The sequence below is a fragment of the Notolepis coatsorum genome (genome assembly GCF_963971535.1).
Source record: "Notolepis coatsorum genome assembly, chromosome: 19".
NCBI lineage: Eukaryota > Metazoa > Chordata > Actinopteri > Aulopiformes > Paralepididae > Notolepis > Notolepis coatsorum.
Window position 1 is genome coordinate 12,861,442 of NC_140183.1, and position 288,358 is coordinate 13,149,799.

The window sequence follows — 288,358 nt, forward strand, 5'->3', positions numbered from 1 at the left end:
TAGTAGGGTCCCTCCGGTTGTAGGCCAGCAGGGGAGAGGATTTGTCGGTAACGAAAGTCTGGGTCAACGAGGAATAAGGAGACTCCAGGTACAGGAGACAGTGCAATAATCTCTTGATCCGCAGACGAACAACAGCTATTCTCCGGTATGCAGTGCAGCATGGAGGAAAGCTAGCCAGCCTCAGGCGTCCTAGAGGCGGGCTCGACGATGCTCCTCACAGGGTAAATCCCACACAGTTGTGGGTGTAGACAATTCTCCGCTCCATCAGATACAGGACCAAAGCAAATATAATCCAGCCGAAAAGGGCTCTGTAGTCGTCGGGTAGGTTATCCAGTGTACATATCCACACGGTTCTCGTCTAGGGCTCCTCGGATGACGGTACCAGGTTAAGCCGCCCAGCCTGGATAAGCACACTAGCTAGGTACGAGGAAGCGTTGGTAATGCTGGTCACTGTAGAACGGTAGCCGCACGATACACTATACATAAATAGACTATTACTTAATAATAGAATAGGTCGAACTCGACGGTACAGCGTTAAACTCTGACACTTCAGCTATCAATTCGCACGCGGTCTCAAGGCTCTATTTTGGGGCAAAACGGGCCCACTTCACAGCACGTTGTATCGTGGTGTGAGGCTTCAACTTATTGGGTAACACTACTTCTGTATTCACCTGCGCCGTATTTATACGTTAGGTGAACAAACTAGTACCAGCCTTATTTCTGTCTCGTATTCTTGCGCAGAGCCAGTCATGTCCAGGCATGTCTTGGCGGTGACTTTGAACTAGACATTGGGGGTATGGCCGTGGCGCCTAGTGGATCGCTGTCCAATAGGAGAACGAAATATTATGGTCTGTACTAGGTAAAGGGATATTCCGTGTATATGTACAAAGAATATACAAGGGATATCAGACGATATACAAATACTATACAATATATCTCAAGTAATAAATATATATATTCGGTTTAATCTGATCCTTCGTAACAGCTACGATATTGTGTGTGTGTATAGAGCTGCTGCAGCCCGGTGGTGACAATTACGATACGCAAGGGTCGGACGACCGAGGTGTCAATGGGTAGTAGGTGTGGTGGCCGTTTAACATTCCAGACTGCAGGCAGTAACCAATCACGCTGCATCATCAAACTAACCGATGTCAGTCTGGTCTTCAAAATCCTCCATGGTCTAGCCCCACACCCACATCAAAACATGTTTAATAACTACACATGTGAACATTGCCCTGCAGAACACCATATGCTTGCCTGTACCTAATATGTAGAATTATTGTTTGTTTGTACATTGTCTGTACATATGTCTGATGTAAATATTTAGCATTTATATATAAATACTATATGTGGGCAGCCCCAGTCGCAGCATTATTATATAGGCAGCCTAGGCTACGATATTGTGTGTGTGTAGGGCTGTGGTGACAATTACGCAAGGGTCGGCTGACCGAGGAGTCAATGGGTAGGTGTTGTGACCGTTTAACATTCTAGACTGCAGGCAGTAACCAATCACGCCGCACCCGTTTGTGTAAACATCTGCATTCGAATTTTCACCCGGCAGTTTCTTTGTAGATAACACCAGCGACGGTCGCAGAAACGCAAAATGGATATACCTAATTTTTGATGATGAAAAGCTTCGAAAACATGAGGACCGACAGTCAAAAGTGGGATGACATCTGGAGCGAAATCCAAATATTCTGCCAGTCAGTTGACGTTTGTATGGAGAGCAGGGATGAGAGACGACCACGCAAGCGCCCTGTCAAACAGCCAGCTGCTCTCGCAGACAGCGTCGTCACCAGCACTCTAGGCCAGAGAGAGTACGAGGCAAGCACAGCAACCACCATGAAACAGAAATGGGCCAGTCAGCTGTTCTATCCTGTTTTGGACACACTTCTGCGAGTGTCGAGACAGATTTTCCCCGCAGTCACTGGCCATTTCTAAAAGTGTTGATGCTGTGTTCAAATTTTTGCCAGTATGCAAAAATACTCAACATCAACCCCAAACTCACACTGACTGAGATGACAATGGTGTCAACACAAATCCAAAACGGATCTACTGAAAACATCAGAAGGGAACTTGTGTCTGGACATTATCCAAAATATGAAAAGCTTTTCCGTTTGGCTCTGTCATTGCCCGTAGGCACAGCAACATGTGAACGGTCTTTATAAAAAACAATTCATTGTTTTATATTTCTAATCAAGTACTCAAAAGCCGGAAGAGATAATACTTCCGGGGGGCGTGCGATGGGATAGTCGTGTGTGAGAGAGGCTCCACTAAACTCCTACAAAAGTGTACAATTTAAGAAGGCAATTCAATGGTAGAAGTAAAAAGAAAATTGACAATATAAGTTGTAGAGGCGCAACTGAGCTATGCCGAGACCGAGGAAAGCCAGAAAGGCTAAAAAAAAAAGCTTACAACTGAGGACGATAGCAGAGAGGCTAACGATAGCAGCAACCTGTCGGATTCGGATGAAGACCAAGCTGAAACTACAGCGTTGAACGAAGCACCACCGCCGACCACGACGGATATAATGGCCGCTATTAATCGACTGAATCAAATTGTCGATTCAAGGTTTGAAAAGTTGGATGCATCACTTGCTGGTCTGAAACAGACATTGGATAATATTGAGGAAAGGGTAGCCTCAAACGAGGATGGCCTGAATGAGCATGAAAGCCGAATCAAGATTCTGGAAGACAAATGTGCCGTGTGGGCGGAGGAGGCCAAGGCGCTCGGTGAGCGAGTGGACGACCTCGTCTCGTGCTACAGACGACAAAACATTCGGATCATAGGTGTAAAAGAGGGCAATCCTACTTTGCAAAACTTTGCAACAACATTGCTGGGAGATGAGAACTTCAACAACAAGCCTGTTAAAATCGACCGAGCATATCGGGTCAATGTGAAGACGGCAACAGATGGCACTCCAATTATAGCACGGATCCACCATGATTCAGTGAAGGAGCGCATTCTGAGGCTTGCAACGCAAAAGTTCCCCTTACAACATGAGGGAACGCGTATCTACATTTTCCCGGACCTGGGACCGGCAGTGTTGAAGCTACGGAAGCGATTCGACAATATCAGGACCAGATGCAAGACTGCGGAGGTGAGATGCGGATTCCGACACCCAGCGACGTTCATGGTATCGGTTGGCACAGACAAGCGCACGTTCAACGACCCGAAGGACGCAGAGAAGTTCCTAGACGACAGCAAAGTGCAGCGTTAATCCAACCCGACGGTACAGACAACAGCTTCAATATGTGATCACTCACGAGTTACAGCGGCTCATTGCGCGCATCCTACCTACTTCTCATTTGTTTTTGTTGGACAGGTGGAGACGATTGCATACACAGACTATCATGGTATGTTTACTAGCTCTTAAGGTATTTAGACTTAGAGGTGTTTGTTCGCAGAGGGGACTGGAGGGAGGTAAAGAGGGCCCCGGAGGACAGCGTAGTGTGTTTTTCATGTTAGTTTGCGGCAGTGCATATTATTGTTTTTTTTTCTAACGGCGGAATGTATACAACACTTTGGCCGATTTTTGTTTTGTTACATGATCATGGATAATATGTCATGTCAGTAAATAACAATGGGGATAGTACAAGGATTGTAAGCTGGAATGTGAGAGGTCTAAATCACCCAGTTAAAAGAGGTAAGGTAATGGCTCATTTAAAAAGCCTGAAAGCTGATGTTATATATCTTCAAGAGACCCATATTAAGAATATAGCCAGGAACAAGTTACGCATGGGATGGGGATCACAAATATTTCAATCAAACTTCGGGGCCAGGGCCAGAGGGGTCGCTATTATTATCAAGAGGGGTGTGTCATTTGATCATGTGTGCACAATCGCGGATCCGAATGGTAGATTTGTAATTGTATCAGGGACACTTAATTGTGTTCCTGTAACATTGATAAACGTGTATGGTCAATTTCTTTTAGACAGATCTGAATAGAATTCCTTACGTCGGTAATACAAATATTATATTGGGTTTTGACTTCAATTGTATAATTGACCCTGTGTTGGATAAAAAGTCATCAAAGGTATCCATGAACAGCAAAGCCAGTGAGGTGTTGAAAAGTGCCATGCACAATCTAAATCTGGTTGACATATGGAGGCTACGCAATCCTACCAACAGAGACTATTCTTTTTTCTCTCCAGTGCATAAATCCTATTCTAGGATTGATTTCATGTTGATAGACTCTAATCTGTTCACACAATACCATACTATCCTGATAAGTGATCATGCTCCCATGTCACTGGATGTTAGATTCACTAGACATAGAAATGAACGCACCTGGAGATTTGACAACACAATCTTAAAAGAGAAGAGTTTCTTAAAATATATGTCAGCTAGGCTACCTGACATTATAGCCACAAATGATACAGGGGATGTGGATGACTCAACACTGTGGGAAGCTATCAAGGCAGTGCTTGGAGGTAGCATCATATCATACGTGGCAGGTAGGAGAAAACAAATGTCAAAAAGACTAGTGGATTTGGATGATTCTGTGTCTCAACTAGAACACCTGTACAGGGTCTCTGCGGATCCCGACATCCTGAATTCTATAGTCTCTCAAAGACATGAGTACAATACTATTTTATCTGCATAGGTCAATAAGCAATTGAATATGATGAAACAGATACAATTTGAAATAGGTGACAAACCTCAGAAACTGCTGGCACGTCAATTAAGACAGGCGCAAGCTTCCCGTGCAATACTAAAAATAAAATCAGACACAGGCACTGTTCTTACAGACCCTAAAGAGATAAATGCACGTGTCGTATATTCTATACATTTCTAAGGTTAATCACAGTGCATTGGTTGCTAACTGGAGAGGGAAGAAAGCAGAATGGTAATGTGGTTCCTCTCATCTGACTCCAAAAATAGCCAGCAAGAGAATAAACTGTGCAGCCAGACAACAGAGCTCTAATTCAAACTCATATATTTATTGCCGAGAGGCTCAAAGGTGAAATGCAGCAGTTACATACATGGATTATTCATCATTTTACATGAAACATGCTTGTACAAAAGATTGAGGTTTACACATTTAAACCCAGTCTGCACACAAAACAGTAGTCATGTTTATCAAATTAAGAGAGAATAGACTGAGCCTTTACACATGAGTAAAACCTGATCTTAAGATAGGCATCTTTACGTGTTACTCTAACCAACAATGGGTCCCTGATTTTACTCACATGAAACGGCAAACAGCATTCTCTGGGGGCGGTGGGTGGCGCAGACCTGGTTGCAGACCTACTATGGATCAAGGGTTTGCACAGTGGAAGGTGAAGGGTATAGGGTGCTTGAAGGACTTGTACCAAGGGGGCCAGTTTTTATCATTTGAGCAACTGAGGGTCAAACATGATTTACCGTCAACACATTTTTTCCGCTATCTACAGATACGGAACTTCGTAAGGACTCATGTAGATACATGGTCAGACATTCCTCAGCATCAAGCACTGGAAACTATAATTAATGTTAGACCAGGTAGTAAAGGGGCGGTGTCAAAAATATACCAGACACTTTTCAATCAGGTAATAGTTAGCACAGAAAGATATAGGACTGAGTGGGAGTCAGAACTGGGGATACCCCTCAATGAGGAATTCTGGGAAACGTGTCTTACAAATATTCACCGGTGCTCTGTAAATGTTAGAATTAACTTGATTCAATTTAAAGTGATACACAGGTTGCACTACTCAAAGGTGAAAGTGAATAAGATGTATCCTAGCGTATCAGCACTGTGTAACAAATGTAAAAATCAAGATGGTACCCTTACACATCAACTCTGGTCTTGTCCCAACTTACACACGTTCTGGTCTGATATATTTGACTTTTATTCAAAAGCTTTTAATAAACAGTGGGAACCCTGCCCCTTAGTGGCCATTTTGGGCTCTAGCGGACGATGCTACTAGGTACTCTGGCAATGAAAAATGGCCGATATATCTAGGTGCTGTGTTGGCTAAAAAGCTCATCTTGAGACTCTGGAAGTCTGATGCAGCACCCTCATTTGAAATGTGGATGAGAGAGCTGGGTGAGACCCTCTACTTAGAGAGGCTTAGATTTAAAAATACAGGACGGAGAAAGGTGTTTGATAAGACATGGGGACCGGTGTTGGATTACTTAAAGGGTCTGAGGGAGGATGAAGATGATATATAAGTTCAAAGTGTTACTCTTATTACAGTAATGTCTGAACTTAATGTCTGAAGTTAATGTCAAGCCCTGGTCTGAAGGTATATTCTCTGTTTTGTCTTGGCTTTTGGCCTTTTTCTAATGCTCTGATTTTTTGGTCTCTTTCTTATTTCCCAGCAAGAATCTAGCTTATTTAACTATCCTGTTTATTTGTATGTATAAATCCGTCAAATGAAAGAATGTTTATTTTTAATCTTTTTTGTTATATGCCGCTGTACAATTGTTTTTGAACAAGAAGAAAAATAAGATTGCTTGTGTGCATCATTATGGAATGTAACTAAAGTAATGTGCAATAAAAATACTTATAAAAAAAAAAGTACTCAAAAGCCACATTTTTCTCACTTTGGATTTCAGGCTGTGTTGGCTCTGCCCATAAGCACTTTGAGTGACAGTCATCCACACAGTCTGCGACTGGCACAGAGAGAGATAGAGAGAGACTGAGGAGGATACTAATTAATTTTGCCGCGGGGGGGCATAATCCCACGGGACAATGCATTGGTAACTTGTTTCAAATGACAATATATACCTCTGTGATTATTATTGTACGGATCGGAATACGGGCGTGCGCGTGGGAGCATGCGCAAAGATATTACAGTGATATGCTAGTGCTCCCGACTCGAGAGAGAGAGAGAGAGAGAGATAGAGAGGGAGAGAGAGAGACAGACAGAGAGACGACAGCGCAACGCGCGCGTGTGTGCGGTATGTGTGCTCTGTCGCGAGTGTGTAAACTAAGCAGGGGCAGACAGCTGAGGAGAGATCGCTCAGAGAAATGCAGCGTATGAGCCTCTCTCTCTCTCTCTCTCGCTCACTCTCTGCCTCTCGTTTGAGGAAGTGTCGGGTTTCACTATGCGCTACAACCACAGAGCCAATCAGATCACAATCAGCTCCACCAGCTCCCAGTTACGTCACCGAGCGAGTCAAATCAGAATGACCTAATTAACTGGAGGAGGAAATTGTCTCAACTGAATGAGAGCAATCCGCCAATATGGTATTTAGAAACACAGACCCATTGATACTAACCCCTATTACTATATAACAATGCTAAACACTGAAAATATAATGCATGTCCCCTTTAATTAATTTGTGTGTCACCGCTTCCCCCCCATTCTCGCCCCATTACAGCAACACAGACCAAAGACGAGGGAAAAGAAGAGAGAGAGAGACAAGCGGACGGACGGAGAGAACTACCGCTTCATACTTCAGCCCGCTACTGATTTAATTTGCGGCGCACAGTAACTGGATCACATGCCGCGTCAACAGAACCTTTAGAAGTGAACGCATTAAGGCCTGAATGCTCCCCAGCACCGGAATACACAGGCATCACGTATAGGTGCATCTAAATTCATTAGAATGTCGAGGAAAAGTGAATTCATCAGTAATTCAATAAGAAAATATATAATATATATATATATTATATAGATTCATTACACACAGAGTGAATATTTCAAGCCTTTATTTCTTTAGGTTTGGATGATTATGGCTTACAGCTAATGAAAACCCCAAATTCTGTATCTGATCAAAATTGAATATTACGTAAGACCAATACAAAAATATATATATTATTACAGAAATGTCTGCCTACTGAAAGGTATATGCACTCTACTAAATATAAATATATATTATTACAGAAATGTCTGCCTACTGAAAGGTATATGCACTCTACTAAATATAAACATGTATTATTACAGAAATGGCTGTCTACTGAAAGGTATATATATTATTACAGAAATGTCTGCGTACTGAAAGGTATATATTATTACAGAAATGTCTGCCTACTGAAAGGTATGTTGTGCCGAATTCGGACTCCCTGCCAGAATCCGACCCCCCTCGGGTGAACGCGCATTTACTCTATCAGCCTACCTACCCAGCATGTAATATGTTCTTTGTTAGAACTCAACTCGTTATTATTGGCGCATAGATTGCAGAAATACGGGAACGTTTTGATTATATTTAAAAGGCTTTGACATTGTAAAATGAAATAAGTGGAGTTTCGAAGCTGTAAGCTTACAGTAATGTCTGATTGATTGATTGAAAACTTTATTAACAGATTGCAGAATGGGTACAGTACAGTGGCGTCGTTAGCCCTGGGCTTCCGGGGCTTCAGCCCCGGATGTTTTTCTTTAGCTTTTTTTTTTTTTGATGTCAGCATCCCCATTGTCTGTGCTGAATGTTTGGTATTTTTTGTTGGTTTTTAGTACTTTTAAAACATTTTAGTAAGTAGTTTTCATTTGATCCTATAATTTTTTCATTCACCGATTTGTGGACTTTTTTTTTTAGTGTCCTGAAAGGCGCATTATAAATCAAATGCATTATTATTATTATTATTATTATTATTATTATTATTATTATTATTATTATTATTATTATTATTATTATTATTATTATTATTATTATTATTATTATTATTATTATTATTATTATTATTATTATTATTATTATTATTATTATTATTATTATTATTATTATTATTATTATTATCATCCAGGAGGGAAAAGACACTTTGGATAGTAGGGACTGCATCTCTGCCTCAGCCTGTCCTGACCAGGAAACACTTTGCAACTGTGATCTCCTCTGGCAATAGTTGGATATTGTAATGTGTGGCGAGGGGTTGCAGCAATTCCACTGAGAGAAACTGGTCTGAGGCTGGATAACATGCCTGTATGCCTCTCATAAGTTGTTATCCAACTCATGAGAACCTGCTCTCAAGCTCTTGCAGCATTCTGTCGACGACTGGATAGAACAGTCTCAGCTGATCTCCTGAGCTGAGGTCTGAGCTTGTGCCACAAGATGACTCAACTACATACTCGTCCATCCTTTTCTGCTTCCTCCTTTGGCTGGTAGTATGTTCCTCAATCCAAAGGCCATTACATATGGCCTTTGTCCTGTCATACATGTCCACTGCCATCTCTGAGGTGCGATAACCTTTGAGTGTGTCCTGCACTGTGCTTTTAAATAGTACAGATATTGAAGATGTGCACTTTAACGCAGCAGCACCTGGAGCCATCCATACCCATGTCCAGTGTCCTATAATAAGCTTTAATCGAACCTCGGATAGTCCGGTTGGTTTGGGGTGGTGTGAAAGCTCATTCACACACACGTTTCATATGACTTAATTCTGTTTGAACCAGTTACACACACTGCTGTGCTTAACCTAAAACACATTTAGCAATTCTACTTCTCAGTGATTAGAGTACTGTAAGTGAAGTACGCAGAGAATGTGCAAATATACAATAAATTCACCAAACACTACACAAGACCAATGCTGTAGACTGATGAAAATATAATTTATTTATCTACATATACCCAAATCAATGATGCAGACTGATGAAAAAAATTAAATGTTCTCTCCATGTACCCAAATCAATGATGCAGACTGATGAAAATATAAATGTTCTCAACATATAACCAAATCAGTCAACATTTCAACATGGAGAATCACAACAATACATGTCCCAGTTTTCATGCTACTATGTGCATAACACTGTAAGCTCAGCAAATATCAGACAAACATAAAATACTGTATCCAGTACAGGTTAAAATTACAGTAAAACTAATTTTTTTTTGAAAAAATGTAAACAGAAAATACTAGACATTATCTCTTTGCCTAGCTGGGTCTGGCAAGATAATTTTTTGTTGTGATTCTCCATGTTGACTGATTTGGGAAAATGGAAGAAAATGTATATTTTCATCAGTCTGCATCATTGGTTGTCTTGTGTAGTGTTTGGTGAATGTATTGTATATTTTCACGTTCTCTGTGTACAGTACTTCACTCTCCTTCCATTTTGGTTGAAGACAGGTGAACTCACCTGCTGCATTTTTATAGTGCTTAAACCTGATTGGTGTATCTACAATTAAGCAATGGTGTGTTTGTGCATCTGATGGCTGTGTTTAACCAATTGGCTCATGTGTGGTAATTTGACATTCTGTGTCTAATGTAATGCAAGTGTGTTTAGTGTTTTGCAAATCACTGTGTGTATTGTTTTGCAAAAAGTGAGGCTGACATTGTAGGGGTGCAAATCTGGGCCTATATTTTGCTCCTTGAGTGTAAGGTTTTGATAATTGTGTAATACTTTTGATTTGAGTGTTTATGCAATTGAAGAAAACTGTAAAGACTAGAGATGAACTGTTTATTTATTTTGTACATAGGCTGTGCATATGTTTGTTTGTTTGTTTATTTGCTTATGTGTATGATTCTGTGTTTTTATTTTGTTATTGGTGTATATGTGTATGTATGTACAGTATATGTATATATATTATATATATATATATGTGTATATTTGTACTCCTGTTGGGGCTTCTTGGACCAGATCAATGTTTTATCTGGCTAAATAAATAAATAAGAAACTGATGATTTGGTCCTGTTAACTTTGAATTTTCTATGAGGACTGCCCAGATCCCTCTCGTGGACCTGGACCTCACTTTGAGAACCTCTAATGATTCTAGTTATTCAGTATTCATCTCTAATTACTCTAAAATTGCGTATTTCTCTGTTTAAAAAAAAAAAAAAAAAGGGGGGGGGGGGGGGGGGGAACCCCCCTCCACCCCCCCCCCCCCCCCCCCCCGGGCTGAAGCCCCCAATATTTTCTAACCTTAAAAACGCCCCTGGTACAGTACAGTACAGCTCAATATTCAATTGTTAAGGGGATGCAGACCAGAGAAAGACTTTCGTCTTGTTTACATCAGGGTCCCCCATTTTCATTTAGTCTGCCTACAGAAAGGTATATATATTATTACAGAAATGTCTGCCTACTGAAAGGTATATATTATTACAGAAATGTCTGCCTACTGAAAGGTATATATATTTTTACAGAAATGTCTGCCTACTGAAAGGTATATATATTATTACAGAAATGTCTGCCTACTGAAAGGTATATATATTAATACAGAAATGTCTGCCTACTGAAAGGTATATCACTCTACTTGGTCGGGGTCCTTCTGCAGGAATCACTGTGGCACGGAGGCAACGGATATATTTCCTCAATATTCTAATTTATTGAGATCATATGCACCTGTACAAGGTGTACTTTTGCTTTTGATTCTTAAAGACCCAAACATTGAAATTCATGGGCTTAGTTCAATTCAAAACTGCACAAATTATGTTTAAGGTAATAAATAACATGTTGCCAAGCTACATTAAAAAAATTTACATGGGTAGAGAAGGTGGTTATAATTTATGAGGGGCATTGAATCTAAAACAGCCTAGTGCCCGTACGACTCTGAAAAGCATGTGCATCTCAGTTTGTGGGCTGTCCCTTTGGAATGGACTAGATGCCAGTATAAAGCTGAGCAATAATACAAACCAATTCAAAGGCCGCTATAAATAAGTATTTTTGGACATGTACAAGAGAGAGGACTAAGTAATAAGGTGACTGAAGTACCTATATAAAAAATGTTGGCAACATGTTTTTTACTAATTGCCTTAGCCACGGGTGTCAAACAAATTTTAGTTCAGGGGCCGCATACTGCCGACTTTGATAATAATCCATATATAACAACAATATTTCTTGTTTACGTTTAAGTGCAAATAAGTACAAGTACATTTAGAAAATAATGAGATTCAGATTCAGATTCCTTTATTGTCACATCATTCAGTTCCTTACAGCAAAATAAGGGTAAAATTAATTTGTTGTGGTTCCTCAACCATAGCAGCATCCAATAATATAAATACAATAAAATTAGCATATAATAAAAATACAATAAGATAAAATATGACTAAAATAGAAGATTACTATATACAGTTTAAAAAGTGTGCAATGCAGATAACAGGATGTAGATACTATATCAAATTTAAATAACAAAATGGCTATGTACAGTTCCAAATAGAAAAAAAGAATGTTGTGTGATGTGCAATGAGCAATGTGCAATAATCGGGTGGGTAAAATGCAATGTGCAATACAGTTTATCAGCAGAAACAGTCTTTCTCTGGAATCTCAAGTGTAGTCCGGGCTGTCAACTGGCTCTGTGAATGAGTCTGATGGCTTGGGGGAAAAAGCTGTTCTTCAGCCGGTTGGTTCTGGCTGTGTGGCTGCAGAAGTGCTTTCCAGACCACATCAGTTGGAACAGTCCATGGCTGGGATGATTAAAGTCCTTGATAATTTTCCGGGCTTTTTTGATGCACCGGCTCTCATAGATATCCTGGATGGAGGGAAGTTCACATCCACAGATCCTTTTGGGCTGTCCTCACGACTCTGCTGTCCTCACGACTCTGCTGTCCTCACCTCTCTGCTGTCCTCACCTCTCTGCTGTCCTCACCTCTCTGCTGTCCTCACCTCTCTGCTGTCCTCACCTCTCTGCTGTCCTCACCTCTCTGCTGTCCTCACGACTCTGCTGTCCTCCTGCTGTCCTCACGACTCTGCTGTCCTCCTGCTGTCCTCACCACGCTGCTGTCCTCACCACTTTGCTGTCCTCACGATTTGCTGTCCTCACAACTTGCTGTCCTCACGACTCTGCTGTCCTCACCACTATGAATAGTCCGCCCGGACCTATATCATCGACGCACAGCCAAAGACTCAACGTTTCAAATGATGTGCAATACCGGCCGCATACCACCAGGCGGCGGCATTGGACTTTTGCGATCTCAGACTCATTCCCTATGATAACAGCAGGCTCCCTGGATGGAAGTAAACCGTGAGATTATTCCTTTTTTTCAAGGAATTTAAACGTTGCAAACTAATCTTGCTGGCCGTTTTCTATATCTCTCCTCCCTCTGTCTCTCTCCTCTGCCCGAGGAGCGGGGCTGTTAGTTACACACTAAAACGCTCACACATGCATACGGGTACTTGAGAGGTAATGTCCGTGCTGAAGTAGAGCAGAGCTCATCATAGCGGAGAAAACGAAACGTACGAAAAAAGCATGCATAGCGCAACCTGTGTAACATTAAGTTACACAGTACTGGGCACCCAAGTGGCGAACCATGTAACGTGCTGCGTCGCGAAGCGGCCGACCCGGGTTCGATTCCCGAACCCGGCTTCCTTTGCCGAATATCTTCCCCCCGCTCTGTCTCCCGTTCTTCCTCTCTCTCTACCGGACAGCCCGGTAGTACAAAGAAATAAAAAAAATACCAAAAACATAATTAAAAAAATAAGTTACACAGTACTGTAATCGTTAGATAGCGCGAGTCGCGACCCGTGTAACGTTAAGTAACTTGTGTTCCGCGGGGAAAGACCGTTCATCACTGCATACAACTTGGTTTAATCCAAATATCCATTCAGAAACTTTGTATTATGAAATAATTCTGGGATGTCTGTCCGACTATTTCCCTATGCCTTGTTTGGTGCGAGTTCAGCTGATACTGTTGACACGCCCACTACGCAAAGCGTGCGCTCACACACACACACACCCCCCCCCGGTCATGCATCCACTCAACTCATGGAAAATACAGCATCATGCTATTGTTCTAAAAGTATCTCTACTAATAAAATGGAGAATTGAACCGTTTTTAACAGCCGAGTATTGGGTGGGACATTCTGATTTAAGAACTTTCTAAATAAAATAGAAAGTCCCAAAATAGTAAATTTATCTGACTTCTTGTATTAATTGATCAAAAAGTAGCCATGTGCAGTAATATAGTTATATAAAAGAATAATAAAGCAATGTCGATAAGAGTATCGATAAAGTACCAAACCGTTAAGCAGTATCGATAAGAGTAGTAGTATCGATAAAATCCTAACGATACCCATCCCTAATGAACACTGTTAATACACTGTTATCAATGAAAGAAGAAATTTGCAGCTGTGGTAATACTTCAGTTGGTTCATTATAAAAGATACAAACCTGAAAACAAAAGCACTTAAATGTTAAATAAAAGGACCACAATAATGAGGCAGAAGGAACATATTTTTTTGCACTATAATGGTAAAATTCTTATTTAAAAAAGATTGTGCCCCTAAATGTTTTATTTAGGGGCACCTGTGCCCCTGGTCTACAGGATAAGAGTGGAGGAGGAGCTGGGATTGAGTGGGGTGCGGGGGGGGGGCACTGCGGTGGTATGGCCTGCTGTCCCACCAGGGCTGCTACCAAAAGTGAAGGTGGACCTTAAAGTATCTGAGAGAATGAGGGAGATGGGTATTGGAGACCCAGAGGATTTGGTGAGGGAGAAGATGCAGAGAACTGGGCAGGCCACTTACAGATTTACACAGAACAGTAAAAGGGTGGGGTTCGCAGTCTACATTCCCGCCCTGTGTGTCACCCAGAGCAGATGGCTGTCAAATGGGGTGTCAGTTTTCACATGGGAAGTAGTGGCCTTATTATGGGCAGTAAATTGGGTGGAAGAAGTGAGGCCGCAGCAGGTGGTTATCTGCTCAGACTCTGCGGCTGCACTGATGGCTCTGCAGGGTGGGAGGTCACAGGTTAGGCTAGATCTCATCTGCAAACTGCACTTTATAGAGTAGATCGGGCAGGAATCGAAGTGGGGTTCATATGGGTTCCAGCCCATGTGGGGGTGGAGGGCAAGAAGGCTGCTGATTTGGCAGCCAAAGAGGCCCTGAGGAGGGAGGAGGTGGATGTGGGCTTAGCCTTGGGGGTCTCAGAATACCACAGTAAAATAAATGAGGAGATAACCAGGAGGTGGCAGAAGGAATGGGAGGGAGAAAAAGGAGGAAGGTTTTATTGCAGTTTACAGAATAATGTTAGGGGAGGGAACGTCACTCTGGGGAACAACAGAAGGGAACAGGTGATAATGACAAGGTTAAGGTTTGGACACTGTGGACTAGCAGGGGGACTGGCTCGCATCGGGAAGCATGAAAATGGACTGTGTGAATGTGGGGCAGAAGAAACGGTGCAACATGTGATTATGGAATGTGCCAAATACACAACAAAGAGTGTGCTGTTCACTGCAGTATTGGATGCAGGGCTGCCTTGCATCTCACTGAGGAATATACTAAAAACCTGAGGTGCAGTGGTGAAAGCTGTCATGGAGTTTCTTGTGGACACAGGCCTGCATCATAAGGTGTAAGGCCACAGTATTGTGCAGTACCTAACACAGTGTGAGGCAGCAATACGCCGACTGGGGTGTCTAGACTCAGACTGCCGCAGAGCCAAAAGAAGAAGTTAACGTTGTTGTAACGTTAATGCTAACCACGGGACTCAGCGAAACGGTGCACGAAGGGTTGACGCAAATGCTTTGTCATAGAGGTGCTTTCTTGCTTGCACAAATATACTGTTGTTAGCCACCGACCGTCAATGTAAATTATCTTTCCCTTCGAATGTTTTTTTTATGATCTTTCTCTTAAACAGTACTGTATATTTGTATGTCTTGCATGTCATAAATGTCTTGATGAAACAGTTGTCGTATATTTCTAAATGAAAACATGAACATAGCAACTGAAATGTACAGGGTAATGATTAGATAGAGAAGTTGATTTGATAGAAAGGGTGACTTGAGAACCATGTGAGTTATTTCTGTGGCCCTAGGCTAAAAGAGGGTAGAGCATTCGACTCTCCCATACTCAAGAATAACCCATTTGCCCCCACCTGACGGAACCTATTTGATAATAACAGACAGAAGGAAGGATATAATTATCTTAGAAACAGGCAGAAACAGGACTGGGGGGAAGGGAATACATTCTGTAGGATGATGAAAACCTAGCATTTGAAGGCTCATCGATTGTGGAGGTCAGAGGTCTTGTAGATAATAGCTGACCAGCCGTGTGACCCAGGAAAAGGACTGGAGGGTATTTCCATGCAACAGCAGCTGCGGCTGACTAGGGTACAGAGGTCAGAAAAGGTGACACCAACGGTGGGAATCTTCCTTTCACATCACAGAGAACTGCCACCAGTTGAAACAGTGCAAATCAATGATATACTAATAGGTTTAGCAATTTCATAAGTTACATGTAGGCATAACTCTTAGAGAACTATTAGAATAACAGAAGTCACCATAAGGAATAAAAACTCTTAATGCTAAAAAGATAAACAACTATACAATATTGGTCATATGATTTAATCAGGAAATAAAGTGTTCTATTGAAGGACGGATATGGTTTGTTGTCTGGGCACTGTCTGAGAGTAGTCTGTTTCTTCAATCTAGACTATGTAAACATTTTGTCACAAGAAAACATGAGAATGTGGCACGCATTAAACTAATCCCCTCATCAAGTAATGATTAAACGGCCCGACAGATTCTATGGTGAACGGTTGTGTCAGCAGAATAAGTGTAACATGTTGACGCAAGACCCAAGAGGATGACGTGTCACGACAGACAAATTCCGGCTACAAGGAATGTGGCCAAATAGGGAAACCAGATAGTGGAAGTGACGTGACTAGGCAGGCAGGGAAGGTCTCTCTCTCTCTCTCTCTCTCTCTCTCTCTCTCTCTCTCTCTCTCTCTCTCTCTCTCTCTCTCTCTCTCTCTCTCATAAAAAGGGCTGATGGCGACGGACAGAGAGACACACACACCAGAAGGGACCTGGAGAGAGACAGACACACACCCGGGGACAGACCCGGAGAGGATCCCTGGAGAGCCGAGCCTTGACACAGCGAGAGGGAGACACCGATGACAGACGAATCGCATCGCAGCAGGGGATCCAGACTCCACCGAGGGTAGATGAAAACCAAGCGCTCCCAAACCGCCGAGGATCCGAAAGCAAGGTTGCCCTGACGACCAGCAAACCACTAAGAGAGGACTCGTGTTGCCATGGACAACCTGAGACAGAGAACCGCACCGGAGAAGAAAGCTCTGATCGGCCCTAGCTGATCCGAGCATGGACCAAACAGCCACATGAAAGAGACAATTAGATATACCAAAGAGACGATGTACTTGTTTTGATTCCTAAGCTGTGGTTTATTAATAAACACCGCAGCCTGTTGATTTGACCACTTCGTCAGCTTCTCTCCTTACTTGAACCGAACATCACAAATACCAAATAAATGCAGTAGAAGGGTAATATAGAAAACTATACGATCACTGAACTTAGATATAGGTAAATGAAGATAGAAGATACTTCACAGTACTGTATATCTGTATGTCATGTATGTGTAGCATCCTGAATATTCTGCTAAGTATTCAGAAGTGCTGACTAACTTGTTACTTCCCCTGTGTGTGTATAAAGTGTGATAAACAGTGTTCCTTTTGATATCTCGCCCGGACTACTAATGATGCGAGGTGCTCCTCTTTCTCCGGCTTCGATATGGATCACTAACATGACATTGAAGCATCTTTCTCCCTTTCTGGAGTGGTCCTATAGTGGGATCAGTTGCGGTTGCCAGCAGGGGGCAGTGGTGGCAGGTGGAGCGGAGGAGAGAGAAGCAACGAGCAAGAGATGATTACCTGGAAGAGCCCCGTTGGAGAGCGACGGGTGATAGAGAGTACTTGCTAGATAACGTGTTATCCTAGAAGTACAAGCGATAGTGAAGTGTGTGAGTAAGCGATATGGAAAGAAGAACCAACGTCCATAGATAACGTGTTATAGTAGCAAAGTGTGCGGTGTATTAGCATGCTGCTAACGGCTATAGTGACTCAAGTATACTACCAGGCGAGCGTCGCTGAAGACCGGTGGTGCATACAGCCACGTTGCGTTAGTAGTACAGACGATAGCAGGAGGGTTCACTAAGACCCAGTTTAGCTGTGTTTAAGGTAGCCAAACAGTTTAGAGCGCGCCAGCCCAGTCAACAGCCCGCAGTGGATGTCTCATCGACGCCGCAGAGGACACCTCTCCCCACCAGCAGAGGTCACCACAACACAGCACGCTCCTCCAGTTTCACCACTGCCCATGCTGTCTACCCCAGCCCGCTGGCTGTGCTCGTGGGATCGCCCGACGCCATCTTGTGACCCGGACGAGAGGTGATGAGAGTGGGTCCGCCATCTTGGCTAAGTACAACGGTACCTCGTGTGCCCACAACAGTATCCATTCGAGTGAACGCTAACGACCAGTGTCTAGGGGTACCCCAAACATTATAAGCCGGCTTTAGAGTAGGTTTTATTTGGTAACGTGGGCCCACATGTAAATGATTTCTTTTGTATTTGTGCATCACTGTGACATTCTTGAATTCCCATTGAAATTTACCATGTGCCTGGGTCTTCCCCTAATCCAAGCAGGGTTTACTATTAATGTATTGAGCACGAGGTGCCTATGTTGGGAATAGTGTTCCCCTATAATACAAGTGAGAGCACCCGGTGCCGTATATGAATACATGCCCTATGAACCACATAAAGTACAACTTGTAACTGATAATTGACCAGGCTTATATAAAGTAGAAGTAAATGGGAGCATGGTGTGAGTGTCTATTTCTGATCATATGCTAACCTTGTTGACCGGGTAAATATTTGTGACTGTGGTATATTTATTTAACCCTTCCACCCCATTCGCAGCATATTCATTAAGGGTCTATACAGGTGGTCAAGGAAGGGTACTGCTTAAAGGGAAGCCCAATATAACTATTGAACTGACAGTCACTGGGTGTGGGAGGGCTAACGGAGGTACTGGGGGAAGTGAGAGTGTGTGGGGAGCTACTGCTGACTGCCTTGGAAGGCGAGGAAGACCAGAGTACCACCCCCCAGGTTAGTAAACCCTGGGCCCCATCCGCTCCTGCTGCCCGCCCTCCAGAACGACGTTCCGGGCCCAAAGACGGAGGTGCAGATAGATCAAACTCTACTGTATCCTGCTACCAGGTGGCTGTGTATAACTACTCCCATAAGCAGGGATAATCCACCCTTCTACATATGTAATAAATGTTTTGATTAATTGAAAATGGGGGACCCTGATGTAAACAAGACAAAAGTATTTTTCTGGTCTGCATCCCCTTAACAATTGTTTGTATTGAGCCGTACTGTATTGTGCCCATTCTGCAATCTGTTAATAAAGTGTTCAATCAATCAATCAAACCGCTGTTAGCCATATTCCAGGAAAGGTAAACATGAGTGTCTGCTCAAATGACGCAACCAGGTTAGTCGCAAATGCAAGTGAAACGCTTGCAACGTCAAGCCCTGCATCATATGACGACTGAATTAATTTGACCTTTGTTCTCGACCAAAGGCTGCCTTTCTGTTCCCAAAGACGTTTCAAAAGAACTGGAGAAACGTGCCATAGCTCCTTCCTCACCTCAACACGAGCTGTTGTAACTACTGTTTGGGGTTGGGGAGGGGTGCACTTTACAACATAGGCATTTTTTTTTGCAACAAGCATGCATCACAATAATCGTTTTATGTTGATTATCTTGATTTCATGATAGTGGGAAGCCAAAATCATGAATTCAATTTGATTATTCGAGCAGCCCTATCGTCAGGTGGTGAGGATAGGACCCAACACCTCAGCCCCTCTGACACTTAACACAGGAGCCCCTGAGAACTGTGTCCTGACATCCTCCTCTACTCCCTGTACACCCACAATTGTGTAGCCACTGTTGTGGAATATTTGAAATGAACAGTGAAACTGTAGAAATCCAGATAGAAGTTTATTTTCTGTGGCCACAGAAAGTATCCTCAGCTTACAATCAGAGACAAGTGTAACACAAGTGTCTGACCAGAAAGTGAGAAAGAGCTCTGGTCAGACTTAGAATTAAATACACCAGCTTGGAATGACAAATGAAAGAAAATATGACAAAATGGAAAACAAAGATGTGTTTAGGGGTTGTCTTATCTTCTTGATATTATTTTTATTCAGTGTTTTAACAGATACAAACAAAGCAGACAGGACAGACAAAATCAAGACATCACAGCGACAAAATTTAAAATATATACCCTCCCCCCTCCCAAAATAAAAATAAAATAAAAGATAAAAAAAACAGAGATTGAGAATATATATCTATAATAGACATTCAGTCCACATAGTCCATTTATAGTCTTTGTACAAAATACCATCAGGTCATCAAGAGTCCCTTTAGTTGATGCCTATAGAGGAATGAGCCGAGGGAAGAAACATCACACAACAATCACATAGCAAAAACAAAACACATAAAAATAAAAATAGTACTCTATAAGTTCACATTGTTTTAGATATCTACAGTATATGTAGTCGTTTCTTAGTTTTAAGATAGATAATCAAGAAAAGGTTGCCAAATGTCTTTAAATTTGCTGGGTTGCCCTGCATTCTCATAGCGTATTCTCTCCATGTGTAGCATATTAATGAGTTCTGTCAGCCAGGTTTGGAAAAGTTGTACCGTTTCTTTGTTCCACAGCATTAAAATGCATTTATTTGCAATTACCATGCCATGTTGTATAGTCTGTATCTCAGAGTAATTGAGTGTTGCCATCAGGGGTGTAGCTCCAGATTCTGGGCCCCATGAAAGAATGTATTTGTAGGCCCCCACTCAATGCGAGCGCGCGTAAGCAATTTTTTTATTGATGAAAACGCATAATATGGTTTTTACCTATACATTCGGATCAGCAGTTCAGCACCTGCACTGTTGGTGGGTGAGCCTAGTAAAGGATGTCGCATTGCGTTCATCTTCAATGAATGGACCAATGCAATAGTCTACCAAAGCCCCCCCTCTCTCTATATATATCTCACACACACACACACACACACACACACACACACACACACACACACACTTCAGAAACAAACATAGTATCAATGAGAGCATCAATAATACACCTGAGTGATGTCTAGTAAAAAAAAAAAAAAAAAAAAAAAAAAAATTGGGCCCCCCCCCCAGTGCTGGGCCCTTGGAATCATCCTAAGCTACCCCCCCCCAGCTACGCCCCTGGTTGCCATATTATGTGACCAACCAAAGATAGCCACTATTGGGTCTGGGGGAAAGTCATGGGTGTAGATGTTTGAGTAGCATTGGAACACCTCACTCCAGAATCTATAGAGCTTCGGGCAAAACCAGAAGAGGTGACCCAGTGAGCCCTCAGCAGATTTACATCTGGTACAGAGTGGTGAGACTGAGGGGTATATTGAGTGCAATCTTGTACAAGAATAATGAAGTCTATGCATCACCTTAAATTGAATTAACTGATGTCTGGAATTAATAGAACAAGAGTGGATACTGCGGAGGCCCTCATCCCAGGTGTCTATTGGAATGTCCACCTGGATATCTCTCTCCCAGGACCTCCTCAAGCATTGTGTAGATGGAATATAGTGTTCTGTAAATGAGTCTACAAACTTGGATATCAGGCCTTTGGTATTGGGCTCTGTAGTCATAAGGGAGTATATCACAGCAATTGGTGTATAAGTTTCAACATTTGGAATATTTAAAAGAACATAGTTCCTAATTTGTAGATATCGAAAGAAATTAGTGGGGGGGAGCTCATTTAGGCTGGAGTTGGGAAAATGAGGCAAAATGACCATCTATGTGAAGGTTTTCTATAGAGACTATTCCTTTTTCCTTCCATTTGAAAACAATGTGGTCTGATTGTGAAGGGGGGAAAGCATGGTTATGACAGATGGGCGTACAGACCGATGTCTCTGGTAATTTAAATACTTTTCTGATCTGGTACCATATTTTCAACGAGTTCTTTATCATAAAGTTGTCTCTTATAGCGGCCCCAAGGGATCTTTTTGTTGCAGAGAGAAGTGCTTGGAGAGAGATACTACTAGCATTCTGTTCTATGGCCAGCCATGCAGGGGTGGTCTCACCAGGGTATGAGTCCTGCCAGTAGACCAGCCATGCAGGGGTGGTCTCACCAGGGTATGAGTCCTGCCAGTAGACCAGCCATGCAGGGGTGGTAGTGGTGGTCTCACCAGGGTATGAGTCCTGCCAGTAGACCAGCCATGCAGGGGTGGTAGTGGTGGTCTCACCAGGGTATGAGTCCTGCCAGTAGACCAGAGCTCTTGCATTGGCTGCCCAGTAGTAGTGTTGAAACATGGGTAAGGCAAGGCCTCCCATATTTGTAGGCTTGCACAGGTGATTTTTGGAAATACGGTGTGTTTCGTATCCCCAAATGGAAGGCATAATAAGAGTGTCATGGGTGACTTAAAAATAATTGGCAGGTTCTGGAACAGATATAGAAATCTGGGTAGAGTGACCATTTTTATTGCATTAATATGGCCTATCATAGACAATGGGAGAATTCTCCATTTCTCTACATTACATTTCAATTTCTCTAACATTGGTTCATAGTTTAATTTATACAAGAGTTTGTGATTCCTAGGAATAACAACTCCAAGATAGTAAATTGTATCTGTAATTCTAAAGGGCAGGTTCTGGAGGAATCCTGAATTCAGGCCATCAGTAAGTGGCATAAATTCACTCTTTTGCCAGTTTATAGTGTATCCAGAGAGTCTGCCAAATCTTTCAACGAGGTCTAATAAAGGCGGTAGAGATTCTTCTGGGTGTGACAGGTAAACAATCACATCGTCTGCGTATAAAGAAATGTGGTGGTCAATTCCACCTAGTTTCACAGGTGTTATGGAGGGGTGATTTCTGATGTTAATGGCGAGGGGTTCGATTGCAATGGCAAAGAGTAAAGGAGATAATGGGCAGCCTTGGCGTGTACTACGGTGAAGGGCAAAGGGTGGTGATCTTTTCAGTTGGTCAGGACTGATGCAGTGGGGTGAGAGTATAGCATTGCAACCCACGAAGCAAAGTCCCTGCCCAAACCAAACTCTTCTATCACGGACTGAATATAGTTCCACTCAACTTGGTCGAAAGCTTTTTGTGCGTCAAGGGCCAGGATAGCTGTGTTTATATCTTTTTTATATTTGCCATATGTGATGTTCAGTAGTCTCCGAACATTGAAAAAAGAAAACCTCCCGGGAATGAAGCCGGTTTGATCAGGATGAATTATGGCCATTATACATTTATTGAGCCTGTTAGCTAGAATTCTGGTGAACACCTTTAAGTCGTCGAGGGCAATAGAGCGGTACGAGGATGGGTCAGTTTCCTCTTTACCTTTTTCAAAATTAAAGATATAGTTTAGTTCAGTTGAGTTCAGAGTTTTTATTTGCCACATGGAATAATACAATCATAGTTTCTTCATTAAAAAATCATAAATAGCCATTCCATGGACAAAAGGAGCAGGAAGAAGAATAAATCTTATAATTACCTGCCCCTTATTCCTAAACTAACATGTATTTTCTTAATGGTCGGCGTATAACCTTATTTACACAAATAATCATTTATACCATTATAAAAGAAACACAATCCACAGTTAAACAAGAAAAATTTAAATAATAATAATGATAAAGAATAAAAAAGAAAAGAAAGAGAAGAGAAAAAAAAATATCTCACTATTCAGATCACATTTGATTTTCATACTGACTAAATATTTTTTTTTTTATACATTTCTTTGAATTGATAAACACTGTTACATCCCTTAAGCTCGCTATGGAGAGAATTCCATAACTTTACACCAATAACTGAAGGACACATCTGTTTAAGTGTGGTACGTGCAAACTGATGTTTAAAATTGTATTTTCTCCTACTAAACTCACTTTCTAAATGAAAAAGATTTTGTAGTTTTTCTGGCAGTGTATTATTTCTTGCCCTAAACATAATTAACATTGTTTGAAACTTAACCATGTCTTCAAGTTTAATTATTCTAGATTTAATAAATAATACCATACAGCATATTTGATTTAGCCATCTGCAGCTTTAAAAGCAACATACACAAGATTAGATTAAATGCATTCATCCCCAGAATCCTGGTTGAGAACCACTGGAATAATACATGAAAGCCAATTCCAAATCATGTTTTGAAGCTCCAGATACTAGCAAAGAAGGTCTGGTTCCAGTGATAGCCACCTCATAATCATTCTGTGCCAAATAAAGTGCATGGGGTTCCTATTGAGTATACTGCTTAGTAAAAGTACATGGGGTTCCTATTGTGTATACTGTTCTTCTTTTCAAGTCTACTCTCCACTTAAACGGAACAACTAAATGGTTGCTCTCCAGTATAATATAATAATAATAGATTTCATTTGTAATGCGCTTTACAGTTGCGGGGCAACTCTCAGAGCGCTACAGTTAAGGGACTTAAAAGCTAGCGAGAATAAAGGAAAGAAAGAATATAAAAATAGGCAAGACTAAAACATAAAATAGCAGAGAAACATAGAATAATAAAACTGATAGAATAAATTGGTAAAAGAACATAAAATGTGTGGAGCAAATTTTTTTTGATAAAAGGTCAACAGAAGGCTCTACTAAAAAGGTGGGTTTTGAGGCCTTTCTTAAAAACATCCACAGTCTGTGGTGCTCTCAGGTAGTCAGGGAGAGCATTCCACAGACTGGGAGCGGAGGAGCAAAAAGCCCGATCTCCCATAGTGCATAGATTTGTCCTTGGGCGCTGGAGGAGGTTTGCCTGGCCAGAGCGGAGATGTCGAGAGGAGGAGTGAGGGGTGATGAGTTCTTTGAGGTATAGGGGGGCGTTTCCGTAGATGCATTTGTGGGTGAGCAGGGAGACTTTGAATTCAATCCTGAGTGAGACAGGGAGCCAGTGAAGGGACTTGAGGATGGGGGTGATGTGGTGGTATTTCCGCACTCTCATCAGGATCCTAGCAGCGCTGTTTTGGATACATTGTAGCCTTTGGATGTTCTTGCTAGGAATCCCGATGAGGAGTGCGTTGCAGTAATCCAGCCTGGAGGAAACAAAGGCGTGGATGAGCTTTTCTGCATCTGACAGCGTGAGTGAGGGGCGTAGTTTGGCGATGTTTCTAAGGTGGTAGAAAGAATTTTTGTATAGTTGATTTATGTGTGCCTCAAAGGTCAGGTGAGGGTCCATTTTTACCCCTAGGTTGGTTATTGTTGGTGACAGGGTGATGTTTTGGCCGGAAAAGGTGATGGTGGTGATGGTGGATGAACGAACCTGGTGTGGGGTGCCAATGATAATGGCTTCAGTTTTTGAACTGTTTAGCTGTAAAAAGTTGTGCTTCATCCATGCCTTGGTCTCCTCCAGGCATGTGGTCAGCGTGGAAGATGGCAGAACTGTGGATGGGGTGGGGTTTATTTTTAGGTATAGTTGGGTGTCATCAGCGTAGCAGTGGAATGATATTCCATGCCGGCTGATGACAGAGCCAAGGGGGAGCATGTAGAGGGTGAATAGGGTGGGGCCGAGGACTGATCCTTGTGGGACACCACAGGTGACATGATGGGTGTCAGACCCTGCCTCTCCCAAGGAGACATACTCCGTTCTTCCGGTGAGGTAGGATCTGAACCACTCAAGGACAGAGTCTGAAAGTCTGATGGTGGACTGGAGCCGGTGAAGGAGGATGTCATGATCGACGGTGTCGAAGGCTGCTGTGAGGTCAAGGAGGATGAGGAGGGAAGGAGAGCCAGCATCAGCCGTCATCAGTAGGTCGTTGGTGACCCTGACCAGGGCAGTTTCTGTGCTGTGGCCAGAGCGGAAACCTGACTGGAACTTCTCAAGAAGTTGGTTCGAGTCTAGGTGGTCCTGAAGCTGAGCGGCAACTACCTTCTCCAGCACCTTAGATAGGAATGGGAGGTTGGATATAGGTCTGTAGTTAGCCAAGATTTCCGGGTCTAGGGAGGGTTTTTTAATTAGTGGCTTTATGACTGCAGTTTTAAGGGCAGAGGGGACATGGCCAGCCTGGAGAGAGAGGTTTATGACCTTGGTGATGAGAGGGCTCATAGTGACAATATTGGATTTCACCAGGGCTGAGGGAAAGGGGTCCAGGATACAAGTGGAAGGTTTCATTTTCCTGACGATTTCCTCAACCTCTCGCTGTGTGATGATTGAAAAGCAGCAGAGAGGTTGAGTAGTCGCCGGCTGTGGTTCAACTGTTTGGACTGGAGGGGCAGAGGGGCTAGAGAGGAGGGAGCGGATGGTGTCAACTTTGGTCCTGAAGAAGGTGGCAAAGTTGAGTTATCATGTGGCTATTCAGATTTCCTTTATGGCTGAATCCTTTCCCACAAACTGAACAACTAAATGGTTTCTCTCCAGTATGAGTTCTCATGTGGCTATTTAGATATACTTTCAGACTGAATCCTTTCCCACAAACTGAACAACTAAATGGTGTCTCTCCAGTATGAGTTCTCATGTGGCTATTCAGACTTCCTTTCTGGCTGAATCCTTTCCCACAAACTGAACAACTAAATGATTTCTCTCCAGTATGAGTTCTCATGTGTCTCTTCAGATCGCTTTTCTTACTGGAATCCTTTCCACAAACTGAACAACTAAATGGTTTCTCTCCAGTATGAGTTATCATGTGGCTATTCAGATGTCCTTTCTGGCTGAATCCTTTCCCACAAACTGAACAACTAAATGGTTTCTCTCCAGTATGAGTTTTCATGTGCCTCTTCAGATCTCCTTTCTGACTGAAGCCTTTACCACAAACTGAACAACTAAATGGTTTCTCTCCAGTATGAGTTCTCATGTGGCTATTCAGATTTTGTTTCAGGCTGAATCCTTTCCCACAAACTGAACAACTAAATGGTGTCTCTCCAGTATGAGTTCTCATGTGGCTATTCAGACTTCCTCTCTGGCTGAATCCTTTCCCACAAACTGAACAACTAAATGATTTCTCTCCAGTATGAGTTATCATGTGGCTATTCAGACTTCCTTTCTGGCTGAATCCTTTCCCACAAACTGAACAACTAAATGGTTTCTCTCCAGTATGAGTTCTCATGTGGCTATTCAGATTTTGTTTCAGGCTGAATCCTTTCCCACAAACTGAACAACTAAATGGTGTCTCTCCAGTATGAGTTCTCGTGTGGCTATTTAGACTTACTCTCTGGCCGAATCCTTTCCCACAAACTGAACAACTAAATGGTTTCTCTCCAGTATGAGTTATCATGTGTCTCTTCAGATCTCCTTTCTGACTGAAAACCTTTCCACAAACTGAACAACTAAATGGTTTCTCTCCAGTATGAGTTCTCATGTGTGTCTTCAGATCTCCCTTCTTGCTGAACCCAGGCCTGCTGTTGGAAAAACTTTCAATTTTCTTTGTCTTCTTTGGTTTCAAAGTCATCAAACTTGGTCCTCCACTCTCATTCCAGTCATCGCCGTCATCAGTCTCAGAACTGTCATCATCACTGTCTTCAGTCTCATCATCACTGTCTTCAGTCTCAGTTGCAGAACTGCCATCATCACTGTATTCAGTCTCAGTTCCAGAACTGACATCATCATACAGCCCTTGATGTAGTTCATCTTTCATTTTTAGGAGCTCTGAGTCCTGGGTTTGGCTGAGCTGTGAGGACTGAGGTTTCTCTTCATCATGTTCACTCTTCAAAGGGACAGAAGTGGATGTCGACTTTATGATACCAGCCTCCTCCAGACCTTGAAGCTTCTCTCCCTCCTGACTGGCCAATAGTTCCTCCTGTTCCTCTTTAATCTGTAGCGGCTGTGGGTCCTGGGTTTGGTTAAACCACGAGGACTGAGGTTTCTCTTCATCATGTTCACTCTTCACAGGGACAGGACTATAGGTCAACTTTATCATATCAGCCTCCTCTAGATCTTGAAATGGTTCCTCCTGTTCCTCTTTCATCTGTAGGGACTCTGGGTCCTGGGTTTGGTTCAACCATGAGGACTGAGGTTTCTCTTCATCATGTTCACTCTTCACAGGGACAGGTTTGAATGTGAACTTTATGACATCAGCCTCCTCCAGACCTTGAAGCTGCTCTCCCTCCTGACTGCTCCAGAGTTCCTCCTGTTCCTCTTTCATCTGTAGGGGCTGTGGGCCCTCCTGGCCCAGACTGGGGCTCCTCTCCTGCTGCTGAGGGGGAACCTCCTCTTCACAGATAAACTGCAGTGAGGCAAGGGAGTCTGGAAAGAAGGGCATACAATTATTTAAAAGTAATTTGTTGAAAGTAACAATGGGACATTTCACACTACACTCGTACCAGGAAAGTAACATGTTGAACCAATATATGGGGATAGACAGATCCTATAGCCAATATCGCTACCAGGTCAATATTAGCTACATTTGATGGATCAGTATCAACTACAGGTGGTCTGATCTAGGGCCCAACCGATTAAGCGGTCAGCCGATATTGGCCTATCAGACATATTGGCGTATATGTTGGCCAATAATATTTTTTTTTTATTGCAAAACAAAAATTATTAAAAGTCAGTACTCAACACACAATGCATAATGAAACTAACAATCAAGGTGGCTAAAATGACATGCAAGTACAGAAACAGGAAACAAAAAAAAGTCTATAATAATATTTTACCATATACAGTGTATATCCAACGAAATGACCAATTATACAAATGCCTTATACAGGATATACCCCTAATACCTATTTTCTAAAACCCTACACACATATGCTCCAGCTCGAACCCCCCCCTCCCGGACCCCTCCTTGGATAGTACCTCCATTATCCCTCACTCCTAACCAGACACTACCATTATAAGCTAGCTTTTATTCTCTCCACCACTTCTAACCACATTGACATTTTGGATTCGTTGAGACCCAGAATTCTTGCTGTAGATATTTCTTGATAAATCACATCGAGATATGTAAGAAACCAAACCTTCCGGCACATTCTTTCCGGTTGAAACCAGCGTGATGCAATCAGTTTTTTAGCTACTGTGATACCCGATAAAACCAATCTCTTTAGCTGTGGATTTACTGCAAACTCAAAAACATCATTCAATAGTAATACAGAGGGGTGTACTGGTATATTCCAAGATACGAGTTTTGATAATTGATGGGTCACATCTTTCCAGAATGCCTTAACTGGTGGGCAGTCCCAATACATGTGCATAAATGTCCCTTCGTCGCCATTTGTACATTGGGAGCATTTTGAGTCTTGTTTAAGGCCCATTCTGTTCAGTCTTATAGGAGTCAAGTATGTCCTGTGAATGTAGTTAAGATTGATTTGTTGATGGTCCGGGTTCCTTGATGTAAGACGGACATTTGCCCATGCTTCTTGCCAATCAAAGTCACTTTCCAGGTCTGGTATATCCCTCCTCCAGACAGAGTCTAGTTGGAGGGTTTCATACGAGGACGTTAGTAATTGATAATAAAAACCTGATACAAAACCTCTCGATGTTTCTCTTTCATAGAAGAATTTGTGGTATCTGTGGTGTTCAACTGGTATGTCTAATGGAACACCGTGAGACCTCAAACATAGGCGTAACTGTATGTAAAAAAGCCATGTGGACTCGGTGAGGTTAAACTTTGTGCATATTTCTCCATAACTACAAATACCCTGGTTATTAAAAATATCCCCTAATGAGTGTATGCCTTGCTCTTCCCATATAGGGAATCTTATAGGATGTTTTTCAATTAAGAGTGCATTGTTATTGAATAAGGGAGTGTGATTATGCCATTTTTGTGGGTTAGGATATTTATTTTGTGTTTCACGCCATATCCGGATTGCATGGGTAATTATGGGGCCAAATTTCCGCTCACAGTGCTTGATAGGTAGTTTAGTGTGTGCTATGTCCTTCAGTCTATGTGGGGCTACTATGTTTTCTTCCAATTTTCTCCAGGATACCAATGCCTGGGGATCAAACCATATTGTCAATGGTCTTAATGTGTATGCCTTAAAATATTGGAAAAAATCTGGAACTGCCATGCCACCGTCTGCTTTATTTCTCTGTGCGGTGGATCTTTTTATGCGAGGTGGTTTGTTATTCCAAATAAATTTGTATGTGGAGGAGTGTAATCTTTTCCAGTAACCCTCTGGAGGGGGTAACGGTAGCATTGAACTGATGAAGTTGATTCTTGGTAGTACATCCATCTTAACTATTGATACCCTTGCCTGTACTGAGTTTTTAAGTTTTGCCCACCTGTCCAGGTCGTCTTTGATTTTGTTCTGTATTTTTGTGTAATTGTGCTTCACCGTTTGTCTTATGGTGGGAAATATTTCCACACCCAAGCATCTAAAATGTTTTACCATGGTATCTCCCCTGGGAGGGTTGTATCTTTTTTTGCTTGGGTGTTAAGTGGAAGGAAAGCCGACTTCGGCCAATTTATTTTAAATCCCGATAAATCACCAAAGTTCTCTATCAACTTGAGTAGCCAATAATATCTGATATGACAAAGTTTTTACAGAACTGAATGCAGAAAAGGATGCTTATTGCTTAGAAATGGTGGCATCACTTAGTTTGACCAGCAGAGCGCACTCTGACTCCATTGTTTACAATACTCTCAGTCAGCAGACTAAGCACTGTCCACAGCACATGTGGCAGAGTAGCATCACAGCTGAGCAGAGCAGACTGTGGTGTGGAGTCAAGCAGTCAAGTCAAGAGTTTTAATTGTCACGGCATACAAGTATACAATGAAATGCGGGTGGTCTTGCCCGCAACGATGTGCAATACAGTGGTACAACATATAATAGAATCCAATAAAAAAAAAACATTGTGCAATAAACAGGTAACAGGTAACATGGTGTGACATCTCGGTATCTGTACATAGTTATTTACAGAGCATATATATAGGACATGCTAGGTAGCTTTGGTAGTGCAATACACTGTTCCTGTTATTCTAATTTAAAGTGGCCTTTCCTTTTGGCCATAAGTGTGCGTGTGTGCGGCATGTGTGTGCCCGCTCATGTTAAAGTGTTAAGTGGCTGCTAGTGTGTGAGCGTGCACAGCGTGCGTGTCGTGTGTGTGTTCATGTGTGTTTGTGTGTGGATAGTTCAGTGTTCTGTGGCACTCAATGTTCATTGTTCAGGGCTCTGATGGCCTGGGGGAAGAAGCTGAGCCTAAGCCGCTCTGTCCTAGTAGCTGGGGTTCGCAGGCGTCTGCCTGACCTCAGCAGCTGGAACAGGCTGTTATTGGGGTGGTGAGGGTCTTTCATTATCCTGCAGGCTCTGGATTTGCACCTCTTGTTGTATAGAACCTGCAGGGGAGGTAGTGCAATACCCGTGGTACGCTCGGCTGAGCGCACCACTCTCTGTAGGGCTGCACTGTAAGTTGCTAACTAGTTTGTGAAATACATGGCTAGAAAATTAATATACAATGACCCATCATTTTCCCTTTTCAATATAACTCCAATATAACCCTGACAAACGCCATGTCACTCATGCTTATCACATCTGTTTGCTATGTTAGTGAGGTAGTTAACGTCAGCCAGATAATAGTTTGTCAGTAACCTAGCAGATTGAAAGGTGAGCATCAGAGCATCTTCTTCCCATTCATTCTGCAGCTCAGCAGACAATGATGTGGTGGTGGATTGAGTCTAGTGTTCACTTCACGCCATGTTGTTACCTAGTTGGTGAGATGCAATGCTGGAAAGTCAATAAACAATGCTATTTGTTTGCTTGCTAAGCGAACGCTATTTCAGTTATGTTGAGGCTGCGTCCTGCATGTCCACCAACGAGCTGTATGTAACGTTAGCTAAACAGCACCAAGCTTACAGTAAACACTAGAGCTTGGCTAGGCTACCGGTGTTTACAGCTCCGTCAATTAGCACCGTGTCGTATTTTTTGCAGACTGGAGTATTAATTAGCTAAGTTAAGATAGCTAGCTAATGTTAACTAGTGCAAACGTTCACCGTCTGTATAGCGCCATGGTCTCTAGCTCCTTTTTTTCCCTCAGTTGAAAAAAGTTGAACTTTTTGGGCTAAAGCGCAGACAAGACTGCAGAGACAGGGAACGTTACTGCTAGCTATCTTATATCAGAGTAAGACACACGCACAGCTCACAAAAGACCTAGAAGTCTGTCTGATCCGACTCATCCTCCCCTCCTCTCCCCCTACAGCTGTTGGAGATGGTGGAGCCTAGTGAGTGGATCCACGTCACCCTCCTGGACCAGGTTAACAGCCCCATCAGAACCACAGTGCTGGGGCAGAGGCTGCTACTTTGAGTTACTTTTAAAACATTATTTGCACATTATCTTTACATTTAAACTTGCACTTTAAATTGTATCATTTAATTAATTAATTTTGTTCATTATGATTGATTATTGTATTTTTAAAATACATTTGATTAAGCAAGTAGCATAATATCCAAATTCAAATGTTTCATGAGTAATTTTTTTAAATTTGCTATGGGATCATGTTATGTTAAGGCCGGGACTGGACAACAGAGTGACATTCACAGGTGTGCAGACTTGAGCATGTGAGGTAAAACATGCACTGGAAAAGGAGCCATGCCCACAGGAAGCAGAGATGGATAGTGTGACAGAAATAAGCGTTAGATTAGTCAACTAATCGAAAGAATTATCAACATATTAGTCAACTACCGAAATAATAGTTAGTTGCAGCCCTAGTTGGTTACTGATGCTCGTCACCGCCTCGCGTATATACGAGTCTCTCTCTCTCTCTCAGCGAGTATGGGCGGAGCCCAGCCAAAAACAGCTTGGACTTTGCAAGGGCAGAAAGTGGTGCACCAAAGTACTTGATTAAAAAATACATAACAATGAATTTTATTGAAAAAAAAACTTACAGATGTGTTCCATAGACTCGCATGAATTGTGTAAAATTGCCCAAATAGTGAAGAAAATTGCTAAATATGAGCCCTTTAATATACCCAAATGGGAAACGAGGGGAATTCATACTCTGGAAGACATATATGATAAGAACGGTCTTTGAGCGTTTCAGGACCTAAAAGAGTTTTATGACATACCCGACGAATCATTCTTCATTTACCTTCAACTAAGGTCGGCGCTCAGGGCCCACGGATTCCCAAATTGGATTTAAAGCTACATACTGTCATAATAAAGTAATATAATAGACTACAGTTGACTACTGTTTTCATTGACAGCAACCTGGTAGCTGGCTATGGATTTTGACGATACCTTGTTCCATTCGTGAGAAAAGGGGGGGGGGGTATATTGACAGCATTTCAGAAAGACCAAGGTGAAGGTGAACACTCTTGATGAGATTGCAGCAGTTGTAAGGGACAGCTCAGTGGGTGGAGTCAACATACCACAGCTTTTTTGCAATGCACATTTTGCAATGTTTTCTATGCTAAATAGTGTTCAGATAAATGTAGTGGAGTAAAAGGTACAATATTTCCTTTGAAATGTAGTGGAGTAAAAGTATAAAGTGTTCCTTTACCTTTCACTACCACACTACAGAAGGTTACCCCTTTCACTACCACACTACAGAAGGTTAATCTTTCACTACCACACTACAGAAGGTTAACCTTTCACTACCACACTACAGAAGGTTAACCTTTCACTACCACACTACAGAAGGTTAACCTTTCACTACCACACTACAGAAGCTTAACCTTTCACTACCACACTACAGAAGGTTAACCTTTCACTACCACACTACAGAAGTTTGCAGGCTCACAAGGCAGAGTCATTGTCATAACAAAGGGCCTCAGAATGGAAAGCTGCCAGGTGTTAATTGCCCTAGAGAGAGGGGGGCCATGGATTACAATGAATTCTGGGTAGTGTTGTAGTTGTTTTACACTAAGTGAATATCCTTCTTCTATGTTGAAGGCCCTTTATCTCTGAATATGTTTTGTGATATCACCATGATTCATAGGAAGTAGCTTGAAAAGTATCCCACCTAAATGTTCAAGTGATGGCTTATTTTGAAGGTATGAATCTGTACTTTGATAATATGTAAAAGGAACAAAAATTTAAGACCCCTCAGTATGACTGTGTACGAGAAGATCAATGTGCAATATTTGTTCGGACAGGGGTGCAATACCAACGGGTTACAACTCCACTGGAGTGTATGGCAGTGGGGGTAGCATGGTAGGATGAATGTTGTTGACTTATGAACTGGGCTAGTTTAGTGTGGGGCCTCCCCACGCCGCAGCTGAGAGCACTCAAAGCACTAGAGAGCGAGCAGCAGTGAGTAGAGCTATGGAGACAATAGTATGGCTATGGTGATCGCGACTTGTGGAGACCAGGGATTAAAGCAAAAAAAATGCTCCTGACTGAACTTTTTTTCAGGCCAAGTCATATTCTTATTTTAACCTCGACTGTATTTTTTTTAATAGCGTTAGCGTTTTAAGGGAGCCTACTTGTAGAGCCTACTGTCCTGACTGTGACTAGTATAGACCCTACTGTTGTGGTTGTTGTGCCAGGCAGGGAGGCTGTGTGCTGGAGAGCGTGAATGCAAGTCTTGTGGCTAGCTTCTGATTGATGGCGAGCTAGCACCCTTTTCCCATTACTTTGAACCATGAACTAAACGGCTTGTTATCATACAAACAAGGGACTAAACACGTTTTGCAATTATGCCACAACAACAATGGACAGTCTCCTCCCCACCGTTTGTATATATTTTTTACCACCCACCCACCCCCTCCTAATGTACAGTCTCCTCCTCATCATATGTATATATTTACTGTTAGGATCTCTGGGTAACAGTACTGTATATTTGCATATCGTATATGTGACAAATGTAACAGTACTATATACCTGTAAGTCATGTATGTCCCTATGTCATGATGTCATGTATGTTGTGTATGTCATAAATGTCACTATGAATTGAAAATGGGAGACCCTGATGATGTAAACAAGACAAACGTCTTTCTCTGGTCTGCATCCCCTTAACACTTTCAGTGCCGGCCTCAGTTTCCAAATTTACCCCGTTGAATGCCACCACCCACTTCAATGATAGCGTTAAAAACGCATAATCTATGTTTTAAATTATGGCTATGTGTCTAATCTGCCCGTCGCTTATCAATGACTTGTTTGCAGTCAACATTGTCGAAACAGGTTTTTTTTCTTTGGTTCATATCCTTTTTATAGCATTTCGAAAAGCTATCGTTTTCTCGAACAGTTCAGGAACATAGAAAGATTCCGTCATAAACGGCATTTATTGGAATATTCTCGAATACACTAGACACGTTGTCATTTGTCGGCCTATTTATGAATCGTTTTAAAATAAACGCTAGATTATCGATAGTATATGTGTACTTATGCACGCTATAGAAGCAAGCTGAGAAATCGATTCTCTTATTTCCTCAACAGCACACACACACACATATACACATACAGGACACGCTGAGATATGTCAAAACAGCTCCGATTACCCCAAGACTGGTAACATAGATTCCTTACCTTAGATCAGATGTTCTCCAAAAAGATTATTCCAATTCCTGATCGCCATTCCAAATATCGATCACGTTTATTGATTGATTATTGGCTGCTGTAAATATATATTCCAGGCTGCTTTCCATCACACGATCACTTCCCTCTTCATCAGACGGCTCGCCAGCATAGTGGAGCCAGTAGGCTCCCCCCCACACATCCACCACACATCCACCAGTGTAATCGAATGGCCTGCAGTTACACAGGGATACACGATTGGGGGCGGTATTTTCCCATCGGAGCTCCGAGAGGGGCTGCTGTACCAACGGGAGACTCGGTTGATGAAATATAAAAAAAACGACAATTAGCGTCGTCGGCACTCAACGGGGGGCATGAAATAACAACATAACACGTCGCTGGCACTCAAAGTGTCAACACTTCCAACGCCAAAAACGCTGTCCAGCATTATTGGCCGTCATGCGTTGTCTGCCAGGATCGCTGTACAGCGTTTTTTAGATCAATATTACATTTTTTCGACATGGCATTCATAATTCATATACCCACCCCCGGTCCTGCAGCTGGACCCCAGATGTGACTGCAACGATGGCTCAATACCGCCGCCTGGTGGATGGTCGGGCGAGTTACACTCGCAAAACAGGAAATGGCATCAGTGCATCGAGGAAAATCATCCGGCAGTCACATCTCGTTACGGGACTCGCGACAGACACTATGTACATATGGATCGATTTCTAAACTTAATAATCAATATGATTTCGGCGTTTATTGCGCCATACAAAGCGGAAATGGACCTAGGCGATCGGCGTCGTATAATTGGGATCTTTCACCGCCAATCTCATTGGCCCACGGTAAGAGGAATATAACGTTATTTTCAACCCGATTGTGCATTTCCTTGTTTGCAAACCATCTGATCAATATATCCACCCAGGGTTAGAAATTAACATTTTTTTTCAAGGGCTTTTTTTGCCCCCCTTAATTGCTTTTCGGGGGCTTTTTTTGTATTTCGGGGGCACAACATTTTTATAATGAAAATTAACATAAAGATTATAAAACATTTTTGACACTTTTTTTTACAGTCTTCGTCCCTATGTTTGATAACGTAATGTTAATGTCTCCATATATAGGGCTCTACGCTAACCTTTTTCCCAAGGAGCACATGTGCTCCTAAATAAAATGTTAATAAATAAAATCTAAATACAAATTTAGGAGCACACAGAAATTTAGGAGCACAGTGACAATTGTTCAAGTAACACACACACACACGCACACGATGTGTGACATCATGGCTTGGTTTCATGTTTTGAGGTACCTTCAATTATCTGTAAATAATCTCTAAATAGATTAAATATTATTGTCCCTGAGTGAGGGCAAGTTGTGTTGTTGTTTTGATATAATAACCGGTTGCCTCTGGATCAATGAATGTCTAATATCGAATAATATTATTAGATATTTTATTTTTAACATCCCTAATTCCAACAGTCAAGAGGCTTGTTTCAAATTGATGAAAAACCCCACACACGCAACGTTTGTGAGTATAGGCTCTGGCCAGATCGATCAATGAAATACGTTGCGCGCTCAGCGCTGTGGAATGAAGGAAATGCGCATCGGGATCGGATTTGGATGTTATTCTTTTGGAGTTGTGTTACAAATGGAATGGTCTTTCCCCACCGAACACAAGTTACTTAACGTTACACAGGTCGCGCTATGCAGATGCTTAGCTTGCTAACGTTAAGATAGCAGTGTAATGCTTGATGAGAGCAGAGCGCTCTCTGTGTTCGCAGCACCTCTCAAGTGCCTGTAACACGCAGCGGGCCCCGCCTCCCTCCTCCTTGGAACAAACATTCCACCCAAAAACTGAATTTCAGTCCAGTTTCAATCTGAACTATTAACAGCGGAGCTGTTTTGTAATCTTCACAATCACTCGTCTGTCTCGCACACTGCAAGTAAATGATTTTTCCGGTTTGCACACACACATATTATTAGGGGCAATACAAGGGAAATGCTCGCACTGTAGAGCATATATATAATTATATATATAATTAGTAAACTGTCGGGGGCTTTTTTTGCCCCCCTTAACTGATTTTCGAGGGCATTTGGTCAATTTTCGAGGGCATTTTGCCCCAAGCCCCCGTTAATTTCGAACCCTGTATCCACCCAACCTACATAAAGCGGTTACTGATGATCAAGGAATTATAAAAGACCCCCCCCCCCCTTTCCTCCACGCATGATGAAGCATAATGTATACCGATCATATACATTTTAATTTTTTAATATAGCGTGTATGGGAAAGAAACGGCAATCGATAATCTATATATGCGTTTGGGCCTATAACTAGCGTTTTTGGAATTACAGCAGAAAAGATTAAAAACATACATTTATATTCTAGAAGGTATTAACACAACAATGTATGAATGAAAAAGTATAACGTTCCCACATCCTGAACGATAGATAATCGATGTTGAATGGGCAATAGTAATGTCAATATAGCAATACAATTAAAAAAGTTATAGCCCTGCAAAGAAGGTAACATCTCCATAGGCTTACAGCGCTGGCAGAGAGGGGTATGATATGGGCATAACCCCCAGCGGGCAATGTGTTAACAATTGTGTGTATTGCTACTGGATTTACCAGATCCAGAGTGAATGAATGATGCAATCTGTTAATAAAATGTTCAATCAATCAATCAATATATAACAGATTGCAGAATGGGTACAATACAGTACGGCTCAATACACACAATTGTTAAGGGGATGCAGACCAGAGAAAGACGTTTGTCTTGTTTACATCAGGGTCCCCCATTTTCAATTCATAGTGACATTTATGACATACACAACATACATGACATCATGACATTTATGGCATAGGGACATACTACAGGTATATAGTAATGTTACATTTGTGACATATACGATATGCAAATATACAGTAATGTTACCCATAGATCCTGACAGAGTATATACATACGGTGGGGAGGAGACTGTACATTAGGAGGGGGTGGGCGGGTGGGAGAGAAATATACATACGGTGGGGAGAGAATATATACATACGGTGGGGAGGAGACTGTACATTAGGAGGGGGTGGGTGGGTGGGAGAGAAATATACCGCTGCTGTCGGGACAAAACCTCATAACTCCAAAAACCCAACTTTTCAGCAGATGAAAAAAAACGAACACAGATTTGAGGGTGAATAGAGTTAGGAGGTTTAGACAGATGATCGGTTTAATGCTTTCCCATTGTTTAAACTTTGTAAAACCCACACACACATATGGAGGATGATATATAAAAAAAAATATATAAAAAAATAGAGTTATGAGGTTTTGTCCCGCCAGCAGCGATACATACGGTGGGGAGAGAATATATACATACGGTGGGGAGGAGACTGTACATTAGGAGGGGATGGGTGGGTGGGAGAGAAATATATACATACTGTGGGGAGGAGACTGTACATTAGGAGGGGGTGGGTGGGTGGGAGAAAAAAGATATACGGTGGGGAGAGAATATACGGTGGGGAGGAGACTGTCTACACAGATACACCTGTGTGATGTTGCTACGGAATTAAGCTAATAAAGGATACTCACAACCACAGCAGGGGACTCACGTATTTGTACTGTGAAGTAACACGACTAGGGCTGACCTTCGAATTATTTTTTGGAATTCGAAGCTTCAGGGCCGAGATTCTATTTTAATTCAAAGTTTCGAAATACAAAAAAAAAATTAAAATTATTTATTTTTATTTTGTTGTTGTTGTGGGACTTGTACAGCACTTTGTTCATCTTTGTCAGTGCTGTAAAGTTTAAACCTTTTTAAATCGTAGACAAACGAAACACTTTGCTTTCATGAAATATTGTAAGCAGTCATTTGAGGCTTTATAAAAGCAGCACAATGAACACAAATCTGTCAGTGCCGAGTCCGACCTCATCTTAACACATTCGGGACGGGCCACGGATAAATCCGGGTTTCGAATCCACCGGTTGAGGACCAACCACGGACATGGCTTTTATTCCATTTTAATAACCTACTCAATGTCACCGAGCGGCACTGCAGAAGTACCCTACTCTTTGAATTCGAAAAAGTGCATTACCGGCCAGATCCTCTTAGGGGCGCTATCTCGATAATGCAGTGTTCCCTGTGGCAGAAGTTGTCTAGTTTTTTCTGGATTTCCAATGTAGTTTTCTACTAACCTGAAGCGATGCCTATAGCCTGTTACACGGATTACGTTTTGGGACGCGGATTTCACTATGCAGTAAATGAATATATCATCAGCCAATGGACATATCGATCTACCAGATGGCGATCGATAACTGGGAAATGCTCTGGGGGATCCAACCGGCCCACAGTAAGATCTTTTTCACGTAAATTACACGCCGATCAGGGCTTGTTTTGATAGCCATCCACCTGGTCAACGAATGTGGCTACTGAGGCTAACACGGTTATTGGTAATCATCAATAATCAGAAACGACGTCCCCCGCCCCCCCGACTTCATGCATTCATGGTGGACCATCAATACCGATAATATGCCGTTTGAGTTTTAACTGTAGCTTCTGGATATCCGAAATGCCATTGGATTTAACGTTAGTAGCTTAGCGGCCTGTATCTCGTCTTCCAGGAAATATCCTAGCCGAAATCCCTTATAACGCTTATATTCAAGACGCTATCAAATGAGAACGTATTGATGACATTTTTTTCTTTAAGCCATTTTGAAGGGACGGTTTATGGTCTCAATTGACAATGAGAATGGACAGATAGCAATACTATAAAGTATAGATTTAGCTCTACAAACAGCCCCACGGACTGTGCAAGTCTGTTTAGAAATGCTGGCCGTTTAGCGTGGGATTAGACGCATCCAAGTGGCCGGGAAAGTGTTAAATAACAAACAGCATTGCTTGTTGTAGTTAATAGAGAGAGGCAAACAAAAAACACAATTTTTTTTTTAATAATCGAATTTTATTTTCATATTCGAATCCCATGCCCATCGAACGAAGCTTCGGACTTTCGAAGTATTTAAGACAGCCCTAAACACGACAATGACAAATGTGTTGTTTCTGTTTTTCTTTTTGACATAGTTGCGGAACACGGAACAAGTTAACTCACCACTACAGCCCCCCACCAGTAGCCTACCAGTCTCTTGAAACACCGCTATCTTCAAACTTCCATTCCTCTCGAAACTTTCTTTTGTTGGGTGGTGCTGCTCATCCTTTTCGTCTGAGAAAACCGCGGTGGTTTTTCTTTTTAGTGGCCGGCTTACTCCTTCCATTTAACAGACGCTATTAAGCTAACGTTAGCTAATCGGTATAGCAGCGTTACAGTGCAAGCGGGTGGTGGATGTGACGTCGGTAAACAAGGAGAGTTGAGGCGCGAGGCTGCAAAAAAGGCAACCATCGTAAAACCAAAACACACCGCAGTGTTAATTATTTTACATTACTATTTTGTTACCCTGCCATGTGGCGGACAGACCTCTCAGACCTCGCAAATGTCACTCGCCCAATAGCCTCCAGCTGCAACCGCGGAGCGAGCAGCGTAATCCGGTCTCTCAAGTCGCTGAGTCCTGCCATTATTGCTCCGCAGCTCGCCAAATGACTGCTTGGCGCGGCCGTGATAAATTTTTTTTCCTTTTTCATGATATTTGACACCTCTGATTGGCTCAATTTTGTTTCAATCTGTATGCATCTACAAATCATATTATACCAGGTAGCCAATTCCGTCAGACTGCGAATCAAATTGACGGAACTCCCAATCAAATTGATAGAAATCCGTCTGGAGACTGAACGCTTTAATGCCTGGGAGACTATTATGAAGAGGACAAAACTATCACACTTAACGTGCATTTTCACCAGACTACACCGGACTCAGCACCTCTGGTAAATCATAAAAATACTATAGTCAAACCGCAGAGGAGGCAACATAATCTGTTGCAGAGTTGCTAACGTTCGGCAATGGCGATCACCTAGAGCGAACTATTGGAGATCATTATGAAGGACAAACGGTGACGATCCATCCATCGTAATTTATGGTGGACCTGCTGACAAAGGTAACATCTATTTTACCGAACCCCATCATAAAACATGGCTTTGTAATTATCCCAGCATCGGAAAACGCCCCCGCCCCCCTTGGTGGCCCCGTGACCAGAAACATTCCATATATGGTCGTGTTTACCTTTGACCTGGAAATAATATATAAATAGACTGGCTTATTTTGAAACAGGACGATTTTTAGAATGGGATAGCGCACAAACGAAGGCATGTAAAAATAATTTTTTCCCCCTGTTAGAGTATAAATAGTGCCTGTCAAATGAGCCATACTATTGTCTCCATAGCTATATAGAATATACGATGGGAATATATCGTGAAAATGGTCAAAAAAGCTGGCTCCAGGGAGTAAAGACAGTGTGGGGAGAAGCGTCCCAGTTCTAGAAGAAGGGGGAGTGATTGCTACAAGTGATATGCAAAAAGCCAGCCCAGTATGTGTGTGAAAAAGTTTCAGGAAGTACATAGCGGGGTGAATATTGGGGAGTAGGGTATTAGGATGAGGAACGAGGTAGTAAGAGAGCAAATGTACAAGCTTGAGGTGAGCCAGGATAATGCTGATCCCAGTAATGTGTACTTTTCATTGGATGAGCTACGCAGAGCAATACAAAGATGGGGTAAAACAGCGCCAGGGAAAGATGGAAATTGGATGGCAAGATACAAGATACTTTTAATGCCACACAACTACGGTTGGTGGTAATCGTTTGGGGTACAGCATGTTAGTTAAGCACTGGGACATCAACATGGAACATCAAATGCCCCCTCCCAATCCCCACAATAAATACATAAATACATACAGGACAGTCACATATAACAAGTGTCAGTCAATGTCAGTTCAATTCAATTCATGTTCGCTTCAGTTCGGATGCTTGCCCGTCTGTGCAAGGGGGGGTGGGCCAGGGTGTTTAGTGTTCGGACCAGCGTTTCCGTTAGCCGGTAATTACCGGTATTTGACCGGCAAAATCTGTTGAAGTCCGACATATTTAATCTCTCCGGTCTTAATGTCCGGTGAAAATAATTCCCTGAGTCTAAGCACAATTAGATTATTTGAATTGTATTAAAATAGGCTAAAATTAAATAGCCTATGCGATGAACGAAACAATCATTACATTTGTTTCATCGTTGCTTCACCAAGCAGGTATAATAATGTTGTCAGCGAGAGCTTAGTGCTGGGTTTTGCGAGTGCATGTGTAGCTGCAGAGCCGGAGCAGCAGCGGCCATTACAGCGGCCATTGCAGTACTCCAATTCAGCCATTGGCAATTCAATGCTGGGTGGGGGGCGCTGCTGTGCGGTCCCCAGATAGAGCCAGAAAAGAGCCAATAACAGCTGAATATGCTGCTCTGCATCGACATACTCTCGCAAATAAGTCGTTGGGAGGTGGGAGAGAGAGAGTCGTCACGCAAACCCACGATAATGTTGCAGTCTCTCTGCCAAATTTCTCAGTTCTTCGCTTGATATAATTAATACAAATGTCCAATATAACGGAATTCGTTAGCTCATAAAAATGTGATTATAACAGACTGCTGTTTATTATTGTCGGGCGACTGCCCACAGACAACTATTTGATTTAAAGTCGGCAGCAGCATGGAGTCTCGGGACTTATTTTATTTGGAATATAATGGCTTTATACGCAAAAGTAGCCTAGTTTTAAGTAAAAATATTATAAATCTACATGCCTTGATGATGTCATTCTTTTGTTTTGTTGTCATTCTTTTGCCTATCAATTGTTTTTAAGCTCAATAAACTCTGACCGGAATTTCTCTCATTTGACCGGTAGATTGAAATCTACCGGACACTGAGGCCGGCAACAATTATTTCTAACGGAAACCCTGGTTCGGACTGCTGTGGGGGAAAATGTTGGAAGAGATACTAGCGCTCATAAATTCAGTGTGGGAGGAAGGCGTTATCCCGGTGGCATGGATACATGCTGTTGTCATCCCTATCCTAAAACCAGGAAAGGCAGCCACAAAATCAGGTTCCTATAGGCCAATTGCACTCACAGCTGGAGAAGCAGGGAAGGTTCACACCAATTCAGAGTGGATTTAGGGTAGGGAGGGGTACAATGGACTCTGTGCTGGCACTTGAGTTGTAGCCGTTTTCCTCAACATAGAAAAAGCATATGACATGCTGTGGAAAGAGGGGTTGGGGTTAAGCTGTTTAATGCTGGAGTACGAGGGTGGATGCTGAAATGGATCAGAGAGTTCCTGCAAAACAGGACCATACAGGTCAGAGTCGGGGGAGCATATTCACAGATAGTGGGGATAGACAATGGTACTCCTCAAGGGAGTGTTATTAGCCCAGTGCTATTCAACATTATGATTAATGATATGTTCCAAGAGGTGGGGGCAGGGTTTGGGCTATCGTTGTTTGCAGATGATGGGCAGGGCTCTACGCTAACTAGGGATGCCCCGATCGATCGGCCAGCGATCGGTATCGGCCGATATTCAGTATAAATATGAGATCGGTGAATTCCGATAATGCTTTATTTTCGCCGATCGTGAAAACCGATCGAAAAACATGATCCAATTCTTAGCGGAATTCTCACTCGCTGACTTCTCTCTGCACACATAGCTGCAGCGCACTGCCCCTCCCCCTCCTGCCCCTCACAGACCTGTGTCAACAGCGTCTCTACAATTCGTAGCCGCATTTCTGCAGACCCCTCTCTGATTGGTTGAGGCCATTTCTGCAGACCCCTCTCTGATTGGCCGAGCGCGCGCATGCGCATGAGCCGCGACAAGCTCCTCTAGCCAGGAGTCGAAACTCTGTTAAGCTCCAGAGAGAGGCTGAAAACCCACAGTTGTTGCCCGACGGATGGGAGCCGAATCCCGGATCAGAGTTTTCTGATGAATAGCCCCAAAACATGGAGGTCACGAACGCAATTCATACGCATGGAAGTATTGATTACGCCATAACGAATCATTAAAAAAACATACCGTTAACTGGAATATGTTGTGTGTGCCTTTACACATATGTTGGATAGGATTATGTAATTGGTTTGTCATTAAAAACCAATAATAATCGCTCGCCGGCTTCGCTGACCAGAGCTCTCTCAGATTCAACGTTTTAATTGCAGCCTGGAACATACATGTTTCGGAACCAATGTGTAACTAGACAGTTACAATACAACATTTATATTAATTAACCCAGTTAATGCCTTAAGAGAAAGAGTCTGGTGGTCAATTGCTACGGAAATGTTGTGTCTTACTAATAATAACTAATTCCTTGGTCAATAGAAGTCTCTGTGATACTTTCTGAATATGATTTGGGAACATCAAATGGGCAGGCCGCGAAATAACAACGTTACAATGTACAGTTTCTGACAGCTGGCTGTGTTGTGAAATGTGCATAACGTTATGAATAAACCCCGAAGTCACGCGAAATAACGTTATACGCGAATCTGGTAGTACATTTCCAATCAGAGAGGGGCTTCGCTCAACCAATCAGAGAGGGGTCTGCAGAAATGGAGCTCAACCAATCAGAGAGGGGTCTGCAGAAATGCGGCTACGAATTGTAGAGACGCGTGTCAACAGAGGCTCCTATTGCCTCCGGCAATAGTCTGCTCTAGTCTAGTGCATGGGACCTCTGTGAGCTAACGTTACTGTTTAAACAAAATGACCCAGTCAACTATTCACTTTTAGTTTAATACATGAGGCATTGTCTAACGGTATCTAGCTGGCTAGCTACTGATAGCTCCTGATATCAACAAATGCTCCAGCAATAGTCTAGTAGTGCATGATACCTCCGTTAGCTAGGTAGCTCACGTTAGCTCACTGTTTACACGAAATGACCCAGTAAACTAAATAGTTCACTGAGGCGTTGTCTTAATGTTATCTAGCCGGCTAGCAGTAGCTACAGATAGCTCCTGATATCAATGTCTTATAACATTGATTCGATGCGTATTCGAGCCCCTGGCTTGCATCGCAGTCACGAAAGGGGCTAGCTGAGGGCAATGCTGAATGTGATTTGACCAAAGCAGAGTATACACACAGACAGTGGAGCTGTTTGCAGATAGCGAGCATTTTGACATTTGATGTCTCGCAGATAATAGAACTACAAGTATAATTATATAATATATATATTTTATTAAAAAATATATATATTATATATTTGTTTTAAATCTTTTTATTTTTCATGAGGTTTCACATTGAATCGACAGATCTACAGAATGTTCAGTGTCACTCTCATGAACAATTTTTAACAATTTTCCTTGTGCTCCCCACTCAATCCATTCTCCCATCTCTCACTCACACTCACACACACGTACACACGCGCATACAGGCATACACACACACACACATACATACACTTGCCCACATACACACAAATAAACAATTAGACAACAAAAAAAAGAAAATAATAATAATAAAAATAAAGTAAAATAAAATAAAGGGACAGTAGGTAAATCATAAGTAAATAAGGAATAAGGAATAAGGAATAAAAGTGCAAATGTCGGTATTGTAAACAGTGACATTTTATAGCACCCAGTTGCTCACACCCGCTTATCGATGGCTACTCCAACAGAGAAGGGTCCGGGCCGCTGCGTGTTCAGCTCCCTTTCCCAGACCCGACCCCGTGGGGGCAGGGTTTGACAGCCATGCGCAGGCAACCAGGCACTTATACGCAGACAAAGAGCCTCAACAGATCAGCTAATCTAATCTGCTAAAACTCCACGTCTGTTATTTAGATATGACACATTTATAGGACTACATTATGAGTTTCCAGTTGAGTATAGAGTGGATTCCAAAGTTCTTGAAATAAGTGACCCTGGTTGTGCTTTTCAAGCGTTATCTTTTCTAAGGGAAGAAACTGAGATATTTGTTCTATGAACATATTGAATGTTGGTGCGATTTCATTTTTCCATAGAAGAAGTATACTAGGGATGCCCCGATCACGTTTTTTGCCACCGGTCTTGAGCCATATCGGCCGATACCGATACCGATCGTTTTTTATTATATAAAATATATATATTATATAATTAGACTTGTAGTTGTATTATCTGCGAGACAACGCCACCACGCAACAAGTCAAAATGCTCGCTATCTCCACTGTCTGTGTGTATACTCTGCTTTGATCAAATCACATTCGGCTCTGCAGATTTACCCTAGGCTCTGCAGATATACCCTACTCCCTCAGCTATCCCCGTTAGTGACTGTGACGCAAGCCGGGCTTCGAATATGCATCGAATGAGTGTTATAAGACATTGATATCAGGAGCTGTCTGTAGCTACTGCTAGCCGGAAATATAACGTTAAGACAACGCCTCAGTGAACTATTTAGTTGAATGGGACTAGGCCTGCCGCGATAAGCAATAAATCGATTAATTGCCGCGATAATTAAAATTAATGCAATGATTTTGACGGGCGCGATTAATTGCTATTTGCGCGTTTGTTTTAATGAGGCGGAACCAGTACCCCTCGTCAGTCACTCCGTGTGGGGGGCCGCTGGCCTTACTACAGAGCACAGCACGGGAGCTCCGTGGGGCACTAGCAACGCCACATATAGCTTAACTACATTTCTCAATAGTGTTGCTCCTTTTAACCAAATAGCGTTCTTTGTAGTGTAACGTTAGCTATTTTTAGACCCAAGTAGTTACTCGCTACTGCCCGGAGAAACTGGACTGCTAAATAAAGATTAAAGATCTAGTGTTGATGCTCATTCAATGCCAACATTAACATTAGCTAAATAGCTAACAAACGAAATACAACGTATAGCATAGCTACAACACAGAATAACGTTAATACAATTACATGCATCATTGTTTACAATGAACGGGTGGGACTAGTCAAAGGACTGGACACGGGGACAAGTTAAACATGAATTAATTTATTATAACAGGTAATCGAGTTGCGCTCCCGTGCCTACGCACCACAGGGCTATTCTATTCTATACGGCTTTGACGCTTCCTCCTCATCGTTGATTGCCTGTAGTAGCTGCATCTAACGTTAGTAGCTAACGTTAAAACTAACCTAAAGTTAGTTGCTCACCAACAATCTCAACATTTGTTTTATCATTAGCTCAAAAACACAACCGGACGAGACAAGTTGGCCGCTCATAGATGCTGCTAGGATAATAACAACAATACTTCCGCTCCGGTCGGTGGGCTTCAAAATAAAAGTCTAAAACACCGGAAAAGACGGAGCGGTGGGCTTCAAAATAAAAGTTTTGGGAAATAAATTTCTCAAAAAAAAATTCTCTAACCGGTCGCAATAATATCGCTTATCGCGATATTTTCGGGGGCAATTAATCGCCCAGCAATGTTATCGTGGCAGGCCTAAATGGGACATTTCGTTTTGAACAGTGAGCTAAGCTAACGTGAGCTAACAGAGGTATCATACACTAGTACTAGATAACTAGACTATTGCTGGAGCATTTGTTGATATCAGGAGCTATCAGTAGCTAGCCGGCTAGATACCGTTCAGTTAGACAATGCCTCATCATGTATTAAACTAAAAGTGAATAGTTGACTGGGTCATTTTGTAACGGTAGCTAATGTTAGCTCATGGAGGTCCCGTCCCACTAGACTAGACTAGACCCGTGTTTACATGCGTGCGGGAGGGCTGGAGGAGGAGCAGACGCGCAGCACTGTGTGCAGCTCCCGGTGTCTGAGACAGAACTCAGCGAGTGAGATCCGTTTTGACGATCGGCGAAAATAAAGCATTATCACCGATCACCGATCGCATATTTATACTGATTATCGGCCGATAACGATCGGTGGCCGATCAATCGGGGCATCCCTAAAGTATACATTTCTTTGCAAAATATGTTATGTATACCAACAGTCTGCATTTCTTTTGGTCTAAGTGGCAGTTTGTTATATTATTTAATAGATAGACACATGGTGATAACTCAAATTCCAACTCCATGACAGATTTAGTAAATAAGTGGATCTTGTTCCAGAAATGCTTCAATTTGCTACATTGCCAGAACATATGCAGAAATGTTCCTTCTTTAATTTTACATCTTGGGCAATTTGGTGAGTTTTCTTTCGAGATTTTGTGCATTTTTACAGGAGTAAGGTAGAATTTATGAATAAATTTGAAATTACTTTCTTTGATCTTATTGCTTGTAAAGGGAAAGAAAGTTATCTTGCCAATTGTTTTCTTCAAATTTCGTTGCCAGGTCCGTCTCCCAGCATCTTAATAGAGCTGGGAAGACTGTTTGGCATTCATTAGTTAGAATTTCATATAGTTCACTGATTTTACCTTTAATTGTGGATGAGGTAGTTAGTTTTTCTTCCAATTCTGTCATTTCAAAGCTTAACTTGTTTTATTTAGTAAGTGAACTTAAAGTGCTTTGAATTTGCATATATTTTAAGAAATCAGAGTTAGGAATGTTGTATTCTTCTCTTAGCTCCTGAAATGCTTTTAATTTCCAGTTTTTATGAAAAAAGTCTTTAAGTTGAGTTACCCCCAAGTGTCTCCACTTGTTTATATCAGTTGAATGAAAATATTTTTTTAGGTCAGGGTTTTGATGAATAGGTGAATAAACAGATGCATTTAGTTATGCCAAACTTTTTCGAGCAATCTTTCCATGCAGATAGGGTATTCACAACCGTGAAATATTGCTTTATATTTTCTATTTTGTCAAAATTCTTTATAAAAAAAAGAGTTTAGAGGTAAAGGATCAACCTGTCCCGCTTCTATCTGTATCCAGTGTGAGTCTGGTCCTCCCAATGACCATGATACTATAGTTCGAAGTTGGGCTGACCAGTAGTAGTGTTGGAGATTGGGAAGACCTAGACCACCCATGGACTCAGGTTTCATAAGAGTCAGTAATTTAATCCTTGGTTTTTTATTGGACCAAATACATTTTGAGATACGTTTATTCAATGTGTTAAAATATGTTATAGATAGGTAGCAGGGTACATTTTGAAAGAGAAAGTTCAATCTCGGAAGGATATTCATCCTGATGACGTTTATCCTTCCTAGAAGGGATAGGGGTAGTTTGTCCCATCTACCTAGATCTGTGTTAATTTCAATTGTAGGAGTGTAATTTTTTTCAAATAAATCATTTTATTGCGGTGTAAAGTGTACTCCCAAGTATTTGAAGCATCGAAATGGGTAGGATTTCTGCATTTCTTTTGTTGGTTTCATATGTAGGAGACATGCATTAGATTGATTATAATTTATCTTGTATCCTGAGTACTTTCCAAATTGTTCGATTGTGTTATACAGATGTAATAAGGAGTTTTCTGGTTGCTCAATGTATAGAACAATGTCGTCAGCATATAAAGATATTTTGTGTTCAACCTTATCGATATACACTCCCTTTTATGTTAATGTTGTCTCGTACAGATGCAGCCAAAATTTCTATTATTATTGCGAATAATGAGCTTGACATTGGGCACCCCTGTCTTGTTCCTCTCATTAAGAGAAACGGATCAGATGTATTGCCATTAGTAATAACTGCTGCTTTTGGAGTTTGATAAATTGCTTTAATCCACTGGATAAAATTTGACCCTATATTACGTTTTTGCAACACGTTAAAAAGAAAATTCCACTTGACTCTGTCAAAAGCCTTCTCTGCATCCAGAGATAGGAGTAGAGAGGGCCTCTGTTTTAGATTCAAATGATTGGTAATATTTAATAACCTTCTGATGTTATCGGTAGCATATCTTCCCTTAACAAATCCAGCCTGATCTGGGTTTACCAATTTCGGCGTGATGGTTTCAAGTCTTTTCGCTAATGCTTTGGTGATAGTCTTATAATCATGATCTAAAAGACTTATAAGTCTGTATGATGAACAGTCTAGTGGATCCTTACCACTTTTATGCAGTACTGTGATGTTTGCCAAGCTCATTGTTTGAGGAAGTGCCTTGTTGCGTCCAAAGTTGTTAATCATTCCTGTAACTGAGGGGTACAATTCCCTGACTGTATTGATAAGTATGGTATCATTAAACCACTACCGCTTTATGTACTTTAATTACTGGCCATACAGTACACGATATCTAAGTATGATGAACACTTTCCCACATATGAAATCAGGTCCACACAAAGGTAATAGTCAAATATTTAATATATAGCAAAAGGTACATATAATAGTTACTTATTACATTTATGATTTGAATTGAATGCTCTTGTAAGGCAAATGAGTACTCGTATGCAAATCAACACTGAATGTCCAATCTCTGGTTACACAGGAAGCAAGTATACAACCTGGCTCTTAGGGGATTATATCTATGGTCACTTAATGATTATAGCTGGATAATATACTGCAGGGGTCCCGCCGGTTGTAAGCCAGTAGGGGGGGTAGGAGAGCCGTCGGCTGTATCCCGTCTGGCAGGGTTCGAAATTAACGGGGGCTTGGGGCAAAATGCCCTCGAAAATTGACCAAATGCCCTCGATAATCAGTTAAGGGGGGCAAAAAAAGCCCCCGACAGTTTACTAATTATATATATGCTCTACAGTGCGAGCATTTCTTCGTATTTGCCCCTAATAATATGTGTGTGTGCGAACCGGAAAAATCAATTACTTGCAGTGTGCGAGACAGACGAGTGATTGTGAAGATTACAAAACAGCTCCGCTGTTAATAGTTCAGATTGAAACTGGACTGAAATTCAGTTTTTGGGTGGAATGTTTGTTCCAAGGAGGAGGGAGGCGGGGCCCGCTGCGTGTTACAGGGAGATGCTTCCAGGCACTTGAGAGGTGCTGCGAACACAGACAGAGCGCTCTGCTCTCATCAAGCATTACACTGCTATCTTAACGTTAGCAAGCTAAGCATCTGCATAGCGCGACCTGTGTAGCGTTAAGTAACTTGTGTTCGGCGGGGAAAGACCGTTCCATTTGTAACACAACTCCAATTTGTAACATCCAAATCCGATCCCGATGCGCATTTCCTTCATTCCACAGCGCTGAGCGCGCAACGTATTTTATTGAACGATCTGGCCAGAGCCTATACTCACAAACGTTGCGTGTGTGGGGTTTTTCATCAATTTGAAACAAGCCTCTTGACTGTTGGAATTAGGGATGTTAAAAATCTAATAATATTATTCAATATTAGACATTCATTGATCCAGAGGCAACCGGTTATTCGTCTGCTATTTGTAGATATATCAAGACAACAACACAACTTGCCCTCAGGGACAATAATATTTAATCTATTTAGATAAGAGTATGTGTGTATTATTTACAGATAATTGAAGGTACCTCAAAACATGAAACCAAGCCATGATGTCACACATCGTGTGTGTGTGTGTTACTTGAACAATTGTCACTGTGCTCCTAAATTTCTGTGTGCTCCTAAATTTGTATTTAGATTTTATTTATTAACATTTTATTTAGGAGCACATGTGCTCCTTGGGAAAAAGGTTAGCGTAGAGCCCTATATATGGAGACATTAACATTACGTTATCAAACATAGGGACGAAGACTGTAAAAAAAAGTGTCAACAATGTTTTATAATCTTTATGTTAATTTTCATTATAAAAATTTTGTGCCCCCGAAATACAAAAAAAAGCCCCCGAAAATCAATTAAGGGGGGCAAAAAAAGCCCTTGAAAAAAAATGTTAATTTCTAACCCTGCCGTCTGGTCAACGATTTCTAGGGAGAATTCAGGTACAGAACACAGTGCCCGTAGAACCTTGATCCGCAGATGAATACACTTGGGCTCTCTTGTAGACGATAGCTGTAGCTGTAGGTCCACAACGGAGAAGAAGCGAGGTGACCTCAGTCTGGTCTGAGCGCCGTCTCACCTTGGCTCCTCTCGGGGTAAATCCAACACTCACCGGTGTTGGCGATTATCCGCTCCACAAATCAAAGCACCAAAGCAAATAGATATTCCATGCCGTATAGGGCTCAGCAGTCGTCGGGGTAGGTAATCCAATGTGCAGGTCCACTCGTCCTCGCCCAGAACTCCTCGGATGAAAGCACCACGCGTGGTCTGCCCAACCTGGTTAAGACTCTAGATAACGCGAGGAAACGATGGGGGTGCTGCTCACTTTAGAACTCTAACCGAACGATGCACCATACATAGACTATTATTACTTAATAGAAATACGGTGCCAAACTCTGGCAATTCAGCTATTAATTCGCACGAGGTCTCACTGCTATTCTAAGGCCAAACAGGCCGTACTACACCGCACACGGTATCGTGGGGTGAGGCTTCACGTCTTGTTACTTAGTTGGGTAGAAGGGTAAAGGACTAAGAGGAATTCTACATTTCTTGCGCCATATTTATATGCACAGTGGACAAGTAGTGCCGCTCTGCTTTCGGTAGCCGTATTCCTGCGCGGAGCTGAGGCTAGTAAGGGCATGTCTCGTCGGTACCTTTGAACTTGAACGCCAGGGGCTTGTCCCTGGCGCCTGGTCCTTTTGTCCAATAAGAGAATGAACTATTATGGGCTGTAGTAGAATAAAGGGATATTCAGTGTATATGTACAAGGAATATACAAGGGATATCAAACGATATACAAATACTATTAAATATATATCCATAAATAAATATATATATTCGGTTTAATCTGATCCTTCACAACAATTCCCATAAAAATGGGTTTCAAGTCATTCCAGTACTCCTTATATAGCTGTGCCGGGAAGCCATCTGGTCCTGGACTTTTGTCTATAGGCATTGAATTAATTGTTGCTAGTATTTCTTGTTCGGTAAAGGGTGCATTAAGACTCTCTTGATCTGATTCTGAGAGCTTTGGCATTTTGATACCTTCTAAGAATCTATCCAGTTCCTCCTGTGTGTAATTACTTTGAGATTTGTATAGTATATTGTAATACTCCTGGAATGCCTGATTGATTTCTTTTGGATGATGTGTGATGTTGCCCTTGAACCGAATTGCTTTTATAGTCCTTTCGGCTTGTTCTTTTTTTAGTTGATGGGCTAATAGTTTACTGGGTTTGTTGCATGATTATATTTGTAGTCTTGATATTTAATTTGGCTCTGGCAGTTACTAAATGTTTCCAGTTGTCTTCTGTTGCTGCAACTTTATGGAGGGCTTCGCATCTTAAATATTATATATTTAATTTTTTATTTATTTATATAAAAGCAAAAACGATCGGTATCGGCCGATATGGCTCATAGATGATCAGTGATCGGTATCTGTGGCAAAACACGTGATTGGGGCATCCCTAACGCTAACCTTTTTCCCAAGGAGCACATGTGCTCCTAAATGAAGAAATTTAGGAGCACACAAAAATATTTAGGACAGAGTAATTTTTTTTTAATAAATGTATATTTGTACTGTGCGTGCATGTGCAAACGGGACACACATCTGTGCAATAGCACATACCACCAAAGTCACTGGCCCACTGTGTGTGTGTGTGTGTGTATCTGCGTGTGCAAACGGGAATGGGACAGACATTTGAACTGTGAAATTGAAGTGATTAATGCCTACTGTGGCAAAGTTGTAGGCCAACAACTAGGCCTAATAAAAAAGGCAGTGACATTGAACTACTGCTACAAAAGTAACAGTCACTTAACTTTAGCCTTTGCCCCTTTTATGCATACAATGCCTATGTTTTGGCAAGTGTTGCTCTTCTAGAAAAATAATCCTTTCAGGGTTGCCTATTGAAATACTGTACACCTCCAGTACAGAAACATTGTTTATGAGTTTGCGTGTCAGGTAGACCATCGATTCTGCCAATTACGTCACACCGCTTTCACCCACCTTTGCTGTTGATAACGCTAGCCAAGTTAGCACACACATATACACACACGCAGTGGGCCAGTGACTTTGGTGTAGGGGTGTAACAATGCATCGATCCTAAGGGGAAAATTCAACTGCATCGATTTGAAAATGTTAGAATCGATTATAATCGCAATTTTAATGTGTACACAGTGTTGCTATTCTCGTCCGTTACAGCCAACACAACGACATACGCTACTGCATCAACGTTATGATTAACAAAGCAAGGCATTCGTTTTGTTGCATTAACGTTATATTACTATTGCTATCGATAAATCTAGGTGTTCTAAAATCTATTGCTATTGGTAAGACTAGAATAAGTTAACTTAATGTTACTGTCTCGGGAACGTCTCGCTTAGGGCAATGGCGGACTGTCCGGAAGTAAAAAAGCAAATGAGAGCTTCCGATTGGTCATTTCCTTTATTTCCCTTGAAACCAGTTATGTCACTCTACTGTGATTGGACCGTTGGCTTGAGTGCAATGTGGGACTTGTAGTTTTTGAACGATTAGCAGCGGAGAGAAAAAAGTATGACTGCGGTTGTAATCTTCACTCGCACACTGTGCGAGTAATTGATTTTTCCGGTTCGCACACACAGGGGCAAATGCGAGTAATATGGTCGCACTGTAGAGCCCTGATGGGGCAATTTGGAAAAGAGGGGGGAATATTATGTTTTAACAGGAAAGATACAAGAGGCACTGGATAAAGTGGTAGACTGGGCTGAGAAGTGGGGGTTCAAAATATCTGTGGAAAAGTCCAGATTTGTTATTTTCACTAATAAAAGAAAGACTGGAAATCTGAGGCTCTCTGTATGGCAAGCCATTAGAGAGGGTCAAGGAATCTAAGTTTCTAGTAGTTATTTTTGAAGATAGAGTAACATGGAGAAAGCATATAGAAAAAGCGGTGACTAAATGTGAGAAGGTTATAAATGTTATGCGATGCCTTGCTGGGAGCACAGAGACACACAGCTAATAATATATAGAGCCATGATCCGCTCAGCCTTAGACTATGGGTGCTTACCGTGCTTGGCATATGGAACTCCAGGAATGGAAAAACTGGATAGGGTACAGGCAAAGGCTTGTGGAGATGAGAGACACCACTAGCGTTAAGGAGAAGGAAGCTAGTGTTACACTATATAGCCAAGCTAAATGGTCATGAACAAGTTCACCCAGGCAGGCAGTTGTTGGAGGAGTGCTGGGAATGGGGAGGAGGGGGTGGGAAAAGCGAGAGTTGTGTCTACAGTAGTGGTGCCCAACCAGTCGACCGTGATCGATCGGTATATCGCGGCCTGGTTTCAAGTAGACTGCGAGATTATTTTGGAAAATCATTGTTACGGGGTCTAGTTAGATCGAGGCGATCGGCAATCGCTTGCTTTAGTTGTTTTCATGAATACCCCGGATGTAGAGGAATGTGAAGCACTTTGATTACAGATGCTGAACTTGATACTTGTGTCTGTCGTTAATCATGCCATAGAAACATCCACACAAACATGGTGTCAGAAGTAGTTGAACTTACATCCATGTATGTACATATTACAGGGTTTGTACACCTTTTCCAAGACAAAATGCAAGCACTTTTCAGGCATTTTCAAGGTGCATTTTCAAGGTTTTCCAGCATCTTATGCGGCTGTGGTAAATTAAATATTTACTCAAAATGATTATTTCATTTCTTCCATCACATTAAATCAGATGTTATTGTGCTATAAACAACCAAAATTATGTAGACTTGACATCATATATAACACATTATATTAACTTGTCAACCTACCTCGGGCAGCAACAGAATCCAGCAGCAGTCGTGATTCTGCTTGCAGCGAGAACACTCGGGTCAGCAGCTGGTTCAGGCGGTTCTTCAGCTGCTGCTCCCGGCGGTAACTCAGCTGCTGCTGCTGGTTCAGGCGGTTCTTCAGCTGCTGCTCCCGGCGGTAACTCAGCTGCTGCTGCTGGTTCAGGCGGTTCTTCAGCTGCTGCTCCCGGCGGTTCCTCAGCTGTTGCTGCTGGGCCAGGCGGTTCCTCAGCTGCTGCTCGTGGCGGTTCTTCAGCTGCTGCTCCCGGCGGTAACTCAGCTGCTGCTGCTGGTTCAGGCGGTTCTTCAGCTGCTGCTCCCGGCGGTAACTCAGCTGCTGCTCCCGGCGGTAACTCCGCTGCTGCTCCGGGGACAGACCCTGAACCACGGCCTCCCACTCTGGTAGGACCTGCTGCTGCTGACGCTGGACCATCGCCTCTGCTAGGAGGGAGGGAGAGAGAGGGAGAGGGGGAGGGAGAGGAGAGGGGGAGGGAGGGGGAGAGAGGGGGAGGGAGGGAGGGGGAATACATGGAAGGGAATTAGCTAACGTTAGGCTAGGCTACATGCTGCCTATTTCAAAACACTGCAGTGAAAAGTCCGGTAAACACGAGTTTGTAATTCCAATAGTGTATTCTGCCTGTTACTTGACTATTTCGATTATTGAAGTGGTATTTTTATAACGAACATTTACGGAGACAGGTGTGGAGCACTTGTAGTCTCGAACTTATGGCGCTTTTCCACTGCATGGTACCTACTCTACTCGCTTTAGGTACCTGGTACTTCGTTCCTTTTCCACTGCAGGTACTAAAATAAAGTACTGTTTGTCTCCGTGTGGGGAGGCGGGGCTGCTGGTGTACAGCTAAGAGCTCCATAGCTCTGTGAGAGCTCCGGCAGCATAGCTATGTCTGTGAGCTAGTAGGCGCAGCGCAAGCCAGTGTAAAACACAGTTTTCAATCAATCAATAACAACATTAACGAGACTCTCGTTGTGTCTATTCTGCTAACGCTAACGTTACCTCACATTGTGTCTATTCTACAAGCGTTAACGTTAGCTAGGCTGTCTATGCTAACGTTAACGTTAGCATTAGGCTAACAAGCTGTAACGTTACCAGTCGCGTCTATTTGCTAACGTTAGCATTAGGTAATAACCGGTTTAAAATGGATGGTGATTACCTCACGTTGTGTCTATTCTACTAGCATTAACGTTACTCATACAAACAATCAATAGCGAGTTATATTGATCCCGCTATGTACGATAGCCATGCTAAAACGCTAGCACAACATTAGCACATTAGAACATTCCTTCCACCGTTGTGGAGCTTAAGCCTTAACAAGTCAGCGATCTTTTTGCGAGACTAAACTCTCCGCTCGGTGGCAAATTGTGTTGATGTCGGTTTTGTTTAATCAATAAATGAGGCAGAATACACAGTGACTGTATCGTTTGTTTATTGAACTTGTGCCTGCTGCAACCATAATGAAATCCTATGCGAGACATTAAAGATGGCGGCTTTCTGTTTTCGTTCAGACCTGTTCAGACTCTCCAACGAGTGACGCGTCTCTCTTCTGACCAATCAGTGGTCTGCAGTGTTTCACGTGACTTTTATAGTACCAGTTCTACCCGCTTGGCTCGCGCTTGGAACCAGACTCGAGCAGGGACTAAAAAAGTACCTGGTACCAGCCTGGTACCAGGTACTTTGGTAATGGAAAACCGAAAATACCGAGTAGAGTAGAGTAGGTACCATGCAGTGGAAAAGCGCCTTTAGTAGTACCTGGCGAGCCAGGCCGAGACACGTTAATAACATCCATGGCTCATTGGCTCACCTTTCATGTGGCTCGAACGTGCAGACTCCCCCATGGTAAAAATCTGCAAGTCCTTTCTGCATATTTTGCACACGGCTACTCAGGGATGTTCTCCTCTTTTTAACCATGAATTATATTTTATATCTCCAAGCCAGAGCTCATTAAAACGGCAGCCTCCCGGCATGTTGGCCACACACACACACACGCGCGCGCGCTGTTCTCAGATGGCACAGGAAAAAAACACTACGGGTCGCGCCCAGCCACATTCAATTTTGCGTGAAAGGCGAACGCAATTAGGCTCGCTCGAGTCGCTCCGACTTATTTTATTTCTTTATCTAAAAACCAAACTATTCAGTCAGATAGCGATTTATTATGAAAGTATAAAGTGCAATTACAATTTCAATAACTTTCCAGCACTTTATACACAATTCAAGCACATTTAAAACCTTGAAAACAGCACATTGAAATACAAGCATTTTCAAGGATTTCCAGCACCCGTACGAACCCTGATATTAGCTGACTATGTCACAGTCGGACTCCGGTTCTGAAGACAAAATTACGGAGACAAGTAACGTTGGGCTATTGTCAGCTAGCATGGCGGCTAATATTCCACCCCCCTCCCCGATGAGCTTCACAGGCGACTGGAGTGTCAGCTGGGACATATTCCGTGCCGAATACGAGGACTATGCACTCGCTATGGGTATAACCAAAAAGGACATGAACATTCAGGCTAGGGGTGCACCGATGTATCGGTCGGGTATCGGTATCGGCCGATAAGTGCCTTGTTGACTGCAATCGGCCTATCGGCCGATAAGCTCGAATGTGTCCTGCACAACGCCGCCCCCAGTCCCCCACACACACACACAAGCTACTGCATCAAAGTTACTACTAAATATTCAACATTGTCTTTTGAGACTCCGCTTCAGACTCTTATCATTTGGCACTAAAAGCTAAACATTGTCACCAATATGGCTGTCCGCAACATGTCATTAATTGTGTACTGTATGTTGGATTATGTAATTGGTTTGTCATGACAAACAAATAAAACCGCGATTTACCCGGTGGCTACAACAACACACAGCGACTACATGTAGTGACCGTAAGGCGACTTGATGGATTGAAATGGAAAACTTGAGACTCAGAAGACAGACTCATTGGAGTCTTCTCTAAAGACACAGGAGGGGGGAAACAGCTGAATTCAATTCGCACGGGGTGACGGATGAGCCGAGAGAAAAGAACCAACAGTTAGTAATCTCCTCAGGTAGTACTTCACCTCCCCTCTCCACATACGGCCTATAGATCAGAGCCAGGATTCTGTGTGGCTTCAACACAAACAGCAACATGTATCACTGTGTGTTGTTCTAGCCACCGGGTAAATCGCGATTTTTTTATTTGTTTGTCATGACAAACCAATTACATAATCCAACATATGTGTAAAGAAACAACATATTCCAGTTAACAGTATATTTTTGTAATGATTCGTTATGGCGTAGTCAATACTTCCATGCGTATAAATTGAGGAAGTTGAGAACACACAGGGACCTCTGCCGCTCTGCCGCAACACACAGAGGAGCTTGGCGCGGCGTAGCGGCAGGCGTGGATAAGGGGCCGTGCTAGCGCGTGGTCGTCGTGGCCAATCAGAGGAACCCGGAAACAGAACTGCGTTGTATTTGGCATAGACGCGTCCCGGCGTGCACAATGATTGTGTGGGCAGATGGATAGCGATTTACAATGTCCGGGATATGTTTGGCTAAGTCAGTGATTTTTTTTTAAATTATTATTATTCTTTTTATATATAAAAAATTAAATCATAATGTTTACAGATTAAAGTCAAAATTTCCATACTTGTTTCCATGCAGTCCAAACAGCTCTGCTCCTGGTCCAGCCGTGGCGGTTTCATGCAGTCCACCAAACAGACAGACAGTTCTCTCAAACCAAGCTGTGAGAGGCTAGGGGTGGTCATATTCAGAGTCAGACCAATCTTGGGGGAAAGTAAGGAAAGAACATATCAGTACATTGTACATTCATCCTAACAAACAAAGGTCTAACTTTTCAGTTGAAATTCATCAGGAACACAGAAAGCCAAGCAAGAACCATCAGTCCTTAACCAGCTATACAGGTAGGGATGGGTACCGAATTCGGTACTTTTGAGGTACCGAACCGAAACACGTCGGTACTACCGAGTATCGAATCAAGTGAGAAACCGAAAAAAAAATAAAAAAAAAAAAAATATTTTTTATTAATTTTTTTTAATTTTTTTTTTTTACTTTTTTTTTTTCATGTCAACGTTCACACGCACAATATATGCTTACCTAGGATTTGACTTGATTCAACAACAAAGCAGTCGGAGCAATGACAAGCCGAAAACTGTCGAAATTGTAGTTATTTGAAGTTTGGATTTTTTTTTACGACTGAGGTAGGTAAATTAAATTTCGACAGTTTTCGGCTTGTCATTGCTCCGACTGCTTTGTTGTTGAATCAAGTAAAATCCTAGGTAAGCATATATTGTGCGTGTGAACGTTGACATGAAAAGAAAAAAGTAAAAAAAAAAAAAAAAAAAAAAAGTAAAAAAAAAAAAAAAAATATATATATATATATATTTTTTAAAGTACCGAAAAAAGGTACCGTTGGGTACCGGTATCGATTCACAGGTACCGGTACCGGTATCGGTTCAAATGTGAAAGGTACCCATCCCTATATACAGGTAGCTCTCTTTTCCTAGGCTAACAAATTGGAAAGGAAGGAAAATCCTGACAGGAAGATTTGCATAAGAACTGAAAAACACATGGGTGTATATATAGACCGATGCACTGGTATAGTTCTGATCTATGAATATAAGCCTATGATATTGCATTTCATTTGATGGCCAAAACATCTGATTGGTTATTGATGCAGGCAGCTGTTGTTTTTGGCCAATCAGATGCTTTTGTCTTCCAAGTGGTGTTTCCAGGGTCGCATTGGAAAAACTAAGACCAATTCCTTGTCAGAAAGTACACTAAATTAAATGAAAATACAACTAAATGCAATATCGTGGACATCTACAGAAGATTGAAAAATAATTGTTTGGTAAACTGTAGGGCTGTCTTAAATACTTCGAAGCTTTGTTCGATGGCACAAGCTTCGGGGGGGAAAAAATGTTGCCTCCAAAATCTTGCGCCTCCATTCCAATGAAACGAAAGTAAGCGGCGCCTCGACTCCACCTCTCTACAACAAGCATGTGGAGATTATCTGTGTTGAAAACAACAAGGACATGTGCAGCAGACATGTCGACGAAGAAGCGAAGCAATGCCGTTTGTTATTTAAGACTATGTCGGACAGATGTGTTCATTGTGCTGCTTTTTTAAAGTGTCCCGACCCATATAAAAATATGTCTTAATAAAACGTGCTTAATTAAGTCGAATTCTGCCTGTCTCTATCAACTACATATAAACATTTATATAATTGTTTGCTTGATAGACGAAGGTTGCAACATAATTATGTAATGTCATGTCGTTGGCTGTGAGAGCAGCCCCACTGCACCCAGGCAGGGCAGCCGAGTGAAACCTTGTTGGCTGCGTCACAGTCACGAAAGGGGCTACTTAATAAATTAATCCAATCCACTTTATTTATAGAGCACATTTAAAAACAACAAAGTTTACCAAAGTGCTGTACAAGTCCCACAACATAAGATAAAAATTTAAAAAATGAATGCCCGCCATGCGTTGAACGCCAGGAATGGCGTAAGCCGTTTTTGAGGTCAATATTTAATTTTTTCGACATGGCATTCATAATTCATCCAGCCTCCCTCCGGAAGCCAGCTGAATCCTATTCTGATATTGCAACGCCTCAATACCGCCGCCTGGTGGATGGTCGGGCGAGTTACATTTCACGTCATACCGGAAGTGTCGGTCGGTGTGTCGAGGAAATCCCTCCGGCAGTCATATCTTGTTATGGGATTCCAGAAAAACACTAGAGTGCATTTGGATCGCTTCCATAACGTAATAATCTATATGATTTCGGCGTTTATTGCGCCATACAAACCGGAAATGGATCTAGGAGATTGGCGTCAAATAATTGGGATCTTTTTCCTCCAGTCTCATCGGCGAACGGTAAGAGGACACTAATAGGGATGCCCCGATCGATCGGCCACCGATCGTTATCGGCCGATAATTAGTATAAATATGCGATCGGGGAATTCCGATAATTAGTAATATTCGCCGATCGCGGAAACTGATCAAGTGGATATCTCACTCGCTTGTCTCAGACGCACAGGACCTGCAAACTGCTCCTCCTCCCTAGCCCCGCCCGTACCCGTGTAGAGTTTGTAAACACAGCTGAGTCTAGATAGTGCATTCGACCTGAGCTAACGTTAGCTACCTAGCTATCGTTACTGTTTAAACAAAATTACCCAGTCAACTATTCACTTTTAGTAGGCATTGTCTAACGGTATTTAGCCGGCTAGCTACTGATAGCTCCGGATATCAACAAATGCCCCAGGAAGTCCAGTAGCCCATGTTGATATCTCCGTTAGCTTGCGTTAGCTGACGTTAGTTCACGGTTCAAAACGAAATGTCCGATTGAACTAAATAGTTGTCTTAACGTCATCTAGCCGGCTAGCAGTAGCTACAGATAGCTCAGGATATCAATGTCTTATAACATTGATTGAATGCCTATTCGAGCTGAGGGCTTGCTGAATGTGAAATGACCAAAGCATAACGTTACCAATAGGGTCCCGCTGCAGCGCCGGAGAATCCTTTTTGGAGCTAGGGCTACTAGAGTACACACAGACAGTGGAGCTGTTTGCAGATAGCAAGCATTTTGACTTGTTGCGTGGTGGCGATGTCTCGCAGATAATACAAGTACAAGTCTAATTATATAATATATATATTTTATAAAAAAAAAAAAAAAAATTATATAAAATAATTTTTAATTTCTTTTTAATCAAAAACGATCGATATCGGATCGGTATCGGCCGATATGGCTCACGACGATCGGTGATCGGTATCGGTGGCAAAAAACGTGATCGGGGCATCCCTAGACACTAACGTTATTTTCAGCCCGATTGTGCATTTCTTTGTTTGCAATCAGTCTGATCAATATACCAACCCATACTAAATAAAGCTGTTACTGACGATCAAGGAATTATAAACAACGCCCCCCCCCCCTTTCCTTCATGCATGATGAAGGATAATGTATACCGATCATATACATTTGAATTTTTTAATATAGCGGGTGGGTCAATGACGTGACGCCTATTTTTTCTGTCCCACTGAATTTCTTACCTTAAAAAAACATTAAAATTCATAAAAAGATTACATGTATCTCTAATACCTTCCCCATATACAGACCCACTCTAACTCCTCCAAACATTCGAGTTATTGGTAATTTTTCTGCTATCTGAAGTGTCAAATGTCCATGTGGGGCGACCGTCCAGCATTGACTTCTATTTGGACAACCGGATTAAAATCACTTTAAATCTATTTAAATATTTCCCTTGCCCTATTTGGCATAATTTCAAACATGTTTTGCATTCATTGACAAAATTATGAAGCATTTGCACATATACTTCCATCATAATATACAAACGAATGTTGTCCGCATATGTTAATTTTATGAAATATCATCTGAAAGAAAACACAATTGTGGGACTTTTATTTTGAAACCACCTCAAGGACAGGATGTTGCATCAGCCAGTCACATGTGAGGGACCCAGAGAAACAACTAGCAGGTTAGTAAGTCTCTTTCATATTGGCAAATAAATCTCTTTTTTAACTGCTGTAATGTAATTGCCACTTTTGGATGTCTTGTGGGACGACCGCCCCAAAACTGTGAATAATACGTTTTATCTGAAAATCTATATTTTGATGATGAATTTGATAGTGACATGTGGTAAGAGCTAGCTAGTTTGGTTTCTGTAGCTAATGGTTAGCCTGTAATATTTGACTGACCTTAAAAACATCATCTGGGCGACCGAGTATCATGTGGGGCGACCACTGCTGAGTGTTTTAGATGATAGATATATGTCCTGTATTTGTAGTTTCTGTATATTTATATTTTATTCATGTTTTATATACATAAAGTTCTTTGTTTTAGCATAACTCTTTGTATACTTTAACATATATTTTTCAACATTTGTCATTTTTCATTCCTATTTAGGAATTAATGTTTCTTTTTGAGTATTGTACCATCTTATGAGAAAATTTTTTAAACTGTATAGCATGACATTCCATTTAGGTAATTGTACATGTATTAGGGGTGGGACGATACATCGATCCAGATCGATACATCGATGTAATTATCAACAATCGAATCGGATCGATGCGATGTAATAAGATCGATTCATATCGATACTCTTATTTTGAAAATCCTGTGGCGAGTCTCATATCCGCCCAAGAACAACAGCAGTAGCTCCGTGTGTGTAGATGTTACAGCATAGCATTCTCCCTTTCTGTGTGTGTGTGTGTGCGCGCGTCTTTGGAAAGACCAGATGAGGTCAGAGGAGTTTGATGTTTAAATGTTATTTAAACATAAACAATATAATACATAATAAATGTAGGCCTATACATGATCATGCAACATCAACAAATTGTTGTAGGAACGGTTTGGGAGAGGGAGGTTGTGAGTTTTGAGTTCCAAAAAATGTAGCTTAAAGTTTAAAGCTCAATATATAAAAACGTGGCACTTTACAGTGAACAGGAGGTCTATTTGTATTAAAAACAATAGATTGATTTTCCTTTAAATGTCTGGAAGAGCTCAAAAATACAAATGTCAAATGATATTTTCATTACCTTTTTTTTGTTGATCTAAATGTTACTGATTGTGTTAAATGGGCATATGATATCATCTCATATCGATCGCAGGCACCTGAATCTAATCGTATCGTATTGTATCGTGAGAGACTTTGTGATATCGGCAAATATCGTATCGTTGTCCAAAGAATCGATATCGTATCGTATCATGATGAAACTGGTGATTCCCACCCCTAACATGTATTAGTCATGTTTAACTAGTTTAACCTATTTTCTAGATGGCACAAACAAGCAAACAGACACTCACTACAGACAGCGGGTCAATGTAGACTATCTTGCCAGGAAAAGAGAGGTAAAAAAAACTATAGGTAACACGCAGTATATCTTTCTCTGGTGTATTTCAAACTGTCATGTTAGTAGGATTAGGAATGACCTTTTCTGTAATATCTTGAACTTAAGTTTGTATGTAATTTAGCCCACCAGAATTAGTATCACATTATACACTATTGTTTCAGCGAGAAGAAAACAACAGGGCAAGATTCCATGTGAAGTCAGATGAGCTATCGGAGAGGGAGAAGGCTGCATCCAGAGGTTACAGGGAGAAGGAAAAAGATGGAAAAGGCGATGCTGGACCTGACACCACCATCCATGGAGAACACTCCACCAGTTCTGGCTGGTGTCGAAGTAGAGAAGAGCAGCAGGGCAAGCTGTGGTGGATCCCCTACCTCTAAATGAGGATTTGAATCACTAACATTTACTTTGATTCTACAGTAGGTTTAACATCCCTTGAAACCATAGGTTATATATCCAGCTCATGATCAACAGTGACATATTTCAACAATAAATGTTCAGTGGATTGCACTGTGCAACATCTCCATTATAATCTGATCAAAGTTTGTTTCGTGTTTGATATATCTTTGGGGAATGTTGACTGTAGGAGCCAAAGCTATATTGTATTGTATGAATGTTTATATGTTTATAACCTTACATTGAAACGGCATTAGGAATATTGATTGGATTTAGATGAAGTCATTGAACCGGCTTATTTGTCATAATAGCACATTCTAGAACATTTGTGATGTCACAGTATGATGTCATGACCAAACGTTCTAGAACATTTGTGATGTCACAGTATGTCATGATCCACCGTTCTGGAACATTTGTGATGTCACAGTATGATGTCATGACCGAACGTTCTAGAACATTTCTGATGTCACAGTATGATGTCATGATCGAACGTTCTGGAACATTCATGATGTCACCGTATGATGTCATAACCGAACGTTAATAATTTAACTAAATGTAAAAAATATCAGCGTTTTGTTTTTTGGTGTGCTGCTTATTCTAGGTGTTCAGGTTGCCTGATTTGTTAAAACATGCACATGTACCTCAATTTGAAATGCCTGCAGTTTACCATGCGATAATATAAAGGGAACTAGGGATTGCACCAATCCGATACTCAGTCTCGGTATTGGTCCGATACTGGCCAAATTCACAGGATTGGATATCGGCCGATCCGATACAGGCCGTAAAGCATGCCATCACGTGAACAGTAGTAGCGTGACAACAACGTTAGCATTAGCTAAACGTAAGTCAACTTGTTAGCAGCGTGCCGCGATCATGTCAGCTGTGTGGAGTTATTTTAAGCTCAAAGAAGAAAAAGGCAAAACAGCCTGTGGTGTTATGCTAATTAGAGTTGTTCCGATACCAATACCAGTATCGGAAATGCCTCCGATACTGCCTAAAATGATGGTATCGGTATCGGCGAGTACACGTAAAATCTATGCTCCGATACCATATGACGTAATTTATCAACAACACGTGCGGTATCCTACTGAGAGTGAGCATTATAAAACAAACGTGTTTTTAATCGACCGTGAATTAAAGTGTCAATGCTGTTTGTCATTTTAACAGAACTTTCTTAAATGCCATCGTCCCGAGAGAGCAGTGTTGACGGGGAGCTCTGATGTGTTCGCTTGCTGGTATTATTAGCATTAGCTAAAGAGCTAACCGAAAAGCTAGTTTTAGCTTTAACGTTACCTTGGCTAAAGTTGGGGCTATTCATAATCCAGCAATAATGGCTGCAGACCTGCAAGCAAAGTACAGCAAGTTGGCACAGGAGTATTCCAAGGTAAATCACTTTTTCACCAGTAACGTTATATTGTCTTGTTTCCATCTAACGTTAGCTCATGCTAACCTAGCTCACGCTAACGTGGTCACTGATTGACCTCTCGCACACAATTAATGACATGTTGCGGACAGCCATATCGGTGACAATGTTTAGCTTTTAGTGCCAAATTATAAGAGTCTGAGGCGGAGTCTCAAAATATAATGTTGAATATTTATTGTGCAAAAATCAGAACACACGTTACTACTAGCCAGAGCCTCTACTACTAACTGAAGTTACCGGAGCCTTTTATTTTTTTTTGTCTCATTGAGATAGTTGTCAATTAATGATACTAATACTAATCTGAATAAATACCATTACTTTATAGTTATTACTAAAAAAAACTGTATATAAAACAGTAGCTGTAATTTTTTTTTTATATAATTTATATAATATATATATATTTTTTTATGTATGCACTGGTATCGGATCAGTATCGGTATCGGCGGATACCCAAAGCTTAGGTATCGGAATCGGATCGGGAAGGAAAAAATGGTATCGGAACATCTCTAATGCTAATGTGTGTGCATTAATGCGACACAGAGTACAGGCCACCGTACTGGGGTCACAGACAGGTACGCAGGGCAGAGTAGACTAAGAGCGGATAATAACGGACCTGTATGGTGGAGCTAACAGAATGAAGACACGCACAAACAAATACAGAGGGTATACTTGTGGAATAACACGACACAGCCAAGTGTAATATCTGCGACGCAAGTATTTCTAGGGGTGGCAGCAACACTGGAAACTTCAACACCACACAACACTTGCAGATTAATCATGGAAAGGGAGTATGCAGAGTTCAGTGCAACGAATGCCAAGAGGAAAAGTTTTGTCGCAGCAGCTAACATAGCTGGAAACCATTCAGAAGCGAGAGAAACTCTCTGCAGACAGTAACAAAGCAAAGCTGAAGAAAACCGAGAAAATAACCACATTTATTGTGCTGGACGACCAGCCCCTTTCTGTTGTTGAAAATGTAGGTTTCCGACGCTTAGCCTCACTTCATGTTGCCAAACCGTCATTATCTCTGACACGGCTATCTCAAATAGGTACAATGTTGTGTTTCTTTTTCAAATGTAGCCAAGAGTAAAGACCCTAACCCTATCAAAACAGCAGTCAAAGTGTATATTTTCAGCACTATGTTTGTTTACCAATGATTGGAAACTCTCCACGCATTGTACCGGTAAACAGACGTTTTAGACGCGAGGACAGGAAGCCGTCATGAAATCGATGTAGTCTTATTAACGTATTAACTAAATAATTTGAACAAAATAAAAATGTAAAATATTAGTAATGTTAAGGAAATATATAAATTTTGAGATAAATTACGATCGCCCCAAATGACTTTTATTAAGGCCATGTCCTATTAATTCAACTTTAAAAACACTAGAATCTCTTAATTTTTTTTTTTTTCATAAATGCATGTATACACTACATTCCAAATGTTTGAAAAATGGCCAAATATATCCTTATTTTTTGTATTTTAAAATTGGCCTATTGAAAAGTCTTATCCATCAATGACCCGGGTATAGGAAAGAAACGCCAATCGTATTAACACAACAATGTATGAATGAAAAAATATAACGTTCCCACATCCTGAACGATAGATAATCGATGTTGAATGGGCCATAGTAATGTCAATTTAGCAATACAATTTAAAAAGTTATAGCCCTGCAAAGAAGGTAAACATCTCCATAGGCTTTCAACGGTGGCAGACTGGGTACAATGATGGGCACAACCCCCGGTGCCCAAACCCTGCATGGACTAACGCGTCGCATATTATGACAGATAGGTTAGGGTGGGAATCGCCAGAGACCTCACGATACGATACTATCGCGATACTTGCGTCACGATAGTTGGCGTCCCTGTAACGATAAAGTATCGCCACGCAAAGTATCGCGATACTACTACGTATCGATTTCCCCCCCACCCTACGTATACAGTTGACTTTTAGTCATATTTTATATTGCCTATATTTATTGTAACTTATATTATGACCAATATGGTATACAGACTCTCATCTGCACCTCTATGTATACGGTTTAATTTATTAAAATTGTATATTCAGATTACATTTGTTTATTGCCTATATTTATTGCTCTCCTATTACCCTGACCATCCTGATCCAACCTCTCCAGCAGTGGCCCCAGGTGTCCCATCGGGATGCTTGGAGAACCCTTGTTGACGGCCTATGCCCCAAAATAAGTAAGTAATTACCTAGGCCCTTACATGACTGGGGTTTGCAAGCCTGGGGCACAAAAGCCCCAGGCTTGCAAACCGCAGTCACGTAAGGGGCTAGTAATTACCCTGACCATACCTGTACCCCCCACTCCACTGCTATGACGACTGAATCTCCCCAAGGGGATCAATAAAGGAATATCCTGTCCAGTCCAGAGGATAGAATGTTTCCCCTCTGCCTGCGTGGGCGAGACCAGTTTGCTGCTATCTCCTCCATCCCATCCTCATCCTAGAAGCATAGCATAGCCTCTCAAGTAAAGCCGAAACAGTGGCTGAAATGCTCAACAGTTGAGATGTTCGGTGATTATTAGTAACAAGCTGAATAAACGCACATTTCTCCCTATACATAGAGTCGCACCAGTTTCTGACCTAACGTCCCAATCTCACAACGTGTTAGTAGCGTAGTATTAGCATTAGCATAGCATAGCAGCTTAGCTGTGTTAGCTGGTCCAGCTCCGGCGACCTCTGGTCAAGGCCCAGTATAGATGGAAAAGTGGCAGAAACGCTATACAGATAAGATGTGCGGTCAGTAGATGAATAAAAGCAGATTTTACTGTAACAAAACGGAGAGGTCTACATGAAAATAACGCACCTTTGTTAACCAGAACGACGAGAGAATGGCGGCATTGGCGGGTGGAGGAAGAGCTAGTAGTAGCAAGCAACTACTTCCGTCACCGGAAGAGTGCTCTTCTTCTCTTCTTCTTCTGATTGAGGTTTAACGGCAGCCGACCACTTGTTAGGGTATGTGCCGCCATCTACTGGTATCCTTTACCTCCTACAAAATCCAATTCCCCTCACCTTCATGGAGTGCAACTAATGCTGCTACTTCCCGATTGAGCCCCCCTCTGCGAGACACTCCTTGCCCCCTGCTGCCTGACTCTGTACTCCTTGGTCACCCGCTGCCCCCTTATTCAATTCCCTAACCACCTCCTCCAATGTCAGACCTTCCATACCCAAATGTTGAACCGCTATCCTAACAATAATTTTCGTTCTATCTCTTCTACCCTCAATCTTTGCCGCAGTATTAACTACCCCTGCCACGAAGCCCACAATACTCAATTTCTCCTCCCACACCCTCTCTCTATCCTCCTGCCCTACCCTTTCTGCCAACTGCCCTTCCACAAACCCCTGCACCCTAACTTGACTTCCTTGTCCTACCCTCCTAGCTGCCTCTGCATACGATAACTTACCCTCCCTTCTAACACTCTGAACCACTACCTCCCTCTTCATCACCTCACACCCCCTAAATGCTACACTATGCTCCCCTCCACAACTACAACACCTCAGCTTCACTCCCTCCCCACACTTCCCATAGTCATGCTCCCCGCCACACCTAGCACACCTCTGTCCCTTCCTACATGAAACTGCTATATGACCAAACCCCTGGCACCTGTAACATCTCAGAGGACTCTGAACAAATTCCCTAACCCTATACACCCCATTCCCTACATACACCTTACTTGGAACAACCTCACCTTCAAACTTAATCACAACCGTCTCCGTCACTACCCTATCTGCCCCCCTGTTCATCCTTTCTGCACCCTTAACTTTCCCATTACGCACATCTCTCCCTAACTCTTCCACCAGCTGCTCTACGCTAACCTCCACCGATACCCCAGCTATCACCCCCTTACATCCACCCTCCCTCTTCTCCCCCACTCTCACTACCTTACTTACATCCACCCCTCCAATGCTCCTCATCTTCCTAGCCCTCTCCACCTGATCCACACTAACACACCCTACAGCCAGATTCCCATCCTCCAAGACTCTTGCATACTTTACCTCCCCTAATTGCTTATCTATGAGTTTGGGCAACTCGAAAAACCCTAACTTCCTCACTCCCCTCTCCCCCTCAAACCTAACCACTATATGAATCAATTCTGCAACAACATTTCCTCCACCCTCGCCTTCTGACCCACTCGAGCTACCTCCCCTACCCTTCTTCCTCTTTATCCCCTTCCCACTGTCCCTACTCCTCTTCTCCACCTTACTCCACCCTTCTCCCCCGCTCTCACCCCCCTCCATACTTTCACCATCTGACTCCCTTCCCCTGTCACTACCATCCCCGTCCCTACCGACACCTCCCCCGCTCTCACTACCCGCCCCAGCTCCCAACGGCGAAAGCAGTCCACCATGGATCAGCAAGGCGGCCACATCCATCTCCTCGTAACCGATATAGCCGTCTAACTCGACCCGGCACTTTTTACCGTCGATCCAGGAAACAACCCCCGGGAACCCCTCGCCGTCCTCCGACAACACAGCAAGACAACGGGATCCCACCCTCCACTCCGGAGCCGCCTCCACTTCTCCGCATAACTTTCTGTCATCAACTTCCAAACTCCGCGCCAGCGTCCTCTCATCTATGCTCTCGTCCATCCGCCGACACACTTCCTCCCAATTCTCAGACCCTCCCCCGCCCTGCTTCGACTCCGCTTTCTCTCTCCCTCTCCCTCTCCCTCTCCGAGCGACCGGGTCCAACCCTCCTCCGTGCCTTCCTCCTCTCACCGACGCCATCCTCTCCAGCCCTGGGACCCACTCGAGTAACTCCCTTGTTTGGGTACTTCCGCAATAGGGGAGATAAGCCCGGATAACTCTCACGTCGGAAGAGTGCTCTCTTCTGCGTTATTTTTTTTCCTAGCCGCATTTCTGGCAGACGCTCTCTGATTGGCCACTTTGCGACACGCTTTGATCTCGCCGACAGGATATCACGTGGTTCACGTAGCTACCTTTAGTTCAACTTTGTTTTTGCACTGAGCACTGTCGACTTGATTTCAGCGGAACAGAACAGCAGAACTACTACTGTTACAGCAATTTTTGGTACTTATTAACACAATGTGCATTGATCACTGTTACGTTATATCAATTACATGTCTGCTACTTTAATATTTACATTATATTACTTTATATCACTAGGCGATGCCGGCAATTTCGAACGTTACTATAGCTACTGATCAAGTCAAGTCAAGTCAAGAGTTTTATTTGTCACGGCATACAAGTGTAGCAGGGTGGATTATCCCTGCTTCGTGGGAACGGGTGTGCACAGTCACTGGGTAGCGAGACACAGTAGATCTCTGTCTAACTACACCTCCGTCTTTGGGTCTGGAGCATCAACTGGGGGCTGGCAGTGGGAGTGGATGGGGCCCGGGATTTACCAACCTGGTCTGGTACTCTGGTCTTCCTCTCCCTTCCAGGGCGGTCAGCAGTACTCCCCAACACGCTCTCATTTCCCCCAATTACTCCCTTAACCCTCCCACACCTAGTGACTGAATTGTAAATAAATAACTTGGTTCCCCCCGCAAGCAGTACCCTCCCTCAGTGACACTAGAAACCTTACAGTAAGAAAGGGAAGGTTGAATAGGAAGGGGTTAATTGCAGTAACGTTACCCACACCAAAATGGTTAATACTGGGCACAGGAAGGGACACGCACACAGAACCCCATTCAATGTTTTATGTTAATTGGTACGGTTCAGTTACAAAGATTTAATAGGGATAGTCAACTAGAATGAAGTCCTACTATTACTCAGGTTGTACCTCGACACCTTATAGCCACCTATATTATACACCCACCTCTGGGTTGGTACCAGGGATAATATACTTCAAATGTGTTTGACTCATCACCCACTTCTGGGTCAGTTCCATGTACAATACCTCTCTAAGGCTTTACTTATGAAATCACAGGTCTAGAACCTCCCCACAGGGAAAGGGTTAATTGGATGGGAAATTATTATTAAAGAACCACACGTTATCACACTCAAAGGAAATAAAAAATGTGGGCCCACTGTACCAAAACAAAAGTCCTATACTAATGCCGGCATATAATGTGTATGGGGTACCCCTATAAACTGGATTTAGCAACGTTAGCTTCACCCATAGGCCGCATCACACTGTGTACTGTGTACTTCTTAGGGACCTGCACTGGCTCCCCATTGCTGCACGTATCCGCTTCAAGGCCCTCGACCTAGCATACCGTGCGGCAAAGGGAACCGCTCCCGCCTACCTCCGGTCAATGGTCTCTAACTACACACCCTCAAGACCCCTACGCTCTGCGTCTTCTGGCCGCCTCAGATCTACTCCTATCCAAGCTCCCGGAGGGTCATCAAAGAGAAGCCGCCTATTCTCAGTCCTTGCCCCACAATGGTGGAATGAACTACCCATCCCAGTTAGGACAGCCGAATCCCGTCCAATCTTTCGCCGTCGACTAAAGACTCACTTCTTCAACCATTATCTGAAATGATAAAAAAAAAAAAAAAAAAAAAAAAAAAACTAACCCCGACTAACCTTAATGTCATGCACTTGTCCTAATAAACTAACCTACACTGTAACACGCAACACTTTGATGAACATTGTTACTCAGCTGATAGAGTTATACCCTTCTTGCTGTCTTGTCGCACAGAACCTGTAAGTCGCTTTGGATAAAAGCGTCAGCTAAATGACTAAATGTAAATGTAAATGTAATAGATCCGGAGCATCGAAGCTCTATTGTACTCAACCAAAATGGCGGCCTCGCCGTGCCACCACCGTCCAGGTAGCAAGATGGCGGTGCAGAGCAGACGGTGACGCCGGCGAAGACTAGTTGTTGACGGCCGGCGCTGGGTTGACGCGCAGCAATACTCTGGCCCTACCCTAAACTGAAGCTACTCTCTGGGTCCCAAACAGCCCACCTGCTACACGGTTATACTGTTGCGCAACGTGGCTGGCTACACCACCGGTCTCTTCAGCGCCTCGCGCTCGGTGTATACTGGAGTCAATATAGCCGTTAGCAGCATGCTAAATATACCGCACACACTGCTACTATAACACGCTATCTATGGACGTTAGTCCTTGGGTTCAGTTTCTCTTACTCACGCACTATCACAGGTACTTCTAGGATAACCCATCATATACTCAAGTTCAATACGTTCGCCCGTGTGGTCCACAACGGGGGCTCTGTCGAGACATGACCGATCACATCCAAGTCCAAACTCGAAGAGGCTCGTTCTCCCCCTTCCGTCTCCATTGGCTTGCTTCCTTCCCCGTCTCTCTCGTACGCTCTCTGCCTTCCACCGCGCCCCCTGCTGGTACCGCCAACTAGCCCCACAGGGAAGCACTGGATGAAAGAATATGACCCAGTGTTACTGTTCATAATCCATATTCCAGCCGGTAGAAGAAGGAGAAGCCTGCGTCATTGTTCGAGGGAATATTAATGAAAACTAGTTAGTATGTCTTGGTGCACCAGGGGAGATAAAAGGCAAGTCAGCACTTCTGAATAATAGCCATATTTTCAGGGTGCTACACAAGTATACAATGAAATGCGGGTGGTCTTGCCCACAACGATGTGCAATACAGTAGTAACAACATATAATAGAATCCAATAAAACAAATAAAACAACATTGTGCAATAAACAAGTAACATAGTAGGGCATATCGGTATTTGAACATAAGTTATTTACAGAGCATGGGGGACATGCTAGGTCCTTTGGTAGTGCAATACACTGTTACTGTTACTATACTATTTTTAAAGTGACCTTTCCTTAGTGGCCATAAGTGTGGGCGTGTGCAGCATGAGTGTGTGCTTGCTCATGTTAAAGTGGCTGCTAGTGTGTGAGCGTGTACAGTGTGTGTGTCGTGTGTGTGCTCATGTGTGCTTGTGTGTGGAGAGTTCAGTGTTCAGGCTCTGATGGCCTGGGGGAAGAAGCTGAGCCGAAGTCTCTCTGTCCTAGTAGCTGGGGTTCGCAGGCGTCTGCCTGACCTCAGCAGCTGGAACAGGCTGTTGTTGGGGTGGTGTGGGTCTTTCATTATTCTGCAGGCTCTGGATTTGACTGATGACTATTCTTTTACATTAGCCATATCACGGCAGTTGTTAAACACTCAAGCATAATTGTATTAATCAGCCCACATTACAGTTATATGTTGACAACACTTTATATTCAATATATATAATAGCATTTCAGGGGAGTGGCAGAGAGAGTCCGTTTTTCTGTGGACTGTCCCATAACCTAGGATAAGTTACAAAAAATATTATTTGCATAAGCTAACGTTACATACTGTAACATTTACAGTATGTATGCATTCATATTTTTCTTGTGCTTCTATGGTCATAAATACACATCTTAATGCTATCTATAAGACATTCATACATGCACAAAGTGAATATGGAAATGCAGTGAATATCATACCTCAAGCTGTTTACTCTGCATTTCTTAGCATTTACATTTCATACTGTAACCATTGATACTACTCAATTAAGCCAAGAAATAAGTTTGGTCAACAGTACAAAATATACAAAGCAACCAATTGCATTCCACAAATTTTTTATTATTATAGGCCTATAATATGTCCATGTAGAGGTCCAGTCTTCCACTCCTGTTGTTTGTAGTGCTAGGGCCTTTCTGTCACGACTGCTGCTCACCTCAGACTGGACACATGCACGTCATTATAGTGGTAATTTATCCTAGAAAACAAAACAGGGAGATAGAGTTATGGAGTTGCTCATGCACTCTACAACAACACACATCTTGTATCTCTTCTCATCTCTAACATTTCCATTCCACAGCATGCAAGCATCCTGCTTCAAGAGGTGTGATTGTGTATGTGACAATAAAACTCGATTTGATTTCAATATTTTAGAGGGTTTAGAGTTCAGCCACCTGCTGTGGGAAACTTGGTATTTTAGTATACATATTTTGCTTGCTTAATCATAACATCTAACTTTTATAGATCGACATCTTACCATGGTTGGCTTGCAGCATTTGGACACAGACAGGAGAAGAAAAAGGTTGACTAGTTCATATAGTTTAACTAGTATACAGCTCAGACAACAACTTAAAGATCAGGCCAGCTTGACTTAGATATGACATGTCCAAGTAAATCACATCATGTTCTTTTTCTCGTTGTCTTCATATCAATCTTGTGACAGATACGACAAAACCCATAATCTCACCTTTGTTTACCTTTCTTGTCATTATCTGTTATTAATTTGTCATCTTAATTTGTCAAATTTTAAACTGTGCATAATCTTTCTATGGCCATAGAAACAGATAATAAACTATTCTATTTTTGATACAATTTGACTCATCTGAATTTCTACAGTTTCACTGTTTGACTAATTTAAAATATTCCACAACAGGTTCAATGTGTCCGGGTTCTTTGCAACAAGTGCTGGCCTGAAATTCATGGTGGAGCAGGAACAACGACCTCCATCTTACCAGACAACAGCATGGCTCCTGGAATGAATGAATGAATGAATGAAAACTTTATTTAACAGGTTGCAGAATGGGTACAATACAGTACGGCTCAATACACACAATTGTTAAGGGGATGCAGACCAGAGAAAGACGTTTGTCTTGTTTACATTTTTATTTTTAAAATTGCGCTCACCACCTACAAGGCTTTAAAGGGTGAAGCCGCAAGCTACATTGCTGAGCTTATAACCCCTTACTGCCCTAATAGGGCTCTCCGCTCCTCCGACCAAGGAGAGCTCGTCGTCCCCCGGACCAAACTGAAAACCAAGGGTGACCGGGCTTTTTCAGTCGTAGCACCCAAGCTATGGAATCAGCTACCTTATGAAATCAGGTCTGCTGTTAGTGTGGAGTCTTTTAAACAAGGTCTAAAAACCTTTTTATACAGTGAGGCTTTTAATTGATCATGTATGTGGTATAACATGTGTGTATGTGTGATTGTATTTTTATTTGTTTATTTTTGAAGTATTCTACAATCTTGTATGTGATGGAACATGTGTGGTTATTCTATTCTGATTAACCTTTTACTGCCTGTAAAGCACTTTGTGATTTTAATCTGGAAAAGCACTATATAAATAAAATGTACCTTACCTTACATCAGGGTCCCCCATTTTCAATTCATATTGACATTTATGACATACACAACATACATGACATTTATGGCATAGGGATATACAGGTATTTAGTACTGATACATTTGTGACATAAACGGTATTCAAATATACAGTACTGTTACCCATAGAGTATATACATATGATGGGGAGGGGACTGTACATTGGAGGGGGTGGGTGGGAGAGAAATATACATACGGTGGGGAGGAGACTGTACATTTATAATAATATAATAACTAATAATATACAACCTACATATCTACTAATAATATACAAACTACTGTGGTAGTTTTTAATGAACAATAGATCATAACTGGTTCAAATCAAACTAATGTGTTTTAGTACAAGCATGTCACTAATCCTTGTGTCCTGGGGGACAAGCTTAGATTGCACCACAAGTAAGTCAACACGACTCCTCTCAAACAGGTGGTGTAAATGGCCACTCAAAATAGCCGGCTGGGAATGATCAAGAACTATTTGAACAAGCTAAATCTCCTTCCCCTTCGGGAGTGAGTGAACAATAGAGGCCACCTGGTTCCTAGGGTGGGACAGGAAGGATTGCAGATAAGTTCTAGCGAAAACAATGAGGTGATGAGGTTAAAAGGGTCAAAGCGCCCAGGAAGTGTTATCAGCTGTTTTATGGCCTGGGGGACAGGAAGGAGTTCAGATAAGCCTTAGTTAAACACATGTGAAGACCATTTGGTCTCCTAGTAAGAAATAAGTAAGGAACACATGTGACCACCTGGCTTGCTAACAAATAAGTACATCTTCAAATGTCTAGTAACACATTTAGATTAGTTTGATATGAATTACAATTAGGCCTGTTTACATTGTGGTAATAATTCTGAATTCATACTAAACTGTATAAAAGCATATTATTAATGAACGCTAAAGTATAAACTGTATAGAAGATATTGATGTAAGCTAAAAGAATGATTAGACCTATTAGCAATTCACTGAAAGTCAGCAGACTTTGTATTAATGATAACAGAATGTGTACAAGTATAAAATATGTGATGAATTACAATTCAAATATATAGGTTATGAAATGAATAACTCAAGTATTATGTTGTTGGACGGTTTGGGTCTCTGACTAGAGAACAAAGGAAAGTTTAGTTGGCTGTAAGCCAACCCCCTATTTGCATTCAAACGTAGAGAGGCTGTGATTGGAGAAACACAGCTGCTGATGTCATCACACAGAGACGCTGGGCCTTGGGATATAATGGGATGTTGTGATGGTGGGAGGAGAGACTCTGAAACCCAACTCACCGACGAGGAGACCACACCCAGCTCTACACACAGGAGCAAATGGCGGCGGAAGCAGAGGAAGAATCAACAGAACAAAGAACATCACTTTTGGAGGGAGAAACATAGCTTTACTTTGTTCACTAGCCAGAGAACAAAGCCATCAACAATTTATCAACTATCATTCTTTAATCTGATTTCTTAGATAGGGCGAGCGGCATAGTGCTCCGGTACCTTGAATCTTTTATAGCATTCTTTATTGTAATTTGTATACACTCTTAACTTTGATTAAACAGCTGTTGTTATATACCCTCTTCTCCTTTCCATTCCTCCTGCTGCACCGCTGATCGTCATAACAAAGACCCTCAAGTCTTTGTTTAAAGTATTTTCCAGGGCTTTAAAGGTTTTGAATCACAACGCAGAGCAGATTAGAGCAGATTAGAGCAGGTTCTGATACATATCAGAACCATATAGCTTGGGAAAATACTACACTACATTACTACTAATAATAATCAACCTCACAACTCCAAATGACTGGGACACGTCTCTCATTAGAGTCAAGACCACGAGAGGAGAGCCAGACAGGTCTGTATCCACTGTGTTATTGTCTATATATTATATTATGTAACATTACTGTACCTTATATGAAGACCAGTCTATCTAGTGTCATGTGTTATTGTCTATATAGTATAACCTTACTGTTGGCGGTAGTGAAGCCATACTTGGTAGCTAGTTTAAATGTCTTTGGTAATCAAGAATACGCATGACTGCTCACTTCAGTTCACTCACTGGCAAGAAAGATTTATTGTCGCTCTTTCAATATATACAACGTGAGACGTATGACGTGAACGTGAATATGCAGATGAGTGTCGATGAGATCAAACACTCAACACCCCCACTTGATCTCAGACTGTATAACACCGTAAAGAACAAGGTATACTTCAACATTAAACATCAACACAATATCGTAATGAACAAAGGGTACTTTGACATGCATTTCTATTGATCACACACCCAACATGAATCGCATGAATCTCTCCATTTTGAACTTGGTCATTGGTTTAGTCATAACGTCAGCCACCATGTCTTCTGTAGGACTCAAATATGACTTTTTTACCATCATTTATTACAGAACAAACAAAATGATATCTGATATCGATATGTTTGGACCTTTGACGGCACACTGGATCTTTTGATAAAGCAATTGCACCTTGATTATCTCCAAATATTTTCACTGGTGCATATTGACCATTGTTTTCCATCCCATTCATTAATTGTATCGGGTCCTACTAATCACCCCAAAGTACCAGAAAATACCAGAAAATACCAGAAAATACCAGAAACTACCCCAAAGTATACCCCAAAATACCAGAAACTACCCCAAAATACCCCAAAATACCAGAAAATACCAGAAACTACCCCAAAATACCCCAAAGTATACCCCAAAATACCAGAAACTACCCCAAAATACCCCAAAGTATACCCCAAAATACCAGAAACTACCCCAAACTACCCCAAAATACCAGAAAATACCAGAAAATACCAGAAACTACCCCAAAATACCCCAAAGTATACCCCAAAATACCAGAAACTACCCCAAAATACCCCAAAGTATACCCCAAAATACCAGAAACTACCCCAAATACCCCAAAATACCAGAAAATACCAGAAAATACCAGAAACTACCCCAAAATACCCCAAAGTATACCCCAAAATACCAGAAACTACCCCAAAATACCCCAAAATACCAGAAAATACCAGAAAATACCAGAAACTACCCCAAAGTATACCCCAAAATACCAGAAACTACCCCAAAATACCCCAAAATACCAGAAACTACCCCAAAGTATACCCCAAAATACCAGAAACTACCCCAAAATACCCCAAAATACCAGAAAATACCAGAAACTACCCCAAAGTATACCCCAAAATACCAGAAACTACCCCAAAATACCCCAAAATACCAGAAAATACCAGTAAATACCAGAAACTACCCCAAAATACCCCAAAGTATACCCCAAAGTACCAGAAACTACCCCAAAATACCCCAAAATGCCAGAAAATACCAGAAACTACCCCAAAGTATACCCCAAAATACCAGAAAATACCAGAAACTACCCCAAAGTATACCCCAAAATACCAGAAACGGCCCCAAAATACCCCAAAATACCAGAAAATACCCCAAAATACCCCAAAGTATACCCCAAAATACCAGAAACTACCCCAAAATACCCCAAAGTATACCCCAAAATACCAGAAACTACCCCAAACTACCCCAAAATACCAGAAAATACCAGAAAATACCAGAAACTACCCCAAAATACCCCAAAGTATACCCCAAAATACCAGAAACTACCCCAAAATACCCCAAAGTATACCCCAAAATACCAGAAACTACCCCAAAATACCCCAAAATACCAGAAAATACCAGAAAATACCAGAAACTACCCCAAAATACCAGAAACTACCCCAAAATACCCCAAAGTATACCCCAAAATACCAGAAACTACCCCAAAATACCCCAAAATACCAGAAAATACCAGAAACTACCCCAAAGTATACCCCAAAATACCAGAAACTACCCCAAAATACCAGAAAATACCAGAAAATACCAGAAACTACCCCAAAGTATACCCCAAAATACCAGAAACTACCCCAAAATACCAGAAAATACCAGAAAATACCAGAAACTACCCCAAAGTATACCCCAAAATACCAGAAACGGCCCCAAAATACCCCAAAATACCAGAAAATACCCCAAAATACCCCAAAGTATACCCCAAAATACCAGAAACTACCCCAAAATACCCCAAAATACCAGAAAATACCAGAAACTACCCCAAAGTATACCCCAAAATACCAGAAACTACCCCAAAATACCAGAAAATACCAGAAAATACCAGAAACTACCCCAAAGTATACCCCAAAATACCAGAAACTACCCCAAAATACCAGAAAATACCAGAAAATACCAGAAACTACCCCAAAATACCCCAAAGTATACCCCAAAATACCAGAAACTACCCCAAAATACCCCAAAATACCAGAAAATACCCCAAAATACAGTATTGTATATTTGCATATCTTGTATGTCACAAATGTAACAGTACTGTATATCTGTATGTCATGTATGTCATAAATGTCATGATTAGATTAGATTAGATGATTAGATTATATTTTTATATATGTATCTGTATGTTGTGTATGTCATAAATGTCATTAATGAATTGAAAATGGGGGATCCTGATGTAAACAAGACGAAAGTCTTTCTCTGGTCTGCATCCCCTTAACAATTGTGTGTATTGAGTTGTACTGTACTGTACCCATTCTGCAATCTGTTAATTAAAGTTTTCAATCAATCAATCAATCAATCAATTCAATCAATAAAAAAACCTGTCCAGTAGAGGGCAGCAAAAGAAAATTCTGCTATTTTCTAGAGCTAGCTACTTCTTCTCTTGCTCCTCCTTTTCCCTTTTCCTCTAACTTCATCTACCACCATCACAGTCATCCTTTCTGGAAAAAAAAAACCATGGCATACACACGGGGACAAAAGAAGAAAAGATGTCAGATATGCAAAGATTTGTGTGAAAAACCATTTATTGAATGTCATGAATGCAAGTCAATCTTTCATGCCCCCTGTGTGTCCATGACTGAAAGACAGATCCACACCTGGAACAAGATGGACTTTTTCTGCCAGCAATGCACAAGAAGCCCATTTAGTTTAGACAAAAGTCTTAAAAGAATTCAAGGTGCAACAGGAGTGGAAGACATTCAAAGGAAATGTAAAAATGAAAAGGCTTTGTTTAAGCATTATGGGATTAACTTTCCTGCATTCAGTAATGACACCATCATGGCCCCTACAGATACTGTCTCACTCGACATCTTGACCAAATATCAGCCTCCTCTAACATTGGAGTACAGACCCCTGAAGACGGGTGCTGATGGGAACTGTTTGTATAGGGCTACCTCTGCAGCTTGTTTTGGGACAGAAGAGTACCACAAGCTCTTAAGAGTTCTAGTGACCATTGAAATGGCGGAGCATCCATGCTGGTATGATCAACAACATAAGAATTATTGCTCTCCATACCGGGATAATGACTATGTCATTATCTGTGATTACCAACACTATCTAGAAACAACACCCTTGCTGGGCACCTACTCGGATATGAACCATATCATTGCCCTCACAGCAGTGCTGGGAATTCCAATACAGAGCTATTTCCCACCTGGTGAGTATATAATTAAGCAATACTATATGTATGTATGTATGTATGTATGTATGTATGTATGTATGTGTGTGTGTGTGTGTGTGTGTGTGTGTGTGTGTGTGTGTGTGTGTGTGTGTGTGTGTGTGTGTGTGTGTGTGTGTGTGTGTGTGTGTGTGTGTGTATGTATGTATGGAACTGCTGCCTCCGCGACCCGACCACGGATAAGCGGAAGACGATGGATGGATGGATATATATGTAGTGGCCGCCTGTCATTCCTCGATGTGCTGACAGGCGTCACGATGCACCCGTATTTAGTTCTCTACTCAGTAACAAAGTTTGTGATGTAAATATGGAAGAAAGTCCAAGTTGCGGCTGGTACAGTTTGCAAGGTTTTATTGTCCAAAAAGGAATGATAGTAAATTAATGGGTAAATCAGAACAGTTGTCAATTGCTCTATTTGTCAGTTCCAAACGGTGAAACAGGTAGGAAAAATTATTCTTCATAACAGGTGCATAACAGGTGCACCTGTCACAGTAATTAGCTAGGTTACTTATAGAGGTGGGGCTATAATGGAGGTGGTTTGCCCCCTAGTGTTTAAACATAAATACAACCTCTAGTGACCTCTAGTCTAAACAATGTAAGTTCTAATATTCTAACAATATAAATCCACCAAGTCGGTTTCTGCTTCTACAATATATATATATATATATATATATATATATATATATATATATATATATATATATATATATATATATATATATATATATATATATATATATATATATATATATATATATATATATATATATGTGTGTGTGTGTGTCATGTACCTGGAAATGAACAGACAATACACACAATATACCAGAATGTTACTGTAAAAGATGATCAAAATCATTGTTTTGCATATAATTAATAATAAGAAATTAATAATAACACATTTTCTTTCTTTTATGTTTTTATAGTTTCCAGATGTTTTTCACAGCCTCCATTGACACAGTTGGTCAAAGGAAGAGGGATCCGAGCAAATCGCACGAATGTTACCATCATGTGGACATCAGTGTCTTGGAAGCCATACAACGAAATTTTTGATGTCAATCATTTTGTGCCTCTAGTTCCATTTTCAGCTCCTCCAAAAGAGAATGTGATCATCATCAGCCAAGAGGAGGACAAGTGTGAATCACTATTCAGTGAAGAAGACTTTCCCAGGCTTCGAACCAGAAAACGTGCAAACACTGAAGACAACCACGACACAACTAAGACAACAATTAAAGTCAATGACAAAAGGAAGTGTGACCCTGACCTCCAAGACAACATGGTTAACGTAAACAATTTCAGACAAGATGATGACAACCGCTATGATTCACTATTCTCTGAAGACTTTCCCAGGCTTCCAACCAGAAAACGTGCAAACACTGAAGACAACCATGACACAACTAAGACAACAATTAAAGTCAATGACAAAAGGAAGTGTGACCCTGACCTCCAAGACAACATGGTTAACGTAAACTATTTCAGACAAGATGATGACAACAGCTATGATTCACTATTCTCTGAAGACCTTTCCAGGCTTCCAAAGACAAATTATGCAGACACTGAAGACAACCATGACACAACCAAGACAACAATTAAAGTCAATGACAAAAGGAAGTGTGACCCTGACCTCCAAGACAACATGGTTAACGTAAACAATTTCAGACAAGATGAAGACAACCGCTATGATTCACTATTCTCTGAAGACTTTCCCAGGCTTCCAACCAGAAAACGTGCAAACACTGAAGACAACCATGACACAACTAAGACAACAATTAAAGTCAATGACAAAAGGAAGTGTGACCCTGACCTCCAAGACAACATGGTTAACGTAAACTATTTCAGACAAGATGATGACAACAGCTATGATTCACTATTCTCTGAAGACCTTTCCAGGCTTCCAAAGACAAATTATGCAGACACTGAAGACAACCATGACACAACCAAGACAACAATTAAAGTCAATGATAAAATTAAGTGTGACCCTGACCTCCAAGACAACATGGTTAACATAAACAATTTCAGCCAAGAGGAGGACAACTGTGAATCACTATTCAGTGAAGAAGACTTTTCAAGGCTTCCAACCAGAAAACATGCAAACACTGAAGACAACCATGACACAACTAAGACAACAATTAAAGTCAATGACAAAAGGAAGTGTGACCCTGACCTCCAAGACAACATGGTCAACATAAACTTATTCAGGCAAAATGATGGTTCAATTAAGTCTGAACTAGTTCATCAGTTTCAGTCTGCTGTTATGGTTGACACCATAAACAGCTTTGACCCAACAGAGTCTGAATCAACTTGTCTTCAAGGCCGTTTTATGGAAATAAACAGAATCTTCGCCTTGATCTCAGGTGTACCAGAAGATAATGTGTTGAGGCATGTCCCTAAAGGAATGAAACAAAACGAATGTTTCTTTATAAACAATTCCCTCAATAGAATGAGAAGAGAGAACAATCAACACAGCATTTTTGTTGATGACTGTGGAGTCTGGAAGAGCACCTCAGGTAACACCTCAAAAACACACTATGTGCTAAAAAATGGTCAACTGACACATGTACATTTTAGACAGGGGGTATATGGCAAGATAAGAAACAAGGTTTGGCAGAAATTAGACCCACAACCAGAGGCAACATATATTGTAATAATGGGCCGTTATTACACTAAACTTAAGAGGGATACTAATTTCATGAGGAGGATAACATGGATTGAGAGGCCTCCAGGATATTTTCCAGTGAACAGGGCCGACATTGCAGTGTGGGAATATCTAGGCACATTCCCCATAACACTCAGTTATCATGCAAATGCTAAGAAAAATCCATCTCAGTTTATCAGAACACAAACAGAGGTGACTGAAAGAGTGGCTCAGGCGGTACAAACCCAGACACCTCGTGATGTATACGCACAGTTAGTTATGGAAGATGAGGAAAATGCACCTCGAGATTTAAAACAAGTCAGGAATATAAAACATCAAGTATCAAAAGACCAGAGGCCTTCTGGTAATCGAACCAATACTGCTGATGAGCTTCAGACAGTTCTGAATATGTTGCAGGAAAATCATTATGTTCAGCAAATAATTTCTAGGAAGGGAAAACCACCTTGTGTCATCCTTTACTTTGATGAACAATTAGAAGATGTTAGAAGATTTTGTTGTGGGCAGGATGCTACATCTGTTTTAGGAGTGGATCGCACATTTAATTTGGGGGCTTGCTTCTTAACAGTGACTGTGTTCAAAAACCCAAAACTTTTTAAGAAAGAGACTGGAGAGCCACCATTATTCATTGGGCCACTGTATTTGCACTGGGACGGCAGCTTTGAGACTTACCATGATTTCTTTGCCCATTTGAAATCAAAGTTGTCGGTGGCATATTTAGCAACAGAAATAAATATCAGTGAGGACATAGTTATTGGATCCGATCAGGAACGGGCTATTTTAAAGGCCATAGAGTCTTTGTTTCCTGAAGCAAGTCATATTTTGTGTTCAAAACATATTCGGGATAATGTGAAACATTATCTAACACATAAAGTGGGAATGGACGCAAAAAAGAGAGCAGTACTTGAGAATAAGCTGTTCCATAATGCTAATTCTCTTACCTACTGTAAAAACGAGTATGACTTTTGTGAAAAGGTACTTGAACTTGAAACATATATAGAATCAAATTGCCCAGAGTTCACTACATATTTCTCTAAGTTAATACCTACATTGAAAAAGAAAATAATGGAGACAAAGAACAGAAAGAAATGGATTCCTGATAATTGGACAAATAATAATTGTGAAGCAATGAATCATGTAATTAAGCTGGCTACTAATTGGAAACCACAAAAGTTACCAGATCTGATATTAAAACTCCAACAAATTTCTCAACTTCAAAATATAGATGTGCGCAGATGCCTTCATGGCCAAGGTAATTATACTTTAAAGCCAGAATTTAAAAGATATGAGGTCCCCAATGTCATATGGGACACTATAACTAAAGATGAGCAGAATGAGCTATATTTAAAGTTCTTGAAAGTTAAGATGGTACCTAAGGCTAAAACAATAGAATCAAATGATGGTCAGTTGAGCATTCCAGTGGTACCCCAGCTAGCCAAAAAGCCTGGCCAAAAAAGAACGGCAAAAAATGAGCGAACAACTTCAAAAAGAAGAAAAGTGAAGACATAAGTATGTTCACTTCATGCATGCTCATAAGAGATTTGATTTCGTTTTTTATATTTTTTTATATATGTTTTTTTTTAGATGACACAGAATGTTTTATTTATTTTGTATTTAACCAGGAAGTCCCATTGAGATACAAGATCTCTTTTGCAAGGGAGACCTGGCCAAGATGACAGCAATAACATTTGCAATATATCAGACAGCAATGTTTTTGTGTTTACATGTATTGTATATTGTATATATGCACTTTTATTATGTTCTTGTGTGATGTATACAATATACAATACATGTAAACACAAAAACACAAAACAGAATAGTCTACATAATAGTAAAGGTGTATGACAGTAAAATACAGGGTAATACAGTAATTTAGCAGTTTTGCAGTTGGGACCCGACTACAGAAAGCAGCGAAATTCTTTTTGTACTGTAGGAAGTTATGTAATACAGATTTAAATTTGTTGAGAGAGACCAGGGTATCTAAGTGGATATGGTCTTGTAGCCCATTCCATGACCAAGGTGTGAAGCTTGAAAAAGCTGTTCTTCCTAGTTCAGTGTGTATTCTAGTTTTTTAAGTAGCCATCTTGTGGACCTGAATGTAATGTAATGACACAGTTAGAATGTCCTGTTATGTTGTCATGTATAGCCTATAGTTGTCTCTTTTCTTCTGTCCTTACTGGAATTTGGTTCAAAAATGTTATACTGTTCTGTTATTATTGTTGTTGATGTTGTTTTGTTATTGTTGAACATTTAAAATAAAATTGATAAAAAAAAATGTATACTGTTTGTTCAGTGTTCAATACAGATGTTATTACATTTGGAGATTATAATATATTAAAATAAACATTTGTTTTGAAAATATGTGGTACTTTGGGAATGGGAAATGGACTCCACATATATAGCACTTTCCTACCTGCACAAATAGCTTTATAATTGCCTCTCCTTCACCAATTCACACATGCACTCACAGAGCAATGGCAGCCAGATGGTGCTAGCCTGCTTATTGGAGTCATTTGGGGTTCAGTGTCTTGAAGGACACTTCGGCATGTGAACAGAAGGAGCTGGGATTCAAACCACTGACCAAACCATTGACCATATGATCATTAGTTGACCTGCTCTACCTCTGAGCCAGTATTTTCTGGTACATTGAGGTATACTTTGGGGAACTTTGAGGTTCTTTGGGGTATTTCGTGATACTTTGGTATTTTAGGGTATACTTTGTGGTATACTTTGGGGTATTTTAGGGTATTTTGGGGTATTTTCTGGTACTTTGGGGTATACTTTGGGGTGTTTTGGGGTAGTTTCTGGTATTTTCTGGTATTTTGGGGTAGTTTCTGGTGTTTTGGGGTATACTTTGGGGTAGTTTCTGGTATTTTGGGGTAGTTTCTGGTATTTTGGGGTATACTTTGGGGTAGTTTCTGGTATTTTATGGTATTTTGGGGTATACTTTGGGGTAGTTTCTGGTATTTTCTGGTATTTTGGGGTAGTTTCGGGTATTTTGGGGTATACGTTGGGGTATTTTGGGGTAGTTTCTGGTATTTTCTGGTATTTTCTGGTATTTTGGGGTAGTTTCTGGTATTTTGGGGTATACTTTGGGGTAGTTTCTGGTATTTTCTGGTATTTTGGGGTAGTTTCTGGTATTTTGGGGTATACTTTGGGGTATTTTGGGGTAGTTTCTGGTATTTTCTGGTATTTTGGGGTAGTTTCTGGTATTTTGGGGTATACTTTGGGGTATTTTGGGGTAGTTTCTGGTATTTTCTGGTATTTTGGGGTAGTTTCTGGTATTTTGGGGTATACTTTGGGGTAGTTTCTGGTATTTTCTGGTATTTTGGGGTATTTTGGGGTATTTTGGGGTAGTTTCTGGTATTTTGGGGTATACTTTGGGGTAGTTTCTGGTATTTTCTGGTATTTTGGGGTATTTTGGGGTAGTTTCTGGTATTTTGGGGTATACTTTGGGGTATTTTGGGGTAGTTTCTGGTATTTTCTGGTATTTTGGGGTAGTTTCTGGTGTTTTGGGGTATACTTTGGGGTAGTTTCTGGTATTTTGGGGTAGTTTCTGGTATTTTGGGGTATACTTTGGGGTAGTTTCTGGTATTTTATGGTATTTTGGGGTATACTTTGGGGTAGTTTCTGGTATTTTCTGGTATTTTGGGGTAGTTTCGGGTATTTTGGGGTATACGTTGGGGTATTTTGGGGTAGTTTCTGGTATTTTCTGGTATTTTCTGGTATTTTGGGGTAGTTTCTGGTATTTTGGGGTATACTTTGGGGTAGTTTCTGGTATTTTCTGGTATTTTGGGGTAGTTTCTGGTATTTTGGGGTATACTTTGGGGTATTTTGGGGTAGTTTCTGGTATTTTCTGGTATTTTGGGGTAGTTTCTGGTATTTTGGGGTATACTTTGGGGTATTTTGGGGTAGTTTCTGGTATTTTCTGGTATTTTGGGGTAGTTTCTGGTATTTTGGGGTATACTTTGGGGTAGTTTCTGGTATTTTCTGGTATTTTGGGGTATTTTGGGGTATTTTGGGGTAGTTTCTGGTATTTTGGGGTATACTTTGGGGTAGTTTCTGGTATTTTCTGGTATTTTGGGGTATTTTGGGGTAGTTTCTGGTATTTTGGGGTATACTTTGGGGTATTTTGGGGTAGTTTCTGGTATTTTCTGGTATTTTGGGGTAGTTTCTGGTATTTTGGGGTATACTTTGGGGTATTTTGGGGTAGTTTCTGGTATTTTCTGGTATTTTCTGGTATTTTGGGGTAGTTTCTGGTATTTTGGGGTATACTTTGGGGTAGTTTCTGGTATTTTCTGGTATTTTGGGGTAGTTTCTGGTATTTTGGGGTATACTTTGGGGTATTTTGGGGTAGTTTCTGGTATTTTCTTGTATTTTCTGGTATTTTGGGGTAGTTTCTGGTATTTTGGGGTATACTTTGGGGTATTTTGGGGTAGTTTCTGGTATTTTCTGGTATTTTCTGGTATTTTGGGGTAGTTTCTGGTATTTTGGGGTATACTTTGGGGTAGTTTCTGGTATTTTCTGGTATTTTGGGGTAGTTTCTGGTATTTTCTGGTATTTTGGGGTAGTTTCTGGTATTTTGGGGTATACTTTGGGGTAGTTTCTGGTATTTTCTGGTATTTTGGGGTAGTTTCTGGTATTTTGGGGTATACTTTGGGGTATTTTGGGGTAGTTTCTGGTATTTTCTGGTATTTTGGGGTAGTTTCTGGTATTTTGGGGTATACTTTGGGGTATTTTGGGGTAGTTTCTGGTATTTTCTGGTATTTTCTGGTACTTTGGGGTGATTAGTAGGACCCATTGTATCAGGTATAAACTCTCTTGCGTGGTCGCGGCCAGCGCCATGTACTCTGCCTCGCAGGTTGACAAGGCTACTGTAGCTTGTTTATTTGATCTCCAAGAAATCAGTGGGCCATCATCTGTTAGACTGAAGCAATAACCTGTCGTGCTTCGCATCATCAAACTAACCGATGCCAGTCTGGTCTTCAAAATCCTCCATGGTCTAGCCCCACACCCACTTCAAAACATGGTTAAGAAATAACTACACATGTGAACATTGCCCTGCAGAACTCTAACACCATATGCTTGCCTGTACCTAATATGTAGAATTATTGTTTGTTTGTACATTGTCTGTACATTATGTCTGAAATATTTAGCATTTATAAATAATATTATGTGGGCAGCCCCAGTCGCAGCATTATTATATAGGCAGCCTAGGCTACGATATTGTGTGTGTGTAGGGCTGTGGTGACAATTACGCAAGGGTCGGCTGACCGAGGAGTCAATGGGTAGGTGTTGTGACCGTTTAACATTCTAGACTGCAGGCAGTAACCAATCACGCTGCACCCGTTTGTGTAAACATCTGCATTCAAATTTTCACCCGCCAGTTTCTTTGTAGATAACACCAGCGACGGTCGCAGAAACGCAAAATGGATATACGTAATTTTTTATGATGAAAAGCTTCGAAAACATGAGGACCGACAGTCAAAAGTGGGATGACATCTGGAGCGAAATCCAAATATTCTGCAGTTGATGTTTGTATGGAGAGCGGGGATGAGAGACGACCACGCAAGCGCCCTGTCAAACAGCCAGCTGCTCTCGCAGACAGAGTCGTCACCAGCACTCTAGGCCAGAGAGAGTACGAGGCAAGCACAGCAACCACCATGAAACAGAAATGGGCCAGTCAGCTGTTCTATCCTGTTTTGGACACACTTCTGGGCGAGTGTCGAGACAGATTTTCCCCGCAGTCACTGGCCATTTCTAAAAGTGTTGATGCTGTGTTCAAATGTGATTACGGGGGTGCAGAGAGCCTGATCAGCCAGTATGCAAAAATACTCAACATCAACCCCAAACTCACACTGACTGAGATGACAATGGTGTCAACACAAATCCAAAACGGATCTACTGAAAACATCAGAAGGGAACTTGTGTCTGGACATTATCCAAAATATGAAAAGCTTTTCCGTGGGTCATTGCCCGTAGGCACAGCAACATGTGAACGGTCTTTATAAAAAACAATTCATTGTTTTATATTTCTAATCAAGTACTCAAAAGCCGGAAGAGATAATACTTCCGGGGGGCGTGAGATGGGATAGTCGTGTGTGAGAGAGGCTCCACTAAACTCCTACAAAAGTGTACAATTTAAGAAGGCAATTCAATGGTAGAAGTAAAAAGAAAATTGACAATATAAGTTGTAGAGGCGCAACTGAGCTATGCCAAGACCGAGGAAAGCCAGAAAGGCTAAAAAAAAAAGCTTACAACTGAGGACGATAGCAGAGAGGCTAACGATAGCAGCAACCTGTCGGATTCGGATGAAGACCAAGCTGAAACTACAGCGCCGAACGAAGCACCACCGCCGACCACGACGGACATAATGGCCGCTATTAATCGACTGAATCAAAATGTCGATTCAAGGTTTGAAAAGTTGGATGCATCACTTGCTGGTCTGAAACAGACATCGGATAATATTGAGGAAAGGGTAGCCTCAAACGAGGATGGCCTGAATGAGCATGAAAGCCGAATCAAGATTCTGGAAGACAAATGTGCTGTGTGGGCGGAGGAGGCCAAGGCGCTCGGTGAGCGAGTGGACGACCTCTTCTCGTGCTACAGACGACAAAACATTCGGATCATAGGTGTAAAAGAGGGCAATCCTACAGACTTTATTGCAAAACTTTGCAACAACATTGCTGGGAGATGAGAACTTCAACAACAAGCCTGTTAAAATCGACCGAGCATATCGGGTCAATGTGAAGACGGCAACAGATGGCACTCCAATTATAGCACGGATCCACCATGATTCAGTGAAGGAGCGCATTCTGAGGCTTGCAACGCAAAAGTTCCCCTTACAACATGAGGGAACGCGTATCTACATTTTCCCGGACCTGGGACCGGCGGTGCTGAAGCTACGGAAGCGATTCGACAATATCAGGACCAGATGTAAGACTGCGGAGGTGAGATGCGGATTCCGACACCCAGCGACGTTCATGGTATCGGTTGGCACAGACAAGCGCACGTTCAACGACCCGAAGGACGCAGAGAAGTTCCTAGACGACAGCAAAGTGCTGCGTTAATCCAACCCAACGGTACAGACGACAGCTTCAATATGTGATCACTCACGAGTTACAGCGGCTCATTGCGCCCATCCTACCTACTTCTCATTTGTTTTTGTTGGACAGGTGGAGACGATTGCATACACAGACTATCATGGTATGTTTACTAGCTCTTAAGGTATTTAGACTTAGAGGTGTTTGTTCGCAGAGGGGACTGGGAGGTAAAGAGGGCCCCGGAGGACAGCGTAGTGTGTTTTTCATGTTAGTTTGCGGCAGTGCATATTATTGTTTTTTTTCTAACGGCAGAATGTATACAACACTTTGGGCGATTTTTGTTTTGTTACATGATCATGGATAATATGTCATGTCAGTAAATAACAATGGGGATAGTACAAGGATTGTAAGCTGGAATGTGAGAGGTCTAAATCACCCAGTTAAAAGAGGTAAGGTAATGGCTCATTTAAAAAGCCTGAAAGCTGATGTTATATATCTTCAAGAGACCCATATTAAGAATATAGCCAGGAACGTTACGCATGGGATGGGGATCACAAATATTTCAATCAAACTTCGGGGCCAGGGCCAGAGGGGTCGCTATTATTATCAAGAGGGGTGTGTCATTTGATCATGTGTGCACAATCGCGGATCCGAATGGTAGATTTGTAATTGTATCAGGGACACTTAATTGTGTTCCTGTAACATTGATAAACGTGTATGGTCAATTTTTTTTTGGCAGTTCTGAATAGAATTCCTTACGTCGGTAATACAAATATTATATTGGGTGGCGACTTCAATTGTATAATTGACCCTGTGTTGGATAAAAAGTCATCAAAGGTATCCGTGAACAGCAAAGCCAGTGAGGTGTTAAAAAGTGCCATGCACAATATAAATCTGGTTGACATATGGAGGCTACGCAATCCTACCAACAGAGACTATTCTTTTTTCTCTCCAGTGCATAAATCCTATTCTAGGATTGATTTCATGTTGATAGACTCTAAACTGATATCCAGTGTTGTGTTCACACAATACCATACTATCCTGATAAGTGATCATGCTCCCATGTCACTGGATGTTAGATTCACTAGACATAGAAATGAACGCACCTGGAGATTTGACAACACTATCTTAAAAGAGAAGAGTTTCTTAAAATATATGTCAGCTAGGCTACCTGACATTATAGCCACAAATGATACAGGGGATGTGGATGACTCAACACTGTGGGAAGCTATCAAGGCAGTGCTTGGAGGTAGCATCATATCATACGTGGCAGGTAGGAGAAAACAAATGTCAAAAAGACTAGTGGATTTGGATGATTCTGTGTCTCAACTAGAACACCTGTACAGGGTCTCTGCGGATCCCGACATCCTGAATTCTATAGTCTCTCAAAGACATGAGTACAATACTATTTTATCTGCACAGGTCAATAAGCAATTGAATATGATGAAACAGATACAATTTGAAATAGGTGACAAACCTCAGAAACTGCTGGCACGTCAATTAAGACAGGCGCAAGCTTCCCGTGCAATACTAAAAATAAAATCAGACACAGGCACTGTTCTTACAGACCCTGAAGAGATAAATGCACGTGTCGTTTATTCTATACATTTCTAAGGTTAATCACAGTGCATTGGTTGCTAACTGGAGAGGGAAGAAAGCAGAATGGTAATGTGGTTCCTCTCATCTGACTCCAAAAATAGCCAGCAAGAGAATAAACTGTGCAGCCAGACAACAGAGCTCTAATTCAAACTCATATATTTATTGCCGAGAGGCCCAAAGGTGAAATGCAGCAGTTACATACAGGGATTATTCATCATTTTACATGAAACATGCTTGTACAAAAGATTGAGGTTTACACATTTAAACCCAGTCTGCACACAAAACAGTAGTCATGTTTATCAAATGAAGAGAGAATAGACTGAGCCTTTACACATGAGTAAAACCTGATCTTAAGATAGGCATCTTTACATGTTACTCTAACCAACAATGGGTCCCTGATTTTACTCACATGAAACGGCAAACAGCATTCTCTGGGGGCGGTGGGAGGCGCAGACCTGGTTGCAGACCTACTATGGATCAAGGGTTTGCACAGTGGAAGGTGAAGGGTATAGGGTGCTTGAAGGACTTGTACCAAGGGGGCCAGTTTTTATCATTTGAGCAACTGAGGGTCAAACATGATTTACCGTCAACAAATTTTTTCCGCTATCTACAGATACGGAACTTTGTAAGGACTCATGTAGATACATGGTCAGACATTCCTCAGCATCAAGCACTGGAAACTATAATTAATGTTAGACCAGGTAGTAAAGGGGCGGTGTCAAAAATATACCAGACACTTTTCAATCAGGTAATAGTTAGCACAGAAAGATATAGGACTGAGTGGGAGTCAGAACTGGGGATACCCCTCAATGAGGAATTCTGGGAAACGTGTCTTACAAATATTCACCGGTGCTCTGTAAATGTTAGAATTAACTTGATTCAATTTAAAGTGATACACAGGTTGCACTACTCAAAGGTGAAAGTGAATAAGATGTATCCTAGCATATCAGCACTGTGTAACAAATGTAAAAATCAAGATGGTACCCTTACACATCAACTCTGGTCTTGTCCCAACTTACACACGTTCTGGTCTGATATATTTGACTTTTATTCAAAAGCTTTTAATAAACAGTGGGAACCCTGCCCCTTAGTGGCCATTTTGGGCTCTAGCGACGATGCTACTAGGTACTCTGGCAATGAAAAATGGCCGATATATCTAGGTGCTGTGTTGGCTAAAAAGCTCATCTTGGGACTCTGGAAGTCTGATGCAGCACCAGACCAGGCTGCAGAAACAAATTAGTGGGGGGGCATAAAATGTTCTCGGGGGGGCACAATGGTTTTTCAACACAGGTTCCCTTTTATACGTTTCAGCTGGGACAGCGGCGCTGTGGCTTGCTTGGCGCTGCCCACGGTGCTGAACTAAACAGCAGAGAGGCAATTGAAAAATCTAATCTATATCTTTGAAAAGTCTCCATTTATTCAACACTTCTGAATTCACTGACAAACTGAACTGAACTGACAAAAATAAGGTGCATAAAAAAGCAAACAAAATTCCTCCACAGGCTACTCACCATCATAAGTAGAGCGGCAAGCGGCGTTTGGGGACAGTGAAATCTTCTTAAAACACTGCCCCTCCACTCATTCCTGAACTTTTTTGTTAAGTCCTTCTCAAATGCCAACTGAATTAAATTGGCCTTAGTTGCGTCGATGAAGCATACTAAGGCGATGTTCTGTAAAGACGTTCTTAACGGTAGAAAACGAATTCTCACAGAGTGCCGTGCTAGCTTCAGTAGTGTTGTTGTTGACATCAGTGCCCACTAGAGCTGTCCCCGACTAAGGTTTTTGATAGTTGACTTTGATTGACAAAAAAAACAAACAAAAAAAAGGTTTTTTTTTACCAGGGTGGGCACAGCTGACTCAGTGGGCGGGCCCGGCCCCCTAATGCCCGCCCATGGCGCCGGGACTGTGCAGCACCCTCATTTGAAATGTGGATGAGAGAGCTGGGTGAGACCCTCTACTTAGAGAGGCTTAGATTTAAAAATACAGGACGGAGAAAGGTGTTTGATAAGACATGGGGACCGGTGTTGGATTACTTAAAGGGTCTGAGGGAGGATGAAGATGATATATTGTTATGGTTTGACACCGACCCCAAACGCAACGACACAAGAGAGTAGGATTCAGAGTTGCCAAAAACAAGGGCTTGTTTATTAAGACTAAATAAACAGCACAGACTTGGAAGAGTTCAAACAAAGACTGGAATACAAGCAAGGATGAATGTTGCTGCTCTGCAGCTTCTCCCGGGATGGTAGTCAGGGGAAGCAGACGCTGACGTCAGAGCCGCTCTGCAGACTTCTCTCGGCAGAATCTCCGAGGTGGTTGCGGGACCGAGAGAGAGAGAGGGAGCGAGTTAACTCAGAGTGCAGGTGGAACAGAGCAGGTGAACAGGAGAGGTGACTTGTACCCGAAAACAGAGTTTATCCAAGTGACTGAATCTTCGGTGTAAATACACACTGTGAGTAACGTTCAAAACACAATCCCAAGTGATAGATTTCTTCGGTGCAAAATAAACACTGTGAGCGAAGTCCCAAAAATACAAATCCAATGTGATAATATCTTCGGTGTGTAAACACACAGTGGGAGATGTTAGGCCAAAATATTATCCCAATGAAACAATCCAAAAAAGGCTAAACGCTGGGTGAGTGACTGTCTGATAAAAAGCTGGAAATCTTCAGTGTTATATAAACACACGAAAAACGGAATTGGATCAAAGACAGTCATAAAAAACTCACCCAGGCGTTGTGCGTAAAGAGCGTTGGAACAGAATGGAGCGAGCGCGTCGCCTCGGGGAAAGGGTGTCCAAGAGGAATGCTTCTTGAATATCCTGGAGGCAAAGCACAGGGAAACAACAGCAGGCAGCAGGAACGGCGAATGCAACTGAAATATCAAAACGATCCAACAAAACTTGAATGGGGAAACGGGGTATAAATAATACGGGAATGCTTAATTGACAAGCAGGGACAGCTGAGGGATGTGATTGATAAGCGTGTGGACGGGGGAGAACCAATCAACGACGTCTCTGGGAAGAAGCGTGTGAATAGGGGAATGAAATGATTAACAGAAAACAAATGGAAAAGAGCGAGTAGGCTTAAAGGAACAGAGCGAGTAAGTGAGCAAAGGACAAAAACCTCACATATATAAGTTCAAAGTGTTACTCTTATTACAGTAATGTCTGAACTTAATGTCTGAAGTTAATGTCAAGCCCTGGTCTGAAGGTATATTCTCTGTTTTGTCTTGGCTTTTGGCCTTTTTCTAATGCTCTGATTTTTTGGTCTCTTTCTTATTTCCCAGCAAGAATCTAGCTTATTTAACTATCCTGTTTATTTGTATGTATAAATCCGCCAAATGAAAGAATGTTTATTTTTATTTTTAATCTTTTTTGTTATATGCCGCTGTACAATTGTTTTTGAACAAGAAGAAAAATAAGATTGCTTGTGTGCATCATTATGGAATGTAACTAAAGTTATGTGCAATAAAAATACTTATGAAAAAAAAAAAAAGTACTCAAAAGCCACATTTTTCTCACTTTGGATTTCAGGCTGTGTTGGCTCTGCCCATAAGCACTTTGAGTGACAGTCATCCACACAGTCTGCGACTGGCACAGAGAGAGATAGAGAGAGACTGAGGAGGATACTAATTAATTTGAGCCGCGGGGGGGCATAATCCCACGGGACAATGCATTGTTAACTTGTTTCAAATGACAATATATACCTCTGTGATTATTATTGTACGGATCGGAATACGGGCGTGCGCGTGGGAGCATGCGCAAAGATATTACAGTGATATGCTAGTGCTCCCGACTCGAGAGAGAGAGAGAGAGAGAGAGAGAGAGAGAGAGAGAGAGAGAGAGAGAGAGAGAGAGAGATAGAGAGGGAGAGAGGGAGAGAGAGAGACAGACAGAGAGACGACAGCGCAACGCACGCGTGTGTACGGTATGTGTGCTCTGTCGCGAGTGTGTGTAAACTAAGCAGGGGCAGACAGCTGAGGAGAGATCGCTCAGAGAAATGCAGCGTATGAGCCTCTCTCTCTCTCTCTCTCTCGCTCGCTCTCTGCCTCTCGTTTGAGGAAGTGTCGGGTTTCACTATGCGCTACAACCACAGAGCCAATCAGATCACAATCAGCTCCACCAGCTCCCAGTTACGTCACCGAGCGAGTCAAATCAGAATGACCTAATTAACTGGAGGAGGAAATTGTCTCAACTGAATGAGAGCAATCCGCCAATATGGTATTTAGAGACACAGACCCATTGATACTAACCCCTATTACTATATAACAATGCTAAACACTGAAAAAAGCCATTTATAATGCATGTCCCCTTTAATTAATTTGTGTGTCACCGCTTCCCCCCCATTCTCGTCCCATTACAGCAACACAGACCAAAGACGAGGGAAAAGAAGAGAGAGAGACAGGTGGACGGACGGAGAGAACTACCGCTTCATACTTCAGCCCGCTACTGATTTAATTTGCGGCGCGCAGTAACTGGATCACATGCCGCGACAACAGAACCTTTAGAAGTGAACGCATTAAGGCCTGAATGCTCCCCAGCACCGGAATACACAGGCATCACGTATAGGTGCATCTAAATTCATTAGAATGTCGAGGAAAAGTGAATTCATCAGTAATTCAATAAGAAAATATATAATATATATATATATATTATATAGATTCATTACACACAGAGTGAATATTTCAAGCCTTTATTTCTTTAGATTTGGATGATTATGGCTTACAGCTAATGAAAACCCCAAATTCTGTGTCTGATCAAAATTGAATATTACGTAAGACCAATACAAAAATATTTTTTTTAAAGCAAAAGTTTTTATTGGTGAAGCAAGTTTGTACAATTACAAAGTCAGAGTTATTCATTCACCCTTTTTTTTCCCCTTTTTTTTGTATAATCTACCCCACCCATCCCACCCCCAAACCCACCCCCAAACCCACCCCACGGATCAACAGGTAGGGTTACGTACATAACATACAACCAGAGAAAAGGTTAGATTACAGACAGTAATAACAATTGCTACTTACAATGATACAATTAAATTAAATACAAAATACAAAAATAATAAAAAAAATAAAAATAAAAATAATAATAATATAATAAAATAATAATAATAATAGTAAACAAAAGGAAAATAGTCTGAGTCAGATATGGTACATTAATCAATTATAGAGTATCTACATAGTTATCTGGTGGTATTACATAGTACTGTTGGGCCTGGTTAGATGGGAAGATCACTCAAAGAAGGAAGACACTCAGTCAGGAGGGAGAACAGATAGGCTGTTAAAGTAGGAAATGAACGGCTGCCACTTTTTAAAGAATTTTTCGTTAACTCCTCTAAGTGCATACTTAATCTTCTCTAGTTTTAGAAACGATACCATATCTTTTAGCCAGGCGGAGAAGGGGGGAGGTGTAGACAGTTTCCAGGCTAGGAGTATTCTCCGTCTGGCCAAGAGTGTGGCAAAAGCCAACATGTCAGTATCGTTTGGCTTAATAGGGAGAGGTTCAGCTGGTACGCCGAAAATGGCCAACAGTGGACAGGGCTGTATTGTGGTATCTAGTACTATCGAGAGCACATTAAATATCGAGGACCATAATGGTCTAAGACCCGGGCAGGACCAAAACATGTGAGAGAGATCAGCTTGTGGGCTATTACAGCGGTCACAATTGGGATTGGAGTCTGGGTAGATTTCAGCTAGTCTTGCTTTGCTGTAGTGTACTCTGTGTACCACCTTTAGTTGTATTAGGCTGAGTCTGGCACAAGTGGAGGAGGAATTCACCCTATCCAGTGCTCCCCCCACCACCCCTCTGTCAGTTCCACCCCCAGCTCCTCCTCCCACCTGGATCTCGTCTTAGCGCTTTTGTCTTTGATCAAGCACATAGTATTTTGATACATTTCAGATATAAGCCCTTTTTGGTTTGGTGATAGACCCAAGAGTCTCTCCCAATTTGATCGTTGAGGGGGGTTAGGAAATGAGTCAAATTGTAAACGTACAAAATGACGTATCTGAAGATAACGAAATAAATCGGAGCGTGGAAGACCAAATTGGAGACACAAGGAGCTAAAACTAGAGAAAGTGTCACCGTCATATAGATCCTTGAAACTATTTATTCCAAGTCTGTTCCAGCGTGTAAAAGACGAGTCCAGAGTGGAGGGAACAAACAGGTGGTTATTACTAATAGGCCCCAAGACTGATGCTGCACAGAGTTTGAAGTGACGACGAAACTGTATCCAAATCTTTAGAGTGGACAGAACAACAGGGTTTGAGGAGTGCCGGGAAGGAGAGAGAGGGAAAGAAGAGTAGACCAGAGCTGCCAGGGAGGATGAACGGCACGATTGCGCTTCTAAGCTACACCAGTCAGTTTCTGGGGTTTTCAACCAAAGAATAATTTTATGGATGTTGACAGACCAGTAGTAGTGCATGAAATTAGGGAGCGCAAGTCCACCTGACCTCCTAGGTCCTTGTAGGATGGCTTTGCCTATTCTAGGGATCTTTCCCCCCCAGATAAAGGCAGATATTGCTTGGTCTATTGTGAGAAAAAAGGATTTGGGTAGAAATAGAGGGAGACATTGAAAGACATACAGGAATTTGGGCAGGATATTCATTTTAACACATTGTACTTTACCGGAGAGTGAGAGGGGCAGGCTGCTCCAACGTTGAAAGTCAGCTTTCATGTTAGTGATTAATGGGGGGAAGTTAGCTTCAAAAATAGAGTTTAAGGTGTGGGTGATCTTTATGCCCAGATATTTAAAGCCCGTCTGTGACAGACGAAAGGGAATTGAAGATTGTGTAATTTGTAAGGCTGAGTTGTTAATGGGGAAACATTCACTTTTATGAAAATTTAGCTTATAGCCTGAGAAAGAGCCAAACTGTCTTAACATAGATTTTATGTGAGGGATGGAGGTAATAGGATGAGTCATATAGAGCAGAAGGTCGTCAGCGTAAAGGGAGACCCTGTGTTCGACTCCGTGACGGGTGATACCACGGAAGTGGGGCGAGGACTTGAGTGCAATGGATAGAGGTTCAGCGGCGACGGCAAACAATAACGGAGACAAAGGACAACCCTGGCGTGTCCCTCTGGAAAGTGGGAAATAAGGGGAGTTTATAGAGTTGGTAGTGACACAGGCCAAGGGGGCGGAGTAGAGTAGCCGGACCCATGAGATAAATGTGTCCCCAAACCCAAATTTCTGCAGAGTCGTGAACAAGTATTCCCACTCCACGCGGTCAAAGGCCTTCTCCGCATCCAGAGATATAATTACCTCAGGAGGGAGAGAAGGACCTGAAGTGTGTATAATATTCAAGAGTCTGCGAATGTTAGAAAAGGAGTGGCGACCCTTAATGAAGCCAGTCTGGTCCTCAGAAATAATCAGAGGTAAGATGTTCTCCAGACGCCTAGCCATCACCTTGGCAATGACCTTTCCATCGTTGTTAATCAGCGAAATTGGGCGATACGATCCACAGTCTGTGGGGTCTTTGTCCTTTTTAAGTAGGAGGGAAATGGTTGCTTGGGTGAGTGTATGTGGCAGTGTCCCATTTTTCAGGGACTCGTTAAACATTTCCATCAGAAGCGGGGCGAGTTTGTCACAAAACTTTTTATAAAAACCTGCCTCATAGCCATCTGGACCCGGTGCCTTGCCACTCTGCATAGCATTGATAGCCTCCTTGATCTCCTCAATGTTCAATGGTCTGTCTAGATCCTTAGCCAGCTCCGGGTCTATAGACAGGAATTCTAGGTCATTTAAAAAAGTATCCATAGATATTCTGTCGGGAGGGGGTTCGGATGTGTAGAGAGTGGAGTAAAACACTTCAAAGGCCTTGTTAATGTCTTGGGGTTTCGAGACTATGTTATTAGAGCGATCCCTTATCTGTGAGATGAGCCTGGAGGCTGCTCTGCGCTTGAGCTGATGTGCAAGCAGCCGACTGTTCTTGTCTCCATATTCATACGACAGGCCGCGGGAGTGGAGCAGCAGACCTTCAGCTTTCTTTGATAATAGATCGAATTCAGACTGTAAATCCAGCTTCTTTTTATACAATTCAGGTGAAGGGTCTGCGGCGTACTCACCATCAAGCTGGAGAATAGAATCTGTAAGGTCCTGCAGCCGCTTTCTCTGGGTTTTGTTCGCATGGGCTACATGGGAAATAATTTCACCACGCAGAACCACTTTTAGAGTCTCCCACAACAGTGAGTGAGATATTGAATCCGATCTATTGGTGAGTAAGAAGTCATCAATTGACTTTGAAATTTTGTCGCAAAACCCCTTGTCGGAAAGTAGCAAGGTATCGAATCTCCAGGGAGGGCGATCTTTTCTATTCAGAGTAAGGGAGATGTCCATTTGTATAGGCGCATGGTCTGAAATTACAATGGCTAAATAGTCAACTGAGCGGACAGAGTCTAACAGGGTTTTATCAATAAAAAAATAATCTATCCTGGTATAGGAGTGGTGTACATGTGAAAAAAAAGAGAATGCCTTTAATAGTGGGTTAGCAGATCTCCATGGGTCCACACATCCATTTTCCCTCATAAAGGCTGATAAGGACCTGGACATTTTAGAGAGTGTTGAGGGTCTTAGAGAAGAGCGATCCAAAACCGGGTCCACAACACAGTTCAAATCGCCCCCCAAAATAAGTTGGTGTGTGTTTAAGTTTGGGAGGGAGGAGAGGATCTTGTTCATAAAACCAACATCATCCCAGTTGGGAGCGTAAATATTGACTAAGAGCACTGGGGTTTGGAATAGAGTGCCCGTTACTATTATATATCTGCCATCCGGGTCAGAGATAACATTAGAGGATGTGAATTGAACTTTTTTGTTCACCAGTATCGCAACACCTCTTGCCCGAATATTAAAATTGGAGTGAAATACCTGGCTGATCCAAGGCTTGTGTAGTCTAATTTGATCTGCTTTCAATAAGTGAGTTTCTTGCAAAAACATGATATCTGCCTTCAAGTTTCTTAGGTGAGTAAAAACCCTTGAACGTTTGACTGGCCCGTTCATAGATTTGACATTCCACGTGATCAGTCTAACAGAGTTGTCCCTCCTATTATTAGATGAAGTCATGATTCAGTTCAAGATTTGAGTGGTCTGATTGTCCCATATACAGGCCCCCTGTACAGGGGTATTGTAGACTCCACAAAGTAATAAAGTGATAAAAAAGAAAAAAACAAATAACAAATAAGTAACTATAAACATATGTATGACGTGTAACCACAACATCTGCAACAACAACAGAAAATACAGACCTTTCCCGGACCGCATTCGGTGTAAGTAACCCCCAAAATACTCCCCTCCCCATTCCCATCCTAGGTTCTCTTCTCTTCTTCCCACATCTAGAGAACCGCAGGTAATCGCTACTAAACTTCCGGTGCATCTACAGATCTTAACCTAACCTAGAACCTAACCTAGAAGCTAAAAACCTAACCTAACCTAGATGCTAAAACCTAACCTAGAAGCTAACCTAACCTAGAAGCTAGAACCTAGCCTAACCTAGAACCTAGCCTAACCTAGAACGTGAGCGTGAGCTCCCAATTTAAGTGTAGAGAAAAAGAGAAAAAAAAAAAAGTATATATCAAAGAGCAATTTCGCTGTGACAAGCGACACATTATAGAAATAACTGAAAGATACTGAACTTGAATAACAACTCGAGATTTGTCGAGCAAAGAAAATAGTAGGGGGAGCACCAACCAACCAGTAGGCTGGTGTGTTAACGTCATTCAGTCCAAGCCAGCTGTTGTAGAATTACATTATAGAAATGGAAATAACTGAAAGATACTGAACTTGAAAATAACAACTTGAGATTTGTCGAGCAAAGAAAATAGTAGGGGGAGCACCAACCAGTAGGCTGGTGTGTTAACGGCATTCAGTCCAAGCCAGCTGTTGTAGAATTACATTATAGAAATAGAAATAACTGAAAGATACTGAACTTGAAAATAACAACTTGAGATTTGTTGAGCAAAGAAAAAAGAGTAGGGGGAGCACCAACCAACCAGTAGGCTGGTGTGTTAACGTCATTCAGTCCAAGCCAGCTGTTGTAGAATTACATTATAGAAATAGAAATAACTGAAAGATACTGAACTTGAAAATAACAACTCGAGATTTGTCGAGCAAAGAAAATAGTAGGGGGAGCACCAACCAGTAGGCTGGTGTGTTAACGTCATTCAGTCCAAGCCAGCTGTTAGCCAGCCTACGTTAAATCTGGTGTGTAAACAAACCCCGACCGACCGTTGTGTAGTTACCTCAGTCATGCCAATGAGCGTTGTAGAATGTCTGAGCAGCTGCGGGAGAGTCAAAGTACAACGTTTGGTCTTCGAAGTCCACGCGGAGGCGAGCTGGGTACAGCATTCCAAAGCGAATGTCTTTCTTGTACAGTCGGGCTTTCACGTCGTTGTAAGCCGCGCGCTTGCGGGACAGTTCGACGCTGAAGTCAGGGTAGAGTGAGATCTTGTGGCCATGGTATCGCAGATCCTCTCTTCTCTTCCCAAAAACACGCTCCTTGTCCTGGTAGTTGTGGAAAAGTACAATGAACGCTCTCGGTCTGGGGTTGTTTCCTCCGGCTTTGTTCTCTTTCCCCAGCCTGTGGGCGCGAGACAGTATGAGCGGCGTGGGGAAAAAATTAGCCCCACAAATATCTGAGAACAATTCGGTCATGAATTGGATTGGATCCGAGCCTTCCATTTTTTCAGGGATGCCGATCACTCTCAAGTTGGCTCTGCGCGAGCGGTTTTCAAGATCATCCAACTTGTCGGCCAGCCGAGCGTTCTCCGTTTTGAGTTGAGCATATGCGCCTTCCATCTCGACGACTCTGTCGCTGTAGTCAGACAAGCCCGATTCGACAGAGGTGATCCGTTGTCCGTGTATATCCAGCATGGATTTTATTGCCTCCAGGGTCCTATTCACCGGTGTGAGAGCTGCGTTTAGCAGCGAGGTGACCACTGCCGTCGTGTCGGTAAGTATGGCAGTACGGAGGTTCTCCAAGTCGTTGGGCAAGGCTGGCGTCGCTTTGGCTGGGGAATCAGGCATGTCTTTAGCTCTACTAGCAAGTTCAATAGTCCCACTAGCAAGTTCAATAGCTTCGAGGCTAGCAGCAGTTGCCTTCGATATTTCTCTTTTATCAATTCTCTTTGCTCTTCCCGTCATGTTGTGAAACGTAGTGCAGTATTCGTCTTTTAGTCTTAAAGTTTAGATGGTGCATTGTATTTGTAGCATGTCGCTTGTCAAATAAATAGATAGTTTGCAAGTTGTGCGGGAGCCACTCTAAACACGTCTATCCCGTCGCCATGCTAAACCGGAAGCTGACCAATACAAAAATATATATATTATTACAGAAATGTCTGCCTACTGAAAGGTATATGCACTCTACTAAATATAAATATATATTATTACAGAAATGTCTGCCTACTGAAAGGTATATGCACTCTACTAAATATAAACATGTATTATTACAGAAATGTCTGTCTACTGAAAGGTATATATATTATTACAGAAATGTCTGCCTACTGAAAGGTATGTTGTGCCGAATTCGGACTCCCTGCCAGAATCCGACCCCCCTCGGGTGAACGCGCATTTACTCTATCAGCCTACCTACCCAGCATGTAATATGTTCCTTGTTAGAACTCAACTCGTTATTATTGGCGCATAGATTGCAGAAATACGGGAACGTTTTGATTATATTTAAAAGGCTTTGACATTGTAAAATGAAATAAGTGGAGTTTCGAAGCTGTAAGCTTACAGAAATGTCTGATTGATTGATTGAACACTTTATTAACAGATTGCAGAATGGGTACAGTACAGTACAGCTCAATACATACAATTGTTAAGGGGATGCAGACCAGGGCCCTGTTCCTTGTACCTGGATAACTGAGTTAGCCGGATAACTTTAACTGGATAACTGAGTTAGCCGGACTTTCCGGTTCCATGTACGTGGATTTTCCAAATCACCATGACAACAGATCCAAAAGTTTGAGCCTGGTCGAAAGCAGAGTTCAAGTTCAAGTTAGCCGGATCACGCAGAGCCACGCCCCCGCAAAGAAAGTGACAGCTCGTTTCCTGAAATTATTCCCACAGCCTAGGATCTGCGTTACACCATTCTGAATTACGTTTTTGTGCTCCATTCTTCCAGAGGGGTCTTTTGAAATGTAAAATAGACCCAAAATGCTGATACTAAATTCACTTTGTCCTAAATAATGCACGTTATATATACCGTGGCGCTCGCTCGGTGCGATGTACACATTATAATGGTTATTTTAACAACGCGCAGCATTGCAAATGTGAATCCCGCGGGGACATCCTTAATGATTGAAACCTATCGCTCGTTCGGCTCGGATTCCCTTCATATTCTCCGCTGTGTATGAGGAGCGAGGAAGGAGAGGAGCGCCTGGATTCTGTTTCATTCAAGCAGAAATTGAAACGTTATGCGTGGATTGTGGCCACACCCTCGCAAATAATGGCATGTCCCTTCCTCAGAGATCCGATTGACGAAGGAGCAATCATAGTCCGATTAGCAGTTCATAGAGAGAGAGTGCTTAGAGATCGCCAAGATCCGTTAGCTTATACTAATGAGTTCCTGTACGAGCGCTATAGATTTAGCAGACGAGGAATCATTTTCCTCCAAGACCTCCTCGGGCCACACCTTGTTAATCAAACACGCCGCAACAGAGCGTTGACTGTCACCCAGACCCTCTGCATTGCCTTGCGTTTCTTTGCCAGTGGTACCTTTCTGTACACCGTAGGCGATGCGGAGAACATCAGCAAAGCCACTGCATGCCGTGCTATTCGCAAAGTATATTTGGCCTTGAAGACGTTCATGGATGACTACATTACATTCCCTGGCCGTGTCCAAGTGAATGTAATCAAAGAGGGCTTCTATGGAATTGCGGGTAATTGAGTTATTCAATATTCCACCATTTAATTAAAGTGCATTCATATATCACTATTCCTTACGGAGCTCATTATTATTATGCAGAGTTTCCAAATGTCATTGGCGCGGTGGACTGCACGCACATCAAACTCAAAGCACCCTCTGGCCCAAACGAGGGTGATTTTGTGAATCGAAAAGGCTATCACAGCATTAATGTGCAGGTAGGCCAACTTATGACATTTCCCCTCAAATTACATTGCTATAAAAGCAATCATATTTGTTTTAACATAGGGGTCATCATGGACCTTGCAATTGCCTGCTGTATGGCTACCCATGTACTGTACAATAACCATGACTTGACCGCAATTCATCTTAGATGATCTGTGACTCCACCTGCCTCATCACCAATATTGAGGCCAAGTGGCCGGGCTCCGTCCACGACTCCAGAGTATTCAGAGAGTCTGCACTGTGCAACAGCTTCGAGCAAGGTATAGCAAATATCATGTCATCTATAAATGCTTATTTCATGTAGAGGTGATCCAACATTGTATATTATCTACTATAGGTCATTACGATGGACTCCTAATTGGAGACACGGGTTATGCATGCAAGCCCTACTTCATGACCCCCTATCCAGAGCCAGCACCAGGGCCTGAAGCCCGTTTCAACGGGGCTCATGCTCGGACGAGAGCCCGGATAGAAATGACCTTCGGCCAACTGAAGGGCAGATTCACGTGTCTGCGCGGGCTGCGGGTGGCACCAGACAGGGCATGTGACATCACTGTGGCCTGTGCAGTGCTCCACAATATAGCAACACTGAGGAAGGAGAGGGTCCCAGTCATCCTGGACCATCCTGAGGATGACCTACAGCCAGTCCACTTGGACGAGCAGACCGGACAGGCTGCAAGGAACAGAATTGCCCACCATCATTTTGGTTAGGTGTTGAGTTCATTTAGGTTAATGTTGGACTCATCTTACGTATTCCTCTTTTCAGGTTTGCATGTTTAATCTATATGGTTCTAGGCTTTGCCACCCTCTTTGCTTTCAAGTTATACCCATTCATAGAGGAACATGTACAAGAAGAAGAAGAGATCCATATGTTGTACAATAAAGTCTTTATTTTTTCTGACTGCTGCCCCGCCTGCCCGCCTGTAAATGAAAGTGCACACAAGAAAGAATTTCAGTTAAGTTGCATTTCATGCCAAAGCTCACAAATACTTTAGGCAAAGCTTCACATGGTTACACTTACATCCAGCTGCTGATCAATCAACTCCATCTCCTTGTGTAGTTTCCGTATCTTTATCCGGCGGTACTCATTCCGACCCACCGTCTCAGACTGTAGGAATTCAACCTCAGCCCGCAACTTCCGCTTATATAGTGATTTGACACTTTCACGGTCGTTCTAAAGAAAGAAAATGAATGTGTGGCGGTCAGATGGCAACTAAACTCAGACCTCCCCTCACAATGTGAGGGTATTAAATGATAACTCACCTCCCCACCCCCAGTTCCAGCAGAGTGAGAGGGGCCTGCAGGCTCCGGCCGTGATTCAGTACCTGGCTAAAGGAATGCATTGATTTAGTCCAAATACCACTCACAAGGAGTGAGTTGGATAGGAGTATTAGTTTCCACAACTTGTTTTTACCACATCACCGGAACATGCAGTTAGGGTGTCCTCGCCATCGTCTGCTGGACTTTCAGTCTGTTAGTGAATTAGGAATTATTAGGAACTTTGGAGAATTGTCTTTGGTTCTTTAAAGGACACACACAATGAACATGTATTGATGGTTTTATTTCGGTATTCTACAAAGCAAAGTAGTAGAACCTTTTATGAAAGAGAGAAAATGACCGACAACGTGTAGGCTGAAGCAGAGGCTTATAATTGCTATATACCCTTTTTACATTACATTATTTACCAAAAACACCGACATAATTCAGTGGATGATATTGCAATGGTTTGGGATATTTTTCAATGATCTTCTGATTATTGATTTCTTTATTGCTAAAATAGAACCATTACACAATGATGCAGCAATATCAACTTACATCAGTGGTCTCCTCTGCATCAGCAGGTCCAAACACTGCAAAATGTGACGATGGTTAACTAAATGAATAATCATGAAAGAGACTCATAGAATGAAGTGCACCTATACCTCTGGGATGAGGGCTCCTAGGATTACTCCCGGAGGCGGAGGAGCTGCCCCCAGCTACACCCTCCATTATGGGTCTTCCCCTGTTGTGCTGGAGGGCCAGCTCCTCCGCAGGAGTGAAGTCAGGGGTCTTCGGCCCCCCCCCCCCCCCCGTCTTGGCCATGTCGGACCTCTTTTTGTTTGCTGGAATATGAAGGATCATACGACATTGACAAGCTGTTCAATGCAATACCATGGCACAGATTGTATTAATTCACTCACCATTCTGAATTATATTCTTATGTTTGGTTTTCACCTGCTCCCATGTCCGTTTGGACTCTGGGTTGTTTCTATACATGGGGGTTGAAAGCACTCATAATTATATGACAGTGTTGGTAGTACACCATAGCATATCATTATTGTAGGAAATTAATAAGGTGGACTCATGAATAATGTAAGAATAGAGAGGATCACACGCAATTTCATTTCACTGCTTCAATGTATTGAATGTCTGACCTAATACATATCCTCATATACGTATCTATTAATCCATATCAATTATATGAATACGCTTTGGGCTTTTGTATCTACTTATTCTGAAGGTTGTGATAATGAATAATATACATTTGCCCAACACTTACGCATTTAACGTATCCGCGATGTGCTGCCAAGCACTCTGCCTTGCCCTCGCAGCGGTGGCAGTGTTGGACTTTATATTGATGATGCTCTTGTGGTCTTCATAAGTGCGCATGAGCAATTCCTGCTCAGCGGGGTGGAAGTAATTTGCTCTCGTCGCTTTCGCCATTTTCGCTCTGACATCTGCATTTCTGCACTCGATCTCTGATGCCTTTTGAGGTGACGCGGCCACGCGCAATTATCCAGAGTCGTCAAGTCCGGCTTGAGTTAACGAGAGTCAATCGGCCTTCTTGGAACCTGAATAGCCTGGCTTCAATCATCTCGTTAACTGAAGCTGGATAATGACATCTTGATCGACTTAGTTGAACCACGTACAAGAAACAGGGCCCAGAGAAAGACTTTCGTCTTGTTTACATCAGGGTCCCCCATTTTCATTTAGTCTGCCTACTGAAAGGTATATATATTATTACAGAAATGTCTGCCTACTGAAAGGTATATATTACCTACTGAAAGGTATATATTATTACAGAAATGTCTGCCTACTGAAAGGTATATATATTATTACAGAAATGTCTGCCTACTGAAAGGTATATATATTAATACAGAAATGTCTGCCTACTGAAAGGTATATCACTCTACTTGGTCGGGGTCCTTCTGCAGGAATCACTGCGGCACGGAGGCAACCGATATATTTCCTCAATATTCAAATTTATTGAGATCAGATGCACCTGTACAAGGTGTACTTTTGCTTTTGATTCTTAAAGAGCCAAACATTGAAATTCATGGGCTTAGTTCAATTCAAAACTGCACAAATTATGTTTAAGGTAATAAATAACATGTTGCCAAGCTACATTAAAAAAATTTACATGGGTAGAGAAGGTGGTTATAATTTATGAGGGGCATTGAATCTAAAACAGTGCCCGTACGACTCTGAAAAGCACGTGCATCTCAGTTTGTGGGCTGTCCCTTTGGAATGGACTAGATGCCAGTATAAAGCTGAGCAATAATACAAACCAATTCAAATGCCGCTATAAATAAGTATTTTTGGACATGTACAAGAGAGAGGACTAAGTAATAAGGTGACTGAAGTACCTATATAAAAAATGTTGGCAACATGTTTTTTACTAATTGCCTTAGCCACGGGTGTCAACATTTTTTTTGTTCAGGGGCCGCATACTGCCGACTTTGATAATAATCCATATATAACAACAATATTTCTTGTTTAAGTGCAAATAAGTACAAGTACATTTAGAAAATAATGAGATTCAGATTCAGATTCCTTTATTGTCACGTTATTCAGTTCCTTACAGCAAAATAAGGGTGAAATTAATTTGTTGTGGTTCCTCAACCATAGCAGCATCCAATAATATAAATACAATAAAATTAGCATATAATAAAAATACAATAAGATAAAATATGACTAAAATAGAAGATGACTATATACAGTTTAAAAAGTGTGCAATGCTGATAACAGGATGTAAATACTATATCAAATTTAAACAACGCTCTCATAGATATCCTGGATGAAGGGAAGTTCACATCCACAGATCCTTTTGGGCTGTCCTCACCTCTCTGCTGTCCTCACGACTCTGCTGTGGACGACTCAGCCCTGCTGGTCTCTGACAAGAACAAGTTGCAGGTTGAAAAACCCCTCAGCTCGGAACTAGGCAAAATCTGCATATGGCTCGCTGATAACAAACTATCATTACACATGGGCAAAACAGAGTCCATTCTCTTCGGTTCAAATAACAAACTGAGCAAGACCGACGGCTTCTCAGTTACAGTGGGTGACAATATTGTCACAAGGAAAGATGAAATTACCTACCTGGGTTCCATCCTAGAGGCAAATCTTTGACAAAATGGCATCCAATGTAATAAAAAAAGTCAACCAACGAACTAGATTCTTGTACCGGATCTCCTCTCTGGTAAACAAGAATACCCTGAAGACTCTGGCAGGAGCACTCATTCAAGGGTACTATGACTATGCGTGCACCTCATGGTACCAAAGTAGGGCTGGGCGATATGGCCAAAAATGATATTGCGATATATTTTGGCTATATCGCGATACACGATATATATCGCGATATTTTTACATTTCCTCTAAATCACTTAAAATTGCTTGATTTAACCCTTTGATGCATACAGTCACACCAATATGATGATTATAATAAGTCCCTGCAACATATGTTTGCATTATTAAACCATGAAGATGCTTCAAAAAATTATTTAATGAAAATGTACTAAGAGTAGTCTACTGACACACTAATAAAAAAAATTATTTACATCTAAGACAATTTATATAAAAACTCTTGGGTGCCTAAGACTTTTACACAGTACTGTGTTTTCTATCCACTTTAGCCAAACACACACACATATATATATATATTCACACCCTACTGTGAGAAAATAATAATCACACACAAGGTATAATGGCTTATAGCAGACTTAATGATTTTAGAATATTTCAGATAATGAAATTAAATGTTTATATCATCAACTATCCAGTTAGTATTTATACTGTCTGTAACTGTTACGAAGGATCAGATTAAACCGAATATATATATTTATTACTTGAGATATATTGTATAGTATTTGTATATCGTCTGATATCCCTTGTATATTCTTTGTACATATACACGGAATATCCCTTTACCTAGTACAGACCATAATATTCGTTCTCCTATTGGACAGCGATCCCTTAGGCGCCACGGCCATACCCCCAAGGTCTAGTTCAAAGTCACCGCCAAAGACATGCCTGAACATGATCGGCTCTGCGCAAGAATACGAGACAGAAATAAGGCTGGTACTAGATTGTTCACCTAACGTATAAATACGGCGCAGGTGAATACAGAAGTATGTTACCCAATAAGTTGAAGCCTCACACCACGATACAATGTGCGGTGAAGTGGGCCCGTTTTGCCCCAAATTAGAGCCTTGAGACCACGTGCGAATTGATAGCTGAAGTGTCAGAGTTTGACGCTGTATCGTCGAGTTCGACCTATTCTATTATTTCAGTAATAGTCTATTTATGTATAGTGTATCGTGCGGCTACCGTTCTACAGTGACCAGCATTACCAACGCTTCCTCGTACCAGCTAGTGTGCTTATCCAGGCTGGGCGGCTTAACCTGGTGCCGTCATCCGAGGAGCCCTAGACGAGGACCGTGTGGATATGTACACTGGATAACCTACCCGACGACTACAGAGCCCTTTTCGGCTGGATTATATTTGCTTTGGTCCTGTATCTGATGGAGCGGAGAATCGTCTACACCCACAACTGTGTGGGATTTACCCTGTGAGGAGCATCGTCGAGCCCGCCTCTAGGACGCCTGAGGCTGGCTAGCTTTCTTCCATGCTGCACCGCATACCGGAGAATAGCTGCTGCTTTCGTCTGCCGATCAAGGGAGTAATGTACCGTCTCCCGTAGCTGGAGCTTATTGATTCCCCGTTGATCCAGACTTTGCATTCGAACAATTCCTCCCCCTGCTGGCCTACAACCGGAGGGACCCTACTAGTATCTCCAGCGGACCTACTAGTGTACCATATATAATTCCTATGATACAGGTGGTATTCATTATCTCCTGCGTAATATTCTAATGGACTTACGCTCTTGACCTATTCATGCACATTCTTCGCCTTACAAGCGCGACTCTAATTCTCAAGTAATGTAAGATAATCTTCGTGCTGCTAATAAATATTATTCTAACCAAGATTTGTTGTGGAGCCGTGTTCTTGTGGGAGTGTTCATCACTAATACCTGTGTACTGTATGGCCAGTAGTAATGTACATAAGACAGTAGTGGTTTAATGATACCATACTTATTAATACAGTCAGGGAATTGTACCCCTCAGTTACAATTGGTCCTTCGAGCCGGAGGGTAATTAGCGTAATATTAATATAATATTAATATTAACATGGCCAGCGATGAACACTCCACAAACGGTTCTCCTAAGCTAGATCGCCCAGAGCGCAGACGGCAGCCACCTCTTTACCTAGAGGACTACGCTGCCAGTCTACTACCTAGCTTTATAAAGAAGTTAAATACGGATAAAATAAATAAAGCGGATAGTCAAAGCATGTCAAAACCTACCGACCAGGCGACCCTGCCAGTAGAGACCCCAGTGGGTTCTAACGAAACTGACCAAGCCCACGGGGGGGACCAGGAGGGACCTGACATGACTTTACCCCCCGCCGACGTCAACGAGGTAGTCCCCGGAGAGCTCCAGGATAAAGAAAGCCCTCCAGGGACGGAACCCGACCCACCAACAGAAGAGACGCACACTCAGGAGATGGACCTCCTCGGAGCGCGACAGGAGAACGGATCTCCAACGAGCACTGCCAGAAGCCGATCACCTCCGCCTGTGTCTTCCCCCAGCGAAGCGGACAAGATGCTGGCGCAGGCACTCATCGCCACCCTGGCAGCCTCCACCGAACGCGATCGACTTCAAGCGCAACAGACGAGCGAGCGCGAACAAGCTGCAGACCAACGAGAGCGCCTTCACGCGCAACTCCAAGCGCAAGCCCTCAGTGAACGCGAACATTCTGCAACCGAGCGAGAGCGCTTCCAGGCGCAACAAAGGAGTGAAGACGACCGCATAAGACTGGAGACCAGACGCCTTCAGACGGAAGAGAACATTGAAAGAAGCCGCGCCGATGCACAGTGTGCCGCCGCCAATGCACAGCGCGACGCCGCCTATGCCAGCGCCAATGCACAGCGCGACGCCGCCAATGCACAGCGCGACGCCGCAAATGCACAGCTCCACGCCGCCCATGCCAGCGCCAATGCACAGCGCGACGCCGCCAATGCCCAGCGCGAAGCAGTGCGCGACGCCGCCCATGCCCAGCGCGAGGCAGAGCGCGACCGGCTGCAGGCGCAGACGATGGACAAATTGATTGCCATGGCGACACCCCCTCTCTCCGCACGGAGCTCCCGGAGATCATCACGACAAGGGTCTAGGGCACATTCCCCTACCCGACCAAGCGACCCGGGACCCCGCCAACAGGAGGATCCTGTCCACGTCTCCGAACCCCCTCCCCGGCCGGTCCATACGAGACCCAGCAACCGGGAAGAACCGGACCACGCCGAGAGACTGAACAGAAGACTCCAGGACCTAGCAGAGGAAGAGGAAGAGGAAGAGGAGGAATGTCAAGCCGACCAGCAGCAACGTACTCTGGACCAGGAGGCCCAGTACAGCGCCGACCAGCAGCAACGTACTCTGGACCAGGAGGCCCAGTACAGCCCAGACGTCAGCCCCGAGGCACTGCGCTACAAACCCCCGACTCAACTCACGGGTGAGTTTGACGCACCATCAGCACCGAGGAACAGCACCTGGGTACCCGACCTTCGGTACCCACCAAGTACCAGCCCAAGACGACACGCACGGGGAGACTCGCCCAGGAGGCCTCTCCCCCAACGCTCACCGATGTGCCAGCCATCCATGGCATCGTACCTTGGCACACCGACGTTCCCGGACTTCACACACGAGAACAGAGCACAGTACACAGAGCTACGAATGTGCTTAGAGACAATGATGTCCGATGTACCAGATGAAACGTACAAGTATGCTATCCTACTCAAGCACCTGAAGGTGCCCAGAGCGCACAATATAGCGCTGGCATATTCCAACTCTACTACCCCATACACCGCGGCTCTAGTAGCCCTCGACCAACGTTATGGACGCATATGGGACTACGTGATACAGGAGATAAGAGACATTGACCGTCTCCCCCAGCCAGAGACAACAGAGCATTGGATGACCTCTCTATCAAGGTACAGTCCCTGGTAGGGATGCTGGGGTCCCAAAAGGAAAAAGGGATATACGAACTGTACGCTAACTCTAATGTAGAGAGAATATTAGAGAAGCTCCCTCCCGCCCGACAAGAGCGTTTTCGGCGGCAGAGAGACCACCGTGACCCCAACGGCCCAGAGGCATCCCTCCTAGACCTGTCTGAGTTCCTCGCCAGGGAGGTCAGCAGCCTACGACTGGACACGTTCGTATGGAGTGGACCAAGCCCAAGACTAGGACCTCGGGGATCAAACGATAACCGCCGGTCGGTGACCGTTATGCACCAAGCCGAATCAGTACCGCCGCACAAGAACCACAACACCCCCTCGACGAAAGAGGAGTGGAAGATTGAATGCCAGTACTGTGAAGGGGAACATCGGCTGTATCAATGCGACACTTTCGGGAAGCTGACCACGGACGAGGTGAGTCAGTGGATCAAGGACCACCGCTGCTGCGCGCGCAGCCATATGGCAGCTGAGTGCCGTTTGAAGAAGAAGTGCGGCAGGTGCGGCGGCGCCCACCTGGAGGTCCTGCATGACATCAACAGGCGTCTGCCAGGACAACAAAGTGGGCCCGTCACGGTAATGTACCAGGCCGAGGCGGTGGCACCAGTACCAAAGATCCACCAGACCGCTCCCTACTGTCCCGACTGCTACAGCAGACACTGGGAGTCACGGTGCTACTCGGACGACCGCGAGTCGGCACCACTCCAGACGATCCAAAGCAACCGACCAACAGGAGTGCTCCACATTGACCAGCATAGCGGGACCCCCCGAGTGCTCATCAAAGTGGTCAGAGTGCTCCTGAGCTACGAGGACAAGGTCCTGGACACTTACGCCGTCCTGGACGATGGGTCTGAAAAGACTCTCCTCCTCGCTTCCGCCGCAGCCCAGTTGGGCCTGCGGGGTGCCAAAGGTACCATGACAATACGCACCATCAGAAGGGACCAGAAGACCATAAAAGGTGAAAAGGTCTCCTTCAAGATAGCAGCGGTGGACCAGCCCGAGAAGCAGTATAGTATTACCAACGTCTTCACCAGCCACGACATAGGCCTGTCCCAGTACACCTACCCCATCCCACAGCTGATGGCGAAGTATGTGCACCTACGTCAACTACCTATACCGCTTATCGACGGCGCCACACCGACCCTGCTCATCGGCTCCGACCACGCGGACCTCATTCTCCCAATTGAGGCGGCCCACATCGGACCCAAAGGATGCCCAGTCGCGGTTCAGACCCGACTGGGGTGGACGCTCCAGGGCCCCCTCTACGGACTTGACAGTCAACCCACGTCTACACGCTGCCTACACACAAAGGTGAGCGACACCGGCCACTCCCTCGTACAGCCCGTTGAGAGGCTATTGACATTAAGCGAGAGGCCTGTGAGAGAACCGTGGGCACAAGAGGGAGTTCGGAACTCCACCCCCCTCAGCTGCGCTCCAGACGTAGCTGACCTCGAACCCAGCACCCCAAGCGACTCCTTGATGGGGCGGCCGGAACCGGCCCCTCCTCAGACGGGGTACAGAGCAAACAAGACCAACAGACGGAGGAGGTGGAGGCGCAGCCAAGCACAGATCAAAGCAGTCTCAGGCCCGCTTCCTCCTAACCCCCCTACCATCCCTTCCAGCCCGTCAGAAGCGGGTCAAGGACGGGGACAACTTAAAAGTGGACACAGTCGTCGTGATCATAGACTCTCTGCTTATCTAATTAGGTGCGGACTAATTAGGAGGCGGCTGTTACGAAGGATCAGATTAAACCGAATATATATATTTATTACTTGAGATATATTGTATAGTATTTGTATATCGTCTGATATCCCTTGTATATTCTTTGTACATATACACGGAATATCCCTTTACCTAGTACAGACCATAATATTCGTTCTCCTATTGGACAGCGATCCCTTAGGCGCCACGGCCATACCCCCAAGGTCTAGTTCAAAGTCACCGCCAAAGACATGCCTGAACATGATCGGCTCTGCGCAAGAATACGAGACAGAAATAAGGCTGGTACTAGATTGTTCACCTAACGTATAAATACGGCGCAGGTGAATACAGAAGTATGTTACCCAATAAGTTGAAACCTCACACCACGATACAACGTGCGGTGAAGTGGGCCCTTTTGCCCCAAATTAGAGCCTTGAGACCGCGTGCGAATTGATAGCTGAAGTGTCAGAGTTTGACGCTGTATCGTCGAGTTCGACCTATTCTATTATTTCAGTAATAGTCTATTTATGTATAGTGTATCGTGCGGCTACCGTTCTACAGTGACCAGCATTACCAACGCTTCCTCGTACCAGCTAGTGTGCTTATCCAGGCTGGGCGGCTTAACCTGGTGCCGTCATCCGAGGAGCCCTAGACGAGGACCGTGTGGATATGTACACTGGATAACCTACCCGACGACTACAGAGCCCTTTTCGGCTGGATTATATTTGCTTTGGTCCTGTATCTGATGGAGCGGAGAATCGTCTACACCCACAACTGTGTGGGATTTACCCTGTGAGGAGCATCGTCGAGCCCGCCTCTAGGACGCCTGAGGCTGGCTAGCTTTCTTCCATGCTGCACCGCATACCGGAGAATAGCTGCTGCTTTCGTCTGCCGATCAAGGGAGTAATGTATCGTCTCCCGTAGCTGGAGCTTATTGATTCCCCGTTGATCCAGACTTTGCATTCGAACAATTCCTCCCCCTGCTGGCCTACAACCGGAGGGACCCTACTAGTATCTCCAGCGGACCTACTAGTGTACCATATATAATTCCTATGATACAGGTGGTATTCATTATCTCCTGCGTAATATTCTAATGGACTTACGCTCTTGACCTATTCATGCACATTCTTCGCCTTACAAGCGCGACTCTAATTCTCAAGTAATGTAAGATAATCTTCGTGCTGCTAATAAATATTATTCTAACCAAGATTTGTTGTGGAGCCGTGTTCTTGTGGGAGTGTTCATCACTAATACCTGTGTACTGTATGGCCAGTAGTAATGTACATAAGACAGTAGTGGTTTAATGATACCATACTTATTAATACAGTCAGGGAATTGTACCCCTCAGTTACAGTAACGTTTGGCTACTTTAAATCATTGAATGTAGAGAGAGAGCGAGAGAGAGAGAGAGAGAGAGGGGGCGAGAATGAACAAGAGAGCCAGCCCCCTCCCCCCCCTCGGGGTTTGTTCTAGGTTCGCGTTTTGATCGTCTAAGCTGCCGTAGGTGTCGGTGATAACGTCACACTCGAATGTAAACAGGAAGAGATGGAGAAGATGGAGACACACGGAGATGGAAATTGAATGATATACAGAAACGAATAACTAATAAATATGAAGTTATGTTTAAACTGCTGTTGTCAAGCGTTGTCAATATAACCCACCCCATTTCCTCACGAATGGAACTAGTCTTGTGGAGTCCGCTTTGACCATTTACCAGGGTTAGCAGCTATCGCTAGTTAGCTTAGCATAATCCTAATGGATACCTTGGTTAGCAGCTACCGTTAGCTCATTGCTTGTGTCAATTAAATTACATGTTATTAAAGGTCCGCGCTGGTCTGTCTAATGAAATTACAACCGCAACATTATATCGCACTGTACAGCCCTGACTACACTAACGTTAGCCTATAGCTCCGCCGTCCCTTCTCGAGGAAAGCACTGCCAGTGTCTCTCGGCCGCGGGCGGCGCCATATAAACTAAATACTCGATGTTCGCGATATAGTACAGTACTACATCTCGGGTAGAACAATCCGCGATACATCGAGTATACTCGATATATCGCCCACCCCTATACCAAAGCACCTCAAAGGCGCTTAAAACAAAATTACAAACATCACAAAATGTTCCGGTTACGCTACAACATGTAGCACACGCATTTTGCAATTGCTCCGCTCCCACTAACGCTAATTTCGTTTAAAAACATTATTTGGACAGTAAAGAAAGAGAATAGACCACATCGTATGTATTGTTAAGACCCTCTACTAACCATATCAAAAGACAATATGGTTAAAGGTGGAAAGAAGGCAGAGAAAATAACTACGGCAACTTCAACGGCGCAGGACGTAAAAATACGAGATAGACGCGTCCGAACCGTCGCTGGTTCTGAGCCGACGGCGACAAGCTCCGAGGAGGAGAAGGAAGAGGACAACGTACCGGGATCATCGATTACGGTCCCCGAAAGAGAGTCAATAGAGACCAACATAAAAGAAGGTACAGATTCAAGCTCCGTGAGAGGGAGAGCAGCCAGATTTATGGATTCCAACGTCACTGCATCTATCTACCATTTGCCGTCAACTGAAGTAAGCAGAAATCCACCCGATTTCAACACATTGTCTAACCTGATGGTAGAACAGTCTAACATGATGAAAGAACAGTTAGAACAGTCTAACCAGATGAAAGAACAGATGGTAGAACAGTCTAACCTGATGAAAGAACAGATGGTAGAACAGTCTAACCTGATGAAAGAACAGATTACACACATCAAGGCGCTCGAGGCAAACGTCGAGGCTAAATTCGATCGCATCGAGGCTAAATTCGATCACATCGATGAGAAATTAGAAGAAGTCAAGAAAGCGTTCGATGCACAGTCAGAGCGAATCACGACAGTGGAGATTTCGGTGACAGAAAACACAAAAGCAGTCAAGGCGAACGAAGGTATCATGACAGTGATGGGAGAAGAGATGGAAAAAGTTAAAGATGAATACCGGAGGGAAATAAAATTGCTTAAAAACGAAGTGATGGAGAGGCAACTAGAAACCCATCGTTACCACAGGCGGAATAACATCCGCATAGTGGGGCTTGATGAATCAGTGAACTGCGATGACATCAACTTTCCAAACGAGTTATCAACGATTTTGAATAACTCCGACCCAAACAAAGTGCCAGAAGTGGAACAAGTTTACAGAATTGGTTCCCAGGGGCAAAATATCAACGGGCCGAGAGTCATCATTGTCACTCTGCGGAAGACTACAACAAGGGATGAAATCATCAAATATGCTCGCAACCAACGTGGGAAGCTGAAGTATGGTGATAAACCAATATTTATCTACGAAGATTTGAGCAGAGAGGCCATCATCCGACGTCAACCATACAAAGTTGTGATGCAAAAGCTGTACACAGCCGGCCACAAGCCAAGGCTAGCATATCCGGCGCTGTTATCATTCTTGGACAATAACGGCCGCAGGTCAGGTCCATTTACACCCTTTGATGCTGAGGATTTCCTGATTCAAAATGCAGCAAATAACCCAAAGCATGACGGAAATGCCGGAATCAGTTAAGCCTCTCTCTAAATATATACCAGTGTAGGAATGACTTTATTGTGTTCATCAATGAGGTCATTCCACCAGTGTTGGAATAACATTGCTGTGTTCATCAAAGTAGCAAACGATATGCAAGTCGTCTATAACAATGTTTACTGTGTATAATACGATTCATAATACATTATAATTTCAGTCTCTGGTCTCTGAGGGGACAAATAAATAAATATCAATGCAAAAAGATCTATCTGGAATATTCTGGGTTTATCGCTCAAATGCCCTGGGTCTCTTAGATCATTCTGGAATGTAAAATAGTCTAGGCACTAGTATATTCTACAACCTTCTAGAATATAAGGCACCATGACAACGAAGTAAAATAGTCTAGGCACTAGTATATTCTACAACCTTCTAGAATATAAGGCACCATGACAACGAAGCATACAACTCTAACAATAACATTCGGTGTGCATACACATAGCATATATAAATTAAATGAAGTGCAATCAGCCCTTAATAATACTTTAAGATTATCCACACATAAACGTATGGGCACAGCAAGGTTATTCTAACAATTTAAGTAATCACTCCATTAAAGGCACATTGAAGCGCTAAAAGGCGCTGCTTTTCTATCTTATCTAATCAGTTAAATCGGTTCTAGTGGCTTCTCCACGTTGATAATTATTTATCTCTTATTCATTATCTATATCTTTCCATTGATTTTTATTTTATTAAATTTTTTCTTCTCATCACCCTATATTTTTTAAATATAATTTAACTTACATTGTTCTTTTCCAATGTTCTTCACATTAAGGTGTCAATATTACTATATATTTTTTAAATATATTGTAACTTACATTATTCTTTTCCAATGTTCTTCACATTAAGTGTCAATACTGATCTACAATCTTTTCCTTTTTTTTTTCCCTCACACGTTGGTGGAGGGTTCAAAGGAATATGTCGATAAAGGTTTATTCTCTTTTTATTTTATTTTTTATTTTTATCTTTAGGTTATTTATCACAATACTTCATTACAGTAAGGGAAGGTGCAAGACCAAAAGCGACATTCTATTGCAATAGAATGGAAATGTTAGATCCTATGGCAATGAGCATAGGAAAATTAGGATTACAATGCTCAGGTTGGGCAATCCGGTGGACCATGGGAGAAAGTCAATCGCGGAGGATGTGTTCTTGGAACACAGGCATGTTCGACTTTCTGGGAGAGGGGAAAATAGGGGATTTTTATTTGTATATATATATGTTTTTAAGCTCGGCTCTCAACGGGACCTCATTAATTGGATGTGCATCTATTGTAGCTTCATACTCCAGAAACATTACCAAAAACTACACGAAAACATGCATAGACTATGGCTAGTTTGAATATAATGGTATGGAACACCGGTGGGATAAACAAACAACACAAGCGCAAAAGCGTGCTTACACTGATGAAAAAAGAACATGTGGACGTGGCACTATTAAGCGAAACGCACATTTTAGAGGGAGACATAAATACGTTAGCGGATAACATATACCATAATATTGGTCACTCTTCTTTTGCTACGAGAACTAGAGGGGTAGCCATAGTCGTCAGACGCAAATTAAATATCGAATTGAAAGGGGTATGGTCGGATGCTGAGGGGCGCATAACTATAGCTAGGATTATACACAATAACAGGAAAATTGCATTGGCAGCGGTATATGCCCCGAATTTGTACGAAGTGGGTTTCTTCACTTCACTAACAGGAGAAATGTTAAACCATCCCGAGTACTCATACATAATAGGTGCGGATTTTAATGCCATTTGGAACCCAAGGATGGACAAAACTTACCTTTCCTTCTCCAGCGAACAAAAGAATTCATCTAAAGTAGGGGTGGACGGTATAAACGGTATACGGTATAAACGGTATGAATTTGCTCTACGGTATGGATTTTGCCTATACCGTGTAACCGGTAGTGCAGCTCTAAAATAGCAATGACGTCATGTAACCACAGCGCGACTATTTCACTCGCATTTGCCCCTAAAAATAGATAGAATTAGTCATAGATAATAGATATGTGCGAACTGGAAAGTTATTTAGGAGGCTTCGCGCAGTGGGCGTGCCAGCCCCTCCCGCACGCATGTAAACACGGGTCTACTAGTCTAGTAGTCTAGTGGGACTACTTAGTTAGCTTAGCTACCGTTACAAAATGACCCAGTCAACTATTCACTTTTAGTTTAATACATGATGAGGCATTGTCTAACCGAACGGTATCTAGTCGGCCAGCTACCGATAGCTCCTGACATCAACAAACGCTCCATCAAGTCTAGTAGAGAGTAGACGTGTATGATAGCTCCGTTAGCCGTTAGCTCACGTTAACGCAAGTTGGTTCACCGTTCAAAACGAAATGTCCCATTGAACTAAATAATTCACTGAGGCGTTGTATTAACGTTATATATCCGGCTAGCAGTAGCTACAGATAGCTCCTGATATCAATGTCTTATAACACTGATTCGATGCGTATTCGAGCTGAGGGCTTGTGAATGTGATTTAACGTTATACCAATACTAGGGCCCAGCTGCAGCGCCGGTGAATCCTGGCCGTAGCTCGAGGCTACTCGAGTATAGGTCCAGCTGCAGCTCCGGAGAATACTGGCCGTAGCTGGAGGCTACTAATGTACACACAGACAGTGGAGCTTGTTGCGTGGTGGCGATGTCTCGCAGATAATACAAGTACAAGTCTAATTATATAATATATATATTTTATATAAAAAAAAAAAAATTATATAAAATTAAAAACATTTTTTTTATCAAAAACGATGATACCGTGATATATACCGTTACCGTCTATGCTTCAAATTATACCGTGATATAAATTTTAGACCATACCGTCCACCCCTAATCTAAAGCATTAAAAGATTGGTCGAAATCAACAGGAGTAACTGATTTATGGCGTTCACTTAACCCCATGACCCGCAAGTACTCCTGTCGTTCGGCGAGACACAACACACTATCCAGAATTGATTACGTCTTTGCATCCCCGAGAATATTTGATAAATACGAAGTGGAAATGACACCCAATGCGCTATCAGATCACTGCTACTTAATCCTGAAAGCAACATTTGGTACATTATCTACCCGGGCCCCAAGATGGCGTTTTAATTCGATGCTGCTTAACAACAAGGAATTCATTACACAAATTAAAGAAGCTCTCACAGTATTCCTACAAGTTAATGCTAACTCGGTGCAAGATCCCAGAATATTATGGATGTCGGTAAAGAGTATGATCAAGGATTTCTCGGATAGATTTACCTCCATATTGCGCAAAAATCAAAACACAAAACTGTCTGAAATGGAAACGCTTTACTCAACGCTTTTTAATTCTTTAAAATACAACAACTCTACTAGACTAGATAACCAAGTTAACATTCTAAAGACCGAGATCAAAGCAATGTACAGACAAAAATCGGAATTGCAAATACGCAGCACTAGACAACAGCAGTACTTCCAAGGTTCTAAACCTAGTCACCTATTAGCCATGCGACTAAGAATTAATGCAAAATTTGCAGATATAACTGCCATTAGGAAACAACAAGCTCTAATAACAGAACCCAAAATAATAAACGATACATTCAAAGAATTCTACTCCGATTTATATAACTCAGAAACGACCTTTGATCAAGACAAATTAGACACATATCTTAATCAAATTACTCTCCCTAAACTTACAGATGAAGACGCTAAACGGTTAGAAGTACCGATCACATTAGAAGAACTCAAGAAGGCCATATCCGGAATGAAAAACGGCAAAGCTCCGGGAATTGACGGTATCCCATCAGAAATGTACATTTCTTGCTGGGACATATTTGGACCCTTATTACTAAATATGATCTTATACTCAGTCAAAGAGGGAAGCTTCATCGAACACCAAAATACCGCACTCATTTCAGTTCTTCACAAAAAAGACAAAGACCCCACTGAATGCGGTAGTTACCGTCCTTTAAGCCTCCTCGGAACCGATGTCAAACTGTACTCTAAGATATTAGCCATCAGATTGCAAAAGCATATGACGTCTTTAGTTCATACGGACCAAACAGGCTTCATAAAAGGTCGCCTGATCAATGATAACATAAGGCGAATACTGCACGTACTAGATACAGACAAAGAGGACATCACACCTAAGGCGATACTATCCCTGGATGCTATGAAAGCATTTGACAGGTTGGAATGGTCGTTTCTATGGGCAGTATTGGAAAGGATGGGGTTAGGAAAAGGTTTCATTGATATGATTAAAGTACTATACAAGGACCCATCGGCCATGATTACAACAGGCACAATCATCTCCAAAATCTTTCCGGTATCACGCTCTGCCAGACAGGGTTGCCCTCTTAGTCCCGGACTATTCAATTTATCATTAGAGCCTTTAGCACAATATATAAGACAATCCCAATCCATAGAACCAATCGTAATCAAGGGCACACAACAAAAAATTAGTTTATATGCGGACGACGTAATATTGTTCATGCAAAACCCCAACACCACATTGCCTCATCTGCTCAAGTTGATTGAGAACTTTGGTGATTTATCGGGATTTAAGATAAATTGGCCGAAGTCGGCTTTCCTTCCACTTAACACCCCTGCAAAAAAAGATATAACCCTCCCAGGTGCGATACCGATGGTAAAACATTTCAGATGCTTGGGAGTGGAAATATTCCCCACCATAAGACAAACGGTGAAGCACAATTACACAAAAATACAGAACAAAATCAAGGACGACCTGGACAGGTGGGCAAAACTTAAAAACTCAGTACAGGCAAGGGTATCAATAGTTAAGATGGATGTATTACCAAGAATCAATTTCTTCAGCTCAATGCTTCCGTTACCTCCTCCAGAGGGCTACTGGAAAAGATTACAAACCTCCACATACAAATTTATTTGGAATAACAAACCACCTCGCATAAAAAGATCCACCGCACAGAGAAGTAAAGCAGACGGTGGCATGGCAGTCCCAGATTTTTTACAATATTTTAATGCCTTCACATTAAGACCATTGAAGAAGATATGGTTTGACCCCGAGGCTTTGGTATCTTGGAGAAAATTAGAAGAAAACATAGTAGCCCCACAGAGATTGAAAGACATAGCATACACTAAACTTTCAATCAAGCATTGTGAGCGAGAATTTGGCCCAATAATAACCCATGCAATCAGGACATGGCGGGAAACTCAAAGGAAATTTCCTAACAATCAAGTATGGCATAATCACACTCCCATATTCAATAACAATGCTCTCTTAATGGGAAAACGACCTATAAGATTCCCTGTATGGGAAGAAAGAGGCATACACTCATTAGGGGATATTTTTAATAACAAGGGCCTCTGTAGTTATGTCGAAATATGCATAAAGTTTAACCTCACCGAGTCCACATGGCTTTTTTACATACAGTTAAAACTTTGTATGAGATCCCACGGTGTTCCATTACACATACCAATTGAACACCACAGATACCACAAATTTTTCTATGACAGAAATACATTGGGAGGTTTTGTATCAGGTTTTTATTCACAATTACTAACGTCCTCGTACGAAACCCTTCAACTAGACAATGTCTGGAGGAGGGATATACCAGACCTGGAAAATGACTTTGATTGGCAAGGAGCCTGGGCAAATGTCCGACTTACATCAAGGAACCCGGATCATCAACAAATCAATCTGAACTATATTCACAGGACATACTTGACTCCTATAAGGCTGTGCAAAATGGGGCTTATACAAAACTCCAAATGCTCCCAATGTACAAATGGGGACGAAGGAACATTTATGCACATGTATTGGGACTGCCCACCAGTTAAGACATTCTGGGAAGATGTGTCCCAACAATTATCAATACTCGTATTTTGGAATATACCTGTACACCCCGCGGTATTGCTATTGAATGATGTTTTTGAGTTTGCAGTGAACCCACAACTAAAAAGATTGGTTTTATCGGGTATCACAGTAGCTAAAAAACTGATTGCATCACGTTGGTTTCAACCGGAAAAAATGTGCCGGAAAGTGTGGTTTCTTACATATCTTGATGTGATATATCAAGAAATATCAACAGCAAGAATTCTAGGGCTCAATGAATCCAAAATGTTAATGTGGTTAGAAGTGGTGGAGAGAATAAAAGCTAGCCTATAATGGTGATGTCTGGTTAGGAGTGAGGGATAATGGAGGTACTATCCAAGAGGGGGTCCGGGAGGGGGGGATTTGAGCTGGAGCATATGTGTGTAGGGTTTTAGAAAATAGGTATTCGGGGTATATTATATACTAACATTTATATAATTGTAACTTCGCTGGATATACACGGTATACGGTTAAAATGTTATTATTGACTATTTTTGTTTTATCCTGTTTCTGTACTTGCATATATTTTAACCACCTTTACTGAAAGTTTCATTATACATTGTGTGTTGAGTACTGACTTTTAATAAGTTTTGTTTTGCAATAATAAAAAAAAAAAAAAAAAAAAAAAAACATCACAAAACAAACTGGTCAGACTACTCCTTGACCTGAACGCCAGAACCCACCTCACCCCTGCCCACTTTGACAACCTAGGATGGCTTAGAGTAGACGACAGAGTACAGCAACTTGCAATGGGCCTGGTCTACAAGATACACTATACGACCGGGGTGCCCATGTACATGTCAAAATACTTCCCAAAGGTCAGTGAATACCACAACCACTACACCAGAGGAAGCTCAACAAATCATGTTAAACCCAGATTCGGCTCAAACAAGGGACTAAACACGTTTCGCAATTATGCCACAACATTACAACAATGTGGAACGCCCTACCCAAAGCTGTAAAGGAATGTGAATCCCTGCCCACATTCAAAACCGCTCTTAAAGAGCACCTACGGGAGGCTGCAATTCGAAACTGGCCACCGTAAATGCCCAAAACCCCCACCACCTCCTAATAGACAGTCTCCTCCCCACCGCATGTATATATTCCCTCCCCGCCGTATGTATATTTCTCTCCCACCCACCCACCCCCTCCTAATGTACAGTCCCCTCCCCATCATATGTATATACTCTGTCAGGATCTAGGGGTAACAGTACTGTATATTTGAATACCGTTTATGTCACAAATGTATCAGTACTAAATACCTATATGTCCCTATGCCATGTATGTTGTGTATGTCATAAATGTCTATATGAATTGAAAATGGGGGAGTCGGGGGACCCTGATGGAAACAAGACAAACGTCTTTCTCAGGTCTGCATTCCCTTAACAATTGTATGTATTGAGCCGTACTGTATTGTACCCATTCTGCAATCTGTTAAATAAAGTTTTCATTCATTCATTCATTCATTCATTCATTCATTCATTCTGTCCTCACCACTCTGCTGTCCTCACCACTCTGCTGTCCTCACCTCTCTGCTGTCCTCACCTCTCTGCTGTCCTCATGCTGTCCTCACCTCTCTGCTGTCTGTCTGTCTCCGATACACCAAATGTTAGGATATTTTGTATTTATTTTTAGAATATATTACAATATATATTTTTTGATAACAGTTGTTGAATGAATATATAGTATATATTTTAGCAACACAGGTCATCCTTCATGAAACGCACATTTCTACCCGGATCTATTTTGATGTCGTTCCTCCTGACGTCACATCCTGTACACGCAGATAACGCGGGGAGATTTGACCTATGGATTTGACAGCGAGTTGAAGACCAACAACTTTTATGTTTTCTTATTCTAAGCAGCTTCGCGTTCAGCTACTGAGTTCACACCATGGACCGATACGTGCTGGTTGTGTTTTGTAACCAAAAGACAAACGAATGCGCCGAGGATTTAAAAGGTGGGTTTCTGTTTTACTAATCAACTGTATTTGCTAATAGCCGCGGTAGCTAAGCATTAACGTTAGCTATTATTAGCCAGTGTGGAAGTGTCCAAAGCCACACGTCACGTCATGTATGATCAATTTGTAAACACTGATCCAAGATGCGATTCTCCACATAGAGAGACAGATGTGTGTTTTTTGCTTTTGCTTTGAAAACATGCCATGAAGAGAGACATGTCTTTTTCTTTATAACCAGGCGATGCAGACCAGAGAAAGACGTTTGTCTGGGGGACCCTGATGTAAACAAGACGAAAGTCTTTCTCTGGGCCCTGTTCCTCGTACCTGGCTAACTTAGCCGGATAATTTTCAGCATAGCTTGACTTAAGCCAGACCTTTCCGTTCCCCGACGCTCGATTGTCTAAACCACTATGGCAACATATCAAAAAGTTTGAACCTGGTTGAGGTTAGCTGGATAAACTGCATTGCCACACCCTCGCAAAGAAATGCAGCTCGCTTCCTGAAATAATTCTCACAGTCTAGATCCCATTATACCATTAAATTATGCTTTTGTGCTTCGTTTTCCTAGAGGGGGCTTTTGAAATGTAAAATAATAGACCTAAAATGCTGATACTAAATTGACATTGTCCTAAATAATGCACAGGTTATTTTAATAATGCGCAGCATTGCAAATGTGAATCCCGCGGGGATGTTTTTAATTAATGAAACAGGGATGTTTTTAATGAATGAAACCTCTCGCTCGTTTTGCTCTGATTCCTTTCATATTCTCCACTGTGGATGTTTAACGGAGCGGCTAGATTTAGTTTCATTCAAGCATAAATTTAAGTCTTCATGCGTGGATTGTGGATATGAATTAATTGTGATATTGTAACTGGGATTAAAATGTTTGAGGAGATGCGCTGTTTGATTTGATGCATTTATCTGTTCAAGCACTGTTAGTGTTATCTGATGATGAACAAGAAGGTGATTAACATGACTGGTGTCACTGGTATAAACCAAAGGTTAATCAATTCAATGCATGTATGGATGATGTCCGAAACAGATTAAAACCTGATTAATAATAGTGAAACTGTAGCTCCCTCCAAGCCTCTCTTATTTCGGGGGTCGAGCTTTGAAAACCTTGGGAACCATGTATTTATATATAAAGTACATGATACCTAAGCCGAGCGCATACAGTACAGATATCCTCATAAGTATATATTAATTCGTATCAATTAGATACTCTTTGGGCTTGTTTGTATCTACTGTATCTCTGCTGTCTTTTCAGGTGAGGCGGCCGCGCACAATTATCCTGAGTATCAAGTCTGGTTCGAATGAACAAGAGTGAAAATTCAGTCAGTCTTTGACTTGTTCAACCTAGTTTGAGACTTGTTGGAGATAGAGAGACAGACACACACACAGACACAGACAGACAAAGTATGTGTATGTCAGAGAGAGTGAGAAAATATATACATGTTCAAGGGCTTGAAATATTTTCCAGGATCAATTGTACTATACTGACCGACATCACAGAAGTTTGATAGAAAGGCAGTATTAGACCTGTGTGTTAAAGGAACACGCCAACAATGGGCCTCATTCATGAAGCGATATAAGAATAGATTTCGTTTTTAACTAGCAATCCCTCTTATTTTGTTCTTACCTGGGATTCAGCAATGTGTTCTTATTTTTGCTTTTCTCTCAGGCAAGACCAAATTCTAAGAGTGGTCGAGAGCACTCTTACACAGATAAGAAACTCTTACCCTGATGAGAAACATTTAAAAAAAGCCTACCATTCCTAATAATAATAATACATCAGATTTATATAGCTCTTTTCCCAATGCTCAAATACACTTTACAAAACAAACAATACAATACAGTTTTAGTAGATACAATAAAAACATATATATAAAAAGGTGAGAGAGGAAGGAGTTCATGGGTTGAAAAGCAAACCATTGGTCAATTGCCCCCAAATACGACTTTATAAACCCAGAATTTTCAATAATTATTATTGTTCTTCTTCTTCTGAAATGGATTATATATTGCTGTTAGAACAGTTATGCTCTGGCCGCCCAGGCCATTGATTGATTGAATATTTTATTAACAGATTGCAGAATGGGTACAATACAGTACGGCTCAATACACAATTGTTAAGGGGATGCAGACCAGAGAAAGACTTTCGTCTTGTTTACATCAGGGTCCCCCCATTTTCAATTCATAATGACATTTATGACATACACAACATACAGATACATATCATGACATTTATGACATACATGACATATACAGTACTGTATACGTAGCATATAGAACACATATTTAGAGATCGTCTATATCCGTGGTTCCCAAACTTCTTGTTTATGCGGACCACTAGATTGTTATCAAGAACATTTGTGGACCACCTCATATGCAAACAGTAAAAAAATAAAAAATAAACAACTGACTTTGACCCGCGTCGCGGGCACTGCGTTCCGTTCTCAGAATGGATTTGAGAGAGATGTGCCATCCAGTCTGACTTGGAGCACGCACTGTATTATAGTATGCCCACTGCTAGTCAGGCTTAAATGTGGAGATATTCAGACTCTAGATCTATTTGCAGAGCCAGATGAGTGGCTGCTTAACCGTTAAGTATTTCCCAACCTACTGTGCGATTGGCTCTTGAATCGTTCAGTATTGACAAAGCCTACTTTGCTGGAACGATACATTTTGCACGTACTGTATATATTACAGTACTACATGTGTATGTGCGCGCACTGCGGGAGGTGGCCAGAAGCGCGCAACTACTATTATATTACTACTATATTAATACAGTCTATTCCACTATATAGCTATAGGTGCTGTATGATGACAATACATTTGATTCCTATCTAATTTTGATCCATCGCAAAGTGCTCCAGCGCTTGAATACGACCGGGGGATCCGCTCATACAATGCAGACCCAAGTTCGCACACAGCTCTCGTATTATAATGAGCCCATAAGGCGTGTCTCTATATGCAAATGTCTTGCGCAAGAACGCACATACCCATTTAGAATGAGTGGGATTCATCATTAAAAAAACCTGGGTAACAACAGCAGTGTTTCCCACAGGATTTTCAGAGACTATGGGGGGTGAACCTCCGACCCTCTAGGGGGGTCCTGGGGCATGCCCCCCGGAACTTTTTTTTCTTTGTACATTTTAAAGTTAAATGCATCAATCTGGTCCACTTTGAGAGCAAAATAAAGAGGCTAGATCTATGATGAACTTTGTGCTCAAAACACAAAATCGACTAGACTAGTGCTTCCCAACCAATCCTCTCCTCGAAGCACCCCAGCCGTTCAATGTATTTGTTAAATTCCACCACCAGCAAACCTGATTCAACTTAACTAGCCCTTTATTAGTTGAATCAGGTGTGCTGGTGGTGGAATTTAACAAATACATGGAACGGCTGGGATGTCTCGAGGAGAGCTTTGGGAACCACTACATTTGAGCCATCAAAGAAATGAAGCAAAAGTGGTTACCTGTGTTGAACTGGTTTATTTTTTAGAAAATAAAAAAATATAGTGGATTACTATAAGATAAGATAAGATATTCCTTTATTGATCCCCTTGGGGAAATTCAGGCATCATAGCAGCATGGGGGGGGAGGGGGGAGGGGTACAGGTAGTAAAACAACACAGTATACAGGTAGTAAAAGACAACACAGGCAGTGTAAACAATTTGATCAATATGGTCAATATAATTTACTATCTATTACTACTGATACATCCCTATTGGCAAACTTTATATTTAAATGTTTTATACATTTTTTTATTCTGTAATTAATGGGAAACCCTGAACAGATTTGGACTTTAAGAACGGCTTGATGAATGTGGCGGTGGCTTTTCTTATTGTTCTCTTAACAGACAGGTAAGCAAGAATATAAGAAAAATAATAAGAGTATTGTTGAATGAGGCCCATTGTCTTCTCCAGAGTCGGACAAGAAGGTAGATACCAATTTCCTCTGTGTGTTCAGTAGGAAGCTATCTGGCTGCTGCTAGCCTAGCTTAGCACAAATGAATGGAAGCGGATACGGACCAGCTAGCTCTCCCAGAGTTTTAAACTAGGCTAGCCAATCCATATCTGCTGTTAGGGCTGCACGATTTTGGGAAATAATCTAATTGCGATTTAGATATTGCGATTGCGATAAAATTTGCGATTATAATAAAAAAAAAATTAAGCAGCCCCACAGAGGTTTATTGTAAAATGCGGCTTGCATCTAGCCTACGCGGTGGGTCTTTTCGGGACACAGAGCCTGAAAATGTTTCTTTTTACCTGGGAATGGATACCAGTACCCAACGGTACCTTTTTTCCTGTACTTTACTCTCCCTCTCTGAAGTCTAAACTTCACAACACACAATCTAAAACCCCTTACTTCCCTCTCCCAAACGACATTGTATCTCAATGGGACTTCCTGGTTAAACAAATAATAAAAAACAAATATTTGCGTTTTTCTTTTCTTTTTTCGATTTGATAATTGCATCAAATCGCGATTTCGATTTAAAATCGATTAATCGTGCAGCCCTAATCTGCATTTGTGTCCGACTCTAACCAGACTGTAGTCAGACTCTAACCAGACTGTAGTCAGACTCTAACCAGACTCTAGTCAGACTCTAACCAGACTGTTGTCAGACTCTAACCAGACTGTAGTCAGACTCTAACCAGACTGTAGTCAGACTCTAACCAGACTGTAGTCAGACTCTAACCAGACTGTAGTCAGACTCTAACCAGACTGTAGTCGGACTCTAACCAGACTGTAGTCAGACTCTAACCAGACTGTAGTCAGACTCTAACCAGACTGTAGTTAGACTCTAACCAGACTGTAGTCAGACTCTAACCAGACTGTAGTCAGACTCTAACCAGACTGTAGTCAGACTCTAACCAGACTGTAGTCAGACTCTAACCAGACTGTAGTCAGACTCTAGCCAGACTGTTGTGATATCTGCAAAACGTAGAGCACACGTACCCATCGTGTTAAAGCAATGGCAGCTGCAGAGATTACAGCCAGACCCACTCACTACTGCTTAGTAGGATGAGAGGAAGGCCTTCTTCACTATGCAAACATAAGAGTCGGCAGTGGAACCTACATTCAGTCCTGTTCAGAGAAGTTGGATATACACACAGTGTACTCTTTGAAAGTCTGTCTTGCCCTGCAGATAACGCTGACATGCGTCACGTCGAGGCCTCTGTCTCTCCGCATTCCCAAATAGCAGACACCCCGTGGGGGGGGGGGGGGGGGGGGGGGGGAGAGAAGTGTCTCTCAGCTCAGAACCTCACGTTTAATTATCACTCTCTGATCGCAGCTCTGGAGTCAGTCAAGCAGATATACGACCGGCTGTGTGACGTCTCCAGTCAGGAAGCAGCCAGAGACGTCTCCGTGTTCCCAGGTAAGTCAGCCACTTCATCCTATAAGTCACTTCATCCTATAAGCCTGCCACTTCATCCTATAAGCCACTTCATCCTATAAGTCACTTCATCCTATAAGCCTGCCACTTCATCCTATAAGCCACTTCATCCTATAAGCCACTTCATCCTATAAGCCACTTCATCCTATAAGCCACTTCATCCTATAAGTCACTTCATCCTATAAGTCACTTCATCCTATCAGCCACTTCATCCTATAAGTCACTTCATCCTATAAGTCACTTCATCCTATAAGTCACTTCATCCTATAAGTCACTTCATCCTATCAGCCTGTCACTTCATCCTATAAGTCACTTCATCCTATCAGCCACTTCATCCTATAAGTCACTTCATCCTATCAGCCTGTCACTTCATCCTATAAGTCACTTCATCCTATCAGCCTGTCACTTCATCCTATAAGTCACTTCATCCTATAAGTCACTTCATCCTATAAGTCACTTCATCCTATCAGCCACTTCATCCTATCAGCCTGCCACTTCATCCTATAAGTCACTTCATCCTATAAGTCACTTCATCCTATAAGTCACTTCATCCTATAAGTCACTTCATCCTATCAGCCTGTCACTTCATCCTATCAGCCTGCCACTTCATCCTATAAGTCACTTCATCCTATAAGTCACTTCATCCTATAAGTCACTTCATCCTATAAGTCACTTCATCCTATCAGCCTGTCACTTCATCCTATCAGCCTGTCACTTCATCCTATAAGCCACGTCATCCTATAAGTCACTTCATCCTATAAGTCACTTCATCCTATAAGTCACTTCATCCTATAAGTCACTTCATCCTATAAGTCACTTCATCCTATCAGCCTGCCACTTCATCCTATAAGTCACTTCATCCTATAAGTCACTTCATCCTATAAGCCACTTCATCCTATCAGCCTGTCACTTCATCCTCTAAGCCTGTCACTTCATCCTATCAGCCTGTCACTTCATCCTATAAGCCTGTCACTTCATCCTCTAAGCCTGTCACTTCATCCTATCAGCCTGTCACTTCATCCTATCAGCCTGTCACTTCATCCTATCAGCCTGTCACTTCATCCTATCAGCCTGTCACTTCATCCTCTAAGCCTGTCACTTCATCCTATCAGTCTGTCACTTCATCCTCTAAGCCTGTCACTTCATCCTCTAAGCCTGTCACGTCATCCTAAGCCTGTCAGTTATTCCTAATGTTTATATCTACTACACTCCCCATCGTGCACCAGACTCAGTCGGCCCTGTATGAGTGTACATTAAATGTAAGAGAGAATACTTCCTCTGGCTGTGTTCCACATGAAAGACCTGCAAGTTCATCCCTTCATACGGTTTCACTGGAAGAATCAATCCCAGAATGCAATTCGGAAGATCGCATGATTTTCGTACAGGTTCAGAATTTATCTCGAACCTCCTCTCTCGATCCTTCAGAATCTGTAGGAAAATGAATCTCTATATTAAATTCAATCTCTATTTAGACTCAATAAATACACTGAGTAGTTAAACTCATTTACAGCCTCGTTGAGATGTTACATTCACAGGTGTCATAGTGCATCAGACAATCAGAACAAAGAGCACATTAAAACAAATAATAATAAAAAGGTAAAAAATTATAAAAAGGTAATAATTTAAAAACAATTCCATATTGTGGTGACCTGATTGGTCATCAAGGTTCTAAACCGAGCCATAGACACTAGAGTGTCTAGTTTCAGAGTTTCCTGCAGGGTATTCCATGAGGTAGGGGCAGAGAAGTGTGTTCATCTGCATGACAATTAAAGACCAAAGGCAGATCTACCATGATGCGATCTTCTGAACTACATTCTGGGATTGATTCTTCCAGTGAAACCGTTAACGGAAGACGTATGTGTTTTTAACCCTTTCACTGCCACACTACAGAAGGTTAACCCTTTCACTACCACACTACAGAAGGTTAACCTTTCACTACCACACTACAGACGGTTAACCCTTTCACTACCACACTACAGAAGGTTAACCTTTCACTACCACACTACAGAAGGTTAACCGTTCACTGCCACACTACAGAAGGTTAACCTTTCACTACCACACTACAGGAGGTTAACCTTTCACTACCACACTACAGAAGGTTAACCGTTCACTATCACACTACAGACGGTTAACCTTTCACTACCACACTACATAAGGTTAACCCTTTCACTACCACACTACAGAAGGTTAACCCTTTCACTACCACACTACAGAAGGTTAACCCTTTCACTACCACACTACAGAAGGTTAACCGTTCACTACCACACTACAGACGGTTAATCTTTCACCACCACACTACATAAGGTTAACCCTTTCACTACCACACTACAGAAGGTTAACCCTTTCACTACCACACTACATAAGGTTAACCCTTTCAGTACCACACTACAGAAGGTTAACCGTTCACTACCACACTACAGACGGTTAACCTTTCACTACCACACTACAGAAGGTTAACCCTTTCACTACCACACTACATAAGGTTAACCCTTTCAGTACCACACTACAGAAGGTTAACCGTTCACTACCACACTACAGACGGTTAACCTTTCACTACCACACTACAGAAGGTTAACCCTTTCACTACCACACTACATAAGGTTAACCCTTTCACTACCACACTACAGAAGGCTAACCCTTTCACTACCACACTACAGAAGGTTAACCGTTCACTACCACACTACAGACGGTTAACCCTTTCACTACCACACTACAGAAGGTTAACCCTTTCACTACCACACTACAGAAGGTTAACCGTTCACTACCACACTACAGAAGGTTAACCTTTCACTACCACACTACAGACACGCCTCCTCCTCTGTCTGACCCTCCCTGACTCCTCCTCCTCCTCTGTCTGACCCTCCCTGACTCCTCCTCCTCTGTCTGACCCTCCCTGACTCCTCCTCCTCCTCCTCCTCTGTCTGACCCTCCCTGACTCCTCCTCCTCTGTCTGACCCTCCCTGACTCCTCCTCCTCTGTCTGACCCTCCCTGACTCCTCCTCCTCTGTCTGACCCTCCCTGATGACACGCCTCCTCTGTCTGACCCTCCCTGATGACACACCTCCTCTGTCTGACCCTCCCTGATGACACACCTCCTCTGTCTGACCCTCCCTGATGACACACCTCCTCTGTCTGACCCTCCCTGACTCCTCCTCCTCTGTCTGACCCTCCCTGATGACACACCTCCTCTGTCTGACCCTCCCTGACTCCTCCTCCTCCTCTGTCTGACCCTCCCTGACTCCTCCTCTGTCTGACCCTCCCTGACTCCTCCTCCTCTGTCTGACCCTCCCTGATGACACACCTCCTCTGTCTGACCCTCCCTGATGACACACCTCCTCTGTCTGACCCTCCCTGACTCCTCCTCCTCCTCTGTCTGACCCTCCCTGACTCCTCCTCCTCTGTCTGACCCTCCCTGATGACACACCTCCTCTGTCTGACCCTCCCTGATGACACACCTCATCTGTCTGACCCTCCCTGACTCCTCCTCCTCTGTCTGACCCTCCCTGACTCCTCCTCCTCTGTCTGACCCTCCCTGACTCCTCCTCCTCTGTCTGACCCTCTCTGATGACACACCTCCTCTGTCTGACCCTCCCTGATGACACACCTCCTCTGTCTGACCCTCCCTGACTCCTCCTCCTCTGTCTGACCCTCCCTGATGACACACCTCCTCTGTCTGACCCTCCCTGACTCCTCCTCCTCCTCTGTCTGACCCTCCCTGACTCCTCCTCTTCTGTCTGACCCTCCCTGATGACACACCTCCTCCCTCTCTGACTCCTCCTCCTCTGTCTGACCCTCCCTGACTCCTCCTCCTCTGTCTGACCCTCCCTGACTCCTCCTCCTCTGTCTGACCCTCTCTGATGACACACCTCCTCTGTCTGACCCTCCCTGATGACACACCTCCTCTGTCTGACCCTCCCTGACTCCTCCTCCTCCTCTGTCTGACCCTCTCTGATGACACACCTCCTCTGTCTGACCCTCCCTGATGACACACCTCCTCTGTCTGACCCTCTCTGACTCCTCCTCCTCTGTCTGACCCTCCCTGACTCCTCCTCCTCTGTCTGACCCTCCCTGATGACACACCTCCTCTGTCTGACCCTCCCTGACTCCTCCTCCTCCTCTGTCTGACCCTCCCTGACTCCTCCTTCTCTGTCTGACCCTCCCTGATGACACACCTCCTCCCTCTCTGACTCCTCCTCCTCTGGCCGTGCAGCGTGTTCTCTCAGTGGCCCTCCTGTCCCCCAGAGGTGGTACGTTGCAGTCCAGGCCTGTCAGGGAGCAGCTCAGGTAGGATTCCTACCTTTAGTATCATCCAAAGCTGCCAGGAATCTGTCTTTGTTTTGCTCAAGATACAAACAGAATATAACGTCATATATATACAATACATGTACTATACACCATGTACCCTCCACACAGATACTCAATACAAGGCACTAGTAGTTGTATAATAAGAAGGTTAACCATTCACTACCACACTACAGAAGTTTTTTTTTAGTTTTTTTTATTATCTTTTCCCCCCTTCTTTTTCCGTTTTTCTCCCCTCCCAATGTTAGTCGTTATGCCAATTCCCAATCCCCTTCCTGGTCGTTGCGCACTCTACCCCCCACCGTCGGTCTGGGAGGGCGGAGACTATCACATGCTTCCTCCGACACATGTCCAGCCAGCCCACCGCTTCTTTTCACCTGGCAGCGCGGACTCTCACTGAGAGAGTGTAACGTGTGGAAGGTCACACTACCGCTCTTAGATCCTTCCCTCGCTGTGCAGGCGCCCCGACCGAACTGTAGGAGTCGCTGTCCACAACGACCCGGACCCACCCACCGGCTTCCCTCCCGCTGACTCTGCCAATCGAGCCAGTATGACGGCCGGCCAAGCCGGAAGCAACGCTGCAGCTGGATTCGATACCAGTGTCTCTTGCGTTGGTGAAGGTTAACCTTTCACTACCACACTACAGAAGGTTAACCTTTCACTACCACACTACAGAAGGTTAACCTTTCACTACCACACTACAGAAGGTTAACCTTTCACTACCACACTACAGAAGGTTAACCTTTCACTACCACACTACAGACGGTTAACCTTTCACTACCACACTACAGAAGGTTAACCTTTCACTACCACACTACAGAAGGTTAACCTTTCACTACCACACTACAGAAGGTTAACCTTTCACTACCACACTACAGAAGGTTAACCTTTCACTACCACACTACAGAAGGTTAACCCTTTCACTACCACACTACAGAAGGTTAACCTTTCACTACCACACTACAGAAGGTTAACCTTTCACTACCACACTACAGAAGGTTAACCTTTCACTACCACACTACAGAAGGTTAACCCTTTCACTACCACACTACAGACTGTTAACCTTTCACTACCACAGTACACTAGGTTACTGTTAAACATCATGTTCCCTCAGCTGCTCTGTGAAGGACAGCGTTACTGTTAAAGGGGTGAGAAAAACATGGCTAATCTTCAGCCGCCTGTATGAAACCATGTGACGGAAAAAACCTGTCTATTTTCATTGTAGTTCTGCAGCTCAGAGTGGGAGGAGCTGGGGGCGGACCCTCAGAAGACTGACAGCGAGGAGGAGAGCCCTACCGCCTTGGAGGCGTGTCTTAATGCACTGAGTGACCAGGGGAGGCAGGATCAACAGGATGGCCAGCCGACCCCGACAGAGTGAGTGACCAGTGATACCTGTTATGCTTCATATGCATTATGTCTTCATGGAGTTGTATTATGTTGCTGTAGGTATGTGTCTATCCCCAGGCCATCAGGCTGCTCAACGAACAATAAACACTATGCAACTACCATCAAATGCACACAGCACACACATCCACACGCACACACTCACTTTAAACAAACAACACACTGCAGCACCCACTCTCCACACTTTAGATCACCTAAACACACTTTATATTTATTGGTAAAGGATTTGCACTACAACTCGTACACCTTACTGTAAATTGTACCTAAATTGTACCTCATCCCATTTCTGCTCTGCACTATATAGTATTGTATATTAGTACACTGCATAGTATATTGTATATTGTATGGTAACTCAGTTACTTCTATTCTGCATCGAACATTGTACATATGTCTATACTGAACACTGTGACCTCTATTTTTACTTCTAATTTACATGCTATACTATGTTATTTCATACTTATCTTGTCTAGCACAGTCTCTGGAGCGTAACAGTAAGAAGCATTTTGTATAAAAGTATTCTGTACTTCTGTATGACAACTATTAAAGAAACTTGAACTTGAACTTGAAACTTATATACTATATGTGAACTGAGATACGATTCCAAGAATTCCGATTCCGATTACCAGGTCGTCTGGTAATCGGAAAGGTCTACCTCCTGAGACCCCCTAGCTTAAATCTCCGGGAGAGGTTTATTGTGTGGCCAACACCTAGGCTAGCTGATCCGTATCCGCTTCCATTAATTTGTGCTAAGCTAAGCTAGGCTAGCCTGCAGCCCGGATAGCTTTCTACTGAACGCACGGAGAGGAGACTGGTATCTTATCTCCTTGTCCTTCTGATCCGGTGTGACGTGTTTCCTGCAGGCTGCTGGAAGAGGCGGCAGACGGGGTTCACCTCCTCTCAGACAAGCTCCCACCTCCAGGTACGACACGTGGTTCCGACGTCCAGGGGTGTAAAAAGTACCCAGAAATGATACTTAAGTGAACGTATGTGTACCGTCTCAAAATCGTACTCAAGTAAAAGTCAGAGTATCTGGCTAAAAACCCACTTGAGTAAAAGTAAAAAAAAAAAAAAAAAAAAAACGTGTCTACTTTTAAATCTACTGTAAGTACTAAAAAGTAAAAGTAAAAACTTTTTTTCTGACCCGTCTATTCTTCTGATAGCGGGTGTAAGATCCCCGCTTTCTAGTCTTTCACAAGGACCAATCGGCATGGGTATGGGCGGGTTCATTTTCCATCGATGGGGGATTTGATTGCGGCCGCAGGATTAATAACGTTAGTTTGGCCAGAGAAACAAATATCCTAATTAAAATGGCTGGACCTGTGAGATTTGTACTTTTTAGGTCTGCATTTTAAATGTAAGGAGTAAAAAGTATGTTTTTTTTTCTTCTGTCTCTCTGTCTCTCTGTCTCTCTGTCTCTCTGTCTCTGTCTCTGTCTCTCTGTCTCTGTCTCTCAGGCAGAGCCCTGGTGGATGTGTTGGTGTTGGCCTGTAGTGATCAGTCCCCCGGCCTGAAGGACCTACTACCTCTGATGGGAGCCCTGAAACACATGGCTTGCTGGCACGCCGCCAAGATCAGCCTGGTCACGCAGCACGCTGCTGGGTAAAAGACACACACGCACACACACACACACACACCCACTCTCACTCTCACTCTCTGCTGGGTAAAGGACGTACACACACACTTTGAAGATCTGTGTTGTCGCCCAGCATGCTAATCGGTAATGAGTCAAAACATACCTATGTTTTATTTGCTCAGTGTATTTACACTTACAAGGCATTTGGCTCTGGGCACAAGGTACTGTAGACAAACAGGGTGGAAGGTGCAGGAGGATACAGTCAGTCTGTGTGAGAGCCTCAACTATTCACTTGAGAAGGTGGTGATGTGAGTCTTTTGTGTATGTACAGAGTTAGGAGAGCTGTCATTGCAGGGTGTGATGTATGGACATATACTGTATGTACAGAGTTAGGAGAGATATCATTGCAGGGTGTGATGTATGGACATATACTGTATGTACAGAGTTAGGAGAGATATCATTGCAGGGTGTGATGTATGGACATATACTGTATGTACAGAGTTAGGAGAGATATCATTGCAGGGTGTGATGTATGGACATATACTGTATGTACAGAGTTAGGAGAGATATCATTGCAGGGTGTGATGTATGGACATATACTGTATGTACAGAGTTAGGAGAGATATCATTGCAGGGTGTGATGTATGGACATATACTGTATGTACAGAGTTAGGAGAGCTGTCATTGCAGGGTGTGATGTATGGACATATACTGTATGTACAGAGTAGGGCTGCAACTAACGATTATTTTGGTAGTCGACTAATCTAACGATTATTTCTGTCACACCCTCCATCTCTGCTTCCTGTGGGCGCGGCTCCTTTTCCGGGCTCTTAGCAGACTTTTTAGCTTAACATAACAGACGGACAGTAAGTTTGGGGGAACTAATGGGATAACTGGGGTTGCAGCAACTAGTGCAACTAGGGCTAAACACAATGAAATGAAATAATTATAATAATAATAATAAATAATATATCCTTAGCATACTTCTTAGCTCTACTCTACTACCTCTGTACATACATACATACATACATACATATATATATATATATATATATATATATATATATATATATATATATATATATATATACATCACACCTGCAACTCTACTACCTCTGTACATACATACATACATACATACATACATACATACATACATACATACATACATACATACATACATACATACATACATACATACATACATACATACATATATATATGTACAGAGGTAGTAGAGTTGCAGGTGTGATGTATATATATATATATGTACAGAGGTAGGAGAGTTGCAGGTGTGATGTGTATATATATATATGTACAGAGTTAGGAGAGCTGTATATATATATATATATATATATATATATATATATATATATATATATATATATATATGTACAGGGGTAGGAGAGTTGCAGGTGTGATGTATATATATATATATATATATATATGTACAGAGGTAGTAGAGTTGCAGGTGTGATGTGTATATATATATATATATATACAGAGGTAGTAGAGTTGCAGGTGTGATGTATATATATATATATATATATATATATATATATATATATATATATATATATATATGTATGTACAGAGGTAGTAGAGTTGCAGGTGTGATGTATATATATATATATGTACAGAGGTAGTAGAGTTGCAGGTGTGATGTGTATATATATATATATGTACAGAGGTAGTAGAGTTGCAGGTGTGATGTGTGTATATATATATATATGTACAGAGGTAGTAGAGTTGCAGGTGTGATGTATATATATATATATATATGTACAGAGGTAGTAGAGTTGCAGGTGTGATGTGTATATATATATATATATATGTACAGAGGTAGTAGAGTTGCAGGTGTGATGTGTATATATATATATGTACATAGGTAGTAGAGTTGCAGGTGTGATGTGTATATATATATATATATATATATGTATGTACAGAGGTAGGAGAGTTGCAGGTGTGATGTATATATATTAGTGCTGTCAATCGATTAAAATATTTAACTCGATTAATCACATGATTGTCCATAGTTAACTCGCGATTAATCGCAAATTAATCGATTTTTTTTCCCTACCTTAAACTGATCTTTTTCAAGTTCCAAGTTTTAATACTCTTATCAACATGCGAGTCAACAAATGCTTGCTTTATGCAGCCATTTAACACAAAAGGATGACCCTCATGCATTGCAAATTTGCATCAAATTCAAAACCGAGTGATGCACAAAATAACTTAAAAAGAAAAGAATCATTTAAAACAATGAATAAAGTGTGCATGAAATAATAGGGGAAAGAAAACGGTAGGAACTTGTTACATTCACCCACACAAGGGCTGAGTAATCACACACACCCCCTCTCTCTCTCTCTCTCTCTCTCACACACACACACTCTCCCAGCTCTCTTTCTCTCTTGCCCCTTCCTCATCTCTCTCACCCCCCTCTCTCTCTCTATATCACACACACACACACACACACACACACACACACACACACACACACACACACACACACACACACACACACTTCAGAAACAAACATAGTATCAATGAGAGCATCAATAATACACCTGAGTGAAGTAAAAAAAATAAAAAATCTTAAAAATTAATCGCGAGTTAAAAAAAATAGTGGCGTTAATAGAATCGGGCGATCACGTGTTAATACCGCGTTAACTTTGACAGCCTTAATATATATATATATATGTACAGAGGTAGTAGAGTTGCAGGTGTGATGTATACATATATGTACAGAGGTAGTAGAGTTGCAGGTGTGATGTATATACAGGTGCAGCTCAATAAATTAGAATATCATGGAAAAGTTATATTATTTCAGTAATTCAATTCAAAAAGCGAAACTCTCATAGATTATAGATTCATTACACACAAAGTGAAATATTTCAAGCCTTTATTTGTTTTAATTTAGATGATTGTGGCTTACAGCTCATGGAAGCCCAAAATTCAGTATCTCAGAAAGTTTGAATATTACATAAGTAAAATTATTTTTAATATAGAAATGTCTGCCTTCTGTTCATGTATGTTCACTCAGTACTTGGTTGGGGCTCCTTTTGCACATATTACTGCAAGAATACAGCGAAATATATAGACTTCCACGATATTCTAATTTATCGAGCTGCACCTGTATATGTACAGGGGTAGGAGAGTTGCAGGGTGTGATGTGGCGTTCAGATTACGGTGGCAGGCGTTATAGGCAGCAAACTGGGTATCATTATTCTCCGATGAGAAATGACGGCAGAATCTGCTAATATAGATTGAACTTGACTGAAGCTGCATTACATCCACATCACCACTAGGTGGACGTCGAGACCTGTGAGAATAATGGTGTGTAGCCTTTTGACGATAGCAGCCAGGTCTGACAGGGTGCTTAAAGTCCTCTACCCGGTGTCATGTCTCCTGTCTGTCCTCTACCTGGTGTCTCCTGCTCCTGTCTGTCCTCTACCTGGTGTCATGTCTCCTGTCTGTCCTCTACCTGGTGTCTCCTGTCTGTCCTCTGGACCTGGTGTGTCATGTCTCCTGTCTGTCCTCTACCTGGTGTCTCCTGTCTGTCCTCTACCTGGTGTATCATGTCTCCTGTCTGTCCTCTGTGTCTCATGTCTCCTGTCTGTCCTCTGTGTCTCATGTCTCCTGTCTGTTCTGTGTCTCATGTCTCCTGTCTGTCCTCTGTGTCTCATGTCTCCTGTCTGTTCTCTGGACCTGGTGTCTCATGTCTCCTGTCTGTCCTCTGTGTCTCATGTCTCCTGTCTGTCCTCTGTGTCTCATGTCTCCTGTCTGTTCTCTGGACCTGGTGTCTCATGTCTCCTGTCTGTCCTCTACCTGGTGTCTCATGTCTCCTGTCTGTCCTCTCTACCTGGTGTCTCATGTCTCCTGTCTGTCCTCTGTGTCTCATGTCTCCTGTCTGTCCTCTGTGTCTCATGTCTCCTGTATGTCCTCTATGTCTCATGTCTCCTGTCTGTCCTGTGTCTCATGTCTCCTGTCTGTCCTCTGTGTCTCATGTCTCCTGTCTGTCCTCTGTGTCTCATGTCTCCTGTCTGTCCTCTCTGTCTCATGTCTCCTGTCTGTCCTCTCTGTATCATGTCTCCTGTCTGTCCTCTGTGTCTCATGTCTCCTGTCTGTCCTCTCTGTCTCATGTCTCCTGTCTGTCCTCTGTGTCTCATGTCTCCTGTCTGTCCTCTGTGTCTCATGTCTCCTGTCTGTCCTATGTCTCATGTCTCCTGTCTGTCCTCCCTACCTGGTGTCTCATGTCTCCTGTCTGTCCTCCCTACATGGTGTATCATGTCTCCTGTCTGTCCTCTGTGTCTCATGTATCCTGTCTGTCCTCTCTACCTGGTGTATCATGTATCCTGTCTGTCCTCTCTACATGGTGTATCATGTATCCTGTCTGTCCTCTCTACCTGGTGTCTCATGTCTCCTGTCTGTCCTCTCTGTCCAGCTGGCAGGAAGCAGCCCTGTACCTTGGCGCCCGTGTGGTCTGTCCTGCCGACGTAGACGTCTGTATCCACCAGGGGGAGCTGTGGAGGGGAGCCCTGCTGGTCAGGGAGAAGAAGGTGAGGAGGAGGAGGAGGAGGAGGAGGAGGAGGAGGAGGAGGTGTGTAGAGACAAGCTACATCTTGTATGCGCATGGAGACCATAAGACGTGTGTGATGCTAGTTAAACAGAGCAGGACGACCGCCAGCCAAGTAACAAACAAAAAGAGTGACAGTTTGAGATACGAGTTGAATGTTGAAGTCTTTCTCTGTCCAACTCAGTGCACTACGCTGGATTACAGTGTGGCCTGTAGTGAAGCCTTCTGTCTGTCTCTGTCCTCACGTCCTGCCCTGTAGTGAAGCCTTCTGTCTGTCTCTGTCCTCATGTCCTGCCCTGTAGTGAAGCATTCTGTCTGTCTCTGTCCTCACGTCCTGCCCTGTAGTGAAGCCTTCTGTCTCTCTCTGTCCTCACGTCCTGCCCTGTAGTGAAGCCTTCTGTCTCTCTCTGTCCTCACGTCCTGCCCTGTAGTGAAGCCTTCTGTCTGTCTCTGTCCTCACGTCCTGCCCTGTAGTGAAGCATTCTGTCTCTGTCCTCACGTCCTGCCCTGTAGTGAAGCCTTCTGTCTGTCTCTGTCCTCACGTCCTGCCCTGTAGTGAAGCCTTCTGTCTGTCTCTGTCCTCACGTCCTGCCCTGTAGTGAAGCCTTCTGTCTGTCTCTGTCCTCACGTCCTGCCCTGTAGTGAAGCCTTCTGTCTGTCTCTGTCCTCACGTCCTGCCCTGTAGTGAAGCCTTCTGTCTGTCTCTGTCCTCACGTCCTGCCCTGTAGTGAAGCCTTCTGTCTGTCTCTGTCCTCACGTCCTGCCCTGTAGTGAAGCCTTCTGTCTGTCTCTGTCCTCACGTCCTGCCCTGTAGTGAAGCCTTCTGTCTCTCTCTGTCCTCACGTCCTGCCCTGTAGTGAAGCCTTCTGTCTGTCTCTGTCCTCACGTCCTGCCCTGTAGTGAAGCCTTCTGTCTCTGTCCTCACGTCCTGCCCTGTAGTGAAGCCTTCTGTCTGTCTCTGTCCTCACGTCCTGCCCTGTAGTGAAGCATTCTGTCTCTGTCCTCATGTCCTGCCCTGTAGTGAAGCCTTCTGTCTCTGTCCTCACGTCCTGCCCTGTAGTGAAGCCTTCTGTCTCTCTCCGTCCTCACGTCCTGCCCTGTAGTGAAGCGTCTGACGGGCCAGGACACCGTGGCTGAATCCGTAGCGATATCACTATATGAAAATGCATGAGATCCTGATATCGTGGAAGACTGCGCTATGTTTTTCAATTAGGTTTTTAAAATGTACATAATAAAGGAGAGGAGGTGAGATCAAAGTAGAGTGGAGAGAAGAAGATATGAGACTGGCAGAGCAGAGAGCATATTACCAACATGACTGACGGACACCTTCAGAGGCACGGGGCCTGGCGGCCAGTTAACGCTTCACAGCAGGGAGGTACCTGGAAGAAAAGGAGGGCTCCTGGTAGAAAGAACACACGGCTATCGGTTCAGCATAACAACTAACTGGTGGTGGGGGGAAATATCGATACAGTATAGTATCCCGATATTGTATCGATACGACGCCAAGTATCGATATTTTATTAAAATCGATATTATATTATAATTTTTTTTTGTATAAGGAAGTTGCATTGTTCATTTCAATACCTGTAATAGTACAGTAGTCCATACACACACACACACACACACACACACACACACACACACACGCGCACATGTGTGCATTTAGTTAAGTTGGAATATGACTGTAATACAAACAGTTCAGTTTGTCAGGTACATGCAACACAGATTACAGTGTTGACATCCGTCTGCTTGAGAAAATCCCATTTGCTGCAATAAAAATGATTGAAGTGAGATGAACAGACTGAAAACTTTATTTTATTAGATAAAACATGTTGACAAAGTTTTACTTTGCAGTTGAAAAAAGGTAATAAATCGCAATATATCGCAGAATATTAATATTGCAATACTCGTATCACAATATATTTTGAATCGCAATACTATCGTATCGTGACTTAAGTATCGTGATAATATCGTATCGTGAGGCCTCTGGTGATGCCCACCCCTACAACTAACACACAACTATCAGTTCAGCATCACAACTAACACAACTATCAGTTCAGCATCACAACTAACACACAACTATCAGTTCAGCATCACAACTAACACACAACTATCAGTTCAGCATCACAACTAACACACAACTATCAGTTCAGCGTCACAACTAACACACAACTATCAGTTCAGCATCACAACTAACACACAACTATCAGTTCACATCACAACTAACACACAACTATCAGTTCAGCATCACAACTAACACACAACTATCAGTTCAGCATCACAACTAACACACAACTATCACTTCAGCATCACAACTAACACACAACTATCAGTTCAGCGTCACAACTAACACACAACTATCAGTTCAACATCACAACTAACACACAACTATCAGTTCAGCATCACAACTAACACACAACTATCAGTTCAGCGTCACAACTAACACACAACTATCACTTCAGCATCACAACTAACACACAACTATCAGTTCAGCGTCACAACTAACACACAACTATCACTTCAGCATCACAACTAACACACAACTATCAGTTCAACATCACAACTAACACACAACTATCAGTTCAGCATCACAACTAACACACAACTATCAGTTCAGCATCACAACTAACACAACTATCACTTCAGCGTCACAACTAACACACAACTATCAGTTCAGCATCACAACTAACACACAACTATCAGTTCAGCATCACAACTAACACACAACTATCAGTTCAGCATCACAACTAACACAACTATCACTTCAGCGTCACAACTAACACACAACTATCAGTTCAGCATCACAACTAACACAACTATCACTTCAGCGTCACAACTAACACACAACTATCAGTTCAGCATCACAACTAACACAACTATCAGTTCAGCATCACAACTAACACAACTATCAGTTCAGCATCACAACTAACACAACTATCAGTTCAGCATCACAACTAACACACAACTATCAGTTCAGCATCACAACTAACACAACCATCAGTTCACATCACAACTAACACACAACTATCACTTCAGCATCACAACTAACACACAACTATCAGTTCAACATCACAACTAACACAACTATCACTTCAGCATCACAACTAACACACAACTATCAGTTCAGCATCACAACTAACACAACTATCAGTTCAGCATCACAACTAACACAACTATCAGTTCAGCATCACAACTAACACACAACTATCAGTTCAGCATCACAACTAACACACAACTATCAGTTCAGCATCACAACTAACACACAACTATCAGTTCACATCACAACTAACACACAACTATCAGTTCAGCATCACAACTAACACACAACTATCAGTTCAGCATCACAACTAACACACAACTATCAGTTCAGCGTCACAACTAACACACAACTATCAGTTCAGCATCACAACTAACACACAACTATCAGTTCAGCATCACAACTAACACACAACTATCACTTCAGCGTCACAACTAACACAACTATCACTTCAGCATCACAACTAACACACAACTATCAGTTCAGCGTCACAACTAACACACAACTATCGGTTCAGCATCACAACTAACACACAACTATCAGTTCAGCGTCACAACTAACACAACTATCAGTTCAGCATCACAACTAACACACAACTATCAGTTCAGCATCACAACTAACACACAACTATCAGTTCAGCATCACAACTAACACACAACTATCAGTTCAGCATCACAACTAACACACAACTATCAGTTCAGCGTCACAACTAACACACAACTATCAGTTCAGCATCACAACTAACACACAACTATCAGTTCAACATCACAACTAACACACAACTATCAGTTCACATCACAACTAACACACAACTATCAGTTCAGCATCACAACTAACACACAACTATCAGTTCAACATCACAACTAACACACAACTATCAGTTCAGCATCACAACTAACACAACTATCAGTTCAACATCACAACTAACACACAACTATCAGTTCAGCGTCACAACTAACACACAACTATCAGTTCAGCATCACAACTAACACACAACTATCAGTTCAGCATCACAACTAACACACAACTATCAGTTCAGCATCACAACTAACACACAACTATCAGTTCAGCATCACAACTAACACACAACTATCAGTTCACATCACAACTAACACACAACTATCAGTTCAGCGTCACAACTAACACACAACTATCAGTTCAGCGTCACAACTAACACACAACTATCAGTTCAGCATCACAACTAACACACAGCTATCAGTTCAGCATCACAACTAACACACAACTATCAGTTCAGCATCACAACTAACACAACTATCAGTTCAGCATCACAACTAACACACAACTATCAGTTCAACATCACAACTAACACAACTATCAGTTCAGCATCACAACTAACACACAACTATCAGTTCAGTATCACAACTAACACAACTATCAGTTCACATCACAACTAACACAACTATCAGTTCAACATCACAACTAACACACAACTATCAGTTCAGTATCACAACTAACACAACTATCAGTTCAACATCACAACTAACACACAACTATCAGTTCACATCACAACTAACACACAACTATCAGTTCAGTATCACAACTAACACAACTATCAGTTCAACATCACAACTAACACACAACTATCAGTTCAGTATCACAACTAACACAACTATCAGTTCACATCACAACTAACACACAACTATCAGTTCAGCATCACAACTAACACACAACTATCAGTTCAGCATCACAACTAACACAACTATCAGTTCAGCATCACAACTAACACACAACTATCAGTTCACATCACAACTAACACACAACTATCAGTTCAGCATCACAACTAACACAACTATCAGTTCAACATCACAACTAACACAACTATCAGTTCAGCATCACAACTAACACACAACTATCAGTTCAGCATCACAACTAACACACAACTATCAGTTCAGCATCACAACTAACACACAACTATCAGTTCAACATCACAACTAACACAACTATCAGTTCAGCGTCACAACTAACACACAACTATCAGTTCAGCATCACAACTAACACAACTATCAGTTCAACATCACAACTAACACAACTATCAGTTCAGCATCACAACTAACACACAACCATCAGTTCAACATCACAACTAACACAACTATCAGTTCAGCGTCACAACTAACACACAACTATCAGTTCAGCATCACAACTAACACACAACTATCAGTTCAGCATCACAACTAACACACAACTATCAGTTCAGCATCACAACTAACACACAACTCGTGTCAGAGTGAGTAAAAGGGTGTGTGTGCAACTGTGCATATAAACGGACTGCATTTATATAGCTATTTTATTCAAAGAGCTTTACAATGTGTTCCTCACATTTTAACCCATTCACTCACACATTCACACACCGACGGTGGAGGCGACCGTGCGAGGAGCCGACCTGCTCATCGGGAGCAGTTAGGGGTTAAGTGTCTTGTCTGTGTCTGTGAGAGAGTGTGTGTGTGTGTGTGTGTGTGTGTGTGCACATGCACATGTGTGCTTTCATGTGTTCCTACTGTACTGTAATTCCTCTGCTTCCCAACTGTAGTCCACAGCTGTCCTATAGTATAAACACACACGAGAGCGAGAGAACGTCAGGGAGCGTGCGTGCGTGTGTGTGTGCATGCGCGCATGCATGTACTTTATATGTGAAGTCTGTCTCAAAACTTGACGGCTGCTTGATCGTGGAGAGATACTTTACAACTAAAATGGATTTGACAAGTTAACCACGTCATCTGTCCTCGTTCTTCTTCTCTGTGCGTGTCTCAGTGTGCATCAGAGCTGCGTTTTGAGGGCTTCTCTCTGCGCTGCGTGGACAGACGGTGTGCCAGTAGTAATGTTCTACAAGCCGAGCCTGGAGGCAGCAGCACTGACCACTCTGAGGTGAGTGGAGGATGTTATGAGTCATGTCACGGAGGATGCTGGCGTATATATCTCAAAACTCCTCCCCTCTTTTCTTGATCCTCCAATCGCAACTGTTGCTTTCCTCAGCCGAATCACAGTTGTGGTTGGAGGATCGAGAAAAGGGGGTGCGGTTTGAGATAGAAATAGGATTTTAAGATTGAATTGCTTGCTGGGGTGGATATTGTGTACGTATATATTAGGGCTGTTCCCGACTAAGGATTTGAATAGTCGACTTTGATTGGCCGACATTTGCAGATAGTCAACTGGTAGTCGACTACCCCCCTGAATGCAAATTTCTTTAAATTTAAAAAAAAATTATTTGTATCATTCCATTTGGGCTGTGGGGGTGCTTAATGAGAGTCGACTGAAGGCTTCTTGTCCTCTGCTAAAGCATGCAATTGGTCCACTGATGGATACATCTTGATATTTGTCTAGTTTAGTGTGTTCATTAGACAGGTGAAATCCTCTTTCAGTGCCTCTGTGCCTGTTTTCTTAGGCAGTTAGCCTCGCTGGTATGCACGCCATCCACACTTCTAGGCCTCTTTGCTTTTGAAAAGAATGATAAATTATTATAATTTTTTTTATATATATCATTAATTCCCCAAAATATGTTGAATACACAAATGTGGCTGGGGGAACTGATTCACTCAGCATGAATGGACTATAGGTCAATAAAAAAATCGACATATAAAAGAATTAATGTAAAAAGAATTCTAATTAATGCAGTTGAATCGTCACCTTAGGATCGATGCATTGCGATGCACATTGTATATTACTATTGTACTTGGCTGTTACATTTGCACTGTGGTTGGATGCCAAACGTGTACCTGCCCCTTATTGCAATAAACCCTTAAATATAAACACTTTCATATATCAATCACTTCACACTTCATTAGTCCTACATAACCAAGTACACCTTCAAACACAGTGTTCAAAACCTTTAAAAGCATTTAACCTTAGGTAATCCCTCACCAACCCAACCCCCCCCCCCCCCCCATTCCCCTCGCCCCCAGCCCCCCCAACCCGTTCTGAGTTGAGTCAGTGCAGCAGAACCATCCAGCATCGCCTGCTTCAAAGCAGCCACACCCTGCAGGTATATGACCTCATTCCATCTGCCCCTCGCCTCACACTGCTATGAGCTGTTCTCGTGTGTGTGTGAGTGCGTGCATCCGAGTGAGTGCGTGCATGTGTGCGTTTGTACTTGTGTACTTGAAATAACTTTTAAGGACTTTAAGAAAGTAAGAAAATAGGGACATTTTGGCCAGGCTATTTCCTGGGTATGTGGTGTAGGGGCTAGGATTAGCTTGATTTGGGTAAATACTAAAGTCAGGCACGAATTGGGATCAGGGTTAGGAGGAATGAGTACAGTCAATAGAAGGTCCTCACAAATATAGTAATACAACAGTGTGTGTGTGTGTGTGTGTGTGTGTGTACGTGTTATGTGGTCTTATGTAAGATAGAGAGCAGCAGCTATAATGAGTTTTCCAATGTAGATCAATAGCCATAATAATAAAACCCACACAGGAGCCGTGCTTAGCACCTTATCTGCTGGTATGGGCTCTGTAGCTCACACAAGAGACGCACACACACACACACACACACACACACACACACACACACACACACACACACACACACACACACACACACACACACACACACACACACACACACACACACACACACACACACACACACACACACACACACACACACACACACACACACACACACACACACACACACACCAGAGCATGTGAGCGGCCGAGAAATCCGCTCTTCGCTCTAGACGGCTGAGTTCCGCTCTCATTCGCTCATGTTGGCCCCCCCCCCCCCAAGCCGCTCTACGCTCGCTCAGCGCTCATCTTCATTTGCGCATCAAGCGTTCCCCGCTCCACAGCCCGCTCAGCAGAAAAAACATAATTTTTTTGGAGCATGATGTAAATTAGCTTGATTTGACCAAACTACAACAGTCTGCACCCCCTGGGCCCCTTAACAATTGTTTGTATTGAGCCGTATTGTATTGTACCCATTCTGCAATGTTAAATAACGTTTATCCATTCAACTACAGATACAGCCCTGAAAAATCAAACCTCTGCTGCTCCTCTACCACTACTCCACCACTCCACTCCAAACTGATTTTGTGACTCCTATTGTTCTGGACCGGGCCAGATTTCACACCTCCACTGCCTCCCACAGGCTGGGGAGATTTTCATCTTAAATTTGTATTCGTCCCAAATGTCCCAGCCCCATCCGATTTCTTAGCTTTTTTCACTGTTTACTTATCATGCATTGCAACACTAATATATGGTCAGTACCCCAAGTCAGACTGCCCATATAAAAATTATCTTGGGGGTCTGAGGGCAGTAGCCCCGCACCCCCTCCCTGGGGAAGCACTTAAGTTAAGTACTCTCCCTTTGTTCACGTTTAGACCCAGCCACCAGCCCCCGAAAATTAACACCCGAGTGCTAGTTCTAAAGTGGTAGAGTGGCAGAAGCGTAGCAGTAGGGTACTGAATCTGAAGTGCTTCATCTGTAGCTGTACTATGCTAATGTAGCTAGCATAGCCGCAATGCTATGGTAGATCCCATTCACGTTAGCATGTAAGCTAACAACAACAGCGCTCTTTTTGAGAGACTAAACTATCCGCTCTTGGTGGTACATTTAATTGTGTTGATGATGGTTTCGTTTCATCAATAAATGAGGCAGAACACAGTGAATGTATCCTTTTTTTTTATTGCACTTTGTTTGTTTCTCACTGAAAATAAATGTTGCGTTCACCCGAGGTGAACTGATGGCCTGGGGGAAGAAGCTGAGTCTGAGTCTCTCTGTTCTTGCTGCATGTATGCATAGGCGCTTGCCTGACCACAGCAGCTTGAACAGGCTATTGTTCATAAGATAGAAAAGAAACTAGCAGAGCCAGAAGTTCCCAGAACTGTTCAACTCCCCTGGAGCCACAGCCAGCAGAGAAGCCAGTTTACTTTCGCTTTCAAACCAGCTGCAGCCTGAGAACTGGAGTGTGAGGGGATGTAACACTAAAGATGGCGACAACGACAAATAATTGCTGCAAAATAAACATACATCTGTTGTTTAAATATTTTTTTGTATTAAATTATTATTTTTTACTTATAACAATATCGATAATATCGAATATCGAGTGATATGATATTGTTATCAATATCGTTATCGCAATATAATTTTTGGCCATATCGCCCAGCCCTATTCTACAGTTAAATCAGTGAATGGATCAGTCGACAGCCTTACCCTTAGCATTACCCGTAGCCTTACCCATAGCCTTACCCGTAGCCTTACCCTTAGCATTCCCCTTAGTGTAATGGCTTCTTGTTGGTAAACCAGGTAGTGGCTTCAACACACACATTCCAAAAAAAAAAATATCCAAAACGAGATCCAAGGTATTATGAATAAAATTATACGTTTATTTGAAGCATCTGAAGAATCTAAAGAAAACATCAAAAGAAAGATTCCAATACTCGAGAAAATGATGTGGTTTTAAAGGAAAATATATAACTCGACACCTTCACATTTTGACCATCCCTAGGCCTTCTCTTCCTGCTCATTAACCAAACATTTAACCATGAGGCCTTCACTTCCTGCTCATTAACCAAACATTTAACCATGAGGCCTTCACTTCCTGCTCATTAACCAAACATTTAACCACGAGGCCTTCTCTTCCTGCTCATTAACCAAACATTTAACCACGAGGCCTTCTCTTCCTGCTCATTAACCAAACATTTAACCATGAGGCCTTCACTTCCTGCTCATTAACCAAACATTTAACCATGAGGCCTTCACTTCCTGCTCATTAACCAAACATTTAACCATGAGGCCTTCACTTCCTGCTCATTAACCAAACATTTAACCATGAGGCCTTCACTTCCTGCTCATTAACCAAACATTTAACCATGAGGCCTTCACCTCCTGCTCATTAACCAAACATTTAACCACAAGGCCTTCACTTCCTGCTCATTAACCAAACATTTAACCATGAGGTCTTCACTTCCTGCTCATTAACCAAACATTTAACCATGAGGCCTTCACTTCCTGCTCATTAACCAAACATTTAACCTCAAGGCCTTCACTTCCTGCTCATTAACCAAACATTTAACCACGAGGCCTTCACTTCCTGCTCATTAACCAAACATTTAACCACGAGGCCTTCACTTCCTGCTCATTAACCAAACATTTAACCACAAGGCCTTCACTTCCTGCTCATTAACCAAACATTTAACCACGAGGCCTTCACTTCCTGCTCATTAACCAAACATTTAACCATGAGGCCTTCTCTTCCTGCTCATTAACCAAACATTTAACCACGAGGCCTTCACTTCCTGCTCATTAACCAAACATTTAACCACAGGGCCTTCACTTCCTGCTCATTAACCAAACATTTAACCACGAGGCCTTCACTTCCTGCTCATTAACCAAACATTTAACCATGAGGCCTTCTCTTCCTGCTCATTAACCAAACATTTAACCACAAGGCCTTCACTTCCTGCTCATTAACCAAACATTTAACCACAAGGCCTTCACTTCCTGCTCATTAACCAAACATTTAACCATGAGGCCTTCACTTCCTGCTCATTAACAAAACATTTAACCATGAGGCCTTCAATTCCTGCTCATTAACCAAACATTTAACCACAAGGCCTTCACTTCCTGCTCATTAACCAAACATTTAACCACGAGGCCTTCACTTCCTGCTCATTAACCAAACATTTAACCACGAGGCCTTCACTTCCTGCTCATTAACCAAACATTTAACCACAAGGCCTTCACTTCCTGCTCATTAACCAAACATTTAACCACGAGGCCTTCTCTTCCTGCTCATTAACCAAACATTTAACCATGAGGCCTTCACTTCCTGCTCATTAACCAAACATTTAACCACGAGGCCTTCACTTCCTGCTCATTAACCAAACATTTAACCATGAGGCCTTCACTTCCTGCTCATTAACCAAACATTTAACCACGAGGCCTTCACTTCCTGCTCATTAACCAAACATTTAACCATGAGGCCTTCACTTCCTGCTCATTAACCAAACATTTAACCATGAGGCCTTCACTTCCTGCTCATTAACCAAACATTTAACCACAAGGCCTTCACTTCCTGCTCATTAACCAAACATTTAACCATGAGGCCTTCACTTCCTGCTCATTAACCAAACATTTAACCATGAGGCCTTCACTTCCTGCTCATTAACCAAACATTTAACCACAAGGCCTTCACTTCCTGCTCATTAACCAAACATTTAACCACAAGGCCTTCACTTCCTGCTCATTAACCAAACATTTAACCATGAGGCCTTCACTTCCTGCTCATTAACCAAACATTTAACCACAAGGCCTTCACTTCCTGCTCATTAACCAAACATTTAACCACGAGGCCTTCACTTCCTGCTCATTAACCAAACATTTAACCATGAGGCCTTCACTTCCTGCTCATTAACCAAACATTTAACCACGAGGCCTTCACTTCCTGCTCATTAACCAAACATTTAACCATGAGGCCTTCACTTCCTGCTCATTAACCAAACATTTAACCATGAGGCCTTCACTTCCTGCTCATTAACCAAACATTTAACCACAAGGCCTTCACTTCCTGCTCATTAACCAAACATTTAACCACAAGGCCTTCACTTCCTGCTCATTAACCAAACATTTAACCACGAGGCCTTCACTTCCTGCTCATTAACCAAACATCTAACCACGAGGCCTTCACTTCTTGCTCATTAACCAAACATTTAACCACAAGGCCTTCACTTCCTGCTCATTAACCAAACATTTAACCACGAGGCCTTCACTTCCTGCTCATTAACCAAACATTTAACCACGAGGCCTTCACTTCCTGCTCATTAACCAAACATTTAACCACGAGGCCTTCACTTCCTGCTCATTAACCAAACATTTAACCATGAGGCCTTCACTTCCTGCTCATTAACCAAACATTTAACCATGAGGCCTTCACTTCCTGCTCATTAACCAAACATTTAACCACGAGGCCTTCACTTCCTGCTCATTAACCAAACATTTAACCATGAGGCCTTCACTTCCTGCTCATTAACCAAACATTTAACCACAAGGCCTTCACTTCCTGCTCATTAACCAAACATTTAACCACAAGGCCTTCACTTCCTGCTCATTAACCAAACATTTAACCACGAGGCCTTCACTTCCTGCTCATTAACCAAACATTTAACCACAAGGCCTTCACTTCCTGCTCATTAACCAAACATTTAACCACAAGGCCTTCACTTCCTGCTCATTAACCAAACATTTAACCACGAGGCCTTCTCTTCCTGCTCATTAACCAAACATTTAACCACAAGGCCTTCACTTCCTGCTCATTAACCAAACATTTAACCATGAGGCCTTCACTTCCTGCTCATTAACCAAACATTTAACCACGGGGCCTTCACTTCCTGCTCATTAACCAAACATTTAACCATGAGGCCTTCACTTCCTGCTCATTAACCAAACATTTAACCACGAGGCCTTCACTTCCTGCTCATTAACCAAACATTTAACCACAAGGCCTTCACTTCCTGCTCATTAACCAACCATTTAACCACAAGGCCTTCACTTCCTGCTCATTAACCAAACATTTAACCATGAGGCCTTCACTTCCTGCTCATTAACCAAACATTTAACCATGAGGTCTTCACTTCCTGCTCATTAACCAAACATTTAACCACAAGGCCTTCACTTCCTGCTCATTAACCAAACATTTAACCACAAGGCCTTCACTTCCTGCTCATTAACCAACCATTTAACCACAAGGCCTTCACTTCCTGCTCATTAACCAAACATTTAACCACGAGGCCTTCACTTCCTGCTCATTAACCAAACATTTAACCACGAGGCCTTCACTTCCTGCTCATTAACCAAACATTTAACCATGAGGCCTTCACTTCCTGCTCATTAACCAAACATTTAACCATGAGGCCTTCACTTCCTGCTCATTAACCAAACATTTAACCACGAGGCCTTCACTTCCTGCTCATTAACCAAACATTTAACCATGAGGCCTTCACTTCCTGCTCATTAACCAAACATTTAACCACAAGGCCTTCACTTCCTGCTCATTAACCAAACATTTAACCACAAGGCCTTCACTTCCTGCTCATTAACCAAACATTTAACCACGAGGCCTTCACTTCCTGCTCATTAACCAAACATTTAACCACAAGGCCTTCACTTCCTGCTCATTAACCAAACATTTAACCACAAGGCCTTCACTTCCTGCTCATTAACCAAACATTTAACCACGAGGCCTTCTCTTCCTGCTCATTAACCAAACATTTAACCACAAGGCCTTCACTTCCTGCTCATTAACCAAACATTTAACCACGAGGCCTTCACTTCCTGCTCATTAACCAAACATTTAACCACAAGGCCTTCACTTCCTGCTCATTAACCAAACATTTAACCACAAGGCCTTCACTTCCTGCTCATTAACCAAACATTTAACCACGAGGCCTTCTCTTCCTGCTCATTAACCAAACATTTAACCACAAGGCCTTCACTTCCTGCTCATTAACCAAACATTTAACCATGAGGCCTTCACTTCCTGCTCATTAACCAAACATTTAACCACGGGGCCTTCACTTCCTGCTCATTAACCAAACATTTAACCACGAGGCCTTCACTTCCTGCTCATTAACCAAACATTTAACCACAAGGCCTTCACTTCCTGCTCATTAACCAACCATTTAACCACAAGGCCTTCACTTCCTGCTCATTAACCAAACATTTAACCATGAGGCCTTCACTTCCTGCTCATTAACCAAACATTTAACCATGAGGTCTTCACTTCCTGCTCATTAACCAAACATTTAACCACAAGGCCTTCACTTCCTGCTCATTAACCAAACATTTAACCACAAGGCCTTCACTTCCTGCTCATTAACCAACCATTTAACCACAAGGCCTTCACTTCCTGCTCATTAACCAAACATTTAACCACGAGGCCTTCACTTCCTGCTCATTAACCAAACATTTAACCACGAGGCCTTCACTTCCTGCTCATTAACCAAACATTTAACCATGAGGCCTTCACTTCCTGCTCATTAACCAAACATTTAACCATGAGGCCTTCACTTCCTGCTCATTAACCAAACATTTAACCACGAGGCCTTCACTTCCTGCTCATTAACCAAACATTTAACCATGAGGCCTTCACTTCCTGCTCATTAACCAAACATTTAACCACAAGGCCTTCACTTCCTGCTCATTAACCAAACATTTAACCACAAGGCCTTCACTTCCTGCTCATTAACCAAACATTTAACCACGAGGCCTTCACTTCCTGCTCATTAACCAAACATTTAACCACAAGGCCTTCACTTCCTGCTCATTAACCAAACATTTAACCACAAGGCCTTCACTTCCTGCTCATTAACCAAACATTTAACCACGAGGCCTTCTCTTCCTGCTCATTAACCAAACATTTAACCACAAGGCCTTCACTTCCTGCTCATTAACCAAACATTTAACCATGAGGCCTTCACTTCCTGCTCATTAACCAAACATTTAACCACGGGGCCTTCACTTCCTGCTCATTAACCAAACATTTAACCATGAGGCCTTCACTTCCTGCTCATTAACCAAACATTTAACCACGAGGCCTTCACTTCCTGCTCATTAACCAAACATTTAACCACAAGGCCTTCACTTCCTGCTCATTAACCAACCATTTAACCACAAGGCCTTCACTTCCTGCTCATTAACCAAACATTTAACCATGAGGCCTTCACTTCCTGCTCATTAACCAAACATTTAACCATGAGGTCTTCACTTCCTGCTCATTAACCAAACATTTAACCACAAGGCCTTCACTTCCTGCTCATTAACCAAACATTTAACCACAAGGCCTTCACTTCCTGCTCATTAACCAACCATTTAACCACAAGGCCTTCACTTCCTGCTCATTAACCAAACATTTAACCATGAGGCCTTCACTTCCTGCTCATTAACCAAACATTTAACCATGAGGCCTTCACTTCCTGCTCATTAACCAAACATTTAACCACAAGGCCTTCACTTCCTGCTCATTAACCAAACATTTAACCATGAGGCCTTCTCTTCCTGCTCATTAACCAAACATTTAACCACAAGGCCTTCACTTCCTGCTCATTAACCAACCATTTAACCACAAGGCCTTCACTTCCTGCTCATTAACCAAACATTTAACCATGAGGCCTTCTCTTCCTGCTCATTAACCAAACATTTAACCACGAGGCCTTCACTTCCTGCTCATTAACCAAACATTTAACCACGAGGCCTTCACTTCCTGCTCATTAACCAAACATTTAACCATGAGGCCTTCACTTCCTGCTCATTAACCAAACATTTAACCACAAGGCCTTCACTTCCTGCTCATTAACCAACCATTTAACCACAAGGCCTTCACTTCCTGCTCATTAACCAAACATTTAACCACGAGGCCTTCACTTCCTGCTCATTAACCAAACATTTAACCACAAGGCCTTCTCTTCCTGCTCATTAACCAAACATTTAACCATGAGGCCTTCTCTTCCTGCTCATTAACCAAACATTTAACCACAAGGCCTTCACTTCCTGCTCATTAACCAAACATTTAACCACAAGGCCTTCACTTCCTGCTCATTAACCAAACATTTAACCATGAGGCCTTCACTTCCTGCTCATTAACCAAACATTTAACCATGAGGCCTTCACTTCCTGCTCATTAACCAAACATTTAACCATGAGGCCTTCACTTCCTGCTCATTAACCAAACATTTAACCACGAGGCCTTCACTTCCTGCTCATTAACCAAACATTTAACCACAAGGCCTTCTCTTCCTGCTCATTAACCAAACATTTAACCATGAGGCCTTCACTTCCTGCTCATTAACCAAACATTTAACCACGAGGCCTTCACTTCCTGCTCATTAACCAAACATTTAACCACAAGGCCTTCTCTTCCTGCTCATTAACCAAACATTTAACCATGAGGCCTTCTCTTCCTGCTCATTAACCAAACATTTAACCACAAGGCCTTCACTTCCTGCTCATTAACCAACCATTTAACCACAAGGCCTTCACTTCCTGCTCATTAACCAAACATTTAACCATGAGGCCTTCTCTTCCTGCTCATTAACCAAACATTTAACCACGAGGCCTTCACTTCCTGCTCATTAACCAAACATTTAACCATGAGGCCTTCACTTCCTGCTCATTAACCAAACATTTAACCACAAGGCCTTCTCTTCCTGCTCATTAACCAAACATTTAACCATGAGGCCTTCACTTCCTGCTCATTAACCAAACATTTAACCACGAGGCCTTCACTTCCTGCTCATTAACCAAACATTTAACCACAAGGCCTTCACTTCCTGCTCATTAACCAAACATTTAACCATGAGGCCTTCTCTTCCTGCTCATTAACCAAACATTTAACCACAAGGCCTTCACTTCCTGCTCATTAACCAAACATTTAACCACAAGGCCTTCACTTCCTGCTCATTAACCAAACATTTAACCATGAGGCCTTCACTTCCTGCTCATTAACCAAACATTTAACCATGAGGCCTTCACTTCCTGCTCATTAACCAAACATTTAACCATGAGGCCTTCACTTCCTGCTCATTAACCAAACATTTAACCACAAGGCCTTCACTTCCTGCTCATTAACCAAACATTTAACCATGAGGCCTTCACTTCCTGCTCATTAACCAAACATTTAACCATGAGGCCTTCACTTCCTGCTCATTAACCAAACATTTAACCACGAGGCCTTCACTTCCTGCTCATTAACCAAACATTTAACCACGAGGCCTTCACTTCCTGCTCATTAACCAAACATTTAACCACAAGGCCTTCACTTCCTGCTCATTAACCAAACATTTAACCACAAGGCCTTCACTTCCTGCTCATTAACCAAACATTTAACCACGAGGCCTTCACTTCCTGCTCATTAACCAAACATTTAACCATGAGGCCTTCACTTCCTGCTCATTAACCAAACATTTAACCACGAGGCCTTCTCTTCCTGCTCATTAACCAAACATTTAACCATGAGGCCTTCACTTCCTGCTCATTAACCAAACATTTAACCATGAGGCCTTCACTTCCTGCTCATTAACCAAACATTTAACCATGAGGCCTTCACTTCCTGCTCATTAACCAAACATTTAACCATGAGGCCTTCACTTCCTGCTCATTAACCAAACATTTAACCATGAGGCCTTCACTTCCTGCTCATTAACCAAACATTTAACCACAAGGCCTTCACTTCCTGCTCATTAACCAAACATTTAACCACAAGGCCTTCACTTCCTGCTCATTAACCAAACATTTAACCATGAGGCCTTCACTTCCTGCTCATTAACCAAACATTTAACCATGAGGCCTTCACTTCCTGCTCATTAACCAAACATTTAACCACAAGGCCTTCACTTCCTGCTCATTAACCAAACATTTAACCATGAGGCCTTCACTTCCTGCTCATTAACCAAACATTTAACCACAAGGCCTTCACTTCCTGCTCATTAACCAAACATTTAACCACGAGGCCTTCACTTCCTGCTCATTAACCAAACATTTAACCACAAGGCCTTCTCTTCCTGCTCATTAACCAAACATTTAACCATGAGGCCTTCACTTCCTGCTCATTAACCAAACATTTAACCACGAGGCCTTCACTTCCTGCTCATTAACCAAACATTTAACCATGAGGCCTTCACTTCCTGCTCATTAACCAAACATTTAACCATGAGGCCTTCACTTCCTGCTCATTAACCAAACATTTAACCACAAGGCCTTCACTTCCTGCTCATTAACCAAACATTTAACCACAAGGCCTTCACTTCCTGCTCATTAACCAAACATTTAACCATGAGGCCTTCACTTCCTGCTCATTAACCAAACATTTAACCATGAGGCCTTCACTTCCTGCTCATTAACCAAACATTTAACCACAAGGCCTTCACTTCCTGCTCATTAACCAAACATTTAACCATGAGGCCTTCACTTCCTGCTCATTAACCAAACATTTAACCACAAGGCCTTCACTTCCTGCTCATTAACCAAACATTTAACCATGAGGCCTTCACTTCCTGCTCATTAACCAAACATTTAACCATGAGGCCTTCACTTCCTGCTCATTAACCAAACATTTAACCATGAGGCCTTCACTTCCTGCTCATTAACCAAACATTTAACCATGAGGCCTTCACTTCCTGCTCATTAACCAAACATTTAACCATGAGGCCTTCACTTCCTGCTCATTAACCAAACATTTAACCACGAGGCCTTCACTTCCTGCTCATTAACCAAACATTTAACCACGAGGCCTTCACTTCCTGCTCATTAACCAAACATTTAACCACGAGGCCTTCACTTCCTGCTCATTAACCAAACATTTAACCACGAGGCCTTCACTTCCTGCTCATTAACCAAACATTTAACCACGAGGCCTTCACTTCCTGCTCATTAACCAAACATTTAACCATGAGGCCTTCACTTCCTGCTCATTAACCAAACATTTAACCATGAGGCCTTCACTTCCTGCTCATTAACCAAACATTTAACCACAAGGCCTTCACTTCCTGCTCATTAACCAAACATTTAACCACGAGGCCTTCACTTCCTGCTCATTAACCAAACATTTAACCACGAGGCCTTCACTTCCTGCTCATTAACCAAACATTTAACCACGAGGCCTTCACTTCCTGCTCATTAACCAAACATTTAACCACGAGGCCTTCACTTCCTGCTCATTAACCAAACATTTAACCACAAGGCCTTCACTTCCTGCTCATTAACCAAACATTTAACCATGAGGCCTTCACTTCCTGCTCATTAACCAAACATTTAACCATGAGGCCTTCACTTCCTGCTCATTAACCAAACATTTAACCACAAGGCCTTCACTTCCTGCTCATTAACCAAACATTTAACCATGAGGCCTTCACTTCCTGCTCATTAACCAAACATTTAACCATGAGGCCTTCACTTCCTGCTCATTAACCAAACATTTAACCATGAGGCCTTCACTTCCTGCTCATTAACCAAACATTTAACCACGAGGCCTTCTCTTCCTGCTCATTAACCAAACATTTAACCACGAGGCCTTCACTTCCTGCTCATTAACCAAACATTTAACCACAAGGCCTTCACTTCCTGCTCATTAACCAAACATTTAACCATGAGGCCTTCACTTCCTGCTCATTAACCAAACATTTAACCACAAGGCCTTCACTTCCTGCTCATTAACCAAACATTTAACCACGAGGCCTTCTCTTCCTGCTCATTAACCAAACATTTAACCACAAGGCCTTCTCTTCCTGCTCATTAACCAAACATTTAACCACGAGGCCTTCACTTCCTGCTCATTAACCAAACATTTAACCATGAGGCCTTCACTTCCTGCTCATTAACCAAACATTTAACCATGAGGCCTTCACTTCCTGCTCATTAACCAAACATTTAACCACAAGGCCTTCACTTCCTGCTCATTAACCAAACATTTAACCACAAGGCCTTCACTTCCTGCTCATTAACCAAACATTTAACCACGAGGCCTTCACTTCCTGCTCATTAACCAAACATTTAACCACGAGGCCTTCTCTTCCTGCTCATTAACCAAACATTTAACCACAAGGCCTTCACTTCCTGCTCATTAACCAAACATTTAACCACAAGGCCTTCACTTCCTGCTCATTAACCAAACATTTAACCACAAGGCCTTCACTTCCTGCTCATTAACCAAACATTTAACCACAAGGCCTTCACTTCCTGCTCATTAACCAAACATTTAACCATGAGGCCTTCACTTCCTGCTCATTAACCAAACATTTAACCACGAGGCCTTCACTTCCTGCTCATTAACCAAACATTTAACCACGAGGCCTTCACTTCCTGCTCATTAACCAAACATTTAACCACAGGGCCTTCACTTCCTGCTCATTAACCAAACATTTAACCATGAGGCCTTCACTTCCTGCTCATTAACCAAACATTTAACCATGAGGCCTTCACTTCCTGCTCATTAACCAAACATTTAACCATGAGGCCTTCACTTCCTGCTCATTAACCAAACATTTAACCATGAGTGTAACTGAGGGGTACAATTCCCTGACTGTATTGAAGTATGGTATCATTAAACCACTACCGCTTTATGTACTTTAACTACTGGCCACACAGTACATGATATATGTAACTGAGGGGTACAATTCCCTGACTGTATTGTTAGATATGATATTTAATACCACTACCTCATGTACTTTAACTTCTGGCCACCCAGTACAAGATATAAGTATGATGAACACTTTCCCACCTGATGAAACGAACCAACACAAATGTACCAAATCGAAGGTTTAATACAGCAAAGGGTGTATACAACGATCACTTAATTACATTTATGATTTGAAATATGGAATATGCACTTTTATGGCAAATGAGTATTCGTAGGTAAATCAACATTGAATGTCCAATCTCTGGGTGCGCAGGGAGTAAGTATACAACCTGGAATATTTAGGAAACGATAGCGATGGTACTTAGATGATTATAGCTGGATACACTAAAGGGGGGGGGGGTCCCGCTGGTTGTAAGACAGTAGGAGGGGGGGGTTAGAGAAGCCGCTGGCGGTATCCCATCTGGCCGACGGTGTCTTGGGAGAATCCAAAGTCTTGGACACGGTGCCCACAGAACCTCGGGCCGCAGACGAATACAGCTGGACCCTCTGTGGAACGGTATCTGCCGGTCCACAACGGAGAGACGTGAGGCGACCTCACGTGTAGAGCGCCGTCTCACCTGGAGTCCTCTCCGGGGGGTAATTCCAACACTCAGCAGTGTTGGCCTTTATCCATGGAATAATCAAAGCACACAAAGCATAATCCAAGCCGTGGAAGGCTCGCCGTCGTCTGGGTAGAGTAATCTAATATACAGGTCCAGTCGCTCTTGGCCTGGAGCTCCTCGGATGCAATCACCACTAGGGGTCTGACCAGCCTGGTTAAGCGTCCAGATAACGTCAGGAACGATGGGGGTACTGATAACTGTAGAACTCTAACCGAACGATGCACCATACATAAATAGACTACTATTAGCTTAATAGAATACGTCCAACTCGACGGTATGGTGCCAAACTATGACCATTCAACTATTAATCTACACGATGTCTCAAGGCCTATTCTGGGCCAAGTAGGCCTTACTACACCGCACGTGCGTCGTGGGGAGGCTTTTGCGTCTGTCACTCTGTTGGAGGGTAAAGAACTGGACTAAAAGAAAGTTCTACTTTACTGGCGCCATATATATATGCGCTATGAACAAATAGTACCATTCGTATTTCGCCCGACATATTACTGCGCGGAACCGGGGGTTGCCTCGACATGTTAGGCGGCACGATTGAACTTGGACCTAGGGGTATGGCAACCTGGCGCCAGGTTCTCGTCCAATGGTAGAATGAAACTATTATGGGCTGTTTAGTAGAAACGGGGATATTCAATGCATATTGTACAAGGAATATACAGGGGATATCAAACGATATACAAATACAATTAAATATATATATATAAATAAATATACATATTCGGTTTAATCTGATCCTTCACAACAATATAGATATGATGAACACTTTCCCACCATGAAACCAAGTCCACACAAATGTATAAGTCGAATATTTAATATATAGCAAAGGGTATATACAACGTTCACTTAATGACATTTATGATTTGAATGCACTTGTAAGGCAAATGAGTATTCGTAGGCAAATCAACATTGAATGTCCAATCTCTGGTTACGCAGGAAGCAAGTATACAACCTGGTTCTTTAGGGAACTATAGCGATGGTACTTAATGATTATAGCTGGATATACTAAAGGGGGTCCCGCTGGTTGTAAGTCAGTAGGGGGGGGGGGGGGGGGGGGTTAGGAGAGCCGCTGGCGATATCCCATCTGGCCAACGATTTCTTGGGAGAATTCAGAGTGCTGAACACGGTGCCCACAGAACCTTGGTCCACAGATGAATACCGTTGGGCCCTCTTGTAGACGGTAGCTGCCGGTCCACAACGAAGAGACGTGAGGCGACCTCACTCGGGTTAGAGCGCCGTCTCACCTGGACTCCTCTCGGGGGTAGTTCCAACACTTACCAGTGTTGGCTGTTATCCATGGCATAATCAAAGCACCCAAAGCAAGTAGATAATCCAAGCCGTGTAGGGCTCGCCGTCGTCCGGGTAAGGTAATCCAATGTGCAGGTCCACTCGTCCTAGCCCAGAACTCCTCGGATGAAAGCACCACACGTGGTCTGCCCAGCCTGGTTAAGACTCTAGATAACGCGAGGAAACGATGGGGGTACTGCTCACTTTATAACTCTAACCGAACGATGCACCATACATAATAGACTATTATTAACTTAATAGAAATACGTCCCACTCGACGGTATAGTGCCAAACTATGACAATTCAACCATTAATCCGCACGATGTCTCAATGCCATTCTGAGGCCAAGTTGACCATACTGCACCACACGTGTATCGTGGGTGAGGCTTAACGTCTTGCCACTAGGTTGGAGGGTAAAGAACTAAGGGCTAAGGGAAGTTCTACTTTACTTGCGCCATATATATATGCGCTGTGAACAAATAGTACCATTCGTATTTCGGCAGACGTATTCCTACGCGGAACCGGGGCTAGTAACGACATGTTCGTCGGCACGATTGAACTTGAACCAAGGGGCTTGGCTGCTGGCGCCAGGTTCTTGTCCAATGAGAGAATGAAACTATTATGGGCTGTTAGTAGACTAAAGGGATATTCAGTGTATATGTACAAGGAATATACAAGGGATATCAAACGATATACAAATACTATTAAATATATATCCATAAATAAATATATATATTCGGTTTAATCTGATCCTTCACAACAATGAGGCCTTCACTTCCTGCTCATTAACCAAACATGGGATCCAAAAGTCCCGCCCCCCACTGTCAATTTGCACTACCAACCTTTGGATACTAGGTGGGGTAGATGACTACAGGAGGTGCAGAAAACACATGCAAATAAATAATAGATACACTAAGAACACAACAGAATGGCTCCAACACTTTACCCATAGCCTTACCTTTAGCATTACCCATAGCCTTACCTTTAGCATTACCCTTAGCCTTACCCATAGCCTTACCCATAGCATTATCCTTAGCCTTACCCTTAGTATTACCCTTAGCCTTACCCATAGCCTTACCCATAGCCTTACCCATAGCATTATCCTTAGCCTTACCCTTAGCATTACCCTTAGCATTACCCATAGCCTTACCTTTAGCATTACCCTTAGCCTTACCCATAGCCTTACCTTTAGCATTACCCTTAGCCTTACCCATAGCCTTACCTTTAGCCTTACCCTTAGCATTACCCTTAGCATTATCCTTAGCCTTACCCTTAACATTACCCATAGCCTTACCTTTAGTCTTACCTTTAGCATTACCTTTAGCATTACCCTTAGCCTTACCTTTAGCATGACCCATAGCCTTACCTTTAGCCTTACCCTTAGCCTTACCCTTAGCTTTACCTTTAGCCTTACCCATAGCCTTACCCTTAGCATTACCCTTAGCATTACCCATAGCCTTACCTTTAGCATTACCCTTAACCTTACCCATAGCATTACCCTTAGCATTATCCTTAGCCTTACCTTTAGTATTACCCTTAACCTTACCCATAGCATTACCCTTAGCATTTACTTATCCATACTCTTAGCGTTGGCAGATGTGCCCAACGGTTTTTATATTTTTTTCATGATGTGTAAATTGTGACTGTATACTCTGAACCCATACATTTGCATGGATCTATGACGTATACCTTCATATTCTATATACCTTCCAGCCCTACTCTCACACAAACTCACTCTAGCATCTAGTCCACACACACACACACACACACACACACACACACACACACACACACACACACACACACACACACACACACTCCTATATATTGAATATACACGACACACTAAAGATCTACACACACACGTTTGCATGTGCACAGAGAGAGACACACAGAGACACACACACGCACACTATTAATATACTGTGGTTTTACTGATTAGTGCAGTTTATATTATCTGCATGTTATTCCCTCCTGTGTTTATTATCAGTCGTCTGCTCCCTGTGTGTTTATGATTATGATGACAGATATTATGGTGTGTGTATAGAGGATAGGCTGTGTGTGTATAGAGGATAGGCTGTGTGTGTTGTGTGTGTGTAGAGGATAGACTGTGTGTGTGTGTAGAGGATAGACTGTGTGTGTGTGTAGAGGATAGACTGTGTGTGTGTCATTATGAAGTCAGATACTTCAGGTGTGATAGTTTTGCTGAAGCCCTGAGACGATCAGAGCATCTGTTTCCCCAACATGAGTCTGATGAGGTCTCACACACACACACACTGACACACACACTGACACACACGCACACACACACACTGATGCAGACTCACCCACTGTGCCAGCAGCAGCACTCTGGAGGGATATGTATAGAGTGTTTGGAACAGCTTCATCCGTGGTGACTGTATAGAGAACAACCTGTTTATCCACAAGACGGCCAGCGGCCTGCAGAAACTGAGTGTCTTTTAAAAAAAGTTAACTTTAAGGTTGAGAAAAGCTTTTGTATTAAAGGCAGCGTCAACACGTTCTTTAACAAGCGTCGTTCTTCCGTCTAGAGAGAAACCCTGTGTTGGATTTCCAGGCTCTGGGAGAGGCAGAAGATGCTAATACAGTCTAATGCGACATATCCAGTGGATTTAGAGGGAGACGGCTTTCATAAACACATGCTTTTAAAACATTTGATTTGATTTGCTATGTGCTGCTATATGTACTTTTTTCAATTTAACACCAATTATTTTCTCCCTCTATCTCCCTCTCTGTCAGTTTGATTGTTTTTATATTAGTTTAGTTTTTGTGTTTAGCTTTGTTTTTTTTGAATGATTGTTTTCCATATTTAATCTGAAGGTTTGAGAACTGACCAAGACCTGGTGAACTATGTTTGTGTCTCTGTCTCTCTGTCTCTCTGTCTCTCTCTCTCTCTCTCTCTCTCTCTCTCTCTCTCTCTCTCTCTCTCTCTCTCTCTGTCTCTGTCTCTGTCTCTGTCTCTGTCTCTGTCTCTGTCTCTCTGTCTCTGTCTCTCTGTCTCTGTCTCTCTGTCTCTGTCTCTGTCTCTGTCTCTGTCTCTGTCTCTGTCTCTGTCTCTGTCTCTGTCTCTGTCTCTCTCTCTCTCTCTCTCTCTCTCTCTCTCTCTCTCTCTCTCTCTCTCTCTCTCTCTCTCTCTCTCTCTCTCTCTCTCTCTCAGGTCTTCCATTACTACAGACCCGTGTTAGACTTGGTCCAGTTGGTGGATTTATCAGAGCTGCCCAGCTTCCTGCGATCCAGCACAGAGTTCCAGCTGTATCCTTACATTGTCATACAGGACTGTGATCTTCTATGGTGGGATGTGTACTGTATGGGGCGACAGTGGCTCGGGAGGTAGAGCAGTCTCTACATCCTGCAATACGGAGGTTCCCGGTTCGATTCCCGCTCCTCCTGGGCCACGTGTCGTTGTGTCCTTGAGCAAGACACTTGACCCCTAATTGCTCCCGATGAGCAGGTTGGCACCTTGCATGGTTGCCTCCGCCGTCGGTGTGTAAAGCGATTTGGATAAAAGGGCTACATATAAAAAAAAGCAGCCATTTACCATTTACCATGGTGGGACGTGTGCTGTACGGTGGGATGTGTACAGATGTACAGAAAGGGGATGAGGTAATGTTCTGAATGCACCGTGTGACTCGCACTCAGCTGGAGCATCAAACAGCTGTCCTCAAAGGGAGCCTCTCATGATGTCATCACCGCTTCCTCGCTTGATGACAGTCTGGCAAAGCCCGTAATGTGTTTTTATCAGGTTAACCTCCAGCTGTTAGCAGGATAACACACACCATGAGGTGGACAACGACAAGCTAATGAAGCCAAGAGGTAATTGAAAGGGAATTCATGGGAAATGCGCTTCACGGTCTTCTCCAGGGTCAGACGACAAGAGCTATACCAGCCTATGAATATTCCATCATCGGCAAGTAGCTAGACTGTCATTTCTGTTTTTAGATGTCGTATTGACTGAATTCAAATGTCAACTGATCCCGACCCTGGATTCTAACAACGTGGTGAATCCACCAGCGGCTTGAGCCTGTCGACCCGAACCTTAAAGGAACACGCCAACATTGTGGGGAAATACCCTCAGACAAGAGGATGGATACCATGTTTATTTATTCAACCTTTAATTAACCAGGAAGTCCCATTGAGATACAAGATCTCTTTTGCAAGGGAGAGATGTTCTTACCTTCTCCTCCAGTCAGACAAGAAGATAGATACCATGTTCTTACGTCTTCTCCAGTCAGACAAGAAGATAGATACCATGCTCTTACCGTCTTCTCCAGTCAGACAAGAAGATAGATACCATGTTCTCACCGTCTCCTCCAGTCAGACAAGAAGATAGATACCATGTTCTTACCGTCTTCTCCAGTCAGACAAGAAGAAGATAGATACCATGTTCTTACCGTCTTCTCCAGAGTCAGACAAGAAGATAGATACCATGTTCTTACCGTCTCCTCCAGTCAGACAAGAAGATAGATACCATGTTCTTACCGTCTTCTCCAGTCAGACAAGAAGATAGATACCATGTTCTTACAGTCTTCTCCAGTCAGACAAGAAGATAGATACCATGTTCTTACCGTCTCCTCCAGTCAGACAAGAAGATAGATACCATGTTCTTACCGTCTTCTCCAGTCAGACAAGAAGATAGATACCATGTTCTTACCGTCTTCTCCAGTCAGACAAGAAGATAGATACCATGTTCTTACCGTCTTCTCCAGAGTCAGACATTTGTCAATTTGTTGGTGGATGGATGCAAACCTTTCATGCCGTATGTTTTTCAGGATTTTTATTTGAAAAGAAAGTCCACTTCCTGAATTCAGCAAATGGAAAGTCTTGTAGGACATAAAGTCTGGAGACACGAGTCTTGTAGGACATAAAGTCTGGAGATATGTGTATTTTTTTTCTTTTTTCTACTTTTTCTCCCCCCTTTTTCTGTGATTTTTCTCCCATCCCAATTTCCTCTCGTGCCAATTCTCCCTCCCCTGTCCTGATCGTTGCTCGCATGTGCCCCCCACTGGCCGGTCGTAGGGAGGATGGAAGCCCATCACATGTCCTCTCCGATACATGTGGAGGCAGCCAGTCACTTCTTTTCACCTGCCAGCGCGGACTCTCATTGGCGAGGAGTAACGTGTAGGAGGCTCACACTGCCCCCGCCATTTTCCTGTCTTTGCTGTGCAGGCGCCCTGACCGACCTGTAGGAGTCGCTGTTTTACAACGACCAGACTACCACCCTTCGACTCCCCTCCCGCTAACTCTGCCAATTGAGTCAGTATGACGGCCGGCCCAAGCCGGAGGCAACGCTGACAGCCGGATTCGAGACCGGTGTCTCTTGCGTTGGTGACGAGCGCAATGTCCGCTGCGCCACCCAGCCGCCCCTGGAGACATGTGTCTTGTAGGACATACAGTCTGGAGACGTGTGTCTTGTAGGACATACAGTCTGGAGACGTGTCTTGTAGGACATACAGTCTGGAGACATGTGTCTTGTAGGACATACAGTCTGGAGACATGTGTCTTGTAGGACATACAGTCTGGAGACATGTGTCTTGTAGGACATACAGTCTGGAGACATGTGTCTTGTAGGACATACAGTCTGGAGACATGTGTCTTGTAGGACATACAGTCTGGAGACATGTGTCTTGTAGGACATACAGTCTGGAGACATGTGTCTTGTAGGACATACAGTCTGGAGACATGTGTCTTGTAGGACATACAGTCTGGAGACATGTGTCTTGTAGGACATACAGTCTGGAGACATGTGTCTTGTAGGACATACCACTTGGCTGGGGATGAGTGGTAACTTCCAGGCCTGACTGCTCACTCAGGAATACATCACTCTGCTTAAAGCACGGCGACTTGCCAAGTTTACTCTCTATTCACTTTCTCAAATCTATTGGGCTTTGTTCACTGCTAGCTTTATAAAAAAAAAAATCGATCTTTCTTTTAAATGCTACTCATTGACTTGACATCTAATTCAAATACTATCCTCTTCTGAAGACATTGACAACTATTATTAATAGTTATACCATGGTCTGGTTGAATACTCTTTTCTGATTGGCCGACAGGTGTGCATTCAAACTGTTGGCTCAAGTTTTAATCACTGTTCTAAATTAATCCACTGTACCCGTACTAGCAACATTAAAGAGCACAGCTGTCGAAGCTTTACTCGTTGTCAACTGTGGCAAAGCACACAGCCGACTTATCAACTTGAGAACGACCAGGAAGGATCCTGTGATTAGACCAAATTATAAAATTTGTGTTCATATATTTCTCATGACGCACATCTGGCTTAATCAATCTCATCATACCCAAACTGCACCATTAATCAAAGGGGGGTATATTCAACATAAATACGATTTATGGTGTTATTATGACTATACTGTTATTAATAAATCACTATATTGTTCCTTAACCACTGTCTGTACAGTGGGTTGACTGGCAAGTCTGTGAAAGCTAAGCTGCTGCTGGATCAACTGGGATCACTTCGTGGCAAGGTAATGGTCTTCATCACACTGTAGGTAATGGTCTTCATCACACTGTAGGTAATGGTCTTCATCACACTGTAGGTAATGGTCTTCATCACACTGTAGGTAATGGTCTTCATCACACTGTAGGTAATGGTCTTCATCACACTGTAGGTAACGGTCTTCATCACACTGTAGGTAATGGTCATCACACTGTAGGTAACAGTCTTCATCACACTGTAGGTAACAGTCATCATCACACTGTAGGTAACAGTCTTCATCACACTGTAGGTAACAGTCTTCATCACACTGTAGGTAACAGTCTTCATCACACTGTAGGTAACAGTCTTCATCACACTGTAGGTAACAGTCATCATCACACTGTAGGTAACAGTCTTCATCACACTGTAGTGTAGTCTAGTTCCTCAAGCCTCTGTGGGTTTGGTGCTGTAGTCTAGTTCCTCCAGCCTCTCCAGTAAGGCTGAGACAATATGCCATTTGGAAGAATCGATAAATCGGAACCAAATTATCGATAAATATCTATTTTTATTAGTATTAAAAACAAAACAAATGTAGGTTTATTTTGCAGCAATTATTTGTTGTTGCCGCCATCTTTAGTGTTACAGATTTTCCCATTCAAAACTACCACAGTGATCCTTCTCATTCTATAGTTGGTGGTCTCTGGATGTGATGGAGGAGTGCACTGCATATTGAATGCACAGTGCAGAGTTGCAATTCAACTTAATTTACATGATTTTATTATTATTTTTTTTACATATGCAAATATATCGATATGTGACGCCAGTCACGCCACTTATCGATATCACGCAGTTATCAATAATTTTCGATAAGTGGTCTCAGCCCTACTCTCCAGGCCACTCTGGACTGATGGGTGAACCCTCGTCTCTCTGTGCAGGTGGGAGCGCTGTTCTGTCTCTCCTGTACCGTCACCAGCGCCGCCCAGCCGCCCGCCAGCCAGACCAGCTCCCAGCGCTGGAGGGAGTTCCTGGCCCGGAGGCCCAAGCGGCTGCCAGGTGACCCCCCCCCCCCCCCCCCTTCCCGCTCCGCCTGGTACCGGGGCCTTTAAAGGAACACTCATCGTCAACCAGATAAAGCTGATTTATTACGCCTATAATCTCTCGTACTGTATATCCCCCCCGAAACTATGAACTGTCTCGAATTCCGTTGGTTTTGAGCGTTATTGAGTTTAGAAGAGTTGGAATGTGTGATGTCATTATGATGTTGCATATTCCCGGGAAGTATACAGCTCAGTGGAATTATTAAAATGGAAGAAATAAAATGGCCTCCTCGACTCTTAACTGTCAAACCAAATACATTTGTTAAAAGTGGAGAGTATCCGCAGCTGCTTCTCCCAACCCCCGCCCGTTCCTAATGCTGAATCGAGAACCTCATCCTTTACTCTGTCATCTTTCTCTCCCATTAAAGACTCCGAAGCCCTGACACTGTTAACGTCGAAGCGTCCCATTACATGCCAGCTAGACCCGATGCCCTCCCCACTCCTCCAGAGTCCAGACCATAGCCCCAGACATCCTCCCATTCCTAGCGGCAACCATCAACTCCTCCCTCAACTCGGGGGTGGTTCCCACCTCCCAAAAACAAGAACCATGAACCCCACTGTCATAGACAACTATTGTCATGTCTCTCTTCTCTCCTTCCTCTCTAAATCACTCGAGCGTGCTGTATCCAACTTACTGAATACCTCCTAGACCCTAATCAGTCAGACTTCAGGACTGGTCGCTCCACAGAGACGGCCCTCATAGCGGTCACAGGAATGGGAGTTGCCTGCTCTGTGCTGGCATGGCTGACATCCTACCTCGACGACCGCTCCCACCAAGTATCATGGAGAAGGTCCCTGTCTGCCCCCCGCCCCCTTCGGACGGGTGTCCCCCAAGGCTCGGTCCTTGGACCCCTCCTCTTCTCCCTCTACACCAAATCTCTGGGTAACATTATCACGTCCCATGCCTTCTCGTATCATTGCTATGCCGATGATACTAGACTCTTCCTCTCCTTTCCTCCCTCAGATATCCACGTCTCTGAGGGGATCTCGGTCTGTCTGTCCGACATCTCCGCCTGGATGACGACCAACCACCTCAAACTGAACCTAAGCAGAACGGAACACCTCCACCTGCCGGCCAAATCCTCCCTGCTGACCGACCTTTCCATCACAGTGGAAAATGTAGCCGTAGCCTCGTCCCGACCGCCAAGAACCTTGGTGTAGTCCTTGGCAACTGGCTGAATTTCTCCGCTCACATCGCTACAATGACCAGAACCTGCAGGTTCCTCCTGAGCAATGTCAGAAGGATCCGCCCTTTCCTGACAACAGAAGCCACCCAACTCCTTGTCCAATCAACAGTCATGTCTCGCCTCGTCTACTGCAATACACTGCTCGCTGGCCTACCGACCACCGCCACCAAGCCCCTTCAACTCATTCAGAACGCAGCCGCCCGTCTGATCTCCAACCTACCGAAGTCAGCCCATGTCACCCCAGTTCTTAGAGAGCTGCACTGGCTCCCCATCGCCGCACAAATTCACTTCAAGGCCCTCGACCTGGCATATCATGCGGCGAAGGGAACGGCTCCCGCCTACCTCCGGTCAATGGTCTCCAACTACACACCCTCAAGACCCCTCCGCTCTACATCCTCTGGCCGCCTCAGACCCACTCCTATCTGAGCTCCGGGAGGATCATCAAAGAGAAGCTGCCTATTCTCGGTCCTTGCTCCACAATGGTGGAACAAACTTCCCACCACAGTTAGGACAGCCGAAACCCGATCAATCTTTCGCCGTCGACTAAAACACACTTCTTCAATCAATATCTGAAATGAAAAAAATATATAAAATAACACTAACATTCAGTCTTATACTATCGTGCACTCTTCCTACTATACTAATATGTCTTTACTACTATGCACTCATCACTGCAGCACCCAAGTTTCAGCACTGTTTGATGAACATTGTTACTCAGTTGTAAGAGTCGTACCCTTCCTGCTGACTTGTCGTACAGAACTTGTCGGATACTTTGGATAAAAGCATCAGCTAAATGATGAAATGTAAATGTAAAATGTAAAGTTAAAGTTTGGGTATATGTGTTATATTATGGGCAAAATATATCACCTTTTTTGTCTAAGTGTTCCTTTTTAAAGGTACCATGTGTCTGATTTAGTCATCGCTGAATCTCTTTTAACACAGGGAACATAGAGGGACTGTAAAAGTTAGGAATCTTCTCATAAAACGTCAACCGGTGTTTAATTAACGTTATACGACAGAGTCTACTTTGCTGTCTTTATGCTACAGGGGTTTTCAGATACAGTGGTCACAGCAGCTGTTTCCTTCAGGATATATCTGAGTCAGCTTGATTAAATGATGCCCAGAAGAATTCCACACTTGTATTTATGCTATGTGTGAATATGTGTGAGGAGACTTGTTTGATTGGTTGACTGTTTCAGACCGATATCCAACACCAGTATCGGTCTTGATGCCTCTCTGTTTTAACCTGGTTTCAGACCGATATCCAGAACTAGTATCGGCCTTGATGCCTCCGATTTAACCTGGTTTCAGACCGATATCCAGTACTAGTATCGGTCTTGATGCCTCTCTGATTTAACCTGGTTTCAGACCGATATCCAGTACTAGTATCGGTCTTGATGCCTCTCTGATTTAACCTGGTTTCAGACCGATATCCAGTACTAGTATCGGTCTTGATGCCTCTCTGATTTAACCTGGTTTCAGACCGATATCCAGTACTAGTATCGGTCGTGATGCCTCTCTGATTTAACCTGGTTTCAGACCGACATCCAGTACTAGTATCGGTCTTGGTGCCTTTGATTTGACCTGGTCTAAATGCACAGAGGCTTCATCAGCTGAAACCATGTGTGAGCTGACTCTTATGTCTCCTCTGGCTTGCCGTAGTGCCTGAAGTGGAGGTCAAAGGCGAGAGTGCGCACTACTTCCTGTTGGTCCAGGGGTCCGACGATGGCGGGGGAGGAGCCTGCAGGGTCAGGATGTTACATTCGGCCAATCAGATCAACGGAGCGGCTGCCATGGCAACAATCACTGGCTTGCTGAGAGAGAAATCTCTGTCCAACTCAGGTAAATGTCCTATGTGTGTGTGTGTGTGTGTTGGGGGGGGGGGGGGGGGGTGCGCAGTCAGTCAACACACACACAGTATGAGCGTACACACATGCATGTGTCCATGCTTGTCTGTGTGTGTGTGTCCATGCTTGTCTGTGTGTGTCCATGCTTGTCTGTGTGTGTGTGTCCATGCTTGTCTGTGTGTGTCCATGCTTGTCTGTGTGTCCATGCTTGTCTGTGTGTGTGCGTATGTGTCCATGCTTGTCTGTGTGTGTACGTGTGTGTCCATGCTTGTCTGTGTGTGTGCGTGTGTGTCCATGCTTGTCTCTGTGTGTGCGTGTGTGTCCATGCTTGTCTGTGTGTGTACGTGTGTGTCTATGCTTGTCTGTGTGTGTGCGTGTGTGTCCATGCTTGTCTGTGTGTGTGTGTCCATGCTTGTCTGTGTGTGTGTGTCCATGCTTGTCTGTGTTTGTGCGTGTGTGTCCATGCTTGTCTGTGTGTGTACGTGTGTGTCCATGCTTGTCTGTGCGTGTGTGTCCATGTTTGTCTGTGTGTGTGTGTCCATGCTTGTCTGTGTGTTCCAGTAGCAGCAGTGAGTTACTATGGCACTAAGAATGAGTTGGTGTCACTAATTATAATAAAACACAAGATACTTGTGCCCTAATGATAAGGATAACCGCTCAATGAAGAAACCCAATCCCCTCGCCACACATCTATGCTACTCAGTTTATTCTGAGGACTGAGAAGAGGGAAGAGAAGAGGGAAGAGACCCAAAACCTAGGAAGACACCCCCAAGAGCCAGACCAGGCTTCACTCCGCCCCAAAACCCAATCCCCCCTATTTATAATAAAACACTTGTGCCCTAATGATAAGGATAAGCACTCCATGAAGAAACCCAATCCCCATAGAAAACATCTATGCTACTCATAGTGGTCGAATCAGAAGGTTATACTGTATGTGTTAGGGCTGACCCCGATTAGTCGAATAGTCAAATATCAAAACCAATTGCTTTTAGCTTGTCAATCAGAATGGAGTGATTGACAGTGTCGAAGGCCTTTTGTAGGTCCAGCATGACCATGCCACAGTATTTGCCCGCGTCCACCTCTTGTTTGATGTGGTCGTTCAAATAGAGAAGGCATGTGTCGGCTCTCTCTCTCTCTCTCTCCTCTCAGTATGAAGCTGTTTTGAAGCTCTCTCTCTCTCTCTCTCTCTCTCTCTCTCTCTCTCTCTCTCTCTCTCTCTCAGTATAAAGCTGTTTTGAAGCTCTCTCTCTCCCTCTCTCGCTCTCGCTCTCTCTCTCTCTCCTCTCTCTCTCTCTCTCCTCTATCTCTCAGTATAAAGCTGTTTTGAAGCTCTCTCTCTCTCAGTATAAAGCTGTTCTGAAGCTCTCTCTCTCTCAGTATAAAGCTGTTTTGAAGTTCGTTCTCTCTCTCTCTCTCTCTCTCTCTCTCTCTCTCTCTCTCTCTCTCTCTCTCTCTCTCTCTCAGTACAAAGCTGTTTTGAAGCTCTCTCTCTCTCAGTATAAAGCTGTTTTGAAGTTCGTTCTCTCTCTCTCTCTCTCTCTCTCTCTCTCTCTCTCTCTCTCTCTCTCTCCCCTCCCAGTCGCACGCTGTTCCACTGAGGAACGTCCCCTTGTTTCCAAAATAAAAACACTGTTTGTTGTAGAAGAGAGAGGAAGGAGAGAGAGGGAGGAAGGGGAGAGAGGGAGGAAGGGGAGAGAGGGAGGAAGGGGAGAGAGGGAGGAAGGGGAGAGAGGGGCCAGGATGTACTAGAGGGAGGAAGGGGAGAGAGGGGCCAGGATGTACTAGAGGGAGGAAGGGGAGAGAGGGGCCAGGATGTACTAGAGGGAGGAAGGGGAGAGAGGGAGCAGGATGTACTAGAGGGAGGAAGGGGAGAGAGGGGCCAGGATGTACTAACTAGAGGGAGGAAGGGGAGAGAGGGGCCAGGATGTACTAACTAGAGGGAGGAAGGGGAGAGAGGGGCCAGGATGTACTAACTAGAGGGAGGAAGGGGAGAGAGGGGCCAGGATGTACTAGAGCAGGGGTGGGCAATTATTTTTCCCGGGGGGCCGAATGAGCAACTGAAAATATGTTGGGGGGCCGGGCCAAAATTCCAAACTCAATTATGCATAATATACATTTTATTTCTATATAAAAAGCAGTAAATGGCATTGTTTTGACCCCTGGTAAGAGTGTATGTTATTATTTGGCAATTAAAAGGTGAGGTTAGCTTTAAAAAATATCATTTATTCAAATAGAATTTATTTCCAAAATTATAAACAAAATGTGAAACATTAATAACAAAGGGCATTTTGAGTTTCATATACTATTGAAACAAGGATTTTCTTAGCTTTCTAAAGACATCACATCATCTTATAGCAAAAATAAACAAGACATGTCACTGAACTGTGTAAAGAAAAGTGTCCCAGTTTTGTAGCCTTTTTTACTTTACATGCCTATATTAAACATTTAAGAAAAAAAAATATCAAGTGTCCCATTTCACTTGTTATATTTCCACATTTTAGTGTTCTTCAGTTCTTTTTTTTCATTCAGTGTGAGAAATCCAGTCTCTGTTGAGCTTTAACAAGTCCATCAAAGTCAGGTTGCATGTCTGAGGTGGAGATGCGAAGCACAGCTGCCAGATGTTCATCAGTGAGAGAGGATCTGTACCTGGACTTGGTAAACGAGAATGAGAATGTCTGTTCACATATGTAGGTGGATCCAAAGAGAACCAACATCTACTGAGCATGTCTCCTAAGCGTATATTGTGCGTGTGAACGTTGACATGAAAAGAAAAAAGTAAAAAAAAAAAAAATTATTATCATGTAATCTTTCGCGGGCCGGTCAGAATCATCAATGCCCAGGTCTGTACTAGAGGGAGGAAGGGGAGAGAGGGAGCAGGATGTACTAGAGGGAGGGAGGGGAGAGAGGGAGCAGGAGGAACGTCTCACAGACTTTATACCCGACACTAATGTGTGTACATGACAAATACATAAAGACTTTGACTTTGGATGGAAGGAAGGATGGATGGATGGAACGGGTGGATGGAGAAGGGATGGATATGTGTAGAGAGAAGAAGAAGAATTTATTTGTCATGCAGATTTTTTTTAACACACACATGCGATGGGTGTCCCACGGGAACACACACACACACACACATGCACTGAGTCGCTGATGAAATGTTCTCTGCACCTCCCATCCCATCATCCTTCCCCCCCCAAGGCAGCCGGGAGCCGGGAGCAGACATGGGCCGCGACCGGGGGACCAATCCAAGTGCTCCCGTCTGTCTTCGCGACAGCGTTAGCATGTTTTTCCATTGGGTTTATCTTATCGGGAGGGGAAACCCTTTGCGAGCACGGAGAGAACATGCAAACTCCACACAGAAAAGCCCGGGAGATGCCCCCCCACCTGGGTAACTGGCAACACGGCAACCTGGTTCCCAAGTGGGATCGAACCTACGACCTTCTAGCTGTGAAGCGAGAACTCACACTCAGTTCTGACGCACAGAAAAGTTTGTAGAGGAGGAACTTTTGGAGCCGGCGGTTACGTCACCATCCGCAGCACAGCTGTTGTTTCTGCAGATGACACTGTGTTGTAATTTAAAACGGATCTGGGGACAGCGATACCTTCCGTCTGTTTTACCATCAACGTAGCCGCTCCCTTACACTACCGTACTTTTTTTTGTGACCAACTTTTAATTTGATCTTTTTTTAAAAACAAGTTCAGAGGAAAGAGACGTCAGCAGTTCATACAAATTCCCACAGTGGCATAAAGTATAGTCATGTACTGTATAGCCTGCCTGCTGGTGGTTGTGACAGTCTCTCCCTCTGATCTGGCGGTCCTGTGGCTGCAAGACAGCCCAGGGCGCTTCTTCCCTTACACTATTTACTGTAGATAAAGTTTTCATAGCCATTTCTCAGATGAATAATATATAAAAGACCCAGACGTGCACCGGAAGGCACTTCACTCTGGGTGCGTGGAGGTCTTCCTCGTCTTCTGAGCCGTCCTCCTCCTCCTCCTCTGTCCCCCGCAGGACACAGCGCCGCTGACAGCCTCCGCCCTCTGCCCCGTCTCCAGGGAGACGACCTGCTGAGGAGAGAGAGGAGGCTGACCAAGGTCCAAACTCTGGTCGTCAAGGAGTGTCTCAGTAAGTGTAACACGGACTTATACACACACACGCACGCACGTACACACACACACACACACGCACGTACACACACACACGCATACACACACACACACGCATACACATGCACTCGCACGCACGCACACACACACACACACACGTACGTACGCACACACACACAAGCCAACTCTGAGGGTAGGTTGGCCTCAAGGTAGAGGGGCTTTATGTAACGACTGCATCTCCGTCACTGACCACAGCCGTGACCTGCTGACCCGGGGGTGCAGTCTCGAGTCCCCAGTGTTCGAGTCCGAGTCACCAAAGAAAAGCCAGAGTCGAGTCCCCGAGTCGAGGCCCCATTACCCGAGTCCAAGTCATCGAGGTCGAGTCCACTCCACATTTCATACAAATAAAAAAATAAAAATATCTACATTTAAGCATAAATGACACAGCGGTCACCATTTCAAAGGGTGTTTATTTACTTTGTGACACAATAGCCAAACAAATGCACTAGCCATCAATATCGTATGCCAAATGATTAGGGCCTATTACAAAGTATAACAATAACTGTATTTATCAATGAACAAGTCCGAGTCCTCGTCTGCACCTTCCGAGTCCGAATGCAGTCCATGCTCGAGTCCGAGTCCTGGACTCGAGTACTACAACACTGATAGAAACACACACACACACACACACACACACACACACACACACACACACACACACACACACACACACACACACACACACACACACACACACACACACACACACACACGGTGGAGTAGGAGAGAGATGCGCAAGGCTTAGTTCATTCATCACGTACACATTTGCAAACAGCAGTGGGCTGTTTCCTCTAAAAGCCTCCCCTAGACTGTGTGCGTCAGCAGAAGAAAGAAAACCAAGAAAGAAAAACATTGAATACATTTACATTTAGTCATTTAGCGGAACGCTTTTATCCTAAGCGACTTACAAGTTCTGTACGACAAGACAGCAAGATAAGATGGGGTACAACTCTATCAGCTGAGTAACAATGTTTATCAAAGTGTTGCGTGTTACAGTGTAGGTTAGTTTATTAGGACAAGTGCATGACAGTAAGGTTAGTCAGGGTTAGATTTTTATTTAATTTTTTTTAATCATTTCAGATAATGGTTGAAGAAGTGCGTCTTTAGTCGACGGCGAAAGATTGGACGGGATTCGGCTGTCCTAACTGGGATGGGTAGTTCATTCCACCATTGTGGGGCAAGGACTGAGAATAGGCGGCTTCTCTTTGATGAATAAAAGTTTCATAAAAGCTCATTCAAATAAAAAATAAAAAATTAAAAAAATAAAACCTTGCAATGCCATGTCCCTAATAATGTCATTCCTAGTAATAACATCAAACACGGAAGTCTGGACTATGGAACGGGCTGCAGTGCAAACGAATGGTTGTGCAAAATAATATGGCGTCTGATGCAGTCAGTGAGTCGTGTCTAGGTACAAGACGGACGTGCAGTGTGTCTTATAGAGCCTGATGCAGACTTATAGAGACACACACACACACAGAGTAGTATACACTTCCTTATGCTATGCTCTATCTCAGTTTGTGTATACCACATAATATAAAGTACACACATCAGGTACTCTTTGAGTATCGCAGAATGTGTATATGTCCTCTGAATATCTCAGTATGTGGTATAACACACATATAGTACACACATGAACACACTTTCACATAGCGGGACTTTTTCCTTTAGACACACACACACACACACAACTAGGGATGCACCGATCCGATATTGGTAAAATAGCTGGATCGGGTATCGGTAAAAAAATATATATATATCTGATTTATTTTATTTTTAATTTTTTTTAAATAATAAATAAAATAATAAATAACCTTCAGTACATTTATATCTGTGTTAATTTGTTACATTTAGTTTCACTAAGTTACGAAAGTAATGTTTTAAGTAGGGATGTCCGATATTATCGGCATTCAAATGTGATATCGGAAAATATCTGTATCTGTTTAAAAAAAAAAAAATTATTAAATTTTTTTTACATTTCTATAGAAATGATGTCCGATATTATCGGCCTACCGATATTATAGGCCGATATCGGCATTAAAATGTGATATCGGTTGATATCGGTATCGGAAATTAAGAGTTGGACAATTATCGGTATATCGGTATCGGTAAAAAAGCCAATATCGAGCATCCCTAGTTTTAAGTCGAGCCTGATGTTGCCTTGCACAAAAGAATGATCCCAGTCTCTTCCACACAGTGACTGAGGCATAATTGAATGAATGAAGTCTTTGTTTACAACAAATCAAAAACACACTTGTGATCCTTTACAAATCTTAAATTATTTTAGAAAAAAATGTGTATTAAATAATTTTTTTGGTGGGGGGAAATTGGACGTTCGATATCGGTATTGGCCGATACCCAAACCCAGGTATCGGTATCGGGACTGAAAAAGTCGGATCGGTGCATCCCTACACAAAACTGTAGGATTTAGAGACTCACACAAACACAATTTAATCTACAGCACAGGCATACTCTAACCTGGACAACACACACACACACACACACACACACACACACATGCACATATATATATACATGCACACGCACACACCCTGTGACCTGTTTGACATGTGCACAGCTGCCAGGCCTCATTGAGCCAGTGGGGGGTGAATGTGTGTCTATGTAGATGACACTCTCCTCACCTTCTAAGATGGCTAGTGGCTCTAACGGGGTTTGGAATGGACTCTCATCACATTATTATTATTCAATCACATTCTCCTTAGAAGCCGTCCCGTTTAATTGAAAGGAATGGACTTGTCCTCAGAGCCAGAGTCCATCTGTTCATAGTTCACGTTTTGCTCCACTTTTCAACTCTCACTTTTACTTTTCATAATTGTGCAGTTTAAAGACTGCTCTGATGTAATGCACTCAAACCGCATCCTCTGGACAAAAGTGCTACATTCCATTAATTTCTATTAAGTCTGTCCTGCCTTTTCAGGGGGCGACAGTGGCTCGGGAGGTAGAGCAGTCGTCTGGCAATCCGGAGGTTCCCGGTTCGATTCCTGCTCTTCCCGGGCAGCATGTCGATGTGTCCCTGAGCAAGACACTTAACCCCTAATTGCTCCCGATGAGCAGGTTGGCACCTTGCATGGTTGCATCCGCCGTCGGTGTGTGAGTGAATGGGTAAAATGTGAGTAACAAATGAAATATAATGATATGGCCATTCCGAATCCTATGAAGTAGCCATCTTAGAAGGTGAGGAGAGTTGCACTTTGTTTAGATTTGAGTGTTTTGGTCTGATGTATGGGTTGGAGTTGAATGGAGACAGGGGAGGGGCTATTGCTGGCCACACCAGGTTGTATTATGTGGTGGGGATTGATGTGTGGGGTGTTTGGGGAACTGGCTGTCATGCCCATGCACGCATGTTGCGGCACTTTGCAAGCATTTACCGGCTCGGGCTGCATTTTTCGCGGATCATGTAATATACCGTTGAAAACTTGAATTTCCCGCCGTTCGAACACCACCTCACTCGACCAATTCCGTGCCTCGGTGCTCGAGTTACATGACGATATGTCAGGCGAGCGTCTTTTTACAGGCCGCACGTCAAATGACAACATCGGACAGTATACGCTCGAGAACTGACCAATCACCGCTGAGGGGGCGAAAATGATTGGTCAGCGTTGTAGCCAACGAGTGTCCGCTTACAATGATACCCCACGTGGGGGTTGCCAATATCGGAAGTAGGTGAAAGTTGACGAGCGAAAATGAGTTGTGACTCAATCTTCAGAACGCACGGTGGTGGATGGCCACGGAGGATTTTGGAACTTTCTTTTTTGGGACATGGTTTACTAAAACCTCTCTCAAACACTCATTTCTGAATGGATTTTTATAAAATTTGGACCTGTACTACATAAGGCTTCAGGCGTATGTAGTACTCATACAGCTCATACCTCTATGCTGGAATAATGGAATCTCGAGTCTGGCAACCACTAAAGAGAAATGCGAGTACACAAGTGCAAACCTCTGTTACTCTATTTCATTAGCACTAAAAGGGATTAGCCTTTTTTGTATTAGTAACTTCAGAATGTTATCTTTCAAAAGAGACCAGGCTCATGCATGTGCTATAAGTATAAAGCTAAACTTTGCAAAAAAAAGTATGCACTCCTCAAGTTCAAGTAAAACAATTGCCACTTTTCTGCCCACCTGTTAAGAGGTTAAGCCACTGTGTCGGTTAGATTGGGTCACAGGCTTCTTAAGCCACCGTCAGTTAGATTGGGTCACAGGTAGGGCTGTGGGCGATATGGCCAAAAACGTTATCGCGATAAAATTATAAAATTATTTTCATATAACTCGATATCGATAATTATCGTCGATATAATGTCTGTCAAGTTTAATTAACTTCTTATGCCCGGCGCCGATGGACGGGCTATTAATAGACTTGTTTTTCTGCTGCGAATGTCTCGAGTTGATGTCGTCATCAGTCCGCGCACGTTAGCAGTTAGCCAGAGCAAGCGGTGTATCCCATGACAATGTACTAAATATGACTCTAAAATACTCCGTTCAGCCCCAATACATTGCAACGACGTCCACCGCATACCCCACACTACTCTAACCGTGGCCTCAGAATTCACGCCACACACCCACTCGGCACGTAAACTATAAAATAGCGCCGTGCAAGCTAATTATCCTAGCCAGCCTTGTTTCCAATGTACTAAATATCACCCTAAAATACTTTGTTCCGCCCTAATACATTGCAACAACGTCCACCGTATACCCCACACTACTATAACCGTGGCCTCAGAATTCACGCCACACACCCACTCGGCACGTAAACTATAAAATAGCGCCGTGCAAGCTAATTATCCTAGCCAGCCTTATTTACTACTTGAGTCCTACCTCTCTACCCAGAGGTGCAGCGCGGGTCTCCTTCCGCTGTCGGCCATCTCCTTCACTGATTGGTTGTTAGTGCTCATATCCAAGCTTGGAAAATCGATATATCTAAACTTTGCGACCACGTTTCATGTTTATTTCGAGGAAATAATTTATCGCGATAGTTATCGGTTATCGTTTTATCGCCCAGCCCTAGTCACAGGCTTCTTAAGCCACTGTGTCAGTTAGATTGGGTCACAGGCTTCTTAAGCCACTGTGTCAGTTAGACTGGGTCACAGGCTTCTTAAGCCACTGTCTCAGTTAGATTGGGTCACAGGCTTCTTAAGCCACTGTGTCAGTTAGACTGGGTCACAGGCTTCTTAAGCCACTGTGTCAGTTAGACTGGGTCACAGGCTTCTTAAGCCACTGTCTCAGTTAGATTGGGTCACAGGCTTCTTAAGCCACTGTCTCAGTTAGACTGGGTCACAGGCTTCTTAAGCCACTGTGTCAGTTAGATTGGGTCACAGGCTTCTTAAGCCACTGTCAGTTAGATTGGGTCACAGGCTTCTTAAGCCACTGTGTCAGTTAGGTTGGGTCACAGGCTTCTTAAGCCACTGTCAGTTAGACTGGGTCACAGGCTTCTTAAGCCACTGTGTCAGTTAGACTGGGTCACAGGCTTCTTAAGCCACTGTCAGTTAGATTTTTTTTTTTTTACTTAGTTAATTAATACCCTAGTTACAGTACAGCAACCAAATTAAACTGTATCAAGTCAACTGAAAATGTGAATAGTATGATTTTCTTTTTGAAAAAAAAATAAAAATAAAAATCTCCTTCGAAATAAGCTGTGACCTGTTTTGACCTGCACCTCAAAGAATCGGAATCGAGAATCGTTTAGAACAGGAATCGATATGGAGAATCGGAATCGGAACCGGAATCGTTCAAATCCAAACGATGCCCAACCCTAGTCACAGGCTTCTTAAGCCACTGTGTCAGTTAGATTGGGTCACAGGCTTCTTTTTTTTTTTTTTTTTTTTTTTTTTGGTCTTTTTCCCCCTCCATTTTCCTCCGATTTTCTCCCCATCCCAATGTTAGTCGTATGCCAATTCCCAGTCCCTTCCTGGTCGCTGCGCTTTACCCCCTACAGTCAGATCATATGGGAGAGTGGAGGCTACCACGTGCTTCCTCCGACACACGTCCAGCCAATCACCGCTTCTTTTCACCTGGCAGCGCGGATTCTCACTGAGAGGGCGTAGCGTGTGGGAGGACCACACTATCCCCCTCACGTCCAATCCGCGCGTAGCAGGCGCCCCGACCGAACTGTAGGAGTCGCTGTTTACAACGACCCGGACCCACCCCGCCAGCTTCTCCCACCCTCTGATACAGCCAATCGTATCAGTGCAGACGGCCAGCCAAGCTGGTGACAACCCCGGAGCTGTGAGCTGGATTCGAACAGGCAAATCCAACTCAGCTCCGGGGCTGGTGACGAACGCAATCTCCGCTCGACCACCTAAACGCCCCCAGGGTCACAGGCTTCTTAAGCCACTGTCAGCAAGATAAAACACAGTACTGAGGTAGGGGAGCCACTGACTGTATTACAGCCGTGCCTTCGTCTGCAAGGAGAAAGGACTGGTGAGCAGGCGAAGTGACGAGGCTGTTCTTTACCAGGTAAAAGAGCAAACAAGCAGAGCTGACGTACCAAGGGTCTTATTGAGCCTGGTGAACCTTAGCTGTGGCAGAGTGGACTTCAGCATCTTAATGTGTGTGTCTGTGTGTCTGTGTGTCTGTGTGTGTGTGTGATCAGGGCGTCGAGCAGAGGAGACCGGCACAGCCACCATACCAGTGAACGACCTGAAGGTTCTCCTCAGTCTGGCCAGAGAGCAGTACCTGAAGATGACCGACGCCAGGCCGGCCTCTGCTGCCCCCTGCCTGCCGGAGGACCCCGAGAACACGGCCGCCAACACAGCAGGTAGAGCAGGGAGTAGGGATGGGAATCGAGAATCGGAATCTATTGGGAACCGGTTCCTAATTGTCCGATTCCTGGAATCACATGCTAAATAGCTAAATAGCCATGCTCATTGCAGAGAGAGACAGAGAGAGAACACTGAGCTGGCACGGGTGGGGGCTCGGGGGGGAGGGAGCCGTCTCTCTCTCTCTCTCTCTCTCTCTCTGTGTGCGTGTGCGTGTGCGCGTGCGCGTGTGACATCAGAGGAGGTAGAAGCCCCGGAATTTCGGTAGGTGAATTGCTTTCCTAGATGTTACTTGTGTGTCAGTTATGTTTTTACTTTTAACCTTTATTTATACAGGTAGGTTATTGCTAACAAATTCTCTTTTGCAATAACAACCTGTTGAATGCAACTACAGTTCAATAGATTAAATTAGTTCTCAAATACATTATTTTATTTAAGTGTATAGTTAATTTATTTTTTACAGTTTTTGTATTTTTCTGACATGGGCGCTCAACAATAAATTATACATGACAATCAGAAATGTCAAATTGCATGTTGTTATTCTAACCAGCTTAGTTCTGTTGCATTTCCAATTTATTTATTTAAATTATAAATGTATCAGGAATCGATAAAGAACCGTATCGATAAGCAGAATCGATAATGGAATTGTATCGATACAATCTTATCAATTCCCATCCCTAGCAGTCTCTATTGTAGGAATATGTAGGAATATGTTGTAGGACTATGTTGTAGTTGTAGGAATATGTTGTAGGAATATGTTGTAGTTGTGGGAATATGTTGTAGTTGTAGGAATATGTTGTAGTTTATATGAATATGTTGTAGTTTATAGGAATATGTTGTAGTTGTAGGAATATGTTGTAGTTTATAGGAATATGTTGTAGTTGTGGGAATATGTTGTTGTTGTAGGAATATGTTGTTGTTGTAGGACATAGGAATATGTTGTAGGAATATGTTGTAGTTGTAGGAATATGTTGTAGGAATATGTTGTAGTCGTAGGAATATGTTGTAGTTGTAGGAATATGTTGTAGTTGTAGGAATATGTTGTATGAATATGTTGTAGTTGTAGGAATACGTTGTAGTTGTAGGAATACATTGTTGTTGTGGAAATATGTTGTAGTTGTAGGAATGCAACTTGAGGTTTAAGACATGGGACCCCATTTACTTCCAACAAGCTTTACTAACTGATGCTAACGGTTTCAGCTTCCATTGCCTCTCAAACTAAAACGCTGTTGTAAATGTGCCTTATTAGACAAAAACGTAAATAGCTACCATCTTACCCTTTAACCATGGTTTATTTTTACTACATAGAAGCTCATTGGACCTGTTTCACTCTGACATCATCATATAAACACTGTCTTAGTTGATTAACTGGAGGATTTGGTCTTAGTCAACCAAGACTGATTTCATTCCTGAGAATCGATAAGCCCATCTCCGGTCAGCACTAGATCTAAAGAGGTCCTTCTGCACAATAAGCACATCTCTGGTAAACACTAGATCTAAAGAGGTCCTTCTGTACGATAAGCCCATCTCTGGTCAGCACTAGATCTAAAGAGGTCCTTCTGCACCATAAGCACATCTCTGGTAAACACTAGATCTAAAGAGGTCCTTCTGCACGATAAGCACATCTCTGGTCAGCACTAGATCTAAGGAGGTCCTTCTGGACGATAAGCACATCTCTGGTGAGCACTAGATCTAAGGAGGTCCTTCTGGACGATAAGCACATCTCTGGTGAGCACTAGATCTAAAGAGGTCCTTCTGCACGACTGCAGGAAACACTGTTTTACAGATGTGTCGATATAAATGTAATCGATTAGTATCTTATGACTATTTGTCCACTAACAATTAGTTTTAGTCGGGGGGCCGCACTGCTATTCCCATAATGTTCTCCCTACTGTCATCGTAGAGTCCAAGTGTGTTTCCTCCCAGTCACCTGATTGGCCGGAGAGAAGTGTCCTCCATAACATCGAGAACCTGCAGAAAAGACGTCAGAAGAAAAGGTAAAGGATACGGGTTCTTTCTGTCCTCACTATTAAACTATTAAAACCGTTACCGGTCGACCCTGTCTCTCTACCCCCTCTGTCTCTCTACCCCGTCTCTCTACCCCGTCTGTCTCTCTACCCCCTCTGTCTCTCTACCCCGTCTCTCTACCCCCTCTGTCTCTCTACCCCGTCTCTCTACCCCGTCTGTCTCTCTACCCCCTCTGTCTCTCTACCCCGTCTCTCTACCCCGTCTCTCTACCCCGTCTCTCTACCCTGTCTGTCTCTCTACCCTGTCTGTCTCTCTACCCCGTCTCTCTACCCTGTCTCTCTACCCTGTCTCTCTACCTGTCTCTCTACCCTGTCTCTCTACCCTGTCTCTTTACCCTGTCTCTCTACCCTGTCTCTCTACCCCGTCTCTCTACCCTGTCTCTTTACCCCGTCTCTCTACCCCGTCTCTCTACCCCATCTCTCTACCCCGTCTGTCTCTCTACCCCGTCTCTCTACCCCGTCTCTCTACCCTGTCTCTCTACCCTGTCTGTCTCTCTACCCCGTATCTCTACTCTGTCTCTCTACCCTGTCTGTCTCTCTACCCCGTATCTCTACCCTGTCTCTCTACCCCGTCTCTCTACCCCGTCTCTCTACCCCGTCTCTCTACCCCGTCTCTCTACCCCGTCTCTCTACCCCGTAATCAGTCCACGGTTCTGCCTCAGGTTCGGCCTGCTGTCTGGTCCGGGCTCCAGCGACAGTCTCCTCGGCCCTAAAGACGCTCAGAAAGCCTCCGCTTCACTGCTGGACGCCAAGGAGCTGCTTAGACACTTCACTCCAGACGGACTTCCTACTGGGGAACTGCAGCCCCTGGCTATTCTGAGAGGGTAGGTACTACTACCATACAGACAGACAGACAGACAGACAGACAGACACAAACCTCTGTGTAGACAGACAGACGGACAGACACAGAGATCAACCTCCATGCAGACAGACAGACAGACAGACAGACAGACAGACAGACAGACAGACAGACAGACAGACAGACAGACAGACGGACAGACACAGAGATCAACCTCTGTGTAGACAGACAGACAGACGGATACCTACCTCCATGCACACAGACAGACAGACAGACAGACAGACAGAGGCAGCTGTTTAGACTTGATGAGTTTGTTTACTGTTTGACGGGAACCAGCCACGTTGATGAGTCTGTAATGATTACACTCATCATCATCATCATTATCATCATCAGTCGTTGACACTGAGCTCACAGCCTTCAGATTCATTAGGTCTGACAACATGGGAACAGCAGTCTGCAGGGCGAACGGAGTGCTCGTCAGTCAGCGCCAATCATGTTGTTCTGGCTCATAGAGGAGTCTTGAGAGAGGGAGTCTTAAAGCAGCAGTGGTCTCTATGGTCTCTCTATATAAACATGGAACAAAGAGTTCTGAAATGTGTGTTTGGTAGATTATTTCTCTGTTGTAACAATGCTTCTTGGCAATACATTTTATACCGTTGGAAAGCCTGTTTATTTACCTTTTTAAATGGTGCCCCATTTGTAAGGAACATACATTTGAGCCGAGTATGTGGGTTGCGCCCATGAAAAATGTGACAAATCTTATTCAAGCTGCTTATTCTGCAGTTGCTATTGACTCTTGTTTGGTGGATTGGATTATCGAAGTCTTATCAGTAACAAGGAAGAAACGAGACATATTGGCAATTTTACAATTTATTCATTTAACAAACAGTCGGTAGCCTCAGTAGCGTGTGGGAGAACCATACGCAGCCACAACAGCCTGGCACCCCCTCATGCTGGACACCAGCGTGGTCACACATTGCTGTCGGATGGCATTCCACTCCTCAACCAGGATTTGTCGCAAGTCAGCCAGCGTGGTTGTGTTGGTCACCCTAGCTGCACGAGGATATGGATATGGAGAGACTGGAGATATGGGATGGCCACTGGTAGGGGGTAGGTGTGGAAAAGTGACCATAGCTCAGCATAGGAAGGTCCGATCGAGGTCCATATCTGAGGAGGTGCCAGGATGTCGTGGGCTGTGTACGGTTCTTCCACACGCTACTGAGGCTGCTGACTGTTCATTAAATTAATTACTTGTAAAATTGCCAATATAAATCTAATATGTTTTGTTTCTTCCTTGCTACTGATAGACTTCAATCATCCAATCCACCAAACAACACAAAACAAGAGTCAATAGCAGCAGCAGAATAAGCTGTTTGAATTAGATTTGGCAAGTTTTTCATGGGCGCAACCCACATACTCAGCTGTGCTGCTCATCGCACAAATGAATGTTCCTTACAAATGGGGCACCATTTAAAAAAGGTAAATAAACAGGCTTTCCAACGGTATAAAATGTATTGCCAAGAAGCATTGTTACAACAGAGAAATAATCTACCAAACACACATTTCTGAAGTTTGTTCTATGTGTAGTCTCTCTATGGTCTCTCTATGGTATATATGGTCTCTATGGTCTCTATATGGTATATATGGTCTCTATGGTCTCTATGGTCTCTATGGTATATATGGTCTCTATATGGTCTCTATTGTCTCTAGTCTCTATGGTCTCTATAGTATCTATGGTCTATATATGGTCTCTATTGTCTCTCTATAGTCTCTATGGTCTCTATTGTATCTATATGGCCTCCAACCATCTCTCTATGTTCTGTCTATAGTCTCTCTATGGTCACTCTATGGTCTCTCTATGGTCTCTATGGCCCCCAACCATCTCTCTATGGTCTCTCTATGGCATCTATATGGTCTCTATGGCCTCCAACCATCTCTCTATAGTCTCTATGGTCTCTATGGCCTCCAACCATCTCTCTATGGTCTCTATGGCCTCCAACCATATATCCATTGTCTCTCTGTGGTATATATGGTCTATCTATGGTCTCCTATGAAAAGATCGCCCCCTAGTTGCGTATGTGGTTCTCTAAATAGGGCTGTCAAGTGTCAATAGTAACACGCATATCAATCGGCAGCAATTAAAATAAAAAATGCTCTCTTCCCCCTCTCTCTTTATCTCTCTCACCCCTTCTCTCTCGCTTTATCTCTCTCACTCCCCCTTATCCCTGCTTTCCTTCATCTGAGTCTCTCTCTCTCTCTCTCTCTCTCTCTCTCTCTCTCTCTCTCTCTCTCTCTCTCTCTCTCTCTCTCTCTCTCCTCTCTCTCTAGAGGTAACAATGTATTCCAGTTGTCTCCAGATCTGACTCCGAGGAAAGTCTGCAAACTGTCCTTCAACAAGGCCTCTACCTCACACTACCACGGCATAGAGTGAGTACTATATAACCTATATATATACCATAACCCTATTATACTGTACTACCACGGCATAGAGTGAGATTGATTGATTGATTGAAAACTTTATTAACAGATTGCAGAATGGGTACAGTACAGTACAGCTCAATACATACAATTGTTAAGGGGATGCAGACCAGAGAAAGACTTTCGTCTTGTTTACATCAGGGTCCCCCATTTTCAATTCATCATAAATGAGTACTATATATAACCTATATATATAACCTATATACCATAACCCTATTATACTGCACTACCAGGGCATAGAGCGAGTACTATATAACCTATATACCATACCCCTATTGTACTGCACTACCACGGCATAGAGAGTACTATATACCCTATATACTGTATATATACCCTAACCCTATTATACTGCACTACCATGGCATAGAGTGAGTACTATATACCCTATATACTGTATATATACCCTAACCCTATTATACTGCACTACCATGGCATAGAGAGTACTATATAACCTATATACTGTATATATACCCTAACCCTATTATACTGCACTACCACTACCACAGTATAGACTGAGTACTATATAACTATATACCCTAACCCCATTATACTGTACTGCCACTACGTATATATACATGTATAACTGTGAGATAGCGGTACCATCCATGTACTCCCACGGCATAAAACAAGTACTTAACCTTACAACATATTATTGCCATCTCTTATTTACAACGCCATACAGTATTATGCAGCATAGTCCCAGCACCAACATCATGCAGTAAGTTCTACAGTTTACAGAGCCCACTTCCTGGGTCCATCTCGGTCTCCTCCGATGTTCCTTCCTGCCCCCAGAATCTAACTCCACCCGACTCCTCCTCCTCAGCAGTGTTAATTTAGTCAACGAAAATGATGACTACATATGGTCGTCAACGAAGCTTTTTCCCCTGACGACAACGAGACGAAACGTCACGTTAATGGAAATCATGTGACACTAACGTGACGAAATTATGCATGCAATGTCGTTGACTAATAACGACGACACGAAATGTGGTTTGCAAAATAAAATCTTGCTTTATTCAACGTCAAGACGGTTTACTTGCTAGCTAACAGGAGCTTGTTTGCCGACAGGAAGGTAACAAACATAATTGGCCGTGCGGAACCCTTATCCCCAACACATCGTTCCGTGGGTAGGGGGACACCACTGTTATGCTGGGGGTGTTGTTTCCCCCCGGGAGATATGGGAGGATGGGCCGCACTACAGTAGTATTAGCCGGTAGCTGTGTTGTGTATGAGAAGGGAAGTATCAACCTGTAAAACCCCATATTGAGCTTGAAATAAAGCACCATACAGAAAAGGAAACTCTCCTCTTTCTTCCCTACATTACTGCATGACGGATCGCTACATTATGTTGATCCACCACAATAGAACACACTAAATAGCTTACATAAGTCTAACCAGCTAGCACTAATGTTAGTTTTTTTGTTTAGAAAAAGCTAACACCACCTTACTGTAGCTGAGTGGCGAGACTAAACAAAAATAGACTAAATTGAGACTAAACCTGTAGTTGACCAAAACTGACTAAACGAAAAACGGATGAAGGCGACTAAATAATGAAAACGAAAAGGAGCATTTGACACAAGACTAAAGACTAAAACTAAAAACAGCTGACGAAATTAACACTCCTCCTCAGTGCGTCCCCCGTTTACCATAGCATGGATTCAGCACTATACAGTTCAGACCCCCCCCCCCCTCTCCCTCTCCACGCAGGCCGGGTGTCACGCTGTGTAATCTAATGAATACCCAGAGGGCCATTGGACCAGAGCCAGCGCTCTCTCACTCTAGCCTTTATATATTCGTTTATTTACATGATTATGATAAATGGGACTTATGTAGCACTTTTCTAGAACTCAAGTCACTTTACACTGAAGGCTGAGGAGGAGAGACAGACAACAGCATGAACATACTGAAGGTGGAGGAGAGAGACAGACAACATCATGAACACACTGAAGGTGGAGGAGAGAGACAGACAACAGCATGAACACACTGAAGGTGGAGAGAGACAGACAACAGCATGAACACACTGAAGGTGGAGGAGAGAGCCAGACAACAGCATGAACACACTGAAGGTGAAGGAGAGAGACAGACAACAGCATGAACACACTGAAGGTGGAGGAGAGACAGACAACAGCATGAACACACTGAAGGTGGAGGAGAGACAGACAACAGCATGAACACACTGAAGGTGGAGGAGAGACAGACAACAGCATGAACACACTGAAGGTGGAGGAGAGAGACAGACAACAGCATGAACACACTGAAGGTGGAGAGAGACAGACAACAGCATGAACACACTGAAGGTGGAGGAGAGAGCCAGACAACAGCATGAACACACTGAAGGTGAAGGAGAGAGACAGACAACAGCATGAACACACTGAAGGTGGAGGAGAGACAGACAACAGCATGAACACACTGAAGGTGGAGGAGAGACAGACAACAGCATGAACACACTGAAGGTGGAGGAGAGACAGACAACAGCATGAACACACTGAAGGTGGAGGAGAGAGACAGACAACAGCATGAACACACTGAAGGTGGAGGAGGAGGAGAGACAACAGACGCGCATAAACACACAAGGATGGATGGATGGATTGATGGATGGATGGGTGGATGGATGGATGGGGGGCTGAGAGGAGGCACACTTCTCTGTGCGTTCAGTAGAAGGTTATCTGGCTGCAAGCTAGTCTAGCACAGCACAAATTAATGGAAGTGGATACGGACCAGCTAGCCTAGATGTTTGCCAAATACACCTGTCCCGGAGTTATAAGCTAGGCTAGTGGTCTGTATCCTCTTCCACTCCTTTATGCTAAGCTAGGCTATCTTTCAGCGTTCTACTGAACGCACAGAGAGGAAATTGGTATATATCTTCGATCTGACTCTGACTGTGCATTTCCCATAATAATTCTTTAAGTTATATCCACGATTGCTCAGCAAGGGTAGGATCTGGAGAGAGGTAGTGCGACCTTCCACACGTTGCACTCTCCCGGTGAGAATCTACGCGGCCAGGCTGGCTGCCGGCTGGCTGCACATGCGTCGGAGGAAAGCATGTGACAGTCTCCGGCCTCTCGGACCAACAGTAGGGGGGTGCGCAACAACCAGGAAGGGGGTTGGGAATTGGCATAACGACTAACAGTGGGATGGGAGAAAAATCGGAAAAAGAAGGAGGGGGGAAAAAAGATTAAAAAAAAAAACAGGAAAGACTGTCAGGTTTTAAACTGTGTGGGTATCAAACAGGAAGAAAGACTGTCAAGTTTTAAACTGTTTGTTTAAACGGTAATTCAAAACTGTTCTGTAAAGCGGAAATCTTCCTTTTTTCTCAACTCCAACTCCACTCCCATCTCCAGTCCAACACCCTCTATGAACCCCTTCAGTCTGGCTTCCGTCCCGCTCATAGCACCGAAACTGCACTGGTTAAAGTCATCAACGACCTCCTCATCTCCGCTGATTCCGGTGCCCTCAACATCCTGATCCTACTCGATCTCAGTGCAGCCTTTGACACAGTGTGTCACTCCATCCTCCTCCAAAGGCTGCACCAACTGGGTGTTGAGGGCACAGCACTTGGCTGGTTCTCCTCCTACCTCACAGACCGACACCAATTCATCTCCCTCTCCGGCCACACCTCCTCCCCCTCCCCAGTCACACAGGGGGTCCCCCAAGGCTCAGTCCTTGGCCCCCTGCTCTTCATCTGCTACATTCTCCCCCTTGGTCACATCATCCGTAAATACCACCTCAACTTCCACTGCTACGCTGATGACACCCAAATCTACATCAGTACACAATCCCCCCACAGCCCACCCCTCAGTCACATCGAATCCTGCATTACCGAACTCCAAACTTGGATGACTCACAACTTCCTCAAATTGAACAGTGACAAGACTGAACTTCTCATTATTGGCACCAAAACCACCCTCACCAGATCCGGACCATCACACTCACCATCAACGACTCCACCATCACCCCCTCCCCCCTAGTCCGAAACCTTGGTGTCCTCCTTGACCCCACCCTCTCATTTGACCCCCACGTCCGCTCCATCGTAAAAATATCTTACTTTCACCTCCGCAACATTGCAAAAATCCGTCACTGCCTCTCCCCCCCCTGCTGCTGAATCCCTCATTCACGCCTTCATCTCCTCCCGCCTGGACTACTGCAACTCCCTCCTCACTGGTATCACTTCCCGCTCCCTCCATAAACTGCAAATGGTCCAAAATTCAGCCGCCCGCCTCCTCACTAACACCCGGTCCCGCGAACACATCACTCCTGTCCTCCACTCTCTCCACTGGCTCCCGATCAAACACAGCATAAACTTTAAAACACTACTCCTCACCTTCAAAGCCCTCCACAGCCTGGCCCCCCCCTACCTGACTGATCTCCTTCTTCCCTACCGCCCCACCCGTTCCCTCCGGTCCTCCTCCACTGCCTCCCTCACTGTCTCGACATCCAAGCTTAAAAACTTGGATCGGGCCTTCTCTCGTACTGCACCCCGACTCTGGAACTCCCTCCCCCAGTCCATCAGAGACTCCCCCACACTCTCCACCTTCAAAGCTCGCCTCAAAACCCACCTGTTCTCCCTTGCCTTCAACCCCCCCCCACCCATAACCCCCCCCCCCCCCCCCCCTCCAACCTGATTGATGTCTGTCTCCAGTCTTTTTGTGCTATCATGCGGTCTTCCCTGTTCCCCCCATGGTCTCATGTTCCTTTTGTTTTTGTTTCTTTGTTGTTTCTTTGTTTTTGTTTCTTTCCTTTTGTTTCTTTGTTTTTACTTTTGCTCCCGACTATTGTCAGCGACTTCGGGTTATTGAGAAGCGCTATATAAATTAAATTAATTATTATTATTATTAGATAACTATTTTATTGCACTGCACTGTTGCATTGTTTTGTCTATTCCATTTGACTCTTTTGTTACCGTCTATTCTTTTTAAGTCAGTGATAATCAAGCCGTAAACAAAGAGGCTTATTAAGATGTTAGTATCCTAATATGAAAAACTATGTGATTTAATGTTCTATGTCTTACATGATAATTTTGATGCTCGTTTTATACTTAGTTTATGTCTGCACTTTATGTATTGCTCTTGATCTGTAAATGTTGTGCTCATTTTATGTATTTTCTTTACTGCCGTGAAGCACATTGAGCTGCAATTCTTGTCTGAAAGGTGCTATACAAATAACGATTATTATTATTATTATTATTATTATTATTATTATTATTATTATTATTATTATTATTATTATTATTATTATTATTATTATTATTATTATTATTATTATTATTATTGACGTGGGACTGGAGAACTGTGAGCGACTCTGATATGACTCTAAATATTTCCACTGCAAGACATTGATGTTTGATCCCCGTACTCTGCAGCGATGAGGTTAAAGTGCAAACTACTGTAGCATCTGTAAATGTTGCGATTGAACTCTTATGAGGACATATGGATAAACAACCCTTAATAGAGGGGGGGGGGGGGGGGGGCGGGGGGCAACAATTTAAGTTATTCATATTTATCTTTGAAGCTGTGAAGCCCAGTGAGACGTCTAATGTGATTCTGGCGTTAAAGGGATAAATGTGACTTGACTTGACTTCAGCCTCCCCAGCGGGAGCAGGACCAGTTGGGGCTAATTTGATGCGTCAGACCCCTGTTTACTCGCAGTACGTAACTTATATATACGGGTTTAGTCGAGCGCTTACTCAACGCCACGGAAGAGTTCTTCAGAACCCGGCTTAGTCACAACTGAAGAACCACAGAGATGCATTTAAATTAGGGATGTCCGATATTATCGGCCGATATTGGCATTAAAATGTAATATTGGAAATTATCGGTATCTGTTTTCCAAAAAGAAAAAAGATTTAACCTTTTATTTATCCAGGCAAGCAAGTAAGAACAAATTCTTATTTTATTTATCGTCAAGTAAGTATGCATAATGTTGTGTTAATTCCACGACAAGAGATATGTAATGTTAATTACCTGAAATTATTCCGTTTTTTGGAGGGGCATATATCGGTTGATATCGGTATCGGAAATTAAGAGTTGGACAATATCGGTATATCAGATATCAGTAAAAAGGCCAATATCGAACATCCCTAATTTAAATGCATACGAGTGTCTGCTGACGCGATGCCAAGAGGCGGGTCATCGCGGCTGCAGAGAGAGGTCGTCGGGGGCGTCGCACAATACGTTTTTTTTTAACTACATGCTGACTGATTACGATTTAAAAACGTGCATTGTGTGCGGGGGGATGTTTGTTTGTAGCAGTAATGGAGAGCACCTGGCACTCACGGCAGCCAACGGGGTGATGGGGCCTTCCAGTCTGATGATGTTGTGGGCGGGGCCGTCCAGTCTGATGATGATGTGGGCGGGGCCGTCCAGTCTGATGATGTTGTGGGCGGGGCCGTCCAGTCTGGCAGTGTTGTGGGCGGGGCCATCCAGTCTGATGGTGTTGTGGGTGGGCCGTCCAGTCTGATGATGTTGTGGGCGGGGCCTTACAGTCTGACAGTGTTGTGGGTGGGGCCTTCCAGTCTGATGGTGTTGTGGGAGGGGCCTTACAGTCTGACAGTGTTGTGGGTGGGGCCTTCCAGTCTGATGGTGTTGTGGGAGGGGCCTTCCAGTCTGATGATGTTGTGGGTGGGGCCTTCCAGTCTGATGGTGTTGTGGGAGGGGCCTTCCAGTCTGATGATGTTGTGGGCGGGGCCTTCCAGTCTGATGATGTTGTGGGCGGGGCCACAGTATTTTAGGAATCTTTCAAATACAAGTTTTAGCCCTTTCAAACCTTTATTTTATTTCAAACCTTTATTTAAACTCGAAAGGCAACTGAGGTGACTGTTTTACTTGTTTGTTGATTTAGGTTCTGACTGTATTTCCTTGTTTGTTGATTTAGGTTCTGACTGTATTTACTTGTTTGTTGATTTAGGTTCTGACTGTATTTCCTTGTTTGTTGATTTAGGTTCTGACTGTATTTCCTTGTTTGTTGATTTAGGTTCTGGCTGTATTTCCTTGTTTGTCGATTTAGGTTCTGACTGTATTTCCTTGTTTGTTGATTTAGGTTCTGACTGTATTTCCTTGTTTGTTGATTTAGGTTCTGACTGTATTTCCTTGTTTGTTGATTTAGGTTCCGACTGTATTTCCTTGTTTGTTGATTTAGGTTCTGCCTGTATTTCCTTGTTTGTCGATTTAGGTTCTGACTGTATTTCCTTGTTTGTTGATTTAGGTTCTGACTGTATTTGACTTGTTTGTTGATTTAGGTTCTGACTGTATTTCCTTGTTTGTTGATTTAGGTTCTGACTCTATTTCACTTGTTTGTTGATTTAGGTTCTGACTGTATTTCCTTGTTTGTTGATTTACGTTCTGACTGTATTTCCTTGTTTGTCGATTTAGGTTCTGCCTGTATTTGACTTGTTTGTTGATTTAGGTTCTGACTCTATTTCACTTGTTTGTTGATTTAGGTTCTGACTCTATTTCACTTGTTTGTTGATTTAGGTTCTGACTCTATTTCACTTGTTTGTTGATTTAGGTTCTGACTGTATTTCACTTGTTTGTTGATTTAGGTTCTGACTGTATTTCCTTGTTTGTTGATTTAGGTTCTGCCTCGATGACCCGCGGGGGTTGGAAAGGGACCAGGCCTACGTCCGGCTGCAGTCCCGTCTGATTCGCTACGAGACCCAGACCACCTGTTCCAAGGAGCCGTGCCCGATCCCGTTCGCCCTGAGCCCCGCCCCCTCCCCGGCCGTGATGTCAGAACCAGGAAGTGTTCCCGACGGGGAGACCCTGCAGAACGCAGACGTGGCACGACTCAAACGCAGGTCCTGGGACACCGACGTCACCGGAGGGTGTCCTCGCAAGAGGTGGGTGGAGACATTACTGTAGAGGGTGTCCTGTGTGGAGACATTACTGTAGAGGGTGTCCTCTAGAGAGGTGGGTGGAGACATTACTGTAGAGGGTGTCCTGGCAAGAGGTGGGTGGAGACATTACTGTAGAGGGTGTCCTCTAGAGAGGTGTGTAGAGACATTACTGTAGAGGGTGTCCTCTAGAGAGGTGTGTAGAGACATTACTGTAGAGGGTGTCCTCTAGAGAGGTGTGTAGAGACATTACTGTAGAGGGTGTCCTCTAGAGAGGTGTGTGGAGACATTACTGTAGAGGGTGTCCTCTAGAGAGGTGTGTGGAGACATTACTGTAGAGGGTGTCCTCTAGAGAGGTGTGTGGAGACATTACTGTAGAGGGTGTCCTGGGTGGAGACATTACTGTAGAGGGTGTCCTCTAGAGAGGTGTGTGGAGACATTACTGTAGAGGGTGTCCTCTAGAGAGGTGTGTGGAGACATTACTGTAGAGGGTGTCCTCTAGAGAGGTGTGTGGAGACATTACTGTAGAGGGTGTCCTGGGTGGAGACATTACTGTAGAGGGTGTCCTCTAGAGGTGGGTGGAGACATTACTGTAGAGGGTGTCCTGTAGAGAGGTGTGTGGAGACATTACTGTAGAGCAGTGGTTCTCAAACTGTGGTACGCGTACCACTAGTGGTACTTGGTGGTACTGCTGGTGGTACTTGAAAACATTTCCAAAAAAGCTAAAAAAAAAAAAAAAAAAAATTGAAATTAGAAGCAGGCCAGGCCAGTGTTTCTGGTTGCGGCAGCGCGATAGTTAGATAATCTAAGTGGGGAACAACCAGGAGATCACTGTGACAGAGAGTAATGTAGTCTAAACAGTCATACATCTTTAATTCAACTTCAGCCCTGATTATAACCATTTATTTTTAGATTTCTTGTAATGTCAGATAAAAAATTAAATACTACCACTTTTCTGAAAAGAGTTGGTGTTAAATCTGACATTACAAAAAATCCATCAAAATATGTGTTGCTGCTAATCATTGACACATGCCTAGCCTGTAATAATCCCCCCCAGAAAAATGTACTTTGCATTTGATATATTGTAAATATTTTACTTTTTGTGTTTTTTTTAACAATAATTTGTGATGCCATCACACAAACTGGCATTTAAATGGTAAAAATTCAAAAATTCCTGCAGGAAATTAAGTTTTTGTAACAAAATAATCGTGTGTGTGTGTGTGTGTGTGTGTGTGTGTGTGTGTGTGTGTGTGTGTGTGTGTGTGTGTGTGTGTGTGTGTGTGTGTGTGTGTGTGTGTGTGTGTGTGTGTGTGTGTGTGTGTGTGTGTGTGTGCGTGTGCGTGTGTGTGAGAGAATGACGGACAATTGCTTGCTGTGTGTGAGAGAGAGAGAGAGAGAACGAGTGTGAGAGAGAGAGAGAGAGAGATAGAGAGAGAATTAAGTACATTTGCTGAAATACAGTTGTTCTTAATTTTCTCACTTGCTATGTGAGAATGTTAGTTATTATGTTCTCAATGCCCCTTGCATTGTATGAGTTGTGTGGAAGCGTTTGCTAGTTCTAGTACTACCCCTTTGTACATTGTAGCTGTGTCTGACTAAAGTTAACAATAAATAATGGTATTAGGAATACATTTGCCTCCTGTGTGAACTGTGCATAACTGAATAGACTGTATTTTAACGCCGGTCATATGGTGGTACTTGGAGAGCCAGCTACGTTCTCAGGTGGTACTTGGTGTAAAAAGTTTGAGAACCACTGCTGTAGAGGGTGTCCTCTAGAGAGGTGTGTAGAGACATTACTGTAGAGGGTGTCCTCTAGAGAGGTGTGTAGAGACATTACTGTAGAGGGTGTCCTCTAGAGAGGTGTGTGGAGACATTACTGTAGAGGGTGTCCTCTAGAGAGGTGGGTAGAGACATTACTGTAGAGGGTGTCCTCTAGAGAGGTGTGTGGAGACATTACTGTAGAGGGTGTCCTCTAGAGAGGTGTGTAGAGACATTACTGTAGAGGGTGTCCTCTAGAGAGGTGTGTGGAGACATTACTGTAGAGGGTGTCCTCTAGAGAGGTGTGTGGAGACATTACTGTAGAGGGTGTCCTCTAGAGAGGTGGGTAGAGACATTACTGTAGAGGGTGTCCTGTGTGGAGACATTACTGTAGAGGGTGTCCTGTGTGGAGACATTACTGTAGAGGGTGTCCTCTAGAGAGGTGTGTAGAGACATTACTGTAGAGGGTGTCCTCTAGAGAGGTGGGTAGAGACATTACTGTAGAGGGTGTCCTGTGTGGAGACATTACTGTAGAGGGTGTCCTCTAGAGAGGTGGGTGGAGACATTACTGTAGAGGGTGTCCTCTAGAGAGGTGGGTGGAGACATTACTGTAGAGGGTGTCCTGTGTGGAGACATTACTGTAGAGGGTGTCCTCTAGAGAGGTGTGTGGAGACATTACTGTAGAGGGTGTCCTCTAGAGAGGTGGGTGGAGACATTACTGTAGAGGGTGTCCTCTAGAGAGGTGTGTAGAGACATTACTGTAGAGGGTGTCCTCTAGAGAGGTGTGTAGAGACATTACTGTAGAGGGTGTCCTGTGTGGAGACATTACTGTAGAGCAGGGGTCAGCAACCTTTTTGACATGGAGTGCCTGTTTGAAATATAGTTGTAACTAGTGTGCCTCAACAATATTCCATGCATCGTAAATATTTTTTCTCATAAGAGAGCTGGTTAGATGATGCATGATGTTGATGGTAGCTGGTTAGATGATGCATGGTGTTGATAGTAGCTGGTTAGATGATGCATGGTGTTGATAGTAGCTGGTTAGATGATGCTTGGTGTTGATAGTAGCTGGTTAGATGATGCTTGGTGTTGATAGTAGCTGGTTAGATGATGCATGGTGTTGGGAGTAGCTGGTTAGATGATGCATGGTGTTGGGAGTAGCTGGTTAGATGATGCTTGGTGTTGATAGTAGCTGGTTAGATGATGCTTGGTGTTGATAGTAGCTGGTTAGATGATGCTTGGTGTTGATAGTAGCTGGTTAGATGATGCATGGTGTTGATAGTAGCTGGTTAGATGATGCATGGTGTTGATAGTAGCTGGTTAGAAGATGATGCATGGTGTTGATAGTAGCTGGTTAGATGATGCATGGTGTTGATAGTAGCTGGTTAGATGATGCATGGTGTTGATAGTAGCTGGTTAGATGATGCATGGTGTTGATAGTAGCTGGTTAGATGATGCATGGTGTTGATAGTAGCTGGTTAGATGATGCTTGGTGTTGATAGTAGCTGGTTAGATGATGCATGGTGTTGATAGTAGCTGGTTAGATGATGCTTGGTGTTGATAGTAGCTGGTTAGATGATGCATGGTGTTGATAGTAACTAGTTAGATGATGCATGGTGTTGATAGTAGCTGGTTAGATGATGCATGGTGTTGATAGTAGCTGGTTAGATGATGCTTGGTGTTGATAGTAGCTGGTTAGATGATGCTTGGTGTTGATAGTAGCTGGTTAGATGATGCATGGTGTTGATAGTAGCTGGTTAGATGATGCATGGTGTTGATAGTAGCTGGTTAGATGATGCATGGTGTTGATGGTAGCTGGTTAGATGATGCATGGTGTTGATAGTAGCTGGTTATATGATGCATGGTGTTGATAGTAGCTGGTTAGATGATGCATGGTGTTGATAGTAGCTGGTTAGATGATGCTTGGTGTTGATAGTAGCTGGTTAGATGATGCATGGTGTTGATAGTAACTAGTTAGATGATGCTTGGTGTTGATAGTAGCTGGTTAGATGATGCTTGGTGTTGATAGTAGCTGGTTAGAAGATGCATGGTGTTGATAGTAGCTGGTTAGATGATGCATGGTGTTGATAGTAGCTGGTTAGATGATGCTTGGTGTTGATAGTAGCTGGTTAGATGATGCATGGTGTTGATAGTAGCTGGTTAGATGATGCTTGGTGTTTATAGTAGCTGGTTAGATGATACATGGTGTTGATAGTAGCTGGTTATATGATGCTTGGTGTTTATAGTAGCTGGTTAGATGATACATGGTGTTGATAGTAGCTGGTTATATGATGCTTGGTGTTGATAGTAGCTGGTTAGATGATGCTTGGTGTTGATAGTAGCTGGTTAGATGATGCATGGTGTTGATAGTAGCTAGTTAGATGATGCATGGTGTTGATCGTAGCTGGTTAGATGATGCATGGTGTTGATAGTAGCTGGTTAGATGATGCATGGTGTTGATAGTAACTAGTTAGATGATGCTTGGTGTTGATAGTAGCTGGTTAGATGATGCTTGGTGTTGATAGTAGCTGGTTAGAAGATGCATGGTGTTGATAGTAGCTGGTTAGATGATGCATGGTGTTGATAGTAGCTGGTTAGATGATGCTTGGTGTTGATAGTAGCTGGTTAGATGATGCATGGTGTTGATAGTAGCTGGTTAGATGATGCTTGGTGTTTATAGTAGCTGGTTAGATGATACATGGTGTTGATAGTAGCTGGTTATATGATGCTTGGTGTTTATAGTAGCTGGTTAGATGATACATGGTGTTGATAGTAGCTGGTTATATGATGCTTGGTGTTCTGAAGGATCAGATTAAACCGAATATATATATTTATTTATATATATATATTTAATTGTATTTGTATATCCCCTGATATCCCTTGTATATTCCTTGTACAATATGCATTGAATATCCCTTCTAGTCTACTGAACATCCCATAATAGTCTCCATTCTACCATTGGACGAGACCTTGGTGCCAGGTCGCCATACCCCTCAGACCAGGTTCAATCGTACCGCTCAACATGTATGGACAAGTCCTAGTTCCGCGTAGGAATATGTCTACCGCACCACTAATGGTACTATTTGTTCATAGTGCGTATATATACTGCGCTATTAAAGTAGAGCTTTCTTTTAGTCCAGTTCCTTACCCTCCAACAGAGTGACAGACGCAAAAGCCTCCCCGCGAACCACGTGTGGGCAGTAAGGCCAATTCGGCCCAGTATCGGCATTGAGACATCGTGTATATTAATATTTGAATAGTCATATTTGGCACTATATCGTCGAGTTGGACGTATTCTATTAAGCTAATAATAGTCTATTCATATGTAGTGCCTCGTGCGGTAAGAGTTCTATAGTAATCAGCACCCCCATCGTTTCGGGCATCAGCTGGACGCTTATCCAGGGTGGTTGACCCCACGTGAAGCTGCACCCGAGGAGCTCCAGGCCAAAGAGCGAGTGGACCTGTATATTGGATTATTCTACCGACGACGGCTAGCCTTCCCCGGCTTGGATTATGCTTTGAGTACTTTGATTATTCTATGGATAAAGGCCAACACTGCGGTGTGTTGGAAATACCCCCCCCGGAGAGGACGACAGGTGAGAAGACGCTCTACACGACGAGGTCGCCTCACGTCTCTCCATCGTGGACCGGAGGACGCCGGCCACAGAGAGTCCAACTGCTTTCATCTGTGGATCGAGGATCGCTGGGCACCGGGTCGCACGACTGTGGGCTCTCCCAGGATACCCTCGGCCAGACGGGATACAGCCAGACTCTACCCCCCCCCCTCCAGCTGTCCTACAAGCAGTCGGAACCTTCCCCTAGTGTATCCAGCTATATAATCATTCAAGTATCATTGCTATTGTTCCCTAAATATTCCAGGTTGTATATTTGCTTCCTGCGCGATCAGAGATTGGACATTCGATATTGATCTACCTACGAATACTCATTTGCCATAAAAGTGCATACTATTTCAAATCATAAATGTAATTAAGTGATTGTTGTACATACCTTTTGCTATGTATTATTATTAAACGCAGACTTTCGACTTGGTACATTTGTGTTGGATCCGTTTCATCAGGTGGGAGTGTTTATCATAATTATTTATACCTAGTACTGGGTGGCCAGAGTCTAAAGTACAAGAGGTAGTGGTAGTAAGTATCATATCTAACAATACAGTCAGGGAATTGTACCCCTCAGTTACAATTGGTCCTTCGAGCCGGAGGGTAATCAGTGTAATATTAATATAGCGTTTGTTGTGAAGGGCCAGATTAAACCGAATATATATATTTATTTATATATATATATTTAATTGTATTTGTATATTCTCTAATATTCCCTGATATCCCTTGTATATTCCTTGTACAATATGCATTGAATATCCATTCTAGCCTACTGAACATCCCATAATAGTCTCCATTCTACTATTGGTCGAGACCTTGGTGCCAGGCTGCCATACCCCTCAGACCCAGTTCAAACGTACCGCTCGACATGTACGAACAAGTCCTAGTTCCGCGTAGGAATTTGGCTACCGCACCACTAATGGGACTATTTGTTCATAGTGCGTATATATACTGCGCTACTAAAGTAGGACTTTCTTTTCAGTCCAGTTTCTTACCCTCCAATAGAGTCACAGACGTAAAGCCTCCCCGCGATGCCACGTGTGGGAGTAAGGCCAAGTTCGGCCTACCATCGGTATTGAGACATCGTGTATATTAATATTTGAATAGTCATATTTGGCACTATATCGTCGAGTTGGACGTAGTCTATTAAGCTAATAATAGTCTGTTAATATATAGTGCTTCGTGCGGTGAGAATACTACCGTAGTCAGTACCCCATCGTTTCGGGCAGAGAACTGGCTGCTTACCCAGGGTGGTTGACCCTATGTGAAGCTGCACCCGAGGAGCCCCAGAGCCGACGAGCGAGTGGACCTGTATACCGGATTATTCTACCGACGACAGCCCGCCTTCCCAGGCACGGATTATGCTTTGGATACTTTGATTATTCTATGGATAAAGACCCCCGACACTACCGTGTGTTGGAACCCCCCCCCCCTGGAGAGGACGCAAGGTGAGGAGACGCTCTGCAAGACGAGGTCTCTCCACATCTCTCCCCCGTGGACCGGAGAGAGCCGGCCCACAAAGAGTCCACCTGCTTTCATCTGTGGTCCAAGGATCGCCGGCGCATTGAACGGCACTACAGTGGGTTCACCTGGGATACCCTTGGCCGGACGAGGCAGCTGGATTCTACCCCCCCCCCCCTCCTACTCCTGTCGGCTTACAAGCGACCGGATTAACCCCCTCTAGTGTATCCAGCCTATAATCATTAAAGTATCATTGCTGTTATTCCTTAACTATTCCAGGTCGTATATTTACCACCTGCGCCTTCAGAGATTGGACATTATCTATTGATATACCGACGAATACTCCTTGCCATAAAAGTGCATACTATTTCAATTCATAAATGTAATTAAGTGATTAAGTGCTTATTCTACACACCATCGCTGTGTAGGAAATAAAGACCTGTTTTCTAATTCGTACATTTGTGTTGGATCCGTTTCATCTACGTGAGAGTGTTCATGATAATATATTTATGCCGTGTACTGGGTGGCCGAATATTAAGTACAAAGGTAGTGGTAGTAAGTATCATATCTAGTAATACAGTCAGGGAATTGTACCCCTCAGTTACAATTGGTCCTTCGAGCCCGAGGGTAATTAGTGTAATATTAATATAGTGTTATTAATATTGAAATGGCCTATGATGAACACTCCACGAAACGATCCTCCTAACCAACGCCCGCAGCGCGAACGACGGCTCCCTCAGTACTTAGAGGCTTACGCTGTCAGTCAACAACCTAGTCTTCTACTAACAGTAAACGCGGTAAAACTAGAAAGTAAAAGTATGTCTAACCCCAACGCCCAGACTACCCCGACCATAGAGGCCCCTACGGGCTCTAATGTAACTGACCAAGTTCACGGTGGGGACCAGTGGGAACCAGACATGACTTCACACCCCGCCAGTACTGAAGAAGTAGTCCCCGATGAGTCCCGGGAGGAATACAACGCTACCGAGAGAGAACTCGGCACGGAAGAAGACGGGGAGAGCACCGTGGAGATAGAGCTCCAAGGCTCCGCAAGGAGTACCCCGAGGGAAGGCTCCCCTATACAACCGCCTTCTCCCAGCGAGGCAGAGAGGACCCTACAGCAGGCATTCCTCGTCAGCCTGAAAGCCTCTACTGAACGCGATAGACTCCAGGGTGAACGCGATCGATTGCAGCTACAGCAACGGAGCGAAGAAGAGCACATACGCCTGGAAATAAGACGCATTCAGATGGAAGAGAATGTGGCCCGAGACAGAGCAGACAGCCAGCGAGCAGCTGCTGGTGCTCTACGGGACGCAGAGCGCGACAGACAGCAAGCGCAACTAATAGAACAGCTGATCAGACGGACAACACCCTCTCCCTCCGCCAGAGGCTCCAGGAACTCGTCTAGACACACCTCCAGGGCGGCATCCCCTAGCCGAGTAAACAACCCTGAACTTGACCAACAGACGAGGTCTATACCCCCCACAGACCACCTCCCCCCACCGGTCCAAGCGAGACCTAGCAACCGGGAAGGAGCAGCATATCCTGTGGAGAGGCTAAACCAGAGACTACAAGCACTGGATGACCTAACTGAAGACGAAGAGGAAGAGGAGGAGAACCGCGCCCGAAGACAGCACAGTACTCTACCGGACCAGGAGGTCCGGTACAGCCCAGGCTATACTCCCGCGGAGCTGCGCTACAGACCCCCGACTCTATACACGGGTGAGCACGACGCACGACCCGCACCGAGGAACAGCACCTGGACAAGCGGGCCATGGTACACTGCCGGTACCAGCCCATACCAAGGAGCGGGAGGAGACTCGCCTAGGAGGCCTCCCCCCCAACGCTCGCCGATGTATCCACAGTCAGCGTCATACATTGGCACGCCTATGGTACCCGACTTCACCCAAGAGAACCGGGCCCAGTATACAGAACTCCGCATGTGTCTGGAGACCATGTTGGTGGATGTATTGGATGAACGCCACAAATACGCCATCCTACTGCAGCACTTAAAGGTGCCCCGCGCACATAATATAGCGCTCGCCTACGCGACTTCCACCACCCCATACACAGCAGCGCTGGTAGCATTGGACCAGAGGTATGGGCGCATATGGGATTACGTGATCCAGGAGATCCGACACATCGACCGCTTACCCCCAGCAATAGACAATCGAGCACTGGACGACCTGTCCATCAGAGTGCAGTCCCTGGTAGGGATGTTGGGAGCGCAAAGAGAGAAGGGGAAGTATGAACTTTACGCCAACTCAAATGTGGAAAGGATCCTGGAGAAGCTGCCGCCCGCTCGTCAGGAGCGCTTTAGGCGGCAGAGGGACCACAGAGACCCGAATGGCCCCGAACCGAACCTCCTCGATCTAGCAGACTTCCTGGCGAGAGAAGTCAGCAGCCTACGGCTAGATACATTCGGACGGAGCACCCCTGGCTCCAGAGAAGGAACCAGACGACTAAATGATGGAAGAAGATCGGTGACTGTGATGCACCAATCGGAGTCAGTACCGAGCGGCAGGAGCCACAGTACCCCCTCCAGAACGGAGAAGTGGAAGATAGTGTGCCCCTACTGTGAGAAAGAACACTGGCTAGCGCAATGTGACTCCTTCCCCAAGCTGAACGCGGAGGAAGCAGGTCAATGGATAAAGTCCAACAAGCGCTGTTTTCGCTGTGCGCGCTCACACATGGCAGCCGAATGCCGCTTAAAGAAAAGGTGCACCAAGTGCGATGGAGCCCATCTGGACATACTTCACGACAGTAACAGACGGCGCCCTTCACCTGCACCATCCAGCCGCAAAGCGAGCGTCATGTACATCGATCCCGCCAGCAGCAGTGGAGCCCGAGTACTCCTAAAAGTAGTGCGTGTGACACTAAGCTACCAGAATAAAGTCCTGGACACTTACGCCGTCCTCGATGACGGGTCAGAGAAGACCCTGCTGCTCGCCTCCGCTGCGGCCCAGCTAGGGCTGCGGGGAAGCGAAACCCAAATGACAATTCGGACAATAAGACGAGATTTGAAGACTATAAAGGGCGAGAATGTCTCATTCTCTATCGCAGCAAGCGGCCAGCCTGAGCGACGGTACCAGATTGCAGACGCTTTCACCAGCCAAGAAATAGGACTGTCGCGGTACACATACCCCGTCGCCAAGCTGATGGAGAAATATGCACATCTGCGCAAGTTACCGATCCCGCTCATAGACAATGCTATGCCGACCCTGTTGATAGGCTCCGACCATGCAGACCTCATTGTCCCGATAGACCGGGTTCATACCGGACCCCGAGGCTGTCCTGCAGCAGTCGAGACCCGTTTGGGATGGACTCTCCAAGGCCCGCTCGCCAAATCTCTCAACCGAAGTACAGCCACTAGATGTCTCCACTCCCGAGTCACAGAGGGAGAAACCGCACTCCTGCAACACGTAGAGCGGCTATGGAGCTTGGAACAAATGCCCTTTAAGAATGGAAAGAAAGACATTCGCTCTAAAGATGACATTTACGCCATTCACCTCCTCGAGACAGGGACCAAGAGAGTCCCGGTCAACGGCGTGTTGAGATACGCCACGCCACTCCTGCGGCGAGAAGGAATGCCTACTTTCCACACCAAGACAGACGCCATAGAACGGTACCTGCTGAACACGGAGCGGCGCTTAGCCAAGAACCCCGCCCAAGAGAGTGTATACCGCGCTGAGATTGAGAAGCTCATCACAGCGGGACACGTCACAAAGATGGACATTAAAGAGGCTGACCAGACTACTGAATCGTGGTACGTGCCCCACCACAAGGTCCATCACAACGGTAAAGACCGCATAGTATTTAACTGCAGCTACCAGATCGGATCCCAAAATCTGAATAAAGAGTTACTGCCCGGTCCCACACTCGGCCCCTCCCTACTCGGCGTTCTACTCCGCTTCCGCCAGGAAAAGGTGGCCATCAGCGGGGACATTAAAGGAATGTTCCTGCAGGTGAGATTAGTAGAGGCGGACAAGCCCCTGTTACGGTTCCTATGGAGAGAGAAGCCAGGAGATGAGCACCCAGCCATCTACCAATGGGAAGTCCTCCCCTTCGGAACGACATGCAGCCCCTGCTGTGCGACATTTGCACTACAGAAACATGTAGCAGAGGACCCAGCAGCGGACGAAGAGGTCCGACACAGCGTAAAGAACAGCTTCTACGTAGACAACTGTCTACAAAGCCTTTCAACCCAGGAAGAAGCCGAGGCTCTCCTGATTAAACTCCGCGCCTCATTGATCAAAGGCGGCTTTGATCTCAGGCAGTGGGCCAGCAGCGATCCGCAAGTACTGCGCAGCCTCTCCTCCGAGGACAAGGCAGCCAGCAGCGAGACCTGGATGGCTACAATCCCGGGAGAAGCCCAGGAGATGACCCTGGGATTGGTGTGGCGATTCAAAACAGATTCGCTTCACTACAGACACAAGTCCCTGACTACGGAACAGGGAAGGCCGGCGGCGGCGCCGACCACCAGACGGAGTGTGTACACAACACTCGCCCGACAATATGACCCGCTAGGATGTATTCTACCGTACACCACCAGGGCAAAAATGATTGTACGAGGATGCCCCTGGATGACCTCACCCGTCGCAATGTCTACAGTGACGGCCCCGCATTCCTAAGACTCCCGGAAGGACAGTGGCCCATGCCTATCCCGAGGGAAGCAAGTCCAGAGGAGGTGGAAATTAAGAAGTCTGTGTTCTGTGGATTGAGCACCGTAGCCTCCACCGACCCTAACATAAACGATTGCACGTCCATAGAGAGTGCACAACAAAGAACATTCCTGCGGTACCACCCGGAGTGCAAGTCCCCCGCTGATATGTCAGCGGCTAACTACGAGGAAGCAGAATTGCTTCTACTGCAGCGAGCCCAGAGAGACTCGTTCCCCGATGAATTGGCCTGTCTACAGGGAGGAAAGCCCGTCCCATCCGACAGCAGATTAATTCACCTGGCCCCCGAGAGCGACGCTCACACCCTCATCAGAGTGGGTGGTCGCCTACGCAGAACCCCCAATCTACCGGATGACATTAAATACCCGATCGTATTGAACAGCCGACACAAGGTCACAGAGCTGATTATAAAGAAATACGATGAGGATGTACATCACGCAGGAGCAGAAAGAGTCTTCGCGGAAATCAGACGTCGTTACTGGATCCTACAAGGAAGAGAGGCGGTACGACGCTTCCAACGAACATGTCTAGACTGCCGCAAGTGGCGCACGCAGCCCAGCATACCAAGGATGGCTGACCTTCCTCCATGTCGCCTCCGAATCGGTGACAAGCCATTCCACTCAACGGGTATGGACTGCTTTGGCCCGCTGCACATAAAGAAAGGAAGAGGAACCGAGAAGCGGTGGGGTATTGTATTCAAATGCATGACCACCAGAGCGATACACATCGAGCTTCTCCCGACCATGAGCACAGACTCATTCCTTATGGCCTTCCGTAGATTCATATCACGGAAAGGAAGACCGTCTACCCTATTGTCCGATCATGGGACAAACTTTAAAGGCGGCGAAAGAGAGCTGAGAGAGAGCTTCCAAGCTATGGGCCCAGAACTTAAGACCCACCTCGCTCCAGCACAGGTTGATTTCCAATTCAACCCCCCAAACGCACCCCACTTCGGTGGCACTTGGGAACGAGAAGTGCGCTCCATAAAGACAGCCCTGTACGCAGTACTTGGGGCCCAGACTGTGGCGGAAGAAGTCCTAATGACAGTCCTCACGGAGATTGAGGGAGTACTTAACTCGAAGCCCCTCGGATATGTCTCCAGTGATGTGGCGGATATCGACCCAGTTACCCCCAACACACTCCTGATGGGGCGGCTAGATCCCACATTACCCCAGACAATGTACCGGCCTGAAGAAGCGAACGGCCGACGAATGTGGAGGTACAGCCAAGTATTAGCCGACAAGTTTTGGAACAGTTTCCTACTGCACTACCTACCGTCTCTACAGACCCGCCAGAAGTGGGTAAAGGAGAGAGACAATTTGACAGAAGGAACAGTCGTCATGATTATTGATCAATCACTGCCCAGAGCTATGTGGCCGGCCGGCCGCGTAAGCAAAGTGATCACCGGTGCCGACGGCAAGGTCCGAGCAGCTGAAGTGCTCGTCCAGGGTCGCACTTACACCCGTCCCGTGGCAAGGCTCATAGAACTGCCTCGACTCCCAGACACAATCGATGATGACCATGACCCTACAACCCTATGACTTTGTGAAGTTGACTGACCCCTACAGCAAACCCTTATGTGTAAATAGACAACGCGATTAATCTGTCTCCGTTTAACTGATTAGGTCTGGGACCTATTCAGGGGGTGGCTGTTGTGAAGGGCCAGATTAAACCGAATATATATATTTATTTATATATATATATTTAATTGTATTTGTATATTCTCTAATATTCCCTGATATCCCTTGTATATTCCTTGTACAATATGCATTGAATATCCATTCTAGCCTACTGAACATCCCATAATAGTCTCCATTCTACTATTGGTCGAGACCTTGGTGCCAGGCTGCCATACCCCTCAGACCCAGTTCAAACGTACCGCTCGACATGTACGAACAAGTCCTAGTTCCGCGTAGGAATTTGGCTACCGCACCACTAATGGGACTATTTGTTCATAGTGCGTATATATACTGCGCTACTAAAGTAGGACTTTCTTTTCAGTCCAGTTTCTTACCCTCCAATAGAGTCACAGACGTAAAGCCTCCCCGCGATGCCACGTGTGGGAGTAAGGCCAAGTTTGCCTACCATCGGTATTGAGACATCGTGTATATTAATATTTGAATAGTCATATTTGGCACTATATCGTCGAGTTGGACGTAGTCTATTAAGCTAATAATAGTCTGTTAATATATAGTGCTTCGTGCGGTGAGAATACTACCGTAGTCAGTACCCCATCGTTTCGGGCAGAGAACTGGCTGCTTACCCAGGGTGGTTGACCCTATGTGAAGCTGCACCCGAGGAGCCCCAGAGCCGACGAGCGAGTGGACCTGTATACCGGATTATTCTACCGACGACAGCCCGCCTTCCCAGGCACGGATTATGCTTTGGATACTTTGATTATTCTATGGATAAAGACCCCCGACACTACCGTGTGTTGGAACCCCCCCCCCTGGAGAGGACGCAAGGTGAGGAGACGCTCTGCAAGACGAGGTCTCTCCACATCTCTCCCCCGTGGACCGGAGAGAGCCGGCCCACAAAGAGTCCACCTGCTTTCATCTGTGGTCCAAGGATCGCCGGCGCATTGAACGGCACTACAGTGGGTTCACCTGGGATACCCTTGGCCGGACGAGGCAGCTGGATTCTACCCCCCCCCCCTCCTACTCCTGTCGGCTTACAAGCGACCGGATTAACCCCCTCTAGTGTATCCAGCCTATAATCATTAAAGTATCATTGCTGTTATTCCTTAACTATTCCAGGTCGTATATTTACCACCTGCGCCTTCAGAGATTGGACATTATCTATTGATATACCGACGAATACTCCTTGCTAGGGATGTCCCGATCGCCTTTTTTTGCTTCCGATCCGATCCCGAGCATGTGATTTTAAATATCTATCGATCCGATCGTTTCCGATCCGATCTTTCACATTAGTAATCAATTTTGACGCATTTTTGTCAGAAACTGGCAGAGCAAGACAAGCCCAGTATAATAGTTGCCTAGTATAATAGTCCGGGGCGCGAGAGCGGAGGCTTTTGTTATTACATTCACCCTGAGAAATGTGATTCTGCTTCATATGAGAAATATTAAAAGTTTCAATATATGTTTGCACATTAGTATACATTCAGTGTTCGACTTACGTAATGGTCCATTCTGGTCTGAAACGGCGACGATAATCCAGTTGAAAAGTTAGTTTGAAAACTTCGCCTCCAGCCTGCTGCTTCATGAGTTTTTCCTCCACGCGGAATCTCCTCCTTGCAAACATTGCAACTGGCTTGACTTTATATTTTAAAATGCTTAGTTCCAAACCTCTGACATTAAGTCTAGCTGCTCAAGTCAGTGGATATTAACCGTGTTTCGGGAGCGACGTGTTGTTGTTGTGATCAATTCAATGTGGTCGCGTGTAGCGTGTAGCGTCTAAATTAAAGGGAATGTTTGTTGCAACGGTGAAAATTAAAGGGGAATGTGTTTGTTGTGGATAATTATTCTGCTCTGTGTGACAATAAATACATTAATGATGATATATTATATGTAATTTAAAACCAAAACTAAGGCCTCCGTATGAGTTTAAGACGTGGACATGGTCATGTTTGTTGAATAAAATTTTTCTTTTTTTGACTGCCGATTTTTATTATTATTTTTTCCCGATCCCCGATACTCTGAAAAGCACGTGATCGACGCCGATTCCGATCACGTGATCGGATCGGGACATCCCTACTCCTTGCCATAAAAGTGCATACTATTTCAATTCATAAATGTAATTAAGTGATTAAGTGCTTATTCTACACACCATCGCTGTGTAGGAAATAAAGACCTGTTTTCTAATTCGTACATTTGTGTTGGATCCGTTTCATCTACGTGAGAGTGTTCATGATAATATATTTATGCCGTGTACTGGGTGGCCGAATATTAAGTACAAAGGTAGTGGTAGTAAGTATCATATCTAGTAATACAGTCAGGGAATTGTACCCCTCAGTTACAGCGTTATTAATATTAAAATGGCCTATGATGAACACTCCACGAAACGATCCTCCTAACCAACAACGCCCGCGGCGCAAACGACAGCTCCCTCAGTACCTAGAGGCTTACGCTGTCAGTCAACAACCTAGTCTTCTACCAACAGTAAACGCGGTAAAACTAGAAAGTAAAATTATGTCTAACCCTAACGACCAGGCTACCCCGACCATAGAGGCCCCTATGGGTTCTAACGTAACTGACCCAGCTCACGGTGGGGACCAGGGGGAACCAGACATGACTTTACACCCCGCCAATACCGAAGAAGTAGTCCCCGACGAGTCCCGGGAGGAAGACAACACTACCGAGAGAGAACTCGGCACGGAAGAAGATGAGGAGAGCACCGTGGAGATAGAGCTCCAAGACTCCGCACGGAGTACCCCAAGGGACGGCTCCCCTACACAACCGTCTTCTCCCAGCGAGGCAGAGAGGACACTACAGCAGGCATTCCTCGTCAGCCTGAAAGCCTCTACTGAACGCGATAGACTCCAGGGTGAACGCGATCGATTGCAGATACAGCAACGGAGCGAAGAAGAGCACATACGCCTGGAAATAAGACGCATTCAGATGGAAGAGAATATGGCAAGAGACCGGGCCGACGCCCAGCGCGCCGCCACCGGTGCCCAGAGAGAATCGGATCTCACCAAGCGCGAAGCCGAGCGCGACAGAGCACAAGCGCAACTAATAGAACAGCTGATCAGAAGGACAACACCCCCTCCCTCCACCAGAGGCTCCAGGAACTCGTCTAGACATCACTCCAGGGCGGCATCCCCTAGCCGAGTAAGCGACCCTGAACTTGACCAACAGACGAGGTTTATACCCCCCGCAGACCCCCTTCCCCAACCGGTCCAAGCGAGACCCAGCCACCGGGAAGGAGCAGCATACACTGCGGAGAGGCTAAATCAGAGACTACAAGCCCTGGATGACCTAACGGAAGACGAAGAGGAAGAGGAGGAGAACCACGCCCGACGACAGCACAGTACTCTACCGGACCAGGAGGTCCAGTACAGCCCAGGCTATACCCCCGCGGAGCTGCGCTACAGACCCCCGCCGCTATTCACGGGTGAGCACGACGCACGACCCGCACCGAGGAACAGCACCTGGACCAGCGGGCCATGGTACACAGCCGGTACCAGCCCACGCCAAGGAGCAGGAGGAGACTCGCCTAGGAGGCTTCTCCCCCAACGCTCGCCGATGTATCAACAATCCGCGTCATACATTGGCACACCTATGGTACCAGACTTCACCCAGGAGAACCGGGCCCAGTATACGGAGCTCCGCATGTGTCTGGAGACAATGTTGGTGGATGTCATTGATGAACGCCATAAATACGCGATACTACTGAAGCATTTAAGGGTACCCCGCGCGCACAACATATCGCTCACCTACGCCACTTCCACGACCCCATACACCGCAGCGCTGGTAGCGTTGGACCAGAGATATGGACGTATATGGGATTACGTGATCCAGGAGATCAGGCACATCGACCGCCTACCCCCAGCAACAGACAATCGAGCACTGGACGACCTGTCCATCAGAGTGCAGTCCCTGGTAGGGATGCTGGGAGCGCAGAGGGAAAAGGGTAGGCATGAACTATACGCCAACTCAAATGTAGAGAGGATCTTGGAGAAGCTACCGCCCGCCCGACAGGAGCGCTTTAGGCGGCAGAGACACCACCGAGACCCTAATGGCCCCGAACCGAACCTCCTCGATCTAGCCGACTTCCTGGCGAGAGAAGTCAGCAGCTTACGGCTAGATACATTCGGACGGAGCACCCCTGGCTCCAGAGAAGGAACCAGGAGACTAAATGATGGAAGAAGATCGGTGACTGTCATGCACCAATCGGAGTCAGTGCCAAGCAGTAGGAGCCACAGTACCCCCTCAAGAAAGGAGAAGTGGAAGATAGTGTGCCCCTACTGTGAGAAAGAACACTGGCTGTCACAATGTGACTCATTCCCCAAGATGAATGCGGAGGAATCGAGTCAATGGATAAAGTCCAACAGACGCTGTTTTCGCTGTGCGCAATCACACATGGCAGCCGAATGCCGCTTAAAGAAAAAGTGCAGTCGGTGCGATGGAGCCCATCTGGACATACTCCACGACAGTAACAGACGGCGGCCTCCACCCGCACCATCAAGCAGCAAAGCAAGCGTCATGTACATTGACCCCGCCAGCAGCAGCGGAGCCAGAGTGCTCTTAAAGGTAGTCCGTGTGACATTGAGCTACCAGAATAAAGTCATGGACACTTACGCCGTCCTTGATGACGGGTCAGAGAAGACCCTTCTGCTCGCGTCCGCTGCGGCCCAGCTAGGGCTGCGGGGGAGCGAAAACCAAATGACAATTCGGACAATAAGAAGAGATTTGAAAACGATAAAGGGCGAGAATGTCTCATTCTCTATCGCAGCAAGCGGCCAGCCCGAGCGACGGTACAGGATTACAGACGCTTTCACCAGCCAAGAAATAGGACTCTCGCGGTACACATACCCCGTAGCCAAGCTGATGGAGAAATATGTACATCTACGCAAGCTACCGATCCCACTCATAGACGGTGCTACCCCGACACTGTTGATAGGCTCCGACCATGCAGACCTCATTGTCCCGATAGACCGGGTTCATACCGGACCCAGAGGCTGTCCTGCAGCAGTCGAGACCCGCCTAGGATGGACTCTCCAAGGCCCACTCGCCAAATCTCTCAACCGAACCACAGCCACTAGCTGTCTCCACTCCCGAGTCACAGAGGGAGACACCGCACTCCTGCAGCATGTAGAGAGGCTATGGACCTTAGAACAAATGCCCTTTAAGAACGAAAAGAAAGACATTCGCTCTAAAGACGACATCTACGCCATTAACCTCCTCGAGACGGGAACAAAGAGAGTCCCAGTCAGCGGCGTGTTGAGATACGCCACGCCACTCCTGCGGCGGGAAGGGATGCCTACCTTTCACGCAAAGAAAGACGCCACAGAGCGGTACCTACTAAACACAGAGCGGCGCTTAGCCAAGGACCCCGCCCAAGAAAGTGTATACCGCGCTGAGATTGAGAAGCTCATCACAGCGGGACACGTCACAAAGATTGACATTAAAGAGGCCGACCAGACGACTGAATCGTGGTACGTGCCCCACCACAAGGTTCATCACAACGGCAAAGACCGCATCGTGTTTAACTGCAGCTACCAGATCGGATCCCAAAATCTGAATAAAGAGTTATTGCCCGGTCCTACGCCAGGCCCCTCCCTACTAGGCGTACTACTCCGCTTCCGCCAGGACAAGGTGGCTATCAGCGGGGATATCAAAGGGATGTTCCTGCAGGTGAGATTAGTAGAGGAGGACAAGCCCCTGTTGCGGTTCCTATGGAGAGAGAGGCCAGGAGATGAGCACCCAGCCATCTACCAATGGGAAGTCCTCCCTTTCGGAACTACATGCAGCCCATGCTGTGCTACATTTGCACTACAGAGACATGTCGCAGAGGACCCAGCAGCGGACGAAGAGGTCCGACACAGTGTGAAGAACAGCTTCTACGTAGATAACTGTCTACAAAGCGTTTCGACCCAGGAAGAAGCCGAGGCTCTCCTACTTAAACTCCGCGCCTCTCTGATCAAAGGCGGCTTTGATCTCAGGCAGTGGGCCAGCAGCGATCCGCACGTACTGCGCAGCCTCTCCTCCGAGGACAAGGCAGCGAGCAGCGAGACCTGGATGGCCACAATCCCAGGAGAAGCCCAAGAGATGACACTAGGACTAGTGTGGCGCTTCAAAACAGATTCGCTCCACTATAGACACAAACCCCTGACCACGGAGCAGGGAAGGTCGACGGCAATACCGACCACCAGACGGAGTGTGTACAGAACACTCGCCCGACAATATGACCCGTTAGGATGTATACTACCGTACACCACCAGGGCAAAGATGATTGTACGAGCATTGTGGGACAAGGACCAGGGCTGGGACGACCCCATTCCCGCACACCTTGCATCCACCTGGAGAGAGTGGGAGATGGAACTCCACTCACTCCCAGGCGTTAATATACGCCGAAGCTACTTCCCACCCACGGTGAGGCCAGAGACATGTAAAATGGATTTACACGTCTTCAGTGACGCCTCCGAGGTCGCCTACGGATCAGTAGCCTACTTGCGGGCCCAAGAAGAGGGGGGAGAGATCTACACAGCATTCATCCTCGCCCGCTCGAGAATAGCCCCACGCAAGCAACAGTCTATCCCACGTCTAGAGCTCTGCGCAGCCCTCGCAGGAGCGCATCTAGCCACGCTCATCCAACGTGAGCTCACCATTCCGGTGCATAGAACAATCCTGTGGTCAGATTCCACGACAGTACTCGCCTGGATCAAATCGGATTCATGCAAATACAAAGTCTTCGTGGGAGTCAGAGTCACTGAGATTCAAGAGTTAACCGGAGAGTTAACCGGAGAAGCAAACTGGCGCTATGTTGATACAAAACACAACCCAGCGGACGTCATCACCCGGGGAATGTCCCTAGATGACTTAGCCCGTCATAACATCTACAGTGACGGACCAGCATTCCTCAAGCTCCCGGAAGGAGATTGGCCCACGCCCACCCCGAGGGAAGCAAGTGACGAGGAGGCTGAGAATAAGAAACCCATGTTCTGTGGATTGAGCACTGTTGTCTCCGCAGACCCCAACATAGACGATTGCATTACCATAGAGAGTGCGCAGCAACGGACATTCCTGCGGCACCACCCAGAGATTAAGTCCCCCGCTGATATGTCAGCAGCTGACTACGAGGAAGCAGAACTGCTTCTACTGCAACGAGCCCAGAGAGACTCGTTCCCCGATGAACTAGACTGTCTACAGGGAGGAAAGCCCGTCCCATCAGACAGCAGATTGATTCATCTGGCCCCCGAGAGTGACACACATACCCTCATCAGAGTGGGTGGTCGCCTGCGGAGAGCCCCCAATTTACCGGATGACATTAAGTACCCGATCGTATTGAACAGCCGACACAAGGTCACAGAGCTGATTATAAAGAAATACGACGAGGATGTACACCACGCAGGAGCAGAGAGAGTCTTCGCGGAAATCAGACGTCGTTACTGGATACTTCAAGGAAGAGAGGCGGTGCGACGCTTCCAGCGAACCTGTCTAGACTGCCGAAAGTGGCGCGCGCAGCCCAGCATACCACGGATGGCTGACCTACCTCCATGTCGCCTCCGACTCGGCGACAAGCCATTCCACTCAACAGGCATGGACTGTTTTGGCCCGCTGCACATAAAGAAAGGAAGAGGCACCGAGAAGCGGTGGGGTATTGTATTCAAATGCATGACCACCAGAGCGATACATATCGAGCTCCTTCCGACCATGAGCGCAGACTCATTCCTTATGGCCTTCCGAAGATTCACATCACGGAAAGGAAAACCGTCTACATTATTGTCCGATCACGGGACAAACTTCAAAGGCGGAGAAAGAGAGCTGAGGGAGAGCTTCCAAGCTATGGGCCCAGAACTTAAGACCCACCTCGCTCCAGCCCAGATTGACTTCCAATTCAACCCCCCAAACGCACCCCACTTCGGTGGAACTTGGGAACGAGAAGTACGTTCTATAAAGACAGCCCTGTACGCAGTACTTGGGGCCCAGACTGTGGCGGAAGAAGTCCTAATGACAGTCCTCACGGAGATTGAGGGAGTATTGAACTCAAAGCCCCTCGGTTACGTCTCCAGTGATGTAGCAGATGTCGACCCAGTCACCCCCAACACCCTCCTGATGGGGCGGCTAGATCCCGCGTTACCCCAGACAATGTACCGGCCTGAAGAAGCGAACGGCCGACGAATGTGGAGGTACAGCCAAGTATTAGCCGACAAGTTTTGGAGCAGTTTCCTACTGCACTACCTACCGTCTCTACAGACCCGCCAGAAGTGGGTAAAAGAGAGAGACAATTTGACGGAAGGAACAGTCGTCATGATTATTGACCAGTCACTACCCAGAGCTATGTGGCCGGCTGGCCGCGTAAGCAAAGTGATCACCGGTGCCGATGGCAAGGTCCGAGCAGCTGAAGTACTCGTCCAGGGGCGCATTTACACCCGTCCTGTGGCGAGGCTCATAGAACTGCCCCGACTCCCAGACACAATCGATGATGACCATGACCCTATGACTTTGTGAGTTGACTGACCCTTACAGCGAACCCTTGAGTGGTAGACAGTGCGGTTAATCTGTCTCTGCTTAACTAATTGGGTTGGGACCAATTAGGGGGCGGCTGTTCTGAAGGATCAGATTAAACCGAATATATATATTTATTTATATATATATATTTAATTGTATTTGTATATCCCCTGATATCCCTTGTATATTCCTTGTACAATATGCATTGAATATCCCTTCTAGTCTACTGAACATCCCATAATAGTCTCCATTCTACCATTGGACGAGACCTTGGTGCCAGGTCGCCATACCCCTCAGACCAGGTTCAATCGTACCGCTCAACATGTATGGACAAGTCCTAGTTCCGCGTAGGAATATGTCTACCGCACCACTAATGGTACTATTTGTTCATAGTGCGTATATATACTGCGCTATTAAAGTAGAGCTTTCTTTTAGTCCAGTTCCTTACCCTCCAACAGAGTGACAGACGCAAAAGCCTCCCCGCGAACCACGTGTGGGCAGTAAGGCCAATTCGGCCCAGTATCGGCATTGAGACATCGTGTATATTAATATTTGAATAGTCATATTTGGCACTATATCGTCGAGTTGGACGTATTCTATTAAGCTAATAATAGTCTATTCATATGTAGTGCCTCGTGCGGTAAGAGTTCTATAGTAATCAGCACCCCCATCGTTTCGGGCATCAGCTGGACGCTTATCCAGGGTGGTTGACCCCACGTGAAGCTGCACCCGAGGAGCTCCAGGCCAAAGAGCGAGTGGACCTGTATATTGGATTATTCTACCGACGACGGCTAGCCTTCCCCGGCTTGGATTATGCTTTGAGTACTTTGATTATTCTATGGATAAAGGCCAACACTGCGGTGTGTTGGAAATACCCCCCCCGGAGAGGACGACAGGTGAGAAGACGCTCTACACGACGAGGTCGCCTCACGTCTCTCCATCGTGGACCGGAGGACGCCGGCCACAGAGAGTCCAACTGCTTTCATCTGTGGATCGAGGATCGCTGGGCACCGGGTCGCACGACTGTGGGCTCTCCCAGGATACCCTCGGCCAGACGGGATACAGCCAGACTCTACCCCCCCCCCCTCCAGCTGTCCTACAAGCAGTCGGAACCTTCCCCTAGTGTATCCAGCTATATAATCATTCAAGTATCATTGCTATTGTTCCCTAAATATTCCAGGTTGTATATTTGCTTCCTGCGCGATCAGAGATTGGACATTCGATATTGATCTACCTACGAATACTCATTTGCCATAAAAGTGCATACTATTTCAAATCATAAATGTAATTAAGTGATCGTTGTACATACCTTTTGCTATGTATTATTATTAAACGCAGACTTTCGACTTGGTACATTTGTGTTGGATCCGTTTCATCAGGTGGGAGTGTTTATCATAATTATTTATACCTAGTACTGGGTGGCCAGAGTCTAAAGTACAAGAGGTAGTGGTAGTAAGTATCATATCTAACAATACAGTCAGGGAATTGTACCCCTCAGTTACACTTGGTGTTGATAGTAGCTGGTTAGATGATGCTTGGTGTTGATAGTAGCTGGTTAGATGATGCATGGTGTTGATAGTAGCTAGTTAGATGATGCATGGTGTTGATCGTAGCTGGTTAGATGATGCATGGTGTTGATAGTAGCTGGTTAGATGATGCATGGTGTTGATAGTAGCTGGTTAGATGATGCTTGGTGTTGATAGTAGCTGGTTAGATGATGCTTGGTGTTTATAGTAGCTGGTTAGATGATACATGGTGTTGATAGTAGCTGGTTATATGATGCTTGGTGTTTATAGTAGCTGGTTAGATGATACATGGTGTTGATAGTAGCTGGTTATATGATGCTTGGTGTTGATAGTAGCTGGTTAGATGATGCTTGGTGTTGATAGTAGCTGGTTAGATGATGCATGGTGTTGATAGTAGCTAGTTAGATGATGCATGGTGTTGATCGTAGCTGGTTAGATGATGCATGGTGTTGATAGTAGCTGGTTAGATGATGCATGGTGTTGATAGTAGCTGGTTAGATGATGCTTGGTGTTGATAGTAGCTGGTTAGATGATGCATGGTGTTGATAGTAGCTGGTTAGATGATGCTTGGTGTTGATAGTAGCTGGTTAGATGATGCTTGGTGTTGATAGTAGCTGGTTAGATGATGCTTGGTGTTGATAGTAGCTGGTTAGATGATGCATGGTGTTGGGAGTAGAGGTCGTCACAGGTCCAAAATGTCGTCGCCAGTCCGAACCCAAAAACACCTGGGAATGTATGACCCGGAACCGAACCAGGACCCGTCCGTTATTCGAACCTGAGACCCGGACCCGTGCAGAACCCCGTCGCCCCTGGGAGACAGGGAACCGAATGGCACCGATTTCGCCGTTGCTTGCCGTTACAAGTTGTCAGAACAAAACAAACCTAATTGTAGTCTCCTTCTCTTCCGTTGCCGCCTGACCATGACGCATATAATCCATCCAATCTTCGCCAAGAAAGTTGTTAATACAAATAAATCCACGTCGTCTGTTCTTCTTCTTTCAGATTGAAACGGCATGGCTAATCCATTCGTTATTTGGGCTTAAGTCTACTTGCCGTCACGGATGACTTAACGATTCCAAAACCATGCATTTGCTTTTACACAACTCGTCAAGAATCGGCTTTGATGAGAAACCTTCTAACAAAACAAAATCTGTGATAAAAAAATCCTCCACATTGTTGCTTTAAATGAAGATTAGTTTTAAGCGTGTGTTTGCACGTGTTCTTGCGGGTCCTAAAAGTTTTTAGAAAATCTTTAAGTAGTCAGAATAATCACTTCAAACAAGGTCTTAAATATGATTTTGATACGTCTTAAAATTTTATTGTATTAGGAAGTTGCTTCCATGTTGATAACTTCTCTGCATCTTGTGTAAATGAGCTCGGGGATAACGCCCAGGCTGCACGGTGAGCAGGATGGTAATATCCTAATCAGTCCCATCAGGATCTTTGAAACATCTTTCATTTTTTCCCTTGATACCCTTTTGCCCAGGTTTTCAATTATATTCAAATGGTTTTCAAAAGGTCTTACAAAGTTTTAAATATAACTTTGAAAGTTGAAACCTGCAGGAGCCGCGTGTGTGTGTGTGTGTGTGCGCGCGCGCGTGTGTGTGTAATGTGTGTGTCCATTATAGAACTACTATATAAAACATGCGTATCTTTGCACTCACTCCACTCAAAATGGCAGCGAAGCGGCTGAGAGATGAGGGTTTATGGATAATATCGGGGGGGGGGGGGGGGGGGGGGGGGTTTGACTTCCATTGAGCTACAACACCAAGAGACTTTCAGCCATTCTTTTACAGCGCAGGTGGAGCCAAACGACTATGTGATGCTGCAACCTCAGTCTGTTTAATATCTATATACAGTTCCATATTTAATTAAAATGTTCACGACAACATGGATGCATGTACTCTGCCAGCATGGTAGCCCCTTTCGTGACTGCGGTGACTGCGGTGTGCAAGCCTGGGGCTCTAGTGACCGCAGTCACTCTCAGCTAGACCGCGACCATTGTCAAAATAAGGTACCAAGCGTGATCGCCGGGCTCGGGGTGGGTCAAAAATATATCATATATGAATTTCAAAGATACCCAGCGTACAATATGGGTTTAACACAGCTTTACAGTGGGGTCTGGAAGCTCGGAGTTGCTAATAAACAGTTTAAATCATTGTTACTCCACGAGTGGTACTCGCAGAGCGAGCCGTGTATTTCCGCCTGTAATGCCTGGACCAGGCTGCCTGGTGCGCATGCGCGGTGACACCAATGGCGGAAATACACGGCTCGCTCTGCGAGTACCACTCGTGGAGTAACAATGATTTAAACTGTTTATTAGCAACTCCGAGCTTCCAGACCCCACTGTAAAGCTGTGTTAAACCCATATTGTACGCTGGGTATCTTTGAAATTCATATATGATATATTTTTGACCCACCCCGAGCCCCGCGATCACGCTTGGTACCTTATTTTGACAATGGTCGCGGTCTAGCTGAGAGTCACTGCGGTCACGAGAGCCCCAGGCCTGCACACCGCAGTCACCGCAGTCACCGCAGTCACGAAAGGGGCTACCAGCATGTTTAATATCCATAATACTAAAGGTTTGACTAAGATTTTTATGAAACTTTATTGTAAAAAAGAAAAACACGTGGTTGTGTTGCTCTGACATGTTGTTGTGTTGCTCTGACATGTGGTTGTGTTGCTCTGACACGTGGTTGTGTTGCTCTAACACGTGGTTGTGTTGCTCTGACATGTGGTTGTGTTGCTCTAACACGTGGTTGTGTTGCTCTGACACGTGGTTGTGTTGCTCTAACATGTGGTTGTGTTGCTCTGACACGTGGTTGTGTTGCTCTGACACGTGGTTGTGTTGCTCTGACACGTGGTTGTGTTGCTCTAACACGTGGTTGTGTTGCTCTGACATGTGGTTGTGTTGCTCTGACACGTGGTTGTGTTGCTCTGACATGTGGTTGTGTTGCTCTGACATGTGGTTGTGTTGCTCTGACATGTGGTTGTGTTGCTCTGACATGTGGTTGTGTTGCTCTGACATGTGGTTGTGTTGCTCTGACATGTGGTTGTGTTGCTCTGACATGTGGTTGTGTTGCTCTGACATGTGGTTGTGTTGCTCTGACATGTGGTTGTGTTGCTCTGACACGTGGTTGTGTTGCTGGTTGTGTTGCTCTGACACGTGGTTGTGTTGCTCTGACATGTGGTTGTGTTGCTCTGACACGTGGTTGTGTTGCTCTGACATGTGGTTGTGTTGCTCTGACATGTGGTTGTGTTGCTCTGACATGTGGTTGTGTTGCTCTGACATGTGGTTGTGTTGCTCTGACATGTGGTTGTGTTGCTCTGACACGTGGTTGTGTTGCTCTGACACGTGGTTGTGTTGCTCTGACACGTGGTTGTGTTGCTCTGACACGTGGTTGTGTTGCTGGTTGTGTTGCTCTAACACGTGGTTGTGTTGCTCTAACACGTGGTTGTGTTGCTCTGACACGTGGTTGTGTTGCTCTGACACGTGGTTGTGTTGCTCTGACACGTGGTTGTGTTGCTGGTTGTGTTGCTCTAACACGTGGTTGTGTTGCTCTGACACGTGGTTGTGTTGCTCTGACATGTGGTTGTGTTGCTCTAACATGTGGTTGTGTTGCTCTGACACGTGGTTGTGTTGCTCTAACATGTGGTTGTGTTGCTCTGACATGTGGTTGTGTTGCTCTGACATGTGGTTGTGTTGCTCTGACATGTGGTTGTGTTGCTCTGACACGTGGTTGTGTTGCTCTGACATGTGGTTGTGTTGCTCTGACACGTGGTTGTGTTGCTCTGACATGTGGTTGTGTTGCTCTGACACGTGGTTGTGTTGCTCTAACACGTGGTTGTGTTGCTCTGACACGTGGTTGTGTTGCTCTGACATGTGGTTGTGTTGCTCTGACACGTGGTTGTGTTGCTCTGACACGTGGTTGTGTTGCTCTAACACGTGGTTGTGTTGCTCTAACATGTGGTTGTGTTGCTCTGACACGTGGTTGTGTTGCTCTGACATGTGGTTGTGTTGCTCTGACACGTGGTTGTGTTGCTCTGACATGTGGTTGTGTTGCTCTGACATGTGGTTGTGTTGCTCTGACATGTGGTTGTGTTGCTCTGACACGTGGTTGTGTTGCTCTAACACGTGGTTGTGTTGCTCTGACACGTGGTTGTGTTGCTCTGACACCTGGTTGTGTTGCTCTGACACGTGGTTGTGTTGCTCTGACATGTGGTTGTGTTGCTCTGACACGTGGTTGTGTTGCTCTGACACGTGGTTGTGTTGCTCTGACACGTGGTTGTGTTGCTCTGACACGTGGTTGTGTTGCTCTGACACGTGGTTGTGTTGCTCTAACACGTGGTTGTGTTGCTCTGACATGTGGTTGTGTTGCTCTGACACGTGGTTGTGTTGCTCTGACATGTGGTTGTGTTGCTCTAACATGTGGTTGTGTTGCTCTAACATGTGGTTGTGTTGCTCTAACACGTGGTTGTGTTGCTCTGACATGTGGTTGTGTTGCTCTAACATGTGGTTGTGTTGCTCTAACATGTGGTTGTGTTGCTCTAACATGTGGTTGTGTTGCTCTGACACGTGGTTGTGTTGCTCTAACATGTGGTTGTGTTGCTCTGACACGTGGTTGTGTTGCTCTGACACAGGCTGGCCAAGTCTGAGAGCAGCGACTCCCTCGGCTCTCAGAGCAGCAGCAGCAGTGGGACACGCCCCTCTGTGAGGTCACTACGACAGCAGCCAGTCAGATCCCGCTCCTCCTCCTCCTCCGTCTCCAGGCCCGCCTCCTCCGGTACGTGATTGATTGATTGAAAACTTTATTAACAGATTGCAGAATGGGTACAAATACAGTACAGTCTCCTGTGGTCGTTATAGGGCTGTACCGAATAGTTCAAAGCTTCATTCATAACGTTGACATTCGACTTCTAAATTCGACTTCTAAATTCTAAATTCTAAATTCGAATTTTTATTATTATAATCTTTTATTATTATTATGTGCCTATTCATTCTGTTTTTCTTCACAGTTGCGGATAAAGATTAGGCTACACTAATATTATAGTATATGACTCGTCATAAAAATGTAAAAAAAAACATTTATCATAAATGATGTAGCCTGTCCGCATCCGCTCGGCGCTCCATCAAGACGTCACCATCACTTTCGTACCAACCGTGCCCTTATTGGATTATTTATGTTGACGAGACTGACGAGTTATATTCAAAGTTGATTTAACACATTCTGTGCCACTCCTCTTCCGGGCGACGGCTATGCGATGCCACCCATTAAACGAATGGAGTCCGTCACCTTGTTTGTAGAGCTATAACTATATTCTATGTTACTCCTCCTCCTCTGGTCGTTACCCCTCCTCCTCTCGTCGTTACTACTCCTCCTCTGGTCGTTACTACTCCTCCTCTGGTTGTTACCCCTCCTCCTCTGGTCGACATGAGAACATTCTCCCGAGACGTTGAGTCAACGTAATGCTGTCCACGCAGCACCAACCACCTCTCAGTTCTGTTTAAAGGTTCCAGGACAAGGATTTAAAATGACTTTCCAATATATTTTTACTCCAGGTCTAGTGAACCCCCCCACTGCCGCTGACAAACACAGACCCCCCCAGCAGAGGGCGCCCCAGAGCCAGACAGAAGACACGCTGGTCAAAGAGTCTCGCTCCCAGAAACACCACAGGGTAAGAGGGAGGTGTGTGTGTGTGTGTGTGTGTGTGTGTGTGTGTGCGCGCGCATGCGCAAAAATGCACTTGTGTGCACGTGAGAACACACCTGTGTAGGTTTGACCTGTATTCACTGAACACATAAGGATCTTTCAGCACCTTGCTACACAGTCACACAGTTAGTCCTGCTACAGTCACACACTTAGTCCCAAACATTCACCCAGCTGCTGTCTCAATAAAAAACCTTCTCTCATCGGTCTCCCTCTCAGCCTTCCTACTGTCTCAATAAAAAAACCTTCTCTCCTGTGTCTCCTCTACTCTGTCTACCTCTCAGCCTTCCTACCATCTCAATAAAGAACCTTGTCTCCTGTGTCTCCCTCTCAGCCTTCCTACTGTCTCAATAAAAAACCTTCTCTCCTCTGTCTCCCTCTCAGCCTTCCTACTGTCTCAATAAAGAACATTCTCTCCTGTGTCTCCTCTACTCTGTCTCCCTCTCAGCCTTCCTACTGTCTCGATAAAGAACCTTCTCTCCTGTGTCTCCTCTACTCTGTCTCCCTCTCAGCCTTCTTACTGTCTCGATAAAGAACCTTCTCTCCTGTCTCCTCTACTCTGTCTCCCTCTCAGCCTTCCTACCGTCTTAATAAATAACCTTCTCTCCTGTGTCTCCTCTACTCTGTCTCCCTCTCAGCCTTCCTACTGTCTCAATAAAGAACCTTCTCTCCTGTGTCTCTCCTACTCTGTCCCCCTCTCAGCCTTCCTACTGTCTCGATAAAGAACCTTCTCTCCTGTGTCTCCTCTACTCTGTCTCCCTCTCAGCCTTCCTACCGTCTCAATAAATAACCGTCTCTCCTGTGTCTCCTCTACTCTGTCTCCCTCTCAGCCTTCCTACCGTCTCAATAAAGAACATTCTCTCCTGTGTCTCCTCTACTCTGTCTCCCTCTCAGCCTTCCTACCGTCTCAATAAAGAACCTTCTCTCCTGTGTCTCCCCTACTCTGTCTCCCTCTCAGCCTTCCTACTGTCTCGATAAAGAACCTTCTCTCCTGTGTCTCCTCTACTCTGTCTCCCTCTCAGCCTTCCTACTGTCTCAATAAAGAACATTCTCTCCTGTGTCTCCTCTACTCTGTCTCCCTCTCAGCCTTCCTACTGTCTCAATAAAGAACATTCTCTCCTGTGTCTCCTCTACTCTGTCTCCCTCTCAGCCTTCCTACTGTCTCGATAAAGAACCTTCTCTCCTGTGTCTCCTCTACTCTGTCTCCCTCTCAGCCTTCCTACTGTCTCAATAAAGAACCTTCTCTCCTGTGTCTCCTCTACTCTGTCTCCCTCTCAGCCTTCCTACTGTCTCAATAAAGAACCTTCTCTCCTGTGTCTCCTCTACTCTGTCTCCCTCTCAGCCTTCCTACTGTCTCAATAAAGAACCTTCTCTCCTGTGTCTCTCCTACTCTGTCTCCCTCTCAGCCTTCCTACCGTCTCAATAAAGAACTGTCTCTCCTGCGTCTCCTCTACTCTGTCTCCCTCTCAGCCTTCCTACTGTCTCAATAAAGAACCTTCTCTCCTGTGTCTCCTCTACTCTGTCTCCCTCTCAGCCTTCCTACTGTCTCAATAAAGAACCTTCTCTCCTGTGTCTCCCTCTCAGCCTTCCTACTGTCTCGATAAAGAACCTTCTCTCCTGTGTCTCTACTCTGTGGGAGTAGAGAAATAATCAGCCCTGGTACACAAACACACCCCCCTACACACACACACACACACACAGACACACACACGCACACACACCCTCTCTCCCACATACAAGCCACCGGCTCCAGTAGATCCCGACCGGCACAGAAAGACCTTGAAATGTTGTGATTACTGTGCAAACAAGCTTCTCAAGCTCAGGTTGAGCAGAGAGCAGAGGGGGAACAGTTGTCAGCAGCTCCTTCATAAAGAGTGATAGCAGCTCATTCATAAAGGGTGATAGCAGCTGGTTCATAAAGGGTGATAGCAGCTGGTTCATAAAGGGTGATAGCAGCTGGTTCATAAAGGGTGATAGCAGCTGGTTCATAAAGGGTGATAGCAGCTCCTTCATAAAGGGTGATAGCAGCTCCTTCATAAAGGGTGATAGCAGCTCCTTCATAAAGGGTGATAGCAGCTGGTTCATAAAGGGTGATAGCAGCTGGTTCATAAAGGGTGATAGCAGCTGGTTCATAAAGGGTGATAGCAGCTGGTTCATAAAGGGTGATAGCAGCTGGTTCATACATTAAAAGCTGATAATTAATGACATTTTACACAGAATCAGTCCTTCTGGTGATGTTAAAGATGGTTCATTTTCTTTACGTTGACAATCGCAGTTCTCCCTGCTGACAGATATGATGGAATTAAAATGAAAGGGTGTGTCTTCTTCCTGTGTTTGTGTGTCTGTATTCCTGTGTGTGTGTCTTCTTGTGTGTGTGTGTGCGTGTGTGTCTGTCTTCATGTGTGTGTGTGTGTCTGTCTTCCTGTGTATGTGTGTGTGTGTGTGTCTGTCTTCCTGTGTGTATGTGTGTGTCTACCTGTGTGTGTGTGTGTGTGTGTGTCTGTCTGTCTGTCTTCCTGTGTGTGTGTCTGTCTTCCTGTGTGTGTGTGTCTCCCTGTGTGTGTCTGTCTTCCTGTGTGTGTGTGTGTCTGTCTTTGTGTGTGTGTGTGTCTGTCTTCATGTGTGTGTGTGTGTCTGTATTGATGTGTGTGTGTGTGTCTTCCTGTGTGTGTCTGTCTTTGTGTGTGTGTGTGTGTGTGTCTGTCTTCCTGTGTGTGTGTCTGCTTGTATTGATGTGTGTGTGTGTGTCTGCCTGTATTGATGTGTGTGTGTGTGTGTGTGTCCTCAGATGCTCCAGGAGGTGGTCTCTAAGGCTCTGAAGCATCATGGGATCAGCGCTGAGCACCAGCACTTTGAGGCCTGCAGCCAGAGGCTGTTCCAGATCGCCAAGTTCTTCCTCAAGGTTGGTCTCTTCTCTCCCACGGCGGCGTCCAATCAGATCCTCCTCTCTGTCTGTCTCAGAATAACGGCCCACCATTCAGATCCTCCTCTGTCTGTCTCGGAATAACAGCGCACCAATCAGATCCTCCCCTGTCTGTGTCAGAATAACAGCCCACCAATCAGATCCTCCTCTCTGTCTCAGAATAACAGCCCACCAATCAGATCCTCCTCCCTGTCTGTCTCAGAATAACAGCCCACCAATCAGATCCTCCCCTGTCTGTCTCAGAATAACACCCCACCAATCAGATCCTCCTCTCTGTCTGTCTCGGAATAACAGCCCACCAATCAGATCCTCCTCTCTGTTTTAGAATAACAGCCCACCAATCAGATCCTCCTCTCTGTCTCAGAATAACAGCCCACCAATCAGATCCTCCCCTGTCTGTCTCAGAATAACAGCCCACCAATCAGATCCTCCTCTCTGTCTCAGAATAACAGCCCACCTGGGGCCTCCTGCTGACTCAGTCAGATGCACGGTGTCACAGGTTCAAGTCCTGGCTCCCGGCTCATGTCGTCATTTTGTATCTATTTATCTGTCTCTCTCCCTCTTTCCATCTCTCTCTTTCCATCTTGCTCTATCTTCCTCTCTCTCCCCCCTCTCTATCCCCCTCTTTCTCTCTCTCTTTACATATTTATCTCTCTCTCTGTATCTCTATCTATCTATTTATCTGCCTCCCTCTTTGTCTGTCTCTTTCTCTCTCTATCAATGTATATCTATCTACAACCCTATCTCTCTCTCTTTCCATCTAGCTCTCTCTCTCTCTCAATTTGTATGTATCTACAACCCTATATCAGTAAGATGTCAGTAAGGTGTCAGTAAGATATCAGTTCCCCCCCCAACAATTTGTATAGAAATAAATCAACATAGAACCAATAATCAGTAACTTCTCAGACCCCGGTGAGAACTTATCATACCCAGCTAGAAACAGCGCCTAGCAACCAGGTTTGAGCCAGTGCCAGTCAGAGCCTGAGGTAAAGAGACTGTTAGTGTGTCGCGATCATTGCACCTTACCTACACCGTCTGTGTGCCTAACCGCTGCCTCTGCTTCCTGTACTGCCCGTCTTGGGTTCCATTTCCTGCCTCTAGTTGGATTTGGGACCGAGTTACTAACTACGGTATCTTTGCTCCCTGATAGCAACAACTCTGTTCTCGCCTTCACACAGTTAAACTCCTCTGTTAGACTAGTTACTGGTAGCTGGAGGATACCTTCAACATACAATGCCACACTACTACTAATACATAGATGAACTCCTAGCCATTTCCTGATGTACAAATTAACCAATCCCTCGAGCCTTTCTACCTTTGATAATGGCACTTCGTTAATGACAATGGCCACATCAACTTGGGGTATAAACCAAACTGCATGCCACCTACTCAAACGTGTCACTGGCTTGTCCCTTTATAGATGGAATTTCCTCCTCATCGACGTAAAACCTTCTCTCTATTACCTTACTTCTGGTCAATAAAATGCTTCTCGATTTACTAGGCTTAATCTTCAACCTAGCCCGCGTGAGATTCTCATTTTACTTGCATATACACATCCAAAGAGATGTACCGTAGCGCTCAGAAATAAGCCTGTACATATACATCCAAAGATGTACGGTAGCGCTCACAAAGAAACTCTTACATATACATCCAAAGATGTACGGTAGCGCTCACAAAGAAACGTTTACATATACATCCAAAGATGTGCGGTAGCGCTCACCAACTCTTGAGGAAAAGGACAGTGGCTCTGTTTCACCAGTTTATCTTGACCATCAAACACAGAACCTGTTTGGACCGAGTCTGCCTCCCTCAGAGCGTGACGTTGTAGCGGCTCTGTGGACATTCTGGAGCGGCCGCTCTCGGCCGTGAGCTCCGGTCACATGGACTCCTGAACCGAACGACGCATCGTTAGCGGAGGGGCTTTACGTGTGAACACACTCACAGATGTTTGAAGTGTTCAGGAGTTCTCCCTGCCAGACCCCCCCCCCCCAGGCCTAAGTCCTCCTAATGACCAACTGAGCCCATGTGAGAATACAGCAGATCATTGTTTCACGCAGACGTCACACAGCGAACAAGTTGTCGATCATGTTTCTGTCACGCGACCGGCGCGAAGCCTGGAGGAGTAGATACATCCGAGGGGTGAAGAAGAAGGATCATTTGCGAAAAGGCGGGATTTAAAGGAGCACTTTGACATTTTGAATTTCAGTTGAGAATTTCACTCGACACCCATTTCATACCCACATTGTATGAAAAAGCGTTCACATGTGTCCATAATGTTCCCCCGAAATGGCGTGTAGGAGCCATTATGATGGTGGCATATTATTTTATTATTTGTAATATTATTATTGGACACCTGGTGGCGGGTTTTAGATTTGACAGCACTGGTTAGGTATTTAGAGGGTCACAGGTGCAGTAATCAGAAAGGACACAGGTAGTGAGGAGCACACCGTTCTTACCAGAAGCTCAGCAGCTCAGCAGCCAGAAGCAGAAAGAAATACCAAATAGATATAGAATACCATATGATTCCTACAGAACCCACTCTGGCAACAATTGAATGTACAACTGCAACTTCAGCAATAAACACCCCTAAACCTGGAATCACGACTGGACATCCATCATTGCTGTGTCTACTGCGTAAGATCACTACCATACCTGTGAAGTAACGGGCAAGAGAAAGCAGGACATTGGAAAGGAAAAATTGCCGTTACATGGCGTGTTAGCTTCACTAGCATTCCTCGTTGAAACCAAGGAGCACAGCTAGCTGCAAGCGCTTCTGGGTAAACTGAAGGACATTAAGTGTAAACTAGGGATGTCCGATACTATCGGCCGATATTGGCATTAAAATGTAATATCGGAAATTATCGTATCGGTTTTCAATATATATATATTTTTTTAATCTTTTTTTTTTAACATTTATTTAACCTTTATTTACCCAGGCAAGCAAGTAAGAACAAATTCTTATTTTATTTATTGTCAAAAGTATGCATAATGTTGTGTTAATTCCACGACAAGAGATATGTAATGTTATTACATGGCGTTTTAACATTCGCCGAAATGCTTGATTGTGATTGGTCAATAGCGCTCGTCAGAGGTCCGTTATTACTCGATAACGGACCTCTGCCGAGCAATAATGACCGCTGTGCGCAGCTGTTCGCAATCAAGCCCACTGACATCAGTGCAATCAGACACTGCCGGGGAAGCTGCCGGCGATGACAGGGCGGAGCGACAGAACAGAACTGCGTCTGCATTTGATCTCGTCTTGTCAATGGTGTAAAATGAAGTATATTGTTAGTAAGTTAGCCATGTAATAAGCGGGATAATGTATAGCTATACTCGGTCATTGTCGCAAAATAATAGACCTTCACTACGTTTAAAGAACACCTCGGCGAGGCGCCTCGGTATTCTAAACTCTGTCGGTCAATTATTTTGCAACAATGACCTCGTAGCTATACATCAGGGGTGGCCAACCCGCGGCTCGCGAGCCGCATGCGGCTCTTTGCCCGTCAATGTGCGGCTCTTCCATCCATAAAAAAAAATTAAAAAAAATTAAAAAAAAATCAATTTCTTTTTTTTTACTTTTTTTTTTTTTTTTTTTTTTTGTCACTCATTCCATAAGGACGTAGAATAAACATTTAAATTTTTTTTTTAAATGGTCCATTTGCATGTTCTTGGTATCTGAATCTAGGGACATATGGATCAGTGTCAGAAATAGTGTGTCTGTTACTAGGCTTGAGTAAATTGTAATGAACCAAAGGAGAATATCAATTCTATTTAAAAAAAAAATTATCTTTGACTGTAAATAACACCATGCTAAAATTGACCAGACCTGAAAAATCTAAGCAAATGAATAAAGGGAAGATGATTAAACAGAAGGTTTTGTAGATACAGTACTGAATTCTGCCATCTTTTTTATAATGTAAATTTCTCCACCATTCTTCATCATATTGCAACACCGTTTTTTGCAAGACGTTCACAGAAAGGTAGAGAAACTAACTGCGTTCTGTTTTATGGCAATAACGTTCAGGTTTGTGGGAGATAATCCCAAAAAATAAGAGAAATTAAAAAGTAAATCCAGAAGTCAGATGATTGACAGGGGCTGGTGTGAGCTGGGTAGGGTAGTTTTTCGAAATTTGAAAGCCCTGAGTCTCTTCCTTCAAAAGACTACACTCACTTTTGGCTGTGCCACTTCCTCCTGTCAATATGCACCGGTTTCCGACTCAATGCCCTGAGATTTCTATAATCTTATATTTCACTAATAACAGTTAAAATAATTGGTAAACAAACATAATGCTGAAAATATACACTTTTACTGTATATCTCGGGCTTAAGAGGTTAACCCTGTGAGGCCCAAATTAAAAAGAAATTAGCAACTTCAGAGGCCAGAGGGTGGGACATATAAACACATTTACTATCAAATAGCATTGTGAGGCTGAACAACAGGACCAATTGACTATACATGTGCTTAAAGGGGAACTATCTTATAAATGGCTTTTTTCAGTGTTTACCATTGTTTCTTAGCTATGTGGACTTATATTAATAGGATATATGTCTCTAATTCTCATATTGGCGAATTCTTCCAATTCTCCTCTCACAATATTCACCCTCACTGAACTGAGTCATCTGAAAATGTGCATATCTGTGATGTCAGAGATTTCTCAGCTGCATAATAATGTGGCAGTTGATGTGGCAGTTGGCACCAGGCCACACAGTGGTTGGAGCCCAGCCTCAAAACGGCTTAAGATCTTGAGGTAGAAAAATGCGGTTTTTAGTACTTGATTAGAAATACAAAACAATGCATTTTTTTTGAAAAAAACCTAGGTGTTCCATAGACTCACAGGAATTGTGTAAAAGTGCCCAAATAGTGAAAGAAATAGTAAAATAGTTCCCCTTTAACATTTTTTAAATAAACATTATTTTTTTAAATGGCTAAAAGTGATTTTGTAATTTTGCAACCGTGGGTCTCACAGGGTACTTTTAACCCTGTGAGGCCCAAATAAAAAAGACATTAGCAACTTCAGAGGCCAGAGGGTGAGACCTATAAACACATGAAGGGTGCCGTGACTGAAAAAAAAGGTTGAGAAACGCTGGTATATGGTGTGGCTCTTTGTGGTACCACAGTCATTTTTTTGTGGCTCTTTTTGTCTCTGACTGGTTGGCCACCCCTGCTATACATTATCCCTTACTTACCTGAAATGATTCCGTTTTTTTGTGGGGGAAACCCCGCATATATCTGTATCGGTTGATATCGGTATTGGAAATTAAGAGTTGAACAATATCGGTATATCGGATATCAAAAAAAAAAAAGCCAATATCGAACAAGTGAAGAAATGTTCAAATTCAAATCAAATTCAAGTACTCCTTTAAGGAAGATTTTAACGTGGACGTTAAGGACGTTTTAACGTGAGGAGATCTACGTATTAAATGTATATCTCCTGTATTCCGTGTTGGGGCTCTGCGGAGGTGATGGGGACTGTCTGTACTAGGGGTGTAACTATGCACACATTTGATAAAAATCTTAGATTTTTGTATTCATTATTTGTATGTAATATTCATACGACAGATCTCTAATTATATATTATACTACACAGCTTGGTTTGGTTCAGGAGAATAAATGCTCTATGTGTGCAGATCATCCCCCATCCTACTATATGACATGGCCTAGCGACGTTGGACTCAGTGGAGCGCTTTTATTGGTATGTTTGCCTCCTACTGCCCCTAGTGGTCGGCGGAGGCAGACAACCGCAAGGCGGTATTCCTAGAGTGTCATTTTGTGTGAGTGACTCTGCCTCTCTGGTTTGATCCCAGGATCTGAAGACGTCCCGCGGTCTGTATGAGGAGATGAAGAAAGCAGCCGGCAACAACGCTAAACAGGTAACAACCAGATCAGTGTCACAGAGGAGACTAAACAGGTAACAACCAGCTCAGTGTTGAGGAGACTAAACAGGTAACAACCAGCTCAGTGTTGAGGAGACTAAACGGGTAACAACCAGCTCAGTGTTGAGGAGACTAAACAGGTAACAACCAGCTCAGTGTTGAGGAGACTAAACGGGTAACAACCAGCTCGGGAGACTAAACAGGTAACAACCAGCTCAGTGTCAGAGGAGACTAAACAGGTAACAACCAGCTCAGTGTTGAGGAGACTAAACGGGTAACAACCAGCTCGGGAGACTAAACAGGTAACAACCAGCTCAGTGTCAGAGGAGACTAAACAGGTAACAACCAGCTCAGTGTCAGAGGAGACTAAACAGGTAACAACCAGCTCAGTGTCAGAGGAGACTAAACAGGTAACAACCAGCTCAGTGTTGAGACTAAACAGGTAACAACCAGCTCAGTGTTGAGACTAAACAGGTAACAACCAGCTCAGTGTTGAGACTAAACGGGTAACAACCAGACCAGTGTTGAGACTAAACAGGTAACAACCAGCTCAGTGTTGAGACTAAACGGGTAACAACCAGACCAGTGTTGAGACTAAACAGGTAACAACCAGCTCAGTGTTGAGACTAAACAGGTAACAACCAGATCAGTGTTGAGACTAAACAGGTAACAACCAGCTCAGTGTTGAGACTAAACAGGTAACAACCAGCTCAGTGTTGAGACTAAACAGGTAACAACCAGCTCAGTGTTGAGACTAAACAGGTAACAACCAGCTCAGTGTTGAGACTAAACAGGTAACAGCCAGCTCAGTGTTGAGGAGACTAAACAGGTAACAACCAGCTCAGTGTTGAGACTAAACAGGTAACAACCAGCTCAGTGTTGAGACTAAACGGGTAACAACCAGCTCAGTGTTGAGACTAAACAGGTAACAACCAGCTCAGTGTTGAGGAGACTAAACAGGTAACAACCAGACCAGTGCCACAGAGGAAGCCTCATACTTTATGCTCTCTCTCTCTCGCTCTCTCTCTCTCCCCCTCCCTCCCTCCTTTGAGATTGCCCGGAAAATCGTCTCCCTGTCCTTTATTGTTATTATTATTTCTTCCGTTTGTGTTTTATGTCTTTTTGTTGCTTTGTAAAGCGTCCTTGGGTTTCATGAAAGGCACTATAGAAATCCAAGCTGTTATTATTATTATTAATATTATCCGTAAATCCTCTAATAGTGGAGGGTACTCAAATAGAGGACAGGCCTCTTATAATGGACGGGGGTTTGATACATGCAGACAAATACAGGCCGGCTTCCAATACAAGGTCGCAAAAAAAAGTTTTATTTTGTTTTTCGTGCCGTGATATAGAATGAGATAAACTCTTGCCAATGCAAATTATGTGCTGCCTCTCTCTACACTGACTACATTAACGTTTCCCTCACGTTAGCATTAGTGTTAGCTAACGTCATCATAGCCAGATCTGTGGTGTCGGCTGGATGACGTTGGCTTCGTTTGCAAACGTTGGTTAACGTTCGCTATCTGTATGGCGTTGGCAGGCGGGGCTGGTGTTGTCCAGTAGACATTACAGATCATGATGGCTATGATAGCGTTGGCTAAAGCTACTGCATGTTATTATCAATGCAACTCGATTCGATTGAGGTAGAGTCGAGAAGGTACCACACGCTAAATCGTCCCCGGACCCCGCAACCTATAGACGGTTCCAACTTCAGTGTGTGAATTACGTTAATCCACCACAGTTTCACCCTGACAAAGCAAATACTCATGTGATCTGTATATGTTTATGTCTAAAATCAATCAATCAATCACAATTACAATTGGCCAGTTTGTGAAATTAAGGCCTGCCTCTTATATAAGCCTCTCTCTAATAAAGGCCTGGTGCTCTTTGCAGCTGAGGTAAATCAAATCAAATCAAATCAAATGTATTTGTAAGGCCCGACAACACACGTTAATGTCCCCATGGGCCGGACACGTCTTCTTTAAACAAGTCAAGAAGAAACATAACAATAAGTCAAGAAGAAAACAAGAACACCATAAGGTCCAACAAATTTAAAATAAATGCAAATAAATGAATGAATGCAAGCACTCCCAGACATACCCCACGCGAAGGTAAGGAAAAACTCACTAAAACCTAACAATAGGGAAAAATGCACCACAGGCAATGTGGAGGAGAGAAACCTTAGAAGGGCCATTCAAGTGGGGATCTCCCTTCTTAGATGTCGGTGATAGTAGTGTTGCAGACTAACAGTTGGTAAGCATGCACTCATGTGTGTAGTGAAACACAGACGAGTGCATGCAATAGCAACTGAACATTTTGAAAGATTAAAGATAGAGCTGATAGCGAATCTATTTGAGGCACAGGGGCGGCGCAAAGAGGGTCGCGTCCTCCCCGTCTTAATCACGGGACGTTCAACACTCCGGTCATAGCTCCGAGACAGCCGGAGACAGGGAGATAGGGGGCGGCGCAGAGAGGGTCGCAACCTCCCCGACATCATCGTGGGACGTCCAGCACTCCGGTCACCACTACGAGACCGCCGGAGACAGGGAGACAGTACGGTATTTTGTTGCTGAGGAAATGTCCTTTTAGGTAATTCTCTGTTGTTGCCCTCTCTCTGTGGAACACATTTCCAATCCACATAAAACTCCACACTGTCAACATTCAGAACAGCCTCAAAACCCTCCCCTTCATTCAGGCTTTCCTCCTAAACTACTGTCAACATTCAGAACGGCCTCAAAATCCTCCTTCATTCAGGCTTTCCTCCTAAACTACTGCTGTCAACATTCAAAATAGCCTCAAAACCCTCCTTCATTCAGGCTTTCCTCCTAAACTACTGTCAACATTCAGAACAGCCTCAAAACCATCCTCTTCATTCAGGCTTTCCTCCTAAACTACTGTTAACATTCAGAACGGCCTCAAAACCCTCCTTCATTCAGGCTTTCCTCCTACCTGTACCACCCCCCCCCCCCCCCCTTCCCCCATGCTGCTATGATGCCTGAATTTCCCCAAGGGGATCAATAAAGGAATATCTTATCTTATCTTAACCTGCTGTCAACATTCAGAACAGCCTCAAAATCCTCCTCTTCATTCAGGCTTTCCTCCTAAACTACTGTCAACATTTAAAATAGCCTCAAAACCCTCCTTCATTCAGGCTTTCCTCCTAAACTACTGTCAACATTTAAAATAGCCTCAAAATCCTCCTCTTCATTCAGGCTTTCCTCCTAAACTACTGTCAACATTTAAAATAGCCTCAAAACCCTGCTTCATTCTGGCTTTCCTCCTGACCTGCTGTCACCCCTCCTTTTCTCCCATCTAATCAAATCTGTTTTATGTGTATCTATTAGTGTATCTATTTCAATAATTTTGTCATTATTAAAGTTTTTATTAGTAGCGTCTTTGGGTACCCAGAAATGCGCTTCATAAGTGATGTATTATTTATTATTATTCTGAAGGATGCAAGTAGTCAGCTGAGCCCACACCGTGACTATGTGTCGGTATGTTTTCATGAGCTCTGGGTGAGAGTGTGAGAGACTACTTTGTTTTCATTTTGGTCCCGGGTTGATGGTGTGAGAAGCGCTGGGTTTAAATTAGCTCTTTCCTCTGTCTTGTTACTGCAGGTTATTGACTGGGTGCTTGAAAAGGCTTCAAAAGACTGAGACATGAAAGGTGAACGTGGATTTTTATTTTTTGCCTCTTCACTGCAAGTCTTCTGAAGTCGAGTTGTACTGTTGAGTAACGCTGTAACCACGGTAACGGAGAGAGTCCAGATGTGGAGCCGTGTGCATTTCTGTGAAGAGAAACTTCTCTCTTCCTCTTTTTATCAATCTCTTGTTTTTATTTAAGAGAGGATTCCACCCCAAATGAAGACCCAGAATTCCCGTATGTTATGATTGTGACTGCGCTTCGGGAACTCAGAGAATGTTAGTCTGATCTTTCTACACTCAATTAGCTTTGGTTTCCAGTTCAGAAGTAGAGAAGTCAGTCAGAAGAAAAACAAAATGTAAATTCAGTTTATAGCAACAGACTCTGCAAACGATACATATTTTAGTTTTTGTGAATCATTAGACAAAAGTGTGTTTTAATGAATGTAATCCTTTATTTTAATCCTTCGTTTTTTTTTACTAAGGATATTGTGGGCAGCGTGTCTTTTAAATTCCCGTTATTACACTAAACATACAGTATATATATTTATATATATATGTATTTGTTTTTGCTTCGTCACCATCTTGTAAAGACTTTAAATTCTTTTGAATGTATTTATTTTTATTATAATCTGTATCTATGTTGTTTTAATTTGTTTTATGTTTGAAAGACAATAAAAATATGTTTGCATGCTGTACTGGACGTCATGTGTTTATTAACCAGGACAGGTACCTGGGTGTTAGTTAGTGTGTTTATTAACCAGGACAGGTACCTGGGTGTTAGTTAGTGTGTTTATTAACCAGGACAGGTACCTGGGTGTTAGTTAGTGTGTTTATTAACCAGGACAGGTACCTGGGTGTTAGTTAGTGTGTTTATTAACCAGGACAGGTACCTGGGTGTTATTTAGCGTGTTTATTAACCAGGACAGGTACCTGGGTGTTAGTTAGCGTGTTTATTAACCAGGACAGGTACCTGGGTGTTAGTTAGTGTGTTTATTAACCAGGACAGGTACCTGGGTGTTAGTTAGTGTGTTTATTAACCAGGACAGGTACCTGGGTGTTAGTTAGTGTGTTTATTAACCAGGACAGGTACCTGGGTGTTAGTTAGTGTGTTTATTAACCAGGACATGTACCTGGGTGTTAGTTAGTGTGTTTATTAACCAGGACAGGTACCTGCGTGTTAGTTAGTGTGTTTATTAACCAGGACAGGTACCTGGGTGTTAGTTAGTGTGTTTATTAACCAGGACAGATACCTGGGTGTTAGTTAGTGTTTATTAACCAGGACAGGTACCTGGGTGTTAGTTAGTGTGTTTATTAACCAGGACAGGTACCTGGGTGTTAGTGTGTTTATTAACCAGGACAGGTACCTGGGTGTTAGTTAGTGTGTTTATTAACCAGGACAGGTACCTGGGTGTTAGTTAGTGTGTTTATTAACCAGGACAGGTACCTGGGTGTTAGTTAGCGTGTGTGCCTGGTGGTATCCCTGTGTTCTCTCCAAGAGAAAAGTATCATTCAGTAGATCACTAGATAAGTAACCCGTCTCTGACGCCAGGCCGGTATCTTGGCAGGTAAAACAAAGTGTAGCGACACAGAGCGACTTGTTATTCGGTGTCGGATACCTCGTATCCTCAGTGTGTCCTTGGTACGGAGTGATAAGGACACCATAACGTCAGCATCCTGCAGAAACCTCCCACTCTATCTCCTAAGAAGGACACAGTGTCAGAGACGGAGCACTCTGGCGTATATAACACTTTTTTATCTCACGCATACATTATTTAGCCATTCCCTCCGCTGCCTAGTGTGTGTGTGAGATCACACGATTAGTTATGCGGTTCGGTTTGTGTCTCCTGTTGTATCATAGATGCCTTGTTTGTATGTTCGCAATTTTCTTTTATGAAAAATGTAAAGTGTTCTTATGAACCCACATGGGCTGGGCTTCAATCGAAGCATGACACTTAAATAAATTAGATTTGATTCAAATGTATTGTCATCATACAGCACAAGTACAGTACAACGAAAATAAGTCTGGCATCCAACCAGAGTGCAAATAAAACAGTAAAGTGCAACAGTAATATACAATGTACAGGTGATTAAACTGGATATAACATGTATATAAATGAGTACTACTGTGTGTAGTGCTAATCAGATGTATGTACAGAGTTGTAGTATATGTACAGTTATACAGGTATACAGACGGTATAGTAGTAGGAAGATAAAGGAATCAATCATATTGAACTTAAACAAAGGGCCATACATGTGAGCCGCCACTAGGGCCAGTGTGGCTAAGTGTGACAATAAGTGAATGATTCTCCCATAATCACTAGCGTTAGTTGGTTAGGATGGTAGTGGCTAGAAGGCATCCACAGCCTCTGACCACTGGGCAGCGCTGTGGACCAATGATGTCCGGTTTATGGACGTTTACATGCTTCTCTGTGTTGTGGGCTTGTGGCTAAATCCCATGACCCGAAGGACCTTGAATCTCATTTATAATCGCCAGTGTAGAACTTCATGAACCTGAAGATTAGGTTGTTTTTCTTCATTCCTGAACAGTTTGCCCTTATCATGGAGATACAAGTATTTTGTAAACAGATGGAGGAAATGTTGATTTTGTGTGTCTTGTTATCTTTTCCACTTTGACTGTAATTCCATGAGAATCTGTGTCGCATGATACCGATCCTGTTTGGTCTGCTGGCAGCCAGGTGCTTTTCTCCCAGTGGACCAATCAGATAGTGTGATTATTCAGATTTGCATATGTGACGAGGGACAGGTGTGGAGGACAAACGCTGTGAACCTACAGTATGTGATGTCCATTTTTCTTAAAGGTCAAGGTCACCTTTATTTAGCACATTTAAAACCAAACCGAGTTGCACCAAAGTGCTTCACAGTACAAAGAAACAGACAAATTCAAAACAATATAAAATATTACAATATAAAATGCACAAGTCAGGGGCGGCTGGGTGGCGCAGCGGACTAAGCGCTCGTCACCACCGCAAGAGACGCTGGTATCGAATCCGGCTGTCAGCGGTGCCTCCGGCCTAGCCGGCCGTCATACTGGCTCAATTGGCAGAGTCAGCGGGAGGGAAGCCGGTGGGTGGGTCCTGGTTGTTGTAAACAGCGACTCCTACAGTTCGGTCGGGGTGCCTGCACAGCGAGGGAAGGATCTGGGAGAGGTAGTGTGACCTTCCACACGTTACACTCTCCCAGGGAGAGTCTGCGCTGCCAGGTGAAAAGAAGCGGTGGGCTGGGTACACATGTGTCGGAGGAAGCATGTGATAGTCTCCGCCCCTCCCAGACCGACGGTAGGGGGTAGAGTGCGCAACGACCAGGAAGGGGATTGGGAATTGGCATAACGACTAACATTGGGATGGGAGAAAAAAACGGGAAAAAGAAGGAGGAAAAAGATAATACAAAAAAAGAAAATGCACAAGTCAGTACAATACAATAAATACACTAAATAACAGGACCAGAGATGTATGGTTTAACAAGCCTCGAAAAGCCAATGAAAACAAGTGCGTTTTCAGTCGCAACTTTAAATTCCCTAGGGTCTGGGCAGACCGGATTTGTAGTGACTATTCCACAGCTTGGGGGCAGCCACCACAAAACAAAAATTCCTGAGTCACCACTTGTAATTTAACCGTCTGTAGTGTGGTAGTGAAAGGTTAACCTTCTGTAGTGTGGTAGTGAAAGGGTTAAGTCAACATCTATAAAACACAGATAACCATCTCTCTCTCTATGCTGGAAATCAGAGCGTCGAGAGACCAAAAATGACTAGCGGTTTGAAAACGATGTTCCTCTGAAAAAAACGTAAAAACTGAGCAAAGAGAACTAAATATAGAGGCTTTTCTGTGGTGAACTGAACATCTCTTAGAGACAACTGCTTGGTGTGACTCGCCCGCGCGTTTGATCGATTGGCCATTGAATGTGTTTTTGACTGAGAAAGGGGGGAGAGAGAGAAGAGGAGGAGGGCGGCAACAGAGGAGGGGGAGGAGAGAAAGAGACATCGTCTGGTATCTCACTTTCAGAACCTGTATCTGATTGCCAAGGTGCCGAAAGTGTCTCAACAATTGTTTCAGCGCATCGGTTCAGGGACCACCAAGTAATTTATCCTCCAACAAGATTATTCAGTTTGTCTGTTTGCGTGCGTGTTTAGAATGATGTGTGTGTTCGAGCTTGAGAGAATGTGTGTGTGTGTGTGTGTGTGTGTGGTGTGTGTGTGTGTGTGTGTGTGTGTGTGTGTGGACCTGGAGAAAGCCCGCAGCACCGTTATTCACAGAAAGGAACTGGAACTGTCCCCCCTGTACTGTCCTCATTTGAATGCCTTGCTTTCAAATGTAAACCCCCTCTCCTCATGACAATACTACTGATCTATCAGCCACCTAAACCCCCAACTCTGTTTTCATCCCAGAGATGCAGGACCTCCTCACTACACTCTGCACAACCTCTGCCAATATCATAATACTTGGAGATATAAATATTCAGGTCGACACGCCCTCTTGCCACCCTGCAGCTGAGTTGCTGCTACTTCTGGACCGCCTCAACCTCACACAACACATTGATGTCCCCACACACACACAAAGGGTCACACGCTCGACCGGGTCATCACAAACTCTGCCCCCATCAACAACCTGCTAGTCTACGATCTGGGGGTATCTGACCACAAGACCATCTCAATGGCGCTGTCATTCCAGTCCTCCACTCAGCAAGCCCAAGCGCCAAATCCGTTTCAGGAACCTCAAAAACATCAACCTGGACACCATGATCCTGGACCTCCAGTTTCTCTCCTCTGTCAACTTCTCATCAGCAACTGAGTCAGTGGACTTCTACAATATATCCCTGAACAGTCTTCTGGATCTCCATGCCCCTGTCAAAACCAAAACAGTCACCTTCGCACGCTCAGCCCCCTGGTACACCAGCGAGCTGCGGAGTATGAAGACAGCTGGGCGTGTCCTTGAGCAGCGGCTCAAGGTCTCAGGACTCACTGTACACCAACTGGCCTACCGTGAACACCAGAATGCCTATCCAAAATCCCTCAGACATGCATGGTCCCAGTACTACTCCTCCATCATAAATAACAGTCCTGGAAACAACAAACAACTATTCTCCACCATCAACCACCTCCTCAAACCCCAAATATCACTTCACTCCGACTCCTCTGAGGAACAGTGTAGCGACTTTGCCACCTTCTTCAGGACCAAAGTTGACACCATCCGCTCCCTCCTCTCTAGCCCCTCTGCCCCTCCAGTCCCAACAGTTGACCCACAGCCGGCGACTACTCAGCATCTCTGCTGCTTTTCAATCATCACACAGTGAGAGGTTGAGGAAATCGTCAGGAAAATGAAGCCACATGTATCCTGGACCCCCTTCCCTCAGCCCTGGTGAAATACAATATTGTCGCCATGAGCCCTCTCATCACCAAGGTCATAAACCACTCTCTCCAGGCTGGCCCTGTCCCCTCTGCCCTTAAAACTGCGGTCATAAAACCACTCATCAAAAAACCCTCCCTAGACCCGGAAGTCTTGGCCAATTACAGACCCATCTCCAACCTCCCATTCCTGTCCATGGTGCTGGAGAAGGTAGTTGCCGCTCAGCTTCAGGACCACCTAAACTCCAACCAACTACTCGAGAAGTTCCAGTCTGGCTTCCGCTCTGGCCACAGCACCGAAACGATCATGACATCATCCTCCACCGTCTTCACTCCACCATCAGACTTTCAGACTCTGTCCTTGATTGGTTCAGATCTTACCTCACCGGGAGAACGGAGTATGTCTCCTTGGGAGAGGCAAGGTCTGACACCCACCATGTCACCTGTGGTGTCCCACAAGGATCAGTCCTCGGCCCCACCCTATTCACCCTCTACATGCTCCCCCTTGGTCATGTCATCAGCCGGCATGGAATATCATTCCACTGCTACGCTGATGACACCCAACTCTACCCAAAAATAAACCCTACCCCATCCACAGTTCTGCCATCATCCACTCTGACCACCTGCCTGGAGGAGACCAAGGCGTGGATGAAGCACAACTTCCTACAGCTAAACAGTTCTAAAACTGAAGCCATTATTATTGGCACCGCACAGCAGGTTCGCTCATCCACCATCACTTTTTCCGGCCAAAACATCACCCTGTCACCAACAATCACCAACCTAGGGGTAAAAATGGACCCTCACCTGACCTTTGAGGCGCACATAAAACAATTGTACAAAAACTCCTTCTACCACATCGCCAAACTTCGCCCCTCACTCACTCTGTCAGACGCCAAAAAGCTCATCCATGCCTTTGTCTCCTGGATTACTGCAACGCACTCCTCATCGGGATCCCTAGCAAGAACATCCAAAGGCTACAATGTATCCAAAACAGCGCTGCTAGGATCCTGATGGGAGTGCGGAAATACCACCACATCACACCTATCCTCAAGTCCCTTCACTGGCTCCCTGTCTCACTCAGGATTGAGTTCAAAGTCTCCCTGCTCACTCACCAATGCCTCCATGGAAACGCCCCCCCCTATGCCTCAAAGAACTCATCACCCCTCACTCCTCCTCATCTCCGCTCCGGCCAGGCAAACCTCCTCCAGCGCCCAAGGACCAAACTCTGCACTATGGGAGATCGGGCTTTTTGCTCTTCCGCTCCCAGTCTGTGGAATGCTCTCCCTGACCACCTGAGAGCACCACAGACTGTGGATGCTTTCAAGAAGGGCTTCAAAACTCATCTTTTTAATAGAGCCTTCTGTTGATTTTTTTGAAATCGGGAGCAATTAGGGGTTAAGTGTCTTGCTCAAGGACACATCGACACGCTGCCCGGGAGGAGCGGGAATCGAACCGGGAACCTCCGGATTGCCAGACGACTGCTGTACCTCCTGAGCCACTGTCGCCCCTACAGGTGTAGTCTGATGTCACTTTGGACCATCCGCGCGGTCCACCCGTATAGGGATTTATCATTGGGAAAATGGATTATCGGCTATTGTAGTAATTCTGCCTCATGAACATTGGCAAGCTTTACATTTTTGCACAAAATGAGTTCCCTTCGATCACTAACATTATTGTTTAAGCATTTTTGGTTGAAATAAAATTTGACGTAATTCTTTTACGATTAATTGCGAATAATTTCATGTCGAGCTATAGATTGTGGGTGAATACGCACAGAAAGGTACACCGTGCAAATGTTCATGCTTTATTTGTTTTAAAACGAGACGATTTTGAAATGGGCAATTGGGATTTTTCAAGCGAGGTGGACCGGCGGCCGGAAGCAACAATGACGTAACCACTACACCACCTCCCTATACAGATCTGCATCTGGAACCACTCAAGACGTAGTGAGGGATATAGATAGAACCTGTCAAAGGAGAACTGAACACCAACATATGAGCAGATAAGAGCCCTACTTGGCTTGGGGGGGGGGGGGGGGGGCATTCTGTTGTGTAGTGGTTGGGTGTGAAATCTGAAGAACCATCGCAGAGGAGATGCATCCAGGCGACGTGAGACGTCCTACTGGCACCAGTTTGTCATTCCTTCTTCTTCTTCTTTTTGGAGTTTTTACGGCGGACGGCCACCATAATTGGGGCATTTACCGCCACCTACCTACCGACCCGGGGATCGGGCCAGTCTTCCAGTCTCCCCTCTCTAACCCCTACTCTAACTACCTAACCTACAAAACAACTTCCTACAACCACACTGTTCCCCATCCCCCGTCAACCTCCATCTACATTATACTACCCCACTCTCTGAATCACGTATAATTAAACTTTCTATCTAACTTCCAACTCTGACCCTTTCCCTCACACCACATCATACACCCCCACATTCCTCAAAAACCCCATCACCACCTTCGCCTTATCTCCCCCTCACCCACTCAGTATTTCCGATATCCCCAACCCCCTAACCCCCATCTCCCTCAATCTTCCCTCCATCTCCCTCCTCCGCACCGTATAAGCCCTACACTCCAACAGCACATGCCCCACTGATTCCTCCTCCTCCGAGTCCTCACACCCCTCACAGAGCCCACTCTGATGCTTCCCCACCAGCTTCAGGTTTTTATTAAACCCACAGTGCCCCAGCCTCAACCTCATCCACACTATTTCCTCCCTCCTATCTCTCAAACTACCCCCCTCCCGACCCCTAACAAGTTTGTCATTCCATATTTCCTTCCTGGTTTTATCTCCAGGCCTTGGTGTCATTATTATCCTATAGGAGTGCTCAAGGAGGGCGGGGGGGGGCGGGCAGGAGAAATATAACAGCCAATCACAGACACAAATAGTCCACAATTAGTCCAATTATACAGCTCCAGCTGTCCCAGATTAGCACAATCACAGTCTATGATAAGATATTCCTTTATTGATTCCCTTGGGGAAATTCAGGCAGCATGGCGAGGGGGAGGGGAGGTACAGGTATGGGCAGGGTAATTGTAGAAATACATAAATACAGGCAATACAATTATGGTATTATAAAAGAGATAGAAGAGTAAAAATAGGCAGTGTAAACAATAATTAACTCTGAGCATATGCATATTAGGCAGTGTGATCAAAGATATGTGAATGTTCTCAGTAGGGCCTGTACTCAACCTGTTCTCAGTAGGGCCTGTATACAACTTGTTCTCAGTAGGTACTCAACCTGTTCTCAGTAGCCTGTACTCAACCTGTTCTCAGTAGCCTGTACTCAACCTGTTCTCAGTAGCCTGTACTCAACCTGTTCTCAGTAGCCTGTACTCAACCTGTTCTCAGTAGCCTGTACTCAACCTGTTCTCAGTAGCCTGTACTCAACCTGTTCTCAGTAGCCTGTACTCAACCTGTTCTCAGTAGCCTGTACTCAACCTGTTCTCAGTAGCCTGTACTCAACCTGTTCTCAGTAGCCTGTACTCAACCAGGGGCAAGATGTCAGTCCACACAGTAAAACAGCAGGAATGTCAACCTGCTGAGTGTTGCTAGTGAGTGATGCGTCCCCTGGGGTTTCGGCTCAGGTCTTTTATTAAATCTATGAAATTCACACAGTCAAAAACCACCCCGAATATGTGCTGGTAAAACCTTCTGATTCATAGATCTCCAGTAATAAAGTCACAGTGTGGATTTGTGAATTTCATATGTATGTACTGTATATACATTCATACATATGATTATACTGTATGACAATCTATAAATCAACCTGGCATAATGTCTTCACCAAAACAAACCGTGAAACCTAGGCACAGGCAAATCAACACATATTTATTATTAATGAATTCCATTATCCACAATGAAGACAGAACTAAATAGAGGGCTGGAGCTACATCTCAACAGTAAGTCACATAACAAACTGACTTCCTGCAAGCTTGGATACATTATTAATAATGTCTGGCACAATAATAATAAATAATACATTTAATTTGTATAGCACCTTTCATAGAAGAAGTGCAGCTCAAAGAGCTTCACAACAGAAAAAAGACAGGCATAAAATGAGCACATAAAGTGCAGACATATAAAATCACAGTTCTTCACATTAGGATCTAACATCCCAATAGGCCACCTTGTTTATGGTTTGATTCTATTGCAGTTAAAAAAAAATAGACAATAATAAAAATAGTGCAATAGTGCAGTGCAATAAAATAGTTCTGAATTACTGTTTAAAACCGTCTTCCTTCCTGTTTGATACCCACTTTGACGCTTTGAACCTCCCTCTCGTGGGAAACCTCCTTCTCAGGGCACAGTTCCCTCTCTTAATAGTTTCCACGGTAACAATGAAGACGCCTGCATGCGATGCATAGCGCTGTCGTCGCAGTCTTTGTTCTGATTGGTTCCCTGGTGGAGATGAATGGGAGGCCAGACGACACCTTGCTTTGAGAAATCATCAAGAAGATTTCCCCTGGCTTGCGAGGCTGCAACCTAAAAGAGTGGCTCAGGAGGTAGAGCAATCGTCTGGTAATTCGGAGGTTCCCGGTTTGATTCCCGCTCCTCCCGGGCAGCGTGGTCGAAGTGTCCTTGAGCAAGGACGCCTAACTGCTCCCGATGAGCAGGTTGGCACCTTGCATGGTCGTCAGTGTGTGAATGTGTGAGTGAATGGGTGAATGTGAGGAACAAATTGTAAAGCGCTTTGGATAAAAGCACTATATAAATGCACCATTTACCATTTAACGAGGTTCCTACAAATGAGTGTCTGGTGTGTGTTCCTGTAAAAAAAACAGTCTTCACATCACAAGAGGCTTCACATCCATGATGCTAACAATATCCAAAGCGACATATTCAACTACATTATTTGAGTGTCGTTCTTCTTAGTAGTGAGTTCTCTCCACTGTGGGGATAGTTCTCTGCACTCAGGACATCTCAGGTGAGGTCTCGGACTGATGCTCTTCTCACACGGGTTACAGTGGTAGGGTTTCTCTCCCGTATGAATCAGCTGGTGCTTCCTTAATGTTCCAAAATCACGGAACCTCTTCAGACACTGGTCACAGCTGTAGGGTTTCTCTCCCATATGAATCAGCTGGTGCTTCCTTAATGTTCCAAAATCACGGAACCTCTTCAGACACTGGTCACAGCTGTATGGTTTCTCTCGTGTGTGGATGCGCTGATGATATCTGAAGCCATCGAGCTTTGACTGAAGCTTTTCCCACACTGATCACAGCTGTAGGGTTTCTCTCATGGATGCTGCTGTACTTCAAAGGAGTTATTGGTAGCCATTGATTTTGGGCAGAAATATTTTCAAATTCTTCAACCAAAATCGACAACGCCCTTCCCAACCAGAATGCATCAGGATGCCTCCAAAGCATCTGTTATGCGACTGTTACTGTATGTGCATAAGGCCATGGTTACACTGGGGAATACAGCAACGTTTTTGTTGCTGAATGATTACGTTTGCTGTCCAAGTAAAAAATATACGCCGTTTTGGCAGGAAAACGCGTTGTCCTACTGGCAACGCTGAAAAGGTGTTTCCGTTTTGGATACTCGCCGACAATGGTGCCATGTAATCTGCGCGAGACGGATACGGAGCCGTTGTTGCTCAACGCCCATGCTCAGTAGAGACCCGCACGGTTATTTCCAGTGTTTACAGCAGAGCTGTCCCAAGTAGCTGCGGCTACCATGTGTTGTCAAGTTATTGTTATAAGGAGACCAGTCCAAGCTACAACAGTCTGCATTCCCTTAACAATTGTTTGTATTGAGCCGTATTGTATTGTACCCATTCTGCAATCTGTTAAATAAAGTTTACATCCATTCATTCTGCTAGCATTAACGTTACCAAGCTGCTAGCCACAATGCTATACTGTTATAATGGCATATCCCAATCACGTTAGCACGTAAGCTAACAAACGTCGCTGCTAGCCACAATGCTATACTGTTATACTGGCATATCCCAATCACGTTAGCACGTAAGCTAACAAACGTCGCTGCTAGCCACAATGCTATACTGTTATACTGGCATATCCCAATCACGTTAGCACGTAAGCTAACAAAATCGGCGACAATCTTTTTGTGAGACTAAACTCCGCTCTTGGTGGTCAATTGTGTTGATGTTAGTTTTGTTTCATCAACAAATGAGAGGCAGAACACACAGTGAATGTATCCGTTTTGTTTATTGCACTTTCTTTTCTGAAAAATAAATGCTACGTTGGCTAAATGGCTCACGCAAGGCATTTAAAGATGGTGGATTGTTGATTTTTAGCAGGAAGTGTATTGGCACACTCAACTTTTCTGATTGGTTGAAAATGGCCTTCATGTTTGAACTATATCGCCACCTACTGCCACCTACTGCTTTGGCATTGTACTACATGTATACATCACTGTGCTCAGGAGGCAAAAACGATGTCTAACTTGCCTGCCATTACGTTGCGTTCTGAAAAGCGAAACTGACCCTGAAAACGAAACGAAAGCTGGCCATAGTGTAACCGCAGCCTAATAAGCACACATGTCACTAGAGGGTTTAATAGACAACTTGCTCCTTCCAATCATTTGACTTGGTCGTTCGTTTGATTTACTTACTGGAACAATTTTGGTGTCAAACGTCTTTTTTTTTCTTTTTTACTACCGGTTACTATGGTGATATAATAAGAAATCTAAAATGTTGCCAAAGATCGGCAGCTGCCTGTTGATCCTTTAACGATTTAAATGAGCTGGAAGTAACATTAGACCAAGAACATGTTATTAGCCTGAAGGCAGGAGCCTCTTACACTCTCAGAGGATCCATCTTGACATGAACACAGCTGTCTGTGGCGCCATGGGGCTGAGAAGGAGACTATCCTGTCCTGGACAGCAGCCGAAAATACAACAATTATAACTGTCTCAACAGATGTCTTTCCCTCCTGCGTCTCGTCTCAGGGCCGTCCTCGTCTCGTTCTTGTCTCATCCTCATCTCAGGGCCGTCCTCGTCTCGTTCTTGTCTCATCCTCGTCTCAGGGCCGTCCTCGTCTCGTTCTTGTCTCATCCTCATCTCAGGGCCGTCCTCATCTCGTCCTCATATAGTCCTGTTGGAGTCATCTTTCACTCATTCAATCAAGTAGAACGACCTGCAAATGAAGTCTCTGGTTAGAGGGCCGTTAGTCGCGACATAACTTATTCAGTATGGTGCGGATATGTGTGTGTATGTATATACATTTATAAGAGCAACTAATAGACTAACAGGGTCTAACTGAACAGATGGACTAACAGGGTCTAACTGATCAGGACCAGATTGACTAACAGGGTCTAACTGATCAGGACCAGATGGACTAACATGGTCTAACTGATCAGGACCAGATTGACTTGAGCCTGGAGCTCCTCCTTTGTCTTTTCCTTTCTGTATTTGTGTGGTTCTTTATTTTATATATATTTTTTATAACATATGCAGTCCTGGAGAGAGCATCATATGGAGATCTATGGGAATGGGGAATGGGGGACGCCACATCGCTGGGAGATCGTATGCATTGCTTTCGATTGTAAACGCTGTTAAATGTCAGTCACAAGAACTGCAGACCCTGGAAACTCACTAAAGGTTTGATCACGAAAAGAAAGAAGTGAAGGAATTATGAATGAGATCTGGTCACGGGTTCTGCTTCCCCTGCAGGCGCTTTCTCTGCAGGACAAAGTACAAAGGTTGATTGAAGGGCCACTAGGCTTGAAACGTCTTCCAGTAAACAAGCGTCTTAAGGAGAGGGTGCAGGTCCTCTTGTACTTTATATATAAGATGGGGATTTAAAGTGTAGGATGAAAGTACAACGGCTTCAAGAGAATCTGTAAACACACTCCCAACAGCATCTTCAAAGGTTCAGGTGTCTGTAAACACGCTCCCAACAGCATCTTCAAAGGTCCAGGTGTCTGTAAACACACTCCCAACAGCATCTTCAAAGGTTCAGGTGTCTGTAAACACGCTCCCAACAGCATCTTCAAAGGTTCAGGTGTCTGTAAACACGCTCCCAACAGCATCTTCAAAGGTTCAGGTGTCTGTAAACACGCTCCCAACAGCATCTTCAAAGGTTCAGGTGTCTGTAAACACGCTCCCAACAGCATCTTCAAAGGTTCAGGTGTCTGTAAACACGCTCCCAACAGCATCTTCAAAGGTTCAGGTGTCTGTAAACACGCTCCCAACAGCATCTTCAAAGGTTCAGGTGTCAACATGGACATTAGGGTTGAATGAAAGGCTGAGCCGTCTGTGTCAAGTTGTAAAGCGACGTCAGCTGCCCCCCGATGTGTGCTGGGTAGTTGAGGTCAAAGTTATCAATAGTAGTCTGTACCAGTACGTCTTACTACCATATATATCGATAGGTTATGTAGATAACCTAGTTATATTAGTATTGGCTAAGCGTCCCGCTCTGAGCCTTACAAGATACTCCTATCTCCTGTGATACCTAATGTATCTCCCACGAACAAAAACACATGCACCCCACCTGTATGGGGCCCCGCCCCTTATGGTGGCACCGCCCATATAACCATGACCCTGGTCATGAAACACCCTTCCTCGCCAAAACCCGTCCCAGGAAAAGATCCCTCAAGAGGGAACTCAGGGCGCGCAGAGCGGGACGCTTAGCCAATACTAATATAACTAGGTTATCTACATAACCTATCGTTATATTTCGTATTGCATCGCGTCCTGCTCTGAGCCTTACGAGATAATGGGGAAGAGCGGGCGCGAGACCCGACAGATGTACCCCCTGAGGACCCGTAAGCCCACATCAAGGGGTGCGGGGAGCCCTGTCACCCCATCCTTCCTAACGAAGGGGGGGCGCAGTCAACTCCACCTGAATGCGAACAAGAGGGAGCCAGAACCCCTTGAACACACCGTACAGGCGGAACCACGTGTGACTCAACACACTGCGGCCCATACCCATACACTCCTGCTACCCGACCAAAGGACGGGAAGCAGGAAAGGCCACAGACCCCAGAACCGCCTGGGAGACAGAACCCCCGGTCATGTCCATGAGGAAAAACCTTACAAAGGAGCCCGGGGAGGACCATGAAGCTGCAGCACAGATGGCCTCCACCGAGGCCCCACCCAGGAGAGCGGCAGAGGCAGCCACCCCACGAGTGGAGTGCGCCCTGACGCCCCCAGGGGGATCCTGCCCAGCCAGCGTGTAGCAGAGGGTAACACCCTCGCACAACCAATGGGACAGGCGCTGCTCCGACAGTGCCTTACCAGCACGAGCCCCACCGTAACAGACAAAAAGCTGGTCGGTAACCCTGAAATCCTGAGTACGGCTGAGGTAAATCCCCAAGCACGGACTGGACATGACAGGTGAAGGCCCGCATCTAACTCACCAGTGTGAGGAGGAGGACGAAACGCCTGAACCACAATATCCCGGGAGCGGAAGGAACTCCGGATATTCTTAGGCACGAAAGCAGGATTAGGTCGCAGAGTGACACCGCAATCGGTCCGAAAAGACAGGCACTCTGGACGTACCGAGAGAGCACAGAGCTCACCTACGCGTTTAGCGGAAGTGACAGCCAGAAGGAACGCGGTCCTGAAGGACAGCTGTCCCAACGGCGCCCGCTCGAGCGGCTCAAACGGGGCCAAGGACAACCGACCGAGGACCAATTGAAGATCCCAAGTCGGAGCCAAGGAGCGTTGCACCGGCTTAACGCGTCGAGCGCCAAGCAGGAAACGCTTCACAAGAGGGTGGCTGAACAAGACATCCCCTCAAACCCCTCATGATAGGAGGATATAGCTGCTGCATATACCCTCACCGTCGAAGCCGACAGTCTATCAAGGAGAGACTGGAGGTAACTAAGGACAGCATCCAGGGGGCAGGAGACTGAGTCCTGGCCCCCCGCCTTACACCACACTTGGAACATACGTCATCTGCCCGCGTAAGCGCGACAGTGGAGGGAGCATGCGCATTCCAGATGGTAACACCATCAGGATCAAGAACCTGCGCCCCTCAACGTACCCGTCCCAACAACTGACCTAACAGATGTATGGGGAAGAATCCCTGGCGGCACGGCATCGGTCCCAGACCTGCCTGGCCATTGTCCAGACGCAATCCTCACCCGTCAGGATGAGGGCCGCCCCGCGACAGTACACCTGCACCCACATTCTCCCTGCCGGGGATGTGGGGAGCCCTTAGGCCGCGCAGATGGAGGACGCCCATAGCCAGCCGCCCGCCGCCTGGTGCAGACAGGGGGAGCGTACTCCTCCCTGTCTGTCGATACACGACACTGACGTCGTATCGTCCGTCCTGATCAACACCATTTGTGGACCAGAAGGACCGCTTTCAACACCAACACATTGAACGTAGCGCAGACCGGGCAGCATGGTTTGCCAGCTGCCCCCTACTGCGTTGGCCCGACGCATCACCAGCGAGGGAGGCGTCGGTGAAAACGCGACCTGAGACAGCGCCGTAACCGTCCTAGGACGGAACCTCCCGAGCGTGTTGACAACACGCTCTGAGATGGATGCCCATAGCCCTCCAACCGTTGACTGGGAAGAGGAATACTCTACATCCAGTCTACAGCAACCCCAGGCTGGTAGAGACCTGCCTGGTACGAGACCTGACGATCCACCTTGACCGCGAAGGACCAGAACGTCATCAGGGCAGAACACTCCGTAACCCCGGATGACGCAGAGGCCCCAGTGCGGCCTCCACGCACTTGGTGAAGATGCGGGGAGCCAGAGAAAACCGAACGGCAGCCTCTGGTACTCATACGCTAACCCTGCAAAGGAAGCGTAGGTAAGCCCTAGGATGGAAGATCGGGGATGCGCATACGCATCCTACAGGTCTATGGAGGAGAACCAGACCCCCACCTGACAGTGTTCAACAGGTAGGAGACGATCCAAAAAATGCTGAACCTTCCCATGGGACAGGTCCAGCCTGGGTCTTACACCCCTCCCTCCCGACTTCTCGGGCAGAGAACACCGGGAGGAGAACGCCACGACGATGGCTTGCTTCGTCCACAGAGATTGGATCTCGTCGACCAGAGCTGTCCCTGCTGGAGACCCCGACAACAGGGTCTGTACCAAACCTGAAAACGGGTGGGGTTGTGTAAACACAAGTCCCCGCCTCACCATTCTCTCCATCTACCTCGACATATGGTACTGCCGTAGTCATATGTGACGACACTCCCAACGCACCCGCCGTCACGTGGCGCAGGTCCGCCAGGAACTGTAGATAGTTGGCCCGGTCCCCCCGCTGTGCGAAGACAACCCTGGAACCGTGCGAGGAGCGCGTTCCGTGTCGGAACACCTGCCCTGACACCACCCACGAGGCAATCGCACCCAAGGGGGAACCCCGACAGAAAGGGCCTGTCTGATACGGGGGGCTTCCGATCAAAAAAGCCCCCCCACTGAACACCCCTCCAGAACATGCTGAAGGAGTTGTTCTGCAGCCGGACATGCAAGGTGTAAGGCCCCCATGGGTTCCTACACACCGTAGCCCTGCAGTGATATTACTACCACCCCAAACCATGTGAGCTGCGACCACTTGCCAATATTTCAGGAGTGGGAGGCACCAACATGATACCTGGCCTGGCGAAGGCAAGGCCGGGGAAGCCCGCACTGTGTGCCTCAAAAGGTTTCGAGCCCCCCTGCTGACAACACTTAAGTTGACAGACGTAACACCAGGCTCAACCAACACAGTTCAAGGTGTGGGAGCCGCTTGACAGCACAACATTCTCACGGACAGACCCAGTCTCAGCCATCAACTGGGTGTCAGCCCCTGTCCCCATGAGAAGCGAAAAGGGGGGCCGCCCGCGCATCAACGAAGGCACGCGGCCCGCAGCCAAAGGAAACAATCACACTTTTTTAGAGCCCACTTCTTCCGCTGGTGTTGGGGAAGGGAGTGATCGGAGAGCGGGCTGCTCGCGGCAGGACGGTGACGGCTTGTTTGTTCAAGCCGAACCCATCCTACATGGCCGATCCCTCGGCCGCCAAGGCTGTCGGCCTTGTGGACACCTGTCGAATCAACGCCCAGGATACCTCTGGCGGGGGAAAAACATGGCCGCCTGTCGAGGGCCCCGTCATCGCCGCTGACGAGGCCGTGCTCTCTCTTCTTCTGGCTGCGCGGTGTGAGGCGGTGTAGGGCCTAGGACAATACCGCCCGCGCTCCAGCAGAAGACCAAAATCCCCTGCGGAGAGGGGAACCCTGAGCGGTTATAGCTTGCGGCTGGGTCAAAGCTAATAACGTCAACAACCTCGCGCGATGTGTCGACGTCGGCTGGCCCCAAGGCCCCTCCACCAGACACCATTTTTTTTTAATAGAAAAAACACCAATTCGAACACAGTTCTAATCGTTGCCAATTCCATACCGTGGCGGTACAAGCCTTAACAGCCCACCAGCCACTCGCCAGGCCGACCCACCCAAGGTGTCGGCCGGGCGGGGCATTGTTTCAATATATCAAAAACAAAGGACTGACGTTAACATGGAGCACCAGTGGTGATTGCAAACAGCACCCTCCACTGTGGTGTGCACCATGAAAAGGTTAAATGAATAAAAGAGCTAAACCACAAAAACTGTAGAATGAGCAAACCCATACACACAAAGTTAAGGGGAGACGGACCAGACCCGTCTTCATTCAAAATATTCACAACAGAACACCAGCCCTAGTTTAGCCCATTTACCAAAAAAGGTAAACAAAGCCCCCCCCCGCACTACTCCCCCAGTATACCGATTGACCGTCAGTATGAATGGTTTGAGAGGAGAGAAAGCTGTAGCAAGACAGACCTTCTCATAGCAGAGTGACAAAACGAAACAATAGCCCCCTACACAGGGCCGCCCCAGGAGATGGGGGGCCTCGCGTCTAAAAACGCACAGGGCCTCACATTTCTCCCAGGCGGCCCTGCCCTTATACTACTGCAGCCTAACGCCAGGCAATGTGGGACCCAAGACAACAACATGTCTATCATGTCGGCTGGACCCATAGCCCCACTACCCGACGCCAACCCAGATGGGAACACCGTTCAACAAACCCCGCCGGAACACAAGGTAAAATACCTGGCTAGGAACCTAGCCACGACCTACCCCGTTGTCAACCCATTTACCCGAAAAAGGTAAATAGAACTCAAAAACCCCACAACAGCTACCGACTGACCTTCATTGATGAACCGGGCAAGAGGCGGGAGAGTGACAACATCTCACGGCGGAGACATTAAAACAGCATAGCAATTAGCAGTAGTAATAGCATGCGGCAGTAGCGATAGCATGTTAGCATAGCTTTAGATGTTTTAGCAGCACGCCCAAGACAGCTTGGAAACCGTTCCCTGCAGAGAACGTTCACCAAACCATCCTGCCCCCGGCGCCAACACACAACATGGTTGTGTTAACAAAACAAACCAGCATTACTAACACTAATACCCATGCCTGAAGACACAGGGCCTACCTGAGTACAAGCTGGCCCGACAGCCAGCCTTGTACAGCTGAACCTCGATGTGCAGTCATCAAACGAGGAACATCACAGGCCCGTCGTGTCGCCGAAAACATGCGTCGAAGATGCCAGGGGCCAGCAACCTCCGGTAAGCTTCCAACATTATTAATCTTCCTTAATCTTTTCATTCCGCTAGCTCGTATGGTGCACGCATCCAATACGCTGGGACGAAAATAGAGGAAGGGTGTTTCATGACCAGGGTCATGGTTATATGGGCGGTGCCACCATAAGGGGCGGGGCCCCATACAGGTGGGGTGCATGTGTTTTTGTTCGTGGGAGATACATTAGGTATCACAGGAGATAGGAGTATCTCGTAAGGCTCAGAGCGGGACGCGATGCAATACGAAATATAACTGTTGGCATTCCCTGTCTGCTCTCATGTCAGACAACTCCTCATTGGCTGTAGCTGTGTGTTGAAAACAATGCAGTAAAACAATGCAAAACAGCATGAAACTATGTAAAACAGCGTAAAACAGCGTAAAACTATGTAAAACAATGTAAAACAGCGTAAAACAGCGTAAAACTATGCAGAACAGCGTAAAACAATGTAAACAGCGTAAAACTATGTAAACAGCGTAAAACAATGTAAAACAATGTAAAACTATGTAAAGAATGCAGCACACCTCACCTCTTAAACAACGTAAAACAGCGTAAAACTACGTAAAACAATGTAAAGAATGCAGCACACCTCACCTCTTAAACAACGTAAAACTACGTAAAACAGCGTAAAACTATGTAAAACAGCAAACAGCGTAAAACTATGTAAAACAGCGTAAAACAATGTATATCTATGTAAAGAATGCAGCATGCCTCACCTCTTAAGCCCGATCGGTCCGGTACCGGTACGAGAATGACATCATGCCATAAATCCATCTCTACAGAATGTATGAATTAATGTTGATTTTTTTTCTTCAAATGTAGCCAAGAGTAAAGACCCTAACCCTGTCAAAACAGCAGTCAAAGTGTATATTTTCAGCACTACGTTTGTTTACCAATGATTTTAACTGTTATTAGTGAAATATTAGTTTATAGAAATATCAGGGCATCGAGTTGGAAAAAGGCGAGGATTAACACGAGGATTTGGCGCAACCTAACTTGAGTGTAGTCTTTAGAGAGAAGAGACCCAGGGCTTTCGATGGGCTTTCGGGGGAAAAACTACACTTCCCAGCTCACGCCAGCCAATCATCTGACTTTTTTCAGTAATTTCTTTCCTCTTTATTTTCGGGATCATATCTCACGGGTGGAACCAACCTGAACGTTATTGCCATAAATTAGAACGCAGTTAGTTTCTCTACCTTTCTGTGAACGTCTATCAAAAACGGCGTTGCAATCTGATGAGAAATGGCGGAAAAATTTACATTATAAAAAAGTAACTGTACTTAAAGTAGATTTCATTCACGGTTTGTGAATCACGCCTGGTGATACTAAATCCAGATTGAATTCTGCCATTGGAAAGGGGAGATTTGGCCCGATCCATAGTTGAGTGTCTTGGCCAAAATAAGGTAATTTATAGGCCTGATATTCTATATTCTATAATCATATTTCAAATTGCATGTGTCCGGATGGCAGAATTCAGTACTGGATCTACAAAACCTTCTGTTTAATCATCTGCCCTTTATTCATTTGCTTAGATTCTTTGTACACGTGATCTCAAGAAAATGCTGAATTAGCTCAGTGGCGATTCTTCATGTCTGGTCAATTCTAGCATGGTGTTATTCACCGTCAAAGATGAAAAAAGAAAAGAAAAAGAAAGAAAATTGATATTCTCCTTTGGTTCATTACAACTCAAGCCTAGTAACAGACACAATATTTCTGATACTGGGAATACATTCTCTGAGATCCATAGATGTCCCTAGATACCAAGAACATGCTAATAAATCAAATTACTACAGCTAAAACAAAACTACATCACCTATTGGAAAACACAAACAAAAGCACAGAGCAAAATGCAGTGATATCTGGCTCTAAATTGACAGTACACCATAGCAGATTATTTGAGCATGGTGACTGATCAACAACTAAAAAGAACCTTGACAAAATACAGACTGAGTGAGCACAGCCTAGCTATTGAAAAGGGGAGGCACAGGAAAACCTGGCTTCCTGCAGAGCAAAGGCTGTGCTGTCATTGCATCCTCAATGAGCCTGAAACAGAAATACACTTCCTCACCAAATGTGAAAAATATAAATATCTTAGAGAAATGCATTTAAATATATATTTTTTTATTAATAACAAAAGGTTTTCTTACACTACCAGATACAGAAAAATGACCAGTCCTACTAGGGGAGGACTCAACAAGCTGTAAGCTAGCAGGAGTCTATGTTGCTGCCTGCCATAAACTGAGGGACAGTGAGTGACTGTCACCTGACACACGTTTATGCTGTAATATCTGATGTTTTATGTTTTGATGATATTGTACTTTGATATTGATATCTGTTTTCTAATTCATGTTTAATGTTAATAATAATTTACTTTGGCAACATGTACATGTTACATCATGCCAATAAAGCCATTAGAATTTAATTGAATTGAGAGAGAAAGGGAGTGAAAGAGAGGCATAGTATAGGCTACAGTATGTGAGAGATAGAAATGGAGAGAGTGAGAGACAGGGAGAGAGAAAGAGAGAGAGCAATAGACTGAAAGAGAGAGAGAGAGAGAGAGAGAGAGAGAGAGAGAGAGAGAGAGAGAGAGAGAGAGAGAGAGAGAGAGAGAGAGAGAGAGCCTCTAGGGGTTGTGTATGTGAGCGTAAGTAAGTCGATTTGTGGAACAAGTATAGTTTATATGGTGGGAAGATCTGAAGAGAGATGGATGGTGATGTCATCCTACAAATATGCCCCTTCCATCTGTACATCCTATGTCATGTGTGTGTGTGTGTCTCTCTCTCTCTCTCGCTCTCTCTCTCTCTCTCTCTCTCTCTCTCTCTCTCTCTCTCTCTCTCTCTCTCTCTCTGTGTGTGTGTATGTGTGCTGTGCCTGGGTTTATGTCTCTCTCTCTCTCTCTCTCTCCCTCTCTCTCTCTCTCTCTCTCTCTCTCTCTCTCTCTCTCTCTCTCTCTCTCTCTCTCTCTCTCTGTGTATGCATGTGTGTGTGTGTGTGTGTGTGTGTGTGTGTGTGTGTGTGTGTGTGTGTGTGTGTGTGTGTGTGTGTGTGTGTGTGTGTGTGTATGCATGTTGTGTGTGTGTGTGTTATGTATCTTCCACTAGTCAATCATAATAACGGGACAAATGCAGTAGATGGCCTAGTTTGCTTCCGGCATTCTGTCTGTTTCCTCCCTCCCTCTCCTGTCTGTCTCTCTCTCCCCATCTCTCTCTCTCCCCCCCCCCTCTCTCTCTCCCCCACTCTCTCTCTCTCCCTATCCCTCTCTCCCACACACACATGCACACACACATTAAACGAAGAATAATTAAATTGTTTCTATCTATCTAGCTCTCTCTCACTCACACATACACACACACACACATACACACACACACACACACACACACACACACACACACACACACACACACACACACACACACACACACACACACACACACACACACACACACACACACACACACACACACACACACACACACACACACACACACACACACACACACACACACACACACACCGTGGAGGCATCTCATGGTTCCCCGTTACCTCTGTTGGACTAATTACTGGTAGAATGTCCTGATGCTGCAGTTCCTGTTGTCTCGGTCTCCAGCTGCTTCCTCTGTTCCTCCAGGTCCTCAGCTCATTACTGCTCCAGGCGTAGAGGTATAGTATATATATATATACAGCATAGAGGTATTAGTTTGACTTCATTTATTATCTTATTTATTCATTTCAAAGGTAAGATCTGAACCCGGAGTTGTAGAAAGATTCAATCAGACCCCGACATTATTACACAGCAAGGTTGGCGGGCCACAGCAACGGCAGCTTTTAGATTGATTGATTGAATTGAGTTTATTTGATAATTCATAAAAATATACATATAAAACTGCCCAGCAGGAATACATACATTTAAAAAAAGCATCCAGGTTAAAAACAAGCCAAAAGGCGTATTTCCATTGTGGTCCTCTGGGGGTAGGGGGTGGGGGTGGGGGTGGGGTATGGTGGGCAGTGGGCTGGCAGAGACAGTATAGACAGTGAGCTACTCTGAAGCCCAAATACAAAAATACAAAACAAACCACGCAATTTCACTACATTAAACAAGTCAAAGCCAAATACACAATCAAATTAAATTTATCTACAGCATTCCCCTTCAGTCCGTCTAATTCATAATAAAAATCAAAGATCCATCTGTAAACACACTTTGATTTTATTATTAATTAGACAGACTGAAGGGGAATGCTGTATAGATTCATTGCATTTGATGATTCATTTGAAGTTTATTTGATTGGATTCTAGTAGTAAACATTGCTCCGTCTGGGTTACTAATACTAACATACCCTGCTTGATCCACTGCAGTGTAATGTAGGCTGAAAACGGTATCATTCATAGGTTATTAGGTTTATTCATTTGAATGTTTTCATCATAGGCCTGTGTAGCAGAGCTGTCCCTGCCTGGGATCTAGGGTCTCCCTTGGGGGGGAATCCCCGTTGGCTGACCCGCTAGGTCTAGACTCTAAATATCTTTCCAGCGCAAGGCGTGCATTCCAGTCCAGATGGGTTACACCTACACACCCATGTGGAAAAGCTGTGTACTAAACTCGTAAGATTCTTATAATGGTCTACCAAAAACAATCTAAAACACAACACTCACCTTTAACATTCACTTTAGACACTTTTTTAACACTACATCATATTTTATCTATTTATTACTAAAAGATTTGTGTGTTTAGTCTTGTTTGAATTTTTTACTGTATGAAGCCCAATCTCAGGAGGTTCATACAGAACCAAGCATTTCACTGTAATGCACCTTATATGTGACAAATAAAACAAAACTTGAAACTTGAACTTGATGGCAGTAAATCTACACATTTTTACAAGGAATATAGAGCATCTGGCACAGATGACTGGACAGCCAGGAGATTAGATTAACATACTGGACAGCCAGGAGATTAGATTAGATGATCATCCTTCCTGAGACACCGTTTGAGCTTGACAGCCTCAGAGAGCGATGTATCGGTGAAGCGTTGAGCGCTTTTCATCTGCAGGCCAGACCGTTACCAGACTGTGATGCAGGGAGCGAGGATGCTTTCTATGGTAGAAATCCACCAGCATCTGAGGAGACAGATGGGCTTTCCTCAGGAGACAGAGATGCTGGCGAGCCTTCGTGACCAGAGCCAAGGTGTCGAGGACCCAGGAGACAGATGTGGAAGAGCGGAAGTCCACGATGAGCTCCTTGGTTTTCTTGCTTTTCTCAGTAGTTTTACATATAATAGTATCAAAAAACATAGATTAGTAAGGTAATGCTATCTGCATGATATCTAACCCTAACCCTTAACCCCTAAACCTAACACTAACCCCTAAACCTAACACTAACCCTAACACTAACCCTAACCCTAACACTAACCCTAACCCTAACACTAACCCTAACCCCTAAACCTAACACTAACCCTAAGGTATCATTAGAAACTGAAACTAAAGAGTATGTTTCTCACAAAACCTTCTGAAGGCAGAAACTATGTATCCCATCCACCTTTTCCATTATGGACAATATTTATTTGAGTCACAAGAACAACTCTTTTGAACACGTGGATCACCTGAGAACCATCGCTTGACAAAGTGGACATTATGAAGTCCATTATTCAGCTATTAATCGCCACGATGACGTCAAAACAACGACCCAAGTGTCAGAACCGAATAATATATTCTGATGTGACGAGGATTTCAAACACAGCACTCCTAACAGCATCTTCAAAGGTTTCAGGGACACCCGTCTTCTCGTGTCACAATTTACATCTGGGTTGAATGAAAGGCTAACATTATGCACAGCGTCAGTCAACCTGATGCTGGCTGGGTACAGATGAGGGAGGATCAGACAAAACAGAACACGTATACTGAAGGTTATATAGAACTTAAAGTCGAGGTGAAGTGAAAATGAATATGTGTTCTGAGCCATTAACCACCCCACATCTCCCTGATGACAAAGAGAACACATTTCTCTCTCTCTCTCTCTCTCTCTCTCTCTCTCTCTCTCTCTCTCTCTCTCTCTCTCTCTCTCTCTCTCTCTCTCTCCCTCTCTCTCTCTCAATTAAAATGTTCAATTCAATTCAAAGGGGCTTTATTGACATGGGAAACATACGTGTACATTGCCAAAGCCAGTGTTAAAACAAACAAAACAAAGCAAAACAGTCAAACAGAGAAATCAGAAGAAATCAGTACAGTACAGAAGGAATCTTTTGTGTGATTGACAGTCTTTATGGTGGTTGTATTCCGTTGGATGTCCTTTTCTTGTCATAGCAGCCCACAGATCTTGCTGCTGTGTTTGCACATTGTTGTATTTCTCCCAGTAGGTATGGGAGTTTTGAGTTATTTGCCATGTTTTCAAAGTCTCTTTGGGTGTTTGCAATTTGTGGGAAATATATGTCTCTGATTTCTTGGTATAGTGGGCAGGTTGTTAAGAGGTGTAGCTCTCTCTCTCTCTTTCTCTCTCTCTCTCTATCTCTCTGTATGCATGTTGTGTGTGTGTGTGTGTGTGTGTGTGTGTGTGTGTGTGTGTGTGTGTGTGTGTGTGTGTGTGTGTATGCATGTTGTGTGTGTGTTATGTATTTGTTAACTACTGAAGAAGCTACTGAGATTTGAATGTAGTTAAACTACCAACTACTATGAAATGTAGTTAAACTACCACCTAACTACTGTGAAATGTAGTTAAACTAACACCTAACTACTGTGGAATGTAGTTAAACTACCACAAACTAACACCTAACTACTGGGAAATGTAGTTAAACCACCACCTAACTACTGTGAAATGAAGTTAAACTACCACCTAACTACTGTGAAATGTAGTTAAACTAACACCTAACTACTGTGCAATTTAGTTAAACTACCAGCCAACTACATTGACCACATGACTTGTAGTTAATTCCAAAACACTGTGGGCTAGATCCACAAAGAATGGATTGAAAATGGGGGACCCTGATGTAAACAAGACGAACGTCTATCTCTGGTTTGCAGCGCCTTAACAATTGGGTATTCTACCCATTCTACAATCTGTTAATAAAGGTTTCAATCAATCAAATTTGATTGATTGAAAATGTTATTAACAGATCGCAGAATGGGTAGAATACAGTACGGCATTGTTAAGGGGATGCAGACCAGAGAAAGCCTTTTGCCTTTTGTCAGGGTCCCCCATTTTCAATTCATAATGAATTGTAAGTAGGGTGCAACTAGAACCGTGCAATCCATTCTTTGTGGATCTAGCCCTCACACAGGCACATTCACTGCCCCCCTTTCTCTGTTACACCAACTCCTCCCCCGTCTTTTATTATCAGGTGCTGTACCTGGGAGAGAGAGAGAGAGAGAGAGAGAGAGAGAGAGAGAGAGAGAGAGAGAGAGAGAGAGAGAGAGAGAGAGAGAGAGAGAGAGAGAGAGAGAGAGAGAGAGAGAGAGAGAGAGAGAGAGAGAGAGAGAGAGAGAGAGAGAGAGAGAGAGAGAGAGGGGGGGGTGATGAAGAGAGAGAGAGACAGGGGGGGTGATAAAGCGAGAGAGGGGAGAGTTCTTTCTGTTTTGTGTTCTGGACATGTCACTGAAGCACTGAGATGGGAACATGCGTGTGTGTGTGTGCGTGTGTGTGTGTGTGTGTATATGTGTGTCCCATGGACATAACAGCCATGGCATGACAGCAGAGAGGGAACGTCTGCATTGCCTGTAGTTGCCGTCTGCGTTGCATGTAGTTGTCGTCTGCGTTGCCTGTAGTTGTTGTCTGTGTTGCCTGTAGTTGTCGTCTGCGTTGCCTGTAGTTGTCGTCTGCGTTGCCTGTAGTTGTCGTCTGCGTTGCCTGTAGTTGTCGTCTGCGTTGCCTGTAGTTGTCGTCTGCGTTGCATGTAGTTGTCGTCTGCGTTGCCTGTAGTTGTCGTCTGCGTTGCATGTAGTTGTCGTCTGCGTTGCCTGTAGTTGTCGTCTGCGTTGCCTGTAGTTGTCGTCTGCGTTGCCTGTAGTTGTCGTCTGCGTTGCCTGTAGTTGTCGTCTGCGTTGCATGTAGTTGTCGTCTGCGTTGCCTGTAGTTGTCGTCTGCGTTGCATGTAGTTGTCGTCTGCGTTGCATGTAGTTGTCGTCTGCGTTGCCTGTAGTTGTCGTCTGCGTTGCATGTAGTTGTCGTCTGCGTTGCCTGTAGTTGTCGTCTGCGTTGCATGTAGTTGTCGTCTGCGTTGCATGTAGTTGTCGTCTGCGTTGCATGTAGTTGTCGTCTGCGTTGCATGTAGTTGTCGTCTGCGTTGCATGTAGTTGTCGTCTGCGTTGCCTGTAGTTGTCGTCTGCGTTGCATGTAGTTGTCGTCTGCGTTTGGATCCGGCTCATAGCTTGTTTTTCTAGTTGAACAGATTCCCCAGATGCTCTTTTGTTTAATGTCTTGTACAAATCGAGCACAGTTTGCCAGCTTACAGATTGCGAGACAAATTGCCTCTGAGGACCAATGAATCGCTATTCATGTAGCAGCACTCCCTGTCCGGTCTGCGCCGTCTCCATCCTCTCTGGTGAAGAGGAGAGGTGTTTAAAACGATCTCTCTGCAGAGGGAACCTGTGAAAGTCACAACAAAGGGAGGATACGTTATTTTCCGCAAGCAAGTACTTCCACTTGGCAGATTGCTTTATTATAGCTATGTTGGTTTCAACAGATTTAATGAGTTCCCTTTGTGTTACTCATTTGCCAATTGATAAGATAAGATAAGACAAGCCTTTATTAATAATCCCCGTAGGAAGATCCAGGTGTCAAAGCGGCAACAGCAAAGAGAAGGAGGCGCGGGCGAGAGGTACGGATGAGAAGAGGAATTCAAACAAGCTCGGATAATGAGGATACAAATATAATAATATAAAGATGAAGTAAGCAGGCGGCTGCTTTGCCCTTGAAATTTGCACGGGATCTCTGAGTGTGTGAAACATTATGAAACATTTCCGTTCATTTCAAACCTTTGTTTAAAACTCGAAAGGAATCTGAGGTTTCCCTCATTTACAGTCACGTTGAGTGTACATACAGTACAGAGTCGAGGGAAAAGAAAAAACACAGACACAAGTAAGGATAACAATCAATTAAAACACGTACAACTTGACCGACAAAGGTTGGAGATCAAGGTTTTAAACTCTGCAACACAGAGGGGATGTCGGGAATTGCTAGAAGAATAGTAGATAGAATTCTTAACAACGAAATATTAAGTTCAATAGATGCACACTATCGTCATCATCGTCATCATCAGTATCATCAACTAACATTACAAGAACAGTAGAGGAGGAAGTCGAACACATTTTTCATCATGTCATCATTCCTCATCTATTGAATTTAATATTTCGTTGTTGTTAAGAATTCTATCTACTATTCTTCTAGCAATTCCCGACATTCTGTCTGTGTGGGAAGGTGGGATAGAATCATTGAACATGCACAAAGGCTGACTGATCTGATTGCGGAAGTGAAGGAGAACACCACTTTATTCTTTTAAATAAAATAATAAAGTCACTGGGTATCCTGCGATACCCATCTGGGCCTCTCTCGTGGACCAACTGGATAGGTGGGGTCTTGTATTCGACAGGCTTTTGTCCCAATCAGCGCCTCATAGCCTGGTGGCTACCGGCACGAAGGACTGGCCCAGGCGCTGTGTGGTGTGTCTGGGGGGGATGGGTCTGTGGCTGAATGTGCTCCTCATCTTCATCATCATAGAGGGGGTGGGAGGGGTCCATCATAGAGGGGGTGGGAGTGAGGGGTTCATCATAGAGGGGGTGGGAGGGGCTCATCATAGAGGGGGTGGGAGGGGTTCTCTAAGATGGCATCCAGTTTCCTCCTCATCCTCCTCTCCACCACCACCTCAGCATGTAGTCTCCAGGGACAGTGACAGTGAAGGGACAGTGAAGGGACAGTGAAGGGACAGTGTAGGGACAGTGAAGGGACAGTGAAGGGACAGCGAAGGGACAGTGAAGGGACAGTGAAGGGACAGTGAAGGGACAGTGAAGGGACAGTGAAGGGACAGTGTAGGGACAGGGACAGTGAAGGGACAGTGAAGGGACAGTGAAGGGACAGTGAAGGGACAGTGAAGGGACAGTGAAGGGACAGGGAAGGGACAGTGAAGGGACAGTGTAGGGACAGGGACAGTGAAGGGACAGTGAAGGGACAGTGAAGGGACAGTGAAGGGACAGTGAAGGGACAGTGAAGGGACAGTGAAGGGACAGGGACAGTGAAGGGACAGTGAAGGGACAGGGACAGTGAAGGGACAGTGAAGGGACAGTGAAGGGACAGTGAAGGGACAGTGAAGGGACAGTGAAGGGACAGTGAAGGGACAGTGAAGGGACAGTGAAGGGACAGTGAAGGGACAGTGGAGGGACAGTGCAGGGACAGTGAAGGGACAGTGAAGGGACAGTGAAGGGACAGTGGAGGGACAGTGAAGGGACAGTGAAGGGACAGTGAAGGGACAGTGAAGGGACAGTGTAGGGACAGTGAAGGGACAGTGAAGGGACAGTGTAGGGACAGTGAAGGGACAGTGAAGGGACAGTGAAGGGACAGTGTAGGGACAGTGAAGGGACAGTGAAGGGACAGTGAAGGGACAGTGAAGGGACAGTGAAGGGACAGTGAAGGGACAGTGAAGGGAAAGTGAAGGGACAGTGAAGGGACAGTGAAGGGACAGTGAAGGGACAGTGAAGGGACAGTGAAGGGACAGTGAAGGGAAAGTGAAGGGACAGGGACAGTGAAGGGACAGGGACAGTGAAGGGACAGTGAAGGGACAGTGAAGGGACAGTGAAGGGACAGTGAAGGGACAGGGACAGTGAAGGGACAGTGAAGGGACAGTGAAGGGACAGTGAAGGGACAGTGAAGGGACAGTGAAGGGACAGTAAAGGGACAGTAAAGGGACAGTGAAGGGACAGGGACAGTGAAGGGACAGTGAAGGGACAGTGAAGGGACAGGGACAGTGAAGGGACAGTGTAGGGACAGTGAAGGGACAGTGTAGGGACAGTGTAGGGACAGTGAAGGGACAGTGTAGGGACAGTGAAGGGACAGTGAAGGGACAGTGAAGGGACAGTGAAGGGACAGTGAAGGGACAGTGTAGGGAGAGTGAAGGGACAGTGAAGGGACAGTGAAGGGACAGTGAAGGGACAGTGAAGGGACAGTGAAGGGACAGTGAAGGGACAGTGAAGGGACAGTGAAGGGTGTCTTCCAGAGCTGCGGCGCTTTCTTCAGCCTCCAGGAGTTGATGGTTGTGATTGAATTATCCTGTTTGCTCAGCGGACTAACATGATTTAGGCGCCTTGAAGGAACTGCAAGGTTGCAAATTTGTTTTCCTTAAGTTCCAGTCATCAAAAAAGATTTTTCCTGTGCCAAGGCCATTCCTCCGATAAGTGTTTCCATGAAAATACAATATTTATTTATTTATTTAATTTTATTTACGATTTTATTTTTACAGGGACGACACACATGCATAAACATTTATGTAAATGTACCATTTTCAACTGATGTCTCTGGGCCAGGTGTTTAACCCTTTCACTACCACATTACAGAAGGTTAACCCTTTCACTACCACACTACAGAAGGTTAACCCTTTCACTACCACACTACAGAAGGTTAACCCTTTCACTACCACACTACAGAAGGTTAACCCTTTCACTACCACACTACAGAAGGTTACCCCTTTCACTACCATACTACATAAGGTTAACCCTTTCACTACCACACTACAGAAGGTTAACCCTTTCACTACCACACTACAGAAGGTTAACCCTTTCACTACCACACTACAGAAGGTTAACCCTTTCACTACCATACTACATAAGGTTAACCCTTTCACTACCACACTACAGAAGGTTAACCCGTTCACTACCACACTACAGAAGGTTAACACTTTCACTACCAGTGTACAGAAGATGAACCCTTTCACTACCACACTACAGGAGGTTAACCTTTCACTACCACACTACAGAAGGTTAACCCTTTCACTACCACACTACAGAAGGTTAACCCTTTCACTAGCACACTATATAAGGTTAACCCTTTCACTACCACACTACATATGGTTAACCCGTTCACTACCACACTACAAAAGGTTAACCTTTCACTACCACACTACAGAAGGTTAACCCGTTCACTACCACACTACATATGGTTAACCCGTTCACTACCACACTACAAAAGGTTAACCTTTCACTACCACACTACAAAAGGTTAACCTTTCACTACCACACTACAGAAGGTTAACCTTTCACTACCACACTACAGAAGGTTAACCCGTTCACTACCACACTACAGAAGGTTAACCTTTCACTACCACACTACAGAAGGTTAACACTTTCACTACCACACTACAGAAGGTTAACCTTTCACTACTACACTACAGAAGGTTAACCTTTCACTACTACACTACAGAAGGTTAACCTTTCACTACCACACTACAGAAGGTTAACCTTTCACTACTACATTACAGAAGGTTAACCTTTCACTACCACACTACAGAAGGTTAACCCTTTCACTACCACACTACAGAAGGTTAACCTTTCACTACCACACTACAGAAGGTTAACCTTTCACTACCACACTACAGAAGGTTAACCTTTCACTACCACACTACAGAAGGTTAACCTTTCACTACCACACTACAGAACATTAACACTTTCACGATCACACTACAGAAGGTTAACCTTTCACTACCACACTACAGAAGGTTAACCTTTCACTACCACATTACAGAAGGTTAACCCTTTCACTACCACACTACAGAAGTTTAACCTTTCACTACCACATTACAGAAGGTTAACCCTTTCACTACCACACTACAGAAGTTTAACCTTTCACTACCACACTACAGAATGTTAACCGTCTGTAGTGTGGTAGTGAAAGGTTAACCTTCGGTAGTGTGGTAGTGAAAGGGTTAACCAGACATAAAATAAATAGGAAGACATAACAACATTAAACAACAGAAAAATAGTATAACACATAAATATAAGACAAGCCTAACAGTAAGTCACACATGAAGCACAGGCTTATACATAATAATAACATGAGCAATTATCCATATAAACCCTTCGTGACCCTGACGCTTGCTGCCTGTCTAAAGCCTCCCGGGTCACTTAGTCAGAACCCGGCCAGAACTCCACCACGGGACTTGGCAAGTAGGCGAACAGTTTTGCATCGACTACACTACTGCCTAGTATTTTATAAAACATAATGTCTAAGAAATCCGAACCTTAGAAAAGGTACACTCAATAAGGACATCAATGAGGACAGGCACTAGCAAGAAGCTGCTCCTTTCTTTTCTTGGAGCGAGGTCATATTTAACAAGAGCAGGTAGAGGTAGAAGAGAGGGGGGGGGCAGAGAAGGGAGGTGAAGTATTCCTATATTTTTATACTGTATGGACCTGTGTATTGTATTTTATTATGTCAAATCAAATCAATCAATCGTCTGGGACTCCAGCTGTTGCTATGTAGGAGCAGTGGGGGGTCGTCTGGGTCTCCAGCTGTTACTATGTAGGAGCAGTGGGGGGTCATCTGGGTCTCCAGCTGTTACTATGTAGGAGCAGTGGGGGGTCGTCTGGGTCTCCAGCTGTTACTATGTAGGAGCAGTGGGGGGTCGTCTGGGTCTACAGCTGTTACTATGTAGGAGCAGTGGGGGGTCGTCTGGGACTCCAGCTGTTACTATGTAGGAGCAGTGGGGGGTCGTCTGGGTCTCCAGCTGTTACTATGTAGGAGCAGTGGGGCGGTCGTCTGGGTCTCCAGCTGTTACTATGTAGGAGCAGTGGGGGGTCGTCTGGGTCTCCAGCTGTTACTATGTAGGAGCAGTGGGGCGGTCGTCTGGGTCTCCAGCTGTTACTATGTAGGAGCAGTGGGGGGTCGTCTGGGTCTCCAGCTGTTGCTATGTAGGAGCAGTGGGGGGTCGTCTGGGTCTCCAGCTGTTACTATGTAGGAGCAGTGGGGGGTCGTCTGGGTCTACAGCTGTTACTATGTAGGAGCAGTGGGGGGTCGTCTGGGTCTCCAGCTGTTACTATGTAGGAGCAGTGGGGCGGTCGTCTGGGTCTCCAGCTGTTACTATGTAGGAGCAGTGGGGGGTCATCTGGGTCTCCAGCTGTTACTATGTAGGAGCAGTGGGGGGTCGTCTGGGTCTCCAGCTGTTACTATGTAGGAGCGGTGGGGGGTCGTCTGGGTCTCCAGCTGTTACTATGTAGGAGCAGTGGGGGGTCGTCTGGGACTCCAGCTGTTACTATGTAGGAGCAGTGGGGGGGTCGTCTGGGTCTCCAGCTGTTACTATGTAGGAGCAGTGGGGGGGTCGTCTGGGTCTCCAGCTGTTACTATGTAGGAGCAGTGGGGGGGTCGTCTGGGTCTCCAGCTGTTACTATGTAGGAGCAGTGGGGGGTCGTCTGGGTCTCCAGCTGTTACTATGTAGGAGCAGTGGGGGGTCGTCTGGGTCTCCAGCTGTTACTATGTAGGAGCAGTGGGGGGGTCGTCTGGGTCTCCAGCTGTTACTATGTAGGAGCAGTGGGGGGTCGTCTGGGGACAGACTCCAGCTGTCAAGCAGTGATAGCAGGTACAGTAGTAATGACAGGAGCCTTAGCATGCATTGTGTTTGTGACCTTTGATTGGATGTTTGTGGTCACATGGGTGTGGTGGTAGTGGACGGAGCCCTGACCTGCCACTGGAATACAAGAGACACACACACTACACACACACACACACACACACACACACACACACACACACACACACACACACACACACACACACACACACACACACACACACACACACACACACACACACACACACACACACACACACGTTAACCATGTTTGTAATAAACCAAACCGTTTGTAAATCCGTCAAGATTTCAGCGAGTTTAAGAGTATTTTTGTTTGTGCAGATCACTCACCTTAAAGCAGTAGTTAACTGTAGCAAGATGGCCGCCGGTGAACTACGCGGGAGACTCCGCCTTGCGCCATCTAGTCTTTATATATATCTATGCTGACGAGGACCGACTGAACGCACCACGTGATTACTGTTGTGTTCATGTGTTTACGAGCTGACGAGGACCGACTGAACGCACCACGTGATTACTGCTGTGTTCATGTCTTTACGAGCTGACGAGGGCCGACTGAACACACCACGTGATTACTGTTGTCTTCATGTCTTTACGAGCTGACGAGGACCGACTGAAAGCACCACGTGATTACTGCTGTGTTCATGTCTTTACGAGCTGACGGGGACCGACTGAGCGCACCACGTGATTACTGCTGTGTTCATGTCTTTACGAGCTGACGAGGACCGACTGAACGCACCACGTGATTACTGCTGTGTTCATGTCTTTACGAGCTGACGGCCGGGGACCGACTGAGCGCACCACGTGATTACCGCTGTGTTCATGTCATGACCAATGCGTACACATGAAAATACATAGTATTATAGACAGTAGTTTGGAAGAAAGACAGCGTTGACTTACAATCCAAACAGGGACAGAGGAAGGGTCTGGTGCTGTGTGTGTGGGTGTGTGTGTGTGTGTGTGTGTGTGTGTGTGTGTGTGTGTGAGAGAGTGTTTGTGTGTGTGTTTCAGTGTATGAGTGTGTGTGTATATCATGTATGTGTGAGTGTGTGTGTGTGTATGAGTGTGTGTGTGTGTGTGTGTATGAGTGTGTGAGTGCATGTGAGTGTGTGTCAGTGTGCGTGTGTATGTGTGTGTGTGTGTGTGTGTGTTTCAAGTTTCTTTAATAGTTGTCATACAGAAGTACAGAATACTGGAGTGTGTGTGTCAGTGTGTGCGTGTGTGTCAGTGTGTGTGTGTGTGTATGAGTGTGTGTGAGTGTGTGTGTCAGTGTGTGTGTGTATGAGTGTGTGTGTGTGTGTGTGTGTGTGCGTGCACGCTCGCCTGTGTTACTCAAGAGTGAGTGAGCACTGTTGAGAGTTATGGTGATGCTGATTGCTGCATTCCTGCTGTGAGTGTGTGATTACTCAAGAGCTACTAGTAATCATTAACAAAAGTTACATCATTTGCCAATGGCTTAAATGCCTTGAATGCCTGCGTTCCTCTGTGTGTGTGTGTGTGTGTGCGTGCATGCTCGCTTGTGTTACCTAAGAGTTGGTGATCACTGTTAAGAGTTATAGCGATGTTTGTGGCCTAGGCTACTGCTCTGAAAGACACATATTTGAGTGCATGCATTCCTGCTGTGTGTGTGTGTGTGTGTGTGTGTGTGTGTGTGTGTGTGTTACGAGCTTTAAACAATGTCAAGAATTATGGTTGTGTTTGTGGCCTGGGCTACTGGTCTGAATTAAATTAATTAGTGTGTGTGTGTGTTTGTGCGTGTGTGTGCGTGCATGTGTGTGTGCGTGTGTGTGTGACCTACAGGATGCCAGCTCATTACCCAGGGTGACCAAGTAAACAGGGCTAAGAGTTATGACTGTATTTAACGCTGCTCTTACAACTCTACTCTTTAACTGGACGTCTGGAGATCCTTTCAGTGAGCGGCTCTCAAATCACGTTGAAGAGAGTCTCTGACACGCTGAGAATTAGCACAGCGCTTTATTATTACCTTCTCTATACGTGGACTCCTGGAGCCGTTCGCCACCGGTTGTGTACTGAACACAGCTTGGATCGGTTGTGTACTGAACACAGCAGCTTGGATCGGTTGTGTACTGAACACAGCAGCTTGGATCGGTTGTGTACTGAACACAGCTTGGATCGGTTGTGTACTGAACACAGCAGCTTGGATCGGTTGTGTTATATATATAGTATAATATTTATATAGTGATAATGGTGTAACCACATGCTGCCCTACTGTCGGTCTGGGTGTAGACTACCACATGCTGCCCTACTGTCAAGTCAAGTCAAGTCAAGTCAAGTCAAGTCAAGTCAAGAGTTTTAATTGTCACGGCATACAAGTATACAATGAAATGCGGGTGGTCTTGCCCGCAACGATGTGCAATACAGTGTTACAACATATAATAGAATCCAATAAAAAAACAACATTGTGCAATAAACAGGTAACAGGTGTGACATGTCGGTCTGGGGAGGGTGTAGACTACCACATGCTGCCCTACTGTCGGTCTGGGGAGGGTGTAGACTACCACATGCTGCCCTACTGTCAGTCTGGGGAGGGTGTAGACTACCACATGCTGCCCTACTGTCGGTCTGGGGAGGGTGTAGACTACCACATGCTGCCCTACCGTCAGTCTGGGGAGGGTGTAGACTACCACATACTGCCCTACCGTCGGTCTGGGGAGGGTGTAGACTACCACATGATGCCCTACTGTCAGTCTGGGGAGGGTGTAGACTACCACATGCTGCCCTACTGTCGGTCTGGAGAGGGTGTAGACTACCACATGCTGCCCTACTGTCGGTCTGGGGAGGGTGTAGACTACCACATGATGCCCTACTGTCAGTCTGGGGAGGGTGTAGACTACCACATGCTGCCCTACTGTCGGTCTGGGGAGGGTGTAGATTACCACATGCTGCCCTACTGTCGGTCTGGGGAGGGTGTAGACTACCACATGCTGCCCTACTGTCGGTCTGGGGAGGGTGTAGACTACCACATGCTGCCCTACTGTCGGTCTGGGGAGGGTGTAGACTACCACATGCTGCCCTACTGTCGGTCTGGGGAGGGTGTAGACTACCATGTGCATCCTATGTTGGTCTGGAGAGGGTGTAGACTACCGATACATGTGGAGTCACCAGCCACTTATTTTCACCTGACAGCGAGGGGTTTCACTGGAAGAATGTAACGCACGACCCCCCTCTTTGCTGTACGGGCACCCCAACCGACCAGTAGGAGTCGCTGTTGCAACGACCAGAGGGCTGTGTTCTGAGCCCCCTGCTGTACTCACTATACACACATGACTGTGTGGCCAAGTTCAGCTCCAACTCCATAGTGAAGTTTGCGGACGACACAGTGGTGGTGGGGCTGATCTCTGACAACGACGAGAAGGCCTACCGGGAGGAGGTTGAGGTACTGGAACGCAGCCTGCTCCTGAACATTGGTAAAACCAAGGAGCTGATTGTGGATTTTAGGAGGAGACAGCAGGGGACACACACACCACTGAGGATAAACGGGGCTACCGTGGACAGGGTGAGCAGCTTTAAGTACCTGGGGGTCCACATCGCAGAGGATCTGACATGGACAACACACATAGACTCAGTCGTAAAAAAGGCGAAGCAGCGCCTCTACCACCTGAGACAGTTAAGGAAGTTCAGAGTATCTGGGTAGATACTCCAGTCCTTCTACTCCGGAGCTGTAGAGAGCATCTTGACTGGAAACATCACTGCCTGGTATGGCAACAGCACGGCACAGGACAAGAAGGCCCTACAGAGTGGTGGGCTAAGCCGAGTGTACCACGGGTATTGCACTACCACCCCTGCAGGTTCTATACAACAAGAGGTGCAAATCCAGAGCCTGCAGAATAATGAAAGACCCTCACCACCCCAACAACAGCCTGTTCATGCTGCTGAGGTCAGGCAGACGCCTGCGAACACCAGCAACTAGGACAGAGAGACTTCGGCTCAGCTTCTTCCCCCAGGCCATCAGAGCCTTGAACACTGAACTCTCCACACACGCTCACACACTAGCAGCCACTTTAACATGAGCACACACACACTCATGCTGCACACGCTCACACTTATGGTCACTTTACAAAAGGAAAGGCCACTTTACGAATAGTATAGTATAACTTGAGATTGTATAATATAGCATTGTATAGCAGTGTACATAGCTAACAGTAGCTAACAGTGTATTGCACTACCACAGGACCTAGCATGTCCTACCATGCTCTGTAAATAACTCATGTACATATACCGATATGCCCTACTTTGATTACTTGTATTATTGCACAATGTCGTTCTATTGGATTCTTATTATATTATTATATATTACTATTGTATTATGCACAATCGTTGCGGGCAAGACCCCCCGCATTCCATTGTATACTTGTATGCCGTGACAAATAAAACTCTTGACTCTTGACTTGACAGGACTCCCCCACTGGCTTCCCATCGTGAACACTAACAACTGTGTCCGTAGGGACGACTGACCGAGCCGCAGGTACCGCTGCCAGGAACTGAACTCTCTCGTGGTGGTAGGCGAGTGCTTAGACCTCTACGCTACCCAGCTGCCCCGGGTGTGTATATCCTAAAGTATTTAGACCTCTACGCTACCCAGGGTGTGTATATCCTAAAGTATTTAGGAGATTTTGATGCGCGAACTAAGGATGTCATATACATACTCTTAAAGGAATAAGTACAAATAAATGCTCCATCATTAAATTACACTTCATATTCAATTTAATTAAAAGTGAATTATGTTCCGGTCATTTGTTTTCAACATCAATGATGCGGAAGTGGACACAGTTACACAATGACAGAAAAAATAAAGACACAACTCATTTAGTTAATTTGTTAAATATGTGATTTATGTGCATCGGCTGACTTAAAAACGAAGCCTCATCATCTGAATAATACAATAGCTGCCAACGGCATCCCAATTATCCGCATCCCAAAGCAGCCATTTTGGACAGAGTTCTTTCGACTTCAGGCCTTTTTGTTTGAAGTCGTTGCTACGTGCTGAATGACTCGCCGAACACAGGCGTTCCGCAAGGACACTAAACAGTACTGCAGTATCGCTTTAGTACCAGCATGAAAAGATTAGTGTGTTTATTCTACAGCGTAGAAGGATTCAAAACAGAGAACAAAGAACAACAACGAACAATACAAAAGAAAATCATCTGTCTAAATGATCGTTTTACAATCTCACTGTGTGTCATTGGTCACTGGGATGTGTATTATTTATAGAGATGAGGAGGAAGCTGACAGTAGATCACACAGTTGACAGGATCTCTGTGGATCCCGGGTCCGACAGTAGATCACACAGTTGACAGGATCTCTGTGGATCCCGGGTCTGACAGTAGATCACACAGTTGACAGGATCTCTGTGGATCCCGGGTCTGAGGAAAACCTGGCAATATCACCCCATTGCATCTGGACTGTGTGTCTAAATGGAGCACAGTGTAAACACAACCGATGCTGATCCTGAGCCACCCATGGAGGCAGTTTGGATAAACGTCTACAATCCATTCTGGATGTTTACACGTGGCTTGGTAGCATTAATAAGATCATTCAGATTTTTGGAACTATTTGCTACATGTACTTACCAATGATGTCGTTGATCGGTAGAGCTTTATCTTAGCCACAAACCATGCTGTTCCTCATGCTAGCGGCGGCTAGTTAGCCACAAACCATGCTGTTCCTCATGCTAGCCGCGGCTAGTTAGCCACAAACCATGCTGTTCCTCATGCTAGCGGCGGCTAGTTAGCCACAAACCATGCTGTTCCTCATGCTAGCCGCGGCTAGTTAGCCACAAACCATGCTGTTCCTCATGCTAGCCGCGGCTAGTTAGCCACAAACCATGCTGTTCCTCATGCTAGCCGCGGCTAGTTAGCCACAAACCATGCTGTTCCTCATGCTAGCCGCGGCTAGTTAGCCACAAACCATGCTGTTCCTCATGCTAGCCGCGGCTAGTTAGCCACAAACCCATGCAAAGTCAATGGGGTCAAGCTCCTCTCTGTACAAGCTGACTGACCCCATTGACTTGGCATTGGTTTGTCTTAGTCTGAGGAACAGCACGGCTTGTGGTGAGAGGGGACTTCACCAATCAATAACATCATTGATAAGTAGCACATATGGCTAGGGTTGCAAAAATCAGACCTATCCCTTTAATCTCCATTGGGATTTTAATGTCAGGTGTACATGGTTGAGTTTGATGTTGGACATCTTTTCAAATACTATTATATTCTGTGCATGATGTGTTTAAAAAAAGAAAAGAAGAAAAAATTCACTTGATATGTTTTCATGAAACATTTTGATGAGGAACTTCTGAAACTCTCAATAACTCATAGTGGATTAACTCATAACGTCTGTTTGCTTGATGGCACAAGATTTCACTTTCACTTCCACAGATCTCAGTTCAACCAGTAAAAGCACAATCAACTGGCCAAGCATCCGAAAAGAGTTCAGTCAGAGATCAGGGTCATTGTAATGTCCATCCTAACACAAAAAGGAGTGGACACTGTTGTCACATACAGTCAAACAATCGGGTGCATTCAACACAACATGTGCCGTGACAATATTCTTGTCAAAAACTCATCTTAGTCATATTGGAATCCAGTAGAATAACAGATTGTCCAAACATCCTCATTCAAAAGCAGGTAAACCCGCCCCTCGGCACGTGTCAATCAAACAATTCTGACTGAGAGTGACGTCACTGTCCCCTTCTTCTCTTCCCCCTCTTGAGTCTCGATCTCAATTCAAATGAAATCAAATGAAATCAGGTTTTATTTGTCACATACTCGTTCGTTCTACAGGTACACCGTGCTGTAAAAATGCTCGCTACCGCGTTTAGCCGAGCAGTCCTTCTGCTCCAAGACCATCCTTCAGTCACTGCAACCCTTAACCCTTTCACTGCCACACGACAGCAGGTTGACCCTTTCACTGCCACACGACAGCAGGTTGACCCTTTCACTGCCACACGACAGCAGGTTGACCCTTTAACTGCCACACGACAGAAGGTTAACCCTTTAACTGCCACACCACAGCAGGTTGACCCTTTCACTGCCACACGACAGCAGGTTAACCCTTTAACTGCCACACGACAGCAGGTTGACCCTTTCACTGCCACACGACAGCAGGTTGACCCTTTCACTGCCACACGACAGCAGGTTAACCCTTTACTATCACACTACCGACGGTAACCGGCGGTAGTGTGATAGTAAAGGGTTAACCTTCTGTAGTGTGGCAGTGAAAGGGTTAAAGGAGTGTTTCACCCCCCGTCACAAAACACACACACAGTTCGTTAAAGGCATATTTCACCCCCCCAAAACAACGAGACCGTTCCTCCATCCAGTGTCGGTCGGAGGAGGAGGAGGATTCTCAGACGGCGGCGAGAGGAGAACCGGGTTGAGACCGGATCTGGACGACTGTATATGGCAGTATTTATCAAAGCTACGTGGCGGGTCTTTCTGGCCTCGTGGGTCTCCGTGGGTCCCGATGAGCCCCGGGTCCCGGGGGACAGGCGGGTCGCTTCGTCTTCAGGGCGATCAGCCGGCGTCAGGCCACCAGGCCCAGGCGGGAGATCTTGGCCGACAGGAAGGAGTGGAGGATGAAGACGATCGGCTTCGGACACGAGTGGAGGTCCAGTTGCTGGAGAAGAGGAGAACAGAGCAGAGCAGAGCAGAGCAGAACAGAGCAGAGCAGAACAGAGCAGAGCAGAACAGAGCAGAGCAGAACAGAGCAGAACAGAACAGAGCAGAGCAGAGCAGAGCAGAACAGAACAGAGCAGAACAGAGCAGAACAGAGCAGAACAGAGCAGAACAGAACAGAGCAGAACAGAGCAGAACAGAGCAGAGCAGAGCAGAGCAGAACAGAGCAGAACAGAGCAGAGCAGAGCAGAGCAGAACAGAGCAGAACAGAACAGAACAGAACAGAACAGAGCAGAACAGAGCAGAACAGAGCAGAACAGAACAGAGCAGAACAGAGCAGAACAGAGCAGAGCAGAGCAGAACAGGGTAGGAGAGGAGAGGGTATGAGAGGAGAGGGTAGGAGAGGAAAGGAGGGGGTAGGAGAGGGTAGGAGAGGAGATGAGGGGGTAGGAGAGGAGAGTGTAGGAGAGGAAAGGAGGGGGTAGGAGAGGAGAGGGTAGGAGAGGAGATGGGGGGGTAGGAGAGGAGAGGGTGGGAGGGGAGAGGGTGAGAGGGGAGAGGAGAGGGTGGGAGAGGAGATGGTAGGAGAGGAGGGGAGAGGGTGGGAGGGGAGGGGAGAGGGTGGGAGGGGAGGGGAGAGGGTGAGAGGGGAGAGGAGAGGGTGGGAGAGGAGGGGAGAGGAGAGGGTGGGAGAGGAGATGGTAGGAGAGGAGGGGAGAGGGTGGGAGGGGAGGGGAGAGGGTGGGAGGGGAGGGGAGAGGGTGAGAGGGGAGAGGAGAGGGTGGGAGGGGAGAGGGTGAGAGGGGAGAGGAGAGGGTGGGAGAGGAGATGGTAGGAGAGGAGGGGAGAGGGTGGGAGGGGAGGGGAGAGGGTGGGAGAGGAGATGGTAGGAGAGGAGGGGAGAGGGTGGGAGGGGAGGGGAGAGGGTGGGAGAGGAGATGGTAGGAGAGGAGGGGAGAGGGTGGGAGGGGAGGGGAGAGGGTGGGAGAGGAGGGGAGGAGAGAAAGTAGCGAAAGTAGAAAAAGCAGGAATGAAGTGGAGAGAAGCAAGAAGAAAAAGTCATTACTTCCACGTGCCACAGTGAAAGTATGTCTTCAGCACACTTGCACAAGCACACACACACACACGCTTGCATGCACGTACGTACGCACACACACACTAACCCAACAGTCAGCAATTCCCCATGAATCAAGGATTAGATTGCCACACAAAAAACCCAGTTTGAGCTAAACACACACACACACACACACACACACACACACACACACACACACACACACACACACACACACACACACACACACACACACACACACACACACACACACACACACACAGTATGTGAGTGATGGAGGGCTTCCCCGGGGACTGACTCACATCCTGTCTATAGCGGCGGCGGAGGTTTACACTGGGAGCTCAAGTTGACTCTGTGCCTCTAAGTCACCATAGCAGCAGGTCTCAGATCTGCCCTCTGGACCCGGAGGCACCAGGGTTTCTGAAACCTCCTCCTTTTCAGGAGGTAACAGATAAAAAAGGCTTGATTTCCCAACAGACATGCATTTCTTTCTTTTTTTTTATCCACGGCTAACTTTGGTTGCAATGTGTTTTTTTTTTTTTTTTTTTTTTTTTTACTGATGCTGCTTTTTACGCTTTTATTGTGAAACTGGTGTATGGAGTCCCAAACACATTTCATTCTTATCTTATGTTAAATTGTATATTTTCTTACATTGGAAGTGGTGGCGCATCTACTGTCTGACTATGATTAGAGACGGTGCCTATGTTTGGTTTCTCATTTGAAAATACAAAGAAGTTGGTTAGATCTTATTATGCCTTGTTATGTCTCGTTATATCTTGTTATGTCTTGTTATGTCTTGTTATGTCTCGTTTAGTGCTGTCAGGCGATTAAAATAATTTATCTAATTAATTACAGGATTTGTAATGAATTAATCTAATTAATTGCATTTTAATCGCATAACCATTTTAGGCCTGATATTCTATATTCTATAATCATAATCAAATGGCATGTGTCCGGATGGCAGAATTCAGCACTGTATCTACAAAACCTTCCGTTTAATCATCTTCCATTTATTCATTTGCTTAGATTTTTCAGGTCTGGTCAATTTTAGCATGGTGTTATTCACAGTCAAAGATAAACAAAATGTAATTGATATTCTCATTTGGTTCATTACAATTTACTCAAGCCTAGTAACAGACACAGTATTTCTGACACTGGGAATACATTCCCTGAGATCCATAGATGTCCCTAGAATCAGATACCAAGAACATGCAAATGGACCATATTAAAAAAAAAAAATCTGTAAATGTGTATTCTACATTCTTATGGAATGAATCAGATAAAATATTTAAATTTAAAAATAAAAGAAAAAAGTTATTATTAATTATTAATTTTGAGTTAATTTTCATAACGCGATAATTTGCTGTGTAATTAATTTATCTAATTAACGCGATAAACTGACAGCCCTAATTTAAATGTTTACTTCTCCACTGTACTATAACTCTATGACCTGTATCTGTATCATCTACCTGTACCTCCCCTCCCCCCTCCCCCATGCTGCTATGATGCCTGCATTTCCCCAAGGGGATCAATAAAGGTATATGTTATCTTATCTTATATCTTGTTATATCTTGTTATGTCTCGTTATATCTTGTTATATCTCGTTATGTCTGCAACCCTTGTGCTGCTTGTCGCGGCCAGGACGCTTTTGTAAAAGAGATTTTTTATCTCAATGACACTATTCCTGGTTAAGAAGGAATACAATCAAATTAACAGCCGAAGCCATTTCTATAACTGTCTCGGAATCTAGAGACGGTGAAAACTAGACTGCAACACGTCACTGTCGGGCAAAAACCGTACAACTCGATATTGTGAGCACGCTTTAACGAAAACCTAGGGGTCCACAAAGACGACTTCAAACTTGAAATGGTAACAACCGATGAGGTACTCAAAAAATTGAGCGCCCTCCAACCTAACAAGGCCACTGGCCATGACAACATCCCCTCCAAATTCCTCAGAGACGCAGCAGCCGCCATCACCCCAGTCATCACACACATAATAAACCTCTCTATAAGACAGGGGCACGTCCCCAAGGACTTCAAAATTGCGAGAGTGACCCCTCTACACAAAAAGGGCAGCAAATTAGACCCAGGCAACTACCGCCCTGTTTCTATTCTTACCTCCATCTCGAAAGTCATGGAGAAAATAGTCTACGAACAGGTCGAAAAGTACCTGGCGGAAAAAAACCTAATCTACGAATTCCAATCTGGCTTCAGAACGTCCCACTCCACTGACACATGCCTCCTCTATTTGAACGACCACATCAAACAAGAAGTGGACGCTGGCAAATACTGCGGCATGGTCATGCTGGACCTACAAAAGGCCTTCGACACTGTCAATCACTCCATTCTAATGGACAAGCTAAAAGCAATTGGTTTTGATAGCCTATCAGTGAGCTGGATGCAATCCTACCTGGAGGGGAGAGAACAGATGGTAGAGGTAAACGGTACTCTATCCCCCCCCCTCACAGTGAGCTGTGGTGTTCCACAAGGAAGCATACTAGGACCGCTACTCTTCCTAATTTATGCAAATGACATGTCGTCAGCCTGTGACTGCAACTTGTTCCTGTTTGCGGACGACTCAGCCCTGCTGGTCTCTGACAAGAACAAATTGCAGGTTGAAAAAACCCTCAGCACGGAACTAGGCAAAATCTGCATATGGCTCGCTGATAACAAACTGATAACAAACTATCATTACACATGGGCAAAACAGAGTCCATTCTCTTCGGTTCAAATAACAAACTCAGCAAGACCGACGGCTTCTCAGTTACAGTGGGTGACAATATTGTCACAAGGAAAGACGAAATTACCTACCTGGGTTCCATCCTAGAGGCAAATCTTTCCTGTGACAAAATGGCATCCAATGTAATAAAAAAAGTCAACCAACGAACTAGATTCTTGTACCGGATCTCCTCTCTGGTAAACAAGAATACCCTGAAGACTCTGGCAGGAGCACTCATTCAAGGGTACTATGACTATGCGTGCACCTCATGGTACCAAAGCACCTCAAAGGCGCTTAAAACTAAATTACAAACATCACAAAACAAACTGGTCAGACTACTACTTGACCTGAACCCCAGAACCCACCTCACCCCTGCCCACTTTGCCAACCTAGGATGGCTTAGAGTAGACGACAGAGTACAGCAACTTGCAATGGGCCTGGTCTACAAGATACACTATACGACCGGGGTGCCCATGTACATGTCAAAATACTTCCCAAAGGTCAGTGAATACCACAACCACTACACCAGAGGAAGCTCAACAAATCATGTTAAACCCAGATTCGGCTCAAACAAGGGACTAAACACGTTTCGCAATTATGCCACAACAATGTGGAACGCCCTACCCAAAGCTGTAAAGGAATGTGAATCCCTGCCCACATTCAAAACCGCCCTTAAAGAGCACCTACGGGAGGCTGCAATTCGAAACTGGCCACCGTAAATGCCCAAAAACCCCACCACCTCCTAATAGACAGTCTCCTCCCCACCGCATGTATATATTCCCTCCCCGCTGTATGTATATTTCCCTCCCACCCACCCACCCCCTC

The 288,358-nt window shown here is 44.2% G+C and overlaps 2 protein-coding genes and 1 long non-coding RNA gene across 3 annotated transcripts in view; 1 reads left to right on the plus strand and 2 right to left on the minus strand.

The window, feature by feature from the left end:
* Positions 1-107,042: 107,042 nt before the first annotated feature.
* On the minus strand, positions 107,043-107,441 carry LOC311246119. Its single transcript, XR_014620777.1, has 3 exons — positions 107,412-107,441; positions 107,261-107,326; positions 107,043-107,171 (listed from the first exon to the last, which is right to left on the minus strand). It is a non-coding gene; the product is annotated as an uncharacterized lncRNA (long non-coding RNA).
* A 19,800-nt stretch (positions 107,442-127,241) lies between these two features.
* mtbp (MDM2 binding protein) lies at positions 127,242-243,302 on the plus strand. The gene is made up of 23 exons (XM_084336142.1): positions 127,242-127,372; positions 132,668-132,751; positions 136,980-137,053; positions 138,297-138,445; positions 139,336-139,394; positions 139,930-140,074; positions 144,493-144,607; positions 150,431-150,544; positions 169,877-169,971; positions 173,132-173,198; positions 174,085-174,202; positions 177,096-177,275; positions 181,290-181,403; positions 188,055-188,219; positions 190,124-190,217; positions 190,910-191,071; positions 193,375-193,473; positions 201,095-201,358; positions 229,172-229,314; positions 230,091-230,206; positions 233,027-233,140; positions 238,967-239,032; positions 242,653-243,302. Exons 1-23 carry the CDS (start codon positions 127,306-127,308, stop codon positions 242,689-242,691), a joined length of 2,643 nt encoding a protein of 880 aa, XP_084192268.1. The 5' UTR covers positions 127,242-127,305; the 3' UTR covers positions 242,692-243,302.
* Positions 243,303-280,972: 37,670 nt separating this feature from the next.
* The window catches only part of sntb1 (syntrophin, basic 1), a gene marked incomplete at its 5' end in the record, with an annotated part of 136,734 nt that continues 129,348 nt past the window's right edge, over positions 280,973-288,358 (minus strand). The window contains 1 exon segment of the mRNA XM_084336930.1: positions 280,973-283,738. Coding sequence (XP_084193056.1) covers positions 283,646-283,738 — 93 coding nt within the window. The 3' untranslated portion in view covers positions 280,973-283,645.

What these genes read in the sequence shown, in the direction of transcription:
- mtbp (XM_084336142.1), top strand. Translation starts at nt 127,306, where the DNA reads ATGGACCGATACGTGCTGGTTGTGTTTTGTAACCAAAAGACAAACGAA. An exon ending in CCTGTCAGGGAGCAGCTCAG is followed by an intron (nt 137,054 to 138,296) that starts GTAGGATTCCTA and finishes TTTTCATTGTAG; the next exon opens with TTCTGCAGCTCAGAGTGGGA. An exon ending in CCGGCAACAACGCTAAACAG is followed by an intron (nt 239,033 to 242,652) that starts GTAACAACCAGA and finishes TTGTTACTGCAG; the next exon opens with GTTATTGACTGGGTGCTTGA.